This window comes from Oncorhynchus clarkii, chromosome 2 (genome assembly GCF_045791955.1).
Source record: "Oncorhynchus clarkii lewisi isolate Uvic-CL-2024 chromosome 2, UVic_Ocla_1.0, whole genome shotgun sequence".
NCBI lineage: Eukaryota > Metazoa > Chordata > Actinopteri > Salmoniformes > Salmonidae > Oncorhynchus > Oncorhynchus clarkii.
Window position 1 is genome coordinate 70,856,639 of NC_092148.1, and position 254,998 is coordinate 71,111,636.

A 254,998-nucleotide genomic window follows, 5' to 3' on the forward strand; every position below is an offset into this window, starting at 1 on the left:
TGATTGTATCGACATTCCCAACATTAGTTACAGTAGTCAGTTTTTGTTCAAAATATTGAGTTGTTGTAAGAAACTGCATCATAATATTGAGTTATTGTAAGAAACTGCATCCCGTGGAGGCTGAAAACAACGTACCAGGCAAGCTGTGATTTACAATCTGATGGCAATATTTTTAGACTACCAAAATATGAATTATGCATTGAACCGCATCCATCTATTCTAGCAACAATGCCTTACTGTATGTCATGGAATTTAGAGTCAAATAGAACCTATTTTGAAAACATTTTAAAAAAAGTTGTTTTTGTAGCATAACTAGGAATGTCACATTTTTGACTGATATTATGACTGTCTGTTTGTTTCATATTTGCATGTATGTAAATTCCACTTTAACCGTTTTAAATGTCAACTTCAGTAGGGTTAGGTCAGAGTTCGGACATCCCAAGGACCCAGATGAGATTTCTCCGTACACCCACGACAACATGGAATCTTGGTTACTAGGTAACGGTAAACTGTACATGGAAGTGTCCAATCAGAGAACAGGGGCCTGCTTGCAAACTTCTGTGTTGACAAATATTTTGATAATTTTCTATTTAGCTAGTTAACGTTATATTACCTACTTTGGGATGGAGTTTTGATATGGCTTCTTTACAAAATGCTGACCCGGCGTTGAGGGAATATATACTGAAGCATTCCTTGCCCCAAATATTTCAGGTGAGACTTTTACAATGTCACAAATTTTGCCATGCCAACTCTCGTGACCCTAACATAAAATAGCTAGCTAGCTACAGTAGCTAACGTTAGCGAGTTAAAGAGCCATATAGCAGTTGGTAGTTAACTTAATTAGCTAACATTATATAGCTACATTTGTCCCGTAATATGTACAATACTCGTGTTGTGTTTCAACAGGCATTATTAACAGGTTTATGTGTGTCGTGTCCTGAAAGTCCATTACATTTTCTGGAAAGGAAGATTGTGTATATTCAGGAAAACCGGGACACTGCTGAGATTGATTGGTGAGTAACCTGTTACAGTATCCTACTTCTGAATGGTCTATATAAAATGGTTGTGACCTATAAATAAAAACATCTCAAAACTTCCACTTTATGAAAAACGGTGTAGGGAGTAAGTCACTGCACATGTGCATTTTCTTATTTTCAAAAAAGAAATATTTCCCGGCACAACCGGAACTGGCCACCCCTCACCCTGGTTCCTCTCTGGGTTTCTTCCTAGGTTTCTGCCTTTCTAGGGAGTTTTTCTTAGCCACCGTGCTTCTACATCTGCATTGCTTGCTGTTTGGGGGGACATCTGCTGATGTAAAAAGGGCTTTATAAATACAATTGATTGATGGATTGATAAAGGTTCAATTTGGATACCCACTTGCTTTACTTATCAACACTCCTGAACACTGCAATGCAAGGCCCACAGCACAATGAATGCAGTTTGGTCTGAGTATAATGACAGTGATAGTTTCATTGCCATGTTTGAAATGCAAGAGGGTTTAGAATTTAGAATCATAGCTAAACTCAAAACTTAATGATACCAGGTTGATAAAAGCTGCAGTGAATTGCAGAAAATGTTAACAAAGCACTGTCTCTAGGCATACATGTGTTGACGATCCAGAACAAGTCGCCGTGACCTCACTGGCAGGAAGCATGGTGCATGACATCTTTGGGAAACGAGATGATACACTGGTAAATTTATAAATAAAAGCACTTTTCGTTGAACAAGTCATAAGTATTTGGACAAATTCACTTATACTGTATTAAAGTAGTTATAAGTTTAGAATTTGGTCCCATATTCATTGCACTCAATGACTACATCAAGCTTGTGGCTTTACAAAGTTGTTGGATGCATTTGCAGTTTGTTTTGGTTGGTAAGGTTTAGTGGTTTCCTACATACATGCTGTACATGAACATTTTGAAAATGATCTCACCTTTACATCTTTCCTTCCCTCAACAGTTTCTCTCCCATTTGTTTGAGAAGGCCTACTCCTGTTACAGAATAAGTTTAACAAATATGTGCTTCAAGTAAGTAACCCCTGTTATCTAAAGCTCACCTATTGAATACAAAAATGGTGTCCCATTTTGAGAACCATGTTTAGTTGGGATACCGAGAGGATGGATGGGCGAGGGGGGGTTGAGTCTTGGGGCACTCTGGTAGCCACCACTGTTGGAAGACAAAGCTTGTCCATCCTGTCTGGAGGAAGAACTGGAAGGGAAAGGCCTTTGTACTGTAGGGGCATAGCCAGTTTGAGACACTTTGAATGGCTGCTTGACATTAGGGATTTGTTCACGCTGGACATCAAAACTGTTATAAGCACCACCATCATTTCTAAAGCTTGAGCCAGAATTACAAAGACTTCCATAGCTCTTTGAAACAGATTCTCCTGCGGGGACTTGGTTAGAATGATACAAGGGAACAGAATTAGGGCATTTACTGCCATTACCACTGGGAGAGGCTGGACCTTGGGTAGAGATTATAGGATCAGGGACTGTGTCCTTGCAATTGGGCTTTGGACAGGCTCATGAGGCTGTAGGCTGGCTCTCTCAAACTCTGGGTTGAACTGCAGTCATTTTGGGCAAGCCCTTTCTCAATAGGGACATGGATAGTTTGGGATATTTGCCTTGGCAGCTGAATACATGTTCATTCTACACAGTGTCCAAGGTTTTTTGGAAAGATCTACCTGGCTTAAAAAAGGTGTTCCTCATAGACTTCACAAATTGTTTTAAATCATGGATGGTTGCGACACTGACATCCTTGACAATGTTACTAAGTGCTTGCTTATCATGTAAAGGGTTGTAGGGAGTTTGGACATCATTACCAGTGCTAGGGTAGTTGGGGTAGACTGGGGTAGTTGACCTGCTCCACAGTTTATCTTGACTCATACTCGCTTGTGACAGTTCCACCCTTGGGCATTGGCCTTGGTTCAGTTGGAGTGGAGACAAGTTGTGTGAACTGCCCAGATTCCTGGGATTGGGTGGACAGGTTCTCTCTGCATAGAGACAAAGCTGGGGGGTGGTTTCCTTCCACTGGACTGATAGCTGGTGTCTGCAGAGCCAGAGTCTGGACCAGGCCCTGAGAAGCCTCTAGATTTCAAGAGGCCTGAGGCATCTCTAATTTTCTATTTGATTTATTTTACCTTTTTTAACGAGGCAAGGCAGTCAAGAACAAAGGGGACGGGGGCTGGGATAAAGATAATAAATAAATATAGTACAAAATACACATCACGACAAGAGAGACAACACTACATACAGATAGATCTAAGACAACAACATAGCAAGGCAGCAACACATGACAACACAGTATGGTAGCAACAGAACATGACAACAACATGATAGCAACACAACATGGCAGAAGCACAACATGGTGGCAGCACAAAACATGGTATAAACATTATTGGGCACAGACAACAGCACAAAGGGCAAGAAGGTAGAGACAACAATACATCACACAAAGCAGCAAGAGTGTCCATGATTCAGTCTTTGAATGAAGCGATTGAAATAAAACTGTCCAGTTTTTTATTTATTTATCCGTTATTTTACCAGGTAAGTTGACTGAGAACACGTTCTCATTTGCAGCAACAACCTGGGGAATAGTTACAGGGGAGAGGAGGGGGATGAATGAGCCAATTGTAAACTGGGGATTATTAGGTGACCGTGATGGTTTGAGGGCTTAGCCAGGACACCGGGAATTTGGGAATTAGCCAGGACACCGGGGTTAACACCCCTACTCTTACGATAAGTGCCATGGGATCTTTAATGACCTCAGAGAGTCAGGACACCCGTTTAACGTCCCATCCGAAAGACGGCACCCTACACAGGGCAGTGTCCCCAATCCCTGTCCTGGGGTATTGGGATATTTTTTTTAGACCAGAGGAAAGAGTGCCTCCTACTGGCCCTCCAACACCACTTCCAGCAGCATCTGGTCTCCCATCCAGGACCAACCCTGCTTAGCTTCAGAAGCAAGCCAGCAGTGGTATGCAGGGTGGTATGCTGCTGGCAGTTTGAGTGTTTGTTGTAGCTCGTTCCAGTCGCTAGCTGCAGCGAACTGAAAAGACGAGTGAACCAGGGGTGTGTGTGCTTTGGGGACCTTTAACAGATTGTGACTCGCAGAACGGGTGTTGTATGTGATGAGGGCTGCAGTAGATATCTCAGATAGGAGGGAGTGAGGCCTAAGAGCATCAACCAGTGGGTCTTGTGACGGGTATACAGAGATGACCCGTTTATAGAGGAGTATAGAGTGCAGTGATGTGTCCTATAAGGAGCATTGGCGGCAAATCTGATGGCCAAATGGTAAAGAACATCTAGCTGGTTGAGAGCACCCTTACCTGCCGATCTATAAATTACATCTCCGTAATCTAGCATGAGTAGGATGGTCATCTGAATTAGGGTTAGTTTGGCAGCTGGGGTGAAAGAAGAGCGATTACGATAGAGGAAACCCAAGTCTAGATTTAACTTTAGCCTGTAGCTTTGATATGTGCTGAGAGAAGAACAGTGTACCATCTAGCCATACCCCCAAGTACTTTTATGAGGTGACTACCTCAAGCTCTAAACCCTCAGAGGTAGTAATCACACCTGTGGGGAGAGGGGCATTCTTCTTAACAAACCACATGACCTTTGTTTTGGAGGTGTTCAGAACAAGGTTAAGGGAAGAGAAAGCTTGTTGGACACTAAGAAAGCTTTGTTGTAGAGCATTTTATGGGGAGGGGCCAGCTGAGTATAAGACTGTATTATCTGCATTTAAATGGATGAGAGAGCTTCCTACTCCCTGAGCTATGTTGTTTATGTAAAATGAGAAGAGCGTGGGGCCTAGTATCGAGCCTTGGGAAAGCAGATGTTCTGATGTTATACACTGCACATAAGGTGCACCCTAGACCTCCGTAGATGTGTACTGAATGGATATCCACGCATAAAAGGGATTCCTAAGGACATACAGTGCCTTGCGAAAGTATTCGGCCCCCTTGAACTTTGCGACCTTTTGCCACATTTCAGGCTTCAAACATAAAGATATAAAACTGTATTTTTTTTGTGAAGAATCAACAACAAGTGGGACACAATCATGAAGTGGAACGACATTTATTGGATATTTCAAACTTTTTTAACAAATCAAAAACTGAAAAATTGGGCGTGCAAAATTATTCAGCCCCCTTAAGTTAATATTTTGTAGCGCCACCTTTTGCTGCGATTACAGCTGTAAGTCGCTTGGGGTATGTCTCTATCAGTTTTGCACATCGAGAGACTGACATTTTTTCCCATTCCTCCTTGCAAAACAGCTCGAGCACAGTGAGGTTGGATGGAGAGCATTTGTGAACAGCAGTTTTCAGTTCTTTCCACAGATTCTCGATTGGATTCAGGTCTGGACTTTGACTTGGCCATTCTAACACCTGGATATGTTTATTTTTGAACCATTCCATTGTAGATTTTGCTTTATGTTTTGGATCATTGTCTTGTTGGAAGACAAATCTCCGTCCCAGTCTCAGGTCTTTTGCAGACTCCATCAGGTTTTCTTCCAGAATGGTCCTGTATTTGGCTCCATCCATCTTCCCATCAATTTTAACCATCTTCCCTGTCCCTGCTGAAGAAAAGCAGGCCCAAACCATGATGCTGCCACCACCATGTTTGACAGTGGGGATGGTGTGTTCAGGGTGATGAGCTGTGTTGCTTTTACGCCAAACATAACGTTTTGCATTGTTGCCAAAAAGTTCAATTTTGGTTTCATCTGACCAGAGCACCTTCATCCACATGTTTGGTGTGTCTCCCAGGTGGCTTGTGGCAAACTTTAAACGACACTTTTTATGGATATCTTTAAGAAATTGCTTTCTTCTTGCCACTCTTCCATAAAGGCCAGATTTGTGCAATATACGACTGATTGTTGTCCTATGGACAGAGTCTCCCACCTCAGCTGTAGATCTCTGCAGTTCATCCAGAGTGATCATGGGCCTCTTGGCTGCATCTCTGATCAGTCTTCTCCTTGTATGAGCTGAAAGTTTAGAGGGACGGCCAGGTCTTGGTAGATTTGCAGTGGTCTGATACTCCTTCCATTTCAAAATTATCGCTTGCACAGTGCTCCTTGGGATGTTTAAAGCTTGGGAAATCTTTTTGTATCCAAATCCGGCTTTAAACTTCTTCACAACAGTATCTCGGACCTGCCTGGTGTGTTCCTTGTTCTTCATGATGCTCTCTGCGCTTTTAACGGACCTCTGAGACTATCACAGTGCAGGTGCATTTATACGGAGACTTGATTGCACACAGGTGGATTGTATTTATCATCATTAGTCATTTAGGTCAACATTGGATCATTCAGAGATCCTCACTGAACTTCTGGAGAGAGTTTGCTGCACTGAAAGTAAAGGGGCTGAATAATTTTGCACGCCCAATTTTTCAGTTTTTGATTTGTTAAAAAAGTTTGAAATATCCAATAAATGTCGTTCCACTTCATGATTGTGTCCCACTTGTTGTTGATTCTTCACAAAAAAATACAGTTTTATATCTTTATGTTTGAAGCCTGAAATGTGGCAAAAGGTCGCAAAGTTCAAGGGGGCCGAATACTTTCGCAAGGCACTGTACACAGGGTGTAAGGTTGAGTCTAATATTATCAAGGTCGTTATGCTATTCAGGTCAATATGCAAGACATGCTTATCACCAAACGGGACAGAATTCTCAACTTTTTAGGCAGGAAAAAAGTTAGCGCTGATCAATATGGGTGTGACACATAGAGAGATAGACACATAGGACACATCATTGTATCACGAACTCCGTAGCTGATGTGAGTAAGACCTTTAAACAGGTCTTACTCACATCAACATTTACAAGGCCACAGGGCCAGACGGATTACCAGGACGTGTACTCCGAGCATGCGATGACCAACTGGCAAATGTCTTCACTGACATTTCCAATCTGTCTCTGACTGAGTCTGTAATACCAACATGTTTCAAGCAGACCACCATAGTCCCTGTGCCTAAGAACACTAAGGTAACCTGCCTAAATGACTACTGACCCGTAGCACTCACGTCTGTAGCCAACTAGCCATGAAGTGCTTTGAAAGGCTGGTCATGGTTCACATCAACAACACTATCCCCGAAACCATTGACCCACTCCAATTTGCATACCGCCCCAACAGATCCACAGATGATGCAATCTCTATTGCACTCAACACTGCCCTTTCCCACCTGGACAAAAGGAACACCTATGTGAGAATGTTATTCATTGACTACAGCTCAGTGTTCAATAGCGCCCTCAAAGCTAAGGACCCTGGGACTAAACACCTCCCTCTGCGACTGGATCCTGGACTTCCTGACGGGCCGCCCCCAGATGGTAAGGGTAGGTAACAACACATCCGCCTCGCTGATCCTCAACACGGGGGCCCCTCAGGGGTGCGTGCTCAGTCCCCTCCTGAACTCCCTGTTCACTCACGACTCCAACACCGTCATCAAGTTTGCCGATGACACAGTGGTAGTAGGCCTGATCACCAACAACGATGAGACAGCCTATATGGGAGGAGGTCAGAGACCTGGCCGTGTGGTGCCAGGATATTAACTTCACCCTCAACGTGATCAAGACAAAGGAGATGATTGTGGACTACAGGAAAAGGAGGACCCAGCACGCCACCCTTCTCTTTTTTTTCGAAATTTACCCCTTTTTCTCCCCAATTTCATGGTATCCAATTGTTTTAGTAGCTATTATCTTGTCTCATTGCTACAACTCCCGTATGAGCTCGGGAGAGACGAAGGTTGAAAGTCATGCGTCCTCCGATACACAACCCAACCTAGCCGCACTGCATCTTAACACAGCGCGCATCCAACCCGGAAGCCAGCCGCACCAATGTGTCGGAGGAAACACCGTGCACCTGGCAACCTTGGTTAGCGCGCACTGCGCCCGGCCCGCCACAGGAGTCGCTGGTGTGCGATGAGACAAGGACATCTCTACCGACCAAGCCCTCCCTAACCCGGACGACGCTAGGCCAATTGTGCGTCGCCCAACGGACCTCCCGGTCGCGAACCCAGGGTCTCTGATGGCACAGCTGGCGCTGCAGTACAGCACCCTTAACCACTGTGCCACCCGGGAGGCCCCGCCCCCATTCTCATCGACGGGGCTGCAGTGGAGCAGGTTGAGAGCTTCAAGTTCCTTGGTGTCTACATCACCAACAAACTATCATGGTCCAAACACACTAAGACAGTCGTGAAGAGGGCCTGACAAAGCCTATTCCCCCTCAGGAGACTGAAAAGATTTGGCATGGGTCCTCAGATCCTCAAAAGATTCTACAGCTGCACCATCGAGAGCATCCTGACTGGTTCCATCACTGCCTGGTATGGCATCTGCTCGGACTCCGACCGCAAGGCACTACAGAGGGTAGTGCGTACGGCCCAGTACATCACTGGGCCAAGCTTCCCGCCATCCAGGACCTCTAAACCAGGCGGTGTCAGAGGAAGGCCCTAAATATTGTCAAAGACTCCAGCCACCCTAGTCATAGACTTTTCTCTCTGCTACTGCACGGCAAGCGGTACCAGAGCACCAAGTCTAGGTCCAAGAGGCTTCTAAACATCTTCTACCCCCAAGCCATAAGACTCCTGAACATCTGGTCAAATGGCTACCCAGACTATTTGCATTCCCCCCCCCCCCCCCTCCCACACTGCTGCTACTCTCTGTTATTTTCTTTGTATAGCCACTTTGATTACTCTACCGACATGTACATAATGACCCCAATTACCTCGACACCGTTGCCCCCGCACATTGACTCTGTCCCGGTACCCCCTGTATATAGCCCTCGTATAGTTATTTACAGCTGCTCTTTAATTATTTGTTATTCTTATCTCTTACTTTTTTGGGGGGGATTTTCTTAAAACTGCATTGTTGGTTAAGGGCTTGTACAGTGCCTTGCGAAAGTATTCGGCCCCCTTGAACTCTGCGACCTTTTGCCACATTTCAGGCTTCAAACATAAATATATAAAACTGTATTTTTTTGTGAAGAATCAACAACAAGTGGGACACAATCATGAAGTGGAACGACATTTATTGGATATTTCAAACTTTTTTAACAAATCAAAAACTGAAAAATTGGGCGTGCAAAATTATTCAGCCCCTTTACTTTCAGTGCAGCAAACTCTCTCCAGAAGTTTAGTGAGGATCTCTGAATGATCCAATGTTGACCTAAATGACTAATGATGATAAATACAATCCACCTGTGTGTAATCAAGTCTCCGTATGAATGCACCTGCACTGTGATAGTCTCAGAGGTCCGTTAAAAGCGCAGAGAGCATCATGAAGAACAAGGAACACACCAGGCAGGTCCGAGATACTGTTGTGAAGAAGTTTAAAGCTGGATTTGGATACAAAAAGATTTCCCAAGCTTTAAACATCCCAAGGAGCACTGTGCATGCGATAATATTGAAATGGAAGGAGTATCAGACCACTGCAAATCTACCAAGACCTGGCCGTCCCTCTAAACTTTCAGCTCATACAAGGAGAAGACTGATCAGAGATGCAGCCAAGAGGCCCATGATCACTCTGGATGAACTGCAGAGATCTACAGCTGAGGTGGGAGACTCTGTCCATAGGACAACAATCAGTCGTATATTGCACAAATCTGGCCTTTATGGTAGAGTGGCAAGAAGAAAGCCATTTCTTAAAGATATCCATAAAAAGTGTTGTTTAAAGTTTGCCACAAGCCACCTGGGAGACACACCAAACATGTGGAAGAAGGTGCTCTGGTCAGATGAAACCAAAATTGAACTTTTTGGCAACAATGCAAAACGTTATGTTTGGCGTAAAAGCAACACAGCTCATCACCCTGAACACACCATCCCCACTGTCAAACATGGTGGTGGCAGCATCATGGTTTGGGCCTGCTTTTCTTCAGCAGGGACAGGGAAGATGGTTAAAATTGATGGGAAGATGGATGGAGCCAAATACAGGACCATTCTGGAAGAAAACCTGATGGAGTCTGCAAAAGACCTGAGACTGGGACGGAGATTTGTCTTCCAACAAGAAAATGATCCAAAACATAAAGCAAAATCTACAATGGAATGGTTCAAAAATAAACATATACAGGTGTTAGAATGGCCAAGTCAAAGTCCAGACCTGAATCCAATCGAGAATCTGTGGAAAGAACTGAAAACTGCTGTTCACAAATGCTCTCCATCCAACCTCACTGAGCTCGAGCTGTTTTGCAAGGAGGAATGGGAAAAAATTTCAGTCTCTCGATGTGCAAAACTGATAGAGACATACCCCAAGCGACTTACAGCTGTAATCGCAGCAAAAGGTGGCGCTACAAAGTATTAACTTAAGGGGGCTGAATAATTTTGCACGCCCAATTTTTCAGTTTTTGATTTGTTAAAAAAGTTTGAAATATCCAATAAATGTCATTCCACTTCATGATTGTGTCCCACTTGTTGTTGATTCTTCACAAAAAAATACAGTTTTATATCTTTATGTTTGAAGCCTGAAATGTGGCAAAAGGTCGCAAAGTTCAAGGGGGCCGAATACTTTCGCAAGGCACTGTAAGTAAGCATTTCACTGTTGCATTCGGCATGTGACAAATTCAATTTGATTTGATTTGTGTGAACAACACAAATCTGTCCACAATTTTTTCCGTGTGTTAAAAACAGGCACAAGTCTGATTATAAAGTCGTTTTTTTCAAAGTTTCAGAAATGCCACGTGCGTCCACTTATATCAGTGCTTTTGTAAAAAAACTAACCACTACCAAGCTTCTATTTTATCAAATAAGCCTCAAGTAGCAAATTAGCAATTCCATTTTTTTATTGACCAAATTCGGCATTCTCTCATTGACCTCATTGACTAAATTAAACTGGGAACATCTCTGGCATCTTCCTGAAGATCACTGATGTCATGATATGACCTCGTTTTTTGGGGGGGGTTCTCAGTTGTCTTGAAAGCACCAATAGAACACCCCTCTTCCAATTGATTAGTCAGTTCCAAAGTAAATCATCAGCTTAGACATCAATATGAAGCTTAGATACTGTTTCAAAAATAGGCCTACAATGCAGTTGACAGTTAATAATTCAAATTTTATTAACACACTTTTGTCTATGAAGAGTGGCGGCCAATAACTTAAGATGTGTGATTGAAAGTCCAGATCTTCTCCCTGGGTCACTGGTGAACAAGCTGGGGGTTAGCTGGGACACTGTACTCTGTATTTCCTTTCACCTCCCTCTGTTGCAGGTAGTACAGGCCCTGGGAGGATGATATCAGTATCTAGTATCACCGACAGCTTTTGTCTAGGAAACATATGCTGCTTTCTGAATAGCTGAGTATCTGGGGGGAATAGCTCATTGAGGAAGTGAAACCTTTTAAGGTGTTGCAGATATAAATATACTGTATAGAACAATCAAAGACTTCAATTCAACAAGATAAGTGAGGCACATATACTGTAGGTCTATTCTTACCCCTATTGAATGAAAACGTCCTTGGTTCATGTTCTGCCCTGCTGAATGAATGAAGGTGTACAGGATCAGTCCTACCTGCCAGCTCACTGAATTAATGATGGTTGTGTTTTGTGGGCGCCGGTAGGGCGTGGAAAAGGTTCATCTGGAATAAGCGGAAGGAGGCCAGGGAGTTGACGCTGAAGATGGAGACAGCTGAGAGGCACTACATACAGAGGGGCCTGAGGGTCGCACTCTGCAAGTGGGTGGAGTGGGTACAGGTCTGCAAGAGAAGGCAGAACGGTAGGCAACTACTATTGGAATGTGTTGCAGAGTCATTGATATAGCCTAAAGAGTTACTGTAGGTAAAGTACAGTTTAAGCATCTGGAATATTAATGGGTGCAGTTTTGGCACCTTAAAAGATATTTACATTTTGGTTAAAATAGTTTACCAAACTGTAGGCCTATCTATGACTCTAATGCATATTTATGCATTACTGTCAGAGCATTACTTGTCTGACCTCAGTTCATTCATGTGCTTCAGTACAGAAAAAAAAACAACTAAGTTATGCTTTAGTATCCATGTGAATCACCTGTCTTTTGCAAAGCTTCAGAATACAGTATGAGAACATAGTTCTGAAAACAGCATGGCTTGTTTTTGGTCAGTTATGTTAAGTGGGTCAACTGAAAGTCATTAGCTAATACTATATATCCAGACTAGTCTCTGCTGTTAGTTTAACTGATTTATGCTTTGACTAACTATGACTATTTATAGTACTCTGTATCATGACTGTTGTCTTTTAAAAGCTGTCAGGATGTTTTGCATTATGAATGACTGTATACATTTTTATCATTTTTCCCTTGGGTCAGTGACTCAGTTATGCTTATTGTGTTAAAGTGTTGGCATAAAATACAGTTGCAACATCCATGTTTCTACCAAAAAGTTTTTTCCACAAATATATCATTTTTCGACAGTATATTATTCACATTTTCATGCAGGACATGTATAATGCTTGTCTGTTTTCCTCTTAGATGCCATGAAAAAGATCCAGCGAGTGTGGAATGCTATCCACTGTAAGATTGTCATAGGTGCTTGGCGCTATGTGGTGCAGGACTCAAAACGGACAAAGGAGTACTTTGAGGTATGGCTAGACGAGATTCATCTGATTAGTATTTACGGTATACCAATTAAGAATTCGATTTTTAAAATGTTACCTTTATTTTGACTTGGTGTCAGTGCTGAGACCAAGGTCTCTTTTCCAAATGAGCCCTGTTTAGCACAACAACAATACACATCAAAATACAATATACCCATTAAATTACACATCAATATTAACATTCAAATACACATTATTATGCTCAATACATGAAAAACAAAACACAATCATCACACCTTCTTCAGTAAAATGGTCTCCTAACAGCCTTAGAGGGTACAATTATTCCTATTTGTAGATCATTCCACACATAAGGTGCAAAATAACTAAAAGCAGATCTACCAGAGTTAGCTATCCCTGAGACCGGGTCTGGTATCTCTTGCATATATAGGTTAACAAGGTAAGGTACGGCGGAAGTTTAAACCGGAGGACTTGATAAACAAACAGAGTGCAATGCATTGGTCTACGAGACTTCAGAGAGGGCCAGTCTACTTTCTGATACAGAATGCAGTGATGTGTACTGAACCTATCGCCCGTAATAAAGCGTAGTGTGCTATAATAAACTGCATCCCATGGCTTCAATACAGTTGCAGCTGCATTCATATAGACAATGTAATGTGTGTGTTGTCAGAAACTGGAGAATGGTCTGTTGGAGATGAGCAGTAAGGACTCTGACGTTGCCATTGGAGAGGGACATGATGGACTCTCACTGCTACCTTGCAAGCTCTCAATAAAGGTACTCCTCTCTCTCTCGCTCTTACTGTCTCCCTCATGCTCACTCGCTAAACTTGCCTCCTCTTCTTTCTCACCCTACATTCTTATGAGTCACATGTTCACCCCAGGTATCCTGAGTTTTCTTCTTTAACTGTCAGATTAATTGTTTGTGAAGATTCCTAGCCTTCATGGGCAGTTAACCCTGAGGTCACCTCTATTGCATGCATCATGACTTATGATGACCCCAGTCCTTGTCCCTTCTAAGGCCACATGGGGGTCGTTCCATATAATTTTAGTCACTTTCTGACTGCATCCCTTATGATTTGAACGAAACCTTCCCTACATGTTTGTCCATGGTAGAACCAGAAAGATGGTTGAAGGTCCACACATCAGAGAATGTTGACTTGAATGGGAATACACATTGTTTTGAATTAAACTGTCAGTCTTCCATAGGAAACCTATTGAAATCATAGAAATATAGATAAAAGAATAGACATTCCCATTCAAGTTGACATTCAATGGTGGGTGGACTGGCGGCCATATTTCTGGTAGTAATTGAAACTTAAATTTAAATATCAGTGGTGTACGAGCTGATAGGCAGAATCTACAGCACACCCAAAACAGATTTGTGACGGTGCTGTAGGCAAAAGACAAAACTGGAGAAACAGGAAAAAGTCTCTGCACACTACCAAATATATTTTAATTATAGCTGAGCAGTGAGTCAAACGTAATTACAGACACCTGTGGTAATCTAAAGTACCCAAAAGTGCCACTACATGTCATAATATCATATAGAAATACAGGATAGAACAGAGCATGTTATACTGTAGATGTATTTCTACTAGAACAAAACATGTACAGAACATTGTTTCTTCAATGGTGTACCAGCTAAATTGCAGTGGTCTGAAGGGATAGGTCCATTCTCTTGAATTTAGCTTCTATGATTTAAATGACACCCACCCTTTATTCAAGAGAATGCTGTGTCTCAACCAATGACGAGCACAACACAAACACTTCAGACAATGTAAAATAGGGTCTATACTACAACACGTGTTAAGATAATTTATGTTAAAGGTTAAGAAATTACTTAATTTTTATATATAAAAAAAATAAAAAAATAAAATAAATTATTAAATTGCTTAACAACCCTGTTTGTAAGCTTTCAAATGGTATCGAACTCAACCCTTTATATTTTTCAGTGATGAAGACATGGAAGTCTCATGGTAGGGTGGGGTATGCAAAAAGGGTCAACTTTGAGCACCTCTACTCCTGAATGTTTAGGCTTTCAGGTCCAAAACGTCACTTTCTGACCACTTCTAGAATGGGCAAACATGTTCGAAAGGTTTCGTTAAAGGCCCAGTGCAGTCAAACTTGATTTACCCGTTTTTGATGTTTTCACACTGAGGTTGGACTAATATTGTGACATTTTGAAAATTATGATACTGCTATTTTAGTGTAAGAGCTGTTTGAAAAGACTGCCTGAAATTTCTGCCTGTTTTGGTGGGATGGAGTTTTGGCCTGCCTGGTGACATCACCAGGCGCAATATTAGTTAATAGATTAATAAGAAAGAGAGTTCCAAACCTCTCTGCCACTAACAGCTAGTTTTCAGTTTCCCCCTCCCTACTCAGACCACTCCCAGACAGTCCTAGCAAAATTCTTGCTTGAAAAATTGCTCTTTGCTAAGAAAGGAGGTAACTTAATTGTTACCCCTGAATTGATTTGATATCGAGCTAGAAATGGCTGCATTGGAACTTTACAATCTATTATGCTCTATTATCGGTTGCCATTGCAGTTGTGTGTGTGTGTGTGTGTGTGTGTGTGTGTCGAATGACTCGCTCTCCCTCTGGATGATAGTGTTATTGGACCCATTTCTGAGAGTTGTTACTCAATAAAAACATGTTCCCCTGTATATTTTGTCTTCTGGCCAAGCAAGACTTGTTTTGAGTTTGGAGTGGCAGCGGGGGTTTTGTAATCAGCAGGGGTTCATGTTTAGTGTGAGGGGAAATGCTAGGATATGGTTCCTATATAGAAAAAAGTGAGCCTATTACATGCTATACAGGACTGTTTTGTCTGGGACCACCCCTGTAGGCATCTAGCAGTTATGGCTTATTTCTTGGCAGTGATTAATTACTATGCTTTTTTTGTCAAAAATCTTGCCCAAGAAATATTACTGGGACATGACTATGTTTCGGAAAGGAGCACAGCTCCTAAATGCTTTGTTGACATTCAGTATTTTTTTGTCTGTTTGTAAAGGTAAAATAAAAATAATTGTGGGAAAATAGCAAGAGGAATGGGGGCAGAGAGATTGTTCTGCAGTGTTTTCTTCTTATGAAATAGATTCAGATGAACTCACAATCGCATTGCAAAGGGCATAAACGGTATGGGTGAAACGTTTGAATTGACTTGCAGTAAATCAAGGCCTATGTTGAAGTGGTGTGTTGCGAATGAAAAGTGGTAGATGTGTCATCAGATGTTTTGGTCAAATTTGACATTGTTCTGAAATGACACCCAATAGCCTTGTAGTTAATTTGATAGGAAATAGGGTATACTTTCAGATGCAGCCATGCATAACATCTTTAAACACCAGATTGACTGAACAGTTGCTATGGCAGTGGTCACTAACGCAGGTCCTGGAGAGCTGCAAGCTAGGTCGTAAAAATATCTCTATCTTCAACCTGTGCAGGGTTGGGTTGGTGACAACTGTTCCATCATAGTATTCTGTTTGGTCAGGTCTTCCAGAGACTAGACGTAGGAGACCTGCTGAAATGTGCAGAAGTGTGTCGGACCTGGAAGGCCATCGCTCAGACCTGCTCACTGTGGAGTCGGGTCAGTATAGCACACACTCACACACACCACAATGACAGGTACTGAAATTACCATAAACATTTAATGTAACATTAACTAATTGTTGTCAGTGATTTAACTCTTATGTCTACAGCATGTCTACAGCATGTTCCACGGTGCTTTCAGGTCTAATATATCCCTTGTTACCTGTTGAGTCCGGATGTGTCCTGTAATGTTTCCTCCAACATTTGTCTCTGAATGACAGATCAGTTTCTCTGTGGAGAGGGACTGGATCACAGACCGCATCGTGGAACAGATCCTACAGAAATACCGGCCATTTGTAATTCACCTTAACATGCGTGGCTGCACCTCTCTACAGTGGCCCAGCTTCAAATGTATCAGTGAGTACTAGCATATACACACAGACATACACACACACGCATGGGTGTAAAGATTACATACCTGCATGGAAGCGTATGCACACACACTAACACACATACAACAAAAATGCACAATTACGTAAATGTGATTGTGTTTCATTTCACAGCTACATGTACATTCAAATGACTCTACCAATATAACATTTCTGTCATCTCTAAATCATCTGATTGAGACAACACTGACAAAGCAGGAACAACAATATTAAAACAAAGTTAGTTTCACCATCTGATACAGACTAAATTTAAATTATCTATAAAATAAGACTAAAAAGTATTTAAAGAGCCACTGAACACACTGATTGGCACATGTGTTTTTCTGTTGCTCATTAGAAAAACAGGATTTCAGTCTTGGAGGTGTTTCCAGCCCGATTCCGTGTTTGGTTAATTATGTTATTCCCCCAACCCTATTTCACTTCTTCAAAATCCCCAGAATGAATGTAAGATAACTCTCAAAAATCTGAAAATAATGTAGATGTTTTTGCCGAGGATGATTTAGTTACGCAATTTTACATCTACAGTTGAAGTCGGAAGTTTGCATACACTTAGATTGGAGTCATAAAAAAAAAAAATATATAAAAACTATCGTTATGTTTGGAGGAAAAAGGGGGAGGCTTGCAAGCCGGGGGTGCTTTGCTGCAGGAGGGACTGGTTCACTTCACAAAATAGATGGCATCATGAGGCAGGGAAACTATATGGATATATTGAAGCACCATCTCAAGACATCAGTCCAGAAGTTAAATCTTTGTCGCAAATGGGTCTTCCAAATGGACAATGACCCAAAGCATACTTCCAAGTTGTGGCAAAATGGCTTAAGGACAACAAAGTCAAGGTATTGGAGTGGCCATCACAAAGCCCTGACCTCAATCCCATAGAAATGTGTGGGCAGAACTGAAAAAGTATGTGCGAGCAAGGAGGATTATAAACCTGATTCAGTTACACCAGCTCTGTCAGGAGGAATGGGCCAAAATTCACCCAACTTTTTGTCGGAAGCTTGTGGAGGGCTACTCTAAACGTTTGACCCAAGTAAAACAATTTAAAGGCAATGCTACCAAATACTAATTTAGTGTATGTAAACTTCTGCCACTGGGAATGTGATGAAAGAAATAAAAGCTGAAATAAATAATTCTCTACTATTATTCTGACATTTCACATTCTTAAAATAAAGTGGTGATCGTAACTGACCTAAGACAGGGACTTTTTACAAGGATTAAATGTCAGCAATTGTGAAAAACTGAGTTAAGGTGTATGTAAACTTCCAACTTCAACTGTAACTAAGGTGTTTGGTGCAGTATTTCTCAAGTAAAACAATGCAGGACGTGTTGTCTTATGTAAACAGTCGGCACTGCTGAGCAGGTCTGTCTATTATATTGGATAGAGAGCAATCACCACAGTTGTTCACCCCATGTTAGTGGACAAATGGACATTGTCAAATCAAAACCCAAACTTAATTTACCTGTTGTAACGCATGGATTTTCCAAACTCCGTTTTCGACAAGACTTTATGACCAAAATTTTCCTATTTACACTTTGTAGTCAAGTTTGACACTAGAATAACTGTTTCTGATTCATATCAATGTAATTTTCAAAGGGATTCATTGCTTTTTAAAGGAAGTCGCTCTTTAAAGATGTTTAAGATGTCAGTCATTCCATCCTTCGGTGGTTGTTTAATTCAATCTAGTGTTGCAGTATTTCGGCGGTCCTTTCAGATGTGCCGGCTCCACCTCCTCCTCCTCTAGCTCCCCCTGCAACACCATAGCAGTGTTCCACAACTCCGGATCTGTCTGGCCGTAATCTTTCGGGCCGTATTGTGTCTGATTGTGTTCTGTCTGGCCGCAGGCTCTGTTGTAGGAGTGGACGTAGTCCTCCACACTCTTTCCTCCAAGCTTGGAAGGGGGGTGGCACAGCAGGCCAGAGTGGGTCACCCCTGGGTGCAGACGTAGCCAGTACACCAGGTAGTGGATGCTGGAATGTTGATTTATTTATTTCATGGTATATTTACGAGAGACAGGGGATTTTGAAACATTGACACATTGAATGGTCAAATGCATTGTACCCATAATGGGTTAGTATTTAACTACCCACCTGTAGTTACAGACCCAGGGATTTCCCCCCAACCTTAGCAGGGACAGAAAATAGAGGTCTTCTAGAACGCCATAGTTGAAGAAGTGCAGGCTGTTGTTGTACTGGTCAAACTCACGGAGGTGGAGGAGGCCAGACGGGCTGAGAGAGGGAGAGGAAATCATTTTTATCATCAATAGTAAGGTCAATTTAATAATTTCTTCCCTTTTTAAGTACTTCTAAAACTGTACTGTGGATGAGCATTATACAATTTGCCTATTCTAACATTCAATTGAAACTACCTGAATGCCTTGATGCCTGTCTGCCTGCTTTATATAGCAAGCCACGGCCATGTGACTCACTGTCTGCAGTAGCACACCATTTTCGTGAACAGGGGGTGTGTGTCTAATAAACTGTCCACTGAGTGTATACAGAGTGAGAGTGGGGGAAGAGAGTTGATGTCTCTAGCTCTGTTGAGTGGCGCAGCGGTCTAATGCACTGCATCTCAGTGCAAGAGACGTCACTACAGTCCCGGGTTCAAATCTAGGCTGTATAACATCTGGTCCCATAAGGCAGCGCACAATTGGCCCAGCGTTGGCCGGGGTAGGTTGTTATTGTAAATAAGATTTTTTTCTTAACTGACTTGCCAAGTTAAATAAATGTTAAATGTTTTTTAAAAAAATGAAAAGACTCCTCGGAGGAATGGGGGTTTGTCATTCCGTTGGCGTGACGTGGCCTATGAGATAATGAGATAAAAAAACATATCTGTCACACAAACTCACATGTACACACACTTACTCGTGTTTTAGTTCTAACCTGCTTGCCAACTAAGTAAATTGATGTAATTATGGTAATCCATATCTGAAGGGAATTTTCAGAGAAACACAAACATGAGGCTGGACAAAAACATGCTCAAGAGACATAAACCTTTAATAACCCTCTACAGTCTAAGCCCTGTCTAAGCTGGGGGAGGGGTGGGAGGGGGTTCTACTATGCTATATTAAATTGTTCTAAGAAGGTTGTACCTTTGTATCCCTCTCTTTCCCAGGTGAATGCAGAAACCTACAGGAGCTGAACCTTTCAGAGTGTTTCAACATTAAAGTGAGTAATGGCCAGGTCTACTCACGGGTACAAACTACCCTCTTGTCTTATATATTAATAGTACATTTGAATATATTAATAGTACATTTGAATAGAAAACAATCTGAAGTTTCTAAAACTGTTTGAATGATGTCTGTGAGTAAAACAGAACTCATATGGCAGGCAAAAACCTGAGAAAAAAATCCAAACAGGAAGTGGGAAATCTGAGGTTTGTAGTTTTTGAACTCAGCCCTATCGAATACACAGTGGGATATTAGTTATGATGCACTTCCTAAGGCTTCCACTAAATGTCAACCGTCTGTAGAAACTTGAATGAGGCTTCTACTGTGATGTGGGGCCGGATGAGAGCTCTTTGAGTCAGTGGTCTGGCAGAGAGCCAGGTCCTGGTCATGCGCATTTCACATGAGCGCGACCTGCGTTCCATGGCTTTTCTACAGACAATGGAATTCTCCGGTAGGAACGTTATTGAAGATTTATGATAAAAACACCCTAAAATATTGATTCTATACTTAGTATGAAATGTTTCTACAACCTGTAATATAACTTTTTGAACTTTTCGTCCGACGTTCAGCTGGACCTGCACGAGCGTTTGGATTTGTGTACTAAACGCTCTAACAAAAGTAGCTACTTGGACATAAATAATGGACATTATCGAACAAAACAAACATTTGTTGTGGAACTAGGATTCCTGGGAGTGCATTCTGATGAAGATCATCAAAGGTAAGGGAATATTTATAATGTTATTTCTGATTTCTGTTGACTCCCAACATGGCGGATACATTTTTTTTCTTCTGAGCGCCGTTCTCAGATTATTGCATGGTTTGCTTTTTCCATAAAGCTTTTTTGAAATCTGACACAGCGGTTGCATTAAGGAGAGGTATATCTATAATTCCATGTGTAACGCTTGTATTTTCAACAACATTTATGATGAGTATTTCTGTAAAATTGATGTGGCTATGCAAAATCACTGGATGGTTTTGGAACTACTGAACGTAACGCGCCAATGTAAACTCCAATTTTTTTATATAAATATGAACTTTATCAAACAAAACATACATGTATGTGTAACATGAAGTCCTATGAGTGTCATCTGATGAAGATCATCAAAGGTTAGTGATTCATTTTATCTCTTGTGCTTTTTGTGACTCCTATCTTTGGCTGGAAAAATGGCTGTGTTTTTCTGTGGCTTGGTGGTGACCTAACATAATCGTTTGTGGTGCTTTCGCTGTAAAGCCTATTTGAAATCGGATACTGTGGTGGGATTAACAACAAGATTACCTTTAAAACGGTACAAGATACATGTATATTTGAGGAATTTTAATTATGAGATTTCTGTTGTTTTGAATTTGGCGCCCTGCACTTTCACTGGCTGTTGTCATATTGATCCCGTTAACGGAATTGCAGCCCTAAGACGTTTTAAAGTGAGTAATGGCCAGGTCTACTCACGGGTACAAACTACCCTCTTATCTTATCTTCCAGAAGTGAAACAAAACCCAACTGTAGAACAGAAGGAAAAAATTCACCAAATCGCCCTTTCATCTTTAGTTGATATGCTTTTCATTAATTCTCTCCATAGCAGTGATGGAATGGCACTGTTCTGAAGTTCATCACCACTCATAAAGATAGAGTTGAAGTCAGATTATGAAATCAGGGCTCAGGTGGAGGGTGCAGTTGCTTCTCGTATATTGTGATTTACAGTTACGATTCATCTCTACTGATTACACAACATTCTTTAAATAACACAATGCCTATAATAATAATATGAACATTTTCTACATTAAACATTTTGTCAACATACAGTGCCTTCACTTCAGAAAGTATTCACACCTTTTGACTTTTTCCACATTTTGTTGTGTTACAGCCTGCATTTAAAATGTATTAAATTGAGATGTGTCACTGGCCTACACACAATACCCCATAATTTCAAAGTGTAATTATGTTTTTAGAAATTTTTACAAATTAATACAAAATATAAAGCTGAAATGTCTTGAGTTAATAAGTATTCAACTCCTTTGTTATGGCAGTGGTGTGTATCCATGGGTACCAAGGGAAGCCAGGCTTCCCCAAATATTTGACCAATAAATACCAACAATTATATAATCACTTATCTTTCTGTGTTTTCATAATTTTCCATCAATTCGCAAGTGGCTGAATCTCACTGGAGAAATCATCCGAGCGAGGTAAACAGCGCCCCTCTCTCTCAGTATGTGTAGCCCATGTGTCTGATGCTGGGCTAAAAGAGTATGACATATTGCGGCCGTAGCGTTTGATTGATTGATGACAGCAAGCATTTGGCTTCCCTTGATAAACAAATTATAAAATGATTAGCTAATCAGAATTGAGCTAAGCTCAACTGTGGGTTGTCCTGGTGCTGCAAAACGCCCCCAAGTGAGGCCAGTTTGGATTTGGCTTCACACCAATCAAATCACATCCTAAGCAAAACATAATTTTAGTTTCTGGTCTGTTTGTGTTGATGTCCTGCAATAACTAGCTTGCTAAATTGTCCCTTTCCTAAGCCATGGATGGAGATGGGGATTTGGACTTGTGGTTTTGACTTAAGTCTCTGGACAGGCCAATGATTATGACAGCAATTCTGATCTAACCATAAATGAATATGGTGTGCCACTGGCCTGAGACGATTTAAGTTCAATATGTAGCCTGGCCATTTTAGAGTCACGTTAATTAGCTAGCTAACTTACCTGGTGCATTGTTGCCCATGCTAGGAAGTTAGGCTATCAAGGATTTTAGCGAGGTAGCCTATGACAACAAAACTAAAAGCGTACTGTATGACAGAGCCATAGACCGTTTTGCCAACATGAAAGAGAGGAGGATGGCATTGCCGTTCAACTAGTCTACAAGTAAGGTGAGTCAAAAAATAATAATACTTGTGCACCCACCGCCCACACACACACACACACACACACACATAAATCAGTACCATGGACAGCCACATGATATTTAGCAACATTGATTGGACTAAATAGTTTTTGGTATCTTCAAGTTTGTTTTCAGTGTATTCAACTAAGCATATATAGCCTTGTTGATTTGATGGTTTGATCACAATATAGTAGCCACATCTAGGAAAACCAAAGTTCCAAAGGCTAGGCCATATATATATATAGTATATAAGAAGGCATACAATAAGTTTTGTATTGATTCCTATGACAAATTGGATGAAAAATTACTGAGGATAATAGCGGACGATATTGCCACTCCTATTTGCCATATCTTCAATCAGAGCCTACTAGAAAGTGTGTGCCCTCTGGCTTGGAGGGAAGCTCAAGTTATTCCGTTACCCAAGAATAATAAAAGGCCCCTTTACTGGCTCAAATAGCCGACCAATCAGCCTGTTACCAACCCTTCGTAAACTTTAGGAAAATATTGTGTTTGACCAAATAATACTATTTTACAATAAACAAATTGACAACAGACTTTCAGTACGCTTACAGGGAAGAACATTCAACAAGCACAGCACTTACACAAATGACTGATGATTGGCTGAGAGAAATTGATAAAAAAAAGATTGTGGGAGCTGTTTTGTTAGACTTCATTGGGGCTTTTGACATTATTGATCGTAGTCTGCTGTTGGAAAAACGTATGTGTTATTGCTTTACAACCCCTGCTATATGGTGGATAAAGAGTTACCTGTCTAATAAAACACAGAGGGTGTTCTTTAATGGAAGCCTGGACCAACATAATCCAGGTAGAATCAGGAATTATCCAGAGCAGATGTCTAGGCCTACCACTCTGGTGTCGTCTGCAAACTTAATGATTGTGTTGGAGTCGTGCCTGGCCATGCAGTCGTGGGTGAACAGGGAGTACAGGAGGGGACTGAGCACGCACCCCTGGGGATCTCCAGTGTTGAAAATTTAGCAAGTTGTGACTAACCTGCTTGGATTTTAAATTGTCATGGTCAAAACATGTTGATACATCAGTAGCTAAGATAGGGATAAGTCTTCTATAATAAATAGCTGCTCTGCCTTCTTAACACTATCAACAAGGCATCTTAATCTTTTATTTTTATTGGCCAGTCTGAGATATGGCTTTTCCTTTGCAACTCTGCCTAGAAGGCCAGCATCCCGGAGCCACCTCTTCACTGTTGACGTTGAGACTGGTGTTTTGCAGGTACTATTTAATGAAGCTGCCAGTTGAGGACTTGTGAGGCATCTGTTTCTCAAACTAGACACTGTAATGTACTTGTCCTCCTGCTCAATTGTGCACCGGGGCCTCCCACTCCTCTTTCTATTCTGGTTAGAGACAGTTTGCTCTCTTCTGTGAAGGGAATAGTACACAGCGTTGTACGAGATTTTCAGTTTCTTGGCAATTTCTCCCGTGGAAAAGCCTTCATTTTTCAGAACAAGAATTGATTGACAAGTTTCAGACCAAAGTTATTTGTTTCTGGCCATTTTGAGCCTGAAATCAAACCCACAAATGCTGATGCTCAAGATACTCAACTAGTCTAAAGAAGGCCAGTTTTATTGCTTCTTTAATTAGAACAACAGTTTTCAGCTGTGCTAACATAGTTGCAAAAGGGTTTTCTAATGATCAATTAGACTTTTAAAATGATACACTTGGATTAGTTAACACAATGTGCCATTGGAACTCAGGAGTGGTGGTTGCTGATAATGGGCCTCTGTACACCTATGTAGATATTCCATAAAAAATCAGCCGTTTCCAGCTACAATAGTCATTTACAACATTAACAATATCGACACTGCATTTCTGATCATAATGATATTATTTTAATGGTCAAACAAATTGCTTTTCTTTCAAAAACATGGACATTTCTAAGTGAACCCAAACTTTTGAACTGTCGTGTATGTAAATTAGATATTTATGTATTTAATTTTCAATAAATGTGAAAACAATTCTGAAAACATGTTTTCCCTTTGTCATTATGGAGTATTGCGTGTATATTGGTGAGATAAAATATATATTTTTAATCAGGCTGTAATACAACAAAATGTGGACTAAGTCAAGGGGTACCAGGCTCATCTAGGTGGTTGCAGCTGTTGGGGATTTTCTTTACATGCCTTTGGCCACAGCTGAGTACCATGAAAAATATATTGTTGTTTGTTTAGTGGTCTTGTTTGTTTTTAGATTAGATTGGATAACACTGTCTATGAGACGTATAAAGAACTCTGAGGGCTCATTTGTAATGTGCTATGAGCTGTTATGCATGCTTATATAGTCATATAATGCTATAATATGTGTGATATGTGATAGGACCACAGGCACTATAAATGTAAATACAGAGATGGTATGAATAAAATGTAACCTTGTGTTGTCCTTCACCAGGATGAGATGGTGTGTATGATTCTAGAAGGCTGCCCCACTCTGCTCTACCTGAACCTGTCCTTCTCATATGTGGCCAATGGGACTCTCAGAGAGCTCTCCAGGTAAACACCCATAGACCACAGCTACTCCAGTGATGGAAAATGTTTCCCATTTCATTAGAACACAAGGTAGAACACGACCGGTAGAATGTCTATTGCTCGTGTTTCTTGGCCTAAGCAAGTCTCTTTTTATTGGTGTCCTGTGGTTTCTTTGCAACAATTTGACCATGAAGGCCTGATTAACACAGTCTCTGAACAGTTGATGTTGAGATGTATCTGTTACTTGAACTCTGTGAAGCACTTATTTGGGCTGCAGTTATTGTTTCATGTCCCAAACACCTGTTGGGTTAATGTCAGTTGCTGCTTTTACCACCTCTCGTCAGCAAAGCCATTATAAGGGCCTGTTATTGTTCCCTCTGTGCTGAAGTACCCATTGGCCCAAGCAGACAGAGCCTGTACTGTGTCTCTCTGTCTTTGCCCGTCTGTCTGTCTGTCTTTCCTTCTGTCTCTATCTCTCATTCTCTCGTTGGGTCTCTCTCTCTCTCATCTCCTAATCTAAACCATTTGGGTCTCTCTCTCTCTCTCTCTCTCATCTCCTAATCTAAATCATTTGGGTCTCTCTCTCTCTCATCTCCTAATCTAAACCATTTGGGTCTCTCTCTCTCATCTCCTAATCTAAACCATTTGGGTCTCTCCCTCTCTCATCTCCTAATCTAAACCATTTGGGTCTCTCCCTCTCTCATCTCCTAATCTAAACCATTTGGGTCTCTCTCTCATCTCCTAATCTAAACCATTTTGGTCTCTCTCTCTCATCTCCTAATCTAAACCATTTGGGTCTCTTTCATCTCCTAATCTAAACCATTTTGGTCTCTCATCTCCTAATCTAAACCATTTTGGTCTCTCTCATCTCCTAATCTAAACCATGTTGGTCTCTCTCCCTCTCATCTCCTAATCTAAACCATTTGGGTCTCTCTCTCTCATCTCCTAATCTAAACCATGTGGGTCTCATCTCCTAATCTAAACCATTTGGGTCTCTCTCTCTCATCTCCTAATCTAAACCATTTGGGTCTCTCTCTCTCTCTCTCATCTCCTAATCTAAACCATTTGGGTCTTTCTCATCTCCTAATCGAAACCATTTGGGTCTCTCCCCCCCCCTCTCTTTCTCTCTCTTTTGAATGGAAAATAGTCACTTAAATCCCAGGCCACAGCTATTACTCATGTCATAATGTCATAAGGATTACCCAACACTGTTATCCCAGTGATGTAGTGGAATGATGTGGCACGACGAAACAGAAATACTGAGAGGAACAGAGAGAGAAACAGAATGAGAAATAGGGAAATTAAATGTTTGTGTGCAGGACCTTGACCATGTTTATTTGTATCCTTTGTATCCAAAGAATGTTACACCTGAAAGCAATTCCATAGGCTCAGTTTTCTTTTAAACATTATGAGCTTATAGATTAGAAATCATTGGAACCTAGCAGTGTGAAAATGCTTCACAGACCTGGCTGAGAATTAACCTGGAGAAATAGTCTTATTTCAGTTCAATTGCAAAGACTTTCAACCCTCAGCTGCTGCTGTCAACACATTCCTACACACCACTCTCTCTCTATGGCAGTTCCCTTCTCTCCTCTCTGTCTCTTTGTCCACCCTTCATCTCTGCTGTTCTTGTGGGATTTATCTTGATTAACAATGTCTAAACTTAGGTTTCGAAAGAAAAGATTCTCCCAATCAGATGCCACAGTCAATTGACAACTCTGCCAACCTCACATCTCACCAACCCTCTCAACCCCTTTCCTGACATCCTACCTTGGTCGTTCAACTGCTGCAACCCAGCCAGATGTCAAATAATAATTCATATCCTCACTATCCAACCTGCACACCTTCACAAACTGAAGATTATGAGAAGACTTGAACTAGTGAAATCAGGCTGATAACAGACTGGCTTTAGAAATACTCTGGAGTATTACTTTCCCAATACAAATCATGGAACTTTAGAGGTGCCTTGAGCACATCCAGTATGGATATGAGGCTAATACACAGCCAGTTGTTGCCCAGTACTGCTCACATATTGATCTTAAACCCCCCTTGTCTGTCCAGGAGCTGTCTGAACCTGCAGTTCCTGAGTCTAGCATGCTGCCGTAGGTTCACTGATAAAGGCTTACAGTACCTGGCCTCAGGGAAGGGCTGCCACAAGCTCATCCACCTTGACCTCTCTGGCTGCACTCAGGTCAGTTCCTATGGTCCTCTCTGATCTGTATGTCTCCTCTTCTATCTGCTTCAACTATATCCAGATCAGTTTGTGTGCTCCTCTCTTCTCCAACACGTCTGTGTCCTCTGCTACCCTGCTGTACTGAAGTCAGTTTGCGTGCTCCTCTCATTTACAAGTCTGTAGGTTGATACTGGGATTTGAGAGAGGTTCTCTCTCTGACTCTAAGAGAGAAGGAGGTGGCTACAGCTAACACACTGGTTTTAGATTGCAACAGTCACCAGAGCCAGCGTTGGTCCAACTCCAGCTGGTTGAGTGTTTGTACTCTGCAGAGAGAGAGAGAGAATGGTCACACTGCCCACAAAATGAGGTGGAAACTGACCTGCACTTCCTAATCTCCTGCCCAATGTATGACCATATTAGAGACACATATTTCCCTCAGATTACACAGATCCACAAAGAATTTGAAAACAAACCCAATTTTGATAAACTCCCATATCTACTGGGTGAAATACCACAGTGTGCCATCACAGCAGCAATATTTGTGACCTGTTGCCACAAGAAAAGGGCAACCAGTGAAGAACAAACACCATTGTAAATACAACCCATATTTATGCTTATTTATTTTCCCTTGTGTACTTTAAACATTTGTACATTGTTACAACACTGTATATATACACACATGACATTTGTAATGTCTTAATTGTTTTGAAAAATGTTTACTGTTCATTTTTATGGTTTATTTCACTTTTGTATATTATCTACCTCACTTGCTTTGGTAATGTTAACACATTTCCCATGCCAATAAAGCCCATTGAATTGACCGAGAGAGAGAGAGACTGCAGCCAACCTGTTTGTTTTAAATTACAAAGTGTACACACTGGCCCTCTCCATCTTTCTCTCACCCACCTACTCTCTAATGTACTCTGTGTGTGGTGTTTTGTCCCAGCAGATCTCAGTGGAAGGTTTCAGGTACATAGCAGCGGGCTGCCCTCTGCTCCAGCAGATAGTCTTCAATGACATGCCTACTCTGTCAGACAGCTGTGTGCTGGTACGTATGGAGCTACCAGACAACTCATTTAGGTTCTGGACAAAATGATTGGGAGTAAGACCATATTTTTAACCTCCATTGGCTACCTGTCATTAATGAGTGAATGGACCTCTGCCTGTCACTTAGTCTGGTTTCTTCCAATAGGAGCTGGCCTCTAAGTGTCACTCTCTGTCTGCCATCTCCCTATGGGACACGCCCCATCTCTCAGACTCCGCCTTCAAAGCCATCGCTGAGGTGGCCAACCTCTCCAAGTTCAGTGTTGATGGTGAGTGTGTGTGCCTGAGTTGTGTCATGTTCCATGTCTATCTATTAGTGTTCTTTATTTGTCTTGGCAACAATCATTGTGGTGAGTCTTGTTCCCAGGGTGACGTCTACAGGAGCTCTGATTGGGTAACTGAGTGAGGCGCTAGGCCTCATTTCATGTGATTGGTCTGTGACTTCAAACCATGATGCAGCAGCCAGCAGGTCATGTAGTTGGTCAACCCTGAAACTTTGCTATCCTCTAACTCTTGGCCTTATACAGTGCTGTATCTGGCACAAGTCACTGTTAAGTGATTAGCCAATCATTATAGCTCTTCAGCCAAAGGAGAAGGTCAGTTTGTTTCTGAGGATGTGATTAGTCATGTAAGACAAATGGTTCAGGGGCAGTATCAACACACACACTTTCTTTGTTATGGTGCGTGTTATTACAGTTGTCCCTGTGTTTTTGTAGGTAACAGTCGTATGTCAGACATCAGTTGGAGGGCTCTGTGTCGTAGCTCTCCAGGCCTTACGAGACTCCATGCTGCTGACTGCCCTAGAATGACTGACTCCAGCCTAAAGTCTATGGGCGCCCTCAAAAACCTGGTCTACCTCAACATCTCACACTGCAGCAGGTGTGTGTATGTACGCGTGTTCTGTCTCTCTACGTTAGATGATATCGGGCTGTGCTACCTGACTGCTTGTGTGTGTGCGCTCGTGTGTGTTCGTAGGGTGAGTGACATGGGGCTGCGGTACCTGACTGAGGGGCCTTCTGCCTCTAAACTGAGGGAGCTGAATCTGAGCAACTGCAGCCGCATCAACGACTTAGCTATCATGAGGGTGGCTCAAAAGTAAGGTCATATAAAAACTTGCGCGCACACACACGCATATATTACACACAAGTACTGTACACACTGACAGACTGGCGTGGTGTGTGTGTACAGGTGCAGTAAGCTGAACCACCTGAGTGTGTCTTACTGTGATAACCTGTCTAATTCTGGTCTGGAGTGGCTCAGTAGCTGTTCCTCTCTCCTCTCTCTGGACATCAGTGGCTGCAACATCATGGACCAGGTAATGCTCCCATACGTTGCCGTGTCGTATTACAGTTAGCTATCTAAAACACTCCAACACAACTTGTGTTTTCAGGGGTTGATTGCTCTAGGTGGGAACCCTGGCCTGAAGAAGCTGGTTGCCTCTGAGTGTGTCTGGATCACTGACATTGGCATAGAGGTACTGTTTACTTTGTGTTCTGCAGTCTGCACAGTACCTTTTGACTGTCTGTGACACCTCATTGAAAGAGTGTTAAAGGAATTCACTTCTTAAAGTAACCCTCCTCCTCTTCTCTCTCCTGTTCTCCCTGTGAAAGCAGAAGTTCTGCAGGCAGGCGAGAGGTCTGGAGTATATTGACGTGTCTCACTGTGTAGCTCTATCTGACCAGGCCATCAAGGCTCTGTCCTTCTACTGCAGGACTATAGTCACGTTACGCATGCCTGGCTGCCCAAAGGTATTCACACACACACAAACAAACAATATTACCAAAATATCTTGCCTATTGTCTATGCACTTCCCCTATCAGATGACAGACCTGGCGGTACAGTACCTGACAGTAGGGCGTCACTTCCTGAGAGAGCTGGATGTGAGTGGCTGTGTTCTGCTGACTGATCGCACACCACGCTTCTTACAGACAGGCTGCCCACAGCTCAACACCATCAACATGGTCTACTGCAGGGGAATATCCAAGTAAGACACGCATACACACACTTCAACTGAAATGAAATGTCTAGAAACTAAAGATGTAACACTGGGAGCACAGTAGCAATGTGTGTGTGTGTGTGTGTGTGTGTGTGTGTAGGCAGGCGGCTCTGAGGCTCCAGCCCTGTGTTGAGAAGTGGGAGCACAGTAACGATGACGCCCCCTACTGGTTCGGCTATGACAGTCTTGGCCAGCTGCTGCAGCCAATCGGACGACCCGACAAGATCCAGGACACCTGGGAAGAAGAGGAGCCAGCACCAAGAAACAACAAAAAGAGGAATTTGATAAAGGCCTGTGGAGAGGACTACGAATACACAGCATGAATACACACACAGTCCATGCAGATAAACAAACGCACAACGACTTAGTTTATACAGTACACACACACCGCCTCACAATCTAAGGTAAATCAAATCCCTAACACATACACTGCACCTTACATTAACTCTAGCTCAGATATCAAGCAACGGGAAGGAATGGCCAAAGATGAATAACCAGAAAACAATATTTTGTATCTGAGAATCAATGCAGTATATACATTTATGCAGTATATACACATTTATGCAGTATATACAGTATATACATTAATGCAAAGCTTCTGCATCATACTGTTTCAAAGCTTTCTTCTATGCATTGCAACACAAGACAGATGATTGAATTTCATAATTACATCATACAGAAAACAATTTTAGCTTGGAAATAATCATTAAAAAATAAATGTCCTCAATATGATTAGATTTATTTGTCATTGTCAACACTTTTCCCAGTTTTTTTTATTTGCAGTAAATTGATCCCCCCAAACCTATTTTGTACATTTTGCAGTTTCTAGCCTGTGGTAAGAAAGTCTTAAAGAGTTCTTCTTGCTTTGACTGTTGCACACACACTAACCACAGCAGTCTCTGAACTTCTCAAAAGTCCAGTTAGACTTCAAGCTCAACTGACTGAATATGTGAGACCTGAATGTTGTTCAGTGTTTCAATCTAAGAGCTCTGCTGATGACCACAAAGACAATGACTGAACTAGCCTGGCTGCCAGCATGCCACTATATTTCTGCTTGAGCCCTCTCGTAAAGCAGAAACATGACTGAGTTACCTCTACTAACCATGATCATGTGCTACAACTGTATATAGACATATAATATAGCCTGCAGTTTCCGTTATCACATATGTAGCATAGCCTTTACTTTCAGGCATGTTATTCACTTCTAAAACAATAGATTGAGAACAGAAATCAATTGTAGACCGTTTGCTTGGGTAAGAAATTGGCACCCTTGATAAAGATGAGCAATAATAACTGAAGGGAAAGGGGGATACCTAGTCAGTTGTACAACTGAATGCCTTCAACTGAAATGTCTTCCGCATTTAACCCCTCTGAATCAGAGGTACGGGAGGGCTGCCTTAAATCGACATCCATGTCTTCCGCATTTAACCCAACCCCTCTGAATCAGAGGTACGGGAGGGCTGCCTTAAATCGACATCCATGTCTTCCGCATTTAACCCAACCCCTCTGAATCAGAGGTACGGGAGGGCTGCCTTAAATCGACATCCATGTCTTCCGCATTTAACCCAACCCCTCTGAATCAGAGGTACGGGAGGGCTGCCTTAAATCAACATCCATGTCTTCCGCATTTAACCCCTCTGAATCAGAGGTACGGGAGGGCTGCCTTAAATCGACATCCATGTCTTCGGCGCCAGGGGAACAATGGGTTAACTGCCTTGATCAGGGTCAAAACAACAGATTTTTCCTTGTCATAAAATAAATCAAATACTGAGTGATATTGTATGTAATATTTTGGGGGGAAATGTATGTTATACTAATACAATCTCAGAGAAAGATATTTTGTTTAACAAGTAATAGGTTTCCTCTGAAAGTTTTCCTCAAAAGGGTAGGTGTCAAAATTATTGACACCTCTTATGAATAAAGTAGTCAAAAGTTTAGTATTTGGTCCCATATCCCTAGCACGCAATGACTACATCAAGCTTGTGACTCTACAATCTTGTTGGATGCATTTGCTGTTAGTTTTGGTTGTGTTTCAGATTATTTTGTGCCCAGAAGAAATTAATGGTAAATAATGTGTCATTTTGGAGTCACTTTTATTATAAGTAAGAATAATGTTTCTAAACACTTCTACATTAAATGTGGATGTTACCATGATTACAGATAATCCTGAATGAATCATGAATATTTATGACTATTTGGATTTGTATCTATTATGGATCCAGCAGCTACTCTTCCCGGGGTCCAGCAAAATTAAGGCAGTTTATACCATTTTTAAAACATTACAATAGATTCACAGATTTCACAACACACTGTGTGCCCTCAGGCCCCTACTCCACCACTACCACATATCTACAGTACTAAATCCATGTGTATGTATATCGTGTGTGTGTGTGTGCGCCAATGTTTGTGTTCATCTGTTTTTTAAATATAATTTTACTGGTGGCATTAGTTACTTGATGTGGAATTGAGTTCCATGAATTCATGGCTCTATTTAGCACTGTGTGCCTCCCATAGTCTGTTCTGGATTTGAGGACTGTGAAGATACCTCTTGTGGCATGTCTTATGGGGTATACATGTCAATAAATAAAAGTAGCGATGAAGTCCATCTCTCCTCCACTTCAACCAGGAGAGATTGACATGCATATTATTAATATTAGCTCTCTCTATACATTCAAGGGTCAGCCGTGCTGCTCTGTTCTGATCCAACTGCAATTTTCCTAAGTCCTTTTTTGTGGCACCTGACCACACGACTGAACGGTAGTCAAGGTGCGACAAAACTAGGGCCTGTAGGACCTGCCTTGTTGATAGTGTTGTTAAGGCAGAGCATCGCTTTATTATAGACTTCTCCCCATCTTAGCTACTACTGCATCAATATGTTTTGACTGTCACGATCGTCGTCATGGTAGAAAAGACCGGACCAAGGTGCAGCATTTATTTATAAATGTCGCCAACAAAACAAAGAATAAGGACACGACCGTGATGCTTACTTCGACTATACAGGCCACTAACAAAGACAACTACCCACAACTAAGGTGGAAAAACAGGCTGCCTAAGTATGATTCCCAATCAGAGACAACGATAGACAGCTGTCCCTGATTGAGAACCATACCCGGCCAAAACATAGAAACAGAAAACATAGAAATAAAGAAACTAGAATGCCCACCCTAGTCACACCCTGGCGTAACCAATAGAGAATAAAAGCCGCTCTATGGCCAGGGCGTGACATTGGCCATGACGGTTTACAATCTAGGGTTACTTCAAGCAGTTTAGTCATCTCATCTTGCTCAATTTTCACATTATCTATTGCAAGATTTAGTTGAGGTTAAGGGTTTAGTGAGTGTTTTGTTCCAAATACAATGCTTTTAGATTTAGAAATATTTAGGGCTAACTTATTCCTTGCCACCCACTCGGAAACGTAACTGCAGCTCTTTGTTGAGAGTTGCAGTCATTTCCGTCGCTGTAGTAGCTGACGTGTATAGTGTTGAGTCATTCGCATACATAGAAACTCTGGCTTTACTCAAAGTTAGTGGCATGTCGTTAGTAAAGATTGAAAAATTGTGGGCAGAGCTGAAAAAGCATGTGCAAGCGAGGAGGCCTACAAACCTGACTCAGTTACACCAGCTCTGTCAGGAGGAATGGGCCAAAATTCACCCAACTTATTGTGGGAAGCTTGTGGAAGCCTACCTGAAATATTTGACCCAAGTAAAAAATTTAAAGGCAATGCTACCAAATACACTCAATTAGTATGTAAACTTCTGACCCACTGGGAATGTAATAAAATATTAAATAAATAATTCTCTATTATTATTCTGACATTTCACATTCTTAAAATAAGTGGTGATCGTAACTGACCTAAAACAGGACATTTTTACTCTGATTAAATGTCAGGAATTACAAAAAACTGAGTATAAATGTATTTGGCTAAAACAAGTTATGTTAACTTATGAATTCAACTGTACACTATATATACACACAAAAGTATGTTGACACCCCTTCAAATTTGTGGATTCGGCTATTTCAGCCACACCCGTTGCTGACAGGTGTATAAAATCTAGCACACCGCCATGCAATCTCCATAGACAAACATTGGCAGTAGAATGGCCTTCCTGAAGAGCTATGTGACTTACAACGTGGAACCGTCATTGGATACCACCTGTCCAACAAGTCAGTTCATCAAATGTCTGCCCTGCTAGAGCTGTCCCAGTCAACTGTAAGTGCTGTTATTGTGAAGTGGAAATATCTAGGAGCAACAACAGCTCAGACGCGAAGTGGTAGGCCACACAAGCTCACAGAACGGGACTGTTGAGTGCTGAAGTATGTAAAAATCGTCTGTCCTTGTTTGCAACACTCACTACCGAGTGCCAAACTGCCTCTGGAAGCAACGTCAACACAATAACTTTTTGTCAGGAGCTTCATGAAATGGGTTTCCATGGCCGAGCAACCGCATACAAGCCTAAGATCACCATGGTTTGTTGAGATCAGTATGCAAAAACTGGGCTGGCCTGCACAGAGCTCTGACCTCAACCCCATTGAAAAATGTTGGGATGAATTGGAACGCCGACTGCGAGCCAGGCCTAATCGCCCAACATCAGTGCCCGACCTCACTAATGCTCTTGTGGCTGAATGGAACAAGTCCCCCAGCAATGTTCCAACACCTAGTGGAAAACCTTTCCAGAAGAGTGGCTGTTATAGCAGCAAAGGGGGGGGAACAGCTCCATATTAATGCCCATGATTTTGGAATGAGATGTCCATATACTTTTTACCATGTAGTGTATGTTGCCCACGGATAGGCTAGGAGTTTCTAACTTTGAATTTATTGGTATCTAATCTTTTCACATCTATAAGAGCCTTGGGATATAGGTAAGGGGTTAAAGCTGGCAATGCATGTCATCACAGAAAGCTACATGAGGCCAGAACCATTTGACTTTGGGTGGGGCCATCATTATTTCTTATGCTCAGCTGTCTCCTCCTTATACTTGCATTCAGAGGGAGAAGGGGCTCCGGCATTATAACAAGACGACGTGGCTGTAGTTTTAGTCACATTATAATCTTATTCATATTTATCTTGACAGTACAGCTTTAATCCCATTCATATTTATTTTGACTGCGTGCAACACAGTTTCCACTCTCTGTCTTCAACCTTCAGGTATCACACTCCATCTTCTTGACACGCATATTGCCCTCTCCTTGAGTGGTGATGTAAAGGTCTGACACAGACAGACATACAGACACACACACACACAGAGTAGGACATGTGATATCTATCTGATCACTGGTTTTATAAGAGGGAGGGGAAGTGCTTGGTTACGGGTCATCAGATCAATGATGTAATTATGAGCATCAGCTGACAGTCTGATCCTAGTACAGTTAGTACAACTAAGAGCTATTCTCTGATTGGCCTACTTTGATTCATGATGCGTGGCTCTAAACTCATGATTGAACATAGCAAACCAAAACACGCACCACTTTTAATGAGAGTTGTCAGCTCAACTGTCACGTTGCTGTTGACTTTCTTGGACATGATAAACAGTTCCTTGTTTTGGTCATCGTAGAGCATCTGAAAGTTGTCTTGTTTGACGCCCTGATCTGCGCTGGTACCGTGAATAGTGATGAAGGCCCGGTTCGCCTCGGGGAAAGCGTGCGGGTCTATACGTCGTATGGAGATGTTACATTGGCGCTGAACCCGCACTTTGCTAAAGGGGTTAACAACTAGAGTCCACTGCTTCGAGTGCTTATTCACCTCTTTCGTGGTTGAAGCGCAGGGAGAGGTCGAGAACACCTTCTGAATCAGCAAGGAAGAGTTATGGTTATTTGGACATGCTGCCAGGGACCACCAACGTAAAAGTCTGAGACCGACACATTGGTTCGCAGAACAACATGGTCACCGACCATAAACAATCCTGAACATAAACATCGCACGAGGGGTGCTTACTGTTGAGTAGAAATAAGAAACAATTTGATGCGCTCCACGTCCTACTGAAAGACAATACTATTTTGGTCAAGGACAGGTTCCAACCATAGAATGTAAAAGGTTCCAACTCCTTAATTAGGTAATCTTCTAGCCCTGGTGTGTAATCATTAGTCCAAACAGTTGCACGTTTCTTTTGGACACATTAATGTAAGTCCCTCCCAGTTTCGTTCAGTATGCTTCCGTTTATATAACGTTTTGAAACAGAATTGGCTAATGACTACGCCCTTGTTCTATCAAAAACATCTAGTGAATGGGCCAGGAGGCTCACTAAAATATCTCTGGGTGTTTGGAAATGTAGTCCCAGATAATTGAAGGATGGCGTGAACATTGCCATCCAGAGGCTCATTTACCTGTTCGTTACTGCAGACTCATTACCCTAAGACTTTCACTTTTCAGTTTGTGTAAATGTTAACTTAGTTCCAAATTAAGACGAACAAAGAAGACCTGATATATTATCCCACTGCTGCCACCAATGTTGTGATTGAGAGGGAATCGCGGGATTTGGGACTATGGTTATAGGGTGCAGCCAGACCTCTTGGTAGAGACTGTTTGGCTTCTCACACAGGAGACACATTTGGATAGTGTGATAGTGTTTAGAGAAGTATATATAGTAGCAGGGGCGACCCGTCATTCAGGGCAGCTGGGGCTCTGAACTCCACATTTATAGCTTGCCTGTTTTTCATGTTATTTTGGCATTAATACATATCAGTTTGCAAACAATGTAAAAAATATATATAAATTATTGAGCCACATACAAAGTTGGTCTCTTGTTTTCTTGAATAAGGCAGCTCCAAAATGGAGGCGTTTCAGCATAGCTCAGTGCTTTCAATGGTGGTGGGGCAAGCCAGCAGAAAATATGGAGCATTGCGTCGTGATTGGCTCAGTGTTCTGTCACTCATGGGGATACAACATCACCACCAAGTCTAAGGGTAAAGCAAAAGAATTCTAGCCCTTTGGGTGCTGCCAAAGAGTTACATTAGAAGTGCCCATCCAAGAAGGCTCAAGGTCATTGACCACAAATAAAATGAAGTCAAATCACAGTATATCTACAGTACCTTTGATTGGACTGAAAATCTTAGCTAGCAGTCATCATCATGAATAATGGTGACAATCTACTGGCAAATCCTTTTTTAATCCTTGTCATAATGAAGAGAAATTACAGATAAAACGTATTAATGCTCATCGTCCATTACACAACAAGTTGGAAATCGCAAATTCAACAATGAATGGTTTGGGAGGAATCAGTGGCTAACTGCAAGCATTGCAAAGCAACCATTAGTCTGCTATTCAGTGGAGTGGCTGTGTGGTCCCATGTATAAGATTAAGGGTCTCATTTCCAAGTTTAAAATGATAAACATTCAACATTGGCCATGCTGCCAATGGAGCATGATTTGTGCTGCACTCAAAACTGTTAATTCGGAACTGCAAAATCTGACTTTAGTGAGTTCAAGACAACTGGGAACTCGGGGAAAAACGAGGTATGACTGGGAAAATACGTTTTGAACTTTCCTCCAACTCGGAATTGTAAAATCGGGAACTCTGCCTCTTTCTAGAGCTAGGACCTGAAGATCACAGAAGTTATGATTCAACCTTTTTTTGGTGCTTTCAAGTTCCCAGTCTTGAAAGCACCATTGTCTCAGGCCGGCTCATAGCCTGTGGCAAAAATGAGGGGACGTGAACAACAGGTATAGGCCAATCAAAAAGCTTCTTTATTGTAAACCAAAACTATTAACTTTAAACAAAGAAAAGGGAATGAGGTGTGAAAGTATCATAATGTAAGGTGTATGTAAAGTGCAGGGATGCATGAATCTGTGTGTGTGAATGACTGCGTGAAAACTATGCAAAACTACAAAGGAACAAACAAAACAGGATCATACCTGGAGGAGCAGAGAGAGAGAGACAATGGTGATTAGTGAAACAGTTTAAATACTTTGAGCCCAGGTGACTCCAATCACTAACGACCCTCTGCCTGCAGGAGGAACCGCCCCTGCACTGCAGAGGAGGAACCGCCCCTGCACTGCAGAGGAGGAGCCGTGACACCATAAATCCAGAGAATGACAGACTTTGATGACAAAGTATGATGACAGAATTCACAGACAGTGCCACCTTCCTGTTCAAGTGAGCACAGCACAACAAGGTCCAAAAATGTCCAAAAATGTGAGTCCAACAATGTCTTGTATGCTGCTCCATAAATGATGTAATATGCCAGGGAGATATGCATACTGTAGCTAAGAAAGTAATACTAAGTGTATGTTGTGTAGTAAGCTGTTAGTAGCCCATGTGCCTCACCATAATAATTTGGTCTATTTTCACCTCTTAATTTCGCCTGCTGTTCTGACTTGGTGGTGCACATGTAGCCTGTAACCTGTTTTTGAGAGATGTAATCATCGAATATTGTAAGAGATTTCTTTGTCTGCTTATATGACCCCTTTATTTATCCTATGGTTCTGACTTGGTGTACAGGGAGAACACTGTAAGAATGGCCCATGTTCTGAATTCTGTCACTGTACATTTCAAAAGTGCTAAACTAATAGTTATATTGACTACGTCCGTCCTAGCTCGCTCATTAATGTCTTAATTGAAATTACAGATTGCCTCTTATCCGCTTGTCGTCCCCTTATGCCATAGTTTGCACATTTCAATTGTCAGTAGAAACCACATTTGTTTAAGCAAGTCAGCCATATCAGCTATGTTTTTTTTAAAGGCAGTAAATGAAGCTGAATGAACTGTTTCGCTGCCAGACAAGGCTCTGCTAATATCCAGGTGTAGCAGTGGTAAGGTGTTGGGACTGCTGTTGAGACTCTGCTGTTGGGACAGCTTTATATAGGCCCAAACAGTTTGTGTGCACCGTTTGTCACCGTTATAGTGCAATTCATGATTTGTTTAGTGTTGTGTAGTGTAGCTTTGCTGGCATGCATCCCACATTTTCTTTTTTTGCCCCACCAAGATTTACCCGCTAAAATTCGCACTGTATACAGTGGGGCAAAAAAGTATTTAGTCAGCCACCAATTGTGCAAGTTCTCCCACTTAAAAAGATGAGAGAGGCCTGTAATTTTCATCATAGGTACACTTCAACTATGACAGACAAAATTAGGATAAAAAAATCCAGAAAATCACATTGTAGGATTTTTAATGAATTTATTTGCAAATTATGGTGGAAAATAAGTATTTGGTCAATAACAAAAGTTTATCTCAATACTTTGTTATATACCCTTTGTTGGCAATGACAGAGGTCAAATGTTTTCTGTAAGTCTTCACAAGGTTTTCACACACTGTTGCTGGTATTTTGGCCCATTCCTCCATGCAGATCTCCTCTAGAGCAGCCACCAACTTGCACAATTGGTGGCTGACTAAATACTTTTTTGCCCCACTGTAGTAGGTATTTGAATCAGAAGATTAATAGGTATACTTCATTTCCTGGGCTTAGTTCAAACATGTTTGTATAGAAAGTCAAGAGACTGAACACATCAAAAAAGGAAATTAAGTTAAGTTTTTTTGACCGCATTACATTTTCTCCCGTAAAAATGACTGAGAATAAAAAAAAACATTACAACAATCATCAATCATTCCAGTACAACGAAAAAGTCTTTCTGCATCTTTTCATTACAATAATATATGCCATTTAGCAGTGACTTTTATCCAAAGCGAGTTACAGCAATGCATGCATACATTTGATGTGGTCCTGGGAATCTAACCCGCAACCCTGGCAGTGCAAGCGCCATTCTTTAACAGCTGAGCCATACAGGACCACCCTCTGAGTATTTTTATTTCTCGTCACAGGCGAAAGACTTCTACGAAACCGCTTTCCAACAATACTTTCACACAGTTACCTTACATACCATAGATAATAAGGTATCTTATCATATATTACTTCAGGAAATCTACATCTTTTCCACAGATTCAAATTGTTCCATTTTAATCCATAAAAAAGTGGTGTTTCGTTTCAGAACACTATGTGGCAGTATTGTACCAACAAAGCAGGCTTTTCCAAGACCCACTGATAAAAATAATTCAATCCCTTCTGTGCAATTTTCACAAGTATGTGGTACATTTTCACAACGCTTAGTACAAATGTCAAAACAGATACTTAAAAAAGCCGTTGTTTCAAAACTCTAAGCACATTTTAAATTCCCTAAGTACAACACACAAAATCATTTAGTCAACTTAATCAATGTTGAATCTAGTAATACATGTTACATATTGCAATACATGTTCATATAAAGTAATTGCTTTTCATAATGCAATGCTCACATTACTTTTGATATGATTGCCTTCTCATTTTATGAAATACATTTTACTATTACTCAATCCGACTGCTCTTATTGATTGATAATCACTTAACCGATTGGTAAACCGATAGATTTTACACTGGTTTGTCTACAACAGATTTTGAGAACTACATAATGGAAATGTATGTTTGTGATATATACTGTAATGATATGATATACTGTAATGTACTATTATGATGATAACTATTATGATTTTACTTCACTGTAGGTAAAAAAAAAAAAATGATATTGACAAGTTCAGAGATGTGCTGTATGTAATAAATTCCCCTATACAGTACATGTATCCAAAATCGCTGGCCTCTTTTTGTGGAGGGGGGTTCACACTGCTTTACTAAAATTGCATTGGCCAATACAGTACTGTAATTCAGTAATATATGCCATTTACGTAGCAGACGGTTTTATCTAAAGTGACTACAATACAGTGAAATACAATATATGATTACGATACAGGAGGAAGGTGTATGATCACCATCCCCATGAGTGTCCACCCTCCTCCATGCCGTGGATGAGGCATGCATTGACATCAATCCAGACCTACGCTATCGTCATCAAGGCAAAGGGTGGCTTTTGAAAAATCTAAAATCTCCAATATATTTTGATTTGTTTAACACTTTTCTGGTTACTACATGATTCCATATGTGTTATTTCATAGTTTTGATGTCTTCACTATTATTCTACAATGTAGAAAATTGTAAAATAAAGAAAAACCCCGGAATGAGTAGGAGTTCTAAAACTTTTGACCGGTAGTGCTTATATTCACCAAGCCAAAAGGTTTTTTCCCGTGTGGATTAACAATGACGATATTTACAGGGATGTCAATGAGAACCTTTGGCCAAACGTTCAAGACATCCTTGATGCAAACTAGTCTATGTTAAATGTCATGTTTATTTAATTAATTGAATTTGTTTAATTTGATTACAGTACACCTAAACTCAGCAAAAAAAAGAAACGTCCTCTCACAGTCACCTGTGTTTATTTTCAGCAAACTTAACATGTGTAAATATTTGTATGAACATAAGATTCAACAACTGACACGTAAACTGAACAAGTTCCACAGACATGTGACTTAGAGAAATTGAATAATGTGTCCCTGAACAAAGGGGGGGGGGTCAAAATCAAAAGTAACAGTCCGTCGTCGTATCTGGTGTGGCCACCAGCTGTATGAAGTACTGCAGTGCATCTCTTCCTTATGGACTGCACCATACTTGCCAGTTCTTGCTGTGAGATGTTACCCCACTCTTACACCAAGGCACCTGCAAGTTCCTGGACATTTCTGGGGGGAATGGCCCTAGGCCTCACCCTCCAATCCAACAGGTCCCAGACGTGCTCAATGGGACTGAGATCCGGGCTCTTCGCTGGCCATGGTAGAACACTGATATTCCTGTCTTGCAGGAAATCACGCACAGAATGAGCTGTATAGCTGGTGGCATTGTCATGCTGGAGGGCATGTCAGGATGAGTCTGCAGGAAGGGTACCACCTGAGGGAGGAAGATGTCTTCCCTCTAACGCAGAGCGTAGAGATTGCCTGCAATGACAACAAGCTCAGTCCGATGATTCTGTGACACACCGCCCCAGACCATGACGGACCCTCCACCTCCAAATCGATCCCGCTCCAGAGTACAGGCCTCGGTGTAACGCTTATTCCGTCAACGATAAACGCGAATCCGACCATCACCCCTGGTGAGACAAAACCGTGACTCGTCAGTGAAGAGCACTTTTTGCCAGTCCTGTCTGGTCCAGCGACGGTGGGTTTGTGCCCATAGGCGACGATGTTGCCGGTGATGTTTGGTGAGGACCTGCCTTACAACAGGCCTACAAGCCCTCAGTCCAGCCTCTCTGAGCACTGATGGAGGGATTGTGTATTCCTGGTGTAACTCGGAAAGTTGTTGTTGCCATTTTGTACCTGTCCCGCAGGTGTGATGTTCGGATGTACCGATACTGTGCAGGTGTTGTTACACGTGGTCTGCCACTGCGAAGACGATCAGCTGTCCGTCCTGTCTCCCTGTAGCGCCGTCTTAGGCGTCTCACAGTACGGACATTGCAATTTATTGCCCTGGCCACATCTGCAGTCCTCATGCCTCCTTGCAGCATGCCCAAGGCACGTTCACGCAGATGAACAATACCCTGGGCATCTTTCTTTTGGTGTTTTTCAGAGTCAGTAGAAAGGCCTCTTTAGTGTCCTAAGTTTTCATAACTGTGACCTTAATTACCTACCGTCTGTAAGCTGTTAGTATCTTAACGACCGTTCCACAGGTGCATGTTCATTCATTTTATTATGGTTCATTGAACAAGCATGGGAAACAGTGTTTAAAGCCTTTACAATGAAGATCTGTGAAGTTATTTGGATTTTTACGAATTATGTTTTAAAAGACAGGGTCCTGAAAAATAGTTTCTTTTTTTGCTGAGTTCATGTTGTAATTGTATCTGAACAATATATTTCTTTTTTGCATCAATGATTTTGAAAGTTGATCACACTTTTGATCACACATTGGATAGAAATGATGGAAATTCGATTTTTTGTCAATTGTGATGGGTAGTGCAAATGTATTACCTTCTGCTAAAACAGTGTAACGTACTGTAATTTACAGTACTGTAGCATATTACATTCAAAGGGCAATTTTGGACCATGTACCTTGCATATTTTTCTATTTAATTAACTGGTTGTTAAAACAACTAAATTGAGAAGATATCATTATGTTGTATTTTGGTGATTAAATCAATGTTATCATGATATTTCACTGTAAACTTATATTTTGGCTCAATGGTTGTGTGGTGAAAGATGTCTCCAAACAAAATGAATGCACAATAAAAGGTTTTGAATAAAATACTTGCTGTGTTATATGTATTAGCAGTTTGGAGTTTTGTTCAAAAATTTTAGAAAATGTACCACATTCTTGAGAAAATAGCACCAAAGCGATTGGGGGAAAAAACTGTGTCAAGAAATCAAGAAGATGTAGGGGTTGACCCACTATAATATTTAAAAGAGTAAATAAGATACAATATATTCAAACTGCTTGTTAAATAACAACCACTATAAACACCCAAAATATGAAACAGCAGTACAATCTGAATGTCTGCATTTGCACATTAATAAACAGTGCTCCTCCCAAAAAAATACATGTTTCCTGTTTATGTCGCGGATCCATTGAAAAATTGCTGAGGCCTTATAGGGTTTCCCAGCCCCGCTGTTTGACAATTGCAACAGCTGAGTACGCCAAACGAAGAGCCAGCTGTTTAGCTCACTTTGCATAGCCTCTCGGCCTGATCATCATTCTGACAGTCTTGAAAGATTGTCTGTCATTTGTTGGGTAGTACTCTGTAGATATATTATGCCACGTCCCCCAGTAGATCCCGTTCCTCACCCCTTTGTACTTTCCCACATAATATCTCCCGTTGAGATTGGCAGCCATGCAGGCATCAAACCACCAGCCTGAGTCGTAGTAAGCCCCACAGTTCCCTGAAGGGTAGCGGTCATAGTCCCTGTCAGGAGTCGTAAAGAACCTGTTGTTGTGGTTGTAACTCTTGCTGAATTGAAATGCATCTCCCGCCGTGCCCGAGTACCCACCCACAGACAGGCGGTACCGCAGCCGTTCGCCAGCCACACGGAAGAGCCTGTACTCTGCGTACTCCCTCACTCTGTTAAAGTCTTCCAGCTCCACCCGGAGGACCATCTCCCTGTGTCGGGTCAGGAGATGGATGTGGTCATTGCCCAGCCAGAACTCCCCAGCCCTCATGTTACCGAAGCCCGTCCGGTATTCAGCCCATGTCCTGTTGAAGTTCACACTGCCATCCTGACGGAGCTGAATGATGGTCCACCCTCCATCATGAGACTCCATGTCACAGAACACTGCGATGGTTACATTCTTAGGGTCAGGGGTCACTTGGTAGACCCCACTGTTCCTTTCCCCCTTGGCCATGTGGTCAGAGCAGTCTCTGGGTGCCATGGTAACTGTTGAGTGGAAGGATAATGGAATGAGAAAATAAGCTTAGAGTAATCCGTCATCCTTTCTGAAAAAAGGTGCTTTGGTGCGTAACACAAACACAAATGTTCTTACTGTAGGCCTTTCTTACTATAGGCCTTGCTGTAGGCCTTTCTTACTATAGGCCTTGCTGTAGGCCTACGTTAGGTCATTTCCTGCAGTCAATGACCGAACGTGCCCTATTTGGCCTCATGCGTGGAATGTTTTTTTTTTTTTTAAACAGACAAAGATGCTATGTCAAACAGTTTTGTTATATTTCAGTCTTCTGTGATGTATATAAAGTGTAATATTAGGATGCACACTCAAAATGTAATACATTTCAACTCTATATCTGACATGGTACAGGTGTCTTGTTTTTTTAAGCCCATAACCATGTGTGTGAGGTGTATACCTTTGTTTTATGTTTTCACTGGTCTTTGAAGGGTCAACCAGGAGTAGAAAGAACAAAATGGTAAACAAGGAAAACACCAATCATATTTAACAGCCCTTGGTATTCAAAAGGTATTGAATACCTTTGCAATGAGTGTCAATAGAACTTTATAATTTATCTTAACCACTGAGGATAGCAATAGGGTTTTCGTGGACAGTATTCTGAATTTTTAATCGCCATATTTGTATAGCTTGATTATATAAAGTTTACCATTTTTTTTATTTTACTATTAATAAGTCAGCACATTTGCTATCTACTACAGCCTACCTGGTAACAAATGGTACATAATATGTTTTGATATGGCTTGATTCAGTGAACCCTTAAGAAAGATTGACTTTCAGTTTATTTGTATTTTTACAGGAACAGTGCACATGAACTAACGTTAAGTTCAAACTACACTGTATGTATTCATCAACTGCAATGTAATTATCATAATCCATTTAAATAGCAGGTCAAGTCAAATTGATTTATCTTACCTCCTGGTGAAATCTGTGCAGGGTTTTGAGGCTGGTTCCCTGTTCTGTCAGTCTTGCTGCCTACCTGGTCCTTCTCTGTGAGCAGGACCTTTGGGTGCCCTCCTTGTAAAACCTTTGGCCCACTTGTGTCCTTTGTGTCATTCAGACTAGCAGATACCCGGCTGGTCTTCACACTAAGTTCTCTCACACTGGGGTTGGAAGACTCAAGTATGGGGCTGGGGGTAGAGGACTCAGGGTTGGTGGTAGTTGGACTATGGTTAGAGTTGGCCAATGGGATGGGTTTAGTAGTGGAAGTTTTGGGGCTAGGGTTTATGCTAATCTGTTGGCTTGAGCTGGTCTTACGTTTTAGACTGGCAATAGTAGTGGTAATTGTGCCAGGGCTAGTGGTTGTTTTCCGGCTAGTGTTAAAGATGTTTTTTGAGCTAGAGCTGAGGGTAGTTTGTTGGTTAGGTCTTGTAGTTCTTGAGCCAGGGATTGCGGTCATTTGTGGGCTGGGGTCAGTCGTGGTCCTTTGGCTTGAGGTACTAGATGTCTTGGGGCTAGGTGTGGGAGAAGTGGTCCTTTGACCTTGGCTGGTGGTTTTGGACCAGGGCTTTGGAGCAGTTCTGGGCTTCAGGACAGGTTTAAGTTTTGGTCCCGGTTTATGTCTTGGACCTGGAATAGGGCTTGGGCCTGGCTTGAGCTTTTGGTCTGGTTTGGGTTTTGGGCCAGGTTTGGGCTTAATGCTTGTTGAGCTGGGTTCAGGATGTTGTGCAGAATTTGTCTCTGGACTGATGCTGGTACTGGGGGTCCTTGAGCTGAGGCTAGTGAAGCTGGTCATTGAGCTGGGGCTAGGGGTGGTTTTGGTTTGGTTTAGTGTGATGATGCTTGAGCTGAAAGAGCCTGTCCAGATCCTTGAACTGGTGATCTTTGAGCTAGAGCTAGTGGTGCTACTGCTGAGGTTGGCCCCAGGGCCGGAACTAGTGGTCTTGTAACTTGGGTTAGTTATCTTTGGGGTGATGCCTGGAGAGTGGCCCGGTGTGGTGCTACTTTGGCTTGTCGTCATGGTCTGACGACTGTGGCTTCTGATCCCAGGGCTGAGGCTAGTGGTGGAGGTTAAAGTTGCACCATTTATGTTACTGGTCTTTGGATTAAAGCTGGTTGGGCTGGGTGGTCTGGGTTTTAAGATGAGTTTTGATTGTGGTCTAGGTTTAGTCCTTAAGCCTGGAATAGGCTTTGGGCCTGGTTTGGGCTGTAGTTCAGGTTTTAGGCCGGGTTTGGGCTGTAGGTCAGGTCTGGGCTGTAGGCCAGGTTGGGGCTTAATCCTAGGTCTGGTAGTCGTTGTGTTGGGTTCAGGGTTTTGGACAGATGTCCTCTCAGGGCTGGAGCTAGTACTAGTGGACCTTAAGCTGAGAGAAGTGAAGCCAGTCCTTGGGCTGGGGCTTGTGGTGGTTGTTGTTTCTGGAGTTGAACTTGAGCTGGAAGTGCTGGCCTGGATGCTTGAACTGATGGTCTGTGGGCTAAGGTTAATGGTGGTGGCTGGAGGAGAACCAGTTCTGGGATTGGCCTCTGGAATGGAGCTGGAGGAGCCAGTTGGACTTGATGGTCTGAGCTTCAGGACAGGCTTTGGTTTTGATCCAGGTTTGGGTCTGGGGCCTGGAATAGGCCTTGTGCCTGGTTTTGGCTTTAGGTCAGGTCTGGGGGTCCACCGGGACCCAATTCTGGAGCTTGGACTGGTGTTCCTTGGGCTAGGTCTAGCAGTGGTTGTAGTTCCTGGAGTTGAGCTACTGCTACTGCTGGCCACAGGGCTAGAACTAGTGGTCCTGTAGCTTGGGCTGGTAATATTTGAGCTAGGACTAGTGGTGGTGGCTGAAGAGTGTCCCGGTATGGTGCTGATTTGGCTGGTACTTGTCTTAGTGGACTGTAGACTGGGTCTTGTAAAGCTGATTGCAGAGTTAAGGCTACAAGTAGGGGTTGAAGTTGAGCCAGTTCTGAGAGTGGTCTTAGAGTTGAAGCTGGACAAGCTGGTTGGGCTGGGCTTTAGAACAGGCCTTTGTTTTGGTCCAGGTTTAGGTCTTAGGCCTGGAATAGGCTTTTGGCCAGGTTTAGGTTTTAGTTTAGGTTTAGTGCTGAGTCCTGTTGTTTTTTTTGTCCTTGTCCATGCAGGGCTGGAGCTGGTGGTGGTGGTCCATGAGCTGAGGCTAGTGAAGCTGGCCGTTGAACTGGAGGAGCTAGTCGGGCTGGGTGGTCTGGACTTAAGTCTGGGTCTGATGGCCTGTTTAGCTTGGTTGGGCTTGTGCTTCTGGACAGGTCTGTTTCTTGGGCTAGTAGTCCTTTTTGATGAGCTGGTGGTTGTTTGGTTTGTGCTTGTTGTGATACTTGGGCTGGTTCTGGCAGTCCTGTAGCTGGTGCCTGAACTTGGGGTTGTGATGGGGTCGGACCTGGTGGCTCCCTGGTGAGGTAAAGAGGAGATGGTCCTTTGACTGGAGCTTGTGTTAAGGCTTGAGCTTGTCCTTGTGCTGGAGATGGAGGAAGATCTGGGGCTAGAGGTTGAGCTGGAGGAAGGACTTGAAATATATCCACGGCTGGTGTCTGAGCTAGATCTTGGGCTGGGATTGGTGGCAGGTCTAGGGATGGAGTTTGATTTTTGATCTGGTCCTGAGGAGTCAGGTCTGGGGATTGAGTCATGTTTAAAACCATTGCTTGGGCTGGGTGAGGTCGTGTCCTGATCATCTGTCATCAGCGGTCCTATGCTGTCTCTCTGCACACTTTGGACAGTTTTTTCTACCTCTTTCTCTATCTTCTTCCCGGGCTCTTCTTGATCACTTTCTTTCTTGTCTTGATCACTCTCTTTCTTTTTCTCATTCTTTATCTCCTTCCCTTGCCAAGGATGTTGACTCTGCCTCTCCTTCTCCATCTTCCTCTCCCTCTCTATCACCACCTGATTTTCTTCCTTCTTCTGGATCTCTTCTCTATTTCCCCTCCCTCTCTCTTCCTCTTTCTCTCTATCCCCCTCACGCTTTCTCTCAGTCTCCAGCTCCTTCTTCCTTACCTTATCCCCCTGACTCTCCTTCTCAGTTTGCATCTTTGTTTCCCATAACCTCTCTCTTTCATTTTCACTCCCCCTGTCTATCTCACCCCCTCTCCCCCTCTCCCCTTCTAAAATGCTCTCTTTCTCTATCTCTGTCTCCCTTTCCTCCTCTTCCTCTCTCTTAGTCTCATCCTCTATTTTTCTCTCCCTCTCTATCTCCCATTCCCTGTTTTCCTCCCTATCGCTCTCCTTTTCCCTTTCCCATTCGTTCTCACACCCTTTCTCCCGTTCTCTCTTTCTCTCCTCTACAATATTTCTCTCATTCTCCATGGCCCTTTCTTCCACTCCGTCCTTCTCCATCTCCATCTTCCTTTCTCTGCCCCCTTGTCTCTCTGACTTCTTCTCCCCCTCTTTCTCCTTCTCCCTCTCTCTGTCTCCCAATCTCACCTTCTCCTTCTCTTCTTTCTCCTTCTCCCTCTTTCTGTCCCCCAGCCTCTCTCTCTCTCTCTCCCTCTGGCTCATCTTGCACTCCATGCAGGCTCTCTTCAGCTGCTCCACAGTCTTCTTTAGCCTTTGCACCTCCTTCACCGTCCTCTCCAACTCCCTGAGCTGCCAGGGCAGCATGATGTCCAGCGGAGGCAAGATAAATCGGTAGGGGCATGCTTCCTCTTCTATTCCCTCTCCCCCACACTTCCCTGCAGGCTTTAGAGTTACTAGGCAGCTCCCAGATTCTGTACCCCACTGGAAGGTTCCCTCGCTGGGGTTTGCATAGTTCCCAGGGGTCATGGAGATGGCCAGCAGGGCTCCGCACACGTAAAGCACAGCTAACCCCATCGCTATCCTGAGTTTTAAGAATGATGAGAGGGTGAGAGGGTGAAAGCCCCACCTCGGTGTGTGGGAAGCTGTGACAGAGAGAGGGAGGGAGGAAAGGAGGGGAATAAGGAGGAGGGGGCTGAGGGATTTCTTAAGAGTGGTGTCTGCATATGTGAGAGGGATGGAGAAAGAGAGAGAGAAAAAAACGGAATGGACGTGAGGGATAAAGAATTGGGCGTCCACTTCAAGGGGGTATCCATGTCTGTGAGAGAGACAGGAAAGGAGAAGGGAAAGAGTTTTGGGGGATTAAAGTAGTCTTTGGTTGCTTCAGCATGTCACCAAACAAACAGGTACAGAGCTAAATCGGTCCTAAAAAGAACAAGGCACGGAAAATGTTTAAAAGTGAAAGGCATTAATACAGCATATTGTAATCCCTATTATTGTTTTACACATGGTCTTTAACATAATCAAAACATCTAATGAGGGCCATTCGCAACGGATTCTCACTACATGCTGTAATGATAAGCACACATTGTTTTCTTTCCTTGTGTATCACTTCTGTGAATATGCATATGTGACAGTTGCTTTGGCTGGCATTTACCCATGCTTCCTGACAATAGGGCTGACACACATGTGAATGACAGATGAGACAGGTCCAAATATACATTTATAGCACAACTTTGTCAGATCTTGGGCGGTAGACAAATGTTTGTTGCATTACTGTTCATTAATACTATATCTCATATCTTTCTGTCTTCGGTTCCTCAGGCTTCAAAGAAATCGCAGGCAAGAATTGATCTTCACATATTTATCCCAGAGGGTTTGTGGTTGTTAAATACAGTGTATGGGTAATGATTTGTCTTAGTTAGAAGAATTGTAGGCCAATTATTACACATTCTATTCATGGAAATAAAATAGTTTTATTGCCTTTGGAATGTGAAATAGGTTAGTAGGTTTTATCTGGACCTGAGAAGCCGGCCCGTTGGGTAGAGTTTCACCACATTTAAAGTCCCAGTTTATCCCCTGGTGACAACACAACAATTACTTTGTATCTCCCTCTTTGCTCTCACTGACCTCTGCTATTTGATGATGGAGAGTATGCTTCTCAGATGTGTTTCAGCAAAGACAACCAGAAGTTGTATTTTCCTTTTGTTTGACAGGGACAGTGTGATGGTGTGGAGAGAGACATTGAGGGATGTAGGGAAAAGAGAAGGAGTATCTGAGGATATCACAGGCTCATGCGTCAAATGATAGTGATGAATTAAAGTGTTAAAAAACATACTTTTTTGGTGGTGTCACTATTTCTTGCCATGTAATCAACCTCCAATCCTATGTATCACTTATTATAGTGATTGAATGCAACAACAGGATTTGAACCATTGCACTACAGCACACTGCAGTGGTGTAAAATACTTCAGTAAAAATACTTTAAAGTACTTTTTAAGTCATTTTGGGGGTATCTGTAGTTTCCTTAACTAATTATATTTTTGACAACTTTTACTTTTAATTCTCTACATTCCTAGAGAAAATAATGTACTTTTTACTCCATACATTTCCCTGACACTCAAAAGTACTCGTTACATTTTGAATTCTTAGCAGGACAGGACAATGGTCCAATTCACGCACTTATCTAAGAGAACATCCCTGGTCATTCCTATTGCCTCTGATCTGGCAGACTCACTAAACACACATGCTTGGTTTGTAAATCATGTCTGAGTGTTAGATTGTGCCCTTGGCTAAACATAAATAAAACAAAAACTAGAAAATTGTGCCGTCTGGTTTGCTTATTATAAGGAATTTTAAATGATTTATACTTTTACTTTTGATACTTAACTATATTTTAGCAATTACATTTGCTTTCGATACTTAATAAGTATATGTAAAACCAAATACTTTGAGACGTTTACTAAAGTTGTATTTTACTGGGTGACTTTCACTTGAGTCATTTTCTATTAAGGCATCTTTACTTTTATGACATTTGGGTACTTTTTCCACCACCGCCTTCCTGTTCCATAAAGGTTTACTCCTCTTCACTGATGCTGTAGTACATTTCAAATAAACAACTATACATAAAAGGGATGCTTGGCCGCATTCTCTCTTTCAAAGTGTCCATGACAAGGACACAAACCAGGACCAGTTATCCTGCCACCACTTAGCTGAAAAGCTAAAAGCAAATCCAGCCGTCTCTCAAGGATTGGTGTGAGAGAACTGTTTACACTCTAGCCATCTTTTCTCAAGAGGACCATAATGGAAATAAGTCCAAGACTTTATTGTGTGTTCTCCTCGATGATTTTACTCACGCACATTTGTCTTTTTCAAGTTTTATGTGTGCTTGTTTTTTAAAATGGTTGAATTAATAAACAAAGGCGTACGTACTAACCCTAATCCCTTGACTGATGGATATTCATTTAACAACCAAGAACAGACTATTTATAACACAACCTGGTATAAACTCACAATGCCTACGTAGTTGAAGAATTAAGTTGTCCTGAGACCCTAGACTAGACTCCTCACCCAATGGCTCAGGTTAGGATTTGGGTAAGAGAAGGCTGATCTTCTAGATCTGTGCCTAAGGGCGATTTCTACACAGAGCGATAGCACTACACTGCACAGCCAATTTCCTTTATCATTTTTTATATCCAAGCCATTAATACCCTCTGCTGTGGCTGTAGCCATGTATGGTCAGGAGTGTTTTTTTTTATCTTCAGGGTGCCCTCTCTCTGAACAGTGTTTTGAATTCCCTTGGTAAGCTGGCTTGGCCCACTCTCTGTCCTGGGTTGTGTAAGCACTACGCAGCACTGTATTTTTTCCATAAACCGGCTAAAATAAACATCTGACCATCAGTGAGGCTTCGCTGCCTAGACTAGACTAATAGATCAGGCCTCCTGGCAGGCCTCTCCATCTCTATCCACTCTGGGCAGAGAAGTGACGTCGTCTGGCCTGTATGTCCGTCTGTGTGTAAGTGCCCTATTCCTGACTGAGCTGAAGTCACATATCTGTCTGTGACGCCATGCCACTTCCCTGTAATGCCATACTTCCTGGTAGGCCACTCCAACTCTATAGAGAGAAGTGGCAGTTATGCCGGCTCTATGCTTAAGTTTCCTTAGCAAACCAACCAGAGTCTCATCTGTCTGTGACACCATGCCCCTGTAATGCAGCACTTGGTCTGTGGATCTGATAGCATAAACACAGTCATATAATGAAGTACTAGGCATGACAAGTCACCTGTCATTGCCATGAGGTTATGTTCAGTCTAGAAACTGTTGTTGAGGCTGATCAGCTGAATTCTGGCTAGATAGGACAAGGTGAGGTTAAGTACTCTGACAGGAGCTGTCAACTAATTACTATACTAGTATCCACAAAACACACACACATACACACAATCAGTAATAATGAATTAATATCTTCCCCAGCCTCTGTCACGGTCAAACCTTTGTACATACTGTAACTGATATATTCCTGCTCGTCGGTGTGAAAGTTTTCCAATTATTCATTGGTCAGTGGCCAGATTTTTTTTTCCCAATGAGAAAGCGAGGACCTAGAGTCCCACACATCTGGGCTGGATTTCCTACACAGCATCAAAAACAGATAACGTCAGGTCATTTTTGTTTCCATTTCCAAGAGCCTGGACCTCATTAACACATTGTTTGAAAATTCTTTCTAAGATTCCCTGAGTCGATGCAGGGTTTCGAAAACGTGCTTTAAAGAGAGAGTGGGTTGTTTGGTTCTAACACCTCTCACACAGGGGAGTCTGGTGGTCTTCAACGTATGACTGGATTGGACTGACTCACCCACCCACACAATCTTTATAAAACAAAGTTTATATTTTTCAGGGTTGGGTCAATTCAATTTCAATATCAATCAATTCATGAAGTACACTGAAATTCCAATTCCAAATCTGTTTAAATACTTTAAAAAATTTGAAAATTTGGAATTGAAATTGGAAATTGGTTTACTTCTGAATTGACTTGAATTTAAATGGATATCACCCTAATCCTGGTATTTTTCACCTGAAGGAGAAGTAGTGTCCTGGAAAACAGTGTGTCTGTACCTTTATGTTTGCCAGCTAATTTACAACGGGACATTCTATATTTATAATTCTCATTTTGTGTCCTGAGGGACCACTATACTGTAGAACTGTTATTGTTCAACTGTGCATGTCTCCATTTAGTTTCATAGTGCATGCAGGGCCGTAACCAGGACTTGAGTTTGAAGCTCATTTGCTGCATTTCTATACAATTTAAAATATATATATATATATATTTAGAGAAAAATGACCCCAGACATTATCACCTTGGCTGCTGTAGGCTTATTCACCTCAGTCGATCTACAAACACATAGCCTATTAGCTATACAATTGTAATGTTATACCTCTGAAAGGGGGAAAATATGATAAATTATTAACACTAACACGTAGCATCAGTGTTGAAACTAAAACATATTATATTTTTTGAACTGTATTTTTTGCCTTTTGATTGCATTTTAATGGAGGCCTACATATTGTCTTGGGGGACCCCACACATCTGCTTGCTTCATCTCTCATCGCATGCATTGCAGCCTGCCTCAGCCTCACCCCTCAGTGTGACATCTCTGGCTGTCTCAGTAGCCTACTCTCTGTAAAGCAAGATTATTACGAGAACTTTCTAGTGTATTTTTTGCTCCTGCTGAGGTAGGCTCCGTTTAATGTTAACTTCCTTCATCCTTCTAGCTGGCTAAGTAATACTAGCCAGTGACCCCTTCAACGTGGCTGCAATAGAAGTCTCTATCGGCAGCTAGCCAGCCACCTGATTGGCTGACATATCTGACATAAGCAACTATTTACAAGTTGTGCACTCAGAGTCGTTTATTGTTTGTTTGGGGGATGTCTGTAGACACTGCAGGTGGTCGTGGGACAGTTTATAAAGTGCTTTTATGTCCAGCATCTTTTACACGTCTCAGGCTCTCGGCCTGTGCCATGAGAGGGTGGAGTTAGCTGAGAGAGTGGCGAATGTTTTGCTAGTAGAAGTCTTCACAGGTCCACCCAAACCCAAATACCCGAGACCCGACCCGGGAACCGAGCGGACCCAAAATTCTAACTTTTTCCTCGGGTCCTGGTCAGGTCCTGTTTGATTGTCATCAGGTCTCTGGTCTATGTAACTACAGCTGAGAGACCCAAGCGGACCTGAATGGACCCAACCATGGCTCTGCATAGCCGATAACATGTTAATTTTATGATGAATTTATTGTGTCTTGTAGAAGGCCTAGCCAACACCTATTCAGAATGGCAACTTGGCTGATAAATATGATATTTTTGTCACTCAGGTCCAATCGGGTCTGGTTTAGACCCGGACCCATTAGGATATGGGTCGGATCTAGGTCTGATTGTCGTCGGTTCCATTTGTGTTCGGGTCTGATTGTTCTCAGGTCCGGGTTTCCTTTTAAAAAATGGTATCAGGTCTGTTCGGATCCTGGTCTGATTGTCCTCGGGTCCGTTCGGGTCCAGGTCCATCTTTTTGGACCCGAGAAGATCTCTAGCTGCTAGGGCTAGGCAAATCTGGGAGGAAAATCCGGGGGGCGCAGGTAAACATTACGAACAAAACACTGTTTGTGATTTCACTCGATCACAAAGAGGTAGCGAGGCGTTATTATAAGTCAGTCAGAGCAAGAATATAAGCGTTCTGAGCTTGGATCAGCGCTGGGAACAATATTTAGATGTTGACCCGTAATATATTTTCTTTATTGTGTACAAAATATATGCTATATATACACTGCTCAAAAAAATAAAGGGAACACTTAAACAACACAATGTAACTCCAAGGCAATCATACTTCTGTGAAATCAAACTGTCCACTTAGGAAGCAACACTGATTGACAATACATTTCACATGCTGTTGTGCAAATGGAATAGAGAACAGGTGGAAATTATAGGCAATTTGCAAGACACCCCCAATAAAGGAGTGGTTCTGCAGGTGGTGACCACAGACCACTTCTCAGTTCCTATGCTTCCTGGCTGATGTTTTGGTCACTTTTGAATGCTGGCGGTGCTTTCACTCTAGTGGTAGCATGAGACGGAGTCTACAACCCACACAAGTGGCTCAGTTAGTGCAGCTCATCCAGGATGGCACATCAATGCGAGCTGTGGCAAGAAGGTTTGCTGTGTCTGTCAGCGTAGTGACCAGAGCATGGAGGCGCTACCAGGAGACAGGCCAGTACATCAGGAAACGTGGAGGAGGCCGTAGGAGGGCAACAACCCAGCAGCAGGACCGCTACCTCCGCCTTTGTGTAAGGAGGAGCAGGAGGAGCACTGCCAGAGCCCTGCAAAATGACCTCCAGCAGGCCACAAATGTGCATGTGTCTGCTCAAATGGTCAGAAACAGACTCCATGAGGGTGGTATGAGGGCCCGACGTCCACAGGTGGGGTTGTGCTTACCGCCCAACACCGTGCAGGACGTTTGGCATTTGCCAGAGAACACCAAGATTGGCAAATTCGCCACTGGCGCCCTGTGCTCTTCACAGATGAAAGCAGGTCTACACTGAGCACATGTGACAGACGTGACAGAGTCTGGAGATGCCGTGGAGAACGTTCTGCTGCCTGCAACATCCTCCAGCATGACCGGTTTGGCGGTGGTTCAGTCATGATGTGGGGTGGCATTTCTTTGGGGGGCCGCACAGCCCTCCATGTGCTCGCCAGAGGTAGCCTGACTGCCATTAGGTACCGAGATGAGATCCTCAGACACCTTGTGAGACCATATGCAGGTGCGGTTGGCCCTGGGTTCCTCCTAATGCAAGACAATGCTAGACCTCATGTGGCTGGAGTGTGTCAGCAGTTCCTGCAAGAGGAAGGCATTGATGCTATGGACTGGCCCGCCCGTTCTCCAGACCTGAATCCAATTGAGCACATCTGGGACATCATTTCTCGCTCCATCCACCAACGCCACATTGCACCACAGACTGTCCAGGAGTTGGCGGATGCTTTAGTCCAGGTCTGGGAGGAGATCCCTCAGGAGACCATCCGCCACCTCATCAGGAGCATGCCCAGGCATTGTAGGGAGGTCATACAGGCACGTGGAGGCCACCCACACTACTGAGCCTCATTTTGACTTGTTTTAAGGACATTACATCAAAGTTGGATCAGGTTTTCACTTTAATTTTGAGTGTGACTCCAAATCCAGACCTCCATGGGTTGATACATTTGATTCCCATTGATCATTTTTGTGTGATTTTGTTGTCAGCACATTCAACTATGTAAAGAAAAAAGTATTTAATAAGAATATTTCATTCATTCAGATCTAGGATGTGTTATTTTAGTGTTCCGTTTATTTTTTTGAGCAGTGTATATATATAAACTCAGCCAAAAAAAGAAACGTCCCCTTTTCAGGACCCTGTCTTTCAAAGATAATTCGTAAAAATCCAAATAACTTCACAGATCTTCATTGTAAAGGCTTTAAACACTGTTTTCCATGCTTGTTCAATGAACCATAAACAATTAATGAACATGCACCTGTGGAATGGTCAATAAGACACTAACAGCTTACAGACAGTAGGCAATTAAGGTCACAGTTAGGACACAAACTTAGGACACTAAAGAGGCCTTTCTACTGACTCTGAAAAACACCAAAAGAAAGATGCCCAGGGTATGCTCATCTGTGTGAACGTGCCTTGGGCATGCTGCAAGGAGGCATGAGGACTGCAGATGTGGCCAGGGCAATAAATTGCTATGTCCGTACTGTGAGACGACTAAGACAGTGCTACAGGGAGACAGGACAGAGAGCTGATCGTCCTCGCAGTGGCAGAACACGTGTAACAACACCTGCACAGGATCGGTACATCCGAACATCACACACGCGGGACAGGTACAGTATCGCAACAACAACTGCCCGAGTTACACCAGGAACACACAATCCCTCCATCAGTGCTCAGGCTGTCCACAATAGGCTGAGAGAGGCTGGACTGAGGGCTTGTAGGCCTGTTGAAAGGCAGGTCCTCACCAGACATCACCGGTAACAACGTCGCCTATGGGCACAAACCCACCGTCGCTGGACCAGACAGAACTGTCAAAAAGTGCTCTTCACTGACCAGTCTCGGTTTTGTCTCACCAGGGGTGATGGTCGGATTCGCGTTTATCTTCGAAGGAATGAGCGTTACACCGAGGTCCGTCATGGTCTGGGGCGGTGTGTAACAGCATCATGGTACTGAGCTTGTTGTCATTGCAGGCAATCTCAACTCTGTGCATTACACTGAAGACTTCCTCCTCCCTCATGTGGTACCCTTCCTGCAGGCTCATCCTGACATGACCTCCAGCATGACAATGCCACCAGCCATACTGCTCGTTCTGTGCGTGATTTCCTGCAAGACAGAAATGTCAGTGTCCTGCCATGGCCAGCGAAGAGCCAGGATCTCAATACCATTGAGCACATCTGGGACCTTTTGGATCGGAGGTTGAGGGCTAGGGCCATGCCCCCCAGAAATGTCCGGGAACTTGCAGGTGCCTTGGTGTAAGAGTGGGGTAACATCCCACAGCAAGAAGTAGCAAATATGGTGCAGTCCATGAGGAGGAGATGCACTGCAGTACTTGGCCACACCAGATACTGACTGTTACTTTTGATTTTGACCCCCCTTTGTTCAGGGACACATTATTCTATTTCTGTTAGTCACATGTCTGTGGAACTTGTTCAGTTTATGTCTCAGTTGTTATGTTCATACAAATATTTACACATGTTAAGTTTGCTGAAAATAAATGCAGTGAGAACATTTCTTTTTTTTGCTGAGTTTATATTTTTTTTATGAGAAAAAGGAGAGGAGAGGATGAAGACAGGATGAGGAAAGGAGGACACTTCAGACAATTGACACACACCCTTAAGACCTCTGATGGGTGTGTGGACAGAGTGTGTGTGTGAGGGTCAAAAGGGAGTTACTGAGTCTTACTAGTGATTCATCAACGTATCCATGGTAACCCACTCACTGAGTGTCATTTCTCTATCCAATATACACTCAAAAATCATTTAGGGCCTGAGAAATAAACAAACTCTGTTGGAGTAATTCGCTGTCAGGATTGAACTATGCTGTGTTCTCTATTCTCCATTCTTTCTGATGGATTTTAAGCCCTATACTTGAATGTTGCATTAGAAGGAGGGAGTGGTATTAAACGGGATTCCTTTCCAGAGTGTGCATTTGAACAGAATTATTTAGATATGGTACGGTTTGCATATTTTCACTATGTTTATTTGTTGATGTATGTTACTGCACATATAAGACAAACTTTTCCAGATTAGTAGTGCATTACTGGAAACGTTTGAACACTGTTTATAGCACTTAGTTTTTTTTCCTGTAACTGAGACACAAGACATGTAATATAAATAATTAATAAATGTGAAGAAAAAAAATTGCTGAAGTTGAGCATAAACAGGCCTATTATTATTATCAAGGTTGTAAATTAATCTGAGTCATGTTTTGGAATGACATCGCTCTTCCTCACACTATTTGGATTTTTACTAGACCTATGAAAAGTTAAGGGTTGAGTAAGTTAGAATTTTGTCCAGAAATGTACCCAAATTTCTATGTAAATAGTTTATGGTTATTGAATGGTATAAAGTAGTTATATTTGATAGATACTACACCCTATTATTACAAAGCTATTTTAGCAGTCACACTAGCTGTTTGATCCAAACAGATTCACAAATAATGGGAACTTGTCTCTCTTTGCAGATGTTGCTTCCCTCCGAGGCAACTATTGCTAGGCAACCCCCTGCACTTAAGCCAGTGTGTAACGGTTTTCTTGACTTGAAGGAGAGGCGGACCAAAATGCAGCGTGGTTTCTATTCATGGTTCTTTAATAAAGACTCTACACTCTACACAACAGACTAAAAAAACAAGAAATGTGAAAAACCAAAACAGCCCTATCTGGTGCAAACACAGAGACAGGAACAGTCACCCACAAACACACAGTGAAACCCAGGCTACCTAAGTATGATTCTCAATCAGAGACAACTAATGACACCTGCCTCTGATTGAGAACCATACTAGGCCGAAACATAGAAATACCCAAATCATAGAAAAACAAACATAGACTGCCCACCCCAACTCACGCCCTGACCATACTAAATAATAACACAAAGGAAATAAAGGTCAGAACGTGACAGTACCCCCCCCCCCCCCCCCCCCCCCAAGGCTGAGGGGCTCTGGCGGCCCCTGGCTGACTGGCGGCACTGGCGGCCCCTGGCTGACTGGCGGCCCCTGGGCAGACTGACGGCACTGGCGGCCCCTGGGCAGACTGGCGGCACTGGCGGCGCTGGGCAGACGGGCGGCACTGGCGGCGCTGGGCAGACTGCCGGCACTGGCGGCGCTGGGCAGACGGGAAGCTCCGGCAACGCTGGACTGAGTAGCTCTGGCGCCTCTGGAATGAGGGGCTCTAGCGCCTCTGGAATACCCTAACCCGAATTTACCCAGAATGTGGTTACCATGTTCTCAGTATATTCAATATTAATAATCTAGACAGTGGAATTGGAATATTGCAAGAACATTCATGTGTCCAGCTTTCTGAGGGTTAGGAGAATATTTCATCAACATCATGCCAAACATACACAGAACATGGTTGCCATGTTTTCAGAATGTAAGATATTAATGTTTTCATGGGAGCGTTGTGTCCAATGATGTTTAAAACATAGGACGTTTGAAGCTTAGCGATTAAGAGCATTGTACAAGTAAACACAAGGTTACTGGTTCATATCCCTGAGCCGATTGGGTGAAAAATCTTATCCCTTCTTGCTCCTGTAAGTCATTCTGGATAAGAATGTCTGCTAAATTATAAAAAAACGTAAAATGTATTCAAGACCCTGATTGGGCTTTGGAGGGGTTCCAGTGCACTGGGACAGCACTGCCCCGACTCCTACTTCGGAGGCCTCTACCTCGATGATGAAGGGGAGAGAGGGGTCGGGATGTGCCAGCATGGGAGCAGTGGTGAAAAGTGCCTTCAGCGTCTCGAACGCCCTCTCCACCTCCGCTGTCCAACGAAGCCGCTGGGGACCTCCTCTCATCAGGGAGGTAAGAGGCGTGACCACTGTGCTGAAGCCCCGGATGAACCCCCGGAAATAGGTGGTGAACCCCAGGAATCGCTGGACTGCTTTCACGGAGTTGGGGATGGGCCATGACTTGACTGCGCTGACACGTTGCTCCTCCATCTCCACTACCTCTGTGGATATGAGGTAGCCCAAAAGGGACACGGACTGCTGGAAAACCTTTTTTTTCTAGTTTAACATATAGATTATGCTCCAACAGTCTTTCCAACACAGACCTGACCAAAGAGACATGCTGGGTGCGGTCAGCAGAATAGACAAAAATGTAATCTATATAAACCACAACACCCCGTCCCAGCATGTCCCGAAACACTTTGTTAATAAAGGCCTGGAAGACTGAAGAAGCATTAGACATGCCAAAGGACAACACGAGATACTCGTGATGCCCCATAGTCGTGGAAAAGGCTGTTTTCCATTCGTCTCCGGCACTCCTCAAGTCCAGTTTCGTGAACTACTGCACCCCGTGCATTTGTTTGATGATAGTCGGGATGAGGGGTAAAGGATAGCTGAACTTAATGGTGGCTTTATTCAGTGTTCGATAACCATTGCAGGTGCGCAGTCCCCCATCTTTCTTCTTAACAAAAAATAAGCTAGAGGAGGCTGGTGACATAGAGGGGCAGAGAAAACCTTGCTGGAGGCTCTCCTGTACGTAGGTCTCCATGGCCTTAGTCTCCGCATAGTAAAGGGGATAGACGTGTCCTCTCGGGAGGGCTGCGTCAGACAGCATGTCAATGGCACAGTCCCAGGGGCGACGAGGAAGCAGGCGTGTAGCCTGGGTCTTAGAGAAAACCGGTGCAGATCCTGGTGTTCCTCCAGTAACTCCACTTGAGGGGCGTGGTCCGGACTTTCCACCGTAGTGGTGCTGACAGACACTGCGTCACCACCCCTGACACTCCTGCGACCAACCCAGCAGTCTCCTCTTGGACCAATAAATAACAGGGTTATGCCAACTCAACCAGGGGAGACCTAAAACAATGGGGTGCGTGGGGCTATCTATAATCAAAAAGGTGATCTGTTCTAAAGGAGTGTCATGGGTCAGTGGAGGGTAGGTTGGGGAGAAATTACCCCTTTCTCCACAATAGGAGCAGAAACCGAGATTCCTCCTTCTCCTATGCGCTGCCTCGGGCAAACGTGCAGAGCCCACCTCCATCGGGACCACAGGAGGTTGTCCAACCGGATCGCCATGCTGATGAGCTGGTCGAGTGACAGGTTGTCATCACGGCATGTCATCTCTGTTTGTACCTCCTCCTACAGTCCGCTGTGGAAAACGGTGACCAGAGCCTACTCGTTCCATCCGGTCGAGGCCACGATGGTCCAGGGCAAACTCCGAGGCGATCCTAGATCCTTGGCGTTGTCACAGGCGCTCACCCCCTCTCTGCCCTCCACAGGATGATCAAACACAGAGCGTAAGAGGAGAATGTAGCGCTCGTAAGACTCGACCTCGGGTCCACCAGTTTCCCCAGACCGTGGCACCCCAGTCCAGGGCCCGTCTGGTCAGTGCCAGTGCATTGTAGAAGGAATCCCTTGCATCTCGCTGGCGCGCCGTCAAAGCGCTCTGGGAGGGACAGGGGTGTTCTGCAGACCGGCTCAGATGGGACGGTGGCAGGTAGTGGTGGTGCCAGAACCGGTGCTGGAGACTGGAGGGACTGCACATTTCCCTCCGACTGCAGGATGGTTGCCAGTATGCTGTCCATGGAGCAACCAAGTCTGAAGAGACAGTCCATGTGATGCTGGACTGTCCCTACGATGGTCGCCAGCTTGGCCTTTCCCACTGTCTCCAACAGAGAGGTCGATTATTCTGTCACGTTGTATAATGATAGGAGACAGGCGCAGGAATACGAAAATAGTTTTTGGATTTCCCTAACAAAAATAGAGTACGTCATGAAAATGACAGGGACGAAGCCCAAAACAAACATATATATATATATCAGGGATGTAACCCAAACAAAAGAGCAAGGTGTAAACCTCTAATACGAGACCCGTAATAACAATACACAATAACAAGTGCACACTAACACAATATGTAAACTGTAATACAATGCAAAGTAAACGTAGCACGAAAGCCGATACCACAGAGCACAGGTACTCACAAGTACAATTGGAACAATAATCGACAAGGACAATGGGGAACAGAGAGAACAATTATACACATACTAATCAGGGGGGAATAGGAACCAGGTGTGCGTAATGCGACAAGCCAGTCCGGGGTTGGTGGTAATGATCCAGTTCAGTGACACCTAGAAGGCCGGTGACGTAGACCTCCGGAGCTGGTGAAAGGAATGATCAGCAGTACTGGGGGGATCCATTACAAATGTATTATTCAAATTCAATACTTATATATTCATTTTCACTGTTTATTGCATTCATTATCTGCGTATTAAGTTTAGAAACTGTCATTTTAAGTTTACAAAAGTTGAATATATTCAACTTCTCAGATTCAAAATTCTGATTCAAAAACAGAAACAACAGTGATATTCCACTGCTCAGACGTTGCTGACACATGAGCGCACTGGAGCAGATTTTCATCAAGGATCTCTCTGTTCTTTGCTCTGTTCATTTTTCCCTCGATCCTGACTAGTCTCCCAGTCACTGCCCGAGAAAAACATCCCCACAGCATGATGCTGCCACCACCATGCTTCACCGTATGGATTGTGCCAGGTTTCCTCCAGACGTGACACTTGGCATTCAGGTCAAATAATTAAATCTTAGTTTCATCAGACCAGAGAATCTTGTTTCTCATGATCTGAGAGTCCTTTAGGTGCCGTTTGGCAAACTCCAAGCGGGATGTCGTGACTTTTATTGAGGAGTGGCTTCCGTCTGGCCACTTTACCATAAAGACCTGATTGGTGGAGTGCTGCAGAGATGGTTGTCCTTCTGGAAGGTTCTCCCATCTCCACAGAGAAACTCTGGAGCTCTGTCAGAGTGACCATCGGGTTCTTGGTAACTTCCCTTTCCAAGGCCCTTTCCCCCCGATTGCTCAGTCTTGGTGGTTCCAAAATTCTTCAATTTAAGAATGATGGAGTCCACTGTGTTCTTGTGGACCTTCAATGCTGCAGAAATGTTTTTTGTACCCTTCCCCAGATCTGTGCCTCGACACAATCCTGCCTCGGAGCTCTATGGACAATTCATTCGATCTCATGGCTTTCTATCTGCTCTGACATGCACTGTCAACTGTGGTGTGTTAAATAGACAGGTGTGTGCCTTTCCAAATCATGACCAATCAATTGAATTGGTGGACTCCAATGGAAACAGGATGCACCTGAGCTCAATTTCAAGTCTCATAGCAAAAGGTCTGAATACATATGTAAATATTGTATTTCTGTTTTTTATTTTTAATAAATTAGCAAACATTTCTAAAAACCTGTTTCCACTTTGTCATTATGGGGTATTGTGTGTATATTGATGAGGGAAAATGTATTTCTGTCAAAGGTGTGTACGGGAGGCGAAGTCAGGTGCAGGAGAGCAGAGTGTAGTGAACAGGCGCACTTTAATTCCATTCCAAAATAAACAGCACATAAAAACAATAACGTGCCAAAAACTGACACACGGATCATGACAAAAGTAAAGCGCTCAACAATAATCCACCATACCAAACAAACAATTACACACAAAGACATGATGGGAAACAGAGGGCTAAATACATGTAGAATGATTAGGAAATGAAAACCAGGTGTGTATGGGACAAGACAAAACAAATGGATATATGAAAAATGGAGCGGCGATGGCTAGAAACACCGCGTCGATTGCCGAACACCGCCCGAACAAGGAGAGGAGCCGACTTCGGCGGAAGTCGTGACAATCTCATAAATTTTAGAATAAGACTGTAACGTAACAAAATGTGGAAAAAGTCAAGGGGTCTGAATACTTTCCAAATACATTGTTAACACTTTTAGATAAATATGTGTATGTTCCTAACAGGGTGGAAATATTTCATGGTCCATGTGTGAACAATCCACCTATAATTACTAGTGACTGAGCTTGAACCAAAAAAACAATGACATTTTTCTGATCAAATCAAATCATCAAATCAAATCAAATGTATTTATATAGCCCTTCGTACATCAGCTGATATCTCAAAGTGCTGTACAGAAACCCAGCCTAACACCCCAAATAGCAAGCAATGCAGGTGTAGAAGCATGGTGGCTAGGAAAAACTCCCTAGAAAGGCCAAAACCTAGGAAGAAACCTAGAGAGGAACCAGGCTATGTGGGGTGGCCAGTCCTCTTCTGGCTGTGCCGGGTGGAGATTATAACAGAACATGGCCAAGATGTTCAAATGTTCATAAATGACCAGCATGGTCCAATAATAATAAGGCAGAACAGTTGAAACTGGAGCAGCAGCACGGCCAGGTGGACTGGGGACAGCAAGGAGTCATCATGTCAGGTAGTCCTGAGGCATGGTCCTAGGGCTCAGGTCCTCCGAGAGAGAGAAAGAAAGAGAGAAAGAGAGAATTAGAGAGAGCACACTTAAATTCACACAGGACACCGAATAGGACGGGAGAAGTACTCCAGATATAACAAACTGACCCTAGCCCCCCGACACATTAACTACTGCAGCATAAATACTGGAGGCTGAGACAGGATGGGTTAGGAGACACTGTGGCCCCATCCAAGGACACCCCCGGACAGGGCCAAACAGGAAGGATATAACCCCACCCACTTTGCCAAAGCACAGCCCCCACACCACTAGAGGGATATCTTCAACCACCAACTTACCATCCTGAGACAAGGCTGAGTATAGCCCACAAAGATTTCCGCCACGGCACAACCCAAGGGGGGGGGCGCCAACCCAGACAGGATGACCACATCAGTGACTCAACCCACTCAGGTGACGCACCCCTCCCAGGGACGGTATGAGAGAGCCCCAGTAAGCCAGTGACTCAGCCCCTGTAATAGGGTTAGAGGCAGAGAATCCCAGTGGAAAGAGGGGAACCGGCCAGGCAGAGACAGCAAGGGCGGTTCGTTGCTCCAGAGCCTTTCCGTTCACCTTCCCACTCCTGGGCCAGACTACACTCAATCATATGACCCACTGAAGAGATGAGTCTTCAGTAAAGACTTAAAGGTTGAGACCGAGTTTGCGTCTCTGACATGGGGACAATTAGGAAGCCTGCGTTTTGTGACCGTAGCGTACGTGTAGGTATGTACGGCAGGACCAAATCAGAGAGATAGGTAGGAGCAAGCCCATGTAATGCTTTGTAGGTTAGCAGTAAAACCTTGAAATCAGCCCATGCTTTGACAGGAAGCCAGTGTAGGGAGGCTAGCACTGGAGTAATATGATCAAATTTTGGGGTTCTAGTCAGGATTCTAGCAGCCGTATTTAGCACTAACTGAAGTGTATTTAGTGCTTTATCCGGGTAGCCGATATCAGCTGATGTACGAAGGGCTATATAAAAAAATAAATAATAATTTGATAAATTTAAAGAAAAAAAAAGGATTTGATTTGATTTGATTCTGATACATACAGTGCCTTGCGAAAGTATTCGGCCCCCTTGAACTTTGCGACCTTTTGCCACATTTCAGGCTTCAAACATAAAGATATAAAACTGTATTTTTTTGTGAAGAATCAACAACAAGTGGGACACAATCATGAAGTGGAACGACATTTATTGGATATTTCAAACTTTTTTAACAAATCAAAAACTGAAAAATTGGGCGTGCAAAATTATTCAGCCCCCTTAAGTTAATACTTTGTAGCGCCACCTTTTGCTGCGATTACAGCTGTAAGTCGCTTGGGGTATGTCTCTATCAGTTTTGCACATCGAGAGACTGAATTTTTTTCCCATTCCTCCTTGCAAAACAGCTCGAGCTCAGTGAGGTTGGATGGAGAGCATTTGTGAACAGCAGTTTTCAGTTCTTTCCACAGATTCTCGATTGGATTCAGGTCTGGACTTTGACTTGGCCATTCTAACACCTGGATATGTTTATTTTTGAACCATTCCATTGTAGATTTTGCTTTATGTTTTGGATCATTGTCTTGTTGGAAGACAAATCTCCGTCCCAGTCTCAAGTCTTTTGCAGACTCCATCAGGTTTTCTTCCAGAATGGTCCTGTATTTGGCTCCATCCATCTTCCCATCAATTTTAACCATCTTCCCTGTCCCTGCTGAAGAAAAGCAGGCCCAAACCATGATCCTGCCACCACCATGTTTGACAGTGGGCATGGTGTGTTCAGGGTGATGAGCTGTGTTGCTTTTACGCCAAACATAACATTTTGCATTGTTGCCAAAAAGTTCAATTTTGGTTTCATCTGACCAGAGCACCTTCTTCCACATGTTTGGTGTGTCTCCCAGGTGGCTTGTGGCAAACTTTAAACAACACTTTTTATGGATATCTTTAAGAAATGGCTTTCTTCTTGCCACTCTTCCATAAAGGCCAGATTTGTGCAATATACGACTGATTGTTGTCCTATGGACAGTCTCCCACCTCAGCTGTAGATCTCTGCAGTTCATCCAGAGTGATCATGGGCCTCTTGGCTGCATCTCTGATCAGTCTTCTCCTTGTATGAGCTGAAAGTTTAGAGGGACAGCCAGGTCTTGGTAGATTTGCAGTGGTCTGATACTCCTTCCATTTCAATATTATCGCTTGCACAGTGCTCCTTGGGATGTTTAAAGCTTGGGAAATCTTTTTGTATCCAAATCCGGCTTTAAACTTCTTCACAACAGTATCTCGGACCTGCCTGGTGTGTTCCTTGTTCTTCATGATGCTCTCTGCGCTTTTAACGGACCTCTGAGACTATCACAGTGCAGGTGCATTTATACGGAGACTTGATTACACACAGGTGGATTGTATTTATCATCATTAGTCATTTAGGTCAACATTGGATCATTCAGAGATCCTCACTGAACTTCTGGAGAGAGTTTGCTGCACTGAAAGTAAAGGGGCTGAATAATTTTGCACGCCCAATTTTTCAGTTTTTGATTTGTTAAAAAAGTTTGAAATATCCAATAAATGTCGTTCCACTTCATGATTGTGTCCCACTTGTTGTTGATTCTTCACAAAAAAATACAGTTTTATATCTTTATGTTTGAAGCCTGAAATGTGGCAAAAGGTCGCAAAGTTCAAGGGGGCCGAATACTTTCGCAAGGCACTGTATATACTTTTTTCCCCAAAAGTTATGAGATCCAAAAGGCACCACATAGTTAATGACCGCAAATCAGCTATGTCCAAATCTACAGTGCCTTTAGAAAGTATTCCACCCCTTGACTTTTTCCAAAATGGTGTTAAAGCTTGAATTTAAAAAGGATAAAATGTAGATTTTTTTTTGTCACTGGCCTATAATGTTTTTCAAAAATGTGTCCAAATTGATAAAAAAATTAAACGCTGAAATGTTTTGAGTCAATCAATATTCAACTTCTTTGTTATGGCAAGCCTAAATAAGTTCAGGAGTAAAATGTAAAGAAGTCAGTTGCGGGAGAGGAAGGAAGCTGTTTTTCAGTTTAAAAAAAATGGAATATAGCTATGCACAGGCAAAATCCTAGAGGAAAGCCTGGTTCAGTCTGGTTTCTACCAGACACTTGTAAAAAAAAATCACCTTTCAGAAGGACAATAACCTAAAACACAAGGCCAGAAGACAGTGAATGTGCCTGATTGGCCCAGTTACAGTTTTGAATTTAATCTGCTTGAAAATGTATGGCAAGACTTGAAAATGGTTTTATAGCAATGATCAACAACCAATTCGACAGAACTCGAAGCAGTTTGAAAATAATAATGGGCAGATATTGTACAATCCAGGTGTGCAAAGCTCTTAGAGACTGACTCATTAAAACTCACAACTGTAATCTACGTCATCAGAGTGCGCAGCTGAACACTGCATGCTGGAAACACTTGCTTTGTTATTTTAACTAAATCATAACCAATCTTTGTTAAACATAAATACCAAACTTGTTATTTAATGGATTACGCAATGCAGTTAGCTTTTAACAGCTATGGCCGCTATTTCTTGTCCTGGAATCGCATTTAACTGACAGGTTAAAGTCTGCTTGAAAGAGCAGCTAACCTAGCTAAGCTGCTAATGTTAGCCATCAAGCTAACAAAGTTAGTCCCAGATGAGTTTTCTAATAGAGCCGTCTTTGTCTGGAGAAGTAAAATAATCTACTACAATTTGTTTCGGGACAAACTGGATCACTCAGAGTGCCAATGCGGCAATTGTTTGCTTGCCAAGGATTATAGTCTTGAGGTGGCTTCAGTGATCATGCAGGTCGCCAGCCTACGTAAGAAACTGGGGAAAACGCAAAGCGGAATGTTTGCCTTTTCTACACAGGTGGCTGGATGGCGTTCACGCATATTGGTGCATCTCTGTCTTGTCATTTGTCATTATCCGACTGGCCGGTGTTGCCCGGAGTTTGTTGTCAAGGGAGCCATCTCTCTTCTCCCATATGATAGCGGAGTCAAAGGAGCACAGCAAGAGGAGTATGACAATCAACGATGGTTGTGTCTCACAAGCTGTGTAGGCCGAAGAAAGCGACCTCACGCAAAGCAGTCTGCACTCCCAACGAGAGGCCTGGAGCGGATACAAACAACAAATAGTTACTTCCCTGGAGCCTGATCTTCCAGCACTTTCGTCGCTGGGGGTATCTGTGTTTGCGGCTACTCCTACTCCTTCCTGTACGATTTTCGAAGACGACGTCGGCAACCTTCGAGCAGGGATTCTCCATCTGTCGAGGCCTGCACCATCCTGTAAAGAGTGAGAGTGGGCGGATTTCCCTGACCTTCTCGTCAGCCGTGATTTTGGGCAGCTCCGTGATAATAATTGTGACCGTTCCTGATTCAAAAACAATGTCCTATCCAGGAGCGAGCGTAAATGACATTACTAAGCTGCTCCCGAATGTACTACGCCAGGACATGGACACCGATTTTATCATAGTCCATTGGGGTTTTAATGACATTATGAAGGGCAGCTCTGAATAGTTGAAACTGGATTTTTAGTGTCTGCTAGACTCTAATAAAATACCCATCATATCTGGCTATGTGATTATTGCAGCTCAATGGGTATAACTTTTGTTGACAATTTCGATACCTTTTGGAAACAAAACACGTTTCATAAGGAGGATGGGATCCACTCAAGTCATTTGGGTTCCTGGATCCTTTCACACAATTATAAGGCTGTGTTAAGACAATGACTTATCAATGACCCAAACCCAGTTAATCCCTGCCGTTATGTCGCTGAGTCATCATAATGCTTTAGCAAATGCACATTATACCAGCGGCATTGGTAGACAAAATGTAAGTAGCCTAATTTATGTCCCTATAACTGCCCTGAATGCCTCTGCTGATCCTACAGCTATTGTATGCAACAATCATGTGCCTATGAACCAGATTAATGCTGTTAGCACTCAGGCGGTGTGCCCTAGTAGGAAGTCCACTGTGTGCCGCTCACCCTGCACTAACATAAATAGCATGAGAATATCTACTTCTGCTACGATTCCCAGTAAATAAACTAAAACCAGCAAGTATCCTAGAAAAGTGCTCAAAATAGCCCACGTTAACATATGTAGCTTAATGGTTCATGAAATTAAGAACTTGCTAGTAACAGATTCAATTCATATTCTGACTATCTCTGAAACTCACTTAGATAATACATTTGATGATACAGTGGTAGCAATACAAGGTTTTAACATTTACAGAAAACACAGAAATGCCAGTGGTGGAGGTGTTGCTGTTCATATTTAGAACCACATTCCTGTAAAGATTAGAGAGGATCTGATGTTAAATACTGTTGAAGTAATATGGCTACAGGTTCATCTGCCTCACCTAAAGCCCATTCTTGTGGGAAGCTGCTATAGACCACCAATTGCTAACAGTCAGTATCTGGATAACATGTGTGAAATACTTGATAATGTATGTGACATCAACAGAGAGGTATATTTTCTGGGTGATTTAAATATGGACTGGCTTTTATCAAGCTGCCCACTCAAGAAAAACCTTAAAACTGTAACCAGTGCATGCAACTTGGTTCAGGTTATCAGTCAATCTAACAGGGTAGTTACAAACAGCACAGGAATTAAATCATCAACATGTATTGATCACATCTTGTCATGTATCTCCCCAAGGAGAAGTGGGTGTGGATTCGGGCGCAGGAGAGAGCAAACTTCGAAAAATAGTGTTTTATTAACAAGTCCAAAGAACAGGAACAGAACTACAACAGTAGCCTCAAAACAACCGGACACCGTCCAGAAAAAAACACCTGTTCAACAGAACAAAAGAAAACGCAACCCAAAAAAAATGACAGCTATCGTAACAATCCCGCACAAAACCCAGAAGGTATGGCGAGATTAAAATACCCCCCTAATTACCCTATATTGAACACAGGTGAAACACAAGACAGACATAACCAAATGAAAAGGAAAAAGGATCGGTGGCAGCTAGTAGACCGGCGACGACGACCGCCAAGCGCCGCCCGAACAGGGAGAGGAGCCACCTTCGGTGGAAGTCGTGACACATCTTTACTAATGTTGCAGAAATTTGCTTTAAAGCAGTATCCAGATCCATTGGATGTAGTGATCACACTATAGTAGCCATATCTAGGAAAACCAAAGTTCCAAAGGCTGGGCCAAATATAGTGTATAAGAGGTCCTACAATAAGTTTTGTAGTGCTTCCTATGTTGTTGATGTAAAGAATATGTGTTGGGCCGTGGTGTGTAATGGGGAGCAAACAGACGTTGCACTTGACACATTTATGAAATTGCTTATCCCAGTTACTAATAAGCAAGCATCCATCCACGTACTGCAAATTGAGAAATCATGTGACTAAACTGAATAAAAAGAAGAAGAAACTACATTATGAAACAAAGATACATTTAGGGAAAAAAGGCTCCATCATTCATTGAATCAGATGGCTCATTCATCACAAAACCGACTGATATTGCCAACAACTTTAATGATTTTTTCATTGGCAAGATTAGCAAACTTGACATGCCAGCATGACATGCCAGCAACAAACGCTGAGACTACACATTCAAGTATATCTGATCAAATTATGAAAGACAATAATTGTAATTTTGAATTCCATAAAGTGAGTAGAAGAGGTGAAAAAAGTATTGTTGTCTATCAACAATGATAAGCCAACTTGGATGGAAAATTACTGAGGATAATAGTGGACGATATTGCCACTCATATTTGCCATATCTTTAAGCCTACTAGAAAGTGTTTGCCCTCAGTCATGGAGGGAACCAAAAGTCATTCCGCTACCTAAGAATAGTAAAGCCCCCTTTACTGGCTCAAATAGCTGACCAATCAGCCTGTTACCAACCCTTAGTAAAGTTTTGGGAAAAAAAGAGTTTGACCAGATACAATGCTATTTTATAGTAAACAAATTAACAAATTGGTATTAGAGTAGGGGCCTGAGGGCACACACTTAGTGTGTTGTGAATCTGTTATGAATGTATTGTAATATTTAAAATTGTATAACTGCCGGACCCCAGGAAGATTGCCTTGGCAGCAGCAAATGGGGATCACAAATAAATAGAAAAACAAATCGCTGACAAAGGTGATTCCAACATGTATTGGCTCAGGGGTGTAAATGCTAATGTAAATTAGATAATTATGTATTTCATTTTCATTAAATTAGCAAACATTTCGAAAAGCATTTTTTCACTTTGCCATGATAGGGTATTGTGTGTAGATGGGTGAGAGAGAAAAAAACTATCTAATCCATTTTGAATTCAGGCTGTAACACAACAAAATGTGAAATAAGTCAAGGGTATGAAAACTTTCTGAAGGCACTGTATATGGAGGTGTAGGTGATGTCATTGTTCAGTTCTGCTTCCACCGTGTGGCACATTTTAATGTTTCAGCATGGCCGTGATCTCATCCCATTTATATTGCCTCAAATTGTATAAGGTCGGTGTAGTGATAGTACACTGAGTTCCCAAGCACGGAAAACCAAACAAATGTGGATGGAAAGTTACTGAGGATAATAGCGGACGATATTGCCACTTTTATTTGCCATATCTTCAATCTAAGGCTACTATAAAGTATGTGCCCTCAAGCCTGGAGGGAAGCAAAAGTAAAGCTACCAAAGAATAGTAAAGCCCCATTTACTGGCTCAAATAGCCGACCAATCAGCCTGTTACCAACCCTTAGTAAAGTTTTGGAAAAGATGGTGTTTGACCATCTTTTAATTTTAATGTAAACAAATTGACAACTGACTTTCAGCACGCTTATAGGGAAGGGCATTCAACAAGCACGGCACTTACACAAATGACTGATGATTGGCTGAGAGAAATTGATGATAAAAAGATTGTGGGAGCTGTTTTGCTAGACTTCAGTGAGGCTTTTGACATTATCGATCAAAGTCTGCTGATGGAAAAACGTATGTGTTATGGCTATATACCCCCTGCTATATTGTGGATAAAGACTTACAGTTGAAGTCGGAAGTTAACATATACTTAGGTTGGAGTCATTAAAACTTGTTTTCAACCACTCCACACATTTCTAGTTAACAAACTATAGTTTTGGCAAGTCGGTTAGGACATCTACTTTGTGAATGACACAAGTAATTTTTCCAACAATAGTTTACAGACAGATTATTTCACTTATAATTCACTGTATCACAATTCCAGTGGGTCAGAAATGTACATACACTAAATTGACTGTGCCTTCAAACAGATTGGAATATTCCAGAATATTATGTAATGGCTTTAGAAGCTTCTGATAGGCTAATTGACATAATTTGAGTCAATTGGAGGTGTACCTGTGGATGTATTTCAAGCCCTACCTTCAAACTCAGTGCCTCTTTGCTTGACATCATGGCGAAATCAAAAGAAATCAGCCAAGACCTCAGAAAAAAATTGTAGACCCACAAGTCTGGTTCATCCTTGGGAGAAATTTCGAAACTCCTGAAGGTACCACATTCATCTTTACAAACAATAGTACGCAAGTATAAACACCGTGAGACCAAGCAGCCGTCATACCACTCAGGAAGAAGACGCGTTCTGTCTCCTAGAGATTAATGTACTTTGGTGCGAAAAGTGCAAATCAATCCCAGAACAACAGCAAAGGACCTTGTGAAGATGCTGGAGGAAACAGGTACAAAAGTATCGATATCCACAATAAAACAGGTCCTATATCGACATAACCTGAAAGGCCACTCAGCAAGGAAGAAGCCACTGCTCCAAAACCGCCATAAAAAAGCCAGACTACGGTCTGCAACTGCACATCGGAACAAAGATCGTACTTTTTGAAGAAATTTCCTCTGGTCTGATGAAACAAAAATAGAACTGTTTGGCTATAATAACCATTGTTATGTTTGAAGGAAAAAGGGGGAGGCTTGCAAGCCGAAGAACAACTTCCCAAACGTGAAGCACGGGGGTGGCAGCATCCTGTTGTGGGGGTGCTTTGCTGCAGGAGGGACTGATGCACTTCACAAAATAGATGGCATCATGAGGCAGAAAAATGATGTGGATATATTGAAGCAACATCTCAAGACATCAGTCAGGAAGTTGAAGCTTGGTCGCAAATGGGTCTTCCAAATGGACAATGACCCCAAGCATACTTCCAAAGTTGTGTCAAAATGGCTTAAGGACAACAAAGTCAAGGTATTGGAGTGGCCATCACAAAGCCCTGACCTCAATCCTATAGAATTTTTTTAGGAAGAACTGAAAAAGAGTGTGTGAGCAAGGAGGCCTACAAACCTGACTCAGTTACACCAGCTCTGTCAGGAGGAATGGGCCAACATTTACCCAACGTATTGTGGGAAGCTTGTGGAAGGCTACCCAAAATGTTTGACCCAAGTTAATTACCAAATACTAATTGAGTGTATGTAAACATCTGACCCACTGGGAATGTGATGAAAGAAATAAAAGCTGAAAGAAATAATTCTCTCAGCTATTATTCTGACATTTCACATTCTTAAAATAAAGTGGTGATCCTAACTGACCAAAGACAGGGGATTTTTACTAGGATTTAATGACAGGAATTGTGATAACCTGAGTTTAAATGTATTTGGCTAAGGTGTATGTAAACTTCCGACTTCAACTGTACCTGTCTAACAGAACACCGAGGGTGTTCTTTAATGGAAGCCTCTCCAACATAGAATCAGGAATTCCCCAGAGCAGCTGTCTAGGCACCTTACTTTTTTCAATTTTTACTAATGACATGCCACTGGCCTTGAGTAAAGCCATTGTGTCTATGTATGCGGATGACTCAACACTATACACATCAGATATCTTAACTGCGACACTTAACAAAGCGGCGGATGTGATGGATTGAGACACAGCCTATGCGACACTTAACAAAGAGCTGCAGTTAGTTTCAACAAAATATTGTAACCTCAACTAAATATTGTAGTAAATAACATGGAAATTGAGCAAGTTGAGGTGACTAAACTGCTTGGAGTAACCCTGAATTGTAAACTGTCATGGACAAAACATGTTGATACAACAGTAGCTAAGATGGGGAGAAGTACAGTATGTTCATAATAAAGAGCTGCTCTGCCTTTTTAACAACACTATCAACAAGGCAGTTACTACAGGCTCTAGTTTTGTCGCACCTGGTCTACTGTTCAGTCTTGTCATCAGGTGCCACAAAGAGAGACCTCAGAAAATTACAACTGGCTCAGAACAGGGCAGCACGGCTGGCCCTTAAATGTACATGGAGAGTTAACATTAATAATATGTACGTAAATCTCCCATGGATCAAAGTGGAGGAGAGATTGACTTCATCACTACTTGTTTTTGTAAGAAGTGTTGACATGCTGAATCCACCAAGGTGTCTGCTAAACTACTAGCACACAGCTCGGACACCCCATGCATACCCCACAATCCCCAAGTAAAGAACAGACTATGAGAGGTGCACAGTACAACATAGAGCCATGGCTACATGGAACTCTATTCCACATCAGGTAACTAATGCAAGCAGTAGAATCAGATTTTAAAAAATAGATGAAAATACACCTTATGGAACAGCAGGGACTTTGAAGAGACACACACACAGGCACAGGCAGAGACACACATACACATAAGACACACACTCTACACACGTACACATATATGTTGTATTGTAAATATGTGATAGTGGAATAGTGGCCTGAGGGAACACACTAAATGTATTGGATAAAGTGAAATGTAATGTCATGTGATACTTTTTTTTATGTATAACTTCCTTAATGTTACTGGACCTCAGGAAGAGTAGCTACTGGGGGATACTTAATAAATACAAATACTCACATCTTTGTGGTGCAGAGGTTTAATGCACTGCATATCAGTGCTAGAGGTGTCACTACAGACCCTGGTTCAATTCCAGACTGTATCACAACTGGCCATGTTTGGGAGTCCCATAGGGTGGCACAAATGGCCCAGCGTCTGGATTGGGATTTTGCCGGGGTAGGCTGTCATTGTAAATAAGAATTTGTTCTTAACAGACTTGCCTAGTTATTTTAAAAAATATTCTAATGTCCTCATTTATTTCACTATCTCTCACATTGAAATACCGTTACAGTGACAATGTCCATTATATAAATGCATTGTAAGAATGTAGTTGACTTACATTGTGCATAGTGTAAATTTTATAAATGATAGCTCGATTTTCCCGCTTGCAACATGTAAACAACAGTGTTTACTGTTTTCACCCCCCGCTTCTTGTCTTCTGACGTACTACACAAGGGACCGCCCCTCCCCTGTCTCTCAGTCACGCAGCAGCTACGTGTGAGTGTAAAAAATAGAAACTTCCAAGATGGCCGAGTCCGTAGGTTCCATGCATTTCTCAGCTAATGGCAAAACAAATCCCCCAAACCCCTTGGTACCCAAAATACCGCCAGAGAGTCGACTACAGTCTACCAATGATGTCTACCCTCCACCGCCAAAGAAAGTCCGAATCGAGGAGAAGAGTTTGAAACACAATAAATTGAACGGGGACTTAGTGTGTGCAGGGGAAAAACACAACGGGAAGCAGAGTTATGGAAGCCCAGCGAAATGGAGTTTCGGCCCGGCCAAGCCGAGCAACTCCACCGCGCCAGCTCTCACACGAAAGATCTTCAAGATCAGCAACTTTCTCGCCTCTCCTGCGAAAGTGAAGAAACCGAATGAGAAACGCCACAAGGAAAAGGAGAAGAGCGCTAAAACGCAGAGTTCACTCATGGAGAAAGTGAACCCTGGGAGTTGCCATACAAAGACGGAGAACGGTGATACAGCGTGTGGTAGGGTCAACATTGTCAGTCTTTTGAATCACAGATGGAATGTAAAAAGTCATGAAAACTAGGTTTGAAATAACTAAAGCCAGCTGATAGGATTAGTTAAGCAGTGCTACTGTACAGTAGGCCTACATAATGCTACTAGGCCCAGTAGATTATAATACCACTGATTGACAGAAAGGCCTACAGTTGAGATTAAGTTTAATTAAATGTTGATGGTTCAGAATCAATGTGTTTGTTACTTAAACTGTATTCAATTTCTGTATTTTAGACCACACTGGCAAAGATGAGAGAGAGAAGAAAAAGGAGAGTGATAAAGAGAGGGACAGGGAGAAGAAGAACCACCAAGTTATGGTTGAGAATGGAGAGGTGAAATCTCCTCTGAACGGTATGGATTAAAAATAAATATACAAATAAATAATGGTGAAATCATGGAGATTCAATGCCAAGTTGGCAGGTGTTCACACTGTTTTAGCTTCCCTCATAATAAATTGAGCCAAAAGCTGTGAAGTAGGTAGGTCATGCACACATCTTATTTACACCTGTTGGTTTACACTGTCTTCTCTTCCTTGCAGAATCAACAGAAAAGCCAAAAGTCAACTCGGAGGATGAGCTCCTCTTGAAAAAGCTAAAGAAAAAGAAGAAAAAGAAGCACAAAGACTGCGAGAGGGAAAGACGCAGCCGTCCCAAGATGTACCACCGCTCCAGTCAGACGGTGTGTTCTGGTATGTCTGTGGACCTGCCGGACCTGCTCAACACACCAGACAGGAGTAACTACAACACCAATAACAGTTTCTTCCACACCTTCCCAAGTCCCCATCAGGATCCTTCCAGCACCACCACTACTACCTCCGTGTCCACCTCCACTACCTCCATGGTCAGGGAGAGGTTGGGCTACGGCTCCCCCCTCCACAGTGCCCAGTCCCAGGGCATGTCAGGGCTGGAGTTTGGCCGTCTGATCCACGTGGAGCAGCAGGCCAACGGAGGAGCCTCGGTGGCCCACGCCTACTGCCAGCAGCTGGCTTGTCTCTCCCCGGCCGAGATGCAGCGCTTCGCCCAGGAATTTGTCACCCTGTCATTCAGCGAGGACCAAGCTGAAGCGGCCCACTACGTCATGGGCATCATCCATGGAGCAGCCTCCTACCTACCAGACTTTCTGGACTACTTCTCCTACAAGTTCCCCAACGCGCCGGTCAAGATGGAGGTGCTGGGGAAGAAGGATATAGAGACCACCACCATGGCCAACTTTCACACTCAGGTCAGTGGATGGATGAGAATGCTTTATAATCATCCTAAAGAATCACCACCTCAGTACCAGCCACTTACACACACTGGTGCTGATGGTTATGTGTGACTTTGAAGTGCATGACTCTTCCCTAGGTTCTACTAATGTAAATCATTGACTCTTCACTAGGCTCTGCTAGTGTGACACCTTGACTCTTAAGTAGGTTTTGCTAGTGTGACTACTTGACTCTTCAGTAGGTTCTGATAGTGACTCCTTCACTCTTCTCTATGTGTTTTTGTTTACTTTCAGAATCTGCATTTATATTTCCCCTCGACCAGGGACTCTTAGTCCTGTATCCTAGCAACCCTGTTTCCTTCCTCCCTGCAGATAGTTTGAAAGGTCTACTGCTCTCTATGTGAGACACCACATGGTTGAGCATTCAGCGATGCTGAAGATGAAAGGCTATCACTTACTACTTAATGTGATTCTATCATGTGAACAAACATTGCAGCGTGTTAAAGGATTATTAGTGGGCTTCAATTGCCATTAGCTATGTGAATTGGGGCATAAGACAGACACTTGCTACTGCTAGATGTTGCTGGTATGAATTAATTATTTATTCAAAACATTTTCTCAATATTAATGTATGGCTAGATGAATTCCCTTGATCAATTACATGATAAAAAGTAGCACATCTGCATGACCACAGATGGTTGAGTTCCTCACGTTTTAACCTTACGAGGTCATTCCCTCCAAGTTCCAGTTTTACAATTAAGAATAAACACACGGCAGCAGTTTGTTTTGTTACAGAGCTTGCACAGGTTTCAGAGTTGTCTCTACTAGCAGACACTATCACACGTCTGCATGAGATGTACACCGGGTTAGGTAAACAAAGCTTTTATCATTACAGTGGCATGTACCAACTCAGTGATATCTGGCAGAGAAGCATGAGTTAAATTGGGCTTTAAAAAGTACAGTTGTAAATGTAACCTCCAAAATAAAGCCTGAGTAATAGTGGTTGGATGACTGTGGGACTGGGCTTACACATGACAAACAAGAACATAATCAAATTGCGCATTTGAGGTGTTTTCTTGTTTGTATTTGCATGTGGCGTCAGGCCTCCTGAGGTAAGGCTGGTGAGAGGTTAAAGATTGTTGATATGTGAGGTCAGTGGAGATTTGTAAACCGAATGGTGAGAGGGCAGTGTTTAATAACCCTCTAGAATCTAAGCCCTGTCTAAACTGGGGGTGGTTCTAAGCTAACATATGGAATTGTTTTAAGATTGTGATACCAACGATTATTTTGCTATTTGATTTAGAATTTTAAGACCCCTTAAGGTATATTAAAAAAACGTTTAAAAAAATAAATGGTTGCATGAAACATTGAATTTGGTATTATTGCGATTAGCCAATAGAAACTAATTGAATGGCTGATTTACTATATGGAACAACCGATAGTCCCCCAAAAAATCAAAAGGAAGTTTATTCTGAAGTGTCTTTCCTATATCTGAGATAAATGAATATCCGGAAACAATTTGTATTGTACATGTATTAATCCCCTTATTTTAGGCACTAAACTATCTCCATACTGGTATGGTACCAGGGGCCTTCAGATTAATCTTGTGCAAAACGGAGAGCACCATCCTATTCATGAGTCTCATCTTTCAGTAGTGTTTTCATAATAGTTTGTAGGCCAACCCGTTCGAACTCTACAGACGTTTTCGTGAGAAGACCAGTTTTCGGGATGTCTCATGATCTGACAAATACCACTCTGGCTCTGCCACCTTTCACTGCAGATACAGAAGGGCGATATCGGCGGATGTGATGGATTGAGACACAGCCTATGCAAAAACGAAACGGATATTTCTAGCTTAAACAGATGGATTTATTTATTTTATGTTAATTAGATTTCCGCGGGGGCACACATTTTAGTCTAAGGGTTTTAAAGTACCCTCCAGAGGAAGTTCCTGCTGCTATTTCAATGTAATTTCCTGTCCTAGCGAGTTTAGGTTTCACCTCCGAAGAATGACAAAGGCTACTTGTACCTATTCACAAATTGGGTGTGGGAATTTCCACGTAGTTGATAAACAACAAATAGGCAGTAGCGGTGAGTGGGTAAAATCACTGGGGAAGCCACGCCCCCCTGACCCATAACCATATTACAACCTACAGTTGCAAGAAAAAGTTTGAACCCTTTGGAATTACCTGGATTTCTGCATTGTTTACTCATAAAATGTGGTCTGATCTTCATCCAAGTCACAATAATAGACAAACACAATCTGACTAAACTAATGACACACACATTCTTATTAAAGACATTGAGTAATCATTCACAGTGCAGACTGGAAAAAGTGAACCCTTGAATTTAGTAACTTGTAGATCTTCCTTTAATAACAACCTCCACCAAATGTTTCCTGTAGCTGCTTATAGGATTTGCACAACGTTGAGGAGGATTTTTGAATCATTCCTACTAGTGATGCACCGATATGACATTTTTGGACGATACAGATATCCGATATTTTCCTTGCCAAAAAATCCAATACCGATATTTACAATTTTTGCGCCCTTTCAAGCATTCTAGTACAGTTAAATAGTTGACACACACGGATGCAGCAGTCTAAGGCACTGCATCTCAGTGCAAGAGGCATCACTACAGTCCCTGGTTCTATTTCAGGCTGTATCACATCCGGACGTGATTGGGAGTCCCATAGGGCGGCATACAATTGGCCCAGCGTCGTCCAGGTTTGGCTGGGGTAGGCCGTCATTGTAAATAAGAATTTGTTCTTAACTGACTTGCCTAGTTAAATGAAGGTTACACACACTATAGCTATATAGCTAGGTGTCATCTAAAATAACCCTCATTTATAAGACAGTTCTTATTTGATTAATGTTGGTGGGACCCATCTATGTGACGCTAGCCACAATAAGGATTAGCCACAATAGTGGACTTTGAGGTTAGCCTTCAAATTAAAAGTGTCATTGACAGTGATGCAAATGAATACAAATAGTAGAATTATGCCATAATTGAATAGATCATGCTAAGACAATAATTTGCTAATTTGACAATCTGTTGAAATCACACAATCTATTATACTTTAGAATTGCATTGTGGGGCATACTTATTTCACTGTACTTTTTACCTATGGATTGTGGATCAATGACATGGGGTATCAGTCTACTCAGTGACACCCAGAGAACATTAGCATCATAGCTCTTATTGTGGGACCCTGAAACAACTGTGAATTGAAACACATTTATTGTCAACTTGTTCTGTTGAACACTATTCCAGAGGAAAAACAATACTGCGTGGATGTTTTGAAGTCTGATAACTCTGAGGATGACGTTGGGAAAAAATAGCTTGGGTATTGAGTAGACTGTTACCCCTTTTCATTGATCCCCAATCCTTAGGTAAAGCTGTACAGTGCAATATGAATGTCAATACACACAATAGGCTGACTGGGGAGGTGATTTCACACAGTCACAGTTCCGCGATAAGAGCTACAACGCTAATATTTGCGTGAACTCTTCACAGTTGTGTTCTGTTGGTGTCACTGAGTAGACTGATAACCAATTTTATTGCTTCACATTCCTAGCTTGTTTGTTATCTAGTATAAATATGGCATGATTCCACTAATTGTAACCTTCTGCATCACTTTCAAACAGGTACTTGTATTTTGAAAGGCAGAGTGCAAATTGCGCTATTATGCCTAATTCTTCTTCTGGTTAGCTTCACAACACATGACCTGGTCAGGTCGAGCCTCACTAGCCAGATGAAGCTAGCTGGCTGCTTATAACGTTAGCTTTGGGCTACAAGGTTAAGTAGCTGGCTAGCTATTCATTTTCATGAACTAAAGTAAAATTTCAATAGGTGAACAACAAGTGGATACCTAGCTAATATTTACTCACAAGGATTCCTATGTCATTGCTAAGAATAGTGAAAATGACTGCAGGTTTTGCTGGTCGTTGTTTTCAGGCTGGTTGTATTGGTGTTAGCTAGGTACCAAGCTAAATAAAGCTAGCTACCCCAGAAGTTGTGGTCGAAGAAATTATGCTTTATTACCAACGCGGTATTGTAAACACATCGTTCGTGGCCAGTGTTTGCTTGTTTGCAGACTTTTTTGTACAGCTTTGACAGTGCTACTGATAGTAGTGGTTGCGCTTGGCTTGCACATGCAAATTCAGAACTGTGTTATTTGACGTGTCAAATTAAAAGCTTATTTAACGCGTCAAATAGTGTTATTGTCAAATAGTGGTATTTGTCATATCTTTTTTGACAGGCAAAGACCCAAACGGCGTTCCATAGTATGTCGTGAAGCTAATAGCAGTGGCGCTATTACTGTGTAACTCCGGTAGGGCAACATCTGAACAATAGCGCACTTACTCTGTTGTGGAAAACAAAGGATTTAAAAAGTATGGTGAAATTGCTTGAGCCACGCTATGAAATCCCCTCACTTCAGTATGAAGATCATGCCAGATCTTTATGAACAGGAAAATATCAAAATTGTTGACAAATTATCCAAGGCATCCTCTGTTGCCCTCACCACATACGTGTGGACCTCCAGGGCAATGGAAAGCTACGTGACTGACTTCTCACTACACCACAGAGGAGTGGGAGTTGCGAAGTCCGGTGCTACAGACACGCTCCCTCAGAATCACACAGGCACAAATCTGGTACAGGTACTGCTAGGAGCATTAGCAGAGTGGAAGCTAGAGAGGCCCAATAGCAGTATCCCAATCTCCACAGATAATGCCAAGTAAAATGCAGTGATAGAAGTTGGACTGGGGTCACAGATAGCTTGCTTTGCACGTGATCAATTTAGCATCCCAAAGAGGAATCTCAGTGAACCAGATGGACCGCCTCCTTGGGAGGATCAGGAAGGCGGTGTCCTTTTTCCACCGAAGCACAACAGCCTCATGTGCTTAAGACCAAGCAAGAAATGCTATAGCTACCGACCCACAAGCTCATACACAATGTCACACCCTGGACAGTTCTGACCTAGAATATGTGGACAACTATAAATACCTAGATGTCTGGCTTGACTGTAAACTCTCCTTCCAGACTCATATTAAACATCTCCAATCCAAAATCATATCTAGAATTGGCTTTCTATTTCGGAACAAAGCCTCCGCTCATGCCGCCAAACTTTCCCTCGTAAAACGGACTATCCTACCGATCCTCGACTTCGGCGATGTCATCTACAAAATAGCTTCCAATACTCTACTCAGCAAACTGGATGCAGTCTATCACAGTACCGTTTTGTTACCAAATCACCTTATACCACCCACCACTGTGACCTGTATGCTCTAGTCGGCTGGCCCTCGCTACATATTCGTCGCCAGACCCACTGGCTCCAGGTCATCTATAAGTCTATGCTAGGTAAAGCTCCGCCTCATCTCAGTTCACTGGTCACGATAACAACACCCACCCGTAGCACACGTTCCAGCAGGTATATCTCACTGATCATCCCCAAAGCCAACACCTCATTTGGCCGCATTTCCTTCCATTTCTCTGCTGCCAGTGACTGGAACGAATTGCAAAAATCGCTGAAGCTGGAGTCTTATATTTCCCTCACTAACTTTAAACATCAGCTATCTGAACAGCTAACCGATCGCTGCAGCTGTACATAGTCCATCTGTAAATAGCCCACCCAATCTACCTACCTCATCCCCATACTGTTTTTATTTAGTTTTCTTTGCTCTTTTGCACACCAGTATCTCTGCACATCATCATCTGCTCATTTATTACTCCAGTGTTAATCTGCTAAATTTTAATTCTTCGCTACTATGGCCTATTTACCTCATGCCTTTTGCACACACTGTATATAGACTCCTTTTTTCTACTGTGTCATTGACTTGTTTATTGTGTTATTGGTTGGTTTATTGTTATTCCAATGTTATTCCATGTGTAACTCTGTGTTGTTGTCTTTGACACACTGCTTTGCTTTATCTTGGCCAGGGCGCAGTTGTAAATGAGAACTTGTTCTCAACGGGCCTACCTGGTTAAATAAAGATGAAATAGATATATATTTTTTAAATAAGACACTGCATCTCGGTGCAAGAGGCGCCACTGCAGTCCCTGGTTGAATCCAGGCTGCATCACATCCGGCCGTGATTGGGAGTGTCATAGGGCAGCTGGGTTGGGCAGTCATTGTAAATAAGAATTTGTTCTTAACTGACTTGCCTAGTTAAATAAATAGGAAATAGGCTTGGGTGGTATCCAGATTGTCATACCTTCATACCAAGTCACTTCCTCAATTTGTGGACTCTAATATTAGGGATTTGGTACATATGTTTCCCTCTTACCTCAAGGGCACTAGAGACTTTTTAAAGAAATTAGAGATTTGTTCGGTGGACTCAAATGATTTGTTGTGTACTATGGATGTCTCTAGCCTTTATACAAATATTCCTTATCAAAAGGGTTAATGCAATGAAACATTATTTGAATCAAAGAACATAATTGGATCCTGCCACTGACTTACTGTTGAGCTTGACTAATGACATATTGACTAAGAATTATTTAAGACCTTAAGGAAAGAATTGCTATGGGATTGCCAGTTGAGGCCAATTATGCAAATGTATATTCTGGGGAAATTTGAGTTGGACTTCGTTTACAATAATAATCCCTATTTAAATTTATCGAAGTGTTTATACATATATATATATACATTTATATCTCATATTTTTTCATTTGGTCAGGTGATGATCTTGAATTGGAGGAATTCTTTACATTCATGAATTCCAGGATACCGTGTATTGAATGTATGTTAGTATCTGATAAAGAACATGTTTTGGTTAAGAAAGATGGCAATGGCTTGCACACTGAGGTGTATAGAAAAGAAACTGATAGAAATACCTTTCTTCATTTCAGCAGTTATCATACATCTTCATTAAAAAATGGTTTTCCATATAGCCAACTCCTTCGCATTAGGTGCATTTGTGACTCCGATTTATCATTTGATGTACATGCAAAAGGTTTTTGTGAACAATACAAAAGAAGAGGGTATAAAGAAGAATTATTGGACAATTGCCTTAAGAGACTAGAGGTCGACCGACTAATCGGAATGGCCGATTAATTAGGCCGATTTCAAGTTTTCATAACAATCGGGAATCTGTATTTTTGGGCGCAGATTAAAAAATAAAAAAACGTTTATTTTTTTATATATTTTTTTTATACCTTTATTTTACTAGGCAAGTCAGTTAAGAACACATTCTTATTTTCAATGACGGCCTAGGAACGGTGGGTTAACTGCCTTGTTCAGGGGCAGAACGACAGATTTTCACCTTGTCAGCTCGGGGGATCCAATCTTGCAACCTTACAGTTAACTAGTCCAACGCAATAACGACCTGCCTCTCTCTCGTTGCACTCCACATGGAGACTGCCTGTTACGCAAATGCAGTAAGCCAAGGTAAGTTGCTAGCTAGCATTAAACTTATCTTATAAAAAAACAATCAATCATAATCACTAGTTAATACATACAAGCATACGAGTATCTGACTGAGCGGTGGTAGGCAGAAGCAGGCGCGTAAACATTCATTCAAACAGCACTTTTGTGCGTTTTGCCAGCTCTTCGTTGTGCGTCAAGCATTGCGCTGTTTATGACTTCAAGCCTGTCAACTCCCGAGATGAAGCTGGTGTAACCGAAGTGAAATGGCTAGCTAGTTAGTGCCCGCTAATAGCGTTTCAAACGTCACTCGCTCTGAGCCTTCTAGTAGTTGTTCCCCTTGCTCTGCATGGGTAACGCTGCTTCGAGCCCAGGGAGGAGCGAGGAGAGGGACGGAAGCTATACTGTTACACTGGCAATACTAAAGTGCCTATAAAAACATCCAATAGTCAAAGGTTAATGAAATACAAATGGTATAGAGGCAAATAGTCCTATAATTCCTATAACTACAACCTAAAACTTCTTACCTGGGAATATTGAAGACTCATGTTAAAAGGAACCACCAGCTTTCATATGTTCTGAGCAAGGAACTGAAACGTTAGCTTTCTTACATAGCACATATTGCACTTTTACTTTCTTCTCCAACACTTTGTTTTTGCATTATTTTAACCAAATTGAACATGTTTCATTATTTACTTGAGGCTAAATTGATTGTATTGATGTATTATATTAAGTTAAAATAAGTGTTCATTCAGTATTGTTGTAATTGTCATTATTACAAATAAATAAATAAAAATCGTCCGATTTAATCGGTATCTGCTTTTTTTTGGGTCCTCCAATAATCGGTATCGGCGTTGAAAAATCATGTTCGGTCGACCTCTAAAAGAGAGTAAGACAAAATGAGTGGAATGCATATTGCAACCACGTCAAAGGAATCCCCCTCCACCTACAGTCCTATTTCAAGGTCGATCAAGGAAGTGAGTAATAGACATTGCCACATATTACACAGTGACCCCGGCTTTGGTCATGCGTTTTACACTGCTGCTACTAGCTGTCTATTATCTATGCGTAGTCACTTTACAAATTACCTCAACTAACCTGTACCCCCGCACATTGACTCGGTACCGCTCCCCACTGTATATAGCCTCGTTATTGTTATGTAATTTTCTGATTCCTTTTTTAAAAACTTTCGTTTATTAAGTATTTTCTTAACTCTATTTCTTGAACTGCAAGCATTTCACGGTAAGGTTGTATTCGGTGCATAGGGATAAAGATAAATTACTTGTCCAAAGAGAGACATTGGATAGACCGCTTGGCCACTCTTGCCCCAGCAGGCCTTAATGTTTTTTTGTGGTAGGTTATAAATAGGCTGAACATTTAAGTAATGACATAATAGAAATAAATTGTGTCTGTCTTTTATTTGATTCTCATGTTTCCCCCACAGCTCCCTCTGCTGGGATCTCTTGATTGGGCCAATACTGACTGTGAATTGGAAATTATGCCAACCTGTGTGGTATTGTTGTTGTGACATTAATTTCCATTGCCTTGCACACTGAAGGCCTCATACCCAAAACGTTTGTGCGGCAATATATATATATATATTTTAAAGTAGTTTATTTACCAGTGCTCTCCTATTTCCGTTCATCATACCGGCCTTGCGCCATACCGGGATATTCGGTAGTACCGGCACTGAACACAAGTGCCGCTATTTTCAAACCCCACTGATCCTCTGTAATCTCATAGAATGCTAACTAAATGCTAACGAGCGCATTGCAAACATTTTTATACGTCTCTGACCTAAAGTATTTGCAGGACAGACATCCCAGCTCATGAACTTATACAAGTAACTCAAAAATGCTACTCACAGTTTGCTGCACGCACAAAACAAATATTAGCCACTCCGACATTGCTCAATCTAATATTTATATATTTAATAATTCCATTATTTTACTTTTAGATGTGTGTGAATTGTTAGATACTACTCCACTGTTGGAGCTAGGAACACAAGCATTTCGCTACACCCGCAATAACATCTGCTAAATGTGTACGTAACCAGTAAACTTTAAATTGATTCAGACAGCAAGGTGTTTGATCTGCTGTTAACAAGCAAATCTTGATTTTGGAAGAAGCTAACCACTTAGCTAGATACCTAACTAGCTACTAAATTAGCAAACCAAATGCACAACTGCAGAGCATTTAGCATATTTCAGACAGTAAACTTAATCGTTATTAATTATCTAGGTTGTGAATACCATACTGTAACTAGATCACCTGGCACATGCTCCACAAAAGTGAGTGATTTACAAGGCTCCGGTCTCGCATCATTGTGTGCTTGTCAACAAACACCATGTGATTTGGATTTACGGCAAGCTTCATAATTAACATTTATGTTACAGGTGAAATGAAAAATGCATCTTTATCTTCTAACGTATTGCACAAGTTGACTGCAGGTATTTACTTAAAAAGTAGCTACAAATATAAAAATGTATTAAAACAAATTCTAACTAAATTGTTTCAATGGCATTGACAGTATTGGTAAAACCATCCCGTGGCTATTTCCAAAGCCCCCTTTATACAGTATACCGCCCAAGCCTAATAGGAAAAGACACCGCATTCACACTGATGTGCACAAAGTAGGCAGTTCTGATCTGTCACTTCAAGCCCAAATATATCATACTTTGACTAAAACGATGACTTAAATCGTTGTGCAACATCATGGGTAAGTGATTTGCACAAACGTGTATTTCTATCCTTACTGTGATGATATAAAGGTACAACCATCACATCCTTAACTGTGCAAGAGATGGCATGGATGACATCACTGCCACCTTCTAAAGGGTCTCACTGTGATCCTCTGCGGTTAAGATTGAATTCAGGAAAAAATGTCTCACTAACCAGGTCTCCACGTGAGCAAATACGCTATACGCTAGGGGGATCTTCCTGTGTCTGCTCAATTAATTATGCATGAAATGGTGGTGGAAATGCCTCCATGCGTAAACACTGATTAGAATAACCATCATATCAAAGTAAACTCTAAGTCATATGATGACATGCTCTGTGGTCTTCCCACCACAACATGGGAAAGCGTGCAGCGCATCAGGCCACAGCTGAAATAAGTCATAATGAAACCCTACAGGGTGGTGAAAGTGCACAGTGAGCTCGATGCTCCTCTACAACATAATGAGGGTCTTATTTTGGTGACGTTATGATTGACGGCTGACCGCCGACAAACAAAAACAATATTTTTTTTGTCTATAATAATCTCATGTAGGTAGCTAGCCTGAAATGCGTCCGCGACACGCTGGTTAGACCAGGGTGGGCACACTGCCACACGGCGCAACATTTTCCCTGACAAAACCATCTGCAGAGCCGAAAATGCGATGGAAACCCCCCTAACCTGCATTTTTATTAATTTAAAAAAAATATGGATTCTTGATAGACAGACAGACAGACTAGGGTTTAATAGCGGGAACCGGGTTACTGAGATTTACTTAGATTTACAGCCAAAACCCACTCCCTAGGATAAATAACTTAGTGTAAATTATAATACATTATTTCTAGGAATGAACAGCACCATGTGAAATGGAACTGTTTTCTTAAATGATACATCTGGATTCTCTACTGTCTTCTCTGCTCTGGTATCTTCATGATCAATCACCAACGTTTAGGGTGGGTACAGACGGCGCACCTCAGTATGGAGCACCTCAGTATGGAGCGCAGTTCACAATGTATCTCATCAGCTGTAACTTTTTGTCTTGTGACCGATACATTTGCTGCAGCATAGCCTATGCTACATTACTATTAGGACTAATATATCTGAATTCGCATCTAATTTACACATCTTCATTTGGGTTTCTGGGGTCAGCTTGTTTTTTTGCAACCTATCACTGGAATATCTTTGCTTTAAATCACTGCACACGCGTTTCTCTATAAATTCCATTTAAATTGCATCCAAAATAGATGATCCTGTTCAAGATGTCCTAGCCTAACTCTTTCAGGTAATACATTCAATGCAGTGTTAGCCTTATACACTGCTCAAACACTAAAATAACACATCCTAGATCTGAATGAATGAAATATTCTTATTAAATACTTTTCTCTTTACATAGTTGAATGTGCTGACAACAAAATCACACAAAAATGATCAATGGAAATCAAATTTATCAACCCATGGAGGTCTGGATTTGGAGTCACACTCACAATTAAAGTGGAAAACCACACTACTGACTGATCCAACTTTGATGTAATGTCCTTAAAACAAGTCAAAATGAGGCTCGGTAGTGTGTGTGGCCTCCACGTGCCTGTATGACCTCCCTACAACGCCTGGGCATGCTCCTGATGAGGTGGCGGATGGTCTCCTGAGGGATCTCCTCCCAGACCTGGACTAAAGCATCCGTTGGTGGATGGAGCGAGACATGATGTCCCAGATGTGCTCAATTGGATTCAGGTCTGGGGAACGGGCAGGCCAGTCCATAGCATCAATGCCTTCCTCTTGCAGGAACTGCTGACACACTCCAGCCACATGAGGTCTCGCATTGTCTTGCATTAGGAGGAACCCAGGGCCAACCACACCAGCATATGGTCTCACAAGGGGTCTGAGGATCTCATCTCAGTACCTAATGGCAGTCAGGCTACCTCTGGCGAGCACATGGAGGGTTGTGCGGCCCCCCCAAAAAATGCCACCCCACACCATGTCTGACCCACTGCCAAACCGGTCATGCTGGAGGATGTTGCAGGCAGCAGAAAGTTCACCACGGCGTCTCCAGACTGTCACGTCTGTCACGTGCTCAGGGCCCTCATACCACCCTCATGGAGTCTGTTTCTGACCGTTTGAGCAGACACATGCACATTTGTGGCCTGCTGGAGGTCATTTTGCAGGGCTCTGGCAGTGCTCCTCCTGCTCCTCCTTGCACAAAGGCGGAGGTAGCGGTCCTGCTGCTGGGTTGTTGCCCTCCTACGGCCTCCTCCACGTCTCCTGATGTACTGGCCTGTCTCCTGGTAGCGCCTCCATGCTCTGGTCACTATGCTGACAGACACAGCAAATCTTCTTGCCACATCTCGCATTGATGTGCCATCCTGGATGAGCTGCACTACCTGAGCCACTTGTGTGGGTTGTAGACTCTGTCTCATGCTACCACTAGAGTGAAAGCACCAATCAGCATTCAAAAGTGACCAAAACATCAGCCAGGAAGCATAGGAACTGAGAGGTGGTCTGTGGTCCCCACCTGCAGAACCACTCCTTTATTGGGGGTGTCTTGCTAAATGCTTATAATTTCCACCTGTTGTCTATTGTCAATCAGTGTTGCTTCCTAAGTGGACAGTTTGATTTCACAGAAGTGTGATTGACTTGGAGTTACATTGTGTTGTTTAAGTGTTTTTTGAGCAGTGTATTTAGCTAATGAATGATTATGCATTATGCATCTAACTTATAGCCTCTGTCTTCAAGGGAAAATGCACTCAAACTATCTTTTGGTATTTTTTTTTATTAGGCCACTGTTGATACAATCCCAAAATATTTTTCATGTCAGCAGCTAAGTTTTTTTAAAAGATATTTTTGCCTTTTATGAAGCAGAATGTCACAAGCTACATAATCATGGTAATGCAAAAATATTCTAACCTGTTTCTCCCGTGTCTCTGCCCCCAGGTGAAGCGTACCTACTCCCAGGGGACGTACCGTGCTGGGGCCATGCGGCAGGTCAGCCTGGTGGGGGCCGTAGACGAGGAGGTGGGAGACTACTTCCCCGAGTTCATCAACATGCTGGAGGAATCTCCCTTCCTAGAGGTTGGTTTAGAGTGTGTGTCTGAGAGAGTGTTTGTGTAATTTCATCAGCACTGTGCTATTATACTTTTGTTTATTTGCACATAAAATAAACTGAAATAACAGAAATAAATACATACCAGTAAATAAGCTTATGTGTGTGGTCCCAGCGTACCCTGCCCTGGGGCACGTTCTCCAGCCTGCGCCTGCGGAGCCCTACAGAGAGTGACGACGGACCCATCATGTGGGTCAGACCAGGGGAACAGATGATCCCTGTGGCTGACATTCCAAAGTCCCCCTTCAAGAGAAAGAGGTACATTGCTTGGTTTTGTTTGGCATGGTTGTTTGTCCACCATTGTGAGAAGATTGCTGTAGGTCTAAGTTTGCTAGGGACAAGAACCAAGTCATTGCAGCAAGCCACCAACATGACATAAGACATTCAATTTAATGAAGCAGTCTGTGGTATCCTCATGCCACATCCTATGGCATTTAGCTTTTACTTTAAAAATGCATTTACATTTCCCTCTGTTCCAGGTCGACCAATGAGATCAAGAACCTGCAGTACCTGCCACGGGCCAGCGAGCCCAGGGAGATGCTATTTGAGGACCGGACCAGAGCCCACGCCGACCACATCGGACAGGGCTTCGAGAGACAGACCACCGCCGCCGTGGGGGTGCTCAAGGCCGTGCGCTGCGGAGAGGGGTGGGTACACATCTGGTCTCTGTAGCCCTGACCTAGTGTGTGTGTGTGTGTGTGTACACACACAACCCCCTTCCCTACCTGTACACACCGGAGTTCCTCTTTTTGACAGTCTCTCCCTCTCCACTGTCTCTCTCTCTCTGTAGTGATGCTCCTGCCAGGGTAACCAAAGACGTGGTGTGTTTCCACGCTGGAGATTTCCCAGAGGTGGTCCAGAGGCTCCAGCTAGACCTGTACGAACCACCCCTCTCACAGGTACGTCTGAGATCAATGGATTCTACATGGATCCTCAGAACAGATGATTAACCAATGATTGTGTGTGAATGGTGGCTTTAACCAACAAAATGATCTCCTCTATTGCCCTTTCCTCTCCCTCCTCCCATTCTCCTCTCCTCCCTCCTACTCTCCTCTCCCTCCCATTCTCCTTTCCTCCCACTCTCCCCCTCCGTAGTGTGTGCAGTGGATAGATGATGCCAAGCTGAACCAGCTAAGGAGAGAGGGCATCCGCTACGCCCGTATCCAACTCTACCACGACGACATCTACTTCATCCCCAGGGGAGTGGTGCACCAGTTCAAGACTGTGTCTGCTGTCTGCAGCCTGGCCTGGCACATCCGCCTTAGACAATACCACCTGGACCAAGAGAGGGAGGAAGAGAGCTGTACTTCTACAAGGGCAACAAGTCAAGTCATAGAGGAGGAGGAGGAAGAAACAGAGGAGAGTGAGGAGGAGTGGGGGAAAGAGGAGGACACTCTTACACAGCCACGGACGCAGGTGAAGACTGAGGAAAAGGAAGAGGGAGGAGAACGAACACCCGTACTGGAGCCGCCACTAGTTTGCAAGGAGGAAGATGACACAGAGGAAGAGAAGGGAGGGGAGAGAGGAGGCTGTACACCTACACTGACATCACCTTTGGTCAAGGAGGAGAGAGTGGAAGGAAACCCACTCACAGAGACACTACTGGAAGTCAAGGAGAGAAAGGAGGTTGACGAGCATCACAAGATCGAAAAGATGGAGAGAAAAGGAGCAAGAGATGTCAGCACATCCACACAGATGGCACCACAAGTGCAGATGGAGGGAGAGAGAGATGGAGAAGATATGGAACTCTTGAAGGCATCACAGCATGCTGGGATAAAGAGAGAGGAGGAAGAAAGACACCACAGGACACCTCCACAAGTCCAGAAAGAAAGAGAGAGGGGAAAGGATGGAAGCACAGCCACACAAACACCACCAGTCAAGAAAGGGAAGGGGAAAGATTTGGAGAAAGATGGAAAAGAGAGGGAGAAAGAGGAGAGGGTGAAAGATAAGGAGAAAGTGGAGAGGATGAAAGAGAAGGAGAAAGTAGAGAGGGTGAAAGAGAAGGAGAAGGAGAAAGTGAAAGAGGAGCGGGAGAAAGATAAGAAAGAGAGGGTTAAAGATAAGGACAGAGAAAGGGAGAGAGGGAAAGATGGAGAGAAGGTGAAGGGGAAAGATGAGAGTGTGATGGAAAGCACCACACAAACACAGACATCTCCACCCATTAGGAAAAAGGAGGATGAGGAGAGGAAACACACACATCCATCCCAACACGCCCAGAGGGAGGAGAAGGGAATGAGAGAGGCAGACACAGCCTCAAAGACACAACCTCAAATCAAAAAGGAGCGAGACCGGGACAGAGGTGGTAGTAGTACACAGACACAGTCTCACACACGACTAGAGAGAGAGGAGGGCAGAGAGAGCAGCACACATGGACATAAACCCTCACATGGAAAGAAGGAGAGAAATGGTTACAGGGAGGGGAAAGAGGGTAACCCATCCATACACACTTCACACACCAAGCCAGGGAGAGAGGAGGATGGAAAGGCTGTCACTTCTAGAAATACACCGTCTCATGTGAAGAAGGAGGGGAAGAGGGATAGAGGGCTCAACCATAAGGAGGAAAGGAAGAAACCGCCCCCTGCCCCTAGCTGCCCCCCCTCGGACCACAAACCCCCACGGACGCTTGTAACCTTTGACCTCTTTAAGCCTATGGAGGCATTTCAAGCCCCGCCCCTCTCCCTGACAGACAAGTCTCACCACCACAGCGACTGTCGAGGTGCTCTCTCCAAGTCCGAGAGCCGGACGCTAGCACCCTCTAAAGGACCAAAAGTAAAGGACACAACACAGACCAAACCTACAGTTCCTTTCCAGGACACACGGCCGCAGCACTCCCTAAAACACACCATGAAACCACACACCACACACGCACAGCAGAAAGCCTTTTTATTATGAATGTGTAGTTTTCTCTCTCTTACTTAGTCTGCTCCCAGATCTGTTGCTGCTTCAGCCATACTATCATTGTCATGCCATAGTACATATACAGAGGAGTTGAATTGGCTAAAGCACATACAGATCTGGGACCTAACCCTGTTTGAAAACTTTGAAAATCCTTTTCTTTCCTCCATTCCTTGAAGTAATCACTGATCTAACACTGTTGGGTAGGTAAACGCAAATGTTCCACCACGTAGCTAATACCAATAGTCATGTCAGCATCAGATCTGAGGACGGATGCATTTCATAGCATCCGAAGAGGGCTAAAGTAAGAATTTACGCTAAGTAGCTCACTTTCCGTTTGTTAGTGAATGTACGTAGTAGGTTCTTTATATGAAAACCGTTGTGACCTGTGCACTACTTAGCTACACTATTCTCTTAAAGCACCTACTCTAGGTACTATACAACTCAGTCCCAAAACAGCCCCTTGGTTCCTTTGTCTTCTCCTAGCCTTTCCTACTTTGAAGTTTGCAGATCTGACAGGACCAGATTGGTGTACTTTGGCAATATGGTTCCCCATCTAGACAGAATTTCCTTAGTCTACACTAGACTATACAGAAGCGGGTAGTAGGGGATAGGCGTCTATTTTAAATAGAGAACTAGTCTGCCTGTATGCTATGGGGAGCTTCTACCACGTTCCTTATACCTATCCAGGCACTTCAGTTCTGCCAACACAGAAGGGCTCAGAGCTAGGGGTTGTTTTTGGACCAGGCTTACATGTATGATTCAATACAGGGCTGTAAATGATACGTACCGAATCTGTACAGTATGGATGTACTAGTACTGATGTGAGAAAATGTATACAGAAATGCATATATTTTTTGTAAGACAAGTTTTATTTTCCATAGAACTTATTTATCATTTTATGTATTTTTTTGTTCAGATGTATGTGAGAAACTCTTGTAAATACCTTTTATTCCTAAAATTAAGACTTGGTAGTGTGATTTATACTTTGACCAGAACCTCTCAATAAAAGGTTCCTAATATTACAACGGCCTCTTATTCATTGTGCGCATTCTCATCTGACCAAGTTGAAAACTGAATTGACCTAGGCCTTTCTAGGGAGTTTTTCCTAGCCACCGTGCTTCTACACCTGCATTGCTTGCTGTTTGGGTTTTTAGGCTGGGTTTCTGTACAGCACTTTGAGATATCAGCTGATGTACGAAGGGCTATATAAATAGATTTGATTTGATTGACCCCAGCTCTGATCACACACTCTCACTGAATCCAGCAATCATCAAACTAGTGTAGTTTGATTTTTAATGCACATGTCTGTTAAAGGACAATTCCACCACTTTTCAACCTAATTTTCATTATCTCCAGCATCAACATATGCAAAAACGGTGCATTTCTATGTTTTGTTGAAAAAAAAGATAAAGTTGAAAAGTTATGAGTTTTTTGGTGATTTGGGTAGCAAGAAAATCCACTCGCTTGGGCTAGAAACTCGATCCTACCCTGTGTTGTCACAGAGAATAATTTTCCCCCTTATCTTTTTAACCACATATCATAGAAACGTGCTGTTTTCACATATGTAGACAGTAGACACTGGTTTGGTGCTGGAGATTATGAATATGCGGTTGAAAAGTGGCAGAATTGCCCTTTAACCTTGTACAACCAACCGGAAATCTTGCTCACTTACATTCTGTTTCACTACGCAGATGGCGCCGCAGTAAAAAGTCTAGCAAAAAGAAAGTTAGACGCACAAATATCATACCCCTGCAAAATGCTAACCTTACTGTCATGGTGAGAGGTTAGCATGCCTTGGAGGTATAATATTTGTGCGTCTTAACTTTCATTATTCACGATTGATTCAGGACTGTCTGTAATCATGGCAGAATCAACATGAATGTAGAGGTGTTTAGGAACATATTCTATTCTTATTTACAATAAAAGGGACTAAAAAATGACAATATTTACCATTAATTTCTATTGGGCTCAAAAGTATCTAAAACAAACAGTAAATGCATCCAACACATTTGTAGAGTCACAAGCTTGATGTAATCATTGCGTGCTAGGAATATGGGACCAAATACTATACTTTGACTACATATAAGTGAATTTTGTCCCAATACTTTTGGTCCCCTAAAATGGGGGGACTATGTACAAAAAGTGCTGGAATTTCTAAACGGTTCACCCAATGTGAAAATTCTCTCTGGTTAAAGTGGACAGTCTGCACTTTAATATTGTAGTCATTGTATCATTTAAAATCCAAAGTGCTGGAGTACAGAGCCAAAACAACAAAAATTGTGTCACTGTCCCAAAACTTTTGGAGCTCACCATACATTTAAAGTGAAACTCCCAACACATAACATGGGCCCAACAGACAAAGCCATGGCCAGGAACATCCAAGATCCTTCAGTGTCTGCAGATCTGATGGAACCTGTTAGGTGTAAGGCTGCCGACAATGGGATTTTGTGTCTGAGAATTTCGGATGCTTTTTCAATGGGAGTCATCTGTTCCCGATGAATGACAACGGATGGTGATTCTCTGACAAAAAAGGCACAAATGGTCCGTCTTTTGGCAGACAAACTTGTCCGAAAATAGTTGACTTGAGTAGATCTACATCATAGGCTCTATACGATTTCATCTATGTTCAGGAGTATGAGTTTGGCCGTAGCCCGTTACAGGTAGAATATTAAGGAATGTTCTAAGAAGTGTTGTCAAACCAGGCACACCCCAGCCGGTGTTTCTCAATCCATTCCTGTGGGACTCTAAAGGGATGCACAGTTTGGTTTGAACCCAGCATTAGCCTTATTCAGCTCATATGGCTAGATGATCCTTTCTTAGTCGAATCAGGTGTGTTGGTGCTGGACTAAAGCAAAATAACATTTACCCTCCTGGGTGTGCCACAGGAATATATTGAGAAACTGCTATAACAAACAACAAAATATCACAGAAGACAACATGGCGTTAATATGGTTATAGATCCCTTTCTAACCCTGATTCTGTGGTTGCCAGTAACAGTAGGAATCATTCCACCAATTTGGTGCCTTTTGAGATGTGTAATTTGTGAAAAAAAACATTGATTTCACCAAATTGTAACATTCTGTCATAAAGAGGAAATGTTCAACTTAATGAATGACACGTTTTACCATCTCAATACTATATTAAGTACAAAATGGTTACCTGGAGGGAAATGGGGGAGGGTTACGCTTTTTTCAATTTCAGTCAAGGGGAGGGTTAAGTATTTTTTTAATATAGCTTAGGGGAAGGTCATGTCATTTGTAATTGATAAAATGTCAATATTTTTCAATGTTTTAGAATTAGTTGCTTATTAGGCTATACACTGTGTATACAAAACATTAGGAACACCTTCCCCCTTTTTCCCTCAGAACAGCCTCAATTCGTCGGGGCATAGTTTCTTTGACATTCAGACGCTGAGATACAACCTTCTATAGCAGAGGAGACCAAAATTAACTTTGCTTGGGAAGTCATCTAATTCTGTTACTATCAATTGATTAGGCTATTCACTTTCTGTACAATAGAATATGTTTTTTTATGGAAACACTTGTGACCGTCTCTCGTTGGGTTAAGCCACGGAAGAAGAGTAGCCAGAAGTTAAAGCTTAGATTTTTCTACATCGATAGGCCTACTTTGTCTGGGGTGGAAAGGTCAGCCTAACTTTTGAAAGTACCATGCTTAACGACGTCTACGATTAAATTATTTGCAAACAGGGACAGTTTGTTGCAAACAAGACATACTGATTTGGCATGGGAGAAATATGAAAATATGTACACATAGGCCTATGTCCGTTCTTGGCCTGTGATTTTGGTAATTTGTGTGGTATTAAAAAAGATTCTGCTAATATGTAATATGACATAGAATTGCACAAATGTTTATAAACTGCTATTTTTTTCTCTGACCTGCAAAAATGATGATATATTCATGCAATGCTTTTACTATAAAAAATATTTTTCCACCACTACTCTTGTCCACAGTGCTCTGTGAACCCACAACCTTCTGATATCAAAATTCCAGCGTTGCCATGTAATGCTTACAGGACAAAGAACAGTTTGTAAAACTCCATATATACAGTGCCTTCAGAAAGTATTCATAACCCTTGACTTATTTCACATTTTGTTGTGTTACAGCCTGAATTCAAAGTTAATTAAATATGTTTGTTTTTCTCATGCATCTTCACACAATACCCGATAATGACAGAGTGAAAACATGTTTTTAGACATTTTTCCAAATTTATTGAAAATTAAATACAAAAATATCTAATTTACATAAGTATTCACATCAATGAGTCAATACTTTGTAGAAGCACCATTGGCAGCGATTACAGCTGAGTGTTTCTAGGTAAGTCTCTAAGTGGCATTCCACACCTGGATTGTGCAATATTTGCCCATTATTCTTTTCAAAATTCTTCAGGCTCTGTCAAATATGTTGTTGATTATTGCTAGACTTCAGGTCTTGCCATAAATTTTCAAGTAGATTTAAGTCAAAACTGTAACTTGACCTAGAAACATTCACTGTCTTCTTGGTAAGCAACTCCAGCGTAGATTTGGCCGTGTGTTTTAGGTTATTGTCCTGCTGAAAGGTGAATTCCTCTCCCAGTGGAAAGCAGACTGAACCAGGTTTACCTATAGGATTTAGCCTGTTCTTAGCTCCATTCCATTTATTTTTTATCCTGAAGAACTCCACAGTCCTTAATGATTACACGCATACATGATGCAGCCACCACTATGCTTGAAAATATGGAGAGTAGGACTCAGTAATGTGTTATATTGGGATTGCCCCAAACATAACACTTTGTATTCAGGACAACAAGTGAATTGCTTTGCCACATTTTCTGCAGTATTACTTTAGTGCCTTGTTGCAAACAGGATGCATATTTTGGAATCTTTTTATTCTGCACAAGCTTCATTTTCCCACTGTCAATTAGGTTAGTATTGTGGAGTAAATAAAATGTTGATCCATCCTCAATTTTCTACTATCAAAGACAAACTCTAACTGTTTTACAGTCACCATTGGCCTCATGGTAAAATCCCTGAGCAGTTTCCTTCATCTCTGGCAACTGAGTTAGGAAGGAGGCCTGTATCTTTGTAGTGACTGGGTGTATTGATACACCACCCAAAGTGTAATTAATAACTTCATTCTCAAAGATATATATAATGTCTGCTTTTATTTTGTTTTACCCATCTACCAATAGGTGCCATTCTTTGCGAGGCATTGGGAAACCTCCCTGGTCTTTGTGCTTGAATCTGTGTTTGGAATTCACTGCTCGACTGAGGGACCTTACAGATAATTCTGTGTGGGGTACAGAGATTAGGTATTCATTCAAAAATCAAAGGGGTTGAATACTTATTGACTCAAGATATTTCTGCTTTCAATTTTTTATTAATTTGTAAAAACAATTACAAACACAATTCCACTTTGACATTAATGGAATATTGTTACAGCCAGTGACCAAAACATCTCTGTTTAATCCATTCTAAATTCAGGCTAACATAAAATGTGGAAAAGGTCAAGGGGTGTGAATACTTTATGAAGGCACTGTAAGGCTCTGGTCTGTCCAACATGTTCTCTGCTATCCACTTTGTTTTAATTATTATTTTTGGTATTATTATTATTTGGGCCATTATTTTTTTTCAGCGTTCAGGGAGGGTTTATGTCAAATATATTTTGCTGCAGTGAGGTCCGCTTTTCTCCATGTAACCGTTATTTTAAATAATGTTCACTCCCTAACTAGGGCTTTACAACGATGGTAAAAACTGAGATTTTGGGGAAAAGTGGGTTAAAATCTTCCTGGAAGTCACAGAGGGACATGTAAAAATGCTGAATTTTGGCACTTTAGCAAGTCTTTATTCAAATACAAAATTCTGATTTATTTAATTCTCTGTGGTCTATATTAAAGGGAACTTCATTGAATATAAGTCTTTAATTTCAGGCTTTTAAAATGTCTACTTAAAATATCAAAGGAACGCAAAAGGCACTCATTTTGTGGAACGACCCAGTAACAGTACAAGTCCTGTCCCTGAGTCACCAAGACCTCTTACACAACACAACACCCCGGAGGGCAGGCAATCCCTCCCTCCATACTCTCTGGATTGGGTCAGATTACCAGTTATGTAATTCACTTCCTTTCACACTGAGCCGTGTTCCAAACCATAGAAAATGTACACCTTCTCCCTTCTTTGAGGTAGTCACGGATCTGCATGTGATTGGATAAATGAATGCAGGGACATACTGTTGTATAATCAGTCATTCTGCTTTCCCCAATCCAACCCAGGCAGATATTTGAAAACTTCAGCAAAGTAGACATTTTATGGTTTGTGTGTTTCTTCATGGTCTCCAGGGGAAAACATATCCCTATCACACTTAAAAGAAACATATTCAATACCAATGTTCACATATAAACCCATTGGACCTAACGGTCCCAGTTATCAGAGAATAACACAGGCACATGCACAGACCAGTCTGGAGAGCAAGGGTTCGAGTCTGCTTACGAATTCTCTGAATTCTCAACCAACACTTGTCTCAAATATCACACGGCAGAAAAATTATTCCATGGAGCATCAATTCAGTCCCACACATATATTTGAAAAACAATGAAAAGTTTGTTAACAAAATGACAGTAAACAGCACAAAATGTCATTCAGTTACCAAACTTTGCATTTCCATTGTTCTTCGAGTAAATGTATTTTCGTAACATTTTCTGAAGAAACAGGAAAACGTTTCTGCACGCTCCCAGTCAGATGCAAATGTTTTTAATTATAGCTGAGCAATAACAAATCAGCTGTGGATCAGCTGTGGAATAGTCCCAGTCTTGACTTCAGTTCCCCTGGCAGAGACCATCATGGCTGCAACATTGCTTGATGCATCACTATGGCGAAATAAAGATTACATTTGGGAGCATCATAAAGTCAAATACATTGTCATTAGTGCCATTTCACTACTCTCTCACCTCCCCCTCGGTCTCTCTTGTAGTAGTCTTTACATTCTGTACTAGTGGGAGCAATCTCCCTTCACCCCCCTTCTTTCAGTCTCTGCTGAAGTAAAATAAACCAATCCATTTGTTATCTTCATCACAGTCCTTTTCAGTTCAGTTTCTCCTGCAGTGGATTACAATAATCTCCCATTCACCTCCCTTACAGACTCAGGTGCAGTCTTTAGACTGAGTAAATAAAATCAATCTCCATCTTTCTCCCTCCTCTCAGTCTCTCCGGTAGTGAAAGACATTGTAGCCAAGCTCCACCATGGCCCCGACCAGCATGGCCCAGAGGGGGACACACACCACACTAAGCCAGATGTCCGTCAGCCTCTCCAACCGGGCGCACAGCGTCAGACAGAAGCCCAGTTTCAGCAGCATTGCCACCAGGTACAACACCCTCTGCCGCAGGTTCTGCTGGTCGTCCCGTGGGTCATAGCCGGGCTTGCACCGACCCGCCATCTTCACCACCAGCATGAGGATGAGAATGGTGTCAAATGTCCATACAGGGAGGAAGATGAGGAACCAGTTCCAGTGGATCTTGGAGTCCAGTTTGAGGACCAGCATGATGAGGAATATGAGGGTGAAGGTCCATGACAGTAGGACTCTCTGGGCCAGAGACATTCTCATTTAAGTGAGGGGTGGCCGCCTGGAGGATGTACGTTAACCGTGACACTGGCAAGTTCTGGTCAAGCGTGAGATGAGCCTGAAGGTGGGACACACACACACAACTAGGATGAGAGACAATATTTGCTAAACATGCCGAATACACTGGATGTAGGTGTAGCTGGCGATGGTGGATCATCATCATGATCAAACTAGTTTGCCATTGATATGACAATTTCCACTTAGTCAATTAATGACAACAATATATTAGTTAGCGTATCTAGCTATAGTTCAGCAACTACCGGTAGCTAGCTAGTCGAATTTAGCCAAATCTAATCGAGCCGAATTGACATTTGAGACAGGCAGCCATTCTCCTTACCTGGATCAGAGGATTTGTCACCCCAAAAAATGTATCTGTAAAATCCATATCATGAATAATACTGTGTTTTTATTGGAAGTTGGTTACGAAGTGGCTACAGCATTTTCTAATGTTTAGGTTTATCTTCCGGGAGTAGTTTGTGGAAAATAAATTGGACCCTCCTATAAACCACTACGATGAAATATTCTCATGAGGTTTGTCAATCATACAAAACACCCCTCTGATTGAAGGAAAATAAAAACGTGGAACCGTAAAGTACATAAACGCTGTCCATACTTGGTTTAGTTCAGTCAATTAACTAAATGAAATATCGTCTACTATATCACAGATAAGCCATTATATTGTCCAGACACTCCATTGGCCACTCTAACGTTGAAAATAAATGTCTTCAAAAATGGAAGGAAGTCGGGGAGGCAAGATCAGGTGGGACCCTTCTAGCCAATGAGAGGGCAGATACGAGTGCGATAACAGGCACAACTTCGACATAAAGTATTTTCTCTCAAAATGTATACTTAAATCCGTACACTCGTAACAACCTAAGTATTGTGAAACTACACGAAACAAATAAACCATTACATTTTTTGTTTACCAAATTCGACACTCAATAACCTCCTTACAGAAACTCCTCGCTTAGTGAGCGAATAAAACGCCACCTGCTGGAGAATACAGATTTTGGGCCCAGTTACCCCTCGCCTCTGCCTCTGATTATATTGACAAAATAGATATGACCGCTCTAACAATGGAAATACATGTTGTACTCACAGATGGAAGGCAGGCGGTAGGAGGCGAGATCAGGTGGGACCATTCTAACCAATGAGAGGGCAGATACGTGTGTGAGCAACACGCCATAGAGATAGTTAGGCCTCAATCTTTGTGTCTGTGCCATTATAAACTGGGTGGTTCGAACCCTGTATGGCCGTGGTAAGGCAAAATATTTATTTTTACTGCTCTAGTTGCGTCGTGCATAAGAACAGCCCTTAGCCGTGGTATATTGGCCATATACCACACCCGGGCCTTATTGCCTAATTGTAGCATCTGTGACAGCGCCTTCTAGGCCATCTCCATTTTTTATAGTTTTACATTTAAACATCCAGTCAAATATCTGTCTCATTGTTCTATCTGTGGTAGTAGAAGTAGTATTAGTGTGTCACTAGGTAACGATGTAAATTATAACACTTTTTATGAACGTACTGGCCGTGTGTACGTTTGTTTACCATATCATGGGCAGGAGGATCTAACAATGAGAATTCCAAATCACCTGTTGTATTAACCTCCGTCACGTTGTTGCCATTGTTAATAAAGCAATTGTTCACGAGAGGGCGTGCTAAACAAAACAAAAATTGCACGACTTTGCTGCGGTCAGATGAACGCCCTCTCGTGTACAACTGTTTTAAAACCTCTTAAGGATCCAACCCTTTTTCACCTTTAGCCTAAAATGACATACCCAAATCTAACTGCATATAGCTCAGTACCTTAAGCAAGGATATGCATATTTTTGATACAATTTGAAAGGAAACAGTGAAGTTTGTGGAAATGTGAAATGAATAACAATGGCAACGACACCATCGAGTGATTGCTTACAATTGCTTTTCTACAACTGGTTCACATTTAAATAAAACATGTTATTTTGATAAATAGGCTACTATTTCAGTCGTTGTCTTCTTGTTCTATATCTATGGACGCCACCCAGTTGTTCATTCTAAATGTTCCGCAACGCACTTATCGCTTGCTAGCCAGCCAACTAAAGCTAACACAGTCAATTCAAACCTTGCACCTAGAATACCAGCAAAGTAGCTGCATTTAATTTCGTTTGAACTGTTTTTCTATTGGCATTCTTTTGCACATATCCATTAAAATGATGTTGATTCATTTTGACTGGCTGAGAAAAGATGTCCTTCTAGTCCTGATACATAAATTCGAAATAGGACAGTGGAGATCGAATTTCAATATTGAAACAATGCTGCAAATGTTGAGAGACAGACATCAATGTTTGTACAAACCCCGGTTGTTACAAACCAAATGTTAGGCTAGAAGCAAGGGGAAATAATGTCTAGATGCTTTTTACAGTGGAGATCAAGTTAATGAATTTGGCTGGGCTGAAGGGTCACTGGTTGCGCAGGGAATTCTCAGATGGAACGGAAAACAAGATGCCCATTTTTGCGTCATAGGATTACCGCTAAACGTTTTTTAGTATGGTTTAGAATATGTCTCAACCAATCACAATGCTTGTTTTGACCAACCCTTTGCAGAACAACGTTCTTCAGCCGCCACAGCCACATTGATGCTCGAAGGTAGAACGGGGCTAGTGACTGTTTCATCGAAAGTATACTATAGGGGCTTGGGAATAGAATTACATTGCTAAAGTAGGCACATATTTTGTAGGAAACAACTTTGCCATCATCGTATTGTCAAATGTACTTTAGACAGATCGCAATGTTGTCATTAGCTAGCAAAGCTTGTGAAAAATAGATAGTAATGCTAATGTTAGCTTGTTAAAATCTGGAGGTCTCCCCTCAATCGTAGTTGGGTAGCTAACATACTGCATCTAAAGTCAATCTGGCGAGAAAAGGTTTCCTCCTACCAATTATTTGCCTTCTTTAGAAATTACATGTTTTCAAGCCACAGTAATGCACTTTAGAAAAAAATCTTCACCAGCGCCCAATGTGGATGCATTGAGTAGAATACTCAGTTGGTCATTAGTCCTAAACATTAGTCCTAAACCTAAATCAATAAAACGTCACAATAAGGTGCTGAGCGCTAGATTCGCCTGCTGATGGGCAATGAGATCCCCAGCTCAGCTAAAAGCATTGACAAATTGGTGCCGTTTTCAAGGTATTGTTAAATAAATGTTAACTACGATCAACAAAAATACAAACGCAACATGTAAAGTTTTGGTCCCATATTTCATGAGCTGAAATTAAAGATCCCTGTAATGTTCAAATGTTGAGCACAAATGTGTTTACGTCCCTGTTAGTGAGCATTTCTCCTTTGCCAGGTTAATCCATCCCCTTTACAGGTGTAGCATATCAAGAAGCGGATTAATATATTGATAAATGTAATCTTGTCCGAAAGAGATTTACAAGGTTATCAAAACGTCACGCCAGGGTAAACCTACACATAACACAGCCCGTTAAGAGGCATGGAAAATATGTTTCCTGCACAATTTTTCCCCACATAAAGCTCTTTTGTGGAATAAGTCATTGTTCTACCCCAGCTCGCATGAGAGGAATATTGACTTTGTTCTTGATATTTTCGACAACAAGGGTAATATTCTCACATATGAACAATTTATAACATTGAAAGAGTTTCCAATACCTTTCAGAGAGTTTATTTCTGTGATCAAAGCCGTTCCCAGTGGTCTAACTACACTTATGAAAAGTAATCTTAATTTTGGAAATGATCACAAAGTTTATCCAGAACTCAGATTGGAAGGTGTGGGTTTACTTGAGAAATATTGTTGTAATAAATATACAAGACAAATTCTTCATTCACAAAACCAACTTACACCGAGAGGAAAGTTTTTCTGGAACATGCTTATTCCTGACATTGTCTGAAAAAAATGCATGGTTAAGACCTTACAAATACTGTATACCAAACAAAGTTAAGGAAGTGCACTTCAGCATTTTACATAAGATATATGTAATTCTATGATTTCCAAATTTGTGGCTATTGATGATATCTGTGTTTTCTGTGAAAAAGAAGGTGAGAATCTGTCTCACTTGTTCTTTGAATGTAAATTTGTGTCAGCATTTTGGGAAAACGTTGCAAAGTACTTATTTACTATTATGAACACTGCCTATAATTTCAACATAAAATATATAATATGTTACTATTGCAATGATAACAAAAACACTGAAATGATTGTTAATTGTTTAAATTCTTGTTGCCAAATACTTTATACACAAACAAAAATTCCAAAATTCTAAACCAAAATTACACATTTTTCTGATTGAATTTAATTATCTTATTAAAACACTAACCCTAGTGAATAACAACAAGAATAGCATCTTCATGAATCATTATAATAAGATATTTTCAGAGTGAATATAATTGCACTTAAATTGTTTCTTTTTTTAATTTTAATTTTAATTAATATTTTTTGTATGTTTGAGCATTGTTAATACCTGCGTTTGGTTTGCTAGACATGTTTGATGTAGCAATGTAAGTTGATTTTTGTATTATGAATTAAATACATTTCTAATAAAAAAAAACACAGCCTTTTAAGTGTTAGGATTTATGGGTAATTATGACCCCTCCTCTTAAACGAAATGACGGCTTGCCTCTTATACAACCATCGTTCCCTTATGCCATAGTTTGTACATCTCAATTGTTATATTGCTTAAATAGGTCTCTCATTAGTATCTTAGTCATAATTTTAGGCAATGTTGGAATGATGCATTTCATTGTTTTGCTTACTTTGTGTATTATAATTAGCTCATGTGCTTTTCTTCACCAGGAGGGGACACTATATAATGTTTTTGGGTCTGTAACCATGTTTGCCAGTGACAGTCCCTTCCCATTCAAATACTGTATTCTCTTTCAACAAGAAGTTTAGTAATAGACCCATGTAATTTCGGTTGATATAGCCAGGGTTGTTTTGTTTGCGCAATGTGCTGTCTGTGCGTTGGTATATGGTCTATTAAAGGGGATCCTCGTGATTGTATTTTCCTTTATTTTTAGAGCACCTAATAAAATACTTCAAATGGTAGGCTAACCGCATCTCTCTCTCTCTCTCATTGTCTTTGTCTCTGTGTGGTGGCTTAGAGCATAGTCAGAACTACAGAGAGCATAGTCAGAACTACAAATGTTTGATTATTCCATGCAAAACAATTGCGCATATTTAGCTCTATCATCAGAGTAATTCAGCAAGTAACTTCATGCTTTCCGTGATCAGTAAACATCAATTGATCATGTAATTTCAGATATGTATGGTATAGCCTCACGATATCGCTCAATATTGGCCACCGCCATTAATAGGATATTTGAGTGATATAAAATAAAAGTGAGCTATACCGGAGTATGTATAGTGTATAGTCCTTTTTGGCCTCTGCCTGTCAAGCAGGAGAAGGATGAAATTTGCAGATGTAGGCAACTGTTAGCTGATAATGTTTACTTTGCAAACTCGAAAACTACTGGTTGAAACTTTGTACAGTTGGCTAAACATAGTGGTGAGTAGACCTAATGTACTTTTTTTCTCCAACCAATGTAGGCCTACCTAGCAAAGTTAACTAACATTATCCCCTTTTCAACATGTTTTTTTTAAGAGCGTATTTTATCACAATTGCTGCTGACAGACATGATAGGCTACATTGATTGATTTACCACGTTGAATTGGCTAGCTAACATATCACCTCAATATGGCTAGTTAACGAGCTAACTTTAAGGAGAAACTAGATGGCTATATACAAATATTGTTTAAGTTTCTTGCCATCTATAGTGGGGATGACAGTAGTCCGACTGACAACTTTACCAGGACGAGGATTTGCCGACGTCAAGCTCTTTTCAAAAGCCTAATCTCTGGTAAAGCAAGCTAAATGTGGATAGGCCCTCTAGTATCTGAAATGACATGATCAATTGTTTACTGATCATGAAAAGCATGCAGTTATTTGGTGCATAACTCTGATGGAGCTAAATGTGGAATAATCGGAAATGTGGTGTTCTGACTGCTCTTCAAGAGGTGATATTAAACCCAAATAGTTCTAACATTTATTTCATAATCCCTAGAAAACGGCATGCAGTTGTCAATGGTTTTAGCAGAGATGGTGGTCTCCTTACCCCCCAGCAGCCAAATCTAAGGCACAGCACTGTATTGTGAAGTTTTGTTGATAACGACCTATAACGGGTTATATCCATGATGAGTACTCTATCTCTATGACAACTCAGATAAAGTCGGTTTTTTCAAAGTTGCTTAAATGCCAGGTGTGTCCACTTAGTGTATTAGTAACAATCTAACCATTATGAAACTTCCTCACGTAGCAATTACATTTGTTTTTGACAGTCTTTGACCACCATACAAAAATTCATTACTTCGTGGGTTTATTTTCATGGACAGATATATATTTTTTTGCCCTGTGGAACCTCTCGCTTTGCCTCTTCCTCTCAGATTAAATTAAGCCAATGGACTAAATAAAATTTTATTTTAGAAGGCAATGAAAATCTGTATTTAGCCACTGAAATTTTTATTAAAATCTGATATCACAAATTAATGATAATTTACAATCACGGATAAAAACTTCTAATTACAGATAAAAAAAAAAAAAAGCAAAGTATACAAAAACGGTTGAGGTAAAACATCATAAAAATAGCTTCAGTTAAAAAGGCCTTATTGAAGTCACAAGTTAAGTTAAAAAGCTTACTTCACAATATCTAGCTGTCCTAAAAAACAAAAATGTATTTACAGTTGAAGTGCCGCACAACACAGTGAATGATACAACATTCAATATCATTAAACCCTCATTTTCTCTTCCTATGTAAACAGTAAACAAACAATGAAATGTAATTATTAAGTAAATCATAACATGACTGCTTTATGACCTTTGAAAAGAGGATGATAGACTGGTCCCAGATGTATTTTAGCCATCTCCTCTGACTATCATTTTCACTCCATACATGTTTGGCATGACAGTGAAAAAACACAGAGGGGAGAGGGAACATACAGATGGGACAAGCCAGGTTAATACATACTGGACTACGCAGGTTCTTAGAATGAGGAGCAAGATGTGACCAAATCATATTCACATACTCTATTTACTCCAAAAGACTTTCGGGTAACTGCAGTTCTCCCAAGCTTTGTAGAAAACCCAGACACAATCAAAGGGCCCACATCCAAATGCCCACAGGTTATGGCATCATAGTGGTGAGAGTTAAGTTTCAAAACACACAAAACACATCCCAAAAAATGCAGACATTATCAGATCGAATCAAATGCTTAGAAAAGTTAGTTTTTTCTTCTCCAAGGAAATGCTGACTAAATAGAGGTATCTTGTGGAGAGGAGTATGGAGTGCACTTAGCCACAAAATCCTTATAAGGATGAGGTTGCCTCTAGCCTAAAGACTTCCCTCCAATGTCTAAGCTAAGATATTTGGGGAGGACAAGCTGATCCTACACGTGTGCCTAAGGCGCACCTTCTACCCATGATTCCCTCTCTACACAGTGCTTTGCCTGCTCTCCCGACCATATCCCACTGACTCCGAGCAGCAGGGTGGGAATTCTATGAATATCCCATCTAAATCTGTGTCCAGGGACTCCAGCACCTGTCCAATGATGGTCTCTGGGCTGGAAGATCCACTGGGGGGAGAGGAGGGGGCACCATTGACCATGTCTGTGAGGGTCATTGTTACCTCCGTCCTGTAGAGGGGTCCTGGGGAGTGGAGAGGGGGGATTAAGGGGGAGAGGAGAGGAGACTCCATAGTTCCTGCCAGAGGGAAGGTTGTCAGTTAGGATCAATCAGTCTGGCAAGAGTATTTTTCTTATTTTTCATATTATGGCAACTTTTCCACCCTGCGCCTCTGGAAGTTTACAGTTTGTAGTGTATGCATAGCCTAACCTAGTAAGGACCTAGTGAGGAGGACTGAGGCCCTACCTGTGGACTGTGGAACCACACAGAGCCTGTTAGCAGAGGCGCTGGAAGTGGATGGGTCAATTCCAGAGGCAATGTCGGTGTAGGCCAGGCCTTGTTCCTCTAGGCAGGAGATGATCTCACAGGCAGAGTGGCGTCGGATGCCCCCGCTGCCCACCGAGCTGGCATCAGGGTCGTACTCTGCCACGGGCGTCAGGAGGAGAGGGATGTTGTAACTCTTAGAACGAACCACAGGGTTCTTAGATGGCTGGTCTACAGGCTGCTTAGGCCAGCACCACTGGAAACGATTCTCTGTGGAAGGGACAGAGTGTGTAAGAGAAGGACAGTAAAGGAGAGGGAAAACGTAGTGGAAGAACAGTGAACAGGGCAGTATATGTATCTTACCAAGCACACAGGAGCAATGTGCCACGCTGCCGTCTCCAGAGTAGAGGCCGTGGGTGCCCAGGTAAGGAGAGACCACCCTCTGGACCAGAGATTCCAGACGCAGGTAGTCCTCACTCACACCCCGCGACTCATGGACACCCTACAGAGAGAGAGAGAAGACAGGTCAGAGCGTGTGTGTGAGTGAGGGACATAAAGAGACAGAGAAAAGGAGAGAGAAAGACAGAGAGAGAGGTGTTCTGTACATACCTGCAGCATAAGCAGCATTTGCGTGACGGAGGGGGGAATGCGGGCGCGAGGCCGAGACAGAGCATCCTCCAGCTTCACACTCAGAACTATGGTGTTCCTGAAATGGAGCAGAGCCAGCTGTCTCACACTGGGCTCCTTACCCTGCAGAAAGAAAGTAGAGAAGAAGGGGAGAGGTAGAAAGAGGAATGGAGTGAAGGGTGAGGCAAGGGGGATGTAGGGTTATGAAAACGCAGCTTTAATTCCCTTAGAGAATGTTCTTCTTTATTGTCTGCTGAGAGAGAATCAGAGAGCGAGAGAGAGAGAGAGAACAGGTTCGAGGAGAGTCAGGACAGAGAGAGATAGTGAGAGAGAGATGAGGAAGGAGAGTGATACCTGTACTGGGTGAAATATGGCCTGTAGCATGTTGAGAACATCACAGAAGAAAAAGTCCCATGTCTCTGCCAGAGAGTCCAGTAACTTCTGACCTGAACACCAAAGGAGGAGCAAACCAACTGCTGTTAGTACTAAAATAATCTCACAAAGCACAGCAGTTTGGGACCTATGGTCTCAGTTGACTTTGGTGCGTTAAGCACAGAACATCACAGACCCTGACAAAGGTAACCCTGACAAAGGTAACCCTGACAGAGGTAACCCTGACAAAGGTAACCCTGACAGGGGTAACCCTGACAGAGGTAACCCTGACAGAGGTAACCCTGACAGAGGTAACCCTGACAGAGGTAACCCTGACAGAGGTAACCCTGACAAAGGTAACCCTGACAGAGGTAACCCTGACAAAGGTAACCCTGACAAAGGTAACCCTGACAGAGGTAACCCTGACAAAGGTAACCCTGACAGAGGTAACCCTGACAGAGGTAACCCTGACAGAGGTAACCCTGAGAAAGGTAACCCTGACAGAGGTAACCCTGACAAAGGTAACCCTGACAAAGGTAACCCTGACAGAGGTAACCCTGACAGAGGTAACCCTGACAAAGGTAACCCTGACAAAGGTAACCCTGACAAAGGTAACCCTGACAAAGGTAACCCTGACAAAGGTAACCCTGACAAAGGTAACCCTGACAGAGGTAACCCTGACAGAGGTAACCCTGACAAAGGTAACCCTGACAGAGGTAACCCTGACAAAGGTAACCCTGACAGAATTAACCCTGACAGAGGTAACCCTGACAAAGGTAACCCTGACAAAGGTAACCCTGACAGAGGTAACCCTGACAAAGGTAACCCTGACAGAGGTAACCCTGACAAAGGTAACCCTGACAAAGGTAACCCTGACAGAGGTAACCCTGACAGAGGTAACCCTGACAGAGGTAACCCTGACAAAGGTAACCCTGACAAAGGTAACCCTGACAAAGGTAACCCTGACAGAGGTAACCCTGACAAAGGTAACCCTGACAAAGGTAACCCTGACAGAGGTAACCCTGACAAAGGTAACCCTGACAGAGGTAACCCTGACAGAGGTAACCATGACAGAGGTAACCCTGACAAAGGTAACCCTGACAAAGGTAACCCTGACAAAGGTAACCCTGACAAAGGTAACCCTGACAGAGGTAACCCTGACAGAGGTAACCCTGACAAAGGTAACCCTGACAAAGGTAACCCTGACAAAGGTAACCCTGACAAAGGTAACCCTGACAGAGGTAACCCTGACAGAGGTAACCCTGACAGAGGTAACCCTGACAGAGGTAACCCTGACAGAGGTAACCCTGACAGAGGTAACCCTGACAGAGGTAACCCTGACAGAGGTAACCCTGACAAAGGTAACCCTGACAAAGGTAACCCTGACAAAGGTAACCCTGACAAAGGTAACCCTGACAGAGGTAACCCTGACAGAGGTAACCCTGACAAAGGTAACCCTGACAAAGGTAACCCTGACAAAGGTAACCCTGACAAAGGTAACCCTGACAGAGGTAACCCTGACAGAGGTAACCCTGACAAAGGTAACCCTGACAAAGGTAACCCTGACAAAGGTAACCCTGACAGAGGTAACCCTGACAAAGGTAACCCTGACAAAGGTAACCCTGACAGAGGTAACCCTGACAAAGGTAACCCTGACAAAGGTAATGTAAGCTTCAGTTCAATTATTTTTATTTGGAGCATTGACGGCTCTCGCTACTGTCACTGTTAACACATCTACTACAATTCTATGAAAAGTAGAAATACCTTCGTAGAATCTTATTTTGTCCCGGAGAATGACCATGCCCTTTGTCAGCAACTGGTTCTGAGTGAGAGGTTTCATAAAACAAGCGTTGGTAAAAATGTATATTATGGCCCAATCAGAAACAATCTATCCATGATATTATTTCACCATTTAGCAGTAACATCACCTACCTGAAGGTATTCTGTGAAAAACGACCCCAGCTCTGTTTTCAATAGGTGCCTGAGGAAACAAGTCAAGAGTCAAGAGTGTTAACACACATGAACAGAGCCTACATTTGTCTTGTGCAATACACTGATAACACAAAACAGGTAAATGCTTCAAAGCCATCTATGTGAAATTAGATACTATATTATTGTGTAGGTATATATACACAACATTACCAAAAGTATATGGACACCAGCTCATCGAACATCTCACTTGTATTTGTATTTATTATGCCAAGGCAGCAGCTACTCTTCCTGCGGTCCAGAAACATTTAGCCAGTTATACAATTTTAAAAACTTGACAATACATTCACAGATTTCACAACACACTGTGTGCCCTCAGGCCCCTACTCCACCACTACCACATAGCTACAATACAAAATCTATGTGTACGTGTGTGTGTATGCATGTGCCTATGTTGGCTTCACAATCCCCGCTGTTCCATAAGGTGTATTTTTATCTCTTTTTTAAAATCAAATTTGACTGATTGTGTCAGTTACTTGATGTGGAATAGAGTTCCATGTAATCATGACTCTTATGTAGTACTGTGTGCCTCACATAGTCTGTTCTGGACTTGGGGACTGTGAAGAGACCTCTTGTGGCATGTCTTGTGGGGTATGCATGGGTGTTCGAGCTGTGTGCCAGTAGTTTAGACAGACAGCTCGGTGCATTCAACATGTCAATCAATACCTCTCATAAATACAAGGAGTGATGAAGTCAATCTCTCCTCCACTTTGAGCCAGGACAGATTGACATGCATATTATTCATATTAGCGCTCTGTGTATATCCAAGGGACAGCCGTGCTGCCCTGTTCTGAGCCAATTGCAATTGCAAGTCCCTATTTGTGACACTTGACCACACAACTGAACAGCAGTTCAGGTGTGATAAAACTAGGGCCTGTAGGACCTGCCTTGTTGATTATGCTGTTAAGAAGGTAGAGCAGTGCTTTATTATGGACAGACTTCTCCTCATCTTAGCTACTGTTGTGTCAATAATGACGCGCCCACCTCAGAGAAAGACACAGCTTAATGTGAGCTCTCACATCTTTCAACATATTATTTTACAAAAGGATAGATTTGGAGTTAGATAAACTTGGATTTTTCGGCAGGTACAAATGCAGGATGCTACTCTCCACAGCATGGCCTTCACTCCAGATCAAAACTCCAAACCTACGACATAATTTTGACCAAAATTAACCGGAGAGATTACTGCTTCCAAGGTTTTCTTTTTCTAACCTATACAGAAGGTGCTCTAGCCAACAAATAGCAGAAACCCGAGGACACCATTCCAACCTGGAACTGAGCCAGATACACATTCAAATAGCACTAAGGTGTGAAGTAAAAGGTCTTTGGTCCCAACAAGTGTCAGGGGTCTTTGAAGCGTCCTCTGAAGCCCCCTTCTGCTGTTCAAAGACCATTCACTGGCATTTTTTACAAGCAAACTGCCTCCATAAATAAAAGCTTCTCCCATTGCCTGCTGCACCGCTGCTTGGATTCCCCCTGGCGATCTGTTCACTGTCTGCCCTGTCCTGTCTCTGTCTCCCCCTGTGTGGTACAGGTACCTCCACCACACTCACCCCTCTCTCCCTGTCCTGTCTCTGTCTCCCCCTGTCTGGTACAGGTACCTCCACCACACTCACCCCTCTCTCCCTGGCCTGTCTCTGTCTCCCCCTGTCTGGTACAGGTACCTCCACCACACTCACCCCTCTCTCCCTGTCCTGTCTCTGTCTCCCCCTGTCTGGTACAGGTACCTCCACCACACTCACCCCTCTCTCCCTGGCCTGTCTCTGTCTCCCCCTGTCTGGTACAGGTACCTCCACCACACTCACCCCTCTCTCCCTGGCCTGTCTCTGTCTCCCCCTGTGTGGTACAGGTACCTCCACCACACTCACCCCTCTCTCCCTGGCCTGTCTCTGTCTCCCCCTGTCTGGTACAGGTACCTCCACCACACTCACCCCTCTCTCCCTGGCCTGTCTCTGTCTCCCCCTGTGTGGTACAGGTACCTCCACCACACTCACCCCTCTCTCCCTGGCCTGTCTCTGTCTCCCCCTGTCTGGTACAGGTACCTCCACCACACTCACCCCTCTCTCCCTGGTTGTCTCCCCCTGTCTGGTACAGGTACCTCCACCACACTCACCTCTCTCTCCCTGGCCTGTCTCTGTCTCCCCCTGTCTGGTACAGGTACCTCCACCACACTCACCCCTCTCTCCCTGGCCTGTCTCTGTCTCCCCCTGTGTGGGACAGGTACCTCCACCACACTCACCCCTCTCTCCCTGGCCTGTCTCTGTCTCCCCCTGTCTGGTACAGGTACCTCCACCACACTCACCCCTCTCTCCCTGGTTGTCTCCCCCTGTCTGGTACAGGTACCTCCACCACACTCACCCCTCTCTCCCTGGCCTGTCTCTGTCTCCCCCTGTCTGGTACAGGTACCTCCACCACACTCACCCCTCTCTCCCTGGCCTGTCTCTGTCTCCCCCTGTCTGGTACAGGTACCTCCACCACACTCACCCCTCTCTCCCTGGCCTGTCTCTGTCTCCCCTTGTCTGGTACAGGTACCTACACCACACTCACCCCTTTCTCCCTGGCCCGTATCCCCCTGTCTGGTACAGGTACCACCACCACACTCACCCCTCTCTCCCTGGCCTGTCTCTGTCTCCCTCTGTCTGGTACAGGTACCTCCACCACACTCACCCCTCTCTCCCGAGCTTTCGTTCGCCTCCTGCACACATGCACTGTTGCGGTGAGTGACTCTGAACTTACAATGGCTAGCCCCAGGTCGTTATATATATTTTGTAATTATTGTGCATTTTGCTATTTGCCTCATGACTCCTGCATACTTTGTTGACTACAAACTTTCTTTACCCAACCGTAGGACAGACTATGTTTGTTCCCACAGTCGGGACTCTGACTCTCTATTGGTTACACAGACTCTTGGCCTCCCATCCTGTTCTAACCACCTCTCGCCGGCTTTGTATTCATGTTACTTGATGAAATTGCTGTACAATATGATCTGGTTGCCATCTGATGCACATTCAGATGTCATAAATCAGCACTGTAGAGTTCTCCCTTTTATTTTTATTTTTATATTTAACCTTTATTTAACCAGGTAGGCCATTTCTCATTTACAACTGCGACCTGGCCAAGATAAGGCATAGCAGTGCGACAAAAACAACACAAAGTTACACATGAACAAACATACAGTCAATAACACACAAAAAAAGACAAATAGAAAGAATCGTTGTACAGTGTGTGCAAATGTAGGACAGTAGGGAGGTAGACAATAAATAGGCCATAGAGGCGAAAATAATTACAACTTAGCATTAATACTGGAGTGATATACAGTGGGGAGAACAAGTATTTGATACACTGCCGATTTTGCAGGTTTTCCTACTTACAAAGCATGTAGAGGTCTGTAATTTTTATTATAGGTACACTTCAACTGTGAGAGACGGAATCTAAAACTAAAATCCAGAAAATCACAATGTATGATTTTTAAGTAATCAATTTTCATTTTATTGCATGACATAAGTATTTGATCACCTACCAACCAGTAAGAATTCCGGTTCTCACAGACCTGTTAGTTTTTCTTTAAGAAGCCCTCCTGTTCTCCACTCATTAGCTGTATTAACTGCGCCTGTTTGAACTCGTTACCTGTATAAAATACCTGTCCACACACTCAATCAAACAGACTCCAACCTCTCCACAATGGCCAAGACCAGGGAGCTGTGTAAGGACATCAGGTATAAAATTATAGACCTGCACAAGGCTGGGATGGGCTACAGGACAATAGGCAAGCAGCTTGATGAGAAGGCAACAACTGTTGGCGCAATTATTAGAAAATGGAAGAAGTTCAAGATGACGGTCAATCATCCTCGGTCTGGGGCTCCATGCAAGATCTCACCTCGTGGGGCATCAATGATCATGAGGAAGGTGAGGGATCAGCCCAGAACTACACGGCAGGACCTGGTCAAAGACCTGAAGAGAGCTGGGACCACAGTCTCAAAGAAAACTATTAGTAGCACACTACGCCGTCATGGATTAAAATCCTGCAGCGCACGCAAGGTGCTCCTGCTCAAGCCAGCGCTTGTCCAGGCCCATCTGAAGTTTGCCAATGACCATCTGGATGATCCAGAGGAGGAATGGGAGAAGGTCATGTGGTCTGATGAGACAAAAATAGAGCTTTTTGGTCTAAACTCCACTCGCCGTGTTTGGAGGAAGAAGAAGGATGAGTACAACCCCAAGAACACCATCCCAACCGTGAAGCATGGAGGTGGAAACATCATTCTTTCGGGATGCTTTTCTGCAAAGGGGACAGGACGACTGCACCGTATTGAGGGGAGGATGGATGGGGCCATGTATCGCGAGATCTTGGCCAACAACCTCCATCCCTCAGTAAGAGCATTGAAGATGGGTCGTGGCTGGTCTTCCAGCATGACAACGACCCGAAACACACAGCCAGGGCAACTAAGGAGTGGCTCAGTAAGAAGCATCTCAAGGTCCTGGAGTGGCCTAGCCAGTCTCCACACCTGAACCCAATAGAAAATCTTTGGAGGGAGCTGAAAGTCCGTATTGCCCAGCGACAGCCCCAAAACCTGAAGGATCTGGAGAAGGTCTGTATGGAGCAGTGGGCCAAAATCCCTGCTGCAGTGTGTGTAAACCTGGTCAAGAACTACAGGAAACGTATGATCTCTGTAATTGCAAACAAAGGTTTCTGTACCAAATATTAAGTTCTGCTTTTCTGATGTATCAAATACTTATGTCATGCAATAAAATGCAAATGAATTACTTAAAAATCTGTGATTTTCTGGATTTTTGTTTTAGATTCCATCTCTCACAGTTGAAGTGTACCTATGATAAAAATGACAAACCTCTACATGCTTTGTAAGTAGGAAAACCTGCAACATTGGCAGTATATCAAATACTTGTTCTCCCCACTGTATGTGCAGATGATGATGTGCAAGTAGAGATACTGGGACGCAAAAGAGCAAGGGGTAAGTAATAATATGGGGATGAGGTAGTTGGATGTGCTATTTAGAGATTGGCTGTGTACAGGTACAGTGATTGGTAAGCTGCTCTGACAGCTTATGCTTAAATTTAGAGAGAGAGATAAAAGACACTCATTGGCAGCAGAGAACTTGAAGGAAAGTCGTCCAAAGGAAGTGTTGGCTTTGAAGATGACCAGTGCAATATACCTTCTGGAGCGCGTGCTACAGGTGGGTGTTGCTATGGTGACCAGTGAGCTGAGATAAGGTGGGGCTTTACCTAGCAAAGACTTATAGATGACCTGGAGCCAGTGGGTTTGACGACGGATATGTAGTGAGGCCCAGCCAACGAGAGCATAGAGGTCGCAGTGGTGGGTAGTATATGGGGCTTTGGTGATAAAATAGACGCACTGGCTTGCTGACTGCATCTGGCTTGCTGATTAGTGTTGGGGGCTATTTTGTAAATGACATCACCGAAGTCAAGGATCAGTAGGATAGTCAGTTTTACGAGGGTATGTTTGGCGGCATGAGTGGAGGCTTTGTTGCGAAATAGGAAGCCGATTCTAGATTTCATTTTGATTTGGAGATGCTTAACGTGAGTCTGGAAGGAGAATTTACAGTCTAACCAGACACCTAGGTATTTGTAGTTGTCCACATATTCTAAGTCAGAACCGTCCAGAGTAGTGATGCTAGTCGGGCCGGAGGGTGCGGGCAGCAATCCGTTGAAGAGCATGCACTTAGTTTTACTAGCATTTAAAAGCAGTTGGGAGGCCACGGAAGGAGTGTTGTATGGCGTTGAAGCTCGTTTGGAGGTTTGTTAACACAGTGTCCAAAGAAGGGCCAGATATATACAGAATGGTGTTGTCCTCGTAGAGGTGGATCAGAGAATCACCAGCAGCAAGAGCGACATCATTGATATATACAGAGAAAAGAGTCGGCCCGAGAATTGAGCCCTGTGGTACCCCCATAGAGACTGCCAGAGGTCCGGAACAGCAGGACCTCTTGCATAGTGGAGAAGGTACGGTGGGATTCAAAATGGTCGGTGATCTGCTTATTAACTTGGCTTTTGAAGATTTTAGAAAGGCAGGTGTCATGACGTGGCCCTCTTTGGGTATAGCGAGTGCCTTCCCCCTCTCTCCTCTCCTACACGCAGGTTCTGTTATCTCAGGTCGTAAATTCCTGGAGGAGACTCTCTCCCCCTGGCCATGCAGAAAGAGACACATAGAGAGAGAGTTTCTCAGTAGAACAAAGGAACTTCTTCTACATCACAGAACTTGAGAACTGAACAATATCCATGTTTTGGAGAATGTGTAAACGGTCGATGGAGAAGTCAGCTACGACCCGGTCCGTTTTGTTTCATGTTAATGACCTCATGAAAGACAATACAGCTACATTACCATAACTCTGTTTATACAGGAGCCTCCGTTATGAGGTTTGCGTATAATTATTTTACAACATGAATGAGTAAAGATGAAACTAGTTGTGAAATTATGTAATGCTAGGTTTAAACCGTTAACGTGAGAGAATTGTATTCCCTTTAAAGTTTAACTAAGTCATTGGCCCGCTCCCATGAGCACAGACATGATCTGGCTCATGGGATAGCCCTTTTCTACTGTTACGAATTTTAAAAAACACCTGAAGAAATCCTCTTCAGACCATGCATACCTCGGTCAGCTGAGGGGGCAAAGGTTTGAGTAGAGAACGCAAAAACCTCAGTCTAAGCTAATGTTGTAATGGTTGTTGAATTCCTAACCATACCACGTAGAGCATTGGCTACATGGGTGGAAATGGTTAAACTCTGAGACTATCGATCCCGACAGAATAAGAGCAAATCTTAGATACTAATTACTAGTCTGCAACTAGAAATTATGTGAACCTGGGATGCGAAGACCAACAACAGCCGAAACATCTATTCTATAAGAAAATTTCTGAATGGTACTCTGAAGTATCCATCCTAACAACTAAAGACTTCAGGGAAACAGAGAGATGCTTGGATGAACTTTCCAACAGGACTGACGATTCCAACAGAGATCACAATGACACACTTGGGGTAAATATATATTGATTGCAATTATTCCAGAATAAGGGAGCGTTCATGTGCAAAGGATTAGCATTTCAATTAATTATCAACTGCATAGTGACCCTTTTGTCTTTCCCGCCCTTCTCAGTCCACACTAGAGGTTGACCAATTATGATTTTTCCATGCCGATACTGATACCTATTATTGGAGGACCAGAAAAAGCCGATACCCGATTAATCGGATGATTTTTTACATGTATTTATTTATTTGTAATAATGACAATTACAACAATACTGAATGAACACTTATTTTTAACTTAATATAATACATCAATAAAATCAATTTAGCCTCAAAAAAATAATGAAACATGTTCAATTTGGTTTAAATAATGCAAAAACAAAATGTTGGAGAAGAAAGTAAAAGTGCAATGGGTGCCATGTAAAAAAGCTAATGTTTAAGTTCCTTGCTCAGAACATGAGAACATATGAAAGCTGGTAGTTTCTTTTAACATGAGTCTTCAATATTCCCAGGTAAGAAGTTTTAGGTTGTAGTTATTATAGGACTATTTCTCTCTATACCATTTGTATTTCATATACCTTTGACTATTGGATGTTCTTATAGGCACTTTAGTATTGCCAGTGTAACAGTATAGCTTCCGTCCCTCTCCTCGCCCCTACCTGGGCTTGAACCAGGAACACATCGACAACAGCCACCCTTGAAGCATCGTTACCCATCGCTCCACAAAAGCCGCGGCCCTTGCAGAGCAAGGGGAACAACTACTTCAAGGTCTCAGAGCGAGTGACGTCACTGATTGAAACATTATTAGTGCGCAGCCCACTAACTAGCTAGCCATTTCACATTGGTTACACCAGCCTAATCTCGGGAGTTGATAGGCTTGCAGTCATAAAAAGCTCTATGCTTGAAGCACAGGGAAGAGCTGCTGGCAAACGCACAAAAGGGCTGTTTGAATGAATGCTTACGAGCCTGCTGCTGCCTACCACCGCTCAGTCAGACTGCTCTATCAAAAATCAAATCATAGACTTAATTATAACATAATAACACAACAGAAATACGAGCCTTATGTCATTAATATGGTAAAATACGGACACTATCATTTCGAAAACAAAATGTTTATTCTTTCAGTGAAATACGGAACCAAACATGTGAAACAATGTTTAGAATTAATCCTCAGGTTGTCTATTGTCTAAATAATCGGTAATATTTCAACCGGCAATAGCGTATTCAGTAGAAAGGAAAAAGAACGATGGGGTCATCGTTCTATCGGTCATGCGTGCAAATGAGCTCTGCTTCATTCTGCATGCCACTTACAAAATGGTCTCATTCTTACTAATTTTTCAGAAAACAAGCCTGAAACAATGTCTGAAGACTGTTGACATCTAGTGGAAGCCATAGGAACTGCAATATGGGTCCTAACCATTTAGATACGCTATAGGCATTCAATTGAAAACTACAAACATAAAAAAAATCCACTTCCTGGATGGATTTTCCTCAGGTTTTCGCCCGCCATATCAGTTCTGTTATACTCACAGACATTATTTTAACAGTTTTGGAAACTTTAGAGTGTTTTCTATCCAGTTCACTTTGGGCACGCTTCTCATCTAGATGTCGAAATACTGCCCCCAAGCCATAACAAGATAACCTTGTTCTGAACACCTCCAATACAAAGGTCATGTGGTTTGGTAAGAAGAATGCCCATCTTCCCACAGGTGTGATTACTACCTCTGAGGGTTTAGAGCTTGATACAAGTACTTGGGAGTATGGCTAGACGGTGCACTGTCCTTCTCTCAGCACATAGCAAAGCTGCAGGCTAAAGTTAAATATAGACTGGGTTTCCTCTATTGTAATTGCTCCTCTTTCACCCCAGCTGCCAAACTAACACTGATTCAGATGACCATCCTACCCATGATAGATTACGGAGACATAATTTATAGATCGGCAGGTAAGGGTGCTCTCGAGCGGCTAGATGTTCTTTACCATTCGGCCATCAAATTTTCCACCAATGCTCCTTATAGGACACATCACTGCACTCTATACTCTTCTATAAACTGGTCATCTCTGGATACCCATCGCAAGACCCACTGGTTGATGCTTATTTAAAAAAACCCTCTTAGGCCTCACTCCCCCCTATCCGAGATATCTACTGCAGCCCTCATCCTCCACATGAAACACCCGTTCTGCCAGTCACAATCTGTTAATGGTCCCCAAAGCTGCAGCTAGCGACTGGAATGAGCTGCAACAAACACCCAAACTGGACAGTTTTATCTCAATCTCTTCATTCAAAGACTCATTCATGGACACTCTTACTGACACTTGTGGCTGTTTTGTATGATGTATTGTTGTCTCTACCTTCTTGACCTTTGTGCTGTTGACTTTGCCCAATAATGTTTGTACCATGTTTTTGTGCTGCTAACATGTTGTGTTGCTACCATGCTGTGTTGTCATGTTTTGATGCCTAGTTATGTTTTTGTCTTAGGTCTCTCTTTATGTAGTGTTGTGTCTCTCTTGTTGTGTTGTGTGTTTTGTCCTATATTTACATTGTATTTATTTTTTTAATCCCAGGCCACCGTCCCCGCAGGAGGCCATTTGCCTTTTGGTAGGCCATCATTGTAAATAAGAATTTGTTCTTAACTGACTTGCCTAGTTAAATAAAGGTTAAATCAAACATTTTAAATATGTTTTGACCATGACAGTTTACAATCAAGGATCACTCCAAGCAGTTTAGTCACCTCAACTTGCTCAGTTTCCACATTATTTATTACACAATTTAGTTGAGGTTTAGGGTTTAGTGAATGATTTGTCCCAAATACAATGCTTTTAGTTGTATAAATATTTAGGACTAACTTATTCCTTGCCATCCACTCTGAAACAAACTGCAGTCATTTATGTTGCTGTAGTAGCTGACGTGTATAGTGTTGAGTCATCCACATACATAGACACACTGGCTTTACTGAAAAAAGTAGGGGGCTTAGACAGCTGCCCTGGGGAATTCCTGATTCTACCTGGATTATATTGGAGAGGCTTCCTTTAAAGAACACCCTCTGTGTTCTGTTAGACAGGCAACTCATCATTCACAACACAGCAGAGGGTGTAAAGTCATAACACATATGTTATCCCAGCAGACTATGATCGATAATGTCAAAAGCCGCACTGAAGTCAAACAAACAAGCTCTCAAACTTTTGATCATCAATTTATCTCAGCCAATCATCAGTCATTTGTATGAGTACTGTGCTTGTTGAATGTCCTTCCCTGTAAGTGTGCTGAATGTCTGTTGTCAATTTGTTTACTATAAAATAGCGTTATATATGGTCAAACACATTTTTTTCCAAAAGTTTACTAAGGCTTAGTAACAGGTTGATTGGTTGGCTATTTGAGTCGGTAAAGGGGGCTTTACTATTCTTAGGGGAATTACTTTTACTTCCCTCCAGGCCTGAGGGTAAACACTTTATAGTAGGCTTAAATAGAAAATATGGCAAATAGGAATGGAAATATCGTCCGCTATTATCCTCAGGAATTTTCCATCCAAATTGTCAGACCCGGGTGGCTTGTCATTGTTGATAGACAACAACAAAAAATGTCACCTCTTCCCCACTCACTTTACGGAATAAAAAAGTACAATGCTTGTCTTTCCTAATTTGGTCAGATATACTTGGATGTGTAGTGTCAGCGTTTGTTGCTGGCTTGTCATGTGTAAATTTGCTAATCTTGCCAATGAAAAGATCATTGAAGTAGTTGGCAATATTAGTCGGTTTAGTGATTCAATGAATGATGGAGCTGAGTTTGCTTTTTTCCCAAACATTTCAGTCAAGGTGCTCCAAAGCAATTTACTATCATTCTTTATCTAATTTATCTTTCTTTCATAATGTAGTTTCTTCTTATTTTTATACAGTTTAGTTACATGATTTTTCAATTTGCTATACGTTTGCCTATCGGTTGTGCAGCCAGACTTATTTGACATTCCTTTTGCCTCATCCCACTCAACCACACAATTTTTCAATTCCTCATCAATACACAGGGATTTAACAGTTTTTACAGTAATTTCCTTAATGGGCGCATGCTTATTAGGAACTGGAATAAGCTATTTCATAATTATGTCAAGTGCAGCGCCTGTTTGCTCCTCATTACATGCCACGGACCAACAAATATTCTTTAAATCAACAACATAGGAATCACTACAAAACTTCTTGTATGACCTCTTGTACACTATATTAGGCCCAGCCTCTGGACATTTGGTTTTCCTAGATATGGCTACTACATTGTGATCATTACATCCTATGGACTTGGATACTGCTTTAAAGCAAATTTCTGCAGCATTAGAAAAGATGTGATCAATACATGTTGACGATTTAATTCCTGTGCTGTTCGGAACTACCTGGTAGGTTGACTGAGTGGGCAGCATTCCAAAATCATGGGCATTAATATGGAGTTGTCCCCCCCTTTGCTGCTTTAACAGCCTCCACTCTTCAGGGTAGGCTTTCCGCTACATGTTGGAACATTGCTGCAGGGACTTCCTTCCATTCAGCCACAAGAGCATTAGTGAGCATTAGGTCAGGCACTGGTGTTGGACGATTAGGCCTGGCTCGCAGTCGGAGATCCAATTCATCCCAAAGGTGTTTGATGGGGTTGAGGTCAGGGTTCTGTGCAGGCCAGTCAAGTTCTTCCACACCGATCTCGACAAACCATTTCTGTATGGACCTCGCTTCGTGCACAGAGGCATTGCTGTGCTGAAACAGGAAAGGGCCTTCCCCAAACTGTTGACACAAAGTTGGAAGCACAGAATCGTCTAGAATGTCTTTGTATGCTGTAGCATTAAGATGTCCCTTCAATGGAACTATGGGGGCCTAGCCTGAACCATTAAATAAAGCCACAGACCATTATTCCTCCTCCACCAAACTTTACAGTTGGCACTATGCATTGATTCATCAATCCAGAGAACGCGTTTACACCACTCCAACCGATGCTTGGCATTGCGCATGGTGATCTTAGGCTTGTGTGCAGCTGCTCGGCCATTGAAACCCATTTCATGAAGCTCTGAAGAACAGGTATTGTGCTGACTTTGCTTCCAGAGGCAGTTTGGAACTCGGTAGTGAGTGTTGAAACCGAGGACAGACGATTTGTACGTGCAACGCGCTTCAGCACTCTGCGATCCCGTTCTGTGAGTTTGTGTGGCCCTCCACTTCGCGGCTGAGCTGTTGTTGCTCCTAGGCGTTTACACTTCACAATAACAGCATTTACAGTTGACCGGGGCAGAAATTTGACGAACTGAATTGTTGGAAAGCCGGCATCCTATGACGGTGCCACCGAGCTCTTCAGTAAGGCCATTCCCCGGCAAAGTTTGTTTATGGAAATTGCATGGATGTGTGCTCGATTTTTATACACCTGTCAGCAAGGAGTGTGGCTCAAATAGCCGAATTCATTCATTTGAAGGGTTGTCCACATACTTTTGTGTATATATAGTTAATTAATGTGTAGTTACATATATTTACACCAAGGAATGTGAGTCTCATACAACTGCATGATATCTGGGTATTGTGCAACCCAGCTTTCTCTTTTAAACGTACTGTTCATGTTTGTTTCCAGTGCTAAGTATACAGTACCAGTCCAAGTACCAGAGGTTTGGACACAACTCATTCAAGAGTTTCTATTTTTACTATTTTCTACATTGTAGAATAATCGTAAAGACATCAAAACTATGAAATAACACATATGGAATCATGAAAAAATCTTAAAGTGTTAAACAAATCAAAATATATTTTATATTTGAGATTCTTCAAAGTAGCCACCCTTTGCCCAGATGATAGCTTTGCACGCTCTCAGTATTCTCTCAACCAGCTTCATGAGGTAGTCACCTGGAATGCATTTCAGTTAACAGGTGTGCCTAGTTAAAAGTTAATTTGTGGAATTCCTTTCCTTCTGAATGTGTTTGAGCAAATCAGTTGTGTTGTGAGAAGGTATGGTTGGTATACAGGCAATAGCCCTATTCGGTAAAAGACCAAGTCCATATTATGGTAAGAACAGCTCAAATAAGCAAAGCGAAATGACAGTCCATCACTACATTAATACATGAAGGTCAGTCAATCAATTTTGAAAGTTTCTTCAAGTGCAGTCGCAAAAACCATCAAGCGCTATGATGAAACTGGCTCACACGAGGACCGCCACAGGAAAGGAAGACCCAGAGTTACTTCTGCTGCAGAGGATAAGTTAATTAGAGTTACCAGCCTCAGAAATTGCAGCCCAAATAAATGCTTCACAGAGTTCACAAGTAACAGATACATATCAACATCAACTGTTCAAAGGAGAACTATGGCCCTCATTGCGTGAATCAGGCCTTCATGGTCAAATTGCTGCAAAGAAACCACTACTAAAGGACACCAATAAGAAGAAGGTACTTGCTTGGGCCAAGAAACATGAGCAATGGACATTAGACCGGTGGAAATCTGTTCTTTGGTCTGATGAGTCTAAATTTGAGATTTTTGGTTCCAACCTCCGTGTCTTTATGAGATGCAGAGTAGGTGAGCGGATGATCTCCGCATGTGTGGTTCCCACCATGAAGCATGGATGAGGAGGTGGTATGGTGTGGGGGTGCTTTTCTGGTGACACTGTCAGTGATTTATTTAGAATTCAAGGCACACATAGCCAGCATGGCTACCACAGCATTCTGCAGCGATACGCCATCTTGTTTGTGCTTAGTGGGACAATCATTTGTTTTTCAACAGGACAATGACCCAACACACCTCCAGGCTGTGTAAGGGCTATTTGACCAAGAAGGAGATGGATGGAGTTCTGAATCAGATGACCTGGCCTCCACAATCACCCGACCTCAACCCAATTGAGATGGTTTGGGATAAGTTTGACCGCAAAGTGAAGGAAAAGCAGCCAAGAAGTTCTTAGCTCCTTTAAGACTGTTGGAAAAGCATTCCAGGTGAAGCTGGTTGAGAGAATGCCAAGAGTGTTCAAAGCTGTCATCAAGGCAAATGGTGGCTACTTTGAAGTATCTCAAATATAAAATATATTTTGATTTGTTTAACACTTTTGGTTACTACATGATTCCATATGTGTTATTTCATAGTTTTGTTGTCTTCACTATTATTCTACAATGTAGAAAATAGTACAAATAAAAAGAAACCCTTGAATGAGCAGGTGTGTCCAAACTTTTGACTGATACTGTATATTGAAACAAGATTAGGACTAGTCCCTACACAGCAAACTGGATAGTTTTACCTAGTGTTAATTTCAGTGTAACACTTCTTGTGTTGATTCAGTAGTTAAATGGACTTTCTAAGAGTGAAATTAACACTCAGTGGTGTACAAAGAACCCCAGTGTTGGTGTTAATAAGTGTTGAGTGTGACAGTGTGATTGTGTCAGTTTTACTCTGTTGAGAGTAAAACATTCCATCAAAACTATGGCCCTCATTATCATATTTCTCAGCATGCTCTACTGCAGATGGATTTTTTTATATATGTGTTTTTACATGTTCATTTATCGATTGATTAATCTTATGCCATACAAAGATAAAACAATACAAAAAATAAATAAACTAATTCGATCAGTTACTTATATTCATTGCATCCATTACTGAAATGGTTGTTCCAGTTTAAATGGTTTAGCTAGTCTCCTTTATCAATGTTCCTAACCATGACAGTCATTCTGAATGCAGGTTGTGGGTGAATAAAGATTCTAACTGTTGGATGTCCTAACTCTGGCTGGATTCCAATAGGAATTATACATCACTTTGCAAGCCAGCATAATGTGACTTGCAGGCCTGATGTGGCCTGTAAACCAGGAGGTTCCAAACACCACTGTGTTAGGGTAAAACATGGCCGTCAGAGTAAGGCCTTATGGTGTACAGTGCATTCGGGAAGTATTTAGAACCCTTGCCTTTTTCCACATTTTGTACTTTACAGCCTTATTCAAAAATTTATTAAATACATTTTCCCTCATAAAAGTACACATAATAACAAAGCAAAAACATTTAGAAAGTTTTGCAAATGTATAAAAAATAAAAAACTGAAATACCACTGTAATGGGAACTGTAATGTTCGTGCTTTTCTTACATACCATTTTTTTATTCAAGAGCACATAAAGAACATGTACCATATATTTCAAGAGTGTGAATAAGTATACCATTTGGATTAAGTCACACAAAAACAACAGAAACAAACAAAAAGCCCAGAAATTACAGAATAAGACCTGTACGATATGTCAGAAACTCTGATCAGACACCTTCATACCTATGCTGTCTATGCTGCAAGATTGATGCCCTTCTCCCCCAATTGCTCAGTTTGGTCAGGCGGCCAGCTATAGGAAGAGTCTTGGTGGTTCCAAAGTTCTTCCATTTAAGAATGATGGAGGCCCTGTGTTCTTGAGCCCTTCAATACTGCAGACATTTTTTGGAACCCTTCCCCAGATCTGTGCCTCGACAAAATCCTGTCTCGGAGCTCTACAGACAATTCCTTCAACCTCATGGCTTGGTTTTTGCTCTGACATGCTGTCAACTGTGGGACCTTAGGTGGGTGCCTTTCTAAATTATGTCCAATCAATTGAATTCATTATAGGTGGACTCCAATCAAGTTATAGAAACATCTCAAGGATGATCAATGGAAACAGGATACACCTGAGCTCAATTTCGAGTCTAATAGGAAAGGGTCTGAATACTTATGTAAATGCGTACATTTTGTTATATTTGCAAACATTTCTAAAAACCAGTTTTTTCGCTTTCTCGTTATGGGGTATTATTGTGTGCAGATTGCTGAGGAAAAAAAATAATGGAATCCATTTTAGAATAAGGCTGTAACGTAACAAAATGTGGAAAAAGTCAAGGGGTCTGTGTGCTTTCCAAATGTACTGTATGTATTGTCATAAACAATTTAATTTGAATGACAATATTCGCCTGCAGTAGGACCTGACTTGGTGAAGTCCACAGGACAATAAATGAACAAATTCAACAACCATGTCTTTTTCACTAACAAATACAGTCATGGGTGGTATATCTGCAATTCACCCAAAAGGCAAGGCACCTTGGGAAATTATATTGGAGGCGTGGCTTAGTGGGGGCATGGCTTTCAATTAGTTATTTTTGGCCACCAGTGAGTATAAGTGTTGTACCAGTTGAAGTGGTGTATGGTTATGTTAATTCAAGTTGAGCATGTCTGCTGCCAGTTCTGAAGTCTTTATAAATGCTGACATGAGGTCATTCGATGATAGGAGATCCCGTACAGGGAAGAAATTAAATCTACTTTCACCTCTGTGTATATTACTGTGTAGTAGGATTGGAGCAGACCAACAACCAGACCAGGCATCATCAAGACCCAAAACAGCACCCACCTGAGCGAGATGGCCGGGATGAACCTAGGAGCGATGCGCTGCTACAGCACGGTGAGGCTAAAGCTGATCCCCAACAAGGAGGCTGCTGAGGACGGAGCCACCAATCGCCAAGGAGCAGCAACAGCAACCATAACCGCCAGACCAGAAACCATGGCCCGTCTGGAATTCAGCAGGAACTGCCTGGTGAAACCCCAGGGGCCACAGGAATCATTTGAAGCCAGTTTCAAGACCCCCCAATCACTAGAACAGTTTTGGTAAAAATTCAGAAATTGTAAAGATTCAGCCTCATTTAACAGAATCAGAGCATACCTCCTTTCCGACACAGAATCCAAGATAGTTGCAGTACGGTTAACAATGAATGCATCCAGGCCTATGACACGCATGTTTGGTTAAGCAGGTTCGCCACCCTCAAGTCAGTGGCAAGGAGGGTCCTGGACTGGGGCACAAAAATGGCTGGTCCAGTTAAGACCACACCCAAACTCAGGGGGCAGTGTCCAACACCTCCCAAGCACCATCACGCTGGGGAACAACAGAGTCTCCGTCCACTACTACGGCATGACCAAACTGTGCAGGAACTGGACCATCTGGCCGAGGCCTGCACAGCCATCATCTGCAAGATCTGTAAAGACAAGCATCCCAACTCAGACTGTACCTCCACACACCCCTGCAACCTGTGCGGGATAAGCGGACACCTACTTCAGAACCTGCCCCAGTTCCTATGCCGGCAGAGCAAGGGACAGCGCCACCAACTCTAACCCAAATCCCAACCCCACCAACTCACTCCGCCAGACAACGAAGATCCAGAACCAGACCTTTCCACAGGTAATGCCCAACCCACTTCCCAATATGTCCCACTCCACCCAAGACCTTCCAGAAACAGCCCCTACCCCTGCAGGCCCCTCTATCTCTGCCCCATCCCAACAAATCCCTTCCTAGCCACCTCCACCCCCATCAAACCCCAGGTCAAAAATTACCAAATGATAACTCCTCCCCCTGCTTCTTAGTGGCCCAGATCCATCCTCCTTAGCCCTCCCTACCCATAATCCCGCACAGCAGCAAGCTACCCTCAGCCCAGACCCTTCGAACCCTCCAAACTGTCTTCACCCCTCCCAGCACCCTCAATTCTATCACCAAGTCAGTACAGGGGGCCACGATGTAATCAGTGGGGAGGCACGCCAAGACCTGTGAACAGCCAAGAACCACCCAACAACACAAACGACCCGCTAGAGACCCCTCACCCACCTCTGCAATGAAATGATCAAACATAGACCTGGTTCAGACTAAAGATCACACCTTCAAAGTGTGGACCCATATAGACACGGGCCCAGTGTTTAACACTGAAGAATTTGCTGTGTATGATTGACTCAGCTCTCTGGCCTGTTGGTTTTCTTCTATAGTGTGTGATATGCGTGACTTCGGTTGTTTACTGGGCTGTAATCGAGGCTGACATGACAGAACTGACAGCTCTGGTCTGGTCTTGAAAGATAATGAGATATCTGGCAAGACCACATGGCCTCCCACAAACACACACACACATACACACACACACTTAGCAGATAAACGCCATGCTAGCAAACAGATGTGTGTGTTTGCTTGTGTTTGTAACTCACCTGACACCTTCGTTGAGGACATAGAGTTCATTGTCAGCCAGACCTTTCTTCTGGAAGACGGCAATGACAGCATTGTGGATGCTAGTGGACACACACACAAACATCAACATGTACCACTCAGATTCCATTTACCCATTAAATTATATTTAATATTCATCTCAAGCACAGACTACATGCATGGTCAGGCTGCAGCATACCTGTTCCAGGTAGAGTTGGCCCCAGCCCTCTTCTGTTTCTCTCCTCTCTCCTCCGGTGATCCCTTCTCACTCTTTCCTAGCTCACTAAGACTGGGAGAGCTCATCAACTTCAGCCTGTGTAGAGTTCTCATGACGGAAGAGAGGGAGGGAGAGAGAGAAAGACAGCAGACTAAGCATTGAGCTACAGCAAAGACTAGAAACTGAACAAGAAGGAGATAATTCAAATAGGGGAATAGAGAGAGGGGTGGGGGTGTGAAGAGAAGCGAAGAGTATGAACCAAGAGTGTAAAGTGAAAGACGGAAGAGAGACTGTGCATCTGGCCGAGGCAGAGACCAGAGCAGAAGACTCAATGTGACACTGAGGAGAAGAGAGAGAGGGGTGAGGGGAGGAGGAAGAAGGAGGGGCCATGGTCTGTGACTATTGCTTATTGTCTGAGGTCTCTGGAGAAAAAAAACAATACCATTTCCTTGCTCTACCCCTCCCCTTGCTGGAGCGGAAGGGGTGGAATGGTATCAAATACATCAAACACATGGTTTATTATGAGCCGTCCTCCCCTCAGCAGCCTCCACTGATACACACATACATGCAGACATACAAATACAATAAATTCATTCACAGCACAAAATCAAATGCATATGGGACCGCAGAGAAAGGGAACTAATAAAATTATTTTTTGCTGTTTACCTGATAGCAACACCATGAGCTTAACAGGAAGAAGTCTAGCTCTTTGACAACAAAAACAGGGACCGGAAACAGTGACACAATAAGGCACAATGAGAGACGGTTTCCTGCATGGTAGGGGATGTATCGCGGGTCAAAAGATGCAACGAGACAAGCTAGGATAAAGGAAGTAGCCTCACTAGGCTTCTAGGCTCTCCTGTTAGAAACACAAGACAGTTTGAGGTTAACAACAGATCTTGGATCAGATTACCCAACCCCCAATCGTAACCTTAAGCGGCCGTAGGATGAAAACGATCTGACCCTGTATCATTGGTTATGAGCAACACGGCCGGGAATGAGACGAGAAAGCAATGCTCTGATGGGAGAAAGACTAAAAAGACAGAAGTAGAAATTACTGCACAGAAAATAGATAAAATACAGTGATATGATTAGTGAGGGCAGTTAAAGGGTTGAAGTCTGGTTGGTTAGAAGGTTAGATGTTGTCTGATTGGTGAAACGGATTGAAAATGTGTATTCTGATCGGTGGAGGGGTTAAAGTACAGTGTGAATAAATGCTTGTGTTTCTGGTCAAACCCACACAGTCCAGGAGAAGTCTGCTGACACCAGACCACTGAACAATAGACCTTTTCAACACCCCACTCCCACTCTCACAGACACAGGAACACACACAGGCATGGAGTACGCATAGGCATTTGGATAGACATAGAAACAAGCTCATACACACCAGCATGCACACACACACACGTGCACACAAGCACACACACACTCAAACACAAACACTACACACACAGGGTGTAACCACATTTTCTGTGCTGTTCTGATCTCTCTCTCTGTGTGTTTCACTATAACTCACCCACAAAACCCCACACTCAGTCTCTTCTTTTGATTACTCCCTTTAGCCATTCCTGCAGAACTTTTCAGTAATAACTGATGAAACAACTCAGCAATGTTGCGTAAGGCCAGCAAAATGTTACACACAGTCAATGAGTCAAAGTTCAAATACCCATTAGCCAATAGGCCAGATGTGTTGCACACTTATACAATCCTTAGAGGGAGTAGGGACAGGTGGGTAAGGATTGGATAACTATAAGCAATATGCTCAAATCTTACCCGTTGACATGCAAACTGGAGTTTCTGCCCTATCGCTTAAACCCATCTTTTTTTATTTCCAGTTATTGCATGTTAGGTGTACCATTGAGATGGCAGGGCAACTCTCCGTAGTATCATCTGCCATCCACTACATAAGGAATCGGGCTTGGGGTTGATTTCAGACTGGCTATAGTTTTATGACCACCCTGAATGTTAATCCTTGGAGTTGATCCTCACCTCCTGATTGGATGATCGCTATTGTCCACATCATGGCTTGGGGGCGGGGCTGAGAAGGTGGTGAAGTTGAGTGACAGGGGCCTGGGGGAGGGGCGAGAGCCGTGCCGCCGACGGAGTCCATCCAACATCTGTCAAAGGAAACATTGTGAAAACAACAACATAAAAATTAACCAACAAGAAACTTCAAGAAACCCTTGACTCGCCAGGGTCTTTCTATTCAGGGTGGGGTCAGGGTGCAAAGTGACAAAGCATGCTCAGAAAGAACCATATTATACAGAACAGGCATTCCTCTTCATCATATAGAATAAGGAATTGATTGTGTCTGTCAACTTAATATTCTATAGATTATTATTATTATTGTCACAGCAGCTAGCCAACCAAGAAACATTCAACACACGGAAAGAGAGAGAGTCAAAACCACAATGAACTCTGAACGGCCTCTCGATACTGTTGATGTAGCAGCCTATCATTTGAGACGTGTAAGAACAGTGGAATTTTGAAATCAAAAGGGTGTGTAAGGCTTACTCAATACTCATACAAACGCATTCAGTCTACACACACAGAGATGCATGCAGGCACAAACACAAGCAAACACACACATACACACAAGGCCAGTTCCAGGCATAAGCGGTCGCAAAATGGGTAGGTTTGCAGGAAATTAGCTGTAACATTGCACATAACTTCTCTCCGCCCATGGCAGAACGTGTAGAATTGCAAGATAAAAAAAAAGTCCTCTCCACCATCAAGAGGGAGCCACAATTTGGCTGTAAAAAAATACAAAATAAATACCATTGCTAAATAATTTATGGAAATACTTCTAGATGTAAATAGATTTGACCTCATGCTTATTGGTCTATAGGTTAATTTGCATAATTTTGTGGAAGTCATTTATTATTATTATTTTTTTCACCTTTATTTAACCAGGTAGGCTAGTTGAGAACAAGTTCTCATTTACAACTGCGACCTGGCCAAGATAAAGCAAAGCAGTGTGACACAAACAAGAACACAGAGTTACACATGGAATAAACAAACATACAGTCAATAATACAATAGAGAAAGTCTATATACAGTGTGTGCAAATGAGGTAGGATAAGGGGGGGTGAGGCAATAAATAGGCCATAGTGGTGAAATTATTACAGTATGGCAAATTAAACACTGGGGTGATAGATGTGCAGAAGAGTGTGGGTGTGCAAGTAGTGGTGCTGGGGTGCAAATAAAATCAAATAAATAACAATATGGTGATGAGGTATCTGGATGGGCTATTTACAGATTGGCTATGTACATGTGCTATGATCTGTGAGCTAGTGAGGGAGATATGAGTCTCCAGCTTCAGTGATTTTTGCAGTTTGTTCCAGTCATTGGCAGCAGAGAACTGGCAGGAAAGGCGGCTGAAGGAGGAATTGGCTTGGGGGTGACAAGTGAAATATAGCTGCTGGAGCGCGTGCTGCGGGTGGGTGCTGGTATGGTGACCAGTGAGCTGAGATAAGGCGGGGCTTTACCTAGCAACAATGTATAGATGACCTGGAGCCAGTGTGGTAGCCAGGTGGAAAGCATGGCCAGCTGTAGAAAAATGCTTTTTGAAATTCTCAATTATCGTAGATTTATCGATGGTGACAGTGTTTCCTAGCCTCAGTGCAGTGGGCAGCTGGGAGGAGGTGCTCTTATTCTCTATGGACTTTACAATGTCCCAGAACTTTTTGGAGTTTGTGCTACAGGATGCACATTTCTGTTTGAAAAAGCTAGCCTTTGCTTTCCTGCCTGTGTATTGGTTCCTAACTTCCCTGAAAAGTTGCATATCGCAGGGGCTATTCGATACTAATGCAGTACGCCACAGGATGTTTGTGTGCTGGTCAAGGGCAGTCAGGTCTGGAGTGAACCAAGGGCTATATCTGTTCCTGGTTCAACATTTTTTGAACAGGGCATGTTTATTTAAGATGGTGAGGAAGACACTTTTAAAGAACAACCAGGCATCCTCTACTGACGGGATGAGGTCAATATCCTTCCAGGATACCTGGGCCTAGTCGATTAGAAAGGCCTGCTCGCTGAAGTGCCTTAGGGAGCATTTGACAGTGATGAGGGGTGGTCGCTTGACCGCAGACCCATTACGGACACAGGCAATGAGGCAGTGATCGCTGAGATCCTAGTTGAAGACAGCAGAGGTGTATTTGGAGGCCATGTTGGTTAGGATGATATCTATGAGGGTGCCCGTGTATACGGATTTAGGGTTGTACCTGGTGGGTTCATTGATAATTTGTGTGAGATTGAGAGCATCGAGCTTAGATTGTAGGAAGACCGGGGTGTTAAGCATGTCCCAGTTTAGGTCACCCAACAGCACGAGCTCAGAAGATAGATGGGGGGCAATCAATTCAGTGTCCATGGCACAGCTGGGTGCATAAGGTGGTCTATAGCAAGAGTAAGAGACTTGTTTCCGGAGAAGTGGATTTTTAAAAGTAGAAGCTCAAATTGTTTGGGCACAGACCTGGATAGTAAGACAGAACTCTGCAGGCTATCCCTGCAAATTTCTTGTCGGAAAATGTTATAGTTAGGGATTGAAATTTCAGGGTTTTTGGTGGTCTTCCTAAGCCAGGATTCAGACACGGCTAGGACATCCGGGTTGGCAGAGTGTGCTAGGGCAGTGAATAAAACAAACTTAGCGAGGAGGCTTCTAATGTTAACATGCATGAAACCAAGGCTTTTACGGTTACAGAAGTCAACAAATGAGAGCGCCCGGGGAATGGGAGTGGAGCTAGGCACTGCAGGGCCTGGATTAACCTCCACATCACCAGAGGAACAGAGGAGGAGTAGGATAAGGGTACGGCTAAAGGCTAAAAGAACAGGTAATCTAGTACGTTCAGAACAGAGAGTAAAAGGAGCAGATTTCTGGGCACGGTAGAATAGATTCAAGGCAGTGTACAGACAAAGGTATGATAGGATGTGAATACAGTGGGGGTAAACCTGTGCATAGAGTGACGATGAAAGAGATATTGTCTCTAGAAATATAATTTAAACTAGTTGATGTCACCGCATGTGTGGGAGGTGGAACTAAAGTGTTAACTAATGCGTATTGAGCAGGGCTAGAGGCTCTACAGTGAAATAAGGCAATAATTACTAACCAAAACAGCAATGGACAAGGCATATTGACGTTAGGGAGAGGCATGTGTAGCCGATTGATCATATTAGTCCAGTGAGTGGCTTCAGGCAGCTAGCGGGCCGGGGCCAGCAAGGGCCTTTGAGGGACGTCGCAACGGAAGAAAGTCTGTTGTGGCCCCCTCGTGCTGTTACGTCGGCAGACGGATCAGCATGGCTCCGTGTGGTAAACCAGGCCAATTGGCAAAACAGGTATAGTGGGCAAATAATTTGTCCGATGGGCCTCTTAAGCTAACAGTCCGATGCGCTCTAGACAGCTAGCTGGCCGCAGCAAGCAGGCTAGCGGATGTGCATTCAGGGGACGTCACAATGGAGGAGCCCGTTGAGAAACCCCCCCGGGCGAATCAAGTCAGTAGTCCAGTCATGATGGGTCGGTAGGGGTTCAGGCCAATCTGCAAAATAGGCATTGAAGCCCAAGGAGTGGCTGATGGACCTCTCCGGCTAGCTGGGAGATGGGCCTAGCAAGGCTAGCTCCAGGCTAATTGCTTGTTGCTTCGGGACAGAGATGTGAGCCAGGAGTGGCCACTCGGATGGCAGCTAGCTGGTTGCGATGATCCAGGTGAAAAAAAGGTGCAGAGCTTGCGGTAGGAATCCAGGGATATGGAGAAAAATAAGTACGATTTGCTCTGGTTTGAGTCGCGCTGTGAAGACTTGCGAGAGTTGTCCGTGCTAAAGGTAGCTGATGACTGCTAGCAGTTGCTAGCTGACTTCTGTTGGGGGTTCCAGTTCAGAGGACGGATCGGCAGGGCTCCTTGTGGTAAACCAGGCCAATTGGCAAAATAGGTATAGTGGCCAAAGAATTTGTCCGATGAGCCTCTGAACCTAACAGTCCGATGTGCGCTAGACAGCTAGCGGGCCGCGGCTAGCAGGCTAGCGGGTGGGCATTCAGGGGACGTCGTGAAGGAGGAGCCAGTTGAAAAAAAACCCTTGGGCGGAATTACGTCGGTAGTCCATTTGGCATATGTATTTTAATTAGCCTTCATGTATCTTACTTATCCAACACAACTATTACAAAACACAGCATACAAGGTATATTTTGATTAGTATTTCTACTGCAGCTGGTTGCTGCTGGAGTAAATAATTTCTCAACTGATAATTTAATGCTCGCCTCCGATTCACCATTTAAGTGCAGGCAACAGACTATCAGCGGCATTAACATGTGAGCTGGAGGCATACTTAATTGTTTGAAACAGGCAAGTTTAACTTCATATTATGAGGCATGTCTACTTACCTTGCTTCAAAGTAGCCTATAGGCAAAATCCGACGATGGAGGCAATTATTTTATAAATAGCCTACTTCATAGGAAGCATCTGTGTTTCAAGTTTGTGGAAGCTTACAATTTATCCTACAATTTTACCTATCTAGTTATGATTGAATATGCACATTTTCGTGGAACAGTTTCATTTCAATGATAATGTTTTCATTTCTACAAATCCCTGTCACTTGGTTAATCATACAAATCTAAAGTGATAAAAATCATCTAAATTCAACAAATGCGAGACCACCAGCCTATGCCAGATAGACACATTGAGACACCTTGTAGGTGTATCCTAGTCATATCAGCAACTCATTCTTGAGGTTGTATCTTTAGATTCCACTTCTTTCTAAGTTTCTAATGGAGATTTTCATCTCTGTCAAATACAGAACCGCTCTCATTTTTTTGGGTGTGTTTTTTTGTTGAATTTTCTACCCCTTTTTCTCCCCAATTTCGTGGGATCCAATTGTTTTAGTAGCTACTATCTTGTTTCATCGCTACAACTCCTGTACAGGCTCGGGAGAGACAAAGGTTGAAAGTTATGCGTCCTCCGATACGCAACCCAACCAAGCCGCACTGCTTCTTAACACAGCACCATCCAACCCGGAAGCCAGCAGCACCAATGTGTCGGAGAAAACACCTTGCACCTGGCAACCTTGGTTAGCGCGCACTGCACCCGGCCTGCCACAGGAGTCGCTGGTGCGCGATGAGACAAGTATTTCCCTACCGGCCAAACCCTCCCTAACCCGGACAACGCTAGGCCAATTGTGCGTCGCCCCACGGATCATTACTCTAAGACATGAAGGTCAGTCTATCCGGAACATTTCAAGAACTTAGAAATGTTCTTTAAGTGCAGTTGCAAAACCATCAAGCGCTATGATGAAAGTAGTGGCTCTCATGAGGACCGCCATAGGAAAGGAAGACCCAGTTACTTCTGCTGCAGAGGATAAGTTCATTAGAGTTACCAGCCTCAGAAATTGCAGCCTAAATAAATGCTTCACAGAGTTCAAGTAACAGACACATCTCAACATCAACTGTTCAGAGGAGACTGTGTGAATCAAGCCTTTGTGGTTGAATTGCTGCAAAGAAACCACTACTAAAGGACACCAATAAGAAGAAGAGACTTGCTTGGGCCAAGAAACACAAGCAATGGACACTAGAATGGTGGAAATGTATCCTTTGGGCTGATGAGTCCAAATTTGAGATATTTGGTTCCAACCTCTGTGTCTTTGTGAGACAGAGTAGGTGAACGGATGATCTCTGTATGTGTGGTTCCTACTGTGAAACTGCCTGCTTTATTGTTGACTGTCTCCTGCATTCTCTCTCTTCGTGAATTAAGTAAAAATGTAACTTCTGCATTATTTAGGTGTGGTAACTTCCTTCTTGAGATATTTATTTTGGGACATATTGCATTTTGCATTTTAAATTATTATTACTATTACTATTATTTTTATGTAGGTTATGTTCGTCATTTTCCCATGGAAATATCAAGTTCATATTCGCAAGATTGGGGAAGTAGGCTACTAAAGACATGTATACCTAAAAAAAAAGATTAAAGCAGAGACAAATTAATTAAACACAAAAGATTTCCAAAGACAAATATTAAACAAAACTGTAGCTTTAGAAGAATAAAAAGCAGTCGAGAGAGAATGCAGGAAACAGTCAACTAATAAAGCAGACAGTGGACCATTTGGTGGTGCTGAAATGTAAAGCTGCAACCGTAGCACAAACAATAGGTCTGGTGGTCTGGTGGTCTGGTGCGGAAAATATAGCTAACTTGTTATGCAAGTGGCGCACAGCAACAGATGGAAAGAAACTACACCAGCTGCGTAATTAATTTAAACAATCATTTTTATTGGTGGAGAAATTACAAGATTATGTTTTAATACTGTAATTGCATCAAATGATTGTTTTATGCAACAGAATAGAAGGTTCTTAGAACTCTATTGTGTCTGTGTGAACTGAAAGTGGGCCTCTGGGAGATTTAATACTGACAGTTATCCCTTAGCTTCTTGATGAAATCTTACATCACCTCTGTGACAATACTGCGGCCTGGTCCCTCTGCCTGTTGTTTCTTCAGTGTGCTGAAGTGCAGTAGCCTGCCAGTCCAAATCGAACAACTCAAGCTTCCTAGTAAAGGCCTCAAGTTTTTCCACCACGTCCACAACTGTTTTCCCTCTTCCTTGTACCTGCAGATTTAGCCCATTTAAGTGACAGAATATCACCAAAAAAAGCAACACTGGAGAGGAATTCCTATATTTCCAGAATACGAAGGTGGTCAGCTGCTGCCCTGATTGAGATTTTTCAGAGAAAATCCACAACCTGGTCATGCAGCTCACAGAACTGATCCAGCTCTTTTCCTTTACTCAGACAGCGCATGTTGCTGTGAGCCAGGAGATCATCGTGGGTGGCCTCCTCTGATTCTGTCACAAGCTTGTGGAAAAGACGGTGTTGGGTGCTTGATGTCACCGGTTGCCTAGTGGTTAGAGCGTTGGACTAGTAACTGAAAGCTTACAGGGTTGAATCCCTGAGCTGACAAGGTAAAAATCTGTCGTTCTGCCCCTGAACAAGGCAGTTAACCCACTGTTCCTAGGCCGTCATTGAAAATAAGAATTTATTCTTAACTGACTTGCCTAGTTAAATAAAGGTAAAATAAATAAAAACCCTGACAAAGTTGAATATGCAGCATTACTTTATCCATCACCTATTTTAGCTTGCCGTTTAGTCTGGTATGGGGCTGTTACAGTGACCGTATTACCACCACACCGGCAGTCACGAGTCATGATGGCAGTCACATTCCATGTGACCGTTTAGTCATGGTAGGCTTCTCCAAGCTCTGATGCTGCTGATGGTCATTAGTAGCCTACCAAACTTGCTAGCTGCCTGGTACTCCGCACTCTATTGTCCCTCTAATCACTCTGACATCAATGCAAGTGTAATCAAAAATCTAATCAAACACTTCATGAGAGCCCAAGAGCTCATGTTGCGCAAAATTTCTATAGGCTATGCAATGCATGAGAAAACTGTGTGACGGCCTCTATTAAAAAGAGGAGGTTCCCAACAGCTTTCTATAGGCTAGGCCTACTATATTTATTTCTCAACCTTCCTAATATTAAGCACATTGCAACTCTTTAAAACAGGATTATATGAAAATTAACCATGGGAAAAACGTCCTCCATTCGCTATTTAAGTGCAGAGATAACATGTATTTTTCCCCTGGCCCCTGTTTCGAGACAGGTGCATGATAATGGTCCATTCTAAATTAAAACAAATTTCACACATATATTATTTAGTATATGTAAAGACAAGATTAAAATAACACCCATCTTGGGAATTTATCTTTAGACCAAGCTTAACTCGATTACCGAGAGGGCTACGGTTTGAGTATAGAACAGTACCTCATCACAGAGGGCTAAGATTTGAGTAGAGACTATGCATTTCTCTTGCTGAATTCTTAACCATACCACGTGGTTAAACTCTTAGACTATCTAACCGACAGAATAAGAACAAATCTTTGATACTAATTACCAGTCTGCAGCTAGGAATTCGGTATCATTGAACGCGAAGACCCACAACCGCCGAAACACGTATTCTATAACAGCATTGCTGAATGTTACTCTGAACTATCCATTCTAACCACGGCAGAGGGAGAGAGAGAAAGAGAGAGAGAGAGAAAGAGAGAGAGAGAGAGCGGACAAACTCTCCAACAAAAACAAACTTTCCAACAGAGATCAAGACGACATACTGAGCGTAAATATCTATATTGATTGCAATTATTCCCGAATAAGTGTCATGTTCTGACCTTAGTTCTTTTGTTATGTCTTTGTTTTAGTATGGTCAGGCGTGAGTTGGGTGGGTTGTCTATGTTCCCTTTTCTATATGGTGTTTTTGTGTTTGGCCTGCTATGGTTCTCAATCAGAGGCAGGTGTCGTTAGTTGTCTCTGATTGAGAATCATACTTAGGTAGGGGAAGTTTTTGATTTGTTAATTTTTTTTGAAATATCCAATAAATGTTGTTCCACTTCATGATTGTGTCCCACTTGTTGTTGATTCTTCACAAAAAAATACAGTTTTATATCTTTATGTTTGAAGCCTGAAATGTGGCAAAAGGTCGCAAAGTTCAAGGGGGCCGAATACTTTCGCAAGGCACTGTACCTCCAGAGTTCCTCTGTGGAGATGGGAAAACGTTCCAGAAGGACAACCATCTCTGCAGCACTCCACCAATCAGGCCTTTATGGTAGAGTGGCCAGACGGAAGCCACTTCTCAGTAAAAGGACATGACAGCCTGCTTAGAGTTTGCCAAAAGGCTCAGAACAAACAAGATTCTCTGGTCTGATGAAACCAAGATCAAACTCTTTCGCCTAAATGCCAAGCGTCACATCTGGAAGAAACCTGGCACCATCCCTACGGTGAAGCATGATAGTGGCAGCATCATGCTCTGGGAATGTTTTTCAGCGGCAGGTACTGGGAGACTAGTCAGGATCGTCATACCCAAGAAGATATATTTGCTAACGTTGCTTTGTCATATGGGGTATTGTGTGTAACACTATTTAATCAATTTTCGAATAAGGCTGTAACGTAACAATATGTGGAAAAAGTCAATGGGTTTGAATACCTTCCGAATGCACTGTAGCGTACTGTGTAATTTATCCAATTTAGGAGCTAAAGGTTGTCAGCACAGTGTTTCTAATTCGGGTTGACAATTATATTCTAAATGTTTTTGTGTGGTTACAATGTCATCTTTAGTACACAACATTTTCTGGATTGCAGAGAAATGTATTGAAAGAGAGAAATTAAACTAGAACGACATCTAATAACCTTCTAATTTCGGATGCTTTCTCATTTCTGATGCATGGATTTCATCAATGTATTTTCGCTGTTATCAAAATAACTAATGGTAAGCGCATACAGCCACTCATCCTACTCGCTTCATAGTGTGCGTTCACTACATGACAGGCACGAGCACGTAGGTCTCTTGCACTAAACGTGTATTTTGTATTTATATTCATTAAGGATCCCCATTAGCTGCTGTCAAGGTCCAGCAACATTAAGGTAGTCATGTACAATTAAAAATATTACATGATATTACATTACACTTTATCCAATACATTTAGTGTGTTCCCTCAGGCTACTACTCCACTATCACATATTTACAATAAAACATCCATGTGTACATGTGTGCAGTGTGTCTTGACCTTTAACGTCATCAGAACACAACGTATGTTTGTTATTGTTGAACGCTATCAAACGCCAAAACATGAACTAAAGACCTCGGCTCTCCACAGCCGACTGGCCGGTGCTAGGCAGGGTTCCATCCCCGAATGGGTTTTCCCCTTCCCTGGAGAACGAAGCTGTTCCCAACCAAAACGTCCATGGAGGTACGTCACTCGCCGTGGAAGTCGAAGAAGGCGTCCTCTGGCAACGGGGGTCTCCATGGAGATGTTGAGCCTGGAACTGACACAGACCAGAAACAGCTTTGTCGCCCTGGATCCAAAGGTTCCTGCTTCTTCGTCTTCGGTTCTGTCTCCCATTCCAGTGGCTTATACCTCGGGTTCAGATCCTTGGAGCTCCCAGCCTCACCAGACCATGATGCTGCCTGAGAGATCGGCCCATTCAACATCCCCAGCTGTCAATATAGACAGCTCTATGGTGAGAAACAGCTCGGTCCCCAATGCAAAACCCCTGTTCTACCCAGGAGCATGAGTACAGGACATAACAAGGCTGCTTCAGACTGTTCTACCCAGGAGCATGAGTACAAGACATAACAATGCTGCTTCAGACTGTTCTACCCAGGAGCATGAGTACAGGACATAACAAGGCTGCTTCAGACTGTTCTACCCAGGAGCATGAGTACAGGACATAACAAGGCTGTTTCTGACTGTTCTACCCAGGAGCATAAGTACAAGACATAACAATGCTGCTTCAGACTGTTCTACCCAGGAGCATGAGTACAGGACATAACAAGGCTGCTTCAGACTGTTCTACCCAGGAGCATGAGTACAGGACATAACAAGGCTGTTTCTGACTGTTCTACCCAGGGGCATGAGTACAGGACATAACAAGGCTGCTTCAGACTGTTCTACCCAGGAGCATGAGTACAGGACATAACAAGGCTGTTTCTGACTGTTCTTCCCAGGAGCATGAGTACAGGACATAACAAGGCTGTTTCTGACTGTTCTTCCCAGGAGCATGAGTACAGGACATAACAAGGCTGTTTCTGAATGTTCTACCCAGGAGCATGAGTACAGGACATAACAAGGCTGTTTCTGACTGTTCTTCCCAGGAGCATGAGTACAGGACATAACAAGGCTGTTTCTGACTGTTCTACCCAGGAGCATGAGTACAGGACATAACAAGGCTGCTTCTGACTGTTCTACCACAGATGCCGGGAGCTGACACTGTCGTAGTCCATGTGGGGTCAACCGACATCAGGAGGGCTAGCTCGGAACATTTGAAAATAGATTTTAAAGAACTGATTTTAGCATTAAAAGACAAAAAAACAGCCAATCATTTCATGTTCAGTACCATCTTTGGGCTGCGGGTGTGAAAGACTCAGCAGACTGCTGGCATTACACATCTGGCTAAAATACTACTGTAGCTCTGCTGGAGACACTTTTATTGATAACTTTGACACCTTCTGGAAACAGAAGATACTCTACAGGAATGATGGTGTCCATCCAAATCATCTTGGCTCCTGGACTCTGTCCACATATTTCAAGGCTGCATTGAAACAATGACTGGTAAATGATCCAAGACCAGCTCAGTTAATCCCTACCATTGTGACAATGAGTCGATATAATGCTGCATCAAATGTAAATGATATTAGGGGCATTGGTAAACACAATGTACAGTAAGTCATTTAATTTATGTACCCCTAATTGCATCTGTTTATCCTACAGCTATTGTAAGCAGAAATCATGAGCCTATAAACCAGAGTTACACTGTTAGCACTGAGGCGGTGTGCAATAGTAGGAAGACTACATTATGCAGCTCACCCTGCACTATCAGCTCCAATGTAAATAACATGAGTAAGTCTACCTCTGAAAAGCTTCCCAGTAAAGCATTAAAAACAATCAAGCAACCCATAAAAGTGATATTAACATATGTATCCTAAGAAACAAGGTCCATGAAGTCAATAACTTGCTTGTAACAGATGACATTCATATTCTGACTATCTCTGAAACTCACTTAGATAATACCTTTGATGATACAGTGGTAGCAATACAAGGTTATAACTTCTACCAAAAAGACAGAAATGCCAACAGGGGCGGTGTTACGGTCTATATTCAGAACCACATTCCTGTAAAGCTTAGAGATGATCTAATGTTAAATATTGTTGAAGTAATATGGCTACAGGTTCATCTGCCTCACCTAAAGCCCATTCCTGTGGGAAGCTGCTATAGACAACCAAGTGCCAACACTCAGTATCTGGATAATATGTGTGAAATGCTTGACAATGTATGTGATATCAACAGAGAAGTATATTTTCTGGGTGATTTAAATATTGACTAGCTATCATTAAGATGCCCACTCAGGAAAAAACTTCAAACTGTAACCAGTGCCTGAAACCTGGATCAGGTTGTCAGTCAACCTACCAGGGTAGCTACAAACAGCACAGGAATTAAATCATCAACATGTATTGATCACATCTTTACTCATGCTGCAGATATTTCCTTTAAAGCAGTATCCAAATGTAGTGTTCACAATATAATAGCCATATCTAGGAAAATCAAAGTTCCAATATAGTGCATAAGAGGTCATACAATACATTTCATAGTGATTCATATGTTGATGCTGTAAAGAATATTTTCTGGTCTATATCGAATCTTCCATTCCTCTCAAAAATTTTAGAAAAGGCTGTTGCGCAGCAACTCACTGCCTTCCTGAAGACAAACAATGTATACGAAATGCTTCAGTCTGGTTTTAGACCCCATCATAGCACTGAGACTGCACTTGTGAAGGTGGTAAATTACCTTTTAATGGCATCAGACCGAGGCTCTGCATCTGTTCTTGTGCTCCTAGCCTTAGTGCTGCTTTTGATACCATCGATCACCACATTCTTTTGGAGAGATTGGAAACCCAAATTGGTCTACACGGACAAGTTCTGGCCTGGTTTAGATCTTATCTGTCGGAAAGATATCAGTTTGTCTCTGTGAATGGTTTGTCCTCTGACAAATCAACTGTAAATTTCGGTGTTCTTCAAGGAACCTTTAGGACCACTATTGTTTTCACTATATATTTTACCTCTTGGGGATGTCATTCGAAAACATAATGTTAACTTTCACTGCTATGCGGATGACACACAGCTGTGCATTTCAATGAAACATGGTGAAGCCCCAAAATTGCCCTCGCTAGAAGCCTGTGTTTCAGACATAAGGAAGTGGATGGCTGCAAACTTTCTACTTTTAAACTCGGACAAAACAGAGATGCTTGTTCTAGGTCCCAAGAAACAAGGAGATTTTCTGTTGAATCTGACAATTAATCTTAATGGTACAGTCGTCTCAAATAAACCTGTGAAGGAACTCGCCGTTACTCTGGACCCTGATCTCTCTTTTGACGAACATATCAAGACTGTTTCAAGGACAGCTTTTTTCCATCTACGTAACATTGCAAAAATCAGAACCTTTCTGTCCAAAAATGATGCAGAAAAATTAATCCATGCTTTTGTTACTTCTAGGTTAGACTACTGCAATGCTCCACTTTCCGGCTACCCGGATAAAGCACTAAATAAACTTCAGTTAGTGCTAAATACAGCTGCTAGAATCCTGACTAGAACCAAAACATTTGATCATATTACTCCAGTGCTAGCCTCCCTACACTGGCTTCGTGGCAAGGCAAGGGCTGATTTCAAGGTTTTTACCTATCTCTCTGATTTGGTCCTGCCATACATACCTACACATACGCTACGGTCACAAGACGCAGGCCTCCTAATTGTCCCTAGAATTTCTAAGCAAACAGCTGGAGGCAGGGCTTTCTCCTATAGAGCTCAATTTTTATGGAATGGTCTGCCTACCCATGTGAGAGACGCAAACTCGGTCTCAACCTTTAAGTCTTTACTGAAGACTCATCTCTTCAGTGGGTCATATGATTGAGTGTAGTCTGGCCCATGAGTGTGAAGGTGAACGGAAAGGCTCTGGAGCAAGGAACCGCCCTTGCTGTCTCTGCCTGGCCAGTTCCCATCTTTCCACTGGGATTCTCTGCCTCTAACCCTATTACAGGGGCTGAGTCACTGGCTTGCTGGTGCTCTTTCATGCCGTCCCTGGGAGGGGTGCGTCACTTGAGTGGGTTGAGTCACTGATGTGATCTTCCTGTCTGGGTTGGCCCCCCCCCCTTGGGTTGTGCCGTGGCGGAGATCTTTGTCTCGGCCTTGTCTCAGGATGGTAAGTTGGTGGTTGAAGATATCCCTCTAGTGGTGTGGGGGCTGTGCTTTGGAAAAGTGGGTGGGGTTATATCCTTCCTGTTTGGTCCTGTCCGGGGGTGTCATCGGATGGGGCCACAGTGTCTCCTGACCCCTCCTGTCTCAGCCTCCAGTATTTATGCTGCAGTAGTTTATGTGTCGGGGCTAGGGTCAGTTTGTTATATCTGGAGTACTTCTCCTGTCCTATCCGGTGTCCTGTGTGAATTTAAGTATGCTCTCTCTAATTCTCTCTTTCTCTCTCTCGGAGGACCTGAGCCCTAGGACCATGCCTCAGGACTACCTGGCATGATGACTCCTTGCTGTACCCAGTCCACCTGGCCGTGCTGCTGCTCCAGTTTCAACTGTTCTGCCTGTGATTATTATTATTTGACCATGCTGGTCATCTCTAGGTTTCTTCCTAGGTTTTGACCTTTCTATGGAGTTTTTCCTAGCCAACGCGCTTCTACACCTGCAATGCTTGGTGTTTGGGGTTTTTGGCTGGGTTTCTGTACAGCACTTTGAGATATCAGCTGATGTACGAAGGGCTATATAAATACATTTGTTTTCATTTGATTTGGTCTGTAGTGTGTAATGAGGAGCAACCAGACGCTGCACTTGACGCATTTATGAAACTTATTCCTGTTACTAATTAGCATGCACCCATTAAGAAAATGTAAAAACTGTTAAATCCCCTTGGATTGATGAGGAATTGAAAAATTGTATGGTTGATTGGGATGAGGCAAAAGTCTGGCAGCCCAACTTATTGGCACTGCAAATTAAGACATCATGTGACTAAACTAAATAAAAATAAACTACACTATGAAACAATGATAAAAAATATAAAGAATGATAGTAAAAAGCTATGGGGCACCTTAAATGAAATTTTGGGGAAAAAAGCCAACTCGGCTCCTTCATTCATTGAAGGACATCCAAGTATATCGGACCAAATTATGAAAGACAAGAATTGTACTTTTGAATTCTGTCAGTGTCAGTGTGGACGAGGTGAAAAATTATTGTTGTCTAACAACAATGACAAGCCGTCGGAGTCTGACAATTTGGATGGAAAACAACAGGATAATAGCGGACGATATTGCCACTCCTATTTGCCACATCTTCAATTTAAGCCTACTAGAGAGCGTGGGCCCTCAGGCCTGGTGAGAAGCTAAAGTCATTCCGCTACCCAAGAATAGTAAAGCCCCCTTTACTGGCTCAAACAGCTGACCAATCAGCCTGTTACCAACCCTTAGTAAACTTCTGGAAAAAATTGTGTTTGACCAGATACAATGCTATTTTACAGTAAACAAATTGACAACAGAATTTCAGCATGCGTATAGCGAAGGACACTCAACAAGCACAGCACTTACACAAATGACTGATGATTGGCTGAGAGAAATTGATGATAAAATTATTGTGGGGGCTGTCTTGTTCAACTTCAGTGCAGCTTTTGACATTATCGATCATAGTCTACTGCTGGAAAAACATGTGTTATGGCTTTACACTCCCTGCTATAATAGGGATAAAGTCTCACATCTGCTCCTGCCACGCCCTCTAGTGCTCATCCTGTGTCTCCTTGACCTGCCGCTACTCCCCCAGTGCTCTCTCCCTCTCTCAATTCAATTCAAGGGCTTTATTGGCATGGGAAACGTGTTAACATTGCCAAAGCAAGTGCGGTAGATAATATATAAAGTGAAATAAACAATACAAATTAACAGTAAACATTACACACTCTGTGTGTGTGTGTGTGTGTGTGTGTGTGTGTGTGTGTGTGTGTGTGTGTGTGTGTGTGTGTGTGTGTGTGTGTGTGTGTGTGTGTGTGTGTGTGTTTGTGGGGGCGGAGACAGGTGTGCTGGAGTCAGAGCAGATCCCCACCAGCTGCAACCTGTCCATAATCAAGACCTCTACATATACCCAGTCCTGCCTCTTCCACGCTGCCAGATCGCGATCTCTGCTCAGTCAGTATATAATTTCTAGCCATTTGTTACTGTTTAGATCCTGTTATTATGTTGTGCCTGTTTTCCTTGCCTGACACGATTTTCCTCTCCACTACAGTTTTGCCCGCTCTAACTCTGGTCCATGTCTCCAGTCCCACATCTCGTCATCCTGCTACTCTGTCCTGGATTCCCCACTCTACTGCTCCCTTGGATTCCCCTCCGGACCTGCTTACCCTGTCCCAACCCCTCTCGCTCCAGCCTCAGCCTCTGCACCTGGTTTGCTGCAACCCGCCCGAGCTTCCCCTGGCCTGCAATCCATCTCCCCCCTGTGTTTCAATAATAACCTTGGTTACTTCATCCCAGTCTCCTCGTTTGAGACTGCTCTCGTGTTCACCTGTTCCGCTCTTGGGTTTCCCTGTTCCACCCCTCGTAACAAAAAATAGTTACTTGTCTAACAGAAGGGTGTTCTTTAATGGAAGCCTTTCAAATATAATCCAGTTAGAATCAGGAATTCCCCAGGGTATCTGTTTAGGCCCCTAGCTTTACTAATGACATGCCACTGACTTTGAGGAAAGCCAGAGTTTCTATGTATGCGGATGACTCAACACTATACACATCAGCTACTACAGTGACTGAAATGACTGCAACACTCAACAAAGAGATGCAGTTAGTTTCAGAGTGGGTGGCAAGGAATAAGTTAGATCCAAATATTTCAAATACTAAAAGCATTGTATTTGGAACAAAACACTCACTAAACCCTAACCCTCAACTAAATATTGTAATAAATAAAGTGGAAATTGAGCAAGTTGAGATGACTAAACTGCTTGGAGTAACCCTAGAATGTAAACTGTCATGGTCAAAACATATTGATGCAGTAGTAGCTAAAATGGGGAGAAGTCTGTCTATAATAAAGCGATGCTCTGCATTCTTAACAACACTATCAACAAGGCAGGTCCTACAGGCCCTAGTTTTGTCACACCTTGACTACTGTTCAGTCGTGTGGTCAGGTACCACAAGAAAGGACTTAGGAAAATTGCAATTGGCTCAGAACAGGGCAGCACGGCTGGCCCATGGATATACACAGAGAGCTAATATTAATAATATGCATGTCAATCTCTCCTGGCTGAAAGTGGAGGAGAGATTGATTTCATCACTACTTTTATTTATGACAGCTATTGACATGTTGAATGCACCGAGCTGTCTGTCTAAACTACTGGCACACAGCTCGAACACCCATGCATACCCCACAAGACATGCCACAAGAGGTCTCTTCACAGTCCCCAAGTCCCGAACAGACTATGGGAGGCACACAGTACTACATAGAGCCATGACTACATGGAACTTTATTCCACATCAAGTAACTCATGCCAGCAATAAAATCAGATAAAAAAAAAATTTGATAAAAAAAACACCTTTATGGAACAGCGGGACTGTGAAGCAACACACATATTGGCACAGACACATGCATACACACACACACACACACGATAACATACGCACTATATATACACGTGGATTTAGTACTGTAGATATGTGGTAGTGGTGGAGTAGGGGCCTGAGGGCACACAGTGCTTTGTGAAATCTGTGAATGTATTGTAAGGTTTTTAAAATTGTATAAACTATCTTAATTTTGCTGGACCCCAGGAAGAGTAGCTGCTAATGGGGATCCATAGTAAATACAAATGTGCATGTGTGTCTGTGCCTGTGTATGTGTCTCTTCATAGTCCATGCTGTTCCACAAGGTGTAATTTTTATCAGTTAAAAAAAAATCTGATTCTACTGCTTGCATCAGTTACCTGATGTGAAATAAGAGTTCCATGTAGCATAGGCTCTAAGCAATACTGTGTGCCTCCCATAGTCTGTTCTTGACTTGGGGATTGTGAAGAACGCTTTGGAGGCATGTATTTTGGGGTACTGTATGCATGGGTGTCCGAGCTGTGTGCTAGTAGTTTAAACAGACAACTCGATGCATTCAGCATGTCAACACGTCTTACAAAAACAAGGAGTGATGAAGTCAATCTCTCCTCCACTTTGAGCCAGGAGAGATTGACATGCATATTATTAACGTTAGCTTTCCGTGTACATTTAAGGGCCAGCTGTGCTGCCCTGTTTTGATCCAACTGTAATTTTTCAAGGTCCCTCTTTGTGGCACCTGACCACACGACAGAACAGTAGCCCAGGTGCAACAAAACTAGAGCCTGTAGGACCTGCCTTGTTGATAGTGTTGTTAAGAAGGCAGAGCAGCACTTTAATATGGACATACTTCTCCCGATCATAGCTACTGTTTTATCAACATGTTTTGACCTTGACAGTTTACATTCCAGGGTTACCCCAAGCAGTTTAGTCACCTCAACTTGATCAGGCTTAGGGTTTAGTGAATGATGTACCAAATACACCAAATACAATGCTTTTCGTTTTTGAAATATTTAGGACTAACTTATTCCACATCAGAATTCACTAAGAAATGGTTAATTGACCACAAAATCACCATTTTGTTCAGTCTCCGGACTTGAAACCCCATTGAAAACATGTGGTTTCAATTGAAGAGGGCACTCCATAAGCGCAAACGAAGGATATCAAGAATCTGGAATGATTCTATATGGAATGGTGGAATGGTCTAAGATCGCTCTCAACGTGTTCTCCAATCTCATAAAACATTTGATAAAAAGGCTCAGTGTTGTTATCCTCGGTAGGGTGCTGGAGTACTGAAAACAGGGGTACCAATACTTTTGACCCCTAGTTTTGTTTTGATCGTTTTTTTATTGCTTGTTAAACACAATCTTTCTCTGAGCAAATGTATTAGTATAAAAAAATATAATTTCCCCATTTGTTTTGCATACAGTATACAGTAGCTCAGTATTTGTATCATTTATTTTATAACATATTTTTTGCTCATCTTTATTTTACTAGGCAAGTCAGTTAAGAACACATTCTTATTTGCAATGACGGCCTACACTGGCCAAACCCAGACGATGCTGGACCAATTGTGCACCGTCCTTTGGAACTCCCGATCAGGGCCGGTTGTGAAACAGCCTAGAACGAACCAGGGTGTCTGTAGTGACACCTCTAGCACTGAGATGCAGTGCCTTAGACCGCTGCGCCACTTGGGAGCCAATAATGATGGACCCCACTGTGTCTCGTTTTTCCAACAAATATATTAACATGTCATTGCGTCATCATGTTTTACTACAAAAGGTAAAGGGGATACTAATTGTTGCCATGTGTCATTTTCAGGACACTAACTTAGGTGGAGGATCCCTTGGAGAGGGGAGAATTACTTTTAATGAGTAACTTTTTAAAAACTTTTTATAATCAATTACAAAAGTACTTTTTAAATAGATTATAAGCGGAAGTAACATTTCTATTTTGTCTGCGTATGCACTGAACATTTACGACAGCTCATATTATGATCAATTATCTACCCTGACAATAGATTTAGCTGACATATGACTAATAATTGGTGTCAATTGTTATGCAGTTTGGAAGCACAGACTTAACAGATCAGGGCAGACTGAAGGGAGAGACCAGCATCTTGCCCTTTTGGCATTGGGGAAATGGGCAAATGAGGCGGTGGTTGATGATTAATGGCAAATTATGAATCCTTCCTTTTGAAGTTATCCTTTCTTCCTCTCGACACAAATCCTTCACCCGTATAGACTGTTTTCACTTCAAAGGGCCTATTCAAATAAGTTAATGTATTACCCATGGCCATCTCCAAGCATGAAGCACGTTGGCAGTTTAACCTATCATTGCTCCAGATTACACATTTAAAAAGGAATTTGAAGAACAATTACTAGAATTCATTAGCATTAACCAACCATCAGTGTGTGGGACCCCTGTATGCTGTGGGATGCAGTGAAGGGCTTCATTAGGGATAGGTCCATAGCATTCGCATTGGGTCTCAACAAAGCGCAAACCATTTAGTACTATAGCTCAAAACAAAACTGTCACAATTGGAAGCAAGTATGCACATCTGCACTACCTTAGACAAAATGTGGGATGTTTACTGGGATGAATCTTGTCCTGGAGCTGAGAGGTTTCCACTTGATGGGCCGGCCGCAAAGTCAAAATTGGCTATGTTAAAACATTTATGAAAACAAAAATGAGCTTTTTGGTCTTAATTTAAGGTTAGGGTTAGGCACAGTGTTAGCAGTGTGGTTAAGGTTAGGGGTAAGGTTAGGTTTTATGACTTTGTGGCTAGGCCAGCGAGTGACCACCCTGCAGAGATGCCTCCAGGACAAGATCTATCCCAATAAATGGCAACCTGCAAATTTCAGGTTTACAATCGAAGTTACCTGCTGCAGCGTATCTCCGAGTTCTGTGCTCAGCTCTTTAACCGCCAGTTGCTAAAGTGCAGAGGCCTGCCTGCCGTTCCGCCATAGATGGAGCCCCATCTGTACAAAAGCCCACCATTCAATCCCATGGAATCCTGTTTTTCATCAATATCGCCACGCAGCACACTGAACATCCATCCCCTGTGCGTTTCATGCTCGGGAATCGTGAGACAGAACAATATGTCCTCGTGAATAGCATCCCACGACATGTATAGCGGACCAAAGTCAATGTATGGGCATCTCAGCCCTCACATCTAACGTCCATTTGGAGAGCATAAGCTGGGGAGTTTTTGAGTTTCCTCTTGTTGCTAGCAGTAGCATAAATCATTTGTTTAACAGTGTTATCTGACAAAGGTATTGATGTGAGTCTCTGTGCCTCTGCCTCCCCACACATTGTTTTCACCATATCTCTATGTATGAGTGTCCAGTATGAAGGAAGTTAGAGACTGTTTCCCCAATGTTAACTAGCGTTAGCGCAATGACTGGATGTCTATTGTATCTACTAAGCGAATCCTTTCGGTCAGTACTCAACACTGTTGACTAGAAGTTGAGGTCCCACGTTCGGTAGTGTTAACCTTGCAGTTCGCCTGAGAACAGTGAAGCAGGAAGACGGGGATTAAGTCATGCTGAGGAAAGCTTAGAGAACGCAGTTTCAGATCAATGTGAAGTCTTTGCTGCCCTCCCAAGCAAAAAGGCAGTAACTGCTCATAGAAAAATGTCTTGAAAGTTTTTAATTGTCCAGCCAAATGAATTCTAGGGAGATCATTGGAGATGTAATGATCTGTTGCCTTACAATGAGTACATTTTTTTTATTCATGTTGACCCTGACCTCTGACATGACCTTTGACCCTTAAACGGCAGTTACTGCATTCTTCCTTGGCATGGTATGTTATAAATTGCAGGGTAATACCAAAACGAAGAGCAGTATCTGCTATTTTAATTTGTTAGTTTACTATACATTTATGCTATTAATACAAGAGCAGTGTAATTACTGACAGTGTAAACGAGTTTAAACTGCATAATTTGTGTGTCTTCCACTAAGATACCAGTTGCATTTACATTGAGATGTAGGTTCTGCGTCAGTCACATTACATACTGTGTTTCACAAGTAGCCCATGTCTTGTTATAAGAATACATGTTAAAAGCAGCACTGCAATTATTTGAATTACATGAAATGATGACCTGTCTTGTAATATATAATGATGGAACATGATAGATGTATGATGTAGGGTAGTAGAAATTATTTATTTAAATTACCATGAGGTTGCTAATAAAAACATTTTATTTGTATTTTTTCAAATGACACTTTTGAATGAATAAATAAATGACAGCTTTAAGAATACATTTTAAACATATTCACATGTTCATATTCATAAGAGGATGCAAATTACATTTATCTACAATTGATAAAATGCTGAATAGTTACATTTCATTTTTATGTAACATTTCATTTTTAAGTAAAACTTCTTCAGTGCTCTTCAGTGCTCTTCAGTGCTCTTCAGTGCTCTTCAGTGCTCTTGCCTGCATTGGAAGTTGCAGCCACATGGAGGAAGTCCCCGAAGTCGTACACCACACCTCCAGGTCGAGCTTTCATTTCCTGTTCCACGCCATGGTGGAAACTGTCTGCACTCATGAAGGTGTGTCCTGGCTCGAGGAACTTGAGGGTGATGTCCTCCATCAAAGTTGAGTCAGCATTGACAACACTCACCAGTGATGTTAGGAGGCACCAGTTTTTGTTTTGTGAAGTGCAGTTATCCACCCAATACCCTGCATGCTTGACATCTCTCTCCCTCTCCAGTGCTGTTACGTAAGATGAAGTAATCTCCTCTGCTTTCCGACCAGCTGTTCCTTCATGCCATACCACTGAGATTGTTTTCTTCTTCCTTTGAGACTTCTTTCCCATGATAGCGAATGTCTCGTGATAGGCAACGATTCTTGTGAACAATGCTGTTTTCACACCTCTCATGCGAGTGAGCATGATGACTTTTTGCATATCAACGCTCCTCACAGACCAGTCCTCAGGCCAATCTTTCTGTGCATCAGCCTGGTAATGGCTTCTGCTCTGCTCTGCAGACTTCTTATACTCCTCATATTTCCTACATTGCAAGCAGTCGGGGTTGGGGATGGTAAAATTCAAGTGCTGCATGGCTGTTGTCTTGGCAGGCTTGGGTTTCCATGGCCTCATTCTCCCTGTGCTCCATCGTAAGGATGATGACCCTGCACCAAACAGAGCTCTCACTCCTCCTCTCCAAGCTTCACAAAGCTGATGTTCCTTCCCTTTACCGCCTTGCAATAAGTTTCGTAACCGCAGCTGGCATCTTTGTTCTTTTCCTTGTAGTCATTATGCATGAACCGTATATTGACGTCACTAGGGAGGTAGAGGGGCATGCTCTCGTCTGTAGTGACTGATTTGGGGATGGAAGGACTCAATGTGTGCAGGATTGGATTCATGTTCAATTTGCTCGCTGAAGCTTTCTTTCCCCTCTGATCCTTTGGTGGAATCAGTTTGGTGGTGATTGACTTGCCCATCATTGTGACAATCAGCCTGTCATTTTTGAGGTGTTAGGCCAATGTTGTAAAAAAAAACACTTTGCACACCTGTTGTGCAGAACTGCTCTGGTTTGGAAGATGGTACAGAAACCATCTTCCAAACCGACTGTCAGCGCCAACAGTGATATTTTCCTTAGATTGCTGTGCCACCATGTGAAAGATCCATGTCTTCTTCTCCTTATACTTCATCTCCCAATACTTTTCCCATATTACCTTTTGCCTACCCTCTGAAATATTCTGACTACTTTGCCTCTTGCATTTGGGACCACATGGCTTACCCATTGGTGGAATCTTGGATTTCTTGTTTGATAGGTTGTCTAGAGTTGTGTCCACGGGCCGAGCTGCCACTTGTGCTGGAACATCCAACTCTGAAGGTGGATGATAATCTTCATCATCATCATCATTGGCAATTGATTTCTCATCTGATAGACTGATGTCTAAAGAGTCAGAGACCACCCACTGGTTCTCTATTTCCTCAAATAGTGTTGCCACTGTGACTTCAGTTAAAGGGGGTAGATCAGGAATCTTTGTTGGAATGAGGCCCTCAAACTCAACTGAAATAAACAGAGCAAATTATCAGGGACCTGCATCCTAATGATTCTATTCTGTCATGGATGACAATAGTTAATACTGACATTTTGTGGTGTGCAAATATATGATCATAATCCTTTTCGGTTATTCTATAATATAGGATATAATCAATGTTGATTTTATCTTGTGCAAACATTATCAAAATAATTTTCACTGTCATAAAACTCAGTTATTTATAAATACAAATACAAACAAATTGCATGGATGGACATTGATAGGAATGAAACCTAGTATTGACGTGGTTGTACTGTCCTAATACACCCTCACATGGCAATTTTGACCTGCATAGATACTAATAATCTAGACCACAAGGTTTGGTGGAAGACATGGAAAACAGTTTCTGCATTCATGTAAAGATGGCACTGAAGCAGACACATTGAGCACACATTTGGCATGTCAAAGCTTGTTGTACTAATTACATATGCCACCAACAAAAGGGATGGATACAACTTGGGATTTTAACTTTCCTGACCGGGACAGTCACGCAATACTGGAATATAAAAGAAAAGCAGAATCCCTGAACATGTGAGTATATATATTAATAATGAGCTAGCAATGCTGTGTGTGTGCTCATCCGGAAAACGAGTGTGGGTGGCTTTTGACAATTCAGTATGGATGCAAGTCCAACTGACCGTCAGCTGGCTAGAGATCGTGTGTGGTGTAACGTTACGGATTCAAATAACCCATAGAATGTCAGAATACAACTACAAGTATTATATTAATTATAGGTATAATAGATTGAAGCTAGTATAAACTGCTGATCGTCTCTTATGGGAACATGTAGCACAAATCTATTGTTTCATGCTAATGCTAGCGAGGTAGGTTTTGACATTTTGGTAGGGGCGCGTCAGTTTTAGCTAAGTGGCTGTCACTGGCTAGAAATCGTGTGTATGGTGTACTGATTCAAAGAAACCATCAGATGATATTTCAGAATATACTTCATTATATAGCTAATAGATTGAAGTTAGTATCAATTTCAGATCTCCTCTTATGAGAGCAGGTAGCATTGTTAGTCTATGCACGCTAGCTAGTTAGCTAGCTAATTAATTTTGATCTCAGATCTACTTAGCTAGCTAGTTCTTACCAGTGTCTGGATGTCGGCGTTTCAGAGCAAGTTCAACCATAATTTCCCCTCGGGAATGCTGTGCCATGGTGTTGTATCCCTAGATTAGCTATGTACAGTGCCTTGCGAAAGTATTCGGCCCCCTTGAACTTTGCGACCTTTTGCCACATTTCAGGCTTCAAACATAAAGATATAAAACTGTATTTTTTTGTGAAGAATCTTGATTCTTCACAAAAAAATACAGTTTTATATCTTTATGTTTGAAGTCTGAAATGTGGCAAAAGGTCGCAAAGTTCAAGGGGGCTGAATACTTTCGCAAGGCACTGTATATGTGTGTAGCTGTCAGTCAGTGTCATACAGGTTTGATTGCATCACTATCAGAATAAAATGATATGAAACCATGGTCAAATGCAGTAACTGCAGCCAAGGGCAGATTGAAACCAAGCTAAAAGGCAGTAAGTTCAGTTACTGCCATTTACCTCCCTTTCACAGTAACTTTTTGCAGTTACTGCTAATACGAACACCATTTTCTCCCAAACACAATACAACAGAGGCAGGATACTTGTCCACATGATTAAGCATGCATTTAATGTAACAAAAATTACATTAACTCGTTTTCAACCAAATGAGCAGTTACTGCCCTTTTTCTTGGGAGGGCAGTAGCATGCTAGCAAATACCCATAGACTTCCAATAATTTAGCTAACGCCAGTTAGCAATTACGCTAGCGCTAGTTGGCAATTTCCTTCAAACTGCACGCTGAGACATAAAAATGGTATTCATGAGTTCATCTGACTGTGGGGAAGTAGTTAAAGGGCTTAAATGCCAAAATCCCGAAGTACGCATTTAAGGCAAAAGCAAAAAGGAAACCCAGCTTCCCAGTGGTGTGAGCCTACCAGACGAGCTAAATGCCTTCTACGCTCGCTTCAAGGCTAGCAACACTGAACCATGTATGAGAGCCCCAGCTGTTCCAGACAATTGTGTGATCACACCCTTCATAGCCTATGTGAGTGAGACCATTAAACAGGTTAACATTCACAAGGGCAATACTTATTACCAGGATGTTTACTCTGAGCATGTGCTGACCAGATGGCAAGTGTCTTCACTGACATTTTCAACCTCTCCTTAACCCAGTGTATAATACCTACACGTTTCAAGCAGACTCCCATAGTAACCTGTCTAAATGACTATCGGGGCACTATCAGGGACTATCGGGGTACTCACATCTGTAGCCATGAAAGGCTGGTCATGCCTCACATCAACACCATCATCCCAGACACCCTGGACCAACTCCAATTCACATACCGCCCCAACAGATCCACAGATGGATCTCTATTGCACGCCACGCCGCCCTTTCCCACCTGGACAAAGGGAACACCTGTGAGAATGCTGTTCATTGACCACAGCTCAGTGTTCAACACCATAGTGCCCTACAAGCTCATCACTAAGCTAAGGACCCTGGGACTGAACACCTCCCTCTTCAACTGGATCCTGGACTTCCTGATGGCTGCACCCAGGTAGTGAGAGTAGGCAACAACACATCTGCCACGCTGACCCTCAACACAGGGGATCCTCAGGGATGCATGCTTAGTCCCCTCCTGTACTCCCTGTTGACACATGTCTGCGTGGCCGCGCACGACTCCAAATGACTCCAACGATGAGACAGCCTATAGGGAGGATGTCAGAGACCTGGCAGTGTGGTGCCAGGACAACAACCTCTCCCTCTAGACCCAAACTGTTATAGACCTATATCCATCCTGCCCTGCCTTTCTAAAGTCTTCGAAAGCCAAGTTAATAAACAGATCACTGACCGTTTCGAAACCCACCGTACCTTCTCCGATGTGCAATCCGGTTTCCGAGCTGCTCACGGGTGCACCTCAGCCACGCTCAAGATACTAAACGATATCATAACCGCCATCGATAAAAGACAGTACTGTGCAGCCCTCTTCATCGACCTGGCCAAGGCTTTCGACTCTGTCAATCACTGCATTCTTATCGGCAGACTCAACAGCCTTGGTTTCTCAAATGACTGCCTGGTTCACCAACTACTTTTCAGATAGAGTTCAGTGTGTCAAATCAGAGGGCCTGTTGTCCGGACCTCTGGCAGTCTCTATGGGGGTGCCACAGGGTTAAATTCTCGGGCCGACTCTTTTCTCTGTATATATCAATGATGTTGCTTTTGCTGCTGGTGATTCTCTGACCCACCTCTACGCAGAAAACACCATTCTGTATACATCTGGCCCTTCTTTGGACACTGTGCTAACAAACCTCCAAACGAGCTTCAATGCCATACAACACTCCTTCCATGGCCTCCAACTGCTCTTAAACGCCAGTAAAACCAAATGCATGCTCTTCAACCGTTCGCTGCCCGCATCCCGCCCGACTAGCATCACTACTCTGGACGGATCTGACTTAGAATATGTGGACAACTACAAATACCTAGATGTCTGGCTAGACTGTAAACTCTCCTTTCAGACTCATATTAAACATCTCCAAACCAAAACTAAATCTAGAATCGGCTTCCTATTTCCCAACAAAGCCTCCTTCACTCACGCCATCAAACATACCCTCGTAAAACTGACTATCCTACCGATCCTCGACTTCGGCGATGTCATTTACAAAATAGCTTCCAATACTCTACTCAGCAAACTGGATGCAGTCTATCACAGTGCCATCCGTTTTGCCACCAAAAGCTCCTTATACCACCCACCACTCCGACCTGTATGCTCTAGTCGGCTGGCCCTTGCTACATATTCGTCGCCAGACCCACTGGCTCCAGGTCATCTATAAGTCTATGCTAGGTAAAGCTCCACCTTATCTCAGCTCACTGGTCACGATAACAACACCCACCTGTAGCACACGCTCCAGCAGGTACAGTGGGGCAAAAAAGTATTTAGTCAGCCACCAATTCTGCAAGTTCTCCCACTTAAGAAGATGAGAGAGGCCTGTAATTTTCATCATAGGTATGACAGACAAAATGAGAGAGAAAAAATCCAGAAAATCACCTTGTAGGATTTTTATGAATTTATTTGCAAATTATGGTGGAAAATAAGTATTTGGTCACCTACAAACAAGCAAGATTTCTGGCTCTCACAGACCTGTAACCTTCTTTAAGAGGCTCCTCTGTCCTCCACTCGTTACCTGTATTAATGGCACCTGTCTGAACTTGTTATCAGTATAAAAGACACCTGTCCACAACCTCAAACAGTCACACTCCAAACTCCACTATGGCCAAGACCAAAGAGCTGTCAAAGGACACCAGAAACAAAATTGTAGACCTGCACCAGGCTGGGAAGACTGAATCTGCAATAGGTAAGCAGCTTGGTTTGAAGAAATCAACTGTGGGAGCAATTATTAGGAAATGGAAGACATAGAAGACCACTGATATTCTCCCTCGATCTGGGGTTCCACGCAAGATCTCACCCCGTGGGGTCAAAATGATCCCAAGAACGGTGAGCAAAAATCCCAGAACCACACAGGGGGACCTAGTGAATGACCTGCAGAGAGCTGGGACCAAAGTAACAAAGCCTACCATCAGTAACACACTACGCCGCCAGGGACTCAAATCCTGCAGTGCCAGATGTGTCCCCCTGCTTAAGCGAGTACATGTCCAGGCCCGTCTGAAGTTTGCTAGAGAGCATTTGGATGATCCAGAAGAAGATTGGGAGAATGTCATATGTTCAGATGAAACCAAAATATAACTTTTTGGTAAAAACTCAACTCGTCGTGTTTGGAGGACAAAGAATGCTGAGTTGCATCCAAAGAACACCATACCTACTGTGAAACATGGGGGTGGAAACATCATGCTTTGGGGCTGTTTTTCTGCAAAGGGACCAGGACGACTGATCCGTGTAAAGGAAAGAACGAATGGGGCCATGTATCGTCAGATTTTGAGTGAAAACCTCCTTCCATCAGCAAGGGCATTGAAGATGAAACGTGGCTGGGTCTTTCAGCATGACAATGATCCCAAACACACCGCCCGGGCAACGAAGGAGTGGCTTCGTAAGAAACATTTCAAGGTCCTGGAGTGGCCTAGCCAGTCTCCAGATCTCAACCCCATAGAAAATCTTTGGAGGGAGTTGAAAGTCCGTGTTGCCCAGCAACAGCCCCAAAACATCACTGCTCTAGAGGAGATCTGCATGGAGGAATGGGCCAAAATACCAGCAACAGTGTGTGAAAACCTTGTGAAGACTTACAGAAAACGTTGGATCTCTGTCATTGCCAACAAAGGGTATATAACAAAGTATTGAGATAAACTTTTGTTATTGACCAAATACTTATTTTCCACCATAATTTGCAAATAAATTCATTAAAAATCCTACAATGTGATTTTCTGGATTTTTTTCCCTCATTTTGTTTGTCATAGTTGAAGTGTACCTATGATGACAATTACAGGCCTCTCTCATCTTTTTAAGTGGGAGAACTTGCACAATTGGTGGCTGACTAAATACTTTTTTGCCCCACTGTAAATCTCACTGGTCGTCCCCAAAGCCAACACCTCCTTCAGCAGCCTTTCCTTACAGTTCTCTGTTGCCAATGACTGGAACGAATTGCAAAAATCGCTGAAGCTGGAGACTTATATTTCCCTCACTAACTTTAAACATCAGCTATCTGAGCAGCTAACCGATCGCTGCAGCTGTACATAGCCCATCTGTAAATAGCCCACCCAATCTACCTACCTCATCCCCATGTTGTTTTTTATTTACTTTACTGCTCTTTTGCACACCAGTATTTCTACTTGCACATCATCATCTGCTCATCTATCACTCCAGTGTTCATTTGCTAAACTGTAATTACTTCCCTACTATGGCCTATTTATTGCCTACCTCCTCACGCCATTTGCACACACTGTATATAGACTCTCTCTTTTTTCTATTGTGTTATTGACTGTATGCTTGTTTATTCCTGTCACGTCCTGACCTTTAATAAAGGTGAAAAAATAAATAAAATCAGCTAGACAAAGGAGCTGATCATAGACTACCGGAAATGAAGGGCAGAGCATGCCCCCATTCACATCAACGGGGCTGCAGTGGAGTGGGTCGAGAGCTCCTGTGTCCAGGTCACTTAATAATCCCCAGTTTACAATTGGCTCATTCATCCCCCTCCTCTCCCCTGTAACTATTCCCCAGGTCGTTGCTGTAAATGAGAACGTGTTCTCAACTTACCTGGTAAAATAACGGATAAATAAAATAAATAAAAATCACTAAGGACCTATCATAGTCCAAACACACCAACAGTCGTGAAGATTGCACGACAATGCCTCTTCCCCCTCAGGAGGCTAAAAAGATTTAGATCCTCAAAATGTTCTACAGCAGCACCATTGAGAGAATCGTGACTGGCTGCATCACTGCTTGGTACGGCAACTGCTTGGCTGGCTCTATGCACACTCACTGGACTCTCACATTTACACATATCACACACACACACATATTGACACCACACACTCACACATATCACACACACACACATATTGACACCACACACACACATATCACACACATATTGACACCACACACACACTCACACATATCACACACATATTGACACCACACACACACTCACACATATCACACACATATCACACACACACACACACACACACATATTGACACCACACACACACTCACACATAGACACACTTTAACACTCTTCACATACGCTGCTGCTACCTTGTTTATTATCTATCCTGATTGCCTAGTCACTTTTACCCCTACCTACATGTACATATTGCTGCAATTACCTCAACTACCTCACACCCCTGCACATTGATTCGATATCGGTGCTCCTTGTATATAGTCGTGTTATTGTTACTTTATTGTGTTAATATTTCCTTTTTTATTTTTGTGAATTTTTCTCACTTTTTAACTCTGGATTGTTAGGAAAGGGCTCGTAAGTAAGTATTTCACGGTAAAGTGAAACCTGTTGTATTCGGCGTATGTGACAAATACAATTTTATTTGATATCATACTAATTGGATCTTCCTGCATATATGTTTACTATGCGACATCTACTACTGAGTCCAGGTTGCAATAATAGGGCGCCAACAGCTGGTCATTGGGAAAAATACAATCTAGGCACACTGTTAATTAAACTAAGAGTAGGCTATCAATAAAGAGTTGTCTTGAATATAAAACAGGTAATACAGTGGATGTATCTGAGACTAGAGATGAATTACAGATGAATTTCCCTCTTTTAAACAAGTCTAATGCTCCACAATAACCAAGCTTCAATGTCTACTCTATACGAAGGATATTGGGACATAGGGCTGTTACAATTTGTAATGCTGGCGTCATAAGGTTTCTAAAGAAAACACAGTAATTTAGTAATGATTGTGCTAATTCTGATAGTCACTAACTTCTTTACACTAATTGTATGGGTTGAGAGTTTATTGATCTCGCTCTCTTTCCACCTTACTTTGTAGAGAGTGCCGACGAACTGTGAAGCAGAAAGAAATTTAGAAGAAAACTAGAAATATTGAAAGTTGATAACTGAACTTAAACGTAGGAAAAAGTTGTAAAATATACACTGAGTATACAAAACATTAAGAACACCTGCTCTTTCCATGACATAGACTGACCAGGTGAAAGCTATGATCCCTTAAATCTGTGTAGATGAAGGGGAGGAGCCAGATTAAAGAAGGATTTTTAAGCCTTGAGACAATTGAGACAGGGATTGTGTATGTGTACCATTCAGATGGTGAATGGGCAAGACAAAAAATGTAAGTGCCTTTGAACAGGGTATGGTAGTATGTGCCAGGCGCACCAGTTTGAGTCAAGAACTGCAACACTGCTAGGTTTTTCACGCTCAACAGTGTGTATTAAGAATGGTCCACCACCAAAAGGACATCCAGCCAACTTGACACATTGAAGCATTGAAGTCAACATATGCCAGCATCCCTGTGGAATGCTTTCGACACCTTGTAGAGTCCAATTAAAGCTGTCCTGAGGCAAAAAGGAGAGTGCAACTCAATATTAGGAAGATGGTCGAAATATTTGGTATTCTTAGTGTATTTTCAACTAAAGAAGAATCAAGTGCTCAGGTAATCAGTGTGCTAAAAGGAAGGGAATTGGGATGTATTTTCCATTGATGTTTGTGAACAGAGGATCCTAACTGGTTTTCTATGGTTTTGTGTACTGAGACAATTGAGGGCACTGACTTACATTTTTATTGGGTACCCAGTTTATTATTTTTGATGAACTTATTGGATAAAACTGTATTGTTATGAATGAATGGTCATTGCAGTTGTGATACTCTGGTGTTGTGTATTGATCTTGAACATTAAAAAAGATAATGAAAAAACAAATGTTTTCAATTATTGATAAACTTCAATTTAATTGAATTTAATTTTATTCTTCCTTCAGTAGATATTGAATGTTATCCTTTGCCTTACTAGATAACATTGCTTTAGAAACCAGTCTCATTTCAAACCTAAATAGACTGTATGCACATCATACATAGTAACTCTAAAGTAGTTCCTGGTGTGTTACAATTGAATAGGAACCTACAACCCAATAAAAAAATAATAATGTTAAGTAATTAATTCAACTAACAAAACATATATGCCTTTTTTGCATGTGCTTATTGTGACTGGAGATTACAGTGTTTGGATGACATCTAAGAAATAGTAATAATAACAGGCCGAGAGAATCCACACACACACTCCCTTCGGTCTGTCTGCCCCGCAAACCACGCCAGTCTGGGTATTCTGCTTTTGTTCTTGCGGAGCGGCTGAGGTTCCTTCCCTTCCATATTCCACAAATCGATATTTTTCATTTGCAAACGAAGGCATTCACTTCATTCATTTATGAGAACCCCTTAGGCTACATAATCATATCCTTGCTCTATACATATGTGTTATACAATTGTTGACGCGCAGGCTACAGGCTTGCCTACACAAAGGAAATGTATCCCCATACAACACGATGTCCATGTCATAGGGAGGGACGTAGCCTAGATTACACGTGAAGTAGGCAATTTGAATATGTGCGCTACAGAATATGCAAACAAACAAACCCATGTAAACAATGCGAATGTAGGCCATTTTACCGTGCTCAATCAACAGACACACATACCTTTAAAAAATCGACCATAAATATCCTACCCATACAGTAAAGTTCACTGACTGTACACACACATCCATCGCACACTACTCACCGTTCCTTCTCCTGATCGTGTTGCTTATAATATAATGAGGTGGATATAGCATTGATCAACTGTATAGCCTATCTGCAATAAAACCCATAGTCTATATCATTGTTGATTTTTCAGTCTGCACTGACCAAACAGGCATTTTGGTGCAGTTGTGCGATGCGCCAGCGACCTATCCTGCGGGAGTCATTCCAGGAGCATGCATGCTCGCCCCCGTGTTGTTTTGACGAGGTGCAATCCACTGTACCAGACGCCGTGCGTGTTTTGCGTCTGTGAGCGTGTACGCGCGTATTGGTGTCTGGTGTTGTAGGGTGGATGAGATAAACGTTCTCATTCAAGCACGGCGAGTTTAGACCGATATGTTTATATTTAAAGGTCCAATGCAGCCGTTTTCATCTCAATATCAAATCATTTCTGGGTAACAATAAAGTGCCTTACTGTGATTGTGTTCAATTAAAATGATCAGAAATAAACTAAAATAACTTAACAAATACAATATATCAAGCAATAATTTTGCTATGACTGTCTGGGAGTGGTCTGAGAGAGGGACCTAATTGGAGGAGCCTAATGGGAGGGATATGTAAACTGAAAACTAGCTGTTATTGGCAGAGAGAAGGGCAAAGTCTCTTTGTTATCGGTTTATTAATTTATTTGGCCCAAAACCCAACCCAGCCGATCAAGCTGACATATCGGGTGGTCTTTTCAAACAGCTCTTACACTAAATACGCATTATCAGAATTTTTATTGTGGAAATATATATAAAACACAGGAAAAATGTAGTTTTTGACTGCATTTCCCCTTCAATTTTAAGCACAATTCTATAATTTATTGTTAAACTACACACTTTGTCATCTCATAGCTTACGTACAGTGCAAGACCCCTTAGATTTGTGTGTATTTGGTATATGTTGTGTAAATTCTTAGATATTAATTGTTTGATATTACAGCACTGTCGGAGATAGACACACAAGCATTTTGCTACACCCGCAATAACATCTGCTAATCACGTGTATGTGACCAATAACATTTGATTTGAGGAAAATAACCTCACACTCAACGTCAACAAAACTAAGGAGATGATTGTGGACTTCAGGAAACAGCAGAGGGAACACCCCCCTATCCACATTGATGGAACAGTAGTGGAGAGGGTAGCAAGTTTTAAGTTCCTCGGCATACACATCACAGACAAACTGAATTGGTCCACTCACACAGACAGCATTGTGAAGAAGGCGCAGCAGCGCCTCTTCAACCTCAGGAGGCTGAAGAAATTCGGCTTGTCACCAAAAGCACTCACAAACTTCTACAGATGCACAATCGAGAGCATCCTGGCGGGCTGTATCACCGCCTGGTACGGCAACTGCTCCGCCCTCAACCGTAAGGCTCTCCAGAGGGTAGTGAGGTCTGCACAACGCATCACCGGGGGCAAACTACCTGCCCTCCAGGACACCTACACCACCCGATGTCACAGGAAGGCCATAAAGATCATCAAGGACATCAACCACCCGAGCCACTGCCTGTTCACCCCGCTATCATCCAGAAGGCGAGGTCAGTACAGGTGCATCAAAGCTGGGACCGAGAGACTGAAAAACAGCTTCTATCTCAAGGCTATCAGACTGTTAAACAGCCACCACTAACATTGAGTGGCTGCTGCCAACACACTGACACTGACTCAACTCCAGCCACTTTAATAATGGGATTGATGGGAAATGATGTAAATATATCACTAGCCACTTTAAACAATGCTACCTTATATAATGTTACTTACCCTACATTATTCATCTCATAGGCATACGTATATACTGTACTCTATATCATCGACTGTATCCTTATGTAATACATGTATCACTAGCCACTTTAACTATGCCACTTTGTTTACATACTCATCTCATATGTATATACTGTACTCGATACAATCTACTGTATCTGCCTATGCTGCTCTGTACCATCACTCATTCATATATCCTTATGTACATATTCTTTATCCCCTCACACTGTGTACAAGACAGTAGTTTTGGAATTGTTAGTTAGATTACTTGTTGGTTATTACTGCATTGTCGGAACTAGAAGCACAAGCATTTCGCTACACTCGCATTAACATCTGCTAACCATGTGTATGTGACAAATAAAATTTGATTTGATTTGATTTGATTTGATTTGACTTTTTCCACATTTTGTACCGATACAGCCTTGTTTTAAAATGGATTAAATAAAAAACGTTTCCTCAGCAATCTACACAAAATAGCCCAATATGACAAAGCGACAAAAGGTTTTAGAAATTTTAGCAAATTTATAAAAAGTCAAAAAACATAAATACCTTATTTACATAAGTATTCAGACCCTTTGCTATGAGACTCGAAATTGAGCTCAGATGAATCCTGTTTCCAATGATCATCCTTGAGATGTTTTAACAACTTGATTGGATTCCACCTGTGGTCATTTCAATTGATTGGACATGATTTGGAAAGGCACACATCTGTCTATACAATGTCTCACAGTTGACAGTGCATGTCATTGCAAAAACCAAGCCCTGAGGTCGAAGGAATTGTCCGTAGAGCTACGAGACAGGTTTGTGTCGAGGCACAGATCTGGGGAAGGGTTCCAAAACATTTCTTCAGCATTGAAGGTTCCAAAAAACACAGTGGCGTCCATCATTCTTAAATGGAAGAAGTTTGGAACCACCAAGACTCTTCCTAGAGCTAGCCACCCGGCCAAACTGAGCAATCGAGGGAGAAGAGCCTTGGTCAGGGAGGTGACCAAGAACCCGATGGTCACTCTGACAGAGCTTCAGAGTTCTTCTGTGGAGATTGGAGAATCTTCCAGAATGACACCCATCTCTGCAGCACTCAACCAATCAGGCCTTTACGGTGGAGTGGCCAGATGGAAGCCATTCCTCAGTAAAAGGCATATGACAGCCCAATTGAAGTTTGCCAAAAGGCCCCTAAAAACTCTCAGACCAGGAGAAACAAGATTCTCTGGTCTGTTGAAACCAAGATCGAACTCTTTGGTCTGAATGCCAAGCTTCACATCTGGTGGAAACCTGGCACCATCCCTACGGTGAAGCATGGTGGTGGCAGCAGCATACTGTGGGGATGTTTTTCAGTGGCAGGGACTGGGAGACTAGTTAGAATCAAGGGAAAGATGAACTGAGCAAAGTACAGAGAGATACTTGATGAAAACCTGCTCCAGAGCGCTCAGGACCTTAGACTGGGGCGAAGGTTCACCTTCCAACAGAACAACGACCCTAAGCATACAGCCAAGACAATTCAGGAGAGGCTTCGGGACAAGTCTCTGAATGTCCTTGAGTGGCCCAGCCAGAGCTTGGACTTGAACCCGATCGAACAACTCTGAAGAGACCTTAAGATAGCTGTGCAGCGACTCTCCCCATCCAACCTGACAGATTTTGAGAGGATCTGCAGAGAAGAATGGGAGAAACTCCCCAAATGCAGGTGTGCCAAGCTTGTACCCAAGAAGACTCAAGGTTGTAATCACTGACAAAGGTGCTTCAACAAAGTACTGAGTAAAGGGTCTGAATACTTATGTAAATGTGATATTTAAAAAAATGTTTATATACATTTGCAAAAATGTTTTTGCTTTGTCATTATGGGGTATTGTGTGTAAATTGATGAGGGGAAAAATGATTTAATCCATTTTAGAATATGGCGTAACGTAAGAAATGTGGAAAAAGTCAAGGGTTCTGAATACTTTCCAAATGCACTTCAATGTTCAGAGAGCTGACTAGTTTGGAATTAGACTACTAACATAATTGTGTCTAGTTGGAATGTGTAATTTACACAGTTACAGGCAATAGTGTTGAGGGAGTGATTATTTAAAAGATTAAAGTAAGTAAATGAACCAAAGAGAAGGTGGCAAACCGGGACTAAAATAAACTTATTTGTGCACACTATAGGACCATGGAATGGCTGTTTTATAGGCCTACTATTACTATTAGGATAATTAGCCTAGCATAAATTATAGTACTAGCCTAGGCTACTACTTTATTTCTACAGTGAGGGTACTTTGTAAATTTAAGTAAAATATGATTTTTTTCTGCAGGGTCATGATGTGTTTAGGATGTTCAGGTGTTGGTCTAGCTCCATAACAATGTTTGTGAACAAAATGATTATAACAGTGTAGAACAGAACTGAACAGTCAGATCCAGTGAGTTCTTTGGTTTTACAGTAGTGGCATTAGAGAGGGCAGCAGGGGCCGGGTGTTTGAACTGTTAAACTTGAACATTATCATCACATGCACTCACATTCTCTATCTATCTATCTATCTCTCTCTCTCTTTCACGCACATGCGCCCGCACGCACGCGCACACACACACAGACACACAGCTCAGGCCAAAGAGGCACTGCAAGATTATATTTTTGAAATAAAGAGGCACTACACAATTTTCTTCATGAAATAGCTTTTGTGGGGCACTGGACTACATCATCTTTTGGACAGATGTAGCCTAGATGTGATGAGGAAATTAACCTTTTGAATATTACCACTATCTCCCCATAAACGCTTGTCTAATGGAGTTTAGAAACATGTTGCTCTATATCCAGCATTGACCCCAATATCACCCAGTTTCAACACAGTGGGGGTGGGGTCTATGCTCTCTGCCATCTGTCACATCATCATGACACGAACATCATGACATGATCGTGGCGAGCGTCAGTGCAGTCAATCAGGGCACGTCCTGGCACAATTGAGGTAGAGAAACGGTGATTGCAAATATTTTTTCGAGGATATTATTTGTTTTTCACATATACGGCTATGGTATGTGATTGACGAAATTACATCTGGATTTATGATGCTGATTCATTTAGTTCATCACTGCGCAATAAATGCGCAAATCTAATATTCTTGAAAATACAAACCCACTGAACACGCTTACGACCAATGAACAAAGCGAAGGGCGTGACCAGGGTAAATTTCGAGGAGATACGTCACTCAAACTACGAACCAGGGGTAAACAGGAAATGCAAATAATATTTGTAGCTAGAATTCACTCGTTAGCTAAAGTCAAAGGTAATTTACGGAACATTTATGAACTTTTCAACGTTTGTGTCGAGTAGTAAAGCTTCACCTCATAGCCAGCTCGTTTTCCATCGGCAAATTAATGCCAAAACTTCTGCTAGCCAGTACACTATAGTTACTGTTAGCTAGCTAAACTAGTTTATTTGTCACAGATGTAATCGCAAGGTACGAGTACAGTGCAATTCTAATGATCCATGCTACAACATTGCAGGTCAAAAAAGAGAAGGGAATGAGATAATAGAATTTAGGGTATGGAATGACCATAAGGGGAGCACGACCCACGAACCCCCACCACACAGCCGAGAGCTTGGGTGGCACCAAGCCCAGTTCAGCCCCCCAAATCACAACCAGCACCAGGACATCAGACAGGGCAGGTGAGACTGGACTGGGTAATGAATGAAAGTGTTAACCCTGCTCCTGGAAAACTACTGGGTGTGCAGGCTTCTGTTCCTGACCAGCGCTAACAGATCTGATTCATTAACACCTTGATTACCTGAATCAGGTATTCTAGCAATGTAAAGGAGCTTCCATTTAATGAATTTGAGGAAAATTGTTAATGGTACACTATTTTCTAGATTGTTATTAATTCCATTCTCCTGTCACAGGTGAGCCCTTCAGTCCATACAGACAGTTCATGAAGAAACACAAGGTCTACACATGAGAAAGAGCTGTTTCACTGTCACCTAAAATCCATTTGAACAACAAATCATTTTAATTTTGGTATTTTAATTCATATGTTGAGTATATAGGAATCTCTTGTTGCTGCTAAGTGCAAATAAATATTTGCATGTGCATCTACTAGTAACCGTCTGTTCTGATTTTACATGTTTTTATCACATATCTGAATTCTAAGAGCATTATATTCCTTCTCAATGTTACATACAGGTCCAGTACCCTGGCCACACACCAACCTCATTGGCAGAAATAAGTGACGGTCTGTGCTGTTTAAGATGAGGGAAGATTATATATTTTTTTAATGAGCATGGCTGTATTTCTATTACAGCATATTGGATGACTCATTCATATTCCATTCAACCAGTTCAATGTAACAGCAATAGGGTTAGGCTACTACATGATACTCAAATTTTCCCAATACCCATGAGGTTGCTACAACCTAGCCTATGAATGAACAACGTAGGTGCACACAGGTCGAGATACATTTTTGAGCTGACACATGGACAGACACATTCAATATAACCTTGCACACTCTTGCCTGCGTCTAGCTGATATAGTGTAATCATTAGTCCAACAGTTGCAAATTAGTTTCTATTGGACAAATGCAGGTATGTTTATCCCATTTTTGTTCCCGTTTAAGAAAAGTTTTTCAGCAGAATGAATATACCGCTATGTGTAAACACAGTCCACTTTCATAGCAGCCACATTGCGTTTATGCGCTGTCCCTTCGCTTGTGTACATCAATGCATAACACATCGGCTGTATGTGAAAAAATATATTTACATGCCAAACCATATAACTGCTACACACAGCCCACATCGTTGTCACCATATTAGCTAAAGTAACGTCATAGTCAACATGGCTAATAGAACGCATGAATAAACCTCGCTACAATCATGTAACGTTAGAGTACAGTCAATAAGCAGTTTAGCGTTTACATTAGTGGGCCTCGGTGGCAATAAATTAGTAAAACCAAAAGCTTACCTAAGCTAGCTAAATTAGTATCCGTCTGTTTGAGCAGGGTGTTTGTGTAGGCTAAACTAGCTAGCTGCATTTTCTAGCTAAAAGAAACTGAAATAAAAAACATCTAAATTTCTCCTCTTTTGGAAGATATTTTGTTCAAAACTGTTCAACTATTGTCTCTGTCAACTACTTCCCACATTTTATGCAGTGCTAGCTAGCTGTAGCAGCATTCATTCTCTGATCCTTTGATTAGGTGGACATGTCAGTTAATGCTGCAAGAGCTCTGATAGGTTGGAGGACATTCTCTGTAAGTTGTCATAATTACTGCATAAGTCTATGGAAGTGGGTGAGAACCATGAGCCTCCTAGGTTTTGTATTGAAGTCAATGTACCCAAAAGGAGCTAGCTGTTCTCCAGCTACATCATGGTGCTACCCTACAAAGTGCTGTTGAGGCTACTGTAGACCATTGCAAAATTGTGTTTTAATCAAATATTTGGGGACGTGATTATATTTAGTATAGTCTTATCCAAGGATAACTTTTTAAACATAAAAAATAAAATCACTGAGGATGATCTTCCCCTTCCTCCTCTGAGGAGCCTTCACTGGCAGAAATAAGCATAAAAAAAGCATACACTAGGTCTACTTGGTGCATGTATAAGACGACACACTCATAATGATCAGTTCTATTTTTATTTATCTTTTTTACATTTTGTACAATGTGAAAAAACATACACAAAACCATAGAGTAGACTGGTCACAAGAGCCAGAGAGGACAGGAATCCAAGGGTACAACATTAAATAACTTAGTGATGTGTCATTTTGTCAGGATAATCTTTTAACCACTTGAGGATAAATAACATATTTACTGTTAATAGGATGACTAGTAGCTTATGTGTGAGCATGTGCTGTACAGTGAGTTGTGTTGTAAGTAAGCCCAAGGTCTAAAACCAGTTAGCATGCAGAATTCAGGAAACACATATGGATACATTGACAACTAAAATATGTGCCTGTGACAGCGGTGAATGGCAATTAAAGATCGGCACTTTGTGTGGACTCACTTACAGCAAGGCAAAGATTAACAACAAAAAAAAGCAGGATCTCAGTTTTCCAAATATCAAAAACACTGTTTTTCTAAAGTCAGTAACAACCATCCTCAGCATGCAAACAACTCCATTCCCCCTCGGTTCCTATAGAACTTCAAACATAGCATATTCTGCAATGCAGTAACTTAATATTCTCTAGAGAAGTGAAAGTAGTTATTCAATCCAGGACTGGGTAGGTGAGAAGGGCACTGTAGTGAGGGGAATGGTACCATTCATGCGAGGTGACAAAGAAGCAAGAGAATGGTACCAATGAGGGAAAAAAACAAGACAACGGTTTAGTTCTCCTTTTCTTAAAATAAGTGATGCTATGCAATACTGTACTGATTACATTCATTCAGAAAACCTACTAACAGACTAATCTTACCCAAATCTACCTTGGACAACCAATACAAGATACGCAGCTTACACACAAACAAATGCCATTGGTGACGACAGAAAATAACTTGTCTTCATACAACCCTGTGTGCTCTGCATTCAATTAGACAGTCTTGTGTTGGTATACGACTGTCACCTGCCTCTTCTGACACTGACTTGTTAAGATATGTAAAACTTCCTCTTAACCTCCACATTAGACATTTACCGATGTCTGAGGACGTTTCTGATGGATGTCATTGGTTGGTAATAAAAACAGGTCTTTCAGTCACTGGACTTTAAGCCATCAGAACCACAGGGCTAGGTGATTACGGTGGAATTTCTCTCAGTAGTGAGAATGCAAGGCACTAAAAAGAGTTCTGCAAGTTTTTACTGTTACTGTGTGGGGGTGGGTTACAGCAAGACATAGAGTACTCTATGATGAGCATTATGTGAAAGCATAATTTAATACGAAACATGTACTGTGTGTGTACAAACCCATGTGTGTGTGTGTGTGTGTGTGTGTGTGTGTGTGTGTGTGTGTGTGTGTATATATACACACACACACACACACACACACACACACATACATACACACACACACACACACATATACATAGATATATACACACACACGTGTATATATGTCTATATGTATACACACACACACGTGTATATATATGTCTATATATATGTATGTATATACATACACATATATATAAAACAAAATAAAATACCAAGGTGGTGTATGATAAGAGCAGAAGAAGCACATAACTACTCCCCTGTGTGACAGATTATAATACTAATAATAACCCTGCATTGCACTTTTATATTCCTTTAACTACATGTTGTTTAACAACCTTTAATAATTACTGTGAAACATCAAAATCTGATCGCTGAACAGGTCGATAAAGAACATTTTGTATTTTTATTTAAAATATACACATAAAACAAGCCACAGAAACCCCAGACAATTTGTCATGATTCTGAAAGATGACAACTGGAAATAAGGTTAAAGACATTTTTGTTGACATTGCTTAGAGGTCTGTGTGTGAACACCATGCACCGTTCACTCGCAAGATAACCCTATGCCTCAAGAATGTAATGCCTTTCTAACAGAACTGTACCAAGGACCATAGCCTTGCTTAGCAGAGTCTGACTACAGTACACCAGGTGGTGAGGTGTGAGACAACTGACTGACACAGTAGCTAAGGTCGAAAACCAAATGATCACAGTAGCTGAAGCCAACAACTCAAACCACTGAGCCTAACCAGTCGCTAAGGCGTAAACCTAAAACACTCATGGATACAGTCACTTCAGGGTAAATCCAAAGCCTGGACAAGACAGGTGAAGTAGGTATTAATAAACTATCTACACACAGGTCTGTTACTTAGCTCACACTAACATTAGGTGATGGTCTCATAAGAAACTAACACACCCAGTCAGGCAGAACATCACATCAGACCAGCTCAGAGGGACAGATAATCAAATATAACCATAACTTAGGACAAGAAATATCTCTATATACAAAGACAATGTGTATGTGTTTGGGGGTTTAAGGCCACTCTTACACAGGGGGCTCACTCCTTTCCTCACATTGCTATTACTGCATCTTACTGTATGGTGATCAAATGAGTAACACTAGCCAAACACTATCCACTATAACCCTACCTAACCAACTTCCATTCACTATCTTTCTCTCATTCCACCTCCTTGCTTCTCTACATATCTCACTCTCCTTTCATTATACAAACTTGTTACCCACAATTAATCAGTTTCTCATACCATTCAACGCCTCAATCTCAGCCAATGACAGTAGTGCTAGGAGGCGCATGTGTATGTGTTTGTGGGGGTTCTCTCCATCTGCTAACTCTGTCCTAGGTAAGCTTAAGGCCAGTTACAGTCAAGAAGTGATTAAGACTTCCCCCACCCTACCCTCCTGTTTAAGGGAATGATGAGATCACAATGGTGCTTTCAACAGATGTCTTTGGCCATTGCCAGTTGTGCCCTTGGGTCCATAGCTTTCATTGGACAAACCCAAATGTCAATCACAGCCTGCTTCCACAGCCATTGGCAGAAAAGACTGGGCCCTGGTAAGGGTGAAGGTGTGATTGTGTGCTGTGGGTATGTATTGCACTCTCCCTCCAACTGACAGACATCACTCTCTGTCTGACAGGACTGAACCACAGCCTCCTCTCCTCCATTTTCACTTCATCCTCTTTATTTCACCTTACCAATTAGTGAAATAGAACGTCAGATAGTATTTGTCCTCCTATGGCTCTCTTCCTCCCTGCCCTCAGTTCCTATCAGCCCAGCCTTACTAACCCAGGTCCAGGGCTGCAGACTGGGCTATGTGGGCCTCAGGTTGGGACCTCCAGGGTTGCTAACAGGTTTCTGGGTGGCTCCCATGTGGAAGGCCTGCTGAAGGGGGGCTGAGGCCACGGAAGGGGCCTGGTACTGGGCCAGGAGACCCACCTGACAGGGTCCTGCCCACTGGGGGGCGCTGTAGGGGGCTGTGCCATAGCCAAATCCCTGGGGAGGGGGGCCTAGAGAGCCCTGACGCTGGCAGAGTGGGTTGGAGGGGTTAGTGGTAATGGGGAGGTGGGCACCTGCCAGGGTGGTAGACGGGAGGGTAGGGCACAGGTGGCCTGGGGCAGAAAACTTTCGGCTCATGTTTGCTTGTGGAGGGATATGTAGAGGGATCTGCAGTTAGGGAGGGGCCATAAGAGGGAAAGACAAGGGGAAGTTGCAGCTCAGTTTAGTTACATTAGCACATAACACGTTCAAAACTACAATTGAGGAAAAAGGGCAAAAATTATGTAAAATAGAGCCAAAAAACGATTTATTGAGATACACTTTTCTTTAGAATGAGAAGTGTGGTCTTACGTCATGTCCGGGTCCCTGGGCTGTTCCCTTGGGTCCTTTCTTGCCCTGGGAGAGGCTGATGGCGTCTCGGGCCCAGTTGTCAACAAGCTGGTGCAGGTCGTCTGTGAACGTGCCCTTTCGGTTCTGTGTTATGGCCGGCGCTATGTTAGGACCTGATGGCTGAGACTGGCTGGTGTTCACTCCACTGTCTGAACTGGTCCCACCCACTCCTGGAAGGAACACAGGGACGAGTTCAACCTGGGAAGCCAACTAATTTCTCAATCAAGTTTGGCTTCTCTTCTGGAGAGTTATCTCTTGGTTTGAGGAATATTGCTTAGGTTTTCATTTTTAAAACATGTAGTGATGGAGCATAGACAAAAGGAAAACAGCTCTGTGTGCTTACCCATGGTGGAAGTCTGGCTGTCTGAGAGCGCTGCAGTGGGGGGAGACGTCTGCTTAGGTGGGGACGCTGGGGGGATCTGGCCTGTGACTGGGGCTCCTAAACACAGACACCAACCAGAGAGTTGAGAGGAGAGAAACGGATCACATTACATTTACACATCCTAATCTAGCAGCCTCTACCCTTTAATATCAACAAATTAGTTGTTGCTTGCAGTCATGTAAATTTCCATTCAGCAGTGCACAGACAGACCAATCATAACTCTGGTTACCCGAGTGCTGGGGGCTGGCCTGGGCGCTGCTGCGGACTGATTTGCTGGCCTTGGTCTTGGGTCTACGTCTGCCCCCAGCCATAGCGGGGGAGAGGACAGCTGAAGGAGGAGGTTTACCCAGCCTGGTGAACAGAGCATCTATTTCCTCCTTCTGCCGTGAGTGGAGGGTCTGGATCTCTATCATATGTCTGTGGAGGGGAGGAGAGGGCAGGGTTGTAACTAGTGCTGGCACAATTACTGTGTAACTGAAGGTTATGGATGAAGAGCGTCATAAAAATAAAATGACTCATAACCGTTTATTTTTTGTTGTTGTTGCAAGGAACAGCTGACTTAAGACGGGCATTCATGCAGTTGAGTCAGTGGACTCTTAACAATGTGATTCAACTTTGCTCCAACAACTTGCTTGTTTCAGCAAGGAGCAACAAACAACTGCATATTTATTTGCTATTCTAATGGTTATTACAGAGGCCTCGGTCATTTGGCTGGCCAATTATTGTCATCCAAAACTCCATGACCATCAGATAAACAAGTAAGAGAAATATAGCCCAAAACAGCAAACAGGTTAAATATTGGAGGAGTGAAGGTAAAATACTTCTCTCGGAGGCAGCTGACTTCGCTCTGGAAGGCCTCGTCCTCAGGCCCCGAGTCGTCCTCGTTGTCGCTGGTCATGTAATGGTTAAATGAACCACTGTTCACGCCAGGGGCGGAGCTACGGAGGTCAGAGGTCGAAGCGGAAGGGCCGTTCTGATGGGAGGGGCTAGACCCCGGAGGTGCCGTGGGATTGACTGCGGCTGGCATCACTGAGAAACGGCCCACCTTCGAGACAGAATTAGGGCTGGGGCCAGTGCTGGCACTAGTAGACACCTGGAAGCGTCCGATGGTGGTGGGCTGTGTTGGGACAGAAGAGAGCGCATCTACGGAGTCTCCTCTCCGGACCCCTTTGGAAAGGAGGGAGGAGGAGCGGTGGAGGGTGTTTTCCGGGCTGGAGAGGGAGGAAGATGAGGAAGAGGAAGATGAGGATGAGGAGGATGGGGTGAGAGAGGAAGAGGAGGCGATGTTGGAGGGGTCAGGAGTGCTGCCGGTGCTAGCGTCTGCTGCAACGGAGACTTGGAAGCGTCCCAGTTCAACAACCCTTGTGGAGGGCAAGGCTGCCTCACTGCTCCCTGGGATGGTCTCTGGGCTCAGAGCTCTCCTTAGCTGGCCGTCCAGACTACCCACAGGCTGCTGGGACTAGACACACAAACAAGACATGTCAGTAACAAACAAACCAACTCAACTCACTCAGAAAGTACCACTCAAAATAACTCACCACTACTACCACAACTGATACCTAACAACAACAGTAAATAATCACCTATTCCACACATCTACAAAACTCACAACTTCACACAATTTACAACTTCTCAAAGGAACAAGTTGTGAAAAGAACTAACCTGGTTTGGTCCTGGGAATGGAGGCAGTTGCTCGGAGGTAGGGGTGCCTGCCTGCTCGGAGCCAACAGGATACACCTGACACAGACACACAGGAAGATTTCATTATCATCGAGGTGGGAGAAAATCATACCCAAGTTACAACTGAAGAAAGAGTAGAGGGGGAAAAGCATTTAGTACAAATACTGTATCTTCTCAGTCACTAGACAAAGACAGTTCCCTCCATTGTACCTGTGTACTGGTGGCTTGACCAGGCTTGGCTGGAGGTGTCTGTGCATGTCCCCCTGGTGTGAGGCCCTGTCCTGGGGTCGCGGTGGGGCCCTGGGCTCCCTGTCCCCCGGCGGTGAGAGACAGGTTGGAGGGGGGCACCGGGGCCGCCCCGGGGGGAGGGGAGATGGTCCCTGTGGAGGGGGAGGTGGTCTCAGTGTCCGCAGAGGATGTGTCCTTAAAGAGGGAGCGCAGCTTCTTATCCAGGGCATGTATGTCATCTATACCAGGGACCTTGGACTGGGACTCTACCCCATCTGGGTCCCCTGGCTGGGACGGTTGGGAGGGCAGGGTAGAGGGTGGAAGTTGGGTGGGTGCCATTGCAGACTGTGCCACAGGGACAGAGGCAGGGATAGGCTGGGAGGAGGTGGGCTGAGTGACAGGTATGGACTCAGGGATAGGCTGAGAGGATGGAATAGGAACAAGGTCAGCTGCAGGTTGCTGCTCTGAGCTGGTCACAGTCCCAGAGTTACTGGGTGGAGCTCCAGAGACAGGGGGGAAAGGGGCAGAGCTGCTTCCCAGCTGGGGGGTTGCAGCTGGGGGGACAGGGGCCAGGGTGGCCTGGGGAGCAGCTGGAGGAGGGGATGTGATTTGGGCAGGGGTAGGCTGAGAGGGGGCAGCTTGGTAGTCAGGCTGGGGGTGTGGGGTGGGATCAGTGGTAGCAGATGCAGGGGCTGGAACTGGGGTTGGAGACACCCTCCCGGTTGCAACTTGACATGTGGAGGGGGGAAGAGTGGAGGACCCAGAGGGGATGACTGAGACAGGAGGCAGGGTGGAGAAGCTAGTGTTGGTGGGGACTGTAGCCTCTGGGGGAGCCAAGGTTTGGTGAGGGTGGGAGAGAGGGGAGGCTGGGCGCAGGGAGGAGGGGACTATGCTGGTGTCTGGCTCGGCTGGGTGGCCCAAGGTGGCTCGTCTCTCCCCATGCGGCTGCCTCATCTCAGTTAAGGCCTGCTGGAGGTGGCCTGAGGGGGCAGACAGGGACAGGCCCAGACTCACTGGGGTTGAAGGGGGGAACACAGAGTCACTTACATAAATTACTTGTTGTAAGTGTACAGGTTATCATCATGACTTCAAACATACTGGTATATACATCAAGGAACATGTTTTAGAGTTCTCAAATATTCCAGAGATGGAAGAGGGGCACATGTTTGGAACACAGCGTTCTAACATCCTATGAGAGTTCTAGTTGCACTCTATGGCCCACAGATTCCAGTCCCTCTTACCTTGAGGGGGCTCATCCCCAAACGAGGTGTTAGCAGATGGAGGGCCGAAGAATTGCTCCCTCAGACGGGACTCTGGGACAGGGCTGACAATGAACCTTCGGCCTGCAGAGTGGACTACCTGAGCTGCAACGCTGGGAGGAACACCTGAGGGGCAATGGGTTAGAGGTGAGGGGTCAAGGGGTGAGGAGGTGGAGCTCAGACAATCATCTTTCAGTAGAGATAGTAATGCGTAGGTGCAAGTTTACCAGGCAGATGAGTGGGCATGTCAGGCTGTTGTGAGGGGTCATCCACCACAATCTGTGGAGAGAGAAGGACAACACGATTGTCAACTAAAGGCTGCCCAGGAGTTAGTGGGTGGGTACGTGAAGGATGACGTGTTGCTGTGTGTTGTTCGAGTATGTTACCTGTGTAAAGGGTGGTTGAGCGTAGCCTTCCTTCATGCCCTCTCTATCGTCCGCCATTTCGATGACTTCACGAACCTGCTCGATGAACGACTCACGTTCGCTCTCCAGGATAAATTCACTCAGCACCTTAGAAAAGGACAGATATTGAACTACAATATCCACAAATCGTGCCCATTTCAATCCATATAGATCGGTGGAGCTACCAAAATAAAATATCAAATTCCTTTACTTTTGACTACAGAGCCTTAGGGAATATTTGATGGAGATTCAATACAATCCAGATCGGTGCTTATGTGTTTACTATTATTACCATGATCTGTGCAATCTCCTCTGGGTTATCTCCGTCCAGGTCAAACTTAAAGGTCACCATCTTCCTGTTGTGAGTCTCCAGCTGGCACTCTGCCACCCGGTCTCCCATGTTGGAGATCTGAAACCGACACAAAGATTAGTTCATTCTTCCTGCCATCCAGGACCTCTATACTAGGCCTCTATACTAGACTCCAGCCACATTTTACATGAGTCATTTAGCAGACGCTCTTATCCAGAGTGACTTACAGTAAGTAGTGAGTGCATATATTTTAATGGAACCCACAACCCTGGCGCTGCAAGCACCATGCTCTACAAACCGAGTTACATGGGACCAGCTTCCAGCCACCCAAGTCATCTCTCTGCTACTGCACGGCAAGAGGTACCAGAGCGCCAAGTCTAGGTCCAAAAAGGCTTCGTAACAGCTTTTTACACTGCTGCTACTCAATGTTTATTATCTATTCATAGTCACTTTACCCCTACCTACGTACATATTACCTCAATTACCTCGACTAACCTGTACCCCCGCACATTGACTAGGTACACCCTGTATATAGCTTCGTTATTTTGCTACTTTAATTTATTTGTATTTTTTTAATGGCATGTTTGGTTAAGGGCTTATAAGTAAGCATTTCATGGTAATGTCTACACCAGTTGTATTCGGGGGCATGTGAAAAATAACATTTTATTTGGTGTGTCAGATGACTGACACAACTGAAATGTACATGTAACAATTTCAAATATTTTACGGAGTTAGTTCATAAGGAAATCAGTCAATTTAAATAAATGCATTAGGCCCTAACCTATGGCTTTCACATGACAGGGAATACAGATATGCATCCTTTAGTAAACTTTTTTAAGTAGGGGAGTGAATCAGAAAACCAGTCAGTATCTGATGTGACCACCATTTGCCTCATGCAGCACAACATCTCCTTCGCTTAGAGTTGAGCAGGCTGTTGATTGTGGCCTGTGGAATGCTGTCCCACTCCTCTTCAATGGCTGTGCGAAGTTGCTGGATATTAGCGGGAACTGGGCCGTGCATTATCATGCTGAAACATGAGGTGATGGCAGCAGATGAGTGGCATGACAATGGGTCTCGGGATCTCGTCACGGTATCTTTGTGCATTCAAATTGCCATCGCTAAAATGCAACTGTACTCGTTGTCCGTAGCTTGTGCCTGTCCATACCATAACCCCACCACCACAGGGCACACTGTTCACAGCGTTGACATCAGCACACCGCTCGCCCACACGACGCCATGCACATAGTGTGCGGTTGTGAGGCCGATTGGGTGTACTTGAGACATCTGTGGCATTGTGTTGTGTGACAAAACTGCACATTTTAGAGTGGCCTTTCATTGTCTCCAGCACAATGTGCACCTGTGTAATGATCATGCTGTTTAATCAGCTTCTTGATATGCCACACCTGTCAGGTGGATGGATTATCTTGACAAAGGAGAAATGCTCACTAACAGGGATGTAAACAAATTTGTACACAACATTTGAGAGAAACAAGCTTTTGTGCTTATTTCAGGGATCTTGTATTAATATTATATTTTTGTTCAGTGTACAACTGAACATCTGTATAGACAGAGAGAGGATGAAAGGTCAACATAGGGTTGTAGAAATCCTGCAATTTTCCCAGAATTCACAGGCTTTCCTGGAATCCCGGTTGGAAGATTCCCAGTTGTCAGTAGGGAATAAGCAGAAATGTTGGAATCCTCCAAACAGTATTTTGGGAAAACCTGGGTATGTTGAGAAAGTTAATGGAAATTTGGCCAACAAAGGGGGGCCGAGGAGATAGAGTTGCCATATGAGAGAATACAGACAGTGAGTTGAGGTGAAAGTGGCTCTTACATTGAGGACGTTGAGCTTGGCCTTGGCGGTCTTATCATGCCGAGAGCGGCTGCGTACGGAACGCCGCTGGTGCCGCTTGATCATGGAGCGCCCCTCGTGTCTACCACCCGACGCCCCTTCATAGCCGTCACTCAGACCTGACGCTGCGTCTGACAGGCAACTGGGAGAGAGAGAGAGAGGTGGGGGGAGACAGAGAGAGAGGTGGGGGGAGACAGAGAGAGAGGTGGGGGGAGACAGAGAGAGAGGTGGGGGGAGACGGAGAGAGAGGAGAGACAGAGACATTTTGCATTTACTAGGAGGACATCACAATGAACATAGACAATACACAATACACAATGTTCCATATAAATATGTATTTTTAATAAAACATTGAGTAGCAGAAAAGGCGTTCTGGTATGAGCTAGGTCTTGGGCTGTTGTGGAGAGATGATGTGATGCTTTACCTCTCCACAGACTGAGGGACAAGTGTTGTCGGACCTGCTGCCTGCTCGGCTGGCGCCGGCTGGGATACACTCACAGAGGCCTGAAACATCATCACACACACACACACACTGTTCTTTAAAGGAGCTTTCCAACCATGTCATGTCAGGCATGAAAGCAAGGGCTGGATCTGGCTTCACCTTAAGCACTAAAAGGTATGTGATCTGACCAAGGAATTTGCAGTGCTTTGAGCAAACACACTAAATTCAACTCAGTTTATTGTTCGCGTGCACAGATTTGCAGATGTTATTGCAGGTGCAGTGAAATGCTTGTGTTTCTGGCTCAAACAGTGCAGTAATACCTATCAATCATTTAGAAAAACACAATATACATATCCAGATGTTTTAATATATCACACCGAGCACTCTCATAGACCGGAATATAAATGTATATACATATAATGAACCGTTTGGACAGTATATAAATAGAAAAGGTATGTACAGCAGTAGTTATATAGGATTAGCCATGACTAGAATGCAGTATATAACACTGGTCACCAACCGGTCAAATGCAATAGGCATTCCTAGTTGATCACCAAACATTTCTGTAAAAAAACAACAACAATAAAGACTTGTGTTCCTATTTTTATTTTATTTGTTGCGCTGTTGGCAATAGGTGCACTTGATTCAGCAGCCCTAGTGTTCCCATTTTGAACCATTTCACAAGTTTTAAGGTAGTACTCCATCTAGCCGGCAGGCCCAGAGAACAAATCAAGTGCACCTATAGGCCTCCCACTGGCCAACCAGATAGCTCAGATTTTTTTATTTTATTTTACCTTTATTTATTAATATCCAGGAATATTTCAACTTTCTCTGGTCATAGCAGTAACAACATGAATTGGTGCATGAGGCAGAAATAATGCAGTGCGACTTGAGTTTTGCCATCAGCTGGAAGACCCTTTTCTCAGCTGAGGGAGAGAGAGCGGCTGAACAGTGAGTGAGGTGAGAGGCAGCCTCACCGCTGCACTCTCCCTCCCCTCAGGCTGACCATCACATGCAGGCCATCAGTCCAGTAAAATCAAAACAATTCTAAAATAACTATATGCTGACTCAGCTGTAATATTACCAGTGTGATCATATACCAAATGGTTTAAAATATAATTTCTAAAATGTTCTGAGATTAACATTGGCAGGGCAATTCAAGCATATATGCCAATATGCAGTGTTAATGTATTGGGCCTATAGCCTACTGCACAAACCTCATAGGTTTACGTTTAAGTCGTGTTTAAAACAAATCTGAGCGGTAGATATCGGCTTATTTAAAACAAATCTGAGCGGTAGATATCGGCTTGTTTAAAACAAATCTGAGCGGTAGATATCGGCTTGTTTAAAACAAATCTGAGCGGTAGATATCGGCTTGTTTAAAACAAATCTGAGCGGTAGATATCGGCTTGTTTAAAACAAATCTGAGCGGTAGATATCGGCTTGTTTAAAACAAATCTGAGCGGTAGATATCGGCTTGTTTAAAACAAATCTGAGCGGTAGATATCGGCTTGTTTAAAACAAATCTGAGCGGTAGATATCGGCTTGTTTAAAACAAATCTGAGCGGTAGATATCGGCTTGTTTAAAACAAATCTGAGCGGTAGATATCGGCTTGTTTAAAACAAATCTGAGCGGTAGATATCGGCTTGTTTAAAACAAATCTGAGCGGTAGATATCGGCTTGTTTAAAACAAATCTGAGCGGTAGATATCGGCTTGTTTAAAACAAATCTGAGCGGTAGATATCGGCTTGTTTAAAACAAATCTGAGCGGTAGATATCGGCTTGTTTAAAACAAATCTGAGCGGTAGATATCGGCTTGTTTAAAACAAATCTGAGCGGTAGATATCGGCTTGTTTAAAACAAATCTGAGCGGTAGATATCGGCTTGTTTAAAACAAATCTGAGCGGTAGATATCTTCTTGTTTAAAACAAATCTGAGCGGTAGATATCGGCTTGCATTTTGACTCAAAGTGATCTTAACTAAGAAAATGTTAGTGAAACAGTGTAAACATTAAATGTGATGAGCGTTCAATGACTATGTACATAGGGCAGCAGTCTCTAAAGTGCAGGGTAGAGTACCGGGTGGTAACCGGGTAGAAACCGTGACTACGGTTCAGGGCAGGGTACTGGGCGGAGGCCGGCTAGTGGTGACTGTTCAACAGTCTGATGGCCTGGAGGCACAAGCTGTTTCTCAGTCTCTCAATCCCAGCTTTGATGCACCTGTACTGTCTTTACCTTCTAGATGGTAGCGGGGTGAACAGGAAGTACAAGGTTTTACTTCTCATAGGACGCGTGTCTGTTTGTAGGCTCCTTAAACTACTAACACGTCAAGCCTAACTACTAACACTAATCACACATGTTGCCCCTGTCCTGTGGGTACCTGCATCACAGAGGCGTTTGTGGCCTGATAGAGGAAGTAGAGGTGCTCTGCATTGATTGGAGGAGACAGGATAGGAGGGCTTGGTTCATTGGCCCATGACTGACAGCCATGCAGGAAAAAGCAGCAGCATGCAAATGAAACTCATGAAAGAAAGTGGATGAAAGAGTGGAGACCGACACAGAGCCATTAGTCAAAAAGCAGAAAATCATTTTAAAAAGAGGGAAAGAATAGAAAAGAATGACGAGACCGTACATGTGTGATAAAACATTTACTAGATGGAATAGATTCTGTGTCCTTGTTTGTAGATTGTCTGAGTGTTTTAGCGTTGGTATGAGGGTAAGCTGGGGTTGTTGTGCACTTGACCAATGTGTGGGTGTCTCACCTGTATTTGCCGGACTCCAGGCTGGAGAGGGGGTAGTGCTGAGCTCTGAGGTGCATCGCTGCCCTCTGGCTGTGGCTGCTGGAGGTGCAGAGGAGGGATGGGCTGAGAGGGGGGCACCTACAGGGGGTAGGGGGAGTGACAGAGATAAGAGATCTGCACAAATCAAATGGCCATATCTCAGACAAGACTCCATTATCTATTCCACAACACACTGTTCTTCAAACACACGCACCATCCCTCCCCCAGAGGCCAAACCACCTCAGTTTCACACTGGCTCTCATCCAACATGCAACCCCCCCAGGCACTTACCTACTGAATCACATAGGATTACTATAAATCAGTCTCATATAGCCTCAGTACAGGTTTTATAGCATGGATTCTACAGTACACACACGCTACTCAAATAGCAGAAGGATAGCATATAAATAGTGTATGTATACCATATAAACTGTATATGTTAAGAAAAAGGATGGGTGTGACAGTGGGAAGAGGTGTGCGTTTGTTTTTAAGTACCTGAGGGGGGAGTGGTGGGTGGTAGTAACCTCCGTACTATAACAAGAAACAAAATACAACAAAAGGGTAAGAGGGAGAGGAAAGAAGAGGTGAGCAGAAAAAGAGAATGAGATGGAGGAAAATATAAGGAGAGAAAGCACAGGAATAAAGAAAAACAGAACCAAAAGGAACGCAGAAAGAAACAGAAAGAAAGAGTGAGAAGTGAGATGGTCCACCAATGTTTTCAACAAATGCTAATATTGGCCTTTTGGTAAGAGCCCACAGAAGCCTCTGATCCAGATCTATTCATAGTGATCGATGATCTAGGTGTGATCAGCTGAGTAACAGCAGTGTTGTGGTGGTGAAGTTGTATTGTGATGGTGATGTGTACCTGTTGTGGGGCCCCAGGGGCAGGCTGGGAGCTTGGAGCCCCAGGGGCAACAGTGGTATGCTGAGCAGCAGGAACCACCTGACAAACAGGACAGAGGGAGAAGCAGAGAGAATGAGATCGAAACTTAGAATGGGACTTTATGATTCATGCAGAGACAAGAGTTGGGTACTGTTACTGTGAGCACATATTAAATGCATTGTGTGTGCCACATTAATGACTCACCATGGTCTGCTGCGGCTGACGTGATAGGTCTGTTTGGACAGGGGGAGGGGCCTGTGGTTGAGGCTGCTGACTGGGAAGAGAGGTGTATGACATCACCGGCTGAACCGGGTGGGTCTCATGAAGGACGGAGGAACCCTGAGAACTATCTGTCATTTGATTGGCTGAAAGAGGGAGGGGTAGAGAATGGGGAGATGGTTTATCAATAGATAGTTCATAAACACTAGATTAAGACTATAATGTAGGTCAATAATACAGAGCCCTGAGAGCAAAAGGGCAGAAGGTACAGACCAGTCTCCGTCTGCTGTGGGTACTGGTCCACCTCTGGCCTCTCTGATTCTGTCTGGACTGGAACCTGGACTGGAACCTGGGACGATACTGGGACTGGGACAGAGACTGGGAGCTGCCCTGTAGACTGGGGTATATAGGGAACCCCCTGTGGCCCCAGCTGTGCTGTCTGAGGGGGGATGTAGGGGGCCATGGGCTGGGTTGGTTGCTGGGTGGGCTGTGGGGGGATGTAGGGGGCAGCCTGTTGGCCTGGCTGGGGGGCTGCCTGAGGGACGGGCTGGGCTGGTTGGGGGGCCTCTGTGCCGGGCTGGAGCCCTGGTTGAGGTTGGCCCTGCTGCTGCTGCTGCAGTAGTAGTTGTTGTTGTTGCTGGCCCTGCTCCTCCTCCAGCCTCCTCTTCTCCTGTTCCTCTCTCACCTTCAATTTAATCCCATCTAGTTTAGCTTAGTTTAATTCATGATTGCAATACCATACATCACATTTATCCAGGATTCAAGCCAAAGATTCCATTGAGCCGGTACAGACCTGTTGCCTCTGCTCTCGCTTCCTGCTGATGAGGGAAACTCTGTCCTTGATGGCCTTAGCCATGGTCTTATGGTCCCCTTCACACACGTAGCCAGACTCCACCTGACAAAGAAAAACACACACACACACACACACACACAATAGGGCAGTGTTAGGACTTGACTCACATTTAATGTCATTTAGTCTAGATGATGTTTGTAAGTCAAGGATTCCTACTAAATAATCAGGAAGAATAAAGATTGTGTCTCAAATGACAGCCTATTTGGGACACAGTCAATCTCTCTCTGAAGTGGACATTGTGTTGCCACCCACCATCTCCTGGGCCACATCCTCAGGGACGTCCTTGCTGAGGTCGAAGGAGAACTCAATGGCCTCGTTGTCCTTGTATTTCCCCTTCAGCTTCTTGACATCCTCTATCCTCAGCCAAAGCTTGATGGCCTCCATTTCCCCGTCGTCCTCTTCGGCCAGCTCAACACGCACCCCTGTCTCCTCCTGGAAGAAGGCATGGTTCAGCAGGTCCTTTATCGAGTACCTGGGAGAACAGAATACGGAGAGAGGATGAGTCAAATCAACAGACATCTTTAACACACTGAAACGGGTCATACATTTGAGAAGGTCCTGAGTGGTTGAGTATGAATACTCTCCCTGTATCTGTGTCTCATTAGTGGTTGAGTTTGAATACTCTCCCTGTATCTGTGTCTCATTAGTGGTTGAGTATGAATACTCTCCCTGTATCTGTGTCTCATTAGTGGTTGAGTATGAATACTCTCCCTGTATCTGTGTCTCATTAGTGGTTGAGTATGAATACTCCCCCTGTATCTGTGCCTCATTAGTGGTTGAGTTTGAATACTCTCCCTGTATCTGTGTCTCATTAGTGGTTGAGTTTGAATACTCTCTCTGTATCTGTGTCTCATTAGTGGTTGAGTATGAATACTCTTCCTGTATCTGTGTCCCATTAGTGGTTGAGTATGAATACTCTCCCTGTATCCGTGCCTCATTAGTGGTTGAGTATGAATACTCTCCCTGTATCTGTGTCTCATTAGTGGTTGAGTATGAATACTCTCCCTGTATCTGTGTCTCATTAGTGGTTGAGTATGAATACTCTCTCTGTATCTGTGTCTCATTAGTGGTTGAGTATGAATACTCTCTCTGTATCTGTGTCTCATTAGTGGTTGAGTATGAATACTCTCTCTGTATCTGTGTCTCATTAGTGGTTATGAAGCTCAAATCACACTGGATAAGAGTGTCTGCCAAATGATCAAAATGAGAATGTGAGCTGACCTCTCGTCCTTGTTTTGTCGGATGCATCCCTCGATGATCTCCTTCACCTCGGGGATCGCCACCTTGTCGAAGCTGGCCGGCTTCACCCCCTATAAGACACAGACCTCCCAGTCACAACCCACACATTGTCAACACACTGTTTCCGTGATTCTAACTTCCGGGTCTATCCAGGGTTGCAGATAGAAATGTCTTGTACAGAGCTGAAATTATGACATATTTTACATGACGGAAGTATGTCTGTTCTATGTAATATATTTCTATCTGCGCCTTCTGTGGCGTTCCTCTGTCGCCTCATATCAGAGAACAGTGTATAACACTGTATTGGACTGCAGTGCACGCTATATGTTCAAACTCGTGTAATTGTAATGTGATCTACTTGAGTGTTCCTTGTGGGAAAACAAAGTTGTTCAGGGGAAAAAGAGCCAAATAGTAATGGAGTCTTTTTACAGGCACAAACTCAGTGATGGTTCGTTGGACAAAGTGTATGAGGAAAATGAATGGCATTTTTGTAGGGGTTTTGGATAAACACAGAAAATAAGGTCTGTGGTAAACACAGGTTTAGGAGATATTATACATTCTGTTCTATGAGATAATCATCATCATCAGCAAACATCACGTTTAGTGAACAAAGGCTTCATAATTCATAAAGGTCATGTTAACTGACTAACCTCAGAACAAAACGTAAAAGATCTCCTAAGCCTGTGCTAACCTCAGACCTTAGGAATGGCATTCCCATAGGGATGTCTGAACAAACCAGAGGTAACGTATTTCCAGGTTATACGACTACAAGCTGGCGAGCTCCATAGTCACCAGGTACAGCAGTCTTGTCTCAGAGCAAGGTTCAGCAGCAACCCACTGTGTCCAGGGCCTGTGCTGCTGAGGACCACTAACCTAGAAATCTACATGTGAACTCTGGAGTTATGGTGACACTCCCACTCTTTGAAGATTAGGGCCTGGTGCTGTTGTTGCTGGGAGTTGGGGAGAAGAATGGTGGGGGAGAGCATGGATTCCAGAAAACAGGGTTGATGAGGGGAGAGGAAGGAGAAGTGAAGTGAAGGAGGTAAAGAGTGAGAAGGAGGAATGGAGGAGGGAGCAGAGGGTGTATGTGTGACGGTGTCAAGTGATGGATAGGTCTACAGAGACAGCAGCAGACTATCATATATGATATCTGAAGCTCTGATAGTCATAAGGTTGCACACTTCTGATGGTCTCAATGCGATAAGTCTGTGGCGTATATACTGATTCCGGGAATGCATGTTACTTATCTAGAGAGTTTAACAAATGTTTAGCTAAGGTAAAAAGTAACCTGTGTCATGTGGCGCTCACGGAAGAAACAGGCACGTGCGAGAAGGTATACCTACTAACTCCCAATGTAGTTGTTGATCAACCGTGCTCACTGACACTGGCAGCCGACATTCGATTCCTAGAATGGCAATGCTGATTGGTGAGAAAATAGGCTCACCTTCAAGGCCCATTTCTAACCATAAATCATGAAGTATCTATGCTAAGGTGTGTGTTTTCTTCCTTTGGATCCAAGTCGAGGCCCAGTTACACCCAACACAAATGACAGACTCAACACGCCTCGAGACAGAACGAGAAAAAGCGCAAAGATGAATGAAGGAGGTGGGAAAAGAGGCAACGGAGAGAGAGGAAGAAAGCTCGCAGGGAAGACAGAAAGAGTGGGGAGAAAAAGACAAGTGGCAAAGAATGGCTAATGATGCAAATTAAAAAGAAATTAGCTCAAGGGACAGCCAAGCAGTGAGGGAGAAGGGGCAGATAAAGAGGGAACTGGAAAGAGGAGGAGAGCGGGTGGCAGAGCGAGGACAACAGGCAATTGGGGTTGAGGCAGCGGAGACTTACGCTGGTGACTCTGCGGTAGATCTGTGCAGCGTTCTGGCACTCGGAGTATGGGTACTCTGAGGTGGCCATCTCCAGCATGCACATCCCAAAGGCATACACATCCACTGACTCGTCGTACTTCTCCTCATACATCTCAGGCGCCATGAACTCAGGGGTACCTTAAATCAAATACAACCATTCAGAACTCTGTGTCTCTCTGTGTGTTCGTCTCCATCTCCGAGTGTCACACCCCAAACGCCCCTCTTCTCCTCTAACCAAGAGGAGGAAGAATGACCGGTACACCGCTGCCTCCAGGTGAGCAGAAGCTGCGAAGGAGAGTAGAGAAAGAGACAGAGGAAGGAGAGAACAAAAAAGGGGGGGGGGCCGGGTTCAGTTAGACTGTAGAGAAAGAGGCACAAGTTTCTCTGTGTAAGACCTGGTTATCTGTGGGGTGACACCTTGTATAGGGAGTCTACAGAAGATGGCTGGTGTACAGAAAACACTGTAGGGGGGGCCAAACTGGTGTTAGACACACACTTTGTCAGTTTAACTACTGACAAGCTCTAGAATGGCCCGGTTTACCAATCAGAACCTGGTTAGTGAGATGAACGTCAATGATCAGGGGCCTCAAAATGGCATAGAAGGGGCACAAATAGTAAAACTAGCTATGGAAATAACTTGTGTCAAGACCTTACATTTCACAACTAAACCCTCAAACATAACCTGTTTCATACAAACATACCTTTGAGTAGTCTGACTCACCTGTCCTCCTTGACCTGGGGAGTAAGGTGTTATGGTGATGGCCGAGAGAAGCAGATCCCATAGCTAGTTAGTGAAACAGTGCATTTCTGGACACCAGCCTTATTCAAATAGCAGATACTCTGCTCTCAATCTTCTAATGGTCTTACACAGAAAAACTCTAATGGTTATTTGAAATGATTCGTTTTTTGTAAGGTGTGTGTCACAGTGCACTCGCACACTTACCAGGCCATTACAATACTCACTGACCAGCAGTACCCTACTTATTCCTTTACTGCAGAACGGAGCACAGCTGAGGCTACAGCCTACAGTCTCAAAACATACCCGAGAGTGTGAAAGAACAACAACAAAAAGGCTGATAAAGGAGAAGAGGAAAGTGGGAAGGGGGGGCTTTCCAGACAGAAAAAGAAGCAGACATTATTCTCTGTGCTCCTGACATTTTTTAAAGGACAGAGACAAACACAGACAAAAACCTGTAGGGCCAAACCCTTCAAAAAACAGAAACGGCAAACGTTATTGGCATCACTGGCAAACAGACCACATATTTCCAAACCACAGAGCAAAGACCAGTCTGAGACAGAACACCTAACCAGAGGCCATACCTGTAACCCTGGCCTGGCTAGCCTGACAGTTAAGGCATGACAAGTGGATTGAGATTCATATTTCACAGAAATTGGCACTACTTACTCTCAGTAGGAGCCTGAAAGTGAACTTTCACTTTGTGGAAGAAAAAGAGAATCAAATCAATTCTGTCACGAGTAATCAGCCCTGGTGGACTCGCTGACATAACACAGTGTGTGTAAAGAGAGGGTTAGTGGGTCTCCCCATGGCCTGGCCTCCACTTGAGCTGTGGTTTGAAAAGAGAGCTGAAACATTGTGGTCTGCTTTCCAACCACATTGTCAGTAAAAAAAAAAGAGAATAAATAAAATAATAATCTAACCATTCACAACCTCAATGTTAACTACAGCATAATGACCTTACACAGGACATCCCCATTGGAGTTTAGTGAGGAAGAAAGCAGAGCACAGTAAAAGGTAGCTGGTGATGTTGGGGTCTTACCTATGACACTCTTGGCAAAAGAGGACCTCTTGAGTGTTGCTAATCCCAGGTCTCCTATCTTGACGGAGCCTGTGGGCCCCGTAATGAAGATGTTGTCACACTTCAGGTCCCTGTGGATGATAGGCGGGGCCCTGGTGTGGAGGAAGTGAAGGCCCTTCAGGATCTGCCTACACCAGCTCCTCAGAACTTTGATCTTCATGACCTTGAAGCGCTTCAGATACCTACAGAACGGACATAGGAGTAAAGATGAACATCACACAACCATCCTCATCACATTTCACTGATTTGGGTAACTAGGACCAACAATTTAATCATGATGATAGACTGGTGTTGATGTCTGTGTGTGAAAGTGAGACTCACGTTTTGAGTGTTCCAGAGGTCATGAGCTCTGTGACCAGCACAATACACTTCCTGCCTTTAACAGGGGCCTCCCAGGAATCGTAGAAGCGGACAATGTTGGGGTGCTGCAGCCCCTTCAGCATGCCCGCCTCCTCCTTGAACCGCTGGCGCTCCGACTTGGACAGCTTACGGTCCTACAGGGGGGGATCATAGGAACGTTAATGTTACATACAGGAGAGGGTCAATACAGTTGAAAAGAGTGGATTTAGCGTACATGCTTATATGACATATACTTTTTACATGCAGGAGAGTCAAATAACAATGGGAACAGTAGCCTATTACTAGTATGCCAAAGTGAAAGCAGCTAGTCTACATTTTGGCAGTTATGCCTAGTGTTGTTCTTACAATAAGAGAGTTTAGTGAGCTAAGCATTTGACAAGAGGACAAGTCTGCAAACATTTCCGTCAGTTACCCTACAATTAGAAAGTCTTTAGCATGCTTGGGACAAAATGCTTCCGCACTTGTATCTTTCAAAGCTGGCATGGAGTTGGATGAAAGTGCTTTGGAATATAAAAGAACACTAGTATGTAAACCCATCCAGGTTATCACATCAGATGAAACAGCTTTCAAACATCTCACATACAAGATCAAACAATCGTGTGCATGCCGGCTCACACCACACACATAGTCTGGGGTGTAGGGCAATTGTCAATGTTCTCTCTGGCGTGGGGCATTGACATGAGAGGAATGTGTGCAGCTTTGGCCTACTTTTCCACCAAACGAAAACAAAAGAGCCAAAGTGTGAGATGAATGTGAAGTGGATACATGTGAAAAACCTAATTTCCCCTGTCTACTAACCAACTCCCCTCAGTCTAACATCGCAAAGCACACAAAATGTCATCAGTAGGGACGGGCGTTTTTCTTGGTCAGGTGGTCAGGAAAAACAGCTAAATCTACTGAGCAGACAAGACCAGCCTACCACAAAACACACAATACAGCTTCATGCATCTATTTGAAACAAGTGATTGCTGATAAAGAGTTCAAGTCAACATACAGATTAAGCAGACTACTACTACTCCTAGTGCACTCTAATACAAACACAGAATTCAGTCTGGCAACGTTCAACAGGTGGCCAGCCTAAAGCACTGACAGAATATCAATTACAAGTCAAATACCTTCATGCATGTGTAGGCTAAAACTCTTTACTCTTTATGATAGCCAATCCCTACATTTTTGGACAAATATAAGAACCAACATTTTCTTCACTAAAAGAGCCCGCAAATAAATTGTTCTAACTAAAAAGTCACATTTTACAAAAGGCTTTTGTAAATACTAAAACGAGATTAAAAACGGCCAGAGTCGTTAGGCCAATAAGCCTCCGTCTCAGGGTTGCCACAAGTTGCCAGATATACTGCTGGACTGACCTAGATTTGCACTGAGACCAGACCACAATATAAAACCTCAGTGCAAGATCTGGCAACCCACCACCAGTCAACCAAGCCCAGAATAGAACCCCCCCCAGTCAAACCTGGCACCCTGCCAGGTTGTCCAGGAAACACTCCCCATTGTTTAAGGAGAGCAGAGGGAGAGAGAGAACTTTCTCAACAAAAGAACAATGAAACAGCACACTGCTCTGCAGTTAAAGAGGAACTGAGCTGTTCCAACTCTGGGGCTTAGGTCTGACTGATGAGAGTTGGGGGCCGTTACTAGGGAGGGAGTTTTGGCAGACAGGAGACAGAGGGATGAGGATTCTTTGGAAACAAGGCAGCGTTTGTTGTAGGGGGGAAGGGGACAGGGTTGAGGGGGTGACAGGGAACCAGAGTATATTTTAGTCAGAGGGGTGACCCTGAGCCTGGATGAGGAGGTGCTTGCTGTGCCCCCTGACCAACTGACCTAGTTTTAGTATCTGCTGGGCCCGTGGTGTGGGCCAGTGGTTCCCCTTCCAATTTCTTTGACTGTTTTCACATGCACTGAAGAAAGAGCAAACAAAACATCCACGGCAGAATTCAATAGCTTCATTCTTTACCCCCCCCCCCCCCCTGCCCTTTTTTTCCTAATCCCAAACAGACCCCTCGCCCCTACACATTAGGGCTGGGCGGTATTGATGCACAGATCGTTTTGGGTTTAACTTGACCTTCTATAACAGTATGTGAATGTTTGGTTTGTTAAATGTGATACACCATGTATCCATCCATTTATATACAGTACCAGTCAAAGGTTTGGACACCTACTTATTCAAGCGTTTTTATTTTTATTTTTTTACAATTTTCTAAAATGTAGAACAATAGTGAAGAAATCAGAACTACGAAATAACACATATGGGGGAAAAAGTGTTATTTTACATTTCAGGTTCTTCAAAGTAGCCACTCTTTGCACACACCTGGAATTCTCTCAACCAGCTTCAACTAGAATGTTTTTTCCAGCAGTCTTGAAAGAGTTCACATATATTCTGAGCACTTGTTGGCTGCTTTTCCTTTACTCTGCTGTCCAACTCATCCCAAACAAACTGAATTGGGTTGACGTCGCTCGCAACAGCAAGCAAGCGATCTAGCAACAACAGCATGCTAGCTAAATTGCCATAAATGCTTAATGCTTTTCAACCTGCACCCCAAATTAATATAGTTGGTTCAGAGTTGGTTTTGATATTTCAACCTGTGTGTTCTGATCACATCTGGTGTGGGTGGACAAAATCAAAATGCGCACGATGGCACATATTAGGCAGCATGTTAGGCCTACACATGCATATACAAACACCTGCGTACACAGCCTCTCTCTGAAAACACTATTGTTTTCATTTGTAAATGGGCACCATGCTGGCACAGAATGTTCTGGGTAATGGGTTGGGTAAATATTAAAGGTCGACCGATTAATCGGAATGGCCGATTAATTGGGACCGATTTCAAGTTTTCATAATTGTAAAAAATAAAATAAAAAATAATTTTTTCCACCTTTATTTAACTAGGCAAGTCCGTTAAGAACACATTCTTATTTTCAATGACGGCCTAGGAACAGTGGGTTAACTGCCTTGTTCAGGGGCAGAAATACAGATTTTCACCTTGTCAGCTCAGGGGATCCAATCTTGCAATCGTTCAGTTAACTAGTCCAACACGCTAATCTCATTGCACTCCACGAGGAGCCTGCCTGTTACGCGAATGCAGTAGAAGCCAAGGTAAGTTGCTAGCTAGCATTAAACTTCTCAAAAATCAATCAATCATAATCACTAGTTAACTACACATGGTTGATGATATTACTAGTTTATTTAGCATGTCCTGCGTTGCATATAATCGATGCAACGCAGGGGGATGATTTAACAAAAGCGCATTTGCGAAAAAAGCACAATCGTTGCACGACTGTACCTAACCATAAACACCAATGCCTTTCTTAAAATCAATACACAGAAGTATATATTTTTAAACCTGCCTATTAAAGCTAAAAGAGATATTAACCAGGTGAAATTGTGTTACTTCTCTTGCGTTCATTGCACGCAGAGTCAGGGTATATGGAACAGTTTGGGCAGCCTGGTTCATTGCAAACTAATTTGCCAGAATTTTACATAATTATAACATAACATTGAAGATTGTACAATGTAACAGGAATATTTACTTAGGGATGCCAACCATTAGATAAAGGCTCCGTATTACACTGAAATAATAAACGTTTTGTTTTCAAAATGTTTCCGGATTCGACCATATTAATGACCAAAGGCTCGTATTTCTGTGTGTTATGTTATAATTAAGTCTATGATTTGATAGAGCAGTCTGACTGAGCGATGGTAGGCAGCAGCAGGCTAGTAAGCATTCATTCAAACAGCACTTCCGTGCGTTTTGCCAGCAGCTCTTCTCAATGCTTCAAGCATTGAGCTGTTTATGACTTCAAGCATATCAACTCCCGAGATTAGGCTGGTGTAACCGATGTGAAATGGCTAGCTAGTTCGCGGGGTACGCACTAATAGCATTTCAAACATCACTCGCTCTGAGACTTGGAGTAGTTGTTCCCCTTGCTCTGCATGGGTAACGCTGCTTCGAGAGTGTCTGTTGTCGATGTGTTGCTGGTTCGAGCCCAGGTAGGGACGAGGAGAGGGACGGAAGCTATACTGTTACACTGGCAATACTAAGGTGCTTATAAGAACATCCAATAGTCTAAAGTATATGAAATACAAATGGTAGAGAGAGAAATAGTCCTATAAATACTATATTAACTACAACCTAAAACCTCTTACCTTGGAATATTGAAGTCTCATGTTAAAAGGAACCACCAACTTTCATTTGTTCTCATGTTCTGAGCAAGGAACTTAAACGTTAGCTTTCTTACATGGCATATATTGCACTTTTACTTTCTTCTCCAACACTTTGTTTTTGCATTATTAAACCAAATTGAACATGTTTCATTATTTGAGGCTAAATAGATTTTTATTGATGTATTATATTAAGTTAAAATAAAAAAGTGTTCATTCAGTATTGTTGTAATTGTCATTATTACAAATTTAAAAATATATATTTAAAAAAATAAAAAAAATATATATTTTGGATCTCCAATAATCGGCATCGGTGTTGAAAAATCAAAATCGGTCAACCTCTAGTAAATATGCAAAGTAGAATGTCCACCACTGCAAAATTTTAACATTACCATGGCAGCCCAGCCACTCACAGCCAAAAATCCAGAGCTGAAATTGGCCCAGTATCTCAAAGGAGTCTGGCTGCATCAGATACCTTCTCATGGCATAAATACAGTGAGACATACGAGCTGAGACAGGATGTCGAGTGGTGACAGAGAATGGTGCGTTACCACCACCAACAGCACGGATGGAGAAATTACATTTAGAATGAGAAGCTAGCCTAAAGGGGTTAGTTATCAGTATTAGGGATGTAATGATTCACCGATAAACACTTGAACTGGGGAGTGATGCGTAAGATAAAAGTACATCAGTCTGCGGGAACCCAAACCGATCCAAATAGCATGCATTGGCCAGAAAAACACTTGAACTGGGGAGTGATGCGTAAGATAAAAGTACATCAGTCTGCGGGAACCCAAACCGATCCAAATAGCATGCATTGGCCAGAAAAACAATTCAAATGTTAAGAATTGTCAGTTCACTAATGTTTTTTATTCATATTGTTTCCCCTCATATCTGTAGTGATGGAATTGTTGCGTCCTCTCCTTCAGTTCAGTAGCACATCAAACAATAAAAAGCATGTTACGACGTATTAGGGTTGGGCGGTATCCATATTGTGTCTGTGCATTCCCAGGATATACCATATTACCAGTAGTGCACACAAGGGGCGCAATTGTTTTTCCAAAAGAAGAAAAAAACAAAACAAAAAACGCCACTTACCAGAATGCTAACAATGCTAAAAAGTACTAAGGAACTCTCATAGTGGATGCTAGGAAAATGCTAACAATTCTAAAAAGTACTAAGGAACTCTCATAGTGGATGCTAGGAAAATGCTAACAATGCTAAAAAGTACTAAGGAACTCTCATAGTGGATGCTAGGAAAAATGCTAACAAGCACATGCAAACCTTTACTACTAGGACAGGCAACCCAGCGCTTAAAGTTATGCAAGTATGTAAAAACGCAGTTTGCCACACACAACACAAACATTAGATAGTTAACTTAATAGTTAAGAAACAAAGCTGGCAAACATTAGTAGTGAATTTCATACAAGTGTAACATGATCACCTGACTTAAGTTGCTCTGCAGGAGTGACTCACCTCACAAAGCTCACATTTTGCTTAGGGAGACTCTTTGTAAACAAAAACACGTGACTGGCTTAAACCTCTGTTTTGGGAAACTAGTACCAGAAAGCTTCATAATGAAAAAACTTTACAATGAAACATTTGCTAGTACACAAGCTGACTGCAGGCATCTATTTAAAAAGCACTAATATTCAAAGCCCCGAAAAAGTTACTTACTAGAATTTAAAAAATGTTAACACATACTAAGGAATCGTCATAGACAATGCTAACTAAATTCTAACGAGCGCATTGCGAACATTTTGAGTTTCTGACCTAAACTATACAAGTAAGTCAAAAACGCTACTCACAGTTTGCTGCACGCACAAAACAAGAATGTGCCAGCAAGTCTCTTTAACCAAGAGGGGAATTTCTGCTGGCGCATGTTGCTACAGTAAGTGACTCAAAGCTCTTGTCAACGTGTGCTTGTGTAAAAAAAAAACACCACGACTGGGAACTACCATAAACTACATAATAATGTGACAGATTAAATGAAGAACGCAATGTTCTTTATCTCCTAACGTATTGCATAAGTTGACTGCAGTTTTTTTTTTTTTTTAAACTAGCTACAAATATTCAACTTAAATTTAAAAAACTTCAAAGACCAACGATATTGAAAAACCATCCTGTGGTTTTTTCAAAATATCCCAGTGTACATAGTAGTGTGCGGGAGAAAGCTCGCGCCAACGGGAGGTAGGCCCATCCCTGTTCGAATAGGCTATTTGCACATTTGCATTCAGATGTCAAATAATAGGCTTTATTACTTTGACAACCAATGTCATTTTCTGGGCCATTATTACCAAATACCCTGTAGAAAATGGTGTTTTACCGGAGTGAACATAACTCACATCCAACTGCTGATTGGGGTTGTCAATCATTCAGGTTTTATTTAGATTGTTCAGGTTCACCACCAAAAATAAGAAGTAGTTTTGCTTTAAAAACTGTCAGTGTATTTGGCCATTTTAACTTGAACGGGGTAATTTAAAAGGACAGCAATATTTTTTTGTGAACTGCGCATTGTCACATTTATTGGTCAGAGCGGAAGAAGCTCTCCACGGTTTATACGGTTCGCTTTTGATACGGTAAAATCCAAAACTGTATTATATGAATTGGCTAAATGCCATGTTAATGTCTAAATATAAATATTGACATAATACATTTGAGGTAGTACTATCTGCAAAATGAGAAGTTAATCAGTAGGCGATTGTGATTTCAAATAAAAACGGGAGACAAAAAAGCATAAAACATCTTAATTGTTTACCTTAAAGCTGCACTATGCAACTTTTTGGGCAACCCAACCAACTTCACATATAAATCTCAGTTATAGATCTGTGATTCTCATTGAAAGCAGTATATCTGTTCTATGAGTGCTATTCAGATCCTTCCTGTTCTTAAGTTATATTTTTGTGTCTTTCACCTTCGGTTTTGTACACCAACTTCAAACAGCTGAAAATACTATATTCTTGGTTATTGAAAATATATTTCACAGTGGTTTAGAATGTACAATTTCTCTCTACACTAACAGGCTGACAACACTCACGTGTGCGAGCATTCCAAAATAAATGTTGAAATCTGTTATTCAATTATTGCACCCACACTGCTCACGCACGCCAACGAGCGTCTGCGTGGCCAAGGGCTACAATAGAAAATCAGTTCTATTTCTGACGCAGATCGCGCTGCAAGTCCTCCTTCTCCCATCTCCTCATTGGTTTATACAAGCAGGTACCCACATGCCATCTCATCATTGGTTATACCCACGTGGGTGACTGAAAGACGAACGAGGTCAGTGGCGGTAATGCACCTAATTTATGAAAGTTGCCAATCGCAATATAAAGTCAAGAGAAGAGAAGGCCTAGAAGGACGAGAGATGACTAGAAACGATTCAGTTGACCGTTTTATGTGTGGATTAATTGGCGGCGTAGAGGACCTTGTGCAACTCAATGTTTCTATCCCTGGACAAATTAGCTAGCAACAGCAAGCTAGCCAAATAGGACAAATTAGCTAGCAAGTGCAAGCTAACTAGCCATAAATGTTTAATGCTTTTCGACCTGTCCCCAAATTAATATAAATTGGTAGAGAGTTTGTTTTGATATTTTAACCTGCGGGTCGTGATCACGTTTGGTGTGGGGGGACAAAATAAATTGACGCACAATGGCGCACCCGCGCAGCCGGTTTGGGTTCCATGTAAACAATGCTTGTTTTGTGACAAACTGAAATTGGGCGAACTATTTGTGACGGAGTGATTTCTGCACATTGCACCTTTAAGGAAAATGTTCCCTTACCTAAGGGAATTGTTTAAAGGTGTTGCATAGAACCCCTCAAACAGTTCTTTAGGTGAGGGCATAATTTAAGGGTTTTACGGTAGTTTGAAGGCCTGTATGGCAGAAAGAGTCTCGGGTTACAATAGAAATGACTTGATTCACTGGCTGAACATGTCAAACATTTATTCAAACATTTATTCATTAGATAAAACTTTTATTTTAGTAACTTTTTCAGAACTTGTTACTACTTTTGAGCGCGTCAAGCTAACTGACTAGCTAGCTAGCTTTGTAGTCATTGAATGTGCACCTTCCATTGTTTAGCTAAGTACCTAACTAGCTGGGTGATGGATGTTTTACTTTTGAAACCAGGGCAGAGACAAAGCAACATTAGCCTCCACAAATGCTGTTAAAATTGATAAACTTCACTCGCTATATAAACTCAGCAAAAAAAGAAACCTCCCTTCACCAGGTCTTTCAAAAAAAATACAAATAGTAAAAATTCAACTTCACAGATCTTCATTGTAAAGGGTTTAAACACCGTTTCCCATGCTTGTTCAATGAACATTAATTAATGAACATCCACCTGTGGACTGGTCGTTAAAACAATAACAGCTTACAGGCGTTAGGGAATTAAGGTCACAGTTATTAAAACTTAGGACACTAAAGAGGCCTTCCACTGACTATGAAAAACACCAAAAGAAAGATGCCCAGGGCCCCTGCTCATCTGCGTGAACGTGCCTTAGACATGCTACAAGGAGGCATGAGAACTGCAGATGTGGCCAGGGCAATAAATTGCAATGTCCGTACTGTGAGACGCCAAATACGGCACTACTGGGAGACAGGACGGACAGCTGATTGTCCTCCCAGTGGCAGACCACGTGTAACATCTGCACAGGATCGGTACATCCGAACGTCACACCTGCGGGATAGGTACAGGATGGCAACAACAACTGCCCGAGTTACAACAGGAACGCACAATCCCTCCATTAGTGCTCAGACTGTTCGAAATAGGCTGATAGAGGCTGGACTGAGGGCTTGTAGGCCTGTTGTAAAGGCAGGTCCTCACCAGACATCACCGGCAACAACGTCGCCTATGGGCACAAACTCACCGTCGCTGGACCAGACAGAACTGGCAAAAAGTGCTCTTCACTGACGAGTCGCGGTTTTGTCTCACCAGGGGTGATGGTCAGATTCGCGTTTATCGTCGAAGGAATGAGTGGTACACTGAGGCCTGTACTCTGGAGCGGGATCAATTTGGAGGAGATGGTCCGTCATGGTCTGGGGCGGCAATCTCAACGCTGTACGTTACAGGGAAGACATCCTCCTCCCTCATGTGGTACCCTTCATGTAGGCTCAATCCAGACATGACCCTCCAGCATGACAATGCCACCAGCCATACTGCTCGTTCTGTGCGTGATTTCCTGCAAGACAGTAATGTCAGTGTTCTGCCATGGCCAGTGAAGAGCCCGGATCTCGTCCCAGACGTGCTCAATGGGATTCTGTTGGATCGGAGGGTGAGGGCTAGGGCCATTCCCCCAAGAAATGTCTGAGAATTTGCAGGCGCCTTGGTGTAAGAGTGGGGTAACATCTCACAGCAAGAACTGGCAACATCTCACAGCAAGAACTGGCAAATCTATTTACACGTGTTAAGTTTGCTGAAAATAAACACAGTTGACAGTGAGAGGGCTTTTCTTTTTTTGCTGAGTTTATGTACTGAATTAAGCACTTAAGGGACCTGATGGGCAACATGAACATCTTCACTTAAATTTAAGGGGGGAAGTCACCTTAAAATGTTTTATGCAACTGACAACGTTAAAGAAATTATGAGAAAAGTAGGAAAATGTTTTATCCAGCTCCCGAGCTCCTATCAGCAGCAGATATGGATTTAAAATGGAAAATGAAAGTGTTCATGCAAAAAAAATGCACCGCATCAAACCGCATTGCAATTAATTTCCCTAATCAAACCAAATCACACCAAATAATTTCAAACTAAAGTATCGTTCTTGTCTCGGAGCCAATCAGTATCTTTTATATTAGTAGTAGTAGCTAGCTAGTCAGTGTAGCCAATTTATCAAGGTGACAGAGATGGCCGCCTCGCTTCGCGTTCCTAGGAAACTATGCAGTTTTTTGTTTTTTTACGTGTTATTTCTTACATTAGTACCCCAGGTCATCTTAGGTTTCATTACATACAGTCGAGAAGAACTACTGAATATAAGATCAGCATCAACTCACCATCAGTACGACCAAGAATATGTTTTTCGCGAAGCGGATCCTGTGTTCTGCCTTACAAACAGGACAACGGAGTGGATCCAATGCAGCGACCCAAAAAAACAACTCCGAAAGAGAGGGAAACGAGGCGGTCTTCTGGTCAGACTCCGGAGATGGGCACCACTCCCTAGCATTCTTCTTGCCAATGTCCAGTCTCTTGACAACAAGGTTGATGAAATCCGAGCAAGGGTAGCATTCCAGAGGGACATCAGAGACTGTAACGTCCTTTGCTTCACTGAAACATGGCTCACTGGAGAGACTCTATCCGAAGCGGTGCAGCCAACGGGTTTCTCCACGCATCGCGCTGACAGAAACAAACATCTTTCTGGTAAGAAGAGGGGCGGGGGCGTATGCCTCATGGCCAACGTGACATGGTGTGATGAAAGAAACATACAGGAACTCAAATCCTTCTGTTCACCTGATTTAGAATTCCTCACAATCAAATGTAGACCGCATTATCTACCAAGAGAATTCTCTTCGATTATAATCACAGCCGTATATATCCCCCCCCAAGCAGACACATCGATGGCTCTGAACGAACTTTATTTAACGCTCTGCAAACTGGAAACGATTTATCCGGAGGCTGCATTCATTGTAGCTGGGGATTTTAACAAGGCTAATCTGAAAACAAGACTCCCTAAATTTTATCAGCATATCGATTGCGCAACCAGGGGTGGAAAGACCTTGGATCATTGTTACTCTAACTTCCGCGACGCATATAAGGCCCTGCCCCGCCCCCCTTTCGGAAAAGCTGACCACGACTCCATTTTGTTGATCCCTGCCTACAGACAGAAACTAAAACAAGAGGCTCCCACGCTGAGGTCTGTCCAACGCTGGTCCGACCAAGCTGACTCCACACTCCACACTCCACACCCTGGGTCTCGACCCCGCCCTGTGCAACTGGGTACTGGACTTCCTGACGGGCCGCCCCCAGGTGGTGAGGGTAGGCAACAACATCTCCTCCCCGCTGATCCTCAACACTGGGGCCCCACAAGGGTGCGTTCTGAGCCCTCTCCTGTACTCCCTGTTCACCCACGACTGCGTGGCCACGCACGCCTCCAACTCAATCATCAAGTTTGCGGACGACACAACAGTGGTAGGCTTGATTACCAACAACGACGAGACGGCCTACAGGGAGGAGGTGAGGGCCCTCGGAGTGTGGTGTCAGGAAAATAACCTCACACTCAAAGTCAACAAAACTAAGGAGATGATTGTGGACTTCAGAAAACAGCAGAGGGAACACCCCCCTATCCACGTCGATGGAACAGTAGTGGAGAGGGTAGCAAGTTTTAAGTTCCTCGGCATACACATCACAGACAAACTGAATTGGTCCACTCACACAGACAGCATCGTGAAGAAGGCGCAGCAGCGCCTCTTCAACCTCAGGAGGCTGAAGAAATTTGGCTTGTCACCAAAAGCACTCACTAACTTCTACAGATGCACAATCGAGAGCATCCTGGCGGGCTGTATCACCGCCTGGTATGGCAACTGCACCGCCCTCAACCGTAAGGCTCTCCAGAGGGTAGTGAGGTCTGCACAACGCATCACCGGGGGCAAACTACCTGCCCTCCAGGACACCTACACCACCCGATGTCACAGGAAGGCCATAAAGATCATCAAGGACATCAACCACCCGAGCCACTGCCTGTTCACCCCGCTATCATCCAGAAGGCGAGGTCAGTACAGGTGCATCAAAGCTGGGACCGAGAGACTGAAAAACAGCTTCTATCTCAAGGCCATCAGACTGTTAAACAGCCACCACTAACACTGAGTGGCTGCTGCCAACACACTGACTCAACTCCAGCCACTTTAATAATTGGAATTGATGGGAAATGATGTAAATATATCACTAGCCACTTTAAACGATGCTACCTTATATAATGTTACTTACCCTACATTATTCATCTCATATGCATACGTATATACTGTACTCTATATCATCGACTGTATCCTTATGTAATACATGTATCACTAGCCACTTTAAACTATGCCACTTTGTTTACATACTCATCTCATTTGTACATACTGTACTCGATACCATCTACTGTATCTTGCCTATGTTGCTCTGTACCATCACTCATTCATATATCCTTATGTACATATTCTTTATCCCCTTACACTGTGTACAAGACAGTAGTTTTGGAATTGTTAGTTAGATTACTTGTTATTACTGCATTGTCGGAACTAGAAGCACAAGCATTTCGCTACACTCGCATTAACATCTGCTAACCAGGTGTATGTGACAAATAAAATTTGATTTGATTGATTTGATTTGATGGTTGCTTGGTTGTAATGATTTTTGGCATTAACATTGTATTAAAAAAATTATCAAAACGAAATTAATCCTGCACAAACAGATAGGCTAGCCAAACATCCCAACTTCAACCACTACAATACTAACATAATGCCCTGGACCAGAGCACGGGCACCGACTGACACCCTGGAACTTATCCCAAGTTCAGGTTGCATGCGCACATAGCATCTGAGACCAAAAACACCATCTGATTCCAAAATTGTTAGACGCACGCGCTTTGAGATTCGCAGACCAGGGGGCCTCAGCCTGCATAATCTGCAGATGGATGCATCTCTGTCAATCACAGCACAGCCTACTGACTGTAGCTAAGGTGACCCATAAACGCAGGTTATAGCGGTCACCACCAGGGGAGATGGCCAAGACCACCACAACATTAACACATGTGCAATGGCTCCCTTCCAGCCCTACTTTCCTCCTTTCTTCTGCTAATTTCCTTCTAAAACTAGCAGGTGAAAATATATGACCACCTTCTCTCACAACAGTGGCGGTGAAGAAAGAGAGAAAATGCAAGGAAGCTAGTGGAGACTTGACACAGCCAACATCCTTCAAATGTCATTTGAAAGGTGTGCCAGCCAAAAGGAAGGGACCTATAAAATACAGGAATAAAGCAGTAATAAATCCCTGGGTGGCAGGCAACAGCAGTAATGAATGACTAGACTGCAGTCATGAGTCACAGCAGCAGCTCTCAGTGTGTCTCAGACTGGGAATGAGTCAGCTCAATAAATAGCAATGTTGCCACTGCTGTATTTCAAGCCGATTCCCTAGCATGGATAAGAAATAGCCTTTTTTACTTCTTAACGAGGGGAGATTCCTGGCACAACAGGCAGCACTGGGCTGTCAAATGGCCCAGGTGCTTGTGAGGCCGCTTTCACACAGAGCATTATGGATCCACTCTAAAGCCAGTCAAGCCCAGGCTTCCATGGAAGAGCACACACTGCTACCAGGCAAAGGCTGTCATAAATAACCTATGTAGTCTATAAATAGAGCAAGGAAAAATAGAAGGGTCTGTGCCCACTCTGAGGCCTGTCTCTGTCAGATCTCTGCTCTGAGGATGACATTGGGGGAAAATACACTTAAAAGGGAAGCAGTTTCACTGGTCTGACTCAGGCCATACTGGCAACAGAGGCAGGGCACCTATTTTCCATCGATAAGACCGTTACACGTTTAATCAATTAGCCCACACATAGATTTGGTGATACATTGATTGCATACTTGGCTGATGTTGTTTGGCTACAATTCATCAACTGTTACTTCCAATTGTGGTGTCCTCTATACATTTTACATGCATGTGTGGAGCTCATGGCCACAGGGCATGACAGTAGAGGTCAGTGGTTCAGCATATACAGAGACGAGCAGTCGGCCAGGCTGAACTATAGCTGGACTAACAAAATGACTAGCCGAGTTCCGCAGGTCAGTGGAGGCTGGTAGAAAACTCACACATACACGTTAACCCCATAACATATGTGGGTTAGTGAGTGCATGCATGCGGGTGTGTGCCCAGCGTCGTGCGGGTTAGGACGTCATTGTAACTAAGAATTTGTTCTCAACTGACTGTGTAACTGTGTGTAGCAACTAGCGAGATTGTATGTGTGGAGAGCTGGTGTACGGCAGTAGGCTATATGGGGGGGGGGGGGGGCAAAGTACCATAGTGCCTTAATGGTACTGACACACGTGAGGTTGGCCAATGAATGACTGCTTTTGCTTGTCAAGGCCCAGGAGCAAAGCTAATGATTGACACTGAAGATGTTTTGCTGACATATGGAGAAAAAAATATTCCCAGGTGTAAATTGACTAGAAAATGTATTGAATGAAGCACAAGCCAGCTACCCAGCTAGGAGAGGCTGAGCTCAGAGCAACAGTACAAGCCAGCTAACCAGCTAGGTGAGGAGCAACAAGCTCATACAGATCTGCTTATCCTCCTGATCACATTAGATTGAGCGTTTTCTTTGGTTCACACAAAACATAAAAGAGCTACAGCAAAGCTTCAGTCTTCCCCTCTTTATCCATTAGATTAAGATTTAAAAAACAAGGACTGTCTTTGTACAGAGAAGCCTCTAGAAATCTCTAGTCTAAATCAGATCACACTAACAGAGTTAGCCAGAAATCCTGCTTGTAAGAACCTCGGAAATGGCTAATCTCGTTAAAACAACATTGCGGGTTGGAAAATAACCATTAAATTCTGGCACAGAATGGTTTCCTAATTCCACAGTGGTCAGCTTTCTAATACAATAGCTGGCATCTAACGAGTGTTCTGGCACAAAATGGCTACTTTGTGTGTCACTGGCCGCAATGGAATAAACACATTGGTTTTGCCATGTGAAAAGATGGGATGTTAAGCCTTCATTGGCCAAACCAAAATCGAATATAGTCATCCAATGAAAGATGACCCCTCCATAACATTTTAAACCCATATATGGGTTAACAGCTATGGATGCAAAAGTCTATGGGAGGGGTCACTCATCTCCACATAGTGATTGACTGAAGGGAATTTCAGAGGATCATATTACTGGCCATCGAACCCATATGGTCCAGAATGGCAGCACAGTTGCTCCAACATAGCTCTGGAATGCCATTGAAGAGCAGTCAGGAGGAGTGACAAGGAGAGGCCACTAGAATTCTATGGGGAACATAGCCTGACCAGCTGGCATCGTGGCAGTCCCTAGATTATACCAGCTCTGAGCCAGGCTGGCAACCTTCTGCACCAGGCCTTCTGAAGGATGCCTGCCTCACAGTTCTCCTGCTCAGCTTTCTATGCTGGGGCTCAGCCAAATGAGGACGGGAGGGGGGGGATGACATGCTTCATTGAGGCCGGGTGAGAGAGGAGTCTCTTAAATGTATTCGTCTCTTCCTCCCCCCTCCTGTGCGGTGACCTACTTATTGTTCAAACATGCCTGCAATGTGAGATCCGAATGAGACAGAGGGTGTGTGCGCATGGGTGGGTGGAAGATTCAACGTTTTTACCAGACCAGTATGGACATATGGCTTCCAGATTGAAAGTATCAAGGGGCCATTCCATTAACATTTTGTTTGTTGTTTTAACACTAAAACAAGATTTAGGAGCTTTATGTGGGGAAACTTGTCAAATGTGTTGTGGCTGGAGTTGTGCTGTTGCATTCAAATGCTTCCAGCTTCATCTCACACTTCCGTAGAGCAAGCAATAGCAAGTCCGATTAACATATGTGCTGATGAACACAGATCAACAGGCTCTTCCCACTAAGACAGGTTCCTGCGTCTGATTAATATCCTAAACAACCTACAGATACATCAGGGAACGCATTTCAACCTGATCACTTTCATAACTAGGGTTGTCACGGTACCAGTATCGCGATACTTAGAGGTATTATGGCAAGGTAACAAAACATGAAGCAGACTGAATTTCCGGAGGAAAACAGCCCTAATGTTGGAAACTAGCAGCCTTATGTTGTCACCCAGAATCACATTTATTAATTTATATTTTACATCCAGTAGGTTCAGTCTGCTTTGCATATTCCTTTTTGCCAATGAAAATCAAGTTTCGTAGTATCGGGATACTGGTATCCAGACAACCCTAGACATAAATTGTACACAATGTACATAGACTACAATAACAGTTGGGCACAATTTTTTGCCTTGGCTTTTTTATCAGCATTACACTGTTGTGTGTGTGTGTGTGTGGTGTACAATAGTTAAATCCACAAGAATTGTGCTGTCAGTCAAATACTAAAACGCACTGTCCCTTTCATGTCTGTCTGACCACACATGCTTAAGATACAGACAACAGAGAAATCAATACACATGGAGCAGCAACAACTTTGCTTCAATACCCAAGGTACTGTGGCCCAGCCAGATCAGATAGGCCTCAAGAGACTCTTGGCACTAACATGCAGTAAAACAATAAGTTGAAACCTGACTGGTCCCGTGCCAGTGAAGAGCTGTGTATTTAATACTGTAATGACTTTGGTCCACAGAGACATGGGTGGACTGGGATACAGGTAGGGAGGGAGGGAGAGAAAAGCAGCACGTAGTTTTGCATGGGTCAATGGAATGTTTCGTAGACACCTTTCTTGGGATTTTACATTCAAATCATATCAAATTTTATTGGTCACATACACATGGTTAGCAGATGTTAACGCGAGTGTAGCTTAGTGCTTGTGCTTCTAGTTCTGACAATGCAGTAATATCTAACAAGTAATCTAACAAATTCACAACAACTACGTAATAGACACAAATGTAAACAAATTAATAAGAATATGTACAAAAATATATGGATGATCGATGGCCGTGCGGCATAGGCAAGATGCAGATGGTATAGTATACAGTATATACATATGAGATATGTAAACATTAAAGTGGCATTATTTAAAGTGACTAGTGATACCTTTATTAAGTCAATTTATTAAAGTGGCCAGAGATTTGAGTCTGTTGGCAGCAGCCTCTCTGTTAGTGGTTGCTGTTTAGCAGTTTGATGGCCTTGAGATAGAAGTGGATTTTCAGTCTCTCTGTCCCAGCTTTGATGCACCTGTACTGACCTCACCTTCTGGATGGTAGCGGTGTAAACAGGCAGTGGCTCAGGTGGCCTTCCTGTGACATTGGGTGCTGTAGGTGTCATGGAGGGCAGGTAGTTTGCCCCCGGTGATGCGTTATGCTGACCTCACTACCATGTGGAGAGCCTTGCGGTTGAGGGCGGTGCAGTTGCTGTACCAGACGGTGATACAGCTCGACAGGATGCTCTTGATTGTGCATCTGTAAAAGTCTGTCAGGGTTTTAAGTGACAAGCCAAAAATCCTTCAGCCTTCTGAGGTTGAAGAGGCGCTGTTGCGCCTTCTTCACCACGCTGTCTGTGTGGGTGGACCATTTCAGTTTGTCCGTGATGTGGACGCCGAGGAACTTAAAACGTCCCACCTTCTCCACTATGTCCCGTCTATGTGGATAGGGGAGTGCTACCTCTGCTGTTTCCTGAAGTCCACGATCATCTCCTTTATTTAGTTGACAGTGAGTGAGAGGTTATTTTCCTGGCACTAAACTCCCAGAGCCCTCACCTCCTCCCTGTAGCCGGTCTCGTCGTTGTTGGTAATCAAGCCTACTACTGTAGTGTTGTCTGCAAACTTGATTGAGTTGGAAGCGTGCATGGCCACGCAGTCGTGGGTGAACAGGGAGTACAGGAGGGGGCTGAGACGCACCCTTGTGGGGCCCCAGTGTTCAGTATCAGCGGGGTGGAGATGTTGTTTCCTACCCTCACCACCTGGGGGTGGCCCGTCAGAAAGTCCAAGACCCAGTTACACAGGGCGGGGTCGAGACCCAGGGTCTCAAGCTTAATGACAAGTTTGGAGGGTACTATGGTGTTAAATGCTGAGCTGTAGTCAATGGACAGCATTCTTTCAAAGATATTCCTCTTGTTCAGATGGGTTAGGCCAGTGTGATGACGATTGCATCGTCAGTGGACTTATTGGGGCGGTAAGCAAATTAGAGTGGGTCTAGGGTATCATGGAATTAGAATGATTGTGGTTGACCACAATGCTCCCCTCGGACTTCCACAAAGAAATATGAGCCCGGGCAGAGAAGCGCGAGATTGAACTTCACTCAACTTTCTACAGTTTTCCCATTTAGTTAACATTATCAATGGTTCGCTCTACTGTGGAAATTGTGATCAAATCAACACATTAGCCACATTTCAATGTAATATACTGAAACAAAACAAGCTATGCAAGATATAATATGTAAAACCGTGCTAGAAATGTTCTTGGAATAGGATTCTATTGCATTGACAGGCACGACTCACTCTACACAGACCGGTCCACCATAACCAATCAGAGCTGCAGTAGGCCTATATGCAAATAGCTAGTGTCATACACGGATCTGTGCAATTCAGTTTGAACTGGACTGTGTTGAGGCGACAGTATGAGCGGTCACGAGTAGATCCGCACGGTTTGATTTCAAAGTGAGAGCTGCATGTGCACATTTATTCATATTATTTCCTAGTTAGTGAGTTATCGGCCCAATTACAGCTAATTTGTAGTCAATGGGGGAATGGTTGCTTCCAACAGGAGCACAAAATCTGAGCATTTCTAGCGATCCTTGAAAAGCGAATCAGGTATAAGGGATTTTTGGTGTCTTAAAGGGGTAGTGTTGCATTTTGAGACAGCCTTGAATAAGCTAAGTACCCAAATAGACAGAGAGTAGCATAATTTGTCTCATTCTCTGTCACAATGGTATGAGAACAATGACTTATTACGTAAAGTGGTTTTTAGCATCAATCAACATTTTCAGTCACCTTGTCTGAAAGACAAGTGGATAAACAGGTTTATGTCAAGCCCTGCATGTCTCATGGAATGTAGACATTGAACACCACACATTGGCTGCTACTGTAGGTTGAATGACAGAACAACTATTTCCATGTTAAAATGTTATGGGATGCATTTTCCTCCATTGTTTTTGATTATAGGCGACTCTGGTAGGCCTACATTATGATCAAACAGCCACAGTAGCCTACTGGGCCACTGTTAAAACCTTAAGCGGGTACAGCCTCCGTGTTCACAGTAAACGCGCACCAGAGGTTGAACAGAATTTTCAAAACTTTCAAATTGCCGCTCAGCTGAATTTTTTTTTTTTGTGAACATTGGATGACTACACACTCCAAAGCCTGTGGGTTGATAAATGGAAAGCAGATCTGAAAATAAGCTATATATACACAGTTGAAGTAGGAAGTTCACATACACTTAGGTTGGAGTCATTAAAACTAGTTTTTCAACCACTCCACAAATTTCTTGTTAACAAACTAGAGTTTTGGCAAGTTGGTTAGGACATCTACTTTGTGCATGACAAGTCATTTTTCCAACAATTGTTTACAGATAGATTATTTAACTTAATCCCAATTCCAGTGGGTCAGAAATTTACATACACTAAGTTGACTGTGCCTTTAAACAGCTTGGAAAATTCCAGAAAATTAAGTCATGGTTTTAGAAGATTCTGAAAGGCTAATTGACATAATTTGATCAATTGGAGGTGTACCTGTGAATGTATTTCAAGGCCTACCTTCAAACTCAGTGCCTCTTTGCTTGACATCATGGCAAAATCAAAAGAAATCAGCCAAGACCTCAGAAAAATTATTGTAGACCTCCACAAGTCTGGTTCATTCTTGGGAGCAATTTCCAAACGCCTGAAGGTACCACATTGGTCTGTACAAACAATAGTACGCAAGTAAAAAAATAAAAAGACTACGATTTGCAACTGCACATGGGGACAAAGATTGTACTTTTTGGAGAAATGTCCTGTGGTCTGATGAAACAAAAATAAAACTGTTTCGCCATAATGACCATCGTTGTGTTTGAAGCACAGGGGTGGCAGCATCATGTTTTGGGGGTGCTTTGCTGCAGGAGAGACTGGTGCACTTCACAAAATAGATGGCATCATGAGGCAGAACAAGTATGTGGATATATTGAAGCAACATCTCATGACAGTCAGAAAATTAAAGCTTGGTCGCAAATGGGTCTTCCAAATGGACAATGACCCCAAGCATACTTCCGAAGTTGTGGGAAATTGGCGTAAGGACAACAAAGTCAAGGTATTGGAGTGGCCATCACAAAGCCCTGACCTCAATCCTACAGACAATTTGCGGGCAAAACTGATAAAGCGTGTGTGAGCAAGGAGGCCTACAAACCTGACTCAGTTACACTAGCTCTGTCATGAGGAATGGGCCAAAATTCACCCCACTTATTGTGGGAAGCTTGTGGAAGGCTACCCAAAATGTTTGACCCAAGTTAAACAATGTAAAGGCAAGGTTACCAAATACTGGTGTATGTAAACTTCTGACCCACTGGGAATGTGATGAAAGAAATAAAATCTGAAATAAATCACTCTCACCTATTATTCTGACATTTGACATTCTTAAAATAAAGTGTTGATCCTAGCTGACATAAGACAGGGAATTATTACTAGATTAAATGTCAGGAATTGTGAAAAACTGATAAATGTATCTGGTTAAGGTGCATGTAAACTTCCGACTTATTAATATATATAAATAAGATAAATCCAAGAACTTCACAGATCATTGTAAAGGGTTTAAACACTGTTTCCCATGCTTGTTCAATGAACCATAAACAATTAATGAACATCCGCCTGTGGAAAAGACCGTTAAGACACTAACAGCTTACAGACGGTTGGCAATTAAGGTCACAGTTATTAAAACTTAGGACACTAGAGAGACCTTTCCACAGACTCTGAAAAACTCCAAAAGAAAAATCCCCAGGGTCCCTGCTCATCTGCGTGAACGTGCCTTAGGCATGCTGCAAGGAGGCATGAGGACTGCAGATGTGGCCAGGGCAATAAATTGCAATGTCCGTACTGTGAGCCGCCAAAGACAGCGTTACAGGGAGACAGGACTGACAGCTGATCGTCCTCGCAATGGCAGACCACGTGTAACAACACCTGCACTGGATCGGTACATACAAACGGCACACCTGCAGGACAGGTACAGAATGGCAACAACTGCCCGAGTTACACCAGGACGCACAATTCCTCAATCAGTGCTCAGACTGTCCGCAATATGCTGAGAGAGGCTGGACTGAGGGCTTGTAGGCCTTTTGTAAGGCAGGTCCTCACCAGACATGACCGGCAACAACGTCGCCTATGGGCACAAACCCACCGTCGCTGGGCCTGACAGGACTGGCAAAAAGTGCTCTTCACTGGCGAGTCGCGGTTGTGTCTCACCAGAGGTGATGGTTGGATTCGCGTTTATCGTCGAAGGAATGAGCGTTACACCGAGGCCTGTACTCTGGAGCGGGATCTATTTGAAGGTGGAGGGTCCGTCATGGTTAGGGGCGGTGTCTCACAGCATCATCGGACTGAGCTTGTGGTCATTACAGGCAATCTCAAAGCTGTGCGTTACAGGTTAGACATCCTCCTCCCTCATGTGGTACCCTTCCCGTTTGCTCATGCTGACATGACCCTCCAGCATGGCAATGCCACCAGCCATACTGCTCATTCTGTGCATGATTTCCTGCAAGACTGGAATGTCAGTGTTCTGCCATGGCCAGCGTAGAGACGAATCTCAATCCCATTGAGCACGTCTGGGACTGGTTGGATCAGGGGATAAGGAAACATCTCACAAGGAACTGGCAAATCTGGTGCAGTCCATGCGGAAAAGATGCCCTGCAGTACTTACTGCAGCTGGTGGCCACACCAGATACGGACCGTTACTTTTGATTTTGACCCCCCCCCCCTTTGTTCAGGGACACATTATTCAATTTCTGTTAGTCACATGTGGAACTTGTTCAGTTTATGTCTCAATTGTTAAATTTTATGTTGATAGAAATATTTACACGTTTTAAGCTTGCTGAAAATCAAACGCAGTTGACAGTGAGAGGATGTTTCTTTTTACTGAGTATAGAAGGGCCTCACTAAAGAGCTCAGTGACTTTGTCAATGTGGCACCGTCATAGGATGCCACCTTTCCAACAAGTCAGCTCGTCAAATTTCTGCCCTGCTAGAGCTGCCCCGGTCAACTCTAAGTGCTGTTATTGTAAAGGGGAAACATGTTGGAGCGGCTCAGCGTGAAGTGATAGGCCACACAGGCTCACAGAATGGGACTGCCGAATGCCGAAGCACGTAAAATCATCTGTCCTCGGTTTGAACTAGAGGTCGACCGATTATGATTTTTCAACGCCGATACCGATTATTGGAGAACCAAAAAAGCAGATACTGATTAAATAATTTAAAAAAAAATGTAATAATGACAATTACAACAATACTGAATGAACACTTATTTTAACTTAAAATAAAACATCAATAAAATCAATTTAACCTCAAATAAATAAGGAAACATATTCAATTTGTTTTAAATAATGCAAAAACAAAGTGTTGGAGAAGAACGTAAAAGTGCAATATGTGCTATGTAAGAAAGCTAACATTTCGGTTCCTTGCTCAGAACATGAGAAAGCTGGTGGTTCCTTTTAACATGAGTCTTCAATATTCCCAGGTAAGAAGTTTTAGGTTGTAGTTATTATTGGAATTATAGGACTATTTCGCTCTATACCATTTGTATTTCATTAAGCTTTGACTATTGGATGTTCTTATAGGCACTTTAGTATTGCCAGTGTAACAGTATAGCTTCCGTCCCTCTCCTCGCCCCTTCCTGGGCTCGAACCAGGAACACAATGACAACAGCAACCCTCAAAGCAGCGATACCCATGCAGAGCAAGGGAAACAACTACAGGCTCAGATAGAGTGACGTTTGAAACGCTATTAGCGAGCGCTAACTAGCTAGCCATTTCACTTCGGTTACACCAGCCTCATCTCGGGAATTGATATGCTTGAAGTCATAAACAGCGCAATACTTGACACACTACGAAGAGCTACTGGCAAAACACGCGAAAGTGCTGTTTGAATTTATGTTTACGCGCCTGCTTCTGCCTACCACCGCTCAGTCAAGATACTTGTATCTAATTTGAAAATAAATTCATTAAAAATCCTACAATGTGATTTTCTGGATTTTTTTTCTCATTTTGTCTGTCATAGTTGAAGTGTACCTATGATGAAAATTACAGGCCTGTCATCTTTTTAAGTGGGAGAACTTGCACAATTGGTGGCTGACTAAATACTTTTTTGCCCCACTGTATATAGTCACTGTAGATGGTAATTGTTACGTGTCCACTCAATTACCACCACTTTACTCTTTCATGAAACCCTTTTAAGATGGCTCGTAAAGACATGTTAAACAACTGATTGGCCTCTCTATGACCTGTCTTCACACATAGGCTCTGTCTGGAGCTGGGAGGCTGGAAAGGTCTAGTCTAGAAGGGAGGAGATGGGCCTCAGTGTACATGGGGTTAGGGTGGTTGGTGTGTAGCCTTCTTAGGTTATGTCTGAGGAATAAAGCAGAGTGCTTCAGTTTACCTGATCATGGGACAGCTTTAATAAATGTGTGAGGGGATTTCAGGTCCTCCCAGCGTAGTGCCTACAGCTGAGTCAAGTAATGAAAAGCTGCTAGACAGATGAAAGATTCATTGAGGCATTCCATCCCTATAAACGCATATTAGCCTGCAGGCATACAGCCATGGCGAGCCCAGATCAGGTTACGCACACAACTTTGTTTATGGAAGTCAGCTTGTGTCCCCATCAGACTTGACAAATTGACTAAAATCAGGGTTGGCGAGAGGTCTCACACACCTGAAGGCTTGAATGAAAGCCAACGTTCTGCTTTCTTAGGATAGTGTTTGCCCAGCGGTGGGCCAGGCGGTGGACTGTGGCCAATCATTACCTGGTCATGAACGATTGAACTCGGCAATGGTTTGTTAATCTGAAAGGCCAAAAGAACACTTGAAAAGCTTTAGGTATTAAAAAAAATAAAAATGCATTTTCAAAAACAGTCAATCAAAAATCTGCATTTTAAACCATTCATTGGTTTAAAATTACCTGGGTTCCATATTGTAAGGCAACAATGGTTTTGCGCTTCAAGAGGGACATGTATAACTAGTTTATCACACAAAATAAATGAATGCAAAACAATAGCTTTGTTTTCATTAGATGACAACAGAAGCACAAGTTACCGCAAGGCTATTTGGCTAGCAGCAACACAGAAGTAAATGAGCAGCGTTTCATTACTAGACTATATCATGAAAGACAAAAGTATTTTTTGCAAAGACTATGCATGGCCATGATGTTTACCATAGAAAGAAGGTAACCAGCTACATTTCCCAATGATGTTAATTATTATTTTTATTTAACTAGCAAGTTGGTTAAGAACATCTTATTTACTGTGAAGGCCTACCAAAAGGCCTCCTGCGGGGACAGGGATTAAAAATATAGGACAACACACACACTACATAAAGGAAGACCTAAGACAACATAGAATGGCAGCAGCACGAAACAGCGTAAACATTATTGGGCACAGACAAAAGCACAAAGCACAAGAAGTTAGACCACAATACATTACACAAAGAAACCACAACTGTCAGTAAGAGTGTCCATGATTGAGTCTTTGAATGAAGAGATTGAAATAAAACCGTCCAGTTTGAGTGTTTGTTGCAGCTCGTTCCAGTCGCTAGCTGCAGCGAACTGAAACGACGAGCGACCCAGGGATGTGTGCGCTTTGGGGACCTTTAACAGATTGTGACTAGCAGAACGGGTGTTGCATGTGGAGGATGAGAGCTGCAGTAGATATCTCAGATAGGGGGGAGTGAGGCCTAAGAGGGTTTTATAAATAAGCAACGGTCTTGCGAGAGGTATACAGAGATGACCAGTTTACATAAGAGTATAGAGTGCAATGATGTGTCATATAAAAGGAGCATAGGTGGCAAATCTGATGGCCGAATGGTAAAGAACATCTAGCCGCTCGAAAGCACCTTTACCTACTGATCTATAAATTACCACTGCGTAATCTAGCATTGGTAGGATGGTCATCTGAATCAGGGTTAGTTTGCCAGCTGGGGTGAAAGAGGAGCGATTACGATAGAGGAAACTAAGTCTAGATTTATCTTTAGCCTGCAGCTTTGATATGTGCTGAGAGAAGGACACCAGTACCAGCTAGCCATACTCCCAAGTACTTGTATGAGGTCACTACCTCAAGCTCTAAACCCTCAGGAGGTAGTAATCACACCGGTGGGGAGAGGGCATTCTTCTTACCAATCCACATGACCTTTGTTTTGTAGGAGTTCAGAACAAGGTTAAGGGCAGAGAAAGCTTGTTGGACATTAAGAAAGCTTTGTTGTAGAGTGTTTAGCACATTCCGGGGAGGGGCAGCTGAGTATAAAATACTGTATAATCGGCATATAAATGGATGAGAGAGCTTCCTACTGCCTGAGCTATGTTCTTGATGTAAATTGAGAAGAGCGTGGGGCCTATGATCAAGCCTTGGGGTACTCCCTTGACAGGCAGTGGCTGAGACAGCAGATGTTCTGAAATTATACACTGCACTCTTCAAGAGGGGTAGTTAGCAAACCAGGCTAAAGACCCCTCAGCCACCAATACTCCTTAGCCGGCTCACAAGATTTGAAAGTTCTACCGTATCAAAAGCTTCAATAAAAATAGCACAACATTTCGTAGAATCAAGGGCAATGGTGACATTATTGAGGACCTTGAGGTTGCAGTGACATCCATAACCTGAGTGGAAACCAGATTGCATACCAGAGAAAATACTATAGACATCAAGAAAGCCAGTCAGTTGATTCTTGACAAGTTCTAACACTTTTGATAAATAGGGCAACATAGAAATAGACCTGTAACAGTTAGGATCCGCTTGATCTTCCCCTTTAACTTCTTAAGGTATAAGGGGCAGTATTTTCACTTTTGGATAAATAGCGTGCCCAATTTCAACTTCCTGCTACTCATGCCAAGAATACAAGATATGCATAGTATTCGTAGATTTGGATAGAAAACACTCTGAAGTTTCTAAAACTGTTTGAATCAAGTCTGTGAGTATAACAGAACTTATGTAGCAGGCAAAACCCTGAGGACCAACCATTCAGAATTTCATTTTATTTTTTTTGTAGGTCTCTGTTCAGTGAGTTCTCATTGGGAAACGATATTTCTTAGGCACTTGTTTGTTTTCAGTTCCTATTGCTTCCACTGGGATGTTACCAGTCTTTGGAATTTGGTTGAGGTTATTCCTTTGTGCAATGAAGTACGGCCATTCTGGAAAAGGGTAACGCTGTTGAGAGTTGGCCAAGACTTGAAAAGTTGCGTTAGTAAGTTTACAGGTAACTTGTGAAATATTTTGTAGTGACTGCGCAAATTGGAAGCTGTTTTTTTCTGGATCAAACGCGCCAAATAAATGGACATTTTGGATATATATGGACGGAATTAATCGAACAAAAGGACCATTTGTGATGTTTATGGGACATATTGGAGTGCCAACAAAAGAAGCTTGTCAAAGGTAAGGCATGTTTTATATTTTATTTCTGCGTTTTGTGTAGCGCCTGCAGGGTTGAAATATGCTACTCTTTGTTTACTGCTGTGCCATCATCAGATAATAGCTTCTTATGCTTTTGCCGAAAATACTTTTTGAAACCTGACATGTTGGCTGGACTCACGAGTGTAGCTTTAATTTGCTATCTTGTATGTGTGATTTAATGAAAGTTTGAATTGTATAGTATTTTATTTGAATCTGGCGCTCTGCATTTTCCTTGACAATTGGCCAAGTGGGACATTTGCTTTCCCAGAGTGGTTAACTTGTTATGGCCGCAATCCCGATATCGGGATCGATATGACAACTACCAGTGAAAATAGAGGGCGCCAAATTCAAACCACAGAAATCTCATAATTACAATTCCTAAAACATACATGTGTCTTATATTATTTTAAAGCTATTCTCGTTGTTAAGCCCACCAAAGTGTGCGATTATGTTAGGTCTCCACCAAACCACAATAAGCACAGCCATTTTCCAGCAAAATATAGCATTCACAAAAAGCAAAAATTAATCACTAACCTTGAATTATCTTTATCAGATGACTCATATGACTTCATGTTACACACTACATGCATGTTTTGTTTGATAAAGTTCATATTTATATAAAAAAAATCTGAGTTTACATTGGCACGTTAGATTCACTAGTTCCAAAAACAAATGATTTTGCATAGCCACATCATTTCAACAGAAATACTCATCATAAATGTAGATGATAATACAAGTTATACACATGGAATTATAGATATACCTCTCCATAATGCAACCGCTGTGTCAGATTTAAAAAAAATGTTAACGGAAAAAGCAACCCATGCAATAATCTGAGACGGCGCTCAGAACAGTACATGAACATGATAAATGTTTCCTTACCTTTGATGAACTTCATCAGAATGCAGTCCTAGAAATCCCAGGTCCACAATAAATGCTTGATTTGTTTGAAAATGTCCGTTATTTATGTCCAATTAGCTACTTTGATTAGCGCGTTTGGTAAACAATTCCAAAGACACAAAGCGTGTCCACTATAACGTGACGAAATGTCCAAAAGTTCCGTAACAGTCAGTAGAAACATGTCAAACGATGTACTAAATCAATCTTTAGAATGTTGTTTACATATATCTTGAATAACGTTCCAACCGGAGAATTAGAATTACTTGAGAGGTGGAACGCAAGTCCTTCCCCTGTGAACACACCTGGTAAAAGCATCGTCCACTCATGGCTGTGATGACCATTTCCTGTGTCAATCAACCCCCCTTCACATTAGAGTCATCAGACAAAGTTCTATTGACTGCTGACATCTAGTGGAAGGCATAGGAAGTGAAAACTCATCCATATCTGGCTGTAATTTCAATGAGACCAGGAAAAAAAAAAACAGGAAGTGGAATTTCAGGTTTTTGCCTGCTATATGAGCTCAGTTATACTCACAGACATAATTCAAATAGTTTTAGAAACTTCAGAGTGTTTTCTATCCAATACTAATAATAATATGCAAATATTAGCAACTATGACTGAGGAGCAGGCCGTTTGATATGGTCACCTTTCATCCAAGCTACTCAATACTGCCCCTGCAGCTATAAGAAGTTAAATAAAGGCTGCACTGTGGCTGCCTTCCAAGCAATTGGAACCTCCCCGGAGAGGAGAGACAGGTTAAAAAGGTCAGAGGGGCAGCAACCTTAAAGAAGAAACAGTCTAAACTATCTGACCCAATGTGAGGATCACCGACCACCAGAACAAATAAAAACAGGGGTCTAAACCATCTGACCCAGATGTTTTTTTGGGGTCAAGTTTAAGGAGCTCCTCTAACACAGACTCAGTGACTGCCTGCATGGAGAAACTTTGTAACGGGGCAGGCGAAAAAGAGGGAGGAGCATTGGGGCTAGTCACATTAGAAATAGTGGGAGGTGAGGAAATGTTGGATGGACAAGGAGGCATGGCTGAGTCAAATAGGAATCCTGACTTAATGAAGTGGTGATTCAAGAGCTCAGCCATGTGCTTCTTGTAAGTAACAACCACATCAACGTTAAGGGACATGGGCAGCTGTGAGGAGGTTTTATTCTCCTGGTCTTTAACCATACTCCAGAACTTGTTGAGGTTAGACCCACAGACAGAGAACTGTTAATTAGGGATGTGCCCTCTTTTTTAAATTTTCATCTAAAAATGACATACCCAAATCTAACTGCCTGTAGCAAGGATATGCATATTCTTGATACCATTTGAAAGGAAACGTGTAAGTTTATGGAAATGTGAAATTATTGTAGGAGAATTTAACAAATTACATCTGGTAAAAGATAATACAAAGGAAAAAAACATGTTTTTGTACCATCATCTTTGAAATGCAAGAGTAAGGCCACAATGTATTATTCTAGCCCAGGCGCAATTTAGATTTTAGCCACTAGATGGCAGTGTATGTGCACAGTTTTAGACTGATCCAATTAACCATTGCGATCCTGTAGAGGCTAACCACCTCTGGCTGGCTTTGTATTCATGTTACCTGATGAAATTGGTTATAACCTTTTTCGTCAAGACAGATCTTCCAAAGGTGCAGGAGTGACATTCTTTACCAAGGACACCTTCAGTGCTCGGTTGTCTCTACCAAGTCTATCCCCAAACAATTTTATTTGCTGGTTTTAAGTATTCAACTTTCAAATAACACTTTGTTGACTGTTCCTGGGTGCTATCGTTCTCCATCAGCACCGGCCTGTAACCTACCTGCCCCAAACTCTCTCCTGGCCCCTTACACTAAGTCTGAATTTGTCCTGCTAGGTGACCTAAACTGGGACATGCTTAAACCACCTGACCGAGTCCTAAAGCAATGGGACTACCTAAATCTCTCAGATTATCACCAATCCCACAAGGTATGACTCCAAACACTCAGAAAAGGATACTCTCCTCGACGGTATCCTCCCAAATAATCCAGATAGGCTTTAGTCTGGTGTTTTCTGTAATGACCATAGTGATCACTGTTTAACAGCCCGTGTTCATAATGGCTGCTCAGTGAAACGACATGTCCTGATTTGTCATACACTTGCTAAAAAAACTTTAATGAGTAAGCCTTCCTTCATGACCTGGCCTCTGTAGATTGGTATTGAATCAGCTTGATACTCCTCTGTCGAAGGGGTGGTTGGACCTTTTTTGATATTTTCAGTGGTATTGTTAACTTGATGACAACGATCCCGTTCACGGGATGGGAGTTACATCTGACACGAATTAGCATAACGCAACGGACATAAATATTACTAGAAAATATTCCTATTCATGAAAATCACAAGTGAAATATATTGAAACACAGCTTAGCCTTTTGTTAAATCACCCTGTCATCTCAGATTTTCAAAATATGCTTTACAGCCAAAGCAAGACAAGCATTTGTGTAAGTTTATCGATAACCTAGCATAGCATTATGTCCAGCTAGCAGCAGGTAACTTGGTCACGAAAATCAGAAAAGCAATCAAATTAAATCGTTTACCTTTGATGAGCTTTGGATGTTTTCACTCACGAGACTCCCAGTTAGATAGCAAATGTTCCTTTTTTCTAAAAATATTATTTTTGTAGGCGAAATAGCTCCGTTTGTTCTTCACGTTTGGCTGAGAAATCGACCGGAAATTGCAGTCACGACAAGGGCGAAAAATACCCAAAATTAGCTCCATAATATCGACAGAAACATGGCAAACATTGTTTATAATCAATCCTCAATGTGTTTTTCAAATATCTATAATAATATATCCACCGGGACAAATGGTTTTTCAGTAGGAGCGAGAGGAAAAATGCTACCTCTGTATTTTACGCAAGAATCACTCTGAGAGCCATCGGGTGACCACTTGCGCAATGTAGCCACTTACGGGTATTCTTCAACATAAAGGCGTAAAACTACGTCACAATGCTGTAGACACCTTGGGGAATACGTAGAAAAAGTAATCTGGTTGATAGCCCATTCACTGCTCAATAGGGATGCATTGGAACGCAGAGCATTCAAAACATGAGTCACTTCCGGATTGGATTTTTCTCTGGCTTTCGCCTACAATATCAGTTTTGTTATACTCGCAGACAATATTTTTACAGTTTTGGAAACGTTAGAGTGTTTTCTATCCTAAGCTGTCAATTATATGCATATTCTAGCATCTTGTCCTGACGAAATATCCCGTTTATTTTGGGAACGTTATTTTCCAAAAATGAAAATATTGCCCTCTAGTCACAACAGGTTTTAACAAACACCCCCATAAAGAAAATTAGAATCTAAAAACAGGTTCAGCTGCTGGTTCGACCATGATATTGCAGAGCTACTCCATCTAAAGAATTGCATTTGGTGACGCATACTCAGGCTGACTGGCTCTAGTTCAGGCAAATGAGAAATAAGTGCACTCCGGTTATCCGGATTGCCAAAGTTAGTTTAGAATAGGATGTGAGGCCAAGAGTCCGTGTAACCAAAAGAGAGTCAGAGTCCCAAGTGTGCGAGCAAACAGTCTGTCCCACGGTTGGGTAAACAAGCAAGTTCATAGTCAAAAGTATGCAGGCAAATAAAGTAAAAGAAAAAAAATCTGACTTGGGGCTAGCTCACCCCAACAGTGCTTGTGTGCTGGAGGCAAGCAAACACTCAGGAGAGAGATGGGAGTGTGGGTGGGGGTGCTTGTACCAGACAGGGGGAGACAGGCCAGGGCAGATGGTATACAGATCTCCAGATAGAATCCAAGCAGAAGTGCAGCAGGCAACAGGAGTAGGTGGGAGAACCTTTTTTCAGGAGGCAGATTCCTTGTAGAAAATCCCAGCTAGCTAGCTAACTTAGCAAACCTATGTCCAACGATTTTTATTCCTTGTGGAAAAGGAGATCGTTAGCTAGCTCTCTTCAGTTTTGGCGAATGGTCCTTTACGACGTCCAAACAAAGTTGTCCTGTGGCTGTTGTATTTTGGAGATTGCGAGGAGGATATCATCTGATGTGATCAAAGCAACAATATTGTTTCTTATTGAGGTAATTTACAATTGAAGTGCCCTGGCTGCATATCAGTTCAAAATATAGATGAATCCAGGGATACTGTATTGTAATAACCTCTGCACAGATGGAAGGGGCTTTAAAGGCCTTTGCATTTGTGTGGGGGAGGCTGTGAAACTCTCCTGACATTGTTAGGCTCAAGGTGTGAAGTGACACCTCTCACTTCACACCTTAGTGCTAATTGATCTGATCTGTCCTTAACTTAACATTCAGTCCTTATAAAGTAAAATATATCATTAAAATTTATTTTTCTTCTTGGCTTTAAAAAGTAGTTGCAGACTAAACATTACTCACTCAGTTCCAGGTTGGATGTTGTTTTCAGGTTTATTGTGCTTCTTTTGCTAGTCCTTGGTTTGTCAGAGCATTTGCTGTATAAGAATATTTGGTCGTAAGAATCCTTCCAGGTCATTTTGTCCAAAATCAGGTTGTAGGTTTGGAGTTTTGATTTGGAGTGAATTATGTTGTGGAGAGTCATATCCTGTATCTGTCCTTGTGTCCTATCTAACTCTAAATACATATTTTTGTAAAAACATGCTGAAAATGTGGAAGCCCATCTGCTCGTGATCTCTCTCAGTCCATAGGCGTGACATGAATCTACCAAAACGACCATCTAAAAGTAACTATTGCCTCTTCCTCTCTGCAATCAGAGCGCCGTCTGTCGATTAGGGTTGCAAAGGGTCAGAATGTTAAGCACTGGAATTTTGCTTAAATTCAACAAAAAAAAGTTCTTATAAACAGTGAACCTTTTTTTGTGGGATACACAAGGGATAATTTGGTTAAACTATCACCAATTCAATGAAATTTCAACTCTCTGCATGCACAGTGTATTCTTCCATCACATGTACAGCTGATTCTCAAGATCTTGCACACTAATGAGCCCATACTACTACACTGTCTGAGCCAAGGACATGCTTTCTGATAGGTTTTGATTACAATACTGAGTGGGGTGAATATATTTTACATAAAACACATTTTTTGTTAACTAGTAAATAGTAGCCTACAGCAAAGTGAACTTGTTAACAATTTCTGCTAGTTAGTTTTTGCTCCCATGTGGGTTTTAGCTTGCTTGAGCCTGCTAACTGAGGTGTTAATTCACCTGTTTCCATACATGTTTCATTTTAAAACATTTATCTTACAAAATGAGTTTTATCTAACTGCTTAAGTATTTATCTGTACATGGAATTGTATTTGTTGTTTTTTTAAACTAATTTTCCCCTAATCTTTACAGGAAAATGCCATGGTCACCATCTGATGTGTGGAGACATTTCACTGCAGCTAATGAAGAAGGAAAAGTTGTGTACATTTGCAAATACTGTGCCAAATCATATGTGAAGAATGCAACAAAGATGCAGAATCATCTGGCCAAATGCATAAAGTTCCCTCCAATGCTCACAACACGCGACCTCTGACTAAAATCCCTCTACTTCTATGAGGTGAAAATGCTGAATCAGACACCTTATCGATAGCAACAGCTCATGGTCCTCGTGGAATCAGAAGTTTTTTTGACTCAATGGAGGAACATAGTCAGAGAAATGCTGATGAATGTCTTGCTCGAGCTGTGTATGCAACCGGTTCACCTCTGATGCTCACAGGCAATGCGTATTGGAAGAGATTTCTCAATGTTCTTCGCCTAGCATACACCCCTCCAGCCAGACACGCTTTATCTAATCAGTTGCTGGATGCAGAGTTCAACAGAGTTCAAGTGAAAGTCAAGCAAATCATAGAGAAAGCAGACTGTATTGCAATCATCTCTGATGTGTGGTCAAATGTTTGTGGGCAAGGAACAATTAACTTAATCATATCTACCCCTCAACCAGTATTCTACAAAAGCACAAGGGACAACAGACACAACGGTCTCTACATTGCAGATGAGCTGAAGGCAGTTATCAATGACCTTGGACCACAGAATGTGTTTGCACTGGTGACAGACAATGCTGCGAACATGAAGATTGCTTGGTCTAAAGTGGAGGAGTCCTACCCTCACATCACACCCATTGGCTGTGCTGCTCATTAATTGAATCTGCTCCTCAACGACATCATGGCACTGAAAACAATGGATACACTCTACAAGAGAGCCAAGGAAATGGTTAGGTATGTGAAGGGTCATCAAGTTATAGCAGCAATCTACCTCACCAAGCAAAGTGAGAGAAGAATAAGAGCACCACATTTAAGCTGCCCAGCAACGCCTGTTGGGGTGGTGTTGTCATGTTTGACAGTCTCCTGGAGGGGAAGGAGTATCTCCAAGAAATGGCCAAATCAGTCTGCCGATATGGACAGCCCCATCAAGAGGATCCTCCTGGATGATGTATTTTGTGGTAAGCAGCCCAAAACCTATAGCAGTAGCCATTGCACGGATTGTGGGAGACAATGCCATCCTGTCTGATGTTCAGACTCTGCTTGCAGATGTAAGAGAAGAAATCCGTACTGCCCTGCCCACTTCACCGTTGCTCCATGCAGAGGAAACTGCAGTTCTGAAATACATCAAAAAGCATGAAGACTTCTGCCTGAAGCCCATACACGCCGCAGCGTACATGTTGGACCCCAAGCATGCTGGCAAGAGCATCCTGTCTGGTGCAGAGATCAACAAGCCGGTGTCATCACTGCCATGTCTCGCTACCTTGGCCTGGATGAGGACAAGGTTCTTGGCAGTCTGGCGAAATACACTTCCAAGCAAGAGCTTTGGGATGGAGATGCAATATGGCAGTCGTGTCAACATATCTCATCAGCCACCTGGTGCAAGGGACTTTGTGGATCTGAGGCTCTTTCCCCTATTGCCTCCATCATCCTCCAAATCCCACCAACATCAGCCACCTTAGAGCGCAACTAGTCCTTGTTGGGGAGCACACGCACAAAAAAACGCAACAGTCTGACCAATACAAGGGTTTAAAAATGGGTGGCCATCTGGGCAAATTAGGCTTTTTGAGCCTGACAACAAGCCACCACTAGGTTGAAAAGTGACAGTGAAGATAAGGCCTCAGACTGATGTTCAAGAGGTGGACATTGAGGAGGTCCAGGGAGAAGACATGGAAGCCTGAGAGGAAGATAACCAAAGCTTTAGTTTCTAGACTATTATTTTACAGATGCATGTTGAAAACGTTTTTGGGAAATGCGATGGATCATTGGGGATCACTCAATATTCCCTTTAGTTGTTCAGTGAAATCAGCCCATGTGAAGAGTCTACTCCTTTAAAAGTTCAATCCATAACTAAATTGTTTTTTTATATATTTGAAGGATTTAATCATTTGCAATAATGTCTACCTATGATAAGGTCAAATGTTTATGTTTTTGTCTCCATATGATATGGTAAAAATATCTAATGCAAAAAACTTCTACATTTAAAATGGTATATTAATTTGCATATATTCCCGTCAATTCCCACGGTAAGTTTCCACCTCTGAATATTCCCCAAAATGTGCAACCCTATCGCTGATCGAATGCCTGTTCATGAATGCGGGAATTGAATTGGTCTAAAGACAAAAGCAAAGATCTCTCATCTGAGTGGAAGTACACAATTAGCCAGAAGCTGAGCTGAAATTACAATAAGAAGCATTTTAGATCTGAGTTTACAAAACGCAGCAAGAGCTTTCTGCGTTCTTTTCTTTTTATGCGTGAAAAATTCAGAATTCTGTATTACAGCGACCCCTGTTATACAGATAAACAGTGCACATTCAACACTGATATGCGCAACAATGACTGAGTGATAGTTGCATTGATATTAGGCAACTCGTGGGGAATGTTCATATGAGATGACAACGTGCTCTTCACCAAACCAAACATTTATCCATTCTCTACAGAACTTTTGGTAGGCCGTCATGGTAAATAAGAATGTGTTCTTATTAACCGACTTGCCTAGTTAAATAAAAAAATAACGACGATAAAGGTTTGAGATGGAAAGTTAGAGGGAGCATAAATGAAAGCGAAAAGGCAAGAATATATCGAGAGTCAAAGCAACAAAAACATTTACGAGCAGTTTGATTTGGTTATATGCTTTAGGTCTGAATCCTGGGGAGATAGTGGAGATATGCCTCACTAAGTCAGTCACATGCCACTGTCAACATCATCTCTGAAGAATGGAGGGGGCTGAGGAGAGAAGGAGGAATGGGAGAGAGGGTGGGTGCATAGAGGGCTGAAGGGGGACTGGATGGGTAGAAACCGGTTGTACTTCACACAGAAGATAAGAAAAGCCTCTCAAGAATCTGACCCATTTTACATTCAAACAAGCATTGAGCTCAGGAGCACAATGAGCATGTGCAGGATTGTCTCTCTGCACTGAGAGACAGGGGAGGTGCCTGGCCTGTGTCAGCAGTATCTCCTCAGGCTGTGTTGTCAGTGTGTGTGTTGTGTGGGGTCTGTGCTGGTTCTGACAGGCTGAAAGCGAGTCAACATAAATATACATGTACTGAATGGGGTTAACCTCTGCTGTGCGTCTTGTCCTTTTCCCTGGAAAAGCAGACAGACCATCTGAGCCTGTGCCATCGCTGGGCCTTTGGCTTGGCCAGAATCACCCTTTGCTACAGCTACTAAGCTAAAGCAGAATGCACTACAGAGTTACGGAAGATGCAGAGTCAAAAAATAAACTCTAGGGGGAAATGAAAGTGTTATTGACTGTATTTAGGTTTTCTATTTAACTAAGGCCCGAAGCCAGGTCAACACCTAATAAATAAATAACGCTTTTAGAAGAAATCAATATATTCATGCTAATGGCAGCCCAGCCTCTTAAAGGGGAAACATCCGTGGCTGTGACTCAGGAGACTGAATCAGCAAGGAAATCACTCTGGCTGTGGGCCACGAGAACAAAGTCTACTGGAATGCAAAGACAAACCAGTCACCGGTGTTGTGTGGTCGCGTGGACCTAAGGAACAGGACTGGGTCCAGTAGGCATGAAACGATTTAGAAACAGATCAACAAGAACAAAGATTGTCATATTCCATTTCAAAAAGCTTTGCTGCTTTTGCACTAATGATTGGAAGTCCCATAGGGCGGCGCGCAACTGGCCCAGCGTCATCCGGGTTTGGCCGGGGTAGGCCATCAAGGTAAAAAAAAATAACATGTTGTTAAATGACTAGCCTAGTTAAATAAAAGGTTACACACACACACACACACACACACGGACCACCCCAAAAAAATTCAGGAAGGGGTAGGTCCATCCTGAAAGAAAATATATTTTCAGCTCTGTAACATTATATTCTATTGGCAACGGGATAGATCTCAGAGGAAATGCCAGCAACTCATGACTAAGGAGATAGGCCTTATCATAAATACAAAGGGAGATTGCAATAGCGTAAGCAGCAAATGTCAGGAGAATTATTCTGTTTCCCCTATAGTCATTTAGCAGTGGAAGGCCGCAGCTGCTAAATCGTTGCCGCTACTCCAAGAAATATGATGCAAAAATGTTTTAGAATACATTTTTTTTATTTTTTATAATTTGAGATGGTAAAACGTTGTCAGTGTAAACTTAATCTGGATGTAAAGTATGAAGAAAAGATAAAGGAGCTGTATTTTTTTTAAAATAAGATCGTCTTTGAGAACTAACAATCACCAATGAAAACTAGACAGTGGGGGACCCATTGATTTTGTTAGAATGTTTGAGTCACAGATAGCATAAGAACACGACATGATGGCAAAATGTGTAGAATTTCATGAAATCTGCTTTAAATCCGCAAAATTCTGTCTCCGTAACCAAGAGGACATTCAAATCTTTGGTCAGAGACCATGCATGCAATTGGCCACGCCCACGCCCCATGCTAATTTTGCAAAGGCTGCTGAATTTTTTTTAGAAGGGAAACATTGTTATTGGACTGTCCATTTCCCTTTTAAGAATGAGCTATACGATTACAATGGACCACTCTATCCATCAACAGATCCTTACTTTGATGGATGTAATTTATATGGAGTCTACAGCTCGCATTAAAAGCGATACCAATATGTAAAATTTTAGCTGCCTTTAGCATTCTAGTACGGTTAAATAGTTGACACACACACATAGACGCAGCGGTCTAAGGCACTGCATCTCAGTGCAAGAGGCGTCACTACTGTCCCTGGTTCAAATCCAGGCTGTATCACATCTGGCGTGATTGGAAGTCCAATAGGGCGGCACACAACTGGCCCAGCGTCATCCGGGTTTGGCCGGGGTAGACCATCAAGGTAAAAAAAATGATGTTGTTAAATGACTAGCCTAGTTAAATAAAAGGTTACACACACACACAGTGAAAATTTGCTGGCATTTACGCATGTCCCCATTACCAGTTTAACAATCAAAACCTATTTATTTCACTTACTTGCTGTTTCGTTGTTCAGTCGTTTCATTCTCAACCACGATTTCTATGGAACACCGTTTGGGTCGTTGCATGTCAAAAAAGATACACGTCAACTAAGCTTGTTGACCAATCAGGACTCCACATCACAAAATAATTTAACAAATTCATTAATTTTTTACGTAGTTATTAGACACTGATTACACTCACTCGTATTTCATATGTCACAACGATTCATTGATACGTACAGTTGAAGATGGAGGTTTGCATACACTTAGGTTGAAGTCATTAAAACTCGTTTTCAACCACACCACACATTTTTTATTAAGAACAAAATCTTATTTTACAATGACGGCCTACCCCGGCCAAAAACGGACGACACTGGGCCAATTATGATTGTCCCTATCACGGACAGATGTGATACAGCCTGGATTTGAACCAGGGACTGTTGTGATGCCTCTTGCACTAAGATGCAGTGCCTTATACCGCTGCGCCACCTGGGAGCAACTAGTTACTACTGTTTAGCTACCTTGCAACTACTTAGCATGTTAGCCAACCCTTCCCCCTAACCATTTTAGTTAACCCTACCCCTAAACTTAACTCCAAGCTAACATTAGCCAGCTAGCTAACATCAGCGGTAGCCACCTAACCAAGTCACAAATTGGAATTCATAACATACTGTACTTTTTTCACATATTGCACAAATTCCAATTTGTAACATATTTAAAGAGGCTGCGAATTTTTGCAGCTTTTTGTTAAAAATCACGCAACATTTCAACGTCCTGCTACTCATGCCAGGAATATAGTATATGCATATGATTAGTATGTGTGGATAGAAAACACTCAAGTTTATAAAACTGGTTAAATCATGTCTGTGACTATAACAGAACGTGTTTAGCAGAAAAATCCCAAGGAAAACTGTTCACAAAAAGGGAAAATAGATAGGGCCCTGTTTACAATGCCTACAGCTTCCACACGATGTCGCCAGTACTGTCAATTGATTTTAAATTAATCCTTGGTAAAATGAGGAATAGGCACTTCCTGTCGTCGAGCACACCAGAGGAAGTTATGAAAGAGAGAATGTGGACCATGATTTCAAAACGTGCTGCTATTGAATACAGATCGCCCCGTGATCAATTTGATCGATTATTAACGTTTACTAATACCTAAAGTTGGATTACAAAAGTAGTTTGAAGTGTTTTGTCAAAGTTTATAGGTAACTTTTTTTATTTTTAAAAATGACGGTGCGTTTTGGAACGGTGCTTTTTCATGGATCAGACGGGCTTCATAAATGGACATTTTGGGTATACATGGGCGGATTTAATCGAAAAAAAGACCCAATTGTGATGTTTATGGGACATATAGGAGTGCCAACAAAGAAGCTCGTCAAAGGTAATGAACGTTTTATATTTTATTTCTGCGTTTTGTGTAGTGCCGGCTACGCTAATTATTTTGTTTACATCCCCTTTGGGTATTTCGGGGGTTGCATGCTATCAGATAATAGCTTCTCATGCTTTCGCCGAAAAGCATTTTAAAAATCTGACATGCTGGCTAGATTCACAACGAGTGTAGCTTTAATTGAGTACCTTGCATGTGTTTTAATGAAAGTTTGAGTTGTATCGAGTACTATTAGTTGTCACTCTGAAATTTCCGCTGATGTTGATCCCTGTACAGGGACAGCAGCCGTAAGAAGATATCACATGAAATGGATGAGGAACATCCACAAATTAATACATACCATACGAAACTCAACATACATTATCATATGAATGATTTACGTACAGAATAATACAAAATGCCCTGAGACCAGGTTGAGATGAGACTAGTATATTCTTCTCACAGATTTTGTAGGTTATGAGTGACTCAACAGGTTTTGTATGGGTCTGATTAGGGATCAACCGGGAACCTGTAAAGAGCCAATTTTGTAATCACTGGGCTTATCAGTGGTGCGCTTTCATATCAGTATTCATGGAGGGAAATGAGGATGCAAGTTTAAGCTACATAGATAGTATTGAGATGTAGTCCAGTCTTACCTGCAGCTCGCACCATGCCACTTCCACTGTGGTCTCTGTGTCCAGGCCCTTGTAGACCGTCTTGAAGGAACCACGTCCAATCTCAATGTCAAACTTGAGGAAACGCCCATCCGGTGACGTTCCCACCGCTTTCGTCTCGGCTTCCTCAATGTCATCTTGCACCTTCTTCTCCGCCTCTCTCAGTTCAGCCTCTACCCGTGCTTTCTCCTTCTCTTCCTTATCTGCTTCCCTCCCCTCTCCTTCTTCACTCTCTCCACTCTCCTTCACCTCACTCTCAGGTTCAGGTTCTGTTGTTTGGCTCAGAGGTTGGGCAGCTAGACTGTTTGCTTGCTGAGACACCACTGCTTCCCCATCACAGATATCCTGTAGTACAGCAGCCTTCCGCTCTACAGACACTACATCCACCTTCAATCCACCTTCACACTCAGCCAACTCCTCCCTCACAGTCACACGGGGTGCAGGTCTTGGGGTGGGCAGTGCACCAGAGTGCCGGGGCGCGACATCTCGCACGCGGGGTACCAGAGGTGCAAGGACAGGGATTTTACTCGGTAAGGGGAGGTCAAGGGCTGTGGCGTTGGAGTCGCTGATGACGCTGCGACGGAAGAATGTTCGATGTTCTGCAGCGCAACGGTCACGCTCCATGGTGTGGTGGCGCCGCCTCACCTCCGCTGCCATCCGTTCACCAACAAGCGAGTCCGAGCCAGACCCGTTGTTTGCGTTACCACTCTTGGGAAGGGGAGTCAGGAACTTAACCATCTTGTTGTTGGGCTTTTCCGACATCCCACCACCCCCAACGATAGTGAGCGGATATGATTCAACAGAGAAAAGAAAACTCAAACTTCCTCCATAAAGGCTTAGGAAAGAAATGGAAATCTATGTGGTCAGACTGACCAATTAAAACAGGAGCTTGTTTTGCAAACCTCCCTCTCCTATTCCTACCCGTGTGACTGCTGCTTAAATACAGTTAGTAGGTATACAGGGCTCAGAGTCTGGGTGGAGGGTGTTCTTTTGTAAATAGAAAAGAAGAGAACACTGTCACAGAACAGGGAGCGCTGCCAACACACGAGACCCTTTAGATCCACTTTAGATCCACCATCCATCCTGCAAGACACAGGGTACAGCTGCAATCCAGCATAAGGAGCCACCAGAGGGGAGGGGGAAAGAGCTAGTAGACTCAGCTCCAGGCACCAAGCCTCACTGTGCAGGCAACGACAGGCCACACACTCCCAGCTGAGATCCAGTGTCACTGCAGGTGGAAAGAAACAGGGACAGACGGGATCAGTATAGCAATGAAATTTAGGGGGAAAGGGGCAAACTGGTTTAACTGTGAGTGGGGGCTTGGTCAACAAATCTGGAATTCCTGACTTAACAGATAAAATTTCATCACTGACTGCAAAGAGAGGTTGGAGAAGAGTGTCTGATTAAAATCGTTTTTAAGAAGCAGTACAAACTAGAGTGAATTTTCAGTATTTATATATAAACAAAAGTGTCCCTGTCATGGTGGTCAAGTGCAGACAGTTATCTCATGCTTTACAATACACAGCAAAACAAGTATACTACTAAAAAACTAAATATCATAACACAGGGAACATACACATAATACTACAATAGCTTCACTAGCTTGTGGTGCAGTCAAGCTATTACAAATATTGCCCATTTATTCCAGCTGGCTGATAAATTCTGTGTGCTACGGCAAACAGTGCCTACAACCGACCATAACTTGTCGATACTTCATCAATTCCCGATTTGGAAGACAGGCGGTCTTCTAAACGTCAATGTCTAGTTGCAGGGGGTTCTTTTGAATTGAGAAAATGCTCTGTTATTAAACTGTTTCTATTTTTCGCACCATTAAGTAATCCAACAACGTGTATTCTGCCTTCTTGTCTATTTTAAATCTCTCACTGATTGGGACAAGTGGGTGTCCATCCCAAAGTGCTGCATATCATGATGACACTCACCTGTCTCGATAAATGAAAGAAGATTTCAAATAGAAAAGACAGATTAAATCAAATAAATTAAGTTATAACAGAGCATCTTCTAAATTCAATTATAAACTGGGTGGCTCGAGCCCTGACAGCCGTGGTACAACAGGTATGACAAAACATGTATTTTGACTGCTCTAATTACGTTGGTAACCAGTTTATAATAGCAATAATGCACATCGGGGTTTGTGGTATATGGCCAACATACCACGGCTCAGGACTGTAACCAGGACGCGTTGCGTTGTGCCTAATAACATCCCTTAGCCTTGGTATATTGGCCATATACCACAGAGCCTCGTGCTTTATTGCTTAAACAAACCCTCTGCAACTAGACTTTGGCTGTCTTCCCAACGCCAAGTTAAGGTTGGTTGAAAATTTGCTGTGTTCGGCCAAACAGTACCTACACTGTAACTGCTAACGGAGAAACACATTAGCCCATTACAATCTGCTAGCTAGGTGTAGTCTGAATCAGTATCTGGGCAAAGAGGAGATGATTAATATGATGAGTCTCCTCTCTAGCCCAGTTAGCTACCATTAATTTTCTTATTAGACAGCTGCGCAAGTGTTGAGTCAAAATACGTTCCTTTGTCACCAAGTATGGAGTTTCGATGAGCAACTATAGTCATCTACTGTTTTCACGCCCGGTGTGTACTTCCAAAATGGTCTTAAAACATAAGCAGATAAAAAATTGTATTGTCAGGAAAGAATATGTATATTTTTACCAAGTGTGCACGTGCTTCCACCTCTTCAGTACTTCCAATAAAATCACTAATAATCTGAATAATTAGTGACTAATTACCGTAGCAGTACAGTATCCCGAAAGATCATTGATTTTATCACCTACAACAGTAGTAATGCCCTATCAACCGGTTACTTCACACATGCTACACGGAATGCAATAATATTTCATGTAAACATTAAGTAGTTAAGATTACTGTAAAACGTCACCTATATTAATGAATGTGGATTTGGCGCAGACAAATTTTTATTCAGACATTTTTCGGAAGTATCTACGGTGCGTGACAGCAGTAAATTACAATAGTTAACGTTACACAAATAAACTCCACGCGTGGGGAGTAACTAACGTATTTTGACAATATAACGCTTGCAGAGCGGTCGAAAGGAAAACGAATGGTAGCTAACTGGGCTAGAGATGAGACCGGTCATATTCATCGTCTCTGCTTGGATTAATTTCGGAGTTTTTGCAGAGAAAATCACGTGTTACATTTGAGCACAGCCATAGCCGACACTTGACTGGCGACTGACTGTAGATAACAAGGCTTTTAGTTTACCACAACGGCCTTAGCTACGAGAAACAATATTATAGAACATGAAGCTGACGTTAACTAGCCATTAGCTAGTTATGTCATCAATCAATGTAAACTAGTTGACATTGAAAACAGTAAACAACATTTCACACTAACATAGTTAATATATTTAAAACTGAAGAATATATATGTCTGGACAAACGTTAGCGTTAACTTGCTCACAGGCATCATCGTTCCATGTTGGATTGCGCATTTAGCTAGCGATCTAGCTAACGTTAGTGATAGCTACACTCTTATGCCTGATGATGGCGGCAAGCCAGCAGCTTGGTAGCTATCTAGCTAACGTTAGTGATAGCTATACTCTCCTGCTTGATGGCGGCTAGTTAGCAACTAGCTAACTACCCCAGCGTAACTAGTAAAATAGCAATTGAATAACGTCGTTTGTCAAAACACATAATCGAGAAATCGAAACAATAACACAAATCAATACAAAGACAAAAACGAACATTACATTTTCCCCTTGACCGTTTTAAATCTGTCTGATAAACGTTAGCTTTGGCTAGCTGGAGCGAGGGTTCTTTGTTAACGTTATCTCCGCATAGAACATCGAATGAAAGTTCCGCGTTGCCATAACTGCGATTCACTCCCCACCATAGTAGGCTACAACTCATATAAATACGTTGATTTGTGGTGTCATTTACCGTCGTGTGGTCAAGTTTCCATCCATAAGTAGTCTTCAAGCTGTGAGAACTCTAACACGTTTACCAAAGCAAAGGAGCCGGTTGGAATTACTGAGGTATAATAATTACTGTCGGAACGTTCCCAGACTGGCAGCGTTCATTCTACAGATGAGGCGGGTCTTTCTCTCGTGCTAGCGGGGGACTAGAACCGCCTCCTTCCCACTAACGACCGCAGTTTGCTAGCTTCAAACCAGGCACTCCCCCAAATTCATTCGGCTACTAGCGGCAAGATAGCTACTGCTACGTTGTGGGTGGTCAATAGACCCCACCACAAGCGTAACTGAATATGGCGACCTCACAAGAACACTCACCTCAGTGTTGTCACAAATAGAACATCTTTGGTGTTGTCTTTAGAAATAGAATCGTATTATTTGATGGATCCTATCTGTATGGCGCTGTACAAAAGTGCTGCAGCTTCGGAGAGACAATAACCTGTAAACCGATTATGAAAATGTAAACAAGAGCACTCAAAAATGAAATGTAGGCCGAGTTTTAGAAAGCATAATTTCCCATTAACTATAGCATCATGACTCGTTCGAGATCATGTAGAAGAAGAGTAATGACAAAACATACCATGCATGTTTGTTGCAATTGAACAGGGATCGTTAAATCGACTTCAGTTCAAGGGATAGGGGGCTTGAGGCCTCACGGTTATCATAATACAGGTTAGAAAGCCAGGCCAGAGGTAAACACTGCCCTCTGTTGATTTGACAAAGAATACAGATTGTATGTGTGAGTGAGATTGAAAAAGCTTCTTCCTCTTCCCCTAACACAGTTAAATTAAGGTTACATTTAAAAAATAAAAAAAACACAAGTGGTCATCTCCATCCTGCTACCACAAAAATATGTTCACCCTGCCACCATACTGGTGAATGCAAGCATTTCCCAGGACTGTGCCTCAAAACCTAATGTCTACCTGGCCCACCACTACACCCTGGACTTGAACAGCCTTTATGACCAGGTCCACTTCTACAAGGCAGAAATCCCAACTTTTGCCAGGACCCTGAAGGATTTCATCCTCAACCGCAGCCCCAGCACCTCACACTGGAGCAAGACACCCCACCCAGACCTGAGACACCCTCCCGAAGAACTTGCACCAAGCGAACCCACATGCCCAGCCGAGACGCCCCCAAACAAACCTTGGCCACACCCTATATAGGCCCTCCCAGATCAGACATGCCCCTTCTGCCCCCATCCCAACAATACAGCTGCCCAAGCCCCACAAGATGCATGTTATGGATAAAAAGTTTTGTTCTTTTCCCTTTGTCAATTAGGTCAGTATTGTGGAGTAACTACAATGTTGTTGATCCATCCTCAATGTTCTCATATCACAGCCATTCAACTCTGCAACTGTTTTAAAGTCACCATTGGCCTCATGGTGAAATCCCTGAGCGGTTTCCTTCCTCTCCGGAAACAGGGTTAGGAAGGACGCCTATATCTTTTGTAGTGACTAGGTGTATTCATACTCCATCCAAAGTATAATTAATAACTTTACCGTGCTCAAAGGAATATTCAATGTCTGTTTTTTTTTTTTTACCAATATGTGTTTGTGGTTGAATCTGTAAAATTCAATGCTCGACTGAGGGACCTTACAGATACAGTGCATTCGGGAAGTATTCAGACCCTTTGACTTTTTCCACATTTCGTTAGGTTACAGCCTTTTCTAAAATTGCTAGGTAAAAGCCCCACCTTATCTCAGCTCACTGGTCACCATAGCAGCACTCACTCGTAGCACACACTCCAGCAGGTATATCTCACTGGTCACCCCCAAAGCCAATTCCTCCTTTGGTCATCTTTCCTTCCAGTTCTCTGCTCGCCCATGACTGGAACGAATTGCAAAAATCTCTGAAGCTGGAGACTCACATCTCCCTCACTAGCTTTAAGCACCAGCTGTCAGAGCAGTTTACAGATCACTGCACCTGTACTTAGCCTATCTGTAAACAGCCCATCTATCTACCTACCTCATCCCTATACTGGTATTTATGTATTTATTTTGCTCCTTTGCACCCCAGTATCTCTACCTGCATATTCATCTTCTGCCGATCTACCATTCCAGTGTTTAATTGCTATATTGTAGTTACTTCGCCACCATGGCCTATTTATTTCCTTAACTTACCTCATTTGCACTCACTGTATATAGACTTTTTGTTTTCTTTTGTTCTACTGTATTATTGACTATGTTTTGTTTATTCCATGTGTAACTCTGTGTTGTTGTATGTGTTGAATTGCTACGCTTTATCTTGGCCAGGTCGCAGTTGCAAATGAGAACTTGTTCTCAACTAGTCTACCTGGTTAAATAAAGGTGAAATAAAAATGAAATTGATTAAATTGTTTTTTTTCCCCACTCATCAACCCCATAATGACAAAGCAAAAACAGGTTTTTCTAAATGTTTGCTCATTTACAGCCTCTAGTCTTCTTGGGTATGACGCTACAAACCTGGCACACTTGTATTTGGGGAGTTTCTCCCATTCTTCTCTGCAGATCCTCTCAAGCTCTGTCAGGTTGGATGGGGAGCATTGCTGCACAGCTATTTTCTGGTCTCTCCCAAGATGTTCGATCGGGTTGAAGTCCAGGCTCTGGCTGGCCCACTCAAGGACATTCAGAGACTTGTCACGAAGCCACTCCTGCGTTGTCTTGGCTGTGTGCTTAGGGTTGTTGTCCTGTTGGAAGGTGAACCTTCGCCCCAGTCTGAGATCCTGAGCACTCTGGAGCAGGTTTTCATCAAGGATCTCCCTGTACTATCCTCCGTTCATCGTTCTCTCGATCCTGACTAGTTTCCCAGTCCCTGACGCTGAAAAACATCCCCACAGCATGATGCTTCCACCACCATGCTTCACTGTAGGGATGGCGCAAGGTTTCCTCGAGACGTGAAGCTTGACATTCAGGCCAAAGAGTTCAATCTTGGTTTCATCAGACCAGAGAATCCTGTTTCTCCTGGTCTGAGAGTCTTTAATCTTTAATGGAAAACTGAACGATACATGAAATAACTTAACTCTACAAAACAACAAACGGAACGTGAAAACCTATACAGCCTATCCTGTGACAACAAACACAGTGACAGGAACAATCACCCACAAACACACAGTGAAACCCAGGCTACCTAAGTATGATTCTCAATCAGAGACAACTAATGACACCTGCCTCTGATTGAGAACCATACTAGGCCGAAACAAAGAAATGCCCCAAAACATAGAAAAACAAACATAGACTGCCCACCCAACTCACGCCCTGACCATACTAAATAAATACAGGAAACAGCAGTGGGAACACCCCCCTATCCACATCGATGGAACAGTAGTGGAGAGGGTAGCAAGTTTTAAGTTCCTCGGCATACACATCACAGACAAACTGAATTGGTCCACTCACACAGACAGCATTGTGAAGAAGGCGCAGCAGCGCCTCTTCAACCTCAGGAGGCTGAAGAAATTCGGCTTGTCACCAAAAGCACTCACAAACTTCTACAGATGCACAATCGAGAGCATCCTGGCGGGCTGTATCACCGCCTGGTACGGCAACTGCTCCGCCCTCAACCGTAAGGCTCTCCAGAGGGTAGTGAGGTCTGCACAACGCATCACCGGGGGCAAACTACCTGCCCTCCAGGACACCTACACCACCCGATGTCACAGGAAGGCCATAAAGATCATCAAGGACATCAACCACCCGAGCCACTGCCTGTTCACCCCGCTATCATCCAGAAGGCGAGGTCAGTACAGGTGCATCAAAGCTGGGACCGAGAGACTGAAAAACAGCTTCTATCTCAAGGCTATCAGACTGTTAAACAGCCACCACTAACATTGAGTGGCTGCTGCCAACACACTGACACTGACTCAACTCCAGCCACTTTAATAATGGGAATTGATGGGAAATGATGTAAATATATCACTAGCCACTTTAAACAATGCTACCTTATATAATGTTACTTACCCTACATTATTCATCTCATAGGCATACGTATATACTGTACTCTATATCATCGACTGTATCCTTATGTAATACATGTATCACTAGCCACTTTAACTATGCCACTTTGTTTACATACTCATCTCATATGTATATACTGTACTCGATACAATCTACTGTATCTGCCTATGCTGCTCTGTACCATCACTCATTCATATATCCTTATGTACATATTCTTTATCCCCTCACACTGTGTACAAGACAGTAGTTTTGGAATTGTTAGTTAGATTACTTGTTGGTTATTACTGCATTGTCGGAACTAGAAGCACAAGCATTTCGCTACACTCGCATTAACATCTGCTAACCATGTGTATGTGACAAATAAAATTTGATTTGATTTACAAAATAACGGAAATCTAGGTCAGAACGTGACATGTATAAACATCTCAAGTATTGTCAATGGAAACAGGATGCACCTGATCTAAATGTTGAGTCTCATAGCAAAGGGTCTGAATATTTAAGTAAATAAGGTGTTTTTTATTTTTAATGCATTTGCAAAAATGCCTAAAAACCTGTTTTTGCTTTGTCATTATGGGGTAATGTGTGTAGATTGAGGGAACAAATTAATTTAATCCATTTTAGAATAAGGCTGTAAACGTAACAAAATGTGGAAAAAGTCAAGGGATCTGAATACTTTCCGAATGCACTGTAATTGTATGTGTGGTGTACAGAGATGAGGTAGTCATAAAAATGTTATGTTAAACACTATTATTGCACACAGAGGGAGTCCATGCAACTTGTGTGACTTGTAAAGCACATTTTTACTCCTGAACTTTTTTAGACTTGCCATAACAAAGTGGTTGAATACTTATTGACTAAAGAGATTCAAGCTTTTCGCTTTTAATTCATCTGAATTTTTGGGAGGGAAAACATAATTCCACTTTGACATTATGGGGTATTGTTTGTAGGCGAGTGACCAAAAATCTCAATTTAATACATTTTAAATTCAGGCTGTAACACAACAGTGTGGAAAAAATTGAGGGGTGTGAATACTTTCTGAAGGCACTGTATATTTACAAAATAATACATATATGGGAGCAGTCGGCCTAGTAAATCAAGGCCTCACAAATGCAACATGTCGGCCTAGTAAATCAAGGCCACACAACTGCAACACGACTCCAATCCACAAAAGTGGAGACAAATTTGACCCCAATAACTACCGTGGGATATACAGTGGGGAGAACAAGTATTTGATACACTGCCGATTTTGCAGGTTTTCCTACTTACAAAGCATGTAGAGGACTGTAATTTTTTTTAAACAAAAATCCAGAAAATCCCTTTGTATGATTTTTAAGTAACTAATTTGCATTTTATTGCATGACATAAGTATTTGATACATCAGAAAAGCAGAACTTAATATTTGATACAGAAACCTTTGTTTGCAATTACAGGGATCATACGTTTCCTGTAGTTCTTGACCAGGTTTGCACACACTGCAGCAGGGATTTTGGCCCAATCCTCCATACAGACCTTCTCCAGATTCTTCAGGTTTTGGGGCTGTCGCTGGGCAATACAGACTTTCAGCTCCCTCCAAAGATTTTCTATTGGGTTCAGGTCTGGAGACTGGCTAGGCCACTCCAGGACCTTGAGATGCTTTTTACGGAGCCACTCCTTAGTTGCCCTGGCTGTGTGTTTCGGGTCGTTGTCATGCTGGAAGACCCAGTCACGACCCATCTTCAATGCTCTTACTGAGGGAAGGAGATTGTTGGCCAAAATCTTGCGATACATGGCCCCATCCATCCTCCCCTCAAAACGGTGCAGTCGTCCTGTCCCCTTTGCAGAAAATCATCCCCAAAGAATGATGTTTCCACCTCCATGCTTCACGGTCGGGATGGTGTTCTTGGGGTTGTAACTCATCCTTCTTCTTCCCCCAAACACGGCGAGTGGAGTTTAGACCAAAGAGCTCTATTTTTGTCTCATCAGACCACATGACCTCCAATTCCTCCTCTGGATCATCCAGATGGTCATTGGCAAACTTCAGATGGGCCTGGACATGCACTGGTTTGAGCAGGGGGACCTTGCGTGCGCTGCAGGATTTTAATCCATGACGGCGTAGTGTGTTACTAATGGTTTTCTTTGAGACTGTGATCCCAGCTCTTTTCAGGTCATTGACCAGGTCCTTCCGTGTAGTTCTGGGCTGATCCCTCACCTTCCTCATGATCATTGATGCCCCACGAGGTGAGATCTTGCATGGAGCCCCAGACCGAGGGTGACTGACCGTCATCTTGAACTTCTTCCATTTTCTAATAATTGCGCCAACAGTTGTTGCCTTCTCACCAAGCTGCTTGCCTATTGTTCTGTAGCCCATCCCAGCCTTGTGCAGGTCTACAATTGTACCCCTGATGTCCTTACACAGCTCTCTGGTCTTGGCCATTGTGGAGATGTTGGAGTCTGTTTGATTGAGTGTGTGAACAGGTGTCTTTTATACAGGTAACGAGTTCAAACAGGTGCAGTTAATACAGGTAATGAGTGGAGAACAGGAGGGCTTCTTAAAGAAAACCTAGGTCTGTGAGAGCAGAATTCTTACTGGTTGGTAGGTGATCAAATAATTATGTCATGCAATACAATGCAAATTAATGACTTAAAAATAATACAACGTGATTTTCAGGATTTTTGTTTTAGATTCTATCTCTCACAGTTGAAGTCTATCTTTGATTAAAAATTACAGACCTCTACATGTTTGTAAGTAGGAAACACTGCCGATTTTGCAGGTTATCAAATACTTGTTCTCCCCACTGTACGTTAACAGCAACCTTGTGATAATCCTCTGCATTGTCATTAACAGCAGACTCGTATATTTCCTCAGTTAAATCACTTCAAGATCAGATAGTATTACATTAATTTATGTAAATTACCTATTCGTAGTCTGCCTACTCTTCTCCAAATTAAAGAAATGTTTTTCCCCCCGTCTTTTTCAATCCATTTGGCCTTTGGGCAGACGAAGGCACCCTGTGCCTTATCGTTGTATATGTAGTCCAGATCACATCGGAATTTAGCAAGCTCTGCTTTTTCATCTTCATTTAAATTTTACCTTTATTTAACTAGGCAAGTCAGTTAAGAACAAATTCTTATTTTCAATGACAGTCTAGGAACAGTGGGCTAACCTTGTTACCTTCCACCTCAAGTTTATTGCTCAGCCTGTTACTATCAACAATAATATCCATCTGCTTGGAGAATATTTTCTGAGCTAGCATTTTACCAGTAGTGATGGCAAGACATCGAATTCTGAATTTAATAATTTCCCATTTGTTAGTAGAAGAGCAGAATCGAGAAAGGTCTCTCTGATTAGAGTTTTAGACTGTAAACAAAATGACTCATTATTTAAAAGAAGAGTTACATTTCCAGTATGCTTTAGAAAATCTCATCATTATCAAAACAAAAAGGAAAGAACAATGGAACCATGGTATGTCAGAGGAGCTGAGGAAATACTACATTCACTGACAAGATTCATAAGATTGGAAGATACCAACCAATAATCAATTCTAGATTTGAATTGTCTGTCCCTATTTGTAGAGTTGAACCAAGAAATTTGCTTTAAAAAGTTGGATTCTGTGAATGCTAAATGTCAAAGTTAAAAGTTAGAGCAGAAATGTAGAATTAAGTTATTAAAACAATGGGCTGAATGCCTGGTAGGATACCTACCCATCCAGTCATCAGGAGCAACATCATAATTACCTCCAACAATGTTATCTGTAGAATATTTGTTTTTCAACTCAATTAAGACTTTACTAAAATGTTGGATTGATTTTTTTGACCGTATGTTATGAACATTTACCAATATGTAACATGAGCCTCTATATTCGAAAACAATAGATATCCAGTGACCCTCATCACACCTGCTTTCTAAAACCGTACCTGGAAACCGTCTGAAAAGTATTGCCACACCAGCAGGATGAGATGAGCCATGGCTAAAAATGATCTGGTCACCCCATTGTGAAGTCCAACTTCAGCATCTGAGGAATGTGTCTATTGAAAAGACAATTTGACTTTAATGAATCTTTACAAATACTACAAATTGTTAAACCCCTGGTGTTCACGGATAAAAGGAAAGATACATGTTGATATTGGAGTATACGAGATAAAGAGTTGTCTAGAATAAACAGGGACCCTGAATAATATAAAGGTAACATAAGCCCTTCAAAAATGTACTTGACAAACAGTAACCACCATAAAAATGAAAATAAATGGATAGACCGTGTAATAATAACACGTTATATTAATAGTTTATTACTTAAATTTAACTCTAAAACTTAAAATAAATCTCTGAAAGCTAATCAAGCCACTTTTTTTAAAATGGAGATTTACTTAAATAATAACGATTTTAAATCAATGAATAAAAACTAACTTAGTAAGCCATCAAATGAGAAACAAAAATCCGTGTGCTTACGTTGGTTAATGTTCACATTAAAAACTCGCCACTACGAACAGTATGGCCCTATGCAATATCACCTATTTGCGACGTTCAGATAAACGATTGCATGAATAAACTCACCAGTTGAAACAGTATATGGCTTCATTACCCCACTACTGTATAAGCAGGCCAACTCATAAAGCATAAATCAGTCAGTCACGTAGCTCCACCCTGCGGCCGTCAATGACAGCAAACCCCTCTGCGTCTTGCAGAAGCCTTTCCCCCTTGCGTCTTGCCTCGACTGGTGCCACAGCTATGCATAGTCACTTTACCCCTGCCTACAGTACATGTACAAATTACCTTGACTAACCTGTACCCCCACACATTGGCTCGGTACCGGTACCCCATGTATATAGCCTCGTTATTGTTGTTTTACTGCTGCTCTTTAATTACTTGTTACTTGTATCTCTTTTTCTTGTCTGTATTTTTTTTAACTGCATGTGACTAATAAAATTTGATTTGATTTAAATATTTTCTTAACTCTATTTCTTGAACTGTGTTGTTGGTTAAGGGCTTGTAAGTAAGCATTTCACAGAAAGGTACCTGTTGTATTCGGCGCATGTGACAAATAACATTGGATTTTATTTGCAATCAATATTTTTTTGCATCTTTGCATAGTCATAGCGCATAATGTAAGAAATTATGAAACTAATGAGAATTACTACTTACAATAAGATAAATAATATTATAATGTGGAGAAGATTTCAAATCAAATGTTTAAATCAAAATGTCACATTTAAACAAATCTTAATGTATTGGTCAGGTAGACATATTTTGCAGATGTTGTCTCAGGTGTAGTGAGCAATGTCAGAGTCCAGACTATAAATATATATGTAGATGATGGTGTGTATAGACATTATGGGCAGTGTATGAATAGACAAGGTGTGTACAGCAGTAGTTATATAGGATGAACCTTGACTAGAATACAGTATATACTGTACATCTGAAGTGGGTAAAACAGTATGTAAACATTCAAGTTTCCAGTGTTCAATGACTATGTACATAGGGCAGCAGACTCTAAGGTGCAGGATTGAATACCAGGTGGTAGCCGGCTAGTACCAGTGAATAAAGTTAATGCAGGGTACTGGGAGGACGCTGGCTAGTGGTGCCTATTTAATAGTCTGTTGGCCTGGAGATAGAAGCTATTTTTCAGTCTCTTACGTTCTGACCTTAGTTATTTTGTTATGTCTTTGTTTTAGTATGGTCAGGGCGTGAGTTGGGTGGGTTGTCTATGTTAGTTTTTCTATGATTTGCTATTTCTGTGTTTGGCCTGGTATGGTTCTCAATCAGAGGCAGCTGTCAATCGTTGTCCCTGACTGAGAACCATATTTAGGGAGCCTGTTTTCTATTGTGTTTCGGGGGTGATTATTTTCTCGTGGTGATTATTTTCTGTTGTGTGTCTGCACCAGCCAGAACTGTTTTCGGTCGTTTCTCTTTGTTATTTTTGTTATTTCCGTGTTCATTCTAATGAATATGGACACATACCACGCTGCACCTTGGTCCTCACCTTCTTCCACCATCGACGACCATTACAACTCTCCTCAAACAATAGCATGGTATTCTTTCACTGTAATAGCTACTGTAAATTGGACAGTGCAGTTAGATTAACAAGAATTTAAGCCTTCTGCAAATGTCAGATATGTCTATGTCCTGGGAAATGTTCTTGTTACTTACAACCTCATGCTAATTGCATTAGCCGACATTAGCTCAACCGTCCAGTGCAGGGGACCCACCAATCCTGAAGAAGTTTTAACGTCTTATCCTAGTAGCACCCTCTAGTGGCTTAAAGTCTCATGTGTCTTATTCTTGTTCTGTGAAACGCTATGTGCTGTGCCCAGCAGTTGTCTTTACTATCTTTTGCTAATAGATACTAATTATTTGGTCGTTCAGAGTTTATGACTATTGAGGTCTACCCATGCAACAGAACATAGCCGCCAATAAAGTTCACTGTATATGGAATACATATTGGACTGTAAAGGAACAAGTTTACAACCTGTCTCAGCTAGTGAGTGGAAGTGAGGTGGAAAAGACTCAGTAGGGTCTCTTTTAACCAAATATGTTTAGTTTTGGAGGGAAACTGTGTCGTACAGATTGTTGCTGTCTTTTTACTCCTCCCCCTCTTTAGCCCCCACTGCAATACACTGTTTTGGGCTGTCTAATAACTGTCTCAGATAAAGTGGGGTGGAAAATACTCAGTAGGGTGAGTTTGAACAAAAAGCTAAGTTATAGGGAGTGTTGCTGGACTTTTACTGTGGTCAAACAGCTTCAAATGTGGTGCCTGAACACTATATGGTTCAAATATAGCACTGTGTCATATGATGCATATATTGTTCTACCAAAATACCCTATAATGTAGAAGACAAATATCTTATCTTCTTTCTGGTGGACACTTCTGGTGGATACAACATACAATATGTTTATTCAAAAGGGCAAGAGAGATGCAAGTTCACTTTGTCCAAAAAAGCATACTTTATTCATAACAAATATCACATTAAAGTTAATTAATCAAATTGATCATCAACAGTTACTCAGAAGTTTGAAATTAGTTTAGAGTTTTGTCACATGCACAAGTAGTGAAATGCTTACTTGCTAGCTCTTTCCCAACAATTCAGTGTTCAATATCAAATAGTATGAAGTAGATTTTTTTTAAACACATAAGAAAACACGAGACATGAAGCTATATACAGGGCCCGTGCCAGTGCCAAATGTACAATATGCAGGGATACTGGAGTGGTTAAGGTAGATACACTATGTAGACAGGGGCAAGGAGAAATTGACTGATAGCAGGATAAATAGTCAAAATAATCAATATAGCAGCAGCATAAGTAGTGGGAGTGTGTGTGTGTGTGTGTGTGTTGGTGTCAGTGAGTGTTTGAGTGTGTGTGCAGTAGAGTCCGTGTTGGCGTGTGTGAGTGTGTGGGTAAAGACTCGTGAGTGGCATAAAGTTAGTGCAGATAGACCGTGGATGAGCATGGGCAGCCATTGCTTAGCTGTTCAAAAGTCTCAGTGCTTGGCGATAGAAGCTGTCTCGGAGCTTGTTGGTCCGAGACCAAATGCTCCGGTACCGCCTGCCAGACGATAGCAGAGAGAACTGTCTATGGCTGGAGTGGCAGGAGTCTTTGGACAATTTTCGCACCTTCCTCAGACACCGCCTGCTATATACAGTATGTCCTGGATGTCCTTATATGCAACATCAGTGTTCAGCATATCAGCTCCTGAAATGCACCAAACAATCTGAGAACCATAGTACATTTGCATGTTATACCACTTAAATAATTTCAGATTGATCTCCTTTTGAGTGTACATGGAAGCATTCTTTCTTGGCGTTCACTATTCTTTCATGGCGTTCACCATTATACTCAATGAATCTGATATACACATTCTTGCATAACATTAATGCAATAATCTTCCTTCTGATAATTCATACAAAATACATCTCATGTTGTTGTGAATGGACCGCTTTAGTGAACAAACACATAGGAACCACAAGCACTTCCATCTACCTGAGCTTTGAAATTCCCACAATGATGAGAAAATTCATATTTCAGAACAATGTCCACAACCTTTCCATGTCAAGCCAAATACTGTAGCGCCAGATATTTCTCTAGTGAGTGCAGAATGCCCTCCAGTTCCTTCTCATACTGTTTTAAGGAGTCCATTATTTTAACACTCAATGTTATACTAATTTGAGCACAAACACATTATCCAATGTGCTTTTAAATTCACAGGTATTACTACATTCTCAAAACGCCACCAATTTAGAGGAATCACATTCCTTGCATTTGACAGTGCATACAGTAAATTAATGACTTCTTTTAGACCAAAGTGGAGAACCTCTACTTATCCGGTCATATGCAACGAGACAAAATGTGTCTTTGTGCAGCAATTTGTTGAATAATTCTAATCTATAGCTAACTGACAACTTTGATGTCTCAGTGCAGTTTACGTGCCAAAACTGGTCATGACATGTATACAGTTTCACAAATTGGTATTTGTCTGAAAATGTGACGACTAGAAATAGTATATGTATGTTTGCTAAATATGCAAAGGAGAGTAGGTAGGTGTAGGTGTAGGTGTAGGAGTAGGTGGAGTAGAGAGTTCTAGGTAATTTGATCCTATCCCTGTCTATTTTTACAAGCAAAGTCTTTAGAGCACATATGTCAGAGTCAAGGCCCGCGGGCCACATCCGGCCCGCAAGAAGGTTTTTTACGGCCCCTGGGATGATCTTGATTTATTATTAGAACCGGCCCGCAGCAAGCCGGCAGCCCGCAGATCTTTTACACGCACCAATACTACATTTCCCACAATGCAAAGGTGACGCACCGAGCAGTAGGCTGCTTCATTTCAATATTTATTGGCACAGCAGTCGTCAGCATCACAGTAAAATTAACTTTCAGATACCCATCAAAAATGGCAAAACGGAAGGTGGATACTGAGAACCGGGGGTTTCAAACAAGGTGGGAGTCGGAGTATATGTTCACGAAGGTAGCTGGAAAACCTGTGTGTCTTCTGTGTGGAGAAAGTGTGGCGGTACTGAAAGAATATAATCTGAGACGACATTATGAAACGAAACACGCGGACAAAAACAAGAATATGGACATGGAACAAAGGCTACAAAAGGCAGAGGAATTAAAACGAGGCCTCAAATCTCGACAGGCTCTGTTCAAAAAAGCCAAATCACAAGGCCAGGCTGCTGTCAAGGCCAGTTTTATTTTGGCAGAAGAGATCGCTAAATCAGCCCGGCCATTTACGGAGGGGGATTTCATCAAAAACTGCATGATTAAAGTTTGTGACGAAGTTTGCCCAGAAAAAAGGCAACTCTTTTTAAATGTGAGTCTGAGCAGAAACACCATTGCCGAGAGAGTAGACCAGTTGTCCATCAATCTAAAAGAGCAGCTTGTGAAAAAGGGAAAAGATTTTATTGCATATTCCTTGGCTGTGGATGAGAGCACCGACATTTCTGACATTGCCCAGTTGTCAATTTTCATCCGCGGAGTGGACTCCAACCTAAGCGTGACAGAGGAGTTTTTGGCTTTACGTCCTATGCATGGCACAACTACGGGGCATGATTTGTATGAAGAGGTGTCAAGATGTGTAAATGAGATGGAGCTGCCTTGGGAAAAACTCGTGGGTTTGACAACCGACGGAGCACCTGCGATGTGTGGACACAGGAGCGGACTGGTGGCGAAGATACGGGAAAAGATGCAAGAGGAAAACGCGACAGGTGAGCTGACAGCTTATCATTGTATCATACACCAGGAAGCGTTGTGCGGTAAAGCCTTGAAAATGGAGCATGTAATGAGCATCATCACGCGCACAGTTAACTTTATCAGAGCCAAAGGTTTGAATCACCGCCAGTTCAAGGCATTTCTGACGGAGTTAGAAACGGAGCATGGTGATTTGCCTTATCACACAGAGGTGCGATGGCTAAGCCAGGGAAAGGTGCTTCAAAGATGTTTCGAGCTTCGTGAGGAGATTTGTCTGTTCTTGGACAGCAAAGGGAAAGACACAACACAACTCCGAGACGAAATGTTTCTGTGTGAAATGGCTTTTCTGTGTGACATTACGAGTCATCTGAATGCAATAAACTTGCAGCTGCAGGGTCGGGATCGTGTCATCTCTGATATGTACAGTACAGTGAAGGCATTTAAAACCAAACTGACTCTGTGGGAGACGCAGATGCGGAAAGAAAATTTGAGCCACTTTCCCAGCTGCCAGACCATGAAAGAGAAGCTCTCTACCAGTGCGTTCCCGAGCACACAGTTGGCTGATAAAATAGGTATGCTTGCCGCTGACTTTCGACGCCGATTTGCTGACTTTGAAGCACAAAAAAGCAGGTTGGAACTGCTCGGTAACCCATTTGCTGTTGACGTGGAAAGCTCACCACCAAACCTCCAAATGGAGTTGATTGACCTCCAATGCAATGATGCACTGAGGGCAAAATATGCGGCAGTGGGTGCTGCGGAGTTCGCCCGTTTCCTCCCCGGCACAATGCCCCAGCTGCGCATCCAGGCTGCTCAAACGTTGTCTATGTTTGGCAGCACATACCTGTGTGAACAACTGTTTTCTTTGATGAACCTGAACAAAACATCACACAGAAGTCGACTTACTGCTGAACACCTCCACTCAATTCTGAGGATTTCTTCAGCTCAGAGCCTTACCCCGAACATTGATGAACTTGTGGAAAAGATGGGACACCACCAAGTATCACCCTCAACCTCAAACAAGTGAACATTACTGTGCAATCACATATTTAGAGTTTTTACTCAGTTCAAGTTTAAAAGTTAAAATTTAATATTTGTTTTCACTGCATGTTACTTCTCCTTAAACAAAGTGTTGTTTTTGATTAATAGATTTTTGCACTTTATTTTTTTGTATTTCAATCCAATTATATTTTAAAAATATTTCAGTTGAGTGGATGATAGAAAATTGCTATTATTGTTTTTTCTTTGAAGTAAATTTAGCCCACTTTTGCTAAAATAGAAAATATAGTCTACTGATGGTGCCTTGAATACCGGTTTCTTTCATTTAATGTTCATGTTATGGGGATATTTATATAAAGGAAATTTGTCTTTTGTGTCTGTTGAAAATTAAAGATTACTGACAGAGCCATAAGAAAATATTGCTTTATTTATCTGATCATATTGTAATATATTTGTTAGGTTTTCAGTAGGTTCAATTAGGTTCACTAGACTATATGCGTCATTTAAAAATTTTTCAATGAACATTCGAACAGTCCGGCCCTCGTCTTGTAGCTGATTTTTTTATTTGGCCCTCCGTCCATTTGACTTTGACACCCCTGCTTTAGAGCATGGGTTACATAAAAGCTTGAATGTTGAGTGCCTTTTGAATTCTTAGATAATATTACATGCTCTGCTCTGTTGATTCAAACCAAAGAGGTATTGGCCTACTCGTTCTGCAGAAATGTCCCTGGGTTCTACGATCAGTTGTTTGGTAGTCTGGCCATACACTGCCTGGGCATCACACTTACTGGAAATGTTTAGACTGTGAGTGTAGAGCAGACCATTTTCCAAGAAATGTGCAGGTAGAATTTCCTGAACAAAATGTTCAACTATGTCCTTTACACCACTGTAATGAAGTTGAACCATGGATTGTGAAAATGTCGCTGAATTCAATGCTTCAAACTGGGAAATTGCCTTTTTGAAGTGAGGAGAAGGTTTCCTTTGGTCAGCAATAAGTAATCTCTTATGGCATTCAGAAAATGCTGAAGTAGTATCGAGAAAAATGTAAATGGGTCACCTTATTTTCCAATCACTATTGTGGAATGACAAATCTCTGATTCTTAATCAAGTGGTTGTACTGTACATCATTGCAATTTGTTTGCATCCGAGGCTCATTAACTACTTCATAGAAATATATAACCCCTTCTGTACTCATGGCTACTCCTTCCCTATCTGTGCCAACAGAAATGTGTAAGTCATCTGCCCGTATCTTAAGTGTCAAAATCCAGTTCTGACCAGAAATACGCCCTTGTAGATTTTGTGCCCGAGTGAGATATTACAGAGCTTAATCTGTACATCTGTTTCTTGCTGCCAACGACTGGGATTTCAATTGTACTGGATGGTGCTACACGGGAAACAAAAACTAACACGAATATCTGGTGTGGTGGAACAAACAGTCTGTCTAATCAACACACCATCACATTGACTGCATTTTGTGGGTGCACCCCATTTAGTGATTAATTGCCTAACTAGAATATCAAGTGATGATGTGTCTGTATTTAGTCAAACCTGAAAAATTGAGCCGAAGTAATACTCATTGTGTGAGATGCTGTTTTTGCAAGTTTCACTGCTATGAGTATGCATAGCACTGATCACTGTTTTAATTCCCAAATCTTGTAACCAGGGGAGTAATTGATATATAAAAACATTATGCCAATGATGGAATGGTCATGTTCATCTCTATCAAAACTTGCTCAAACTCACAGTGCTTCAAGATGCATCCAGGCCTCTGAACTGCAGGCAAGAGAGCAGCAAAGTTATCTTTAATATCTGAACATTCTGTCATGGATTGTGGGTCAAGATGCTTGAAGGTAGTTTTCACTATCCTGGGATGGAACAAAGATGGCAAGGAGGAGTTGAACCAACAGTTTGCAGCTCTGTTTTCAAATCTACATATTGTTATTTTGATATCATTCAGGAAATCCTGCTGAGATTTCAATCTATTGACCGAATGTGGCTCACAACACAATAAATACAGGATCATTGTTCATCCCTGTCTATTTATTAACTCCGAATGATTTAGACTGTATAGCTGGAGGAATAGGAAAAGACCTACGGAGATGCCTTGGTGCTTTTTTCCTTTTCTCCCAGCTTTCCTCGGGTTGCGGCAGTATGCATTACCTTTTGGGATTGCAAAATTAGATTTTCTCACATATGTCTCTCTGGCCAGCTTTATGCAGAGTGCAATTTCACAATACACTTGTCAATTCTATGTTCTGTATCAACAAGAAATAACACACTTGTGTTTTGAACGTTCCCTCACTAATTGCTGTACTTTTCTTATTCTATCTTGGATTTGACTTGTATAATGCTGAAAACGTCTATACATTTCCTGCCAAAAAGTCAGACCAAATTGGTATTACAGGGAGAATTTTAAAAAAAGTGTGTTCAACTGCATGGTTCACTTTTAGAATGTCTGTTCAACTCCCCCACCCCCCTTTTGCCTTCAGAACCGCCTCAATTCGTCGGGACATGGACTCTACAAGGTGTCGAAAGCGTTCCACAGGGATGCTGGCCCATGTTGACTCCAATGCTTCCCACAGTTGGGTCAAGCTGGCGGGATGTCCTTTGGGTGGTGGACACACAGGAAACTGTTGAACGTGAAAAACCCAGCAGTGTTGCAGTTGTTGACACAAACATGTGCGCCTGGCACCTACTACCATACCTCATTCAAAGGCACTATATATTTTGTCTTGCCCATTCACCCTCTGAATTGCACAGATATACAATTAATGTCTCAATTGTTTCAAGACTTAAAAATCCTTCTTTAACCTGTCTCCTGCCCTTCATCTACATGACATCAATAAGGGATCATAGCTTTTACATGGGTTCACCTGGTCAGTCTGTCATGGAAAGGATTCACCTGGTCAGTCTGTCATGTAAAGGATTCACCTGGTCAGTCTATGTAATGTTTTCAACATTCAGTGAACATGCTAACTCTATACCTATCGTCTTTACCATGTAAGTTTTTTACAGAGTTCACAAGCCTGTCGCATTAAATTACTTTTGCATGCTCGTATGACACAGAAGTCAAGATCTCTTGCCGTGGCTTGTTCTATGTCTATTTTCCAGCAGCGCCGCAAATGCATCTCCATATTGTTGCTATTAAACATTTTCATAGCTACATTCAACAATTCTGTAGGACTTGGGGAAGCAGAGAATGTCCACCTCCAGGTCACGCTGACCTTCGAGGGGAATCCTGGTACTGCAGATGTTTTATTTATTTATTTATTTCACCTTTATTTAACCAGGTAGGCAAGTTGAGAACAAGTTCTCATTTACAATTGCGATCTGGCCAAGATAAAGCAAAGCAGTTCGACACATACAACGACACAGAGTTACACATGGAGTAAAACAAACATACAGTCAATAATACAGTATAAACAAGTCTATATACAATGTGAGCAAATGAGGTGAGATAAGGGAGGTAAAGGCAAAAAAAGGCCATGGTGGCAAAGTAAATACAATATAGCAAGTAAAACACTGGAATGGTAGATTTGCAGTGGAAGAATGTGCAAAGTAGAAATACAAATAATGGGGTGCAAAGGAGCAAAATAAATAAATTAAATACAGTAGGGAAAGAGGTAGTTGTTTGGGCCAAATTATAGGTGGGCTATGTACAGGTGCAGTAATCTGTGAGCTGCTCTGACAGTTGGTGCTTAAAGCTAGTGAAGGAGATAAGTGTTTCCAGTTTCAGAGATTTTTGTAGTTCGTTCCAGTCATTGGCAGCAGAGAACTGGAAGGAGAGGCGGCCAAAGAAAGAATTGGTTTTGGGGGTGACTAGAGAGATATACCTGCTGGAGCGTGTGCTACAGGTGGGAGATGCTATGGTGACCAACGAGCTGAGATAAGGGGGACTTTACCTAGCAGGGTCTTGTAGATGACATGGAGCCAGTGGGTTTGGCGACGAGTATGAAGCGAGGGCCAGCCAACGAGAGTGTACAGGTCGCAATGGTGAGTAGTATATGGGGCTTTGGTGACAAAACGGATTGCACTGTGATAGACTGCATCCAATTTGTTGAGTAGGGTATTGGAGGCTATTTTGTAAATGATATCGCCGAAGTCGAGGATTGGTAGGATGGTCAGTTTTACAAGGGTATGTTTGAGATGAGGCCACCATTCACTTTACCCTGTAATCATATGGATATTTTAGGTTTTGCAGTGATTATTATACTTTAACCTGATGACCTGATGCATTTGGCACACGTGGCTGGCCATGGGCTGATTTTAAATGTGTAAAGGCGCGCTCTATAAGCCAATATGTATTCCATATACAGGGATGCGCATTGTGGCCAATGTAATAGGCAGAGTAGAATGCCAGCAACACTCCTTGTTATTCAGAGCCCCATGAAATGACA

At 42.6% G+C, this 254,998-nt stretch overlaps 4 protein-coding genes, 1 long non-coding RNA gene and 1 pseudogene across 6 annotated transcripts; 3 read left to right on the forward strand and 3 right to left on the reverse strand.

Annotated features, from left to right (window-relative positions):
* Window positions 1-429: 429 nt before the first annotated feature.
* LOC139373140 (F-box and leucine-rich repeat protein 13) lies at window positions 430-30,702 on the forward strand. The gene is made up of 20 exons (XM_071113280.1): window positions 430-711; window positions 907-1,013; window positions 1,598-1,691; window positions 1,960-2,027; window positions 11,527-11,681; window positions 12,411-12,520; window positions 13,164-13,268; window positions 15,978-16,073; window positions 16,297-16,432; window positions 19,577-19,629; window positions 24,928-25,028; window positions 27,066-27,195; window positions 28,127-28,225; window positions 28,370-28,490; window positions 28,938-29,100; window positions 29,197-29,316; window positions 29,410-29,536; window positions 29,612-29,695; window positions 29,835-30,205; window positions 30,318-30,702. The coding sequence occupies exons 1-20, from the start codon at window positions 637-639 to the stop codon at window positions 30,538-30,540; spliced, it is 2,538 nt and encodes an 845-aa protein (XP_070969381.1). The 5' UTR covers window positions 430-636; the 3' UTR covers window positions 30,541-30,702.
* A 45,176-nt stretch (window positions 30,703-75,878) lies between these two features.
* Window positions 75,879-94,699, forward strand: LOC139373124 (lysine-specific demethylase RSBN1L-like). The gene is made up of 8 exons (XM_071113255.1): window positions 75,879-76,366; window positions 76,632-76,748; window positions 76,936-77,618; window positions 90,611-90,748; window positions 90,895-91,037; window positions 91,259-91,426; window positions 91,570-91,678; window positions 91,875-94,699. Exons 1-8 carry the CDS (start codon window positions 75,904-75,906, stop codon window positions 93,669-93,671), a joined length of 3,618 nt encoding a protein of 1,205 aa, XP_070969356.1. The 5' UTR covers window positions 75,879-75,903; the 3' UTR covers window positions 93,672-94,699.
* Window positions 94,700-98,975: 4,276 nt separating this feature from the next.
* On the reverse strand, window positions 98,976-102,355 carry LOC139373171 (transmembrane protein 60-like). 2 transcript variants are annotated; one of them, XM_071113347.1, is made up of 2 exons: window positions 101,630-102,355; window positions 98,976-101,350 (listed from the first exon to the last, which is right to left on the reverse strand). In XM_071113347.1, exon 2 carries the CDS (start codon window positions 101,272-101,274, stop codon window positions 100,870-100,872), a length of 405 nt encoding a protein of 134 aa, XP_070969448.1. In that variant the 5' UTR covers window positions 101,275-101,350; window positions 101,630-102,355; the 3' UTR covers window positions 98,976-100,869. The 2 variants fall into 2 exon arrangements, with proteins under 2 accessions (XP_070969448.1, XP_070969439.1); XM_071113338.1 differs by having other exon boundaries at window positions 99,303-101,329; window positions 101,630-101,987.
* A 5,449-nt stretch (window positions 102,356-107,804) lies between these two features.
* On the reverse strand, window positions 107,805-165,011 carry LOC139373144 (proline-rich protein 5-like; annotated as a pseudogene).
* A 4,694-nt stretch (window positions 165,012-169,705) lies between these two features.
* Window positions 169,706-171,565, forward strand: LOC139373190 (uncharacterized). Its single transcript, XR_011627541.1, has 2 exons — window positions 169,706-170,168; window positions 170,400-171,565. It is a non-coding gene; the product is annotated as an uncharacterized lncRNA (long non-coding RNA).
* A 544-nt stretch (window positions 171,566-172,109) lies between these two features.
* On the reverse strand, window positions 172,110-236,196 carry LOC139373182 (serine/threonine-protein kinase WNK1-like). Its single transcript, XM_071113359.1, has 27 exons — window positions 235,988-236,196; window positions 232,037-233,282; window positions 192,343-192,515; window positions 191,983-192,203; window positions 190,185-190,342; window positions 188,325-188,413; window positions 187,356-187,575; window positions 187,044-187,145; window positions 186,524-186,935; window positions 186,236-186,396; window positions 186,014-186,091; window positions 185,644-185,679; window positions 185,131-185,247; window positions 184,749-184,847; window positions 182,351-182,430; window positions 181,909-182,068; window positions 180,057-180,173; window positions 179,747-179,872; window positions 179,588-179,639; window positions 179,343-179,486; window positions 178,084-179,114; window positions 177,856-177,930; window positions 177,015-177,652; window positions 176,423-176,610; window positions 176,155-176,250; window positions 175,773-175,981; window positions 172,110-175,589 (listed from the first exon to the last, which is right to left on the reverse strand). The coding sequence occupies exons 2-27, from the start codon at window positions 232,814-232,816 to the stop codon at window positions 175,236-175,238; spliced, it is 5,916 nt and encodes a 1,971-aa protein (XP_070969460.1). The 5' UTR covers window positions 232,817-233,282; window positions 235,988-236,196; the 3' UTR covers window positions 172,110-175,235.
* Between the last annotated feature and the right edge of the window lie 18,802 nt (window positions 236,197-254,998).

Excerpts from the sequence above, each read along its gene's own strand:
- LOC139373182 (XM_071113359.1), bottom strand. The coding sequence starts at position 232,816 with ATGTCGGAAAAGCCCAACAACAAGATGGTTAAGTTCCTGACTCCCCTT. Across the intron at positions 190,343-191,982 it reads TTTTGCCAAGAGTGTCATAG|GTACCCCTGAGTTCATGGCG; the intron begins GTAAGACCCCAA and ends ATTTGATTTAAG. Across the intron at positions 176,251-176,422 it reads GGCCAGCCCCCAGCACTCGG|GAGCCCCAGTCACAGGCCAG; the intron begins GTAACCAGAGTT and ends GTCTGTGTTTAG.
- LOC139373140 (XM_071113280.1), top strand. The coding sequence starts at position 637 with ATGGCTTCTTTACAAAATGCTGACCCGGCGTTGAGGGAATATATACTG. Across the intron at positions 1,692-1,959 it reads GGAAACGAGATGATACACTG|TTTCTCTCCCATTTGTTTGA; the intron begins GTAAATTTATAA and ends TTCCCTCAACAG. Across the intron at positions 29,696-29,834 it reads TCACTGACATTGGCATAGAG|AAGTTCTGCAGGCAGGCGAG; the intron begins GTACTGTTTACT and ends CTGTGAAAGCAG.
- LOC139373124 (XM_071113255.1), top strand. The coding sequence starts at position 75,904 with ATGGCCGAGTCCGTAGGTTCCATGCATTTCTCAGCTAATGGCAAAACA. Across the intron at positions 76,367-76,631 it reads GAACGGTGATACAGCGTGTG|ACCACACTGGCAAAGATGAG; the intron begins GTAGGGTCAACA and ends TCTGTATTTTAG. Across the intron at positions 91,679-91,874 it reads ACGAACCACCCCTCTCACAG|TGTGTGCAGTGGATAGATGA; the intron begins GTACGTCTGAGA and ends CCCCCTCCGTAG.
- LOC139373171 (XM_071113347.1), bottom strand. The coding sequence starts at position 101,274 with ATGAGAATGTCTCTGGCCCAGAGAGTCCTACTGTCATGGACCTTCACC.